Genomic DNA, 287,593 nt, shown 5'->3' with positions numbered 1-287,593 from the left:
CAGCTCTCTACCTGGAAGCAGAGCTCAAAGCGAATCCCCCTCTGGAAGGGCATCTGCATCTTCCTCTCCTCCGGCCCCCAGCTTCTGTTCTGCCTTGTGTTGCAAACCACATAGCCATTGTCCTCAAACTGAGGGCTGAAGTGGAAGGCAATGTTGTTGGTGTCACTGAAGCCCAATCTGAAAGTTCACTGCAAACCTAGGTCAAGGAAATTCAGACAGTATCCTGGCTTACTGCCAAGGGTGGGAACAGGAGGTGCTCACTCTGTGACTGACATCCGTATGGGAACCTGAATACAGCCTGAGTGGCTGGTCGGTACCCATCCCTAGTCTCTTCCCATCCCTTTGGTTCACCTCATTCACCTTAGTGTTTTTTTTTTTGCAGTTACCACATTTTGCCCTTACAGTGTGGTTTTCTAAAAATAAGGAGGAAACGGGTAAAGAAATTTGTGTCCAAGATGGAAGTGGAGAAACATGCCTAGAAGTGAGAGTCTTTGGGACCAAGTGGTGGCTCATTGGAGGTCAGCCCATGTCTACTCAGTTGGGAAAGAAGAGGACAAATGGAAAGAACAGGTGATACTGATGGGACACCTACAGAGATGGTGTCTAAAGGGGAGACAGAATAAGCACTAAGTCTCCAGGAGCGGGGACCTCACTGTGAGCCTCTGTCCCTCAGTGGAGGTTGGTGTGTATCTGTCTGTGGGGTCAGCAGGCCTGGATCCCAACCCCAGCTCTGAGGTTTTTGTCATTTGCAATGATCCAGGACTATGCTATCTTCAAGCTGCCCCACCCAGAAATAAGGTGACTGCCTTCCTAGGAAACCCCTAAGTAAGTAACTTTTTTGGAAGGACTATGAATGGATAGCTGGAATTAACTCTTTTAAAATTTTTTAAATTTATTGTTAATTGGAGGATAATTGTTTTACAATATTGTGTTGGTTTCTCCTGTGTATCAACATGAGTCAGCCATAGGTATACATATATCCCCTCCCTCTTGAACTTTCCTCCTGCCTCCTCACCCCACCCCAGCCCTCTAGGTGTTCCAGACACCAGACTTGAGTTCCCTGTGTCACACAGTAAATTTCTGCTAGCTATCTAATTTTGCATATGGTAATGTGTATGTTACCCACTCAATTTGTCCCACCCTTTTCTTCCCCACTGTTTCCACAAGTCTGTTCTCTATCTCTGCATCTCCATTACTACCCTGCAAAGCGTTTCATCAGAACCATCGTTCTAGATTCCATATATATATGCGTTAATATATTAAATTTGTTTTCCTCTCTGTGACTTCATTCATCTACCTCATTTAACTGACTCAAATGTGTTTCTTTTTTTTCTTTTTTGAATGTGTTCCTTTTTAAAGTGAGTAATATTCTGTTCTATGTATGTACCACAACTTCTTTATCCAATCATCTGCTGACATCTAGGTTGCTTCCATGTCCTAGCTATTGAAAATAGTGCTGTGATGAACACTGTGGTACATGTGTCTTTTTCAATTATGGTTCTTCAGGGTATATGCCCAGGAGCCCTCTTATTCCCAGAGTCCATTTGCTTTCTCGGTGAAGGAGGCGACTTTTGGATGCTGTCCTCAACACTAGGGTGCTCTGTGAGGTTTAATCCAGCAGGGCCATGAGGAAATGGTATGGCCCTGAACCCAGCCGTCCTCCACCCAAGGGAAAGGAAACTCCAAGTGACTGAAATGGCAACATCTAAGTCCCTAATTCCTAAAGTGGAGAAACGTGTTTCTGAAACATCTCTGGAAGTAGTTTTCCTTTGGGGGTCCTCCAGATTCATTGCTGTGTTCCTTTGAAAATCTGCCCCAGGGAAGGAGAGAACAGCAGCTCCCATGGAAGAGGGACCCTTGGAGGTAGAGACAGGTCTATTAGACAGAGTGGAGTAGAAAGCCCTGCTGTGCTGAGAGGGTCAGCAGAGGGAGAGGGAGAGAGAGGGATGGGAGTTCAGAGTCAAGGTGCTGGATTCCCCTGCTGGCTGGGTTTCTGGGGAACTGGGTACCCCACTTCCCTCCGAGTCCCCTGGGTGCACTCAGGGCTCTCAGAGTCCCATGGTCAGTGTGGCCGGGTCACCTGGCAGGGGAGGCAGTGGCAGAGGAAGTCATCCAGAATCCAGATTCAGAGGTAGGGCTATGGGGGAGGGGCCTGGAGGGATCCAGAATGTCTCGGACCCCATGCAAAGTGATGAGAGGACCAGCGAGGGCAGAAGCCAGCTGAGATTGGACAGAGAGGCTTCAGAGAGAGACCACGTGTCCTGAGGGGCCTCGGCGGACAGTGTGGACCTCAGGGTGCAGTCCACGGGGACCCTACCGTCACGGGCAGAGGTCCCAGGCCTCTGTACCACCTGGAGCTCCGGAGAGTTCCACCCAGGATTTGTGAACACCTGAGGACCCCTACTGCCTCTGAGAACACATGCAAGTTCTTCTCTGTTTCCCGATAGGCCCCCTTGAGAAGGAAGGGGATGGGAAACAGAACTGAGATACTTATATTTTGAACTGATTTGCATTTTCCAGAAAAGATCTTGAAACTGAAAGAGACCAAATTGCAACGTTAAAGGTGACTTTAAATATTTCCACATCCCCTCAAATGAGGGTTCTGAAGTAGATGGGGGTGGCTATTAGAAATGGAGAAGGTTGACGCATCTGCAGCTCTGGGTCATTGTGCACGAAGTTCAGTCCTAGAACTTCTTCATCTGGGCTGGGCTGCTTCCCTTCCTAGACTTTGAGCCTCCATTCCCCCCTGTCTCTGGGGAGTCTGGTCAATGGTGCCCTGTCTGCTATAGGTAGGTGGCAGGGGGGCTGTGCATTGTTGGTAGGGGCGTGGGGCCCTTCCCATCCCCTGAGCCGGGTGTGGGCTCTCAGAAGGTGCTCTGTGGACAATCCTGAGCTGACAGCACCGTGGTTTGCTCAGGGATGAGGCTGAGAGAGATGACCATTCCTAATACCTGTTCCCAACTAAGGAATGAACACTTCCCATGACGGTGATCTTGTGTCTGAATGGAGACCCCCTTCTATCCTCCTGGTGAAAGGGATGTGCTGCGGGAGGAAACAGTGGGTCACTGGGTCTGCCTCCTTCTCTCTGTCCTCTTCAGCACTGGGCAGGGGGCTGGCCTGGGTGTGGGGCAGCAGGCTAGGGGCCAAGTGCAGCCGTGAACAGGATAGAAGGAGGCTCAGCTCCACGGACCTTCCAGGCCTGGAGTGAGGAAGTTACACAGACAATCTGAGGCTGAGAGAAGGAGCCCCTCCCGCTCTGAGAGGATGTGATAGGGACAGATTGGCAGCCTGGCATCACCGTGTGTCACTGCATCCTGTCCCAGGGCCTGGCTCTGGTCTTGAGGAGGCAAGAGATGCCCCCAGAGCTCCGTTACTCAAAGACCCAGACACTCGTCTTAGACTCTCAGTTCTCTGCACCCTACACCATGGCATGTGTTCCAAATGTGTCAACCCCCTCACACTCTCAAAAACCAAAACCTGACAAATGTTGATGATGACATGGAGGAAGGAGGCCTTTTGCACCCTTGGTGGGAATGTTAAAAGGTGAGGCTGTGATGGGAAATGGAGTGAACATGTCTGATGCTAAGTACCTGGCATTAAGTTTCTGATCACTAAAGCATCCCTTTCAAACACCCATCTTGAATAAACACTTTGCCAGCTGTATGACAGCGTCTAGGTAAGCACCCAGGCCAGCCCCACCCCTGATGTTCTCCTTTCTAGAAAGCCTTGGGGAACCTAGATAAATGAGTGAGGGACCCCACATGTCTCTTCCTGCCCTCTGGTTCCTGCCTAACCACCCCAACTTGGACCTCAATAAATGTGGAACCCAGGTCTGCACTTTGAACCCCTCTTCCCAGCTGGATGATCTGGCTGTGTGGCATTCAGGACTTGAGAGGAATAATCCTTGTCTTTTCAAAGCTCTCTGATGGTCGTTGCTGAGCTGTGTCTTGAAGTCATAATAAGAACCACAAGGGCCGCACCAGCCACCTCATTGGTTCCAGCTGGGGAAATGTCTTTGGGGACTTCCACGAGTAACAAGGGCTCACGTGTGTCCCCAGGTGTTCCTAAACTGATAGCATCACCATACATAGGCTGAGAAGGACACCACAAAACAGTCTGGAGTTTCCTCTTCGAAGTAAATACAGAATTATCATATGATCCAGCAACTGCACTTCTCGGTATATACCCTAAAGAACTGAAAACAGGGTCTTTAGGAGCTATTTGTACTATGTATTCATGGTATTATTTATGATAGCCAAGAGATAGAAGCAACCCAAGTGTCCATCAGTGGATGACTAGATAAACAAGATGAGGTCTATACATACAAAGCAGTATCATTAGTCTTAAAAAGGATGGGAATTCTGACTCAGGCTACAACATGGATGAACTATGATGATGTTGACGAAGGAAGAAATTTTCCTACCCCTCTAGATTCTTCTGGCCAGTCCAATAATTAAATTGACAGGAGACAGTTTAACAGGAGAAAAACCTAACAAAATTTAATAGCATGTATACATGGGAGAGACACAGGAGAACTAACTCACCACAATGGTCAAAGCCCTCAGCTTAAATACCACCTTCAGCTAAGACAGAAGAGGATGTTGAGGGTAGCGGTTTGGGACTTCAGAGAGGAGGAAGGCGACTCACATGGGACCGAAAAGCAAACGTTTGGTAAATATGTGCTTGCTGAGTACAGAGTAAACTCTGATCTCTGGGCCCTGCTGGGTCTTCCCACCACACCTCGCCCAGATTCCTCTGTACATATCACTGGTCATGGTTCTATTCCTGGAACAGGCCCCTTATCTACAGTCTTTGTAGCAGCTGATGGGGAGGTAACAAGAAAAATTGAAGTCTTTTTTTTTTCTTGAAAAGAGTCAGCCTAGAGCTTCCCTGGTGGTCTGGGGCTTAAGAATCTGCCTTGCAGTGCAGAGGACTCAGGTTTGATTCCTGGTCTGGGAAGATCCCACATGCTGTGGAGCAACTAAGACAACGTGCCACAGCTACTGGACCCATGCTCTAGAGCCTGCAAGGTGCACCTACTGAAGCTCACGTTCCTAGGGCCCATGGTCTGCAACAAGAGAAGCCACCACAATGAGAAGCCCGAGTGCTGCAACTAGAGAGCTGCCCCGGCTCACTGCAACCAGAGAAAGTACGTGTGCAGTAACAAAGACCCACCACAGCCAAAACAAACAGATTTTAAAAAAAAAAATCAGTTTAAATAAATCCTCATGCCAGAGTGACACATTTTGGGGTGGCTAGTTTTGCTCCTCTGTATTCTCTAAGCCTCAGTCTTTCCTCATCTATGAGATGTATTAAATAGCTAATCATAGACCTTATTTTGCAAGTTTGTTGTGAGCACTGAATAAGCTAAGGCTTGTAAGACATTTAGTGGATGCCAGTCACGGAAAGACGTTTAGTGAATGCCAGGCACAGAGCGAGGACCCTGTAGATTCCATCTGTGTCCCTGTGTATCTGACCTGTGTATGCTGAGGCCCTGAGAGAGTTCAGAGAGGAGGTGCCTTGGGCTGCATCTTAAAGTGTCAGTGGTATCCCTTCCATGTATGGCAGGGGTAAGGATCAAGAAGTATTGGGTTGGCCAAAAGGTTCGTTCGGTTTTCTCTGTAAGATGGCTATAGCAGCGCTTTGTGGTCTTTAACTTTATTATAAGCAATTTTATTAGATTATATTGTGACAGCTAGCATATCAGCATGCATTAAAAAATACTTATCAAAATAGGTGAATTTTTCTGTAGCCATTTAATATTGAAGTAAAAAAAGCAACATTTTCAGCATATTATGCCTTATTATTAATATTTCAAGAACGGTAAAAACACAACTGGAATGCAAAAAAAGATTTGTGCAGTGTATGGAGAAGGTGCTGTGACTAATCAAGCATGTCAAGAGTGGTTTGCAAAGTTTTGTGCTGGGGATTTCTCTCTGGACAACGCTCCACTGTCAACTAGACCAGTTAAAGTTGATAGCAATCAAATCAGAACATTAATTGAGAAAAATCAACATTACACCACATGAGAGATAGCAGACATACTCAAAAAATCCATATCACTCATTGAAAATCATTAGCACCAGTTTGGTTATGTTAATTGCTTTGACGTTTGGGTTCCACATAAGTTCAGCAGGGAAAAAAAACCTTCTTGCCATATTTTCACATGTGACTCTCTACTTAAAAGTAATGAAAATATTCCACTTTTAAAACAAATTGTGACAGTGATGACAAGTGGATATTGTAAAATCATGTAGAATGGAAAGGATTGTGGTCCAAGTGAAATGAACCACCACCACACATACCAAACACTGGTCTTCATTCAAAGAAGGTGATGTTGTGTATATGGTGGGATTGGAAGGGAACCCTCTATTATGAGCACCTTCCTGAAAACCAAGTGATTAATTCCAACAAGTACTGCTTCCAATTATCCCAACTGAACGCAGTACTTGAGAAGAAGCATCCAGAGTTAGTCAACAGAAAACACACAATCTTCCATTAGGATGACACAAGATCACATGTTTCTTTGATGACCAGGTAAAAAGCTTTTACAGCTTGGCTGTGAAGTTCTGATTCATCTGCCATTTTCACTAGACACTGTAACTTCGGATTTCCATTCATTTCAGTCTTTACAAAATTATCTTAATGGAAAAAAATTTGATTCCCTGGAAGACTGTAAAAGGCATCTGTAACAGTTCTTTGCTCCAAAAGATAAAAACTTTGGGGAAGATGGAATTATGAAGTTGCCTGAAACATGGCGGAGGGTAGTGGAACAAAATGGTGACTATGTTGTTCAATAAAGTTCTTGGGGAAAACGAAAACTGTATCTCTCATTTTTACTTAAAAACTGAAGGATCTTTTGGGCAACCCAACACTTGTAGACACAGGATGCAGCACGCTCAGTCGCTGGTCACACTTCCTCGTTGGGGAAGCCACATGAGCAAACATTTAGTACTAGACATGCAAAGGATCAGTGTTGTATCAGCTGATAAATCAGACACACAGATGCTTCTGCCTTCAGTCTTTGTGTGACTTGCCTGGGACCAGCCTTACTTCCCAATTGTCTATAAACAAACTTATATGCATTTATTTAAAAAGTAAATGCTATGTCATGACCATAAATGAAAACCATTACCACATCCATATATAAAAACTGCTGATGGGGCTTCCCTAGGGATCCAGGGTTCAAGAATCCTCCTTGCAATGCAGGGGACACAGGTTCAATTCCTGGTCAGGAAACTAAGATTCCACATGCTGTGGAGCAAGTAAGCTCAAGGGCCACAACTACTGAGGCCTCATGCCACAGCTAGACTCCTATATGTGACAACAAAGATCTCATGTGACAGAACTAAGACCCCAGGCAGTCAAATAAATAATTAAATATTTTTTAAAATGAAGGACTTCCGTGGTAACTCAGCTTGTAAAGAATCCACTTGCAATGCAAGAGACCCCAATTTGATCCCTTGGAAAAGGGATAGGCTACCCACTCCAGTATTCTCAGGCTTCCCTGGTGGCTCAGCTGATAAAGAATCTGCCTACAATGAGGGAGACCTGGGTTCGATCTTTGGGTCAGGATCCCTGGTTCAATCCCCCTGGAGAAGGGAATGGCTACCTACTCCAGAATTCCATAGACTATATAATCCATGGGGTCACAAAGATTTGGACACAACTGAGTGACTTTCACTCAAGGGCCACAACTACTGAGCCCTCACGCCACAATTAGACTCCTATATGCCACAACAAACATCCCACGTGCCAGAACTAAGACCCCAGGCAGCCAAATAAACAATTTTTTTTTTAAACGGAAATGAAAAATCACTGGTGGCTAAAATGGGTGACAGTGGTCATGTAAATTTGTGGGGGGATATACCACACTTGAACCATAGCAGTTAACAAATATCCCAAACATCACAAAACTAAGGAAAATAATACTTTTCTGCATCAATATCCTAGAAATTTAATACTTTCCTGATTTTTGGCTGCTTGTTGGTCCTTTATTGGACCAGAAGCTGGTGGTCCAGAGTCGACGATGAGAAAGTGAAAGAAGGAAAGAGGCTAATACACAGCCAGCTTTCGTGCTCCAGGGAATCAGCCAGAAAGAGATAAAGAGGAAGAGAGGACGAGAAAGAAGGAAAGAAAGAAATGGGGACCCAAGCTCTGGTGGAGCAAAGGTGTTTTAATTAACATGGTGTGGGCATATATACTGTCTTACAAGGTAGTTATTCTCAGCAAAGATAAAGATTAAAATTCCAGACTTACAAAACATAAGGCGATCCATATTAAAGAGAGAGAGTTGTAAACAATCACTTTTTACCATATGGTTCATAAGAAGGAAGAGGGTACTTATCACCATTTTGAAAAATTAATGAGGACGTGCCTGGATTCCTCAGCCCTGGGAAAGGCGTGCCTCTCCTCTTAATTCCTGAATATTCAGGAATTAGTAAGGACCAGAGGATTCCTGACAGATCCAAAACAGCACACAGGAAGCCTCCTGTTAAATGCTTCCTGACAGCTGCTCTTTGATTCTTCATGCACTGAAGATTTGATATGTTCTCTACAGAGAAATTAGAAAGATCATCTGTCTTCTCTTCTGCACTGCTCACATACTTTGGGACCCAGGCATGGGACACATTCCTTCTTGACACACCTCATCAAGTTTCCAATCGATCCATAACTATCTAGATCAGATTTACCTCTACTCCTAAGACCTGGTTCACACTCAGTGAAGCCAATCTACTGACACCAGGTTGTGGTCAAGGAAAGTGCAGCATTTATTGTATGTACCAAGCAAGGAGTCCAGACAGTTAGTGCTTAAAGCACAGAAACTCCCAATGGCTTTCAGGGAAAGGTTTTTAAACACAGGGTGAGGGAGAGGGTTGCAGGGTATGTGATCAGCTCATGGATATCTTCTGATTTGTGGGTTGTGAGGAATCAGGAATCAATATCATCAAGCTTCCAGGTTCTATGTCCTTGTGGGTAGCACACAGTTAAGGCATTAGCATCACTTCTACCTGGTGGGGTTTTCTATTTCTGCAAAACAGCAGAAAGGATTTGGCTCAAAATATTTTCAATAGCTCTTGAGGAGGAAGTAAATGTCCTTGATTATGTTTAATGGTTATCGCTTTGTCTTGTTTGACTATTTTCCTTTGTTTCTGCATTTTCTCATTTCTCTAATTAATTTTTTTCCTTGGAATTTGGGGACGGCCTAGGAGGTTAAAGGTTTATTACAGACATGGAGGGTAGGGCTGTTCCAGGAAGCCCCCCATAGGGTCCTGCTTGGTTACAAAGGTCACAGGGATTAAGCCAAAAGTCATGACATCTGGATATCACATCAAGGGTCAACAAAGCTGTGGGTTCTATATTTTGGTAGCTGACAGTGATGCTAATGCCTTAAATTCTTATTGCATCTCTTGGTTAGGCTGAGAGTTTGCTCAAAAGTGGGGAATAGTTAAAGAGAAAACCACAGGCATCACTTTTGATGCCTCAAAATGGCATCACTTTTGCTGAAGCCCATGACACCAGACCTAGGTGTAACACCCAACCTAACTGTAGCTTCCACCTTCTCCAGGAAAGTAGTTTTAATTAGCCAGTTTAAAATTTTCTAGTCAGCACCTTGGAGGTAATGAATCTCCTGGGCCCTCTCCATCCCAGGAAGGAAGAAGCAATCTGCCTGACCTCTTTTCCTAAACAGTGGTGAAATATAGATCAGGTTAAATTGACCATATTAAGTATACATATAGTTCAGTGGTGTTAAGTTCACTCTCATAATTGTCCAACTGTCACCACCACCCAAGTCCAGAACTTTTTCACTTTCTAAAACTGCTCCTGACCTTTAAATGCTGTAGATTCAAGTGATTAGATCTGATAGACAAAGTGCTTGAAGAACTATGGATGGATGTTTGTGATATTGTACAGGAGGCAGGGACCAAGACCATTCCAAGAAAAAGAAATGCAAAAAGGCAAAATGGTTGTCTGAGGAGGCCTTACAAATAGCGGTGAAAAGAAGTGAAATGAAAGGCAAAGGAGAAAAGGAAAGGTATACCCATTTGAACTCAGTGATCAGTGCAAAGAAATAGAGGAAAACAATAGAATGGGAAAGACTAGAGATCTCTTCAAGAAAATTAGAGATACCAAGGGAACATTTCACGCAAAGACAGGCACAATAAAGGACAGAATGGTATGGACCTAACAGAAGCAGAAGATATTAAGAAGAGGTGGCACGAATACGTAGAAGAACTAAATGTTTGACTGAAACAGAGACCCAGGATCAGGTTTTGTAGAGAAGAGGGGTGGGGAGTAAACACAGCAACAATAGGCTTAGCTGAAGTCATGTGGGTTCGTGCCATGTGCTAGAGACAGGGAGCCGAAGAAAATAAAGTCAGGAGCCCAAGAAAATAAAGTCTGTCACTGTTTCCATAGTTTCCCCATCTATTTGCCATGACGTGATGGGACCAGATGCCATGATCTTTGTTTTTTTAATGTTGAGTTTTAAGCCAACTTTTTCACTCTCCTCTTTCACTCTCATCAAGAGGCTCTTTAGTTTCTCTTCACTTTCTGCCATTAGAGTGGTGTCAAGTTCTAAGGTTATTGATATTTTTCCCAGCAATCTTGATTTCATTTTGTGCTTCATCCAGCCCTGAATTTCTCACAATGTACTTTGCATAGAAATTAAACAAGCAGGGTGGCAATATACAGCCTTGTATTACTCCTTTCCCAATTTTAGTGCTTTTGAGCTGTGGTGTCGGAGAAGACTCTTGAGAGTCTTTTGGACAGCAAAGAGGTCAAACCAGTCAGTCCTAAAGGAAATCAATCCTGAATATTCATGGAAGGACTGATGCTGAAGCTGAAGCTCCAGTACTTTGGCCATCTGATGTGAAGAGCCGACTCATTAGAAAAGACCCTGATACTGGGAAAGATGGAAACCAGGAGGAGAAGCAGATGACAGAAGACAAGATTGTTGGATGGCATCACCAAACAATGGACATGAGTTTTGCCAGCTCCGAGAGATGGTGAAGGACAGGGAAGCCTGGTGTGCTGTAGTCCATGGGGTCGAAACGAGTTGGACGCGACTGAGTGACTGAATAACAGCAACAACAATGTACAGCCCTGTCTTATTCCTTCCCAATTTTAGCCAGTCAGCTGTTTCATGTCCAGTTCTAACTGCTGCTTCTTGACTCTCATACAGGTTTCTCAGGAGACCAGTAAAGTGGGCTGGTAATCCCATCTCTTTAAGAATTTTCCAGTTTGTAGTGATCCACATAGTTAAAGGCCATAGTGTTGTCAATGAAGCAGAAGATATTTTTCTGGAATTTCTTTGTCTATGATCAACAAATGTTGGAAATTTGATCTCTGGTTCCTCTGCCTTTTCTAAACCTGCTTGTACATCTGGAAGTTGTCAGTTCACACACTGGTGAGGCCTAGCTTGAAGGATTTTGCTCATAGCCTTGCTAGCATGTGAAATGAGCACAGTTGAGTCACAGTGAATCCAACCCAAAAAGTAGAACCCACGGCCCTCTGCTCCCACCCTGCAGGGAGGAGCAACAGCCAAATATGAAGGCAAATGCATTTTCAGATGAATGGAGATAGCAGGGAGTCATCTTCAAGACCCAGGGCCTGGTACAGTTGACCTCAGCAGCCTGGCATCTCCATGCCGTCACCATGACCGTTTCCCAGGCCCCGGCTCTGGTATTAAAGAGGTGAGAGGTGGCCCTCAGAGCTGTGCTATTCAAATTCCAGACATTCGTCTGAGGGTCTCTGTTCTCTGCCCCGAAGACCATAGCATCTGTTCTAAATGTGTCGGCCTCCTAACACTCTACAAAAAATGGCAAGTGTTGATGAGGACGTGGAGAAAAGAGGCCTTTTGCACTCTGGTGGGAATATTAAATGGTGAGGCATGATGGGAAATGCCTGCTCCTAAGGGCCTGGCATTAAGCTTCTGATTGCCAAAGTATCCATTTTAAACACCCGTCTTGCATAAATACATCGCCATCTGTATGACAGCTTCTAGGGAAGCTCTTAGACCAGCCCTCCCCTGTGCCCTCTGCTGTTGGTCCTTTATTGGACCAGAACCTGGTTGTCTGGAGTCGTCAATGAGAGAGTGAAAGAAGGAAAGAGGCTAATATTCCCTGGGTTATGCAGCTGGCTTTCGCGCTCCAGGGAATCAGCCAGAAATAGAGAGACAGAAAGAAAGAAAGAGAGACAGACAGAGAGACACGAGGACCCAAGCTCTGATGGAGCAAAGGTGTTTTAATCAACATGGTGTGGGCATATATACTGTCTTACAAGGTAGTTATTCTCAGCAAAGATAAAGATTAAAATTCCAGACTTACAAAACATAAGGCGATCCCTTTTAAAAAGAGAGTTGTGAACAATCACTTTTTCCCATATGGTTCATAAGAAGGAAGAGGGTACTTATCACCGTATTGAAAAACTAACAAAGGAAATGCCTGGATTCCTCAGCCCCGGGAAAGGCGTGCCTCTCCTCTTAATTCCTGAATATTCAGGAGTTAAATAAGGACAAGAGGATTCCTGACAGATCCAAAACAGCACACAGGAAGCCTTCTGTTAAATGCTTCCAGACAATTCCCCCTACTTTATTATATTTGTATAAAAGGTCCTGACCAAATGAGTTTGGTTAGTATTAACCAACCATATAGAAAGGTGATGATAAACAACAAATACAATTATCAAGACAATCACCAAAATTACAGGTTCAGACCCGATGCTGTGGGTAATACTTTGAAACCATCCTCGTGGGTCTAGCCCAGATAATTTGTTCAGCTAAAGTTTCCAAATTAGTGGAAGAGAGCAGATGTTTAGAAAGTTTCAAAGATTTCCCTTTGAAGTAATTGTACATTCAATGTAAGGTATAGTTCGGGCCGAGGCAGAAAAGGAAAGACGACCTCAGCAGAAGTAGGTTACCTTTCTTCAGGCAAGGAGGGGTGACAGTCAGCCTAATGACCAGGCTGAGCGCCGAGAGGGATCAGGGGGCTCCATATTTATAGGGAGGTTTGTGGAAGCGATAAGGGAAACGTTAATCAGGAGGGATGTTTTGGGTATTCTTTAGTTGAGATGGCATTTGTAGTTGGGCAGGGGGTGATGAGTCTTCTGGGCAGGGGTAGGGGGTGGACGGTTTCTGGACAGGGGGTGGTAAGTCCCAGATAGATGCAACCAGCCTGGAGCATCAGGGTGGAACTAAAGTTCTGTTTTGTTTTCTCCAAAGTTAGATGATTCAGCAAGGGCCTTTGAGACTGTTGCTTTCTTTTCGAGGCCCAAAAGACTCCTTCATTCAGAGAGGCATTATCATGTAAATGAAATTTGATTTGGTCCCAGTTGTACGTACTATGAGTGAATTGAACAAGAGTAACACAAAATTGGCAATTAATACAAGTTACAGGACGTAAAGTCTTAATAAATTGTAAATTTCCTATGGCCATAACAAAAGGAAGTGGGACACAGGCCTGTATAAAATATGACTGATTATAGCGAACGAAATAGTTACTATGACCACAACTGGTCCCTGTGAAATGTCTAGTCCAGGTTTCAAGTTCTTCAGTGCTGGCAGCAAGTTTCCCTATGTCCCATTCTTTAGGCCCACTCTGTTTATCGAGGACAATTCCTGGAGGAGGGGATGCCATTCCACCATCAACTCAGCCAAGAAGTCCTTTGTCATGGTAATGATTCAACATAGTGTTAGTAACCTTTAAAGCCACTTAAGCAGCATAATATATAAATTTTTTTGTCCTATCCCTAACTCTTTCCCTAAAGTTTCAGTAGTATAAACATGGTTCACAGACAGAGAAAGGGCAGCAATGTCCGAAAGTCTTCTTTTGGAGGCAGGACGAAAACCCAAGTTTGTCGGCCAATGTTTATGCATAATTTTCCTGGGCCCAGGCAATGGGAGGACCTCATAGCCTAAAGAAATGTTAATTCATTTTCCCTCTTCCCCAGGGTGTGAGGGTTCCAGGGAGGGGGCATATGGATGGAGTCATTGGTTGATACAGTCAGTCTTTTCTCCGTCCATTTTATGACCTGTAATAAAGGGGGGTTGGGTAAGTAAGCCCAGTTAAATCTGATTTGTTAATACAGCTCGAGTGGGGGTCCCGCAGGTCAGCACAGTGATAGGAAGGTTTTCAGGACTCTGAGGCATTTCCTGTTGAGAAACCAGATTTTTCAATCTTGATTAGTGAGGGTTTTTATTTGTCCCCAAGTGGGGAGATCATAGGGTTGGCGTTGCCAAGGGCAGTCCTTTCTGGAGATCTTTAGAGCTGCCATGGCCCGTATTGGAATTTCTTCCTCCTGGGGTTCTTGTTTCGTCTGCATTTTGAATACTGGAGGCCCCCTAGGGTTGAATTTTCCGAGGAAAAAGTTTGTTGGATCCATCTGAGGAATTAACAAGCATATCCCTTTCCCCACAAGAGTAAGCTCCCACATTTTTATTGTTTATTGCACTCGTCTTGGTACCAAATGGGCAGAGGAAGAGAAGTGTCCTTCAGTTCCTCAAAATGTCTTTCTGCTCTTGTCAAGACATCTCCTTGTGGCAAGTTTTAAAAATTTAAAACAAATAAAGCTGTATTAACAATAGTTATAGGTTTAGAAAATATCTTATGTTGGAATCTAGTAAAGTCTGCTTTAGATAAGGAAGACAGTAGTGTACCTGTGTATTCCCCCTTCTTTAATTGTTTTCTTTGTAACTTTAGTGTGTGATATATTTGTTTGACTATGTCATCTCCGTGGATGATAGGAAATACCTGTAATATGTTTAATAGAAAAAGATTATAAAAATTATTCAAAGTGTCTAGAAATATAGGCAGGGCCATTGTCTGTTTTAATAGAACTAGGAGTTTATGGTGGAGGTTTGTGTTATGCCCAATGTCCGAATCCCCGAGCGGGAAGAGAGAAGGCCTCCAAGACAATGCAACTCGCAAAAAGGGAAGTTTATTGCTGACTCGAGTCAGGGCTCCTGCCACATCCAGCGCAGTGGTGTGGGGTCAGAGAGCCCCGAGCCCGAGCTGTTACACAAATTTATAGGGTGGGCATAAGCAGTTGGTAGCTGGCTTAAGCGGATTGGTTACATGTTTGCAAAGCAACTTTATTGGTCCAAACTTTCACGGGCCTTTTCTCAAACTTGGCCGTTCGCGGGCTTTTCAGCTTTTCAGCTTTCCCCTGATAGATTCCCTTTTTCTTACTGGGCGCATGTTGATTGGCTGGCTCCAGGCAGCCTCACATTTGTATATTTTTTAATACAAAAACTGAATATATAGAATCAGAGACTGTATTAATGGGGTAAGGATGTAGGCAGATAACTTGAATAAGAGCATATAATTCATTTTGTTGAGCAGAATGGAATTTAGTGTAAAGGAGTTTATATTTTTTAAGAGACCAGAATGAAGCTTTGGCATTTTTAGTCCCATCTATATAAAAGAAATGTGAGAAATGATAAATTAAGTGTTTTTGAAGAAAATCACAGCTTACCAGAAAGATAATGAAATGAAATTTCTCCAAAATATTTTAGAAAAGCTAATTGGAAATCAGTAGAAGTTTGTAATGTGTTCTCAAATTGATATTTACTTGTAATAAAGTTTTATTAAAGTATAAAGGAGATAGAGAAAGCTTCTGACATAGGCATCAGAAGGGGGCAGAAAGAGTGGCCCCCGGCTAGTCTTTAGCCAGATGTCATATAACTACCAGCAGTCTGCTTAATTAGAGAAAGGAAATGTCTCAAAACTGAAGAGAATAGCACCAGGCCCCTCACCCACAACATGCATTTTGAGATAACCTTGGCACCAGGTGAGTTGTCCCGGGCCACAAAATGATTGACATGAATCTTGAGGAAAGGCAGGTTTCCAAGCAAATACAGTTCATTAACATAGTTTAAGAGAACATTTGCATGAGTAAAACATACCGGTTTGTCAAGTTGGTTCTGAACGAATCTAGGGTAAATACATAGTTCATTAACATAGCTTAAGACAAACATTTCCATAAGAAAAATACAATGGTTAACTCAGGGTTTGAGAATAGTTAACTTCAAGTGAAACCAGGTGTCATTATGGCAATACAGTATTTTAAGAGAAACCTCCTTTTAAATTTGTATAGAGAAGGAAAAAAAAAAAAGAAAGAAAGAAATATCGCTAGTTTCTTTCCTCCTCCCGCTTAAGAGAGATAAAAATGTCTGACACTTGCAGCTTATTTTCTCCATTTGGAGACCCCTGGCCTTCCTGCCTGTTAAGTCAAACTAGATTGGCCAAGTAAAAGACCAAAGGTTTGTGGGGGCAGGGGCCCAAAAATTCCAGTAGGTAACGTCATTTAGGGCTGGTATATCGACAGCAGCATTGCCGGATGTTGAGGGTTTGAGGGAAAAGGTGATATTTGCCCCTGGTTTTTGTTGAAGGGGACCTGGGGGTCTCCTGCTTGGAGTTTCCTGGAATAGGTTTCCCTTCAATATCAAATTTAGATTTACACTCTTTAGCCTAATGCATTTCTCTACGGCAGCGAGGGCAGATTTTGTTGTTGTTGTTGTTGGTTTGTTTGTTTTTTTAATTAGCTTTCTTAGGGCAGTCCCTTTTTAAATGGTACTAATCTCCACAGGTAAAACATCCTTTATTTTTCTTTTCTTAAGGCAGCAACCATTGTTTCAGCTAGCATTTGCATCTTTTGAGTTTCTGATCCTATAGTGCGACAAGCCTTCAAATAATCAAAAATAGTCCCTGTCTCACGATTTGGGGCTATAGCCCTTTGATATTCCTGAGTTGCATTATCATAAGCAAGTAATTTCTCTAGTTGCCTTTTAGCCTCTTTTCCAATTACTGTACAGGAAATAGCAGTTTCTAATCTAGCTAAGAAGTCAGCATACGTTTCATTCAGTTCAGTTCAGTTGCTCAGTCGTGTCCGACTCTTTGCGACCTCATGAATTGCAGCATGCCAGGCCTCCCTGTCCATCACCAACTCCCAGAGTTTACTCAAACTCATGTCCATCGAGTCAGGGATGCCATTCAGCCATCTCATCCTCTGTCGCCCCCTTCTCCTCCTGCCCCCAATCCCTCCGAGGCTCAGGGACATTTCCAATGAGTCAACTCTTCGCATCAGGTGGCCAAAGTATTGGAGTTTCAGCTTCAGCATCAGTCCTTCCCATGAACACCCAGGACTGACCTCCATTAGGATGGACTGGTTGGATCTTGCAGTCCAAGGGACTCTCAAGAGTCTTCTCCAACACCACAGTCCAAAAGCATCAATTCTTCTGCACTCAGCTTTCTTCACAGTCCAACTCTCACATCCATACATGACCACTGGAAAAACCATAGCCTTGACTAGACAGGCCTTTGTTGGCAAAGTAATGTCTCTGCTTTTTAATATGCTATCTAGGTTGGTCATAACTTTCCTTCCAAGGAGTAAGCGTCTTTTAATTTCATGGCTGCAATCACCATCTGCAGTGATTTTGGAGACCCCCAAAATAAAGTTTGACACTGTTTCCACTGTTTCCCCATCTATTTGCCATGAAGTGATGGGACCAGATGCCATTATCTTAGTTTTCTGAATGTTGACCTTTAAGCCAACTTTTTCACTCTCCTCTTTCACTTTCATCAAGAGGCATTTTAGTTCCTCTTCACTTTCTGCCATAAGGGTGGTGTCATCTGCATATCTGATGTTATTGATATTTCTCCTGGCAATCTTGATTTGAGCTTCTGCTTCTTCCAGCCCAGCATTTCTCTCTCTCTCTCTCTTTTTTTTTTTTTTTTGGTATATATTTTTTTAATTTTTTTAAATTTTCATTTATTTTTATTAGTTGGAGGCTAATTATTTTACAATATTGTAGTGGTTTTTGCCATACATTGACATGAATCAGCCATGGATTTACATGTGTTCCCCATCCTGAACCCCCCTCCCATCTGCCTCCCCATCCTATCCCTCTGGGTCATCCCAGTGCACCAGCCCCGAGCACTTGTCTCATGCATTGAACCTGTACTGGCGATCTGTTTCAAACTTAATAATATACATGTTTCGATGCTGTTCTCTCAGATCATCCCACCCTCACCTTCTCCCATAGAGTTCAAATGTCTGTTCTATACATCTGTGTCTCTTTTTCTGTCTTGTATATAGGGTTATCTTTACCATCTTTCTAAATTCCATATATATGCGTTAGTATACTGTATTGGTGTTTATCTTTCTGGCTAACTTCACTCTGTATGATGGGCTCCAGTTTCATCCATCTCATTAGAACTGATTCAAATGTATTCTTTTTAACGGCTGAGTAATAGTCCATTGTGTATATGTACCACAGCTTTCTTATCCATTCATCTGCTGATGGGCATCTAGGTTGCTTCCATGTCCTGGCGATTATAAACAGTGCTGCGATGAACATTGGGGTGCACGTGTCTCTTTCAGATCTAGTTTCCTCGGTGTGTATGCCCAGGAGTGGGATTGCTGGGTCATATGACAGTTCTATTTCCAGGTTTTTAAGGAATCTCCACACTGTTCTCCATAGTGACTGTACTAGTTTGCATTCCCACCAATAGTGTAAGAGGGCTCCCTTTTCTCCACACCCTCTCCAGCATTTATTGCTTGTAGACTTTTGGATAGCAGCCATCCTGACTGGCGTGTAATGGTACCTCATTGTGGTTTTGATTTGCATTTCTCTGATAATGAATGATGTTGAGCATCTTTTCATGTGTTTATTAGCCATCTGTATGTCTTCTTTGGAGAAATGTCTGTTTAGATCTTTGGCCCATTTTTTGATTGGGTCATTTACTTTTCTGGAATTGAGCTGCAGGAGTTGCTTGTATATTTTTGAGATTAATCCTTTGTTTCTTCATTTGCTATTATTTTCTCCCATTTTGAAGGCTCTCTTTTCACCTTGCCTATAGTTTGCTTTCTTGTGCAAAAGCTTGTAAGTTTCATTAGGTCCCATTTGTTTAGTTTTGCTTTTATTTCCAATATTCTGGGAGGTGGGTCATAGAGGATCTTGCTGTGATTTATGTCAGAGAGTGTTTTGCCTATGTTCTCCCCTAGGAGTTTTATAGTTTCTGATCTTACATTTAGATCTTTAATCCATTTTGAGTTCATTTTTCTGTATGGTGTTAGAAAGTGTTCTAGTTTCATTCTTTTACAAGTGGTTGACCAGTTTTCCCAGCACCACTTGTTAAAGAGGTTGACTTCTTTCCATTGTATATTCTTGCCTCCTTTGTTGAAGATAAGGTGTCCATTGGTATGTGGATTTATCTCAGCCCAACGTTTCTCATGATGTGCTCTGCATATAAGTTAAATAAGCAGGTGACAATATACAGCCTTGATGTACGTCTTTTCCTATTTGGAACCAGTCTCTTGGTCCATGTCCAGTTCTAACTGTTGCTTCCTGACCTGCATACAGGTTTCTCAAGAGGCCGGTCAGGTGGTCTGGGATTCCCATCTCTTTCAGAATTTTCCAGTTTATTGTGGTCAACACAGTCAAAGGCTTTGGCATAGTCAATAAAGCAGAAACAGATGTTTTTCTGGAACTCTCTTGCTTTTTCAATGATCCAGTGGATATTGGCAATTTGATCTCTGGTTCCTCTGTCTTTTCTAAAACCAGCTTGAACATCTGGAAGTTCACGGTTTAAGTATTGCTGAAGCCTGGCTTAGAGAATTTTGAGCATTAATTTACTAGCATGTGAGATGAGTGCAATTGTGCGGTAGTTCGAGCATTCTTTGCAATTGCCTTTCTTAGGGATTAGAATGAAAACCGCCCTTTTCCAGTCCTGTGGCCGCTGCTGAGTTTTCCAAATTTGCTGGCATATTGACTGGAGCACTTTCACAGCATCATCTTTCAGGATTTGAAATAGCTCAACTGGAATTCCATCACCTCCACTAGCTTTGTTTGTAGTGATGCTTTCTTTTTTTTTTTTTTTTTTCATAGTTTGCAGAAATTTATTTAATCCTCAATAGAGTTTAGTTATAGTGGCTGAAGTTTTCTCTTTTTATAATTGGAACAAGAGTCATAAAATCTATCTCAGAACCTGAGAAACATATCCTACCCTTCTTGCTAAAACCTTTTGAAAAATATTCTCTCTAATCTTTCCAGTGTTCTTCAACAATTTGTTTTTTCCCCTAGAGAGGGAGTTTCATCTCTCTTTTTCCTTTGTTGATTCAGGAGTAAAATAACTTCTTTCTTGCTGAAAGAAGATACTTGTTTCTGTATGATACAGTGATTAAGTTGGTTTATGTCATTTTAGCTCTTCTGATCCTTTTTTTTTTGTTGTTGTTGTTGAAGGCTAATTACTTTACAATATTGTAGTGGTTTTTGTCATACATTGATATGAATCAGTCATGGATTTACAAGTATTCCCCATCCCGATCCCCCCTCCCACCTCCCTCTCCACCCAATTCCTCTGGGTCTTCCCAGTGCACCAGGCCCGAGCACTTGTCTCATGCATCCAGCCTGGGCTGCTGATCTGTTTCAACCTAGATAATATACATGTAGTGTTGCTTTCTAAGGCCCACCTGACTTAATATCTTCTTAATATCTTCTGCTTCTGTTAGGTCCATACCATTTCTATCCTTTATCGAACCCATCTTTGCATGAGATGTTCCCTTGGTATCTCTAATTTACTTGAAGAGATCTCTAGTCTTTCCCATTCTGTTGTTTTCCTCCATTTCTTTGCATTGATTGCTGAGGAAGACTTTCTTATCTCTCCTTGCTATTCCTTGCAGCTCTGCATTCAAATGGTCATTAGGTCCCTGCAATATTTTAGTGTAGCTACCTGTAGGCTCCCCTTGAGGAGTAATTCGACCCCAAGCTTCAAGGGCCACTGTTTTTCATTGTTCATGCAACGAAGAGGGCACTGTATTTTAGCTTCTATAGCGTCAATTGTCCGGTGCCAGTTAGCATCTCAAAAGTAATTTGATTTCAGGGAGCGCCTGCTCAAGCATTTCTGTTAGCATGATCTCTAGCTATATCTTGAAACCACATTGTCCATTGAGGATACTCTCCTGGTTTAAGGAGGGCTTTTATTAAAATCCTCCAATCATAGGGCATAAAGGTTCCAATAGAAGACAGCATAGCATTTAGAATCTCTCTAGTAAAAGGCGAATGTGGGCCATACGTAGTTACAGCCTTTTTCATTTCTTGCATGTGAAAAAAGTTAGTACCTTCATATTGAGGTATTATCTGCTCTTGAGCGTCAGCATTTCTTAAAACTGGAAAGGTGGGAAAACCATCGGCTTTAGATACTTATGACTGCAAAGCCAGCAATTCGGAGAGCCTCTGTCGTGAAGAGGGTAGATTATTGTTATTCAGAAAGGTGTTGTCGCTTTTAATGTTAAAAGGTGTCTTAAGGGAGTCGTTGTCAGAATCATTAGGTTCTATCAAGGGAGAGACTTTGGGATATGTGTCCTCTGGCAGGGGAGGTGCGCTTGGAGCAACTGGGGCAGGGTTAGTAGGAAAATTCTGAAATATCTTATGTTGTTCTAATTGGCCTTTTGTAAGGCTTCATCGTCTAATTCATATTCATGTAATGAGTGTTCTGCCTGTTGCCGAATATCAGGAGGGCTAGAATTACCTTGTAATGGCAGAATCACAGCTTCAATGAGAGCTCATAGGGGCCAGAAATCTATCAGAATATTTTTTCCCTGCCTGACAGCTCGTTCAACATTCTCTTTGACCTGATGCCAAATTTCTAAATCAAAACTCCCTTCATCAGGGAACCAAGGGTTACATTCAACCTCTGTCTGAAGGCAAGCCTCTATTTGCTGGCGTGAAACCGAAAATCCCTGGACTTTAAATAAGTGATAAAGTAAAGTAGAAAAGTGATGGGGCTTTCCAGACATTTCACCCATGTCTTAATACTTACTGGCCTCAATAGGCCCTCTGGGGTCACTCCGTCTGAATCTTGCCACGTGTACCAGAGTCCCTGTTTCTGGGCACCACTTGTTGGTCCTTTATTGGACTGGAACCTGGTGGTCCGGAGTCGATGATGAGAGAGTGAAAGAAGGAAAGAGGCTAACATTCCCTGGGTTACGCAGCCGGCTTTTGTGCTCCAGGGAATCAGCCAGAAATTGAGAGAGAGAGAGAGAAACAAAGAAAGAGAGAAAGAAAGAAAGACACGGGGACCCAAGCTCTGATGGAGCAAAGGTGTTTTAATCAACATGGTGTGGACATATATACTGTCTTACAAGGTAGTTATTCTCAGCAAAGATAAAGATTAAGATTCCAGACTTACAAAACATAAGGCAACCCCTATTAAAGAGAGAGTTGTGAACAATCACTTTTTACCGGATGGTTCATAAGAAGGAAGAGGGTACTTATCACTGTATTGAAAAACTAACAAAGGAAATGCCTGGATTCCTCAGCCCTGGGAAAGGCATACCTCTCCTCTTAATTCTTGAATATTTAGGAATTAATAAGGACCAGAGGATTCCTGACAGATCCAAACCAGCACACAGGAAGCCTCCTGTTAAATGCTTCCTGACAGTGTGCCATGAAGTTCTCCTTTCTAGAAAGACTTAGGGAATCTAGATAACTACATTTCTCTTCCTGCCTCCTGATTCCTGCCTACCACAGCACCCTTGGACTCTAATAAAGGCAGAACTCCAGGTCTGTGCACCCTCTCTCTCCTCCCCACTGGCCATTGTCGTGTTAGGCCACAGGATGTGAGTAATAATCCTTATTGTTTCAAAGCTCCCAGATGGTTTCTGCTTAGGTGCATTCTATAACAGTAATAAGAACCACAAGGGCCCATCCAACATTTGCACCAGCTGAGGAAATATTGGCAGGAGGGGTTGGTGGGGTGAGGGTCTCCCACATGTAGTAATGTTTAAATTGTTATTACTTTGTCTTCCTTGAATGTTTTTCATTGTTTCTGCATTTTTTTTCACATCTCAGATTAAATTTATTCCTTGGAACTTTGGGAAGGCCTAGAAGGCTATGAGCTTCTTTGGTGGCTCAGATGGTAAAGAATTTGCCTACAGTGTAGGAGACTTGGGCTCAATCCTTGGGTCGGGAAGATCCCCTACAGAAGGAAATGGCAACACACTCCAGTATTCTTGCTTAGATAATCCATGGTCAGAGGAGCCTGGCAGACTACAGTCCATGAGGTCTCAAAGAGTCAAACATGACTGAGCAACTAACTCTTCACTTCGCTTAGGAGGTTCAAGTTTTACTACAGTCATGGAGATGGGGGTATGGATGTCCCAGGAAGCCCCTATACAGCCCTGCTTTCTTACAAATGTCACAGGGATTAAGCAAAAACACTATGATATTACCACGAGTCCATGCTCACTCTGCTCACCACATGACAGCCCAGTAAATCTGAGAGATGAGGTACTGAGGCAAGGAATATGACTATTCAGAAAGCCAGCCGACCAAGAAGATGGCAGACTAATGTCTCAAAATGACCATCTTGTTGGGTCTGGATGCCAGGTTCTTTTATAGAACCAAAGAGAGAAGCAAGGAGGAACCAAAGTCAAAAGGCAGAATAGAGAGAGAGAGGCAACGAGGAAGTAAAGTAAAAAAGGCCATAAGTCTTGCAAAATATCTCTGGGAAGGGCCAACCTTTGGAAGGAGTGTGTTAATCTCTTCTTTTCTTTGCAGACATTCACAGATGGGCAGGGACAGATTATCTCTCTATAAGCTGAACAAAGTCACTCTAGTTTAACAATTAGGCAGAGGGGCAGGGTCCTTTGAGGCAGGCCATTATGTATGATTATAATAACAACAGCGATGAAAAGCAGGTCAAAGAAACAGTTCCAACACAGTCAGAATTGGTTCTTCTCTGCAACAATTCCCCAATGTCAAAAAGTTCATTCCACAATCTTGCGGAAAAGGGGAGTAGTGAGCATTCTGTTTAATCAGATGGATCTTTCTGGGAGTGTCTGCCATTAGTGCCTCTGTTCCAAATGTTGATATTTATCTTCTTTTTGTTCCTCTTTGGAAAGTGCCTACTTGACACCTGTAGACTTAGAAATGCTGAACTTCAAACCCAGGAGGCAGCATTTCAAGTTAAGGAGTTTGGTGCTTTTCTATATGTGGGAAGATTTAAGAGTCAGGGCTCATTAAAATTTTGTCCTTGGTATGTGCCTCAGCTCTCTGTAATGCTATATTCTCAGAATGTCCTCAAGGTTCACCATAGGGAGTGGCTGCAGTCTGATGACTGCTAGATGGCAGGTATTCCCCTTCCTTGGGGCTCACTGTCTCACATTGAAGGGCTACACTCACTGATTCCATTTCTCAGGTCTTCTTCTCTTGGCCAGGAAGTTGACCAATATTTGGGACACATTTCATGATCACCTTTGTCCCATGGCAGTGGGAGGCTCATCCCAGATCTGGCAAAAATTCTTCATATTCACTCCAGATGCTAGATTTTTGAACAGGCCCCATCAATAGTTTCATTTTTCCTTGTTGCTTCTCCCCATATCTAGAGTCACACTATTGCAATTATTTTATGTTATAAATGAGATTTTCTCAAAATGTTTAGCCATAGAAGTTTAGTTGGAAGCCTGATTACACATTAGTTACTGTAATGTTATAAATTAGACAGGATATAAGCAATGCTGCTAGTAACATTGATAATGACATAGTGCAGCAGGGAGACAAAAAGCATGATTTGAAACTAAGAATAAATTTAAGCAATGGTTATTATAACTAACTATAACCCAGTTGCAATAATCAAGCAACCAAAGGAGCCATAACTGATTTTATGAGCTCTCTGTAGTTTCATTGTACCAGCCACTCACACTTTATGCACGGCTTAACCTTTGAAACAAGCATATATATTAGTGGCAGGATCAACCAGGTAGAATAAGACAAATTTATCCATAACTATCTATATTAGATTAGCCTCTACTTAATAATAGCTCATCCATGTGCAATAAAGCCAACCTAATACAGGAGTGGCAGTGAAGGAAAGTATGGGATTTATTGCAAGAGTCATACAGGATTTATTATGCCAAGCAAGGAGTCCAGGTAGCTAGTGCTTAAAAAACCCAAACTCCCTGATGGCTTTCAGGGAAAGGTTTTTAAAGACAGTGAAGGAGAGGGTTGCAGTGTGTGTGATCAGCTCATGGATGTCTTCTGATTGGTTGGTGGTGAGGTAATCAGGAGTCAACATCATCAAGCTTCCAGGTTCTATGTCCTTGTGGGGAGCATACAGTTAACTCCTTCTACCTGGAGGGGGCTTCTGTACCTGCAAACAGCACAAAGGATTTGGCTCAGAATATTTTCTATAGTCCTTGAGTATTGAATGGATAAGCTAGTATTATTTTCTCTTGCTTGACTGTTTTCCTTTGTTTCTGCATTTTCTCAATTTGCTGATTAAATTTTTTCCTTGGAACAGGGGAGAGCCTAGGAGGCTAAAGGTTTATTACAGACATGGGGTGTAAGGATGTCTTAGGAAGCCCCCAAGGGTCCTAATCAGTTACAAACATCACAGGGATTAAGGTAAAAAGTCATGACCTCTGGATACTACACATAGTGTCAACAAAGCTACAGTGACTATAGATTGGTAGCTGACAATGATGATAAGACCTCAGATTCTTGTTTTTTTAAATTAATTTAATTGGAGGCTAATTACTTTACAATATTGTAGTGGTTTTTGCCATACCTTGACACGAATCAGCCATGGGTGTCCATGTGTTCCCCATCCTGAACCCCCCTCCCACCCTCCTCCCCATTCCATCCCTCAGGGTCATCCCAGGCTACTGGCCCTGAGTGCCCTGTCTCATGCATTGAACCTGGACTGATCATCTATTTCACATATGGTAATATACATGTTTCAATGCTATTCTCTCAAATCATCCCACCCTTGCCTTCTCTCACAGAGTCCAAGAGTCTGTTCTTTACATCTGTGTCTCTTTTGCTGTCTTGCATATAGGGTCATCATTACCATCTTTCTGAATTCCATATTTATGTGTTAATATACTGTATTAGTGTTTTTCTTTCTGACTTACTTCACTCTGTATAACAGGCTTCAGTTTCATCCACCTCATTAGAACTGATTCAAACGCATTCTTTTTAATAGCTGCATAATATTCCATTGTGTATATGTACCACAGCTTTCTTATCCATTTGTCTGCCTATGGACATCTAGGTTGCTTCCATGTCCTAGCTATTGTCAACAGTGCTGTGATGAACATTGGGGTACACGTGTCTCTTTCAATTCTGAAGACCTCAAATTCTGATTGATCTCTTGGTTAGGCTGAGAGTTTTCTCAATAAATGGGGAATAGTTAAAGAGAAAACCACAGGCTCAGAATGGTATCGCTTTCGCTGAAGCTCATGATACCAAACCTAGGTTTAACATCTGACCTAGCTGGTAGCTTCCACCTTCCGCAGGAATGAAGACTTAGTCAGCCAGTCTGGAAATTTCTGGTGAGCACCCTGGAGGTAATCTGTCTCCTAGGTCCTTTCCATCCTTAGGAGGAAGAAGCAATCTGCCTGACCTCTTTTCCTAAACAGTGCTGAAATGCATATCACTGAAAATTGACCATGCTAAGAGTAAATACATTTCAACTGTGTTAAATTCACTCCCATCACCACTGTCCAGCTCCAGAAAATTTTCATCTTGCAAAATTACAAGTGACCTTTTAGATGTTGGTGAAACGTTCAAAAATTGTAAAACACAGAGATGATCAAATAGACCTGGAGTGTGCCCAGCCTACCACTTTGTGCTCTTCGACCTGGGTCACTTCACTGAACTCACACAACGAGCTGTGGGGCTGCAGACTGCTCATTCCACAGGTGAGAAAACCAAGGCTTCGAAAGGTGAAGTCACATGTCTAAGATCCCCCTGCCGATGAGAATGGCAGAGCTGGGATTTGAGCAGGATTCAGTTTGATTTCCAAGCCCGGGTTCTTTTAAGTACGCCACGGCCTCCTAAGCAGGGTGGGGACAGAGAGTGACAGAGACAAATGCCTACTAGTCCAGCAGACTGTGCAGATATCCCAAACAGAGACGGGACACAAGCAGGACAAGACAAGGGAGCCAGAGGTGTCCCCAGAGCCCCTGGATAGAAGACTGGCTGGCAACTTTGCGTCCACGCAGCAGGGTCCAGACACAGAGGACAGGGCCCCACACCCAGCCCCGGGTAGGGGACAGTCTGACTTGGAAGCTGATGGAGGACAGCTTCACAGACTCTGTGACTCAGATGGCATTGACTTCACCAAAGGGCACGTGGCGTTCATATTGCCTGAGGCTCTTCCCATTGACCATCACTTGCCAAGATGAGAGCACACGCCAGTACTGGTCCCTGGCCAGGTGGGAGCACACCCAAGCCTCTGGGACTCCTGCCTCTAGAAGTTTTGACCCGTGTCTATAGCTTTCACATCAATCCTCTGTAGGTCTGGGCATCAGTCTTCAGATCTGTATCAGTTACAAGAACATGCTTGGGACCTGAAACGCATCCAAACACAACCTCTACCTTTATGTCAGGTAGCAGGATGAGGGGGTGGGGACATCCACATTCACACAGAGAAGCACAGACATGGATGTACTCACTCCCCCTCCCATCTCCCCAAGCTCAGAGATACTGCTCTACTTCCAGAAGCAATGTGCAACGCCCTGCAAAGCAAAGCCATTAATAACATCTGGATAAAGGCAGCAACAAGTAACAGAAACGCAGATGTTCCCAGGGACCTAGAGTGGAAAAAGAGCCACAACAGAGGATTGGATTTAAAGACCCAGGAGGCCAAAAAAGCACCATGGTGACTTATCTAGTGCTTATTTCCAGAGTTAAAGAAGCAAGAGGTGCACCTGGAGTTGCAGGTGAAGGTGTGGAAAGAGACTGAAGCCTTAGCCTTACAAGGAAATGGTCGTCTTCTCTATACAAAGGTGTTGCTCACGTGACTGTTTAAAGACTGTCCACAGCAACCAATGGGGCTGGGGGACAGGCAGCTAAAGGGAAGGGAGGAGAGTTCCTGTTCACCTTGAACTCTGAGCTCTCTATCTGGAAGCAGAGCTCAAATTGACTCACCCTCTGGGAGGACATTTTCATCTTCCTCTCCTCTGGCTCCAGCTTCTTTTCTGCTTCCTGTCGCAGACCACATACCCACTGTTTTCAAACCAAGGGTTGAAGTGGAAGGCAATGTCATTGTCACTGCACCTGGTCTGAAAGTTCCCAGCAAACCTCTGTGGAGGGAAGTCAGACAGGGCTGGGTATGCTGGCTTACTGCCAAGGGTGGGACCAGGAGGTGCTCACACTTTGACTGACATCCATCCAGGAATCTGCATACAGCCTGTGTGACTGGCTGGTACCCGTCTCTAGTTTGTTGCCATCACTTTTGCTCACCTAATTTGCACTTAGTGTGTTTTTATGCAATTACCGCATTTTGCCCTTAGAGTATCATTTTCTAAAAATAAGGAGAAAATGGGTAAAGAAATTTGTGTCCAAAATGGAAGCAGAGAAATGTGCCTAGAAGTGAGAGACTTTGGGGTCAAGTAGTGTGGCTCATTAGAGGCCAGCTTGTGTCTGCTCAGTTGGGAAAGGGGACAAATGGAAAGGACGGGGACACTGATGGCGCATGCACAGATTTGGTATCCAAGAGGGAGACAGAGAATAAACAGTAGCTCTCCAAGGGTAGGGACGTCAGTGTGCGTGACTTTCCCTCAGTGGAGGCTGGTGTGTGTCTAGGAAGCCCTCTTCTTCCCCACCCCCAGGAGGCCCTCAGTCAGCCCACTTGCCCAGCCCCTTGGGACCCTGAGGCAGGGAGAGGCTCCTACTGCAGGGCCGGGCCCAGCACACGGTGAGCACAGAGGCCGCCTGACTGGGGCTGTGCCCTCTTTGCCTGTCTCCTCCCGCAAGGCTCTCTCTGTGGGCACCTCCTTTCTCCAGGTTCGGGGAATTAAGGCACCTCCCTCCTTGGCCACTTTCCATCTAGGAGCCTTCAACAAGTGGCCTCCACCTCTACGAGGCTCAATTTTACATGTATGACACGGGGTGATAAGGGTTTAAACCAGCTGGCCCCAACCTTTGTGGCAAAGGGACCGGTTTTGTGGAAGATTATTCTTCCAAGGACAAGGGGATACAAGTGATGGGGAGTGGCTGTAAACACAGATGAATCTTCACTAACTTGCCTGCCACTCACTGCCTGCCGTGTGGCCCAATTCCTAAGGAGCCCTGGACCAACACTAGTATATGACCTGGAGGTGGGGGACCCCTGGTTTAAACAAGACATCCTGTGATGGGGCCTCCACACAGGAAGTCAAAAGGCACAGAAGGGAGCCCTTTGCACCCCACATTGCAGGAGTACCCAGCTCCCCCTTAACTCCTGAGACGGTCCTTCTCACACACCCTCGACCTGCCCTGCCTTGCTCTCTTGCCCCTCAGAGAGCAGACACCTCCTCAGGAGGCCTTCCCTGCTGCTCCCAGTCTCCTAACAACTCTAAACACTTTCAGAGCTCCTGCAGTGGGCCAGACACCATTCAAACTCTCTCAATGTGCTACCTTACTTAATCTTTCCCCCAGATCTGGGCAGTGACTCCAGGATTAACCCCATTATATTGATGCAGAAACTGAGGCCCAGAGAGGTAAAGTAACTTGCTTGAGGTCATCCAGCTAGTAAAAGGTTCAACACAGAGAGGCCATCTTTAAAGTACGTCCCCTTTGCTGCTATGCTGGGTCGTTACCCCCCCCAGAAGCCCTGCTCCCTCCCTGCAAGACAACCATCATCTTTCCAGTTATTACTTAGAGCAGTAGAGGCACCCACAGTGAGCTCAGTAAACATTTGTCAGATGCAGGAATCCTGGGGATACTCTCCCGCTGCAGTCCTGAGCAGCACCCAAGAGATGGTCGTGGAGAAGTTGTGTCTGCCCTTCTGTGTTCTTTTTAGGTTGCTGCTCCCCTCCTGTCACCTGCAGGAGCTGTTTTCTTAGAACCCCAGAGCTGCTTCCTGTCTGCTGAGGCACAACCCACCCCCAGCCCTGGAATTCACTGGGTTTCTGTAAGGAGACTGGGTCTCCACAAGGCCACCTCTCCACCACCTCTGTGGCCTCTATTGCTTTACACACTGGCCAGGAAGACCACTGCACCCAGAGAACTTAAAAATATATAGAAACCAAAGGAACTGGACTGTTACTCAATGGCGAGGATCCAGGAGATGATGTAGGTTTAGGGAAAGGGAGAAAAGTAGGGAGGAGAGGAGAGGGTGGAAGTGGGTGCTCCTCACCCAGGTTCCTTTCCCCTCTGCTCACCTCCTGTGATCTGCACCGAGACCCAATAGTGCATAGTGGTTCATGTTGGCTCAGAGATCCTGACCACACTCATACTGCAGTGAGCTTCTAGACGTCACTGGTCCTGAGAATGTGGCTGTCTCCTGCGGGTCCAGACAAAAACAGAGCTGCTTGGTGGGGTCCGGGCAGCTGGGTGCTACTGGTGCACAGGGTGGAGGTTGTGCTGGGAAGGCCTGGTTATACCCATTTTCCAGATAGGGAAACTGAGGCTCATAGTGTTTAAAGGTCGTTCCTAAAGTCACACAGCTCATTAGTGATACCCTGAGCCATATGAGGCTTCTTTGGGCCTCAAAAAGGAATTTCTTCCCTCTAAAATTCTATTCCTCACATAAAAACCTAGTCATGGAGGGATTTCCCTGATAGTTTAGTGGTGAGGACTCTGTGCTTCCACTGCAGGGGGGATGGGTTCAATCTTTGGTCAGGGAACTAAGAACTTCACATATCATGGTGCAGTCAAAAAAAAAAAAAAGAGAAAGAGAAAGAAAAGAAAAAACAATACATTAGCAGATGGAAAGAAATGTTTTATAAATATTAATAGAAAACCTTATCATGAAGGTTATGTTATCTTTGTGTTTAATGATGCCCCAGGAGCTTTGATCCCTCCTCTCTAAGAATTTCTCTCTCTCTTCCTACCTCTTCTCTCCCTTTATTCTGGGCTGTAGACTGGGGAGCAGAGAAGATTCAGACATACTAAAACTTTCTGAATGACATGGAGGTGGGTCACTATGTTGAACAAATGTCTTTAATTGGCTCCAGCGCCTTGTTAAAGGAAATGACTGACTAAAACAGAGACTAGGATCAGCTGGGTAGCAAAGTGGGGAAGGGAGGAAATGCACAGCAACATAGACTTACCTGAAGTCAAGCGCGTCCCCGCCATGTGTTCGAGACAGGGTCCTGTGGTCCAGCCAGGACGAGCAGCTGAGGGTCCTACAGGCACCAGGTGGGGAGCAGGGGAGCGGGTGCCCAGGGCCACACACAGGTCTGCACCTCTCTCCCTTCTGGCACTTCCCTGGGTTCTCAGAATTTGCAAAGACTGACTTCTTTGAGACATTCTCATAGACGGAGCCCACTTGCCTCCTCCATCCACCCTCCGTCCCCACTAGATTCCCGAATCAACTAGAATATGACTGGATTTAAGGGGAAGATGACACACTTGGAACAGAAAGGAGGAAAAGAAGGAGAGATTCTTTGCAATCCTCTTCAACACCAGGAATACGGGAAATGTTTCCTCATTGACTGGAATAGGAAGCAACTGGAACTCTCATTCACCGCAGGTTGGAGTGTAAAATACAACAGCGTTGGAAACTTGTTGGTGGATTATAATAAAGTTAATCCTCTCCTATGTCCTGGCTCTTCTGCTCCTAGATATTCTCCAAAGAGGGATAAGAACAGATGTACAAGTACTTAACAGCTTCACTCATCACAGCCCCTCGCTGTAAACACAACTGTTCACCAGCAGGAGAAGGGGAACAGTGAATGCTCTTTGCAAACCCTTGGACTATAGCCCACCAGGCTCCTCTGTCTTTGGATTTAACCAGGCAAGAATATTGGTACAGGTTGCCATTCTCTCCTCCGGGAGATCTTCCCAACTCAGAGATCCAACCCATGTCTCCTGGGTCTCCTGCATTGGCAGGCACATGCTTTACTACTGAGCCACCTGGGAATTGCCTGCTATGGACTAGCCCTCAGCAAGAAAATGGGACTGAAGATTAAGGCAAGGTCTTCAGTGAACCTCACCGTTGAGCACATAGAGCCAGACACAAGCGAGCACACGCTGGGAGCATTCTGATAACATAATATCCAGTAACAAGTCAGAAAAGCAATGGCTTATGAGGGGCACCAAAAGGGAGGGACCCGAAGGAGTCATCTGGGTACTGGAAATGTCCTGGAGCTTGACCTGGATGGTGGTCATGCAGCTGTTTACAGCATAAAAACTCATCCAGCAGACTAGGGTCTGTGTATTTACATGGACCGTACCTCAATAAAGTCTGTTTAAAAAACACTGCAGGCCATGTACGGTGGCACAGTACATGAGAATCCACCTTGACATGCAGAAAACGTGGGTTTGATCCTCGGTCCTGGAAGACCCCACATGAGGTGGAGCAACGAAGTCCATGTGCCACAATTATTGAGCCCAGGTTCTAGAGGCCGCTTGCTGTAAATACTGAATCCCACACCCCTATGGCCTGTGCTCAGCAACAAGGAAAGGTCAGCAATGAGAAGCCCGTGCACGGCACTGAAGAAGCCTCCCATCTGCTGCAACTAGAGAAAGCCAGTGCAAAGCAACAAAGAACAAGCACAGCCAAAGGAAAAGAAAGTAAATAAGTGAATTTTTAAAAATTTAGAGACCACCCCCAAACTCACAGAGCCCAGGGAGAAACAGGGACAGCTAGAGATCAAGCGGACATGCACTTTGACATGGCCAGGTGATTTGGAAGTGAGTCACAGTGAGTCCAGCCCAAAAAGGAGAGCCCAGGTTCCTCTGCTCCAGCCCTGTAGGGAGGGCCTACTGCCACACCCGAAGGCCAATGGGTTTTTGGATGAATCAAGACCGTAAGGAGGCGTCTCCAAGACCTAGGGCCTGGCACAGCTGACCTCAGCAACCTGGCGTCACCGTGTGTGCAGTCACTGAGACCCTTTCCCAGGACCTGGCTTGAGGTGAGAGGCAGCCCTTGAGCTCCGCTATTTAAAGTCCAGACACTTGTCTGAGGTTCTCTGTTCTCTGCACTGTAGGCCATAGGATCTGTTCTAAATGTGTTGACCACTTCACCCTCTCAAAAAGCCAGAAACTGACAAGTGTTGATGAGGACATGGAGAAAGGCCTTTTGTGCTGTTGGTGGGAATGTTAAATGGTGAGGATGTGATGGGAAACACAGTGTACGTGCTTGACCCTAAGAGACTGGCCTTAAGCTTCTGATTGCTAAAGTGTCCATCTCGAAGAAACCCATCTTTCGTAAACATGGTGCTGGGTGTGTGACAGCTTCTAGGTAAGCCACCACGCTTGCCCCACCCATAAACTTCTCCTTTCTAGGAAACCTTGGGCAACCGAGATAACTGTTTGAGTGACCCCACGTGTCTCTTCCTGCCCCCTGGTTCCTGTGTACCCACCCTACCTTTGGACCCAAATAAAAGCAGAACCCCAATCTGTGCTCTCACCCCCTCCTTCCTACTGGCCATTGTCCTATGTGGCCCTCGGGACTTGAGAGTAATAATCCTCATTTTTTTCAAGGCTACCTGATGGGTGTTGCTGATCTGTGTCTTGAAGTCATGATAAGAACCACAGGGGCCCATCTGGCCACAGTACTGGCTCCAGCTGGGCTAATGAGGGGGGCTCCCATGAGTAGTAAAGACCCAGGCAAGTGCCCCCGGTGTTCCTGAACAGAGAGCATCACTATCAATAGTCTGAGACAGACCCTACAAAACAGTACGGATGTTCCCTTAACAATTAAACACAGAATTACTATATGATACAGCAACTTCACGTCTGGCTCAGATGGTAAAGAATCTGCCTGTAATGCAGGACACCTGGGTTTGATCCATGGGTCAGAAAGATCCCTTAGAGAAGATCATGGGAACCACTCCAGTACTCTTGCCAGGAGAATCCCATGGGCAGAAGAGCCTGGCAGGCTACAGGTCATAAGATCTCAAAAAGTCAGACACAGCTGAAACAATTTACCACTGCCAGCAATTCCATGTCTGGCTATATACCCTAAAGAACTGAAAGCAGAGACTTGAAGAGATATGTGTACACCCATGCTCCTGGTATTATTTACAACAGCCAAGAGATAGAAGCAACACAGGTGTCCATTAATGGATGACTAGATAAACAAAATGAGGTCTATATATACAATGCAATATCGTTCAGCCCTAAAAAGGAACTGAATTCTGCCATAAGTTACAACATGAATGTTGGGAAATGAAGAAATTTTCCTCTACCCTTCTAGGTTTTCTGGCCTGTCTAAGGTTAAATTGACATGAGACATATTAAAAGGAAAAAAAAATCTAACAAAGGTATAGCAACACTTGCATACATAGGAGAGACCAAGGAGAACTACCCACCAAAACAGTCAAAACCATCACTTTAAATACCACCTTCAGCTAAAATCACAGGAAGATGTTGAGGGCAATGGTTTGGGACTTCAAAGATGAGGAAGGCTATTCACAGAAAAGTCAATGTTTGGTATATAAGTGCTTGCTGGGTGCAGAGTGGACTCTGATCTCTAGGATGTGCAAGGTTTCCTCTACCACACCTCGCTTGTGTTTTTCTGTAAATATCACTGCTCAAGGCTCTATTTCTACAACAGGTCCTTTATCTGCACTCTTTGCTGCAGTTCTTCAGTTCAGCCGCTCAGTCATGTCCAACTCTTTGCAACCCCGTGTTGAGGAGGAGGTAAAAGAAAAACTTTGAGCCTTCAGTTTCTTAAGAAGAATCAGCCTAAATGAATACTCATGCCAAAGTGATACATTTAGGGGTGGCAAATTTTGCTCCCCTACACTCTCTAAGTTTCAGTCTTTCCTCATCTATGAGATGTAGCTAATCACAGGCCATGTTTGATATGATTGTCATAAGCACTGAATGAGCTGAGGCTTGGAGGGCACTTAGTCTGGCTACAACTCACCAAACTGAGTCCCAGTTGTCTTCTACCATCTGATTTGGAATCACTAAGAGCAAAGACTTCCCTTTAATCTCCTCAGAAGGGACTGTACCAGATCATCCCAACTACATGGATGGCAGTCAAGCTCTTGAATCTTGGATATACGTCTCAAGACTGAAGAAGACCCCACATGACACCTGGTCCTGTCCAGGTGATGGAGACTTCAGAATCAAAGTGTGGAGGAAGAGCAGTAGGTGACGTTCAGGTAGGCTGCTTTGGCCTGAGACAATGGATCAAGTCTTCACACTTTAACTAAACATGACACCCTTTCTCCTTCTTTTCCTTTCTTTTTCTCTGCCACTGACTAGGAAAGATAAAGCCCCAATCTGTAACCCCCAACACATTGCTAAAGAAAGTAATCTTTCAACTGAATTTACCATCAGAATTTCCAATCCATCCATCACTATCTAGATCAGATTTACCTCCACTCAGTACGATTCATCCACGCACAGTAAAACCAATCTACTGACACAGGGTTATGATGAAGGGAAGTGCAGCATTTATTGCAGGTACCAAGCAAGGGGTCCAGGCAAGCTTAAAAAACCCAAATTTCATGATGACTTTCAGGGAAGTGGTCTTAAACACAGGGTGACGGAGAGGGTGAGGGGTGTGTGATCAGCTCATAGATGTCTTCTGATTGGTTGGTGATGAGGTAATCAGGAGTCAGTATCATCAAGCTTCTGGGTTCTATGACCATGTGAGCACCATACAGTGAGCATCTTCCACATGGTAGGGATTTCTATATCTGTAAAGCAGCACAAAGAATTTGGTTCAGAATACTGTCTATAGCTCTTGAGGAGGAACTAAAGGTCCTTGATGGTGTTTAACGGCTAACCTATTATCACTTTGTTTTGCTTGACTGTTACCTTTGCTTCTGCATCTTCTCACTTAAATTTTATCCTTGGAACTTGGGGAAGGCCTAGGAGGCTAAAGGTTTATAACACTCGTGGGGCATAGGGCTGTCCCAGGATGCCCCCGATAGGGTCCTGCTGGGTTACAAATGACAGAGGGATGAAGCAAAACAATCATGGCCATGGATACCACACCAAGGGTGAACAAAGCTGTGGGGACTATATATCGGTAGCTGAGAGTGATGCTAATGCCTAATTCTGATTGTATCTTTTGGTTAGGCTGAGAGTTTGCTACAAAGTGGGGCATAGTTGAAGAGAAAACCACAGGTTCAAAATGGCCTACTTTTGCTGAAGCCCATGATACCAAACCTAGGTTTAATACCTAACCTAACTGTAGCTTTGACCTTCCCCAGGAATGTAGTCTTAATCAGCCAGTCTGGAATTTTTTAGTCAGCATCCTTGAGGTAATCAGTCTTCTGGGACCTCTCCATCTTCAGGAGGAAGAAGAAATCTACCTGACCTCTTTTCCTAAACAGTGGTGACATGCACATCACGTAAAATGGACCATCTTAAGTGTACTGGCTCAGACTGTAAAGAATCCACCTGCAATGCGGGAGACCTGGGTTTGATCCCTGGGTTGGGAAGATCCCCTGGAGGAGGGCCTGGCAACCCACTCCAGTATTTTTGCCTGGAGAAGTGCCATGGACAGAGGAGCCTGGTGGGCTCCAGTCCATGGGGTCTCAAAGAGTCGGACACGACTGAGCAACCAAGCATACACACAAGTGTACCTACAGTTCAGTAGTGTTAAGTCCACTCCTGTGGTTGTGCAAAAATCATCACCATCCAATTCCAGAACGTTTTCATCTTGCAAAATTGGTCGTGACCTTTTACATGTTGCTAACACATTCAAAAATTATAATACACAGAGAGGGTCAAATAAACCCGGGAATGGCCACAGAAAGGATATACTGTGCCCTTTGATGTGTATTGTCTCATTGAACTCACACGACGACCTGTGGGGAGGCCGATCATGCTCATTCCACAGGTGAGGAAACTAAGTCTGGGAGAGGTGAAGTCGCTCGTCTAAGATTCCCCAGCCGATGAAAATGGCAGAGCCGGGGATCTGAGCTGGATTCAGTTTGATTCCAGGTTCTTTCGAGAAGCACAGGGCCTCCTCACCAGGGGGATGGTAGAGAGTGACAGAGGCAAGAAACCTCCTAGTCCAGGAGCCTGAGCGGGTGTCCCAGACAGACACAGCGACACAAGAAGGACAGACTGGGGCAGCCAGAGTGTGTGCCCAGAACCACCTGGAGACGAGACTGGCCAGCACCTTTGGGCTCATGCAGCAGGACCCACACAGGGGACGGGGCCCCACACCCAGCCCCTGGGGACGAGTGCTGGGTGCACAGTCTGACCTGGATGCTGACGTAGGACAGATGCACGCCGCCCTTGACGGAGATGCTGTTGAATTGGTCGAAGGGCAGCCGGTGTGCATACTCCATGAAGATGTTCTTGTTCACCATCACCTGTTGAGATGGGTGCACATGGCAGGAGACAGTCCAGGACCAAGTGGGAGCACACCCATGCCTCTGGGACCCCTGCTTCTAGGCGTTTAGACCTGTATCTAGTTTTTACATCAATCCCCTGTAGGTCAGGGCAACAGCCTTCAGAGCTGTGCCAGTTATAGGAACATGCTTGGGACACTAAGTGCATCAAAAGGCAATCTCTACCTGACTCTAGTCCTTGGCTTCTTCATTCTTCTGGTGTTTGTTTATCGCAGTAGGTTTGTCTTTCTAGTCTTAGCTCTCCTGTGGTGTTATTGAAATATACATGCAAATGTCCGTGGGGGAGCATCAAGTTGTATGATGACACGGTGGGGACATTCATGTTCACACAGAGAAAAAAGACAACAGATGTTCTCAGCTCCCCTCCCATCTCCCCAAGGCCAGAGACACCGCTCTGCTTGCAAAACCAATGTGCAATGCCAGGCAGAACTAAGTCTTTAATAACACCTGGATAAATCCAACAACAAGGTAACAGAAAAACAAATGTTCCCAGGGACCTGGAGTGGAAGAAGGGCTACAACAGAGAAATGGAAATAACTTGGACTGAAAGACCCAGGAGGCCAAAAAGCATCATGGTGACTTCTCTAGTGCTTACTTCCAGAGTAAAAGAAGCAACAGGTGTACCTGTAGATGCAGGTGAAGGTGTGTAAGGAGACTGCAGCCTTACAAGGAAATAGTCCTCTTCTCTGTACAAAGTGTTGCTCACATGACTATTTAAAGGCTGCTCACAGCACCTCATGGGACTGGGGAACAGACAACTAAAGAGAGGAGAGTTCCCACTCACCTTGAATGTGGAGCTCTCTACCTCGAAGCAGATCTCAAATGGACTCCCCTTCTGGAAGGGCATCTGCAGCTTCCTCTCCTCTGGCCCCCAGTTTCCCAGCTGCTTCGTGTTGCAGACCACATACCCGCTTCCTTCAAACCGAGGGTTGAAGTGGAAGGCAATTTCATTGTCGTTGTAGCCCATCTGAAAGTTCACTTCAAACCTAGGTCAAGGAAAATCAGACAGTATCCTGGCTTACTGCCAAGGGTGGGAACAGCAGGTGCTCACTCGTGACTGACATCTGTCTGGGAACCTGCATACAGCCTGCGTGGCTGGTTGGTACCCACCTCCAGTCTTCCCATCCCTTTGGCTCACTTCATTCACCTCAGTGTGTTTTGGGCAGTTACCACATTTTGCCCTTACAGTGTGGTTTTCTAAAAATGAGGATATGGGTAAAGAAATTTGTGTCCAAGATGGAAATAGAGAAATGTGCCTAGAAGTGAGAGTCTTTGGGGCGAAGTGGTGGCTCCCTGGAGGTCAGCCTGTGTCTGCTCAGCTGGGAAACAGGACAAATGGAAAGAACAAGTGCATTGATGGGACATCTACAGAGATGGTGTCTAAAGGGGAGGCACAGAAAAAACCCTAGGTCTCTGGGCATGGGGACCTCAGAGTGTGCATCTGTCCCTCTTCAGAGGTTGTCGTGTGTCCACCTGCCCTGAGTGAGGTCATCAGGCCTGGACCCTGACCCCAGCTCTGCCCTGTTTGTCATTTGCAATGACTTGGGACCATGCTATCCTCCAGCTGCCCCACCCAGAAAAGAGGTGACTGCCTTCCTTCGGGGATGACGACTGAAATGGCCCGAGGGCACCCCTAAATAAGTATCTGTTGTTCCCATCTCACCTCGGAGGAAACCCCTCACCATCTCCACCTCTTCTGGATATAGCTGAAACTATAGGGTGAGGAGTGAAGACAAAAGGAGCTTCCAAGGGGCCTAGCTCACAAAAGGGGTGCAATAAATCCTTGTTGTGCTTTTTCCCAGATGGAGCTCATGCATGTCCCCTAACCAAGGTCCAGCCTGAATTACCCAATGAGGCATCTCTCTCCCAACACCTTTCCTGAACTCAGTGCCAATGTGGTTCCCAGTCTGCTTCCTGGGGTCACTCAGGCTCCCAACTAACACACAACAGTCATACAGCCTGTCTCAGTCCCATGGCGTCACCGCAGAACCGGCACTGCCCCACGCCCACGGGTGGCCCTCAGTGGACATTCTACCTGCAGAGTGCTCTGTTTTGCTTGTTTATCTGGGGTTTCTTTTGGCTTCACGCCTCGAGGATCTTAGTTCTCTGATCAGGGACCAAATCCATGACCTCTGCATTGGAAGATTGGAGTCCTGACCACTGGCCCACCAGGGAAACCCCCCAGAGCCAATTTGCTTTCTTGGTTAAGGGTGTGAGTTCTGAATGCCTTCCTAAATACCAGGATGCTCTGTGAGCCCTCAGCCATCAGGGCCCAAGAGGATCTGGTGTGTTACTGAACCCAGCAGCCCTCCCTCCCTCCAATGAAAACGAAGCTCCAAGTGACTCTGAAATAAGAAATTTTAAGTTCTCATTTCTCTTAAAGTGGAGAATAGTGTTTCTGACATGTCTCTGGGTGTCGTTTTTGCCTTTGCAGTCCCCCAGCTTCATTGCTGTGTTCCTTTGAAGATTCCGCCCGAGGGAAGGAGAGAATAGCAGCTCCCATCAGAAGGGGGACCCTCGGAGGTAGGGACAGGCTCTATTAGACAGAGTGGAGTAGAAAGCCCTCCTGTGCTGGGAGGAAGGGTTGGAACAGGGAGGGGAGAGAGAGGGGTGGGAGTTCAGAGTCAAGGTCTCGGATTCCCCTGCTGACCGGGTTTCAGAACTGGGTGCCTCACTTCCCTCAGAGGCCCCTGCAGGCACTCAGGGCTCTCAGAGTCCCTCAATCACTGTGGCCGGGTCACCTGGCAGGAGAGGCAGTGGCAGAGGAAGTCGTCTAGAAGCCAGATGTAGAAGTAGGGCTGCGAGGGGAGGGGCCTGGCGGGATCCAGAAGGTCCCCAGGCCCCAGGAAAAGTAATGAAAGGAACAGTGGGGGTAGAAGTCAGCTGGGATTGGACAGAGAGGCTTCTGAGAGAGGCCACGTGTCCAGAGGGGCCCCTGTGGGCACTGCAGACCTCAGGGTGCACAGGTCCCAGGCCTCCATGCCCCGGAGCTCAATAGAGTTCAGGGCTGTGTGAACTCCTGAGGACCTCCCACCTTTGGAATCTGTGCAAGCTCTTCTCTGTTCCCAGACAGTCCCCCTCGGGAGAAAGGGGATGGGAAACAGAGCTGAGTTGTCTATATTTTGAATTGACTTTAGTGGCAAAAACCTTGAGACTGAAAGAGACCAAATAGAACTTTGATGGAAAGTTTAAATATTTCCCAATCACCTCAAATGAAGTTTCCAAAGTAAATGAGACTGGCTAGAGGAAATGAAGGGCGTTGACGGATCTGCAGCTCTGGGTCACTGTATACGAAGTTCAGTCCCAGAACTCCGCCTCTGGGCTGGCCTGCTTCCCTCTCTAGACCGTGAGCCTCCATTCCCCCTGTCTCTGGGGAGTCTGCTTATGGTGCCCCGGATGCTACAGGTAGGGGGTAGGGGCCTGAGCATTGTTGGCAGGGCCGGGCTCTTCCCATCCCCTGAGCTGGCTGTGGGCAGCTTGGAGGATGCTAGGTGGACTATCCTGAGCTGACAGCACCCTGGTCCACTCAGGGGTGAGGCCGAGAGAGACAACAATTCCCGGTACCTATTTTCGCCTGTGGAAAGAACACTCCCCATGACGGTGATCTTGTGTCCTTCCTGGAGACCCCCTTTGATCAACCCGGTAAAGGGAACAGGCTGTGGAGAGGAGACAGTGGTCAGTTGGCCTGCCTCCTTCTCTCCGTCCTCTTCAGCCCTGGCCGGGGGCTGGCCTGGGTGTGGGGCAGCAGCCTAGGGGCCAAGGGCGGCCACGAACAGGACAGAAGGAGCCTCAGCTCCATGGACCTTCCAGCCCTGGAGTGAGGAAGTTACACAGATATTCTGAGGTTGCGAGAAGGAGCCCCTCAGGCTCTGAGAGGATGTGACAGGGTCAGATCGGCAGCTGCCAAAGAAAGAAGCAGCGAGTACACAGCCCTGAGACAGGAAGGAACCAGGGGAGAGAGGGCAGTGGCTGAATCCCAAGCCAAGCTGCTAGTAAAGACCTCAAGTCCTGGCTGGGGACTCAGGCTCCACCATGGACCAAAGAGACCCACTCCCTGTTCTCGAGGATAAACCTTCTGCTCACCTGAGCAGGCCAAGAAGTCATCTTCCCCCTCCTGCCCACCCCACCCAGAGAACAATGGTGACCTTGACATTTGTCCCCCCACAGCCTCAGAAAGTGCCTCTTCCCAGATGCTCTCTGCAGCCATGGGGCAGCCCCCCCTTCTACTTCCGTTCCTGGGCTCCCATCCTTCCTCCAGGCAGCCTCCAATGTCCTCATGTGGCATCTCCACCCCTTCTGGGCCCCATTTCTTTGTCTCTTTCCTGAGCCTCTTTAAAGGACCCAGGGTTATAGTGAAGATGCTCCATTTTAGAGTCAGGCATCCTTCAGGTTTGAATCCTAATTCTGCTACTCATTACCTGAGTGGCCTTGGGAAGCTTATTTAACTTGTCTTTGCCTCAGTTTCTTCATCCATGAAATGAGAACAAGTCCCAGCTTCTGGGTGACATTGATGATTCAGTAAGAAAATGTCTATGGGGAGAGACTGGTGCATCCTTCCAGAATGCTTTTTATCTAACATGGTTCTACAACTGCCTTCAACACAGCTCTGTCTCCAAGTCAGTTTTCACATTTTCACACTGTTGAAGTATTTTCTACCTTCTCCTCTAAGTAATATTTTACAAAGATTAAATTCTTACAGGAACCAGGCAGGTGATTTGCATAGTTGAACTGGCCAGGTAGGGGACAGTCGGGAGTGGTGGAGATTGAATCAAAGTAGGCATCATCTTCCTTATCTAAAGAGCAGTGTCCACTCAGCTGTAACCTGAGTACCTTTCAGGCCCAGTGTTGTCAGAGCTTCCATGTCTTTAGGAGAAGACAGAAATCTGAAATTTTTCTTCTACAAAACTTTTTAATTTGGGGGGGGCAAAATGCTTTGGAAAGGATTGTAGTAGGTTTCCTTAGCTATAAGAGACATATAATGAAATATTTGCATTGAATTGATATATCTAAATTTGCTTCAAAACAATCCAGGGGTGGAAAGGAAAGTAGAGCTGGGCAGAGATAAAGCAGATAGTTCATGAGTCGAAACTGAGTGACTGGTATGTGTTGTTTATGATACTAATATCTCTTTGGCAATGAGTTGAAAGAGTCTCTAGCCCAAACAAAAAAAAAAAATACCCACCAGCTCAATTCAGTCCTAGTCTATGTCCTTGAGCTGCGGGACCACTCAGAATCCAGGGAAGCCCCTCCAAGCCCGGTGTACACTGCTGGCCCTGGGAGAAAACCAGTGATTCCAGGATCCCCTCAGACAGACTGTGCTCTCCTTGGACCTTGGCAGAGGTGTCTTTTGTGGCCCCAGGTCAAGTCTGAACTCTGCCATTAAATACTTTGGTGACATTAAGCAAATCACAATGTCTCTGCATCTCTGAGTTCTTTCTGTCAAAATCCATGTCAGTGATTTTGGAGAAGTAGAATCAGCCTGACACAGGCTGACCAGCATGGTGCTCTTCCCTGAAAAAGAACCTCCTCATTTGTTGGAGTTTGAAATCCTCCTAAGAGCCTTTCTCATCATCAGGAGAGACAAGGCTTAAAATCTATCTGCCTGGCAGCATGAGCTCCTCCCATACGCATATTCACACTAAGGTATAGTGTGATGGGGGGTGGGGGGGTCCTCAGGGCACAGAAGGAAGGCAGGATGGAGGAAGCCCTGTGTGGATCATGGGGACAGGCAGTACAGGTTAATCTTAAGGAATGATTCACCCCAAAAAAACTTCATGAGATTTTAATGTCTTAAATGGTGCCCTCACATTCTGAAACACAAGATAATTTCAAATTGAGTATAATCCAAAGACAAGATTACTCATTACTGTGTTATAATAGCAAAGAATTGGAGATGAATCCAGAAGTTCACTAGGAAGGAAATGGTGAAATTAATTATAGTATTTCCATACAATAGATTCTAGGGAGACTTAACAAGAAAAGAGGAAGAAGGGACCACTTTGAGAACTGATAAGTAATATTGCCCTCTGTATTATTTTTTAAATGGGTAGGAGTGGCTATATACATATATTTACTTATTATAAATAAAACTTTTCTGGAAAGATTCAAAGAAACTGCTAATATTTATTGATTCCAAGAAGGTTATGGTAGACTGAGTAATTACACAGTCCCCCTTCTCCCTGTAAGGTACAGTTTGGGCCAAGGCAGAAAAGGAAAGATGACCTCAACAGAAGTAGGTTACCTTTATTCAGGCAAGGAGGGGTGACAGTCAGCCTAACGACCAGGCTGAGCGCCGAGAGGGATCAGGGAGGCTCCATATTTATAGGGAGGTTTGTGGAAGCAATAAGGGAAACGTTAATCAGGTGGGATGTTTAGGGTATTCTTTAGATGAGATGGCATTTGTAGTTGGGCAGGGGCTGATAAGTCTTCTGGGCAGGTGTAGGGGGTGGGTGGTTTCTAGACAGGGAGTGATAGATAGATGCAACTGGCCTGGAGCATCAGGGTGGAACTAGAGTTCTGTTTTGTTTTCTCCGAAGTTAGATGATTCAGCAAGGGCCTTTGAGAATGTTGTTTTCTTTTCTAGGCCCCAAAGACTCCTTCATTCCAGACCCTGAAATCATTTAAAAAAAAAAAAAAAAAAGATGGGAAAAAGGGTGCTGTATCTCTCTGGCTACTTCCTGCTGGATAGGGGCAACGGTTTTGGGTCTGGAATGGAGGATCATCCTAGGGCTCAGGGTCTCCTTTTTCTGAGCTTGGGGTGAGGCTCTCGAGAAGAGTGGTCTTGACCTGATCTTGAGAGATGGCCCAAATCTGTTCTTGGAGAAATCTTTGAAACAGATTGAAGAGACAGGGTCCAAATAAGAGGAATAGAATGATAAATACCAATGGCCCCAGGAAAGGGAGCAACCAAGGGAGGATCTGTTGGAACAGGTTTTCGGAAGGGTAAAGGTTTTGTAACTCTTTTCTGCAGCGTTCAATTCTGTCTCTAAGTTCTTTGACTCGGCCCTGGACTATGCCCGTTTCATTAACAAAATAGCAGCAGTCCTCTTCTAGGAAAAGGCAGGTCCCTCCCTTTTCTGCGGTGAGAAGGTCTAGGGCTCGCCTATTTTGTAGGGGCACAGAAGCTAATGAGTTAATTTGTCTTTGGATTGAAAAGAAGGACGCCACTACCTGCTCCATGTCCTCTTTAAGTTCTTGGGACAGCTTGTAGTAGAAATGGGCAGAGGTCGAGATGCCTCCAATCCTGGTGCCTAGGGCTGCTGCTATGCCAGTCCCATTCAGGAGGGGGGCTATGACAGCTCGTCTTTTCCTGTGGGAAAGTTCCCCTTGGGGGTAGGCTATTTGTCCTACCTCTTCTTCTTTGAGGAATGTTAGGCCTGGGGTCAGGAAGACCAAGATGCAGGGTCCAGGAGTGTCCAAGGGGAGACATGAATATGCACAGGCCCCGCAGAGAAAGAAGATTCCCGGATTGGTGCAGTTATTTGTGCTGTTCCAGAGAACCCAAGTGGAACAGAAGGAGGGAGCAGAGTTTGTAAGACCAGTGTAGCTGGGACTAGAGTAGTTAATACAGGTTAGGTTTGAAGAGGCTGAGAGTAGGACATTGTTAGAGACTGGCCCAATGAGTTGTGTAGTTTTTTGTTGGGAAGGGGAGGTATAGTTGCCCTGTGACAGCCAGGTTGAGGGTAAGGGAATTGCTATGTGCAGTGAGGGAGACAGTGACATGCATATCCAGCACTGGGATGTGTGTTGTGTGTACTGGAAGAATTGGAAGGAAGAGTTGAGAAGGCGGGTAAGGTGTTGGTTGCCAGAGGGAGGTTTTAGGAGAGGCTGTAATTGGAAAGGAGGTCTAGGCATTTATAAGGCTCAGGGGTCACCTGTAACTGGGAAATTATATTTTTTATGACTTGTTCTTGTTTCTTTTCCCGATTTTGATCTAGTACCCCGCCCCCGTCTGAGTACCCCCAGTGGGTAATGGGATAGAAACATATGTTTCTTCCATTTATCTTATGGCAGGTACTCACGAAACTCCCTCTCTTTTGTACTTTAACAGTGAGTAGGGATTTGGACTTCCCGACCCCGAGGTTCATGGTGCATGGTTTTGGAGCTGTATTATAACATGAGGAATGTACATAGGAATAAATGTCTGAGCAGGGGCAGGGAGTGGCCAGAAGGCTGGGGAGTGCAGCAAGGATGAGGAACAGAGGGGCCATGGGGCTGTTAGTTAGGCAGTGCAGAGGAAATAGCGCCCTAGGAGCAGAACACAGCCAGCAACATAGGCGATACCCACGGAAAGACGAAGGATAGGTGGCCAGTCTTGAGGGGAGACAGTTACTAGTCCTACAGCAAGGATTAAGATTCAGAGTGCAGTTATAGTTAGACAGGGAGAGGCCAGTCAGGGCGAGGGGCAGAAGGCCCCAAGTTGGTGGTTGTTTGAATCTGAGGAGGAACAGTGCTCATTAGGATGTAGAATGATGTAGAGAATGAGAGTAAAGAAATCAATTTCATCTGGAGTCAGGTTGTAGAAGGTTTCCTGGAGCCACAGTTGAGACACCAGCGTAGTAAGGTCTTTGAAAGAGGTTCCTGTCAGGGCACTGGTCCAGAGGTCTTGTAGTAGTTGGGTCAGGAACAGTTGTAGGTTGAAGAGAGTCCAGGTCATTCAGTGTCCTCTCGGATGGTTGACAGGGGTTGTTGCCGGGTGAATTTTAAGGAGGTGGGTCCTGTGAGGGAAACCTGATAGGTGTCATTTAAGGAGGGCAGTGCAGGATTGGAGGTGACCCACTTTAGGTGAGAGAGGTGTACCCAGGGGGTGACCTTCTCGAGTTTAGCTACAGTTGGGGTAAGGAGGATGATTTTGAATGGTCCCTGCCACTTTGGGGTTAGGTCACTCTGGGGACTATCAGGCAGATAGACCATTGTCTCCAATTTGTAAAGGGGGCAGGGAGGCTTGGGGGTCGAGGGCAGGCAAGTTGTGGTTGATGTATTTCCAGAGGGCATTGAGAAGTTCTGCCAGCAGAGGGGAGTGTAGGAAGCTTGGTATGGGAGGAGGTTCGGGGGGAGTCCAGGAGGGAGCATGGGCCTTTCATACATCACCTCAAAGGGGTTTAGCCCCAGGGGCTTTCTGGGCAAAGCCCATATTCTGAGGAGACCAATTGGCAAAAGTTTAGTCCAATCCAGATGTACCTTGAGGGTTAGTTTGGTAAGGGTTTCTTTGAATATTCTATTCATCCTTTCTACTTTTCCTGAAGACTGGGGATGGTATGGAATGTGAAATTTCCAGGGTATCTGTAAGAATCGGACAAGTTGTTGGGTGACCTTGGATGTAAATTTTGGGCCGTTATCAGACTGTAGGGATGAAGGCAGGCCAAACCTGGGGATAATTTCTGTGAGGAGTTGGGCCACAGTGTGGGCTCTTTTGTTTGTAGTGGGAAATGCTTCTAGCCATCCCAAAAAGGTGTCCACAAGGACCAGGAGGTATCTGACTCTCCTGACCAGGGGCATATCAGTAAAGTCTATCTGCCAATCCTGTGCTGGGAGGCTGCCTCGCATTTGATGGGTTGGAAAGGATGTCGGTTTAAGGTTGGAATTGGGGTTAGTATGTTGACATGTTTGATAGGAGTGGGTAAGGTTATCTAAATATTGTTGGTCAGTATTGGATATGGGGAACTGGTTACAAAGGAACTGTTCGAGTATCTTGGATGAAGGATGAAAATGTGAGTGTAGACAAGAGAGGATTTCTCTGGTGGTGGGAGGGTCGAGTGGAGTCAGAGCTAAGATGACGGGACTGGAGGGAAGGACGGGACAGAGCTGTCTCCTTTGCCTTCTGGTCTGCAGCATTGTTGTAGGCTGATATGAGACTTCCCTTTTGACGTCACCTACAGTGGAGAATGGTGGCTTTGTTTGGTAAGAGTGCTGCCTCTAGAAGTTTGTGGATCAGGTCTTAATTAATAATGGGGGATCCCTTTTGGGTTAGGAAACCTCTTTCTCTCCATATTAGGATGTTTGAGTGAAGAATGTTATAGGCATATTTGGAGTTGGTGTGGATGTTAACCCTTAGATTTTTAGTCAGAGTTAAAGCTCTGGTGGGAGCTATCAGTTCTGCCTGTTGGGAGGTGGTGTTAGGTGGCAGAGGTGAAGCTTCAATTGTCTGGGTTCCGTGATTGTGACGAAGACTCCCCTGGATGATGGCATATCCTGCTGCAAAGGGTGGGGATTTTTGAGAGCTGCCATCAATGAACCAGTGTGGGGTGTCTGGGTCTAGGATAGGTTGATTTGTTAAATGTTGGAAGGGGTTTTGGGTAAGATCTACTGTTAGGCTGCAGCTATGTAGGAGGGAGTCTGTTGTAGAGGACATGGGTAATAAACTGGCGGGGTTAAGGGGAGAGCAGGGGAGAATGAGAGCTGAGGGTCGAGGAGAAAGGCATGTAGGACCTGTACCCTACAGGAAGGGGGAAGGGAGAGGAAAGCCCGATGTGATAGTAAGTCTTGGAAGGTGTGTGGAGAACAGACTGTTAAAAGGACATGTCTAGAGAGTGTATTTGCTTCGGGTACGAGGGCTGCAATAGCAGCCATGGCCTGTATGCAAGGAGGCCACCCCTTGGTCACCATGTCCAGCTGTTTTGATAGATAGGCTATGGGAGCCCAGGTGTCTCTGGCTTGCTGACATAGAAGCCCCAGGGCCTGTCCTTGGTTGGAATGTGCAAAGAGAAAGAATGGTCTGGTGTGATCTGGCAGGTGGAGAGTTGGCACTCAGAGGAGGCTCTGGGTGAGCTGGCGAAGAGGATCAGCCAGCGAGGAGGGATTAAAGAGGGGCTCATCCAGACATCCTTTAGTTGCCTCATAGAGCGACTTTGCAATAAGGGAGAAATTGGGGATCCAGATATGGAAAAAATTTAGGAAGCTGAGATAGACAGGAGTTCCCTTTTCGTTTTTGGAAGTGGGCAGTTAATTAAGGCTTGGATTCTATCTGGGGGAATAGTTCCTTGTTGATGGGATATGAAGAACCCCAGGTAGGTGACGTTTGTCTGGGCTATTGGGGCCTTAGATTGGGATACCCAATAACCCCAGGATCCCAGGGCCCCAAGGAGTTTGGCAGTATGTTGGAGGCAGAGTTTTCGGGTTGGGCTACAAAGGAGGAGGTCATCTACGTATTGGAGGAGATGACTCGGGGCTAGGTCGAGTGTCTGTAGGTCCTTTTGTAAAGCCTGTCTAAAAAAGTGGGAACTGTCTCTGAACCCCTGGGGGAGAACTGTCCATGTTAGTTGTTGGGAAACGTGAGTCTTGAGGTCTTGCCAGGTGAAGACAAAAAGGAGTTGGGAGAGGGGGTGGAAGGGGATGGTGAAAAAAGCATCTTTGAGATCTAATACTGTGAAGTGGGCTGCAGTCGGGGGTATGGTAGACAGAAGGGGGTAAGTGTTAGGGACGACTGGGAATGTCGGTGTGATGGCCTCATTGACTTTTCGCAGATCCTGGACCAGTCTCCAAGAGTTTGGTCCCTTCCTTACTGCCAGAATAGGGGTGTTGTGTGGTGAATGGGTAGGAATTAGGATAGAGTATTGAAGAAGACGGTCTATGATATGCTTAAGTCCCTTGTGGGCCTCCAGGGTGAGGAAGTACTGTTGTTGGGTGATTATAGTCGAGGGGTCTTTTAGGGTAATGTGGACTGGGGGGATGATGTTTGGCTATGGATGGGTGATCAGTGTCCCAGACTTGGGGGTCTAAGGCAGGTAAACCCAAGGTAAGATCAGGGGTGAGGGATAGGGACTGTCCAGGTGCCATCTGCATGTAGAATATAAAGACTGTATTGAGGGGGGTTATGGTAATAAAGACCCCCAATCTGGATAACAAATCTCTCCATAGGAGTGCCGTTGGGCACTGAGGCATTATGAGGAATGAGTGTATAAGGGTCGATTTTCCAAATTGACAGAATAATGGAGGGCTGATTTTTGACCTTAGGGGAATTCCAGAGACCCCCTTAATTGTGAGTTCTGAGTCTTGAGTTGGGCCAGAGTAGGAAGTTAAGAGAGAGAAAATGGCTCCAGTGTCTACTATAAAAGAGGTATTTTTTCTGGCCGCTACCCCGTCTATCTACCCTAAGTTCCGAGCTCGTATTTGGGACACAGGCCGGGGGGCTGGAACCCAGGCCCTGTCATTGAAACTACTCTCGTAGGGTTGGGCTGGGGTTCTGGGGAGAAGTGGGGATTCCCCAGATGCACCAGGGTGTCCCTGTGGACATTCCACTCTCCAGGTCTGGGAGGTGGGGACCTCCCCAAGGGTGTCAGCGCATCCCTGGGAGACAGTCCATCTTCCAGTGTACCCATTGGCCACAGGTTGGGCATGCTTTTGTTGGGGGCCGCGGGTTTGGGCATGCCTTTGCCAAGTGTCCTGACTGGTTGCACTGGAAGCAGGGTCAGGGGGGTGGAGGGGGGCGTCTTAAGCCCCGTTCTGGGATGACTTGGGACAGGCTGATCTCTTCTCTTAATTGCTGCTGCCAAAAAGGCATATTTAGCTTTTCTCTCACATTCTTTTTCTCTCTTAGCCTCCTCCTATTATTGAACACCTTGAAGGCTACTTCTAGAAGGTCTCTTTGGGGGTCTCAGGGCCCTTTTCGAGTTGTCGAAGCTTGCGTCTGATGTCAGGGGTGGACTAGCTGATGAATTGAATGTGAAGGTAGAGTAACCCAGCAGGGGTAGTGATATCTAGGTTGGTATACTTCTGGACTGCCTCTGTGAGGCGTGCCAAGAATAAGGCTGGATTTTCCTCTGCCGCTTGGGTGATTTCTCTGACTTTATCATAATTGACATGGATATGAGTATTTTTCTGCATTGCTTCTAGAATGCCAGTAATCATATGATTGAGTCTCCTGATACCTGGGTCACCAGGCTGGTAAGTCCAGTGGGCATCTAACTGAGGCACCACCTCATCAGCAACTGGGCTATCCTGGTCTTGGTTATGTAAATGATCAGCATGGGCTTTTGCCACTTGCCAAAAATAGTCTTTTTCATCTGGGGTGAGAGTGGCATTTAGGATATAATATACATCACTCCATGTGGGGTTATAGGCCTAGGAGAGGCTCAGGAATTCTTTTCTGTATCTGGTAGGATTTTCAGAAAATGATCCTAACTTTTCTTCTATCTGGCTCATATCTGACAATGAAAATGGCACGTGGACTAGGGTGGGGCCCTCTGGTCCTGCCACCTCTCTCAGGGGAAACATGTGCTGGGTACGTGACCGTGTGGCAGGTCACACATGGTCCCCCCTTCCCCGGGGAAGGAAGGGGGGAGGGGGAGTCAGGGAGATGGGGCAGCAGGGCCAAGGGGGAGTCAGGAGAGGTTTCAGTGCCAGTAGGTGAGTTGGATGAAGGGGAAGGAGAGGGGTGGCGGGGTGGCGGGTAGGGAGGGGGCTCATCCACGGGGTCGAACTCCGGGGGTGTGGAAGGTTGTGGTCTGCAGTTAGTTGAGAAAGAAGAGCCCTTTTGCTTAGGAGGCAAGGTGCATAGAAGGACCTCGTGGGTGGAGCAGGCCTGGCATAGGGAGGGCCTGCTCCGAAGGGCCCAAAAGGCTTGGGCATATGGGCTCTCCGACCACTTGCCATTCTGTTTAAGGAAGTCGGTGAGATTTTGAAGAATGTTAAAGTCAAATGTGCTGACTTCATGCCAGCAGTCTTGATTGTCTAATTGGTATTGAGGCCAAATCTGTGTACAGAGTTGTTTTAAGCGGTTAGCTTTGAGTTCAGAGAGTGAAAGTGGTTTGAGATTTTTGAGAACACGGGCCAGAGGGGAATCTTTTGGGACAGATTGGCCAGACCCCATAATTGAAAGGCAAGCAGAGGCTCCTATTGGGAACTTGAGTCGTCACCCGTAGTCGCAATAGGAGTTATGAGAAGAGAGCTCTGTGTCGAGGTGGAGCGTCCCCCACCATCGCCTACAGAGTGGCCCTGGGCCGGGGGTCCCTGGGACCTGGAGAGGACTGAGCTCTAGGGTGCCTCTAGAACTCCGTCTGGATCGGATCTTACCCTAATCTAGGGGCTGGCTTAAGTGGAGTGTTGCATGTAGAGCGGTCGAATGGCAAGAGGTCTCTATTCTGGAGGTCATCAGAGAGAGAGAGAAAAGGGGGTAAAGCTGAGGCCTGGGGGTACGCAAATCATCAATAAAGCCTTAGCACAAGACTTGCACCGCTCACGAAGGCACTAGGCGTCCCCGAGGGGGACTAAAGACAGGAAGGCACTAGGCGTCCCCAAGGGGAACTTAAGAGCCCTGGCAGAAAAATGAGCTGGGCAGATGTTCCTGCTCCCAGACTCCTGGAAAAGGGAAAACAATGAGAGGGAAGGAGAGTGAGAGAGAGTGAGACTAGTGCCTCGCCCCCTCCCAGGTTTCGGCACCAAGAATGTAAGGTATAGTTCCGGCTGAGGCAGAAATGGAAAGACGACCTCAACAGAAGTAGGTTACCTTTACTCAGGCAAGGAGGGTGACAGTCGGCCTAACGACCAGGCTGAACGCCGAGAGGGATCAGGGAGGCTCCATATTTATAGGGAGGTTTGTGGAAGCAATTAGGCAGGATGTTTTAGGTATTCTTTACTTGAGATGGCATTTGTAGTTGGGCAGGGGGTGATTAGTCTTCTGGGCAGGTGTAGGGGGTGGAAGGTTTCCGGGCAGGGGTGATAAGTCTTCTGGGCAGGTGTAGGGGGTGGATGGTTTCTGGACAGGGGGTGATAAGTCCCAGATAGATGCAACCGGCCTGGAGCATCAGGGCGGAACTAAAGTTCTGTTTTGTTTTCTCCGAAGTGAGATGATTCAGCAAGGGCCTTTGAGAATGTTGTTTTCTTTTCTAGGCCCAAAAGACTCCTTCACTCCCCACCAAAAATGTCCACATTATAATCCCTAGAAGTTGTAAATATGTTACTTTACCCAGCAAAAGGAACTTTGCAGGTATGATTAAGAATCTTGAGATTGTGGGGGTAGGGGTTATCTGGAATATTTGGGTGGGCCCGATAGTCACAGGGTCTGCAAGGAGGGAGGCAGAAGAGGAGAGTCGGTTGTAGGAGATGTGACAACAGAAGCAAGAAGCTGCTGGCTTTAGAGAAGGAGAAAGTGAAGAATTCCCTGGTGGTCCAGCAGTGGTTAAGTATCTGCCTTCCAATGCAGCAATTGAGGGTTAGATCCCTGGTTGGGGAACAAAGATCCCACTTGGGCCATAGCTAGAGAGCCCACGGGCCACAGTGAAGATCCTTTGTGCCACAATTGAGACCTGACACAGTAAGAAAAAAAAAAAATCACAGGAGGAGGAAGGGGCCACAAGACAAGGCAAGTGGGCAGCCTCTGGAAGTTGGAAAAAACAAGGACACATTCTCCCCTGAAGGTTCCAGAAGGAAACGGCTTAGCTGACATTTGATTTTAGATTTCTAACCTCAGAACTGTAAGGAAATAAATTTGTATGGTTTAAGCCTGGCATTGCCGAAGACCCCTCTGTGCGTGTGTGTGTATGTGTGTGTGTATCTGATCTTAGCAGGAAAGAGCAGCACAGGCCTTTGCTTCCTCTGACCCAGGAGGATGGGTTTTTATGTTGGATTTATAGCCTCACAGATTAGGCTGGCCTCCCAGCTCCCTGTGCTGGCAGCTCTGATGTCACCAAGTCATGTGACCTGTCTACAGTTGGGCTTTTGAATCCAAGGATTAGAGAGTAAAAACATGTCATCAAAATAATAAAATGGCTGAACCCGGAAGCGGCTCCAGGTCCCCCATCTGATGGAGAACAAGACCCAGGTGACACATCCTGACTCAGGCCACTGTGGAGGCACCCACCAGGCAGCCCCGCTTCCTCCAGCCCCACCCGGGAGCCCTCACTAGGTGGGCTGAAGGGCATTGGCCATTGCATGGAGCACGCAGGCCACACCAGGGCCCCTGGGGAGGTGAGCCTGAGTGCGGATCAAGCAGCATCCCAGCACCTGATGCCCCATGCACCCCCTACCCATGAAGGGCTCCGTCAGCCCACCTGCCCAGCCTCTCAGGAAGCTGAGCCTGGGAGAAACTCCTACTGCAGGGCTGGGCCAGGATACAGTGAGCTCAGAAAGTTCCTGGGACCCAGGCTGCCGCCTGCCTGCCTCCTCCTCCCCAAGGGCGCTCTCTGTGGAAACCTCCTTCCTCCAGGATGAGGGAAATCAAGACACCTCCCTCCTCAGCCCTTACCACCTGGGAACCTTACAAGTGGCCTCCACCTTTGTGAGCCTCAGTAATACATATATGATGTGGAGATGATAAGGGTTTAGGCTGTCCCAGTCTTTCTGGCACCAGGGACTGGTTTCACTGGAGACAATTTTTCCAAGGATGGGAAGATGTGAGTGGTGGGGAGTGGCTATAAATACAGATGGAGCTTCATTAGCTCTGCAGCCGAGTTCCTCCTGGGCCATGCACAAACATCAGTCCATGCCTAGAGGTGGGGGACCGCTGGTTTAAACAAGGCCACCTATGACAAGACCTCCACACAGGAGGTAAAAATGCCCAGAAGAGAGCCCTTTGCACCCCACAGTGCAGGGGCAGCCCGCTCCACCCTCTTGGGACAATCTCTCTCAGACACCCTTGACCTGCCCTGCCTTGCTCTCTCAACCCTCAGATGCCAGACACCTGTTTGGGAGGACTTTCCTCCTGCCCCCAGACTCCTAACAATTCTAAACACTTTCAGAGCCCCGCACAGTGGGCCAGATACTTTTCAAACTCTCTCAACGTACTACCTTGCTTAATCCTTACCCGAGCTCTGGGTGGTGACTTGATTATTCCCATCATACCCAAGCAGAAACTGAGGCCCAGAGAGGTAAAGTAACTTGCTTGAGGTCATCCAGCTAGTAAATGGCTGAACCCAGGGAGGTCATCTTCCAAGTAAGTGCCCTTAAGTGCCATGCTCCATTGTTATCCTCCCCAGAAGGCGTTTACCTTCCTTTCATGTTAAAAAAAAAAAAAAAAGAAATTCACTTTTCTATTTATTACTTAGACTCTTCTACCCGCTCTGAGCACCTAGAACAGGAGAAAGACCAGGAGAGAGCACAGTAAACATTTGTCACATGCACAAATCCTGGTGACCCTCAGCCCTGAGCGGCACCAGGGAGACGGGCACAGGCAGAAGTTGTGGCAGGGCCACCCTGGTTGGTGTGTCTGCTCTTCATCTGTTCTCTTTGGAATGAGGCCTCCCCCGGCCTCCTGTCACCCCATCAGGAGCTGTTTCCTCAGAGCCCCAGAGCTGCGTCCCCCTGGACGAGGCCTCCCCCAGCCCTGGAACTTACTGGGTTTATGTAGGGAGGCTGGGTGTCCCTGAAGGCCAGCTCTTCATCGCCTACGTGAACACTGCTGCTTTGCATGCTCTCCAGGCAGACCTCTGCAACAGGAAGGATTTACCAAGATACAGAATTCAGTGCAGTTGTTATTCAATGGGGAGGAGCCAGGAGCAGGAGGAAGTCAGTTTAGAGGAAGGAAGGAAGGTAGGGAGGAAGATGGAGGACAGAAGTGGGTGCTCCTCTCCCAGGGCCTTCCCCCCTCTGCTCTCCTGCTACCCTCCACCCTAAGTCAGAATAGTTCACGTAGGCTCAGACATTCTCACCATATGCACAGCTTCTAGAAGATGCTGCCCCTGAGCATGTGGCTGTGTCACGTCCAGACAACAGTGAGGCTGCTCGGCAAGACCTGTGTGATGGTGTGCTGCCTAGGCATGGGGTGGCAGTGCTGCTGGAAGGCCTAGTTATACCCATTTTGCAGACAGGGAAACTAAGGCTCAGAGAATCTACGGGTCATATCCAAGGTCACACAGCTAGCTAGCGGCAGCTTGAGCCATATAAGGCTACTCCACTTCTTAAAAAGGTATTCCTCCTCTTTAAAATTCTACTCCTCACATAAAAGCATAATCATGTAAAGAGAAATGTTTTGAAAATAGAAAACCTGGTGATGGAGGTTCTCTTATCCTTGTGTATAATGATGCCCCGGGAGCTTCTGACCCCTCCTCTCTGTGAATTTCTCTCTCTCTTCTCTCTCTTGATTCTGGGCTTTAGAATAGGGAGCAGAGACATCTCAGACATAATAAAATATTCCAAATGACATTGATTTGGAGGCAATATGTTGAATAACTGTCTTTAATTGCTTCCAGTACCTTGTTAATGGAAATGTTTGACTGAAACAGACTCAGGATCAGCTTTGGTCAGAAAGGGGTTTGGGGAGGAAACACACAGCCACAACAGACTTACTGGAGATTAAGTAGGCCCCCACCATGAGCTAGAGACGGGACCCCATGTCCAACCAGGACAAGCAGCTGAGGGTCCTATAGGTACTGAGTGTGGAGCAGGTGCCCTGGGGCTGAGAACCTGTCTGCACCTCTCTCTATTCTTGGGCTTGCCTCAGTGCCCCAGAATTTGCAAAGATTGACTTATTTGAGATGTTCCCATAGATTGAGCACACATGCCTCCTCTGTCCACACTCCGTCCCCACTATATTTCTAGATCAACCACAAATTTGACTGGATTTAAGGGGCAGATGGCACAGCTGAAGCAGAAAGGAGGAAAAGAATGGAAAATGCTTTGCAATACTGTCTGACACCAGGAACACGGAGACCATTTCCTCATCTACTGGGATAAAGATCCCTGGAGCTCTCATTCACTGCAGGTTGGAGTGTAAAATACAAGAGTGTTGGAAACTTGTTGGTGGATCTTCTTCCTCTACTGTGCCCAGGCTCTCCTAGATGTTTACCCAAGAGAGATGAAAACATATGCATGTGTGGAAAACAGCTTCACTCACTGTAGCCCCACACTGGAATCACACTGTTCATGAGCAGGAGAAAGGAAAAATGAGTGATGATGTGACCACAATGGACTAGCCCTTGGCACAAAAAGGGACCAAAGATACAGGCAAGATCATCAGTGACACTCACAGTTGTGTATAGGAGCCAGGCATGAGTGAGCACAGGCTGGGAGTCTTTTATTAGACAAAATCCAACAATCGGTCAGAAAAGTGATGACCCCAGGTGGGCACCAACTGGGAGGAACCCGAAGTAATCATCTGGGTGCTGGAAAGCTCCATGTCCTGGAGTCTGACCTGGATGGTGGTCACACAGCTGTTTACAACATAAAGACTCATCCAGCAGGCTGGGGTCTATGTGTTTACCTGAACCGTATCTCAATAAAATACTGTTTAAAAAAGAAAAATTCTCAGAGCCCAGGGAGACACAGAGACAGCTAGAGTTACAGCAAACACACTTTGGCATCACCAGACAACTTGGAGGCTATTGTTCAGTCGTTAAGTCATGTCTGACTCTTTGCAGCCCCATGGACCGCAGTGTGCCAGGCTCCTCTGTCCTGCACTATCTCCTGGAGTTTGCTCAAATTCATGTCCATCGGCTCAGTGGTGCAATCTAACCTTCTCATCCTCTGTTGTCCCTTTCTCCTCCTGCCTCCAGTCTTTCCCAGCATCAGGGCCTTTTCCAATGAATGGGCTCTTCGCATCAGGTGGCCAAAGTACTGGAGCTTCAGCCTCAGCAAAAGTTCTTCCAATGAATATTCTGGGTCAATTTCCTCTAGGTTTGACTGGTTTGATCTCTCTGCTGTCCAAGGGACTTTCAAAGAGTCTGCTCCAGCACCACAATTCAAAAGCACCAATTCTCTGGCATCAACCTTCTTTATGGTCCAACATTCACAACTGTACCTAACTACTGGAAAGACCATAGTTTTGACTATGAATATTTGTTGGCAAAGTGATGTCTCTGCTTTTTAAAATGCTGTCTGGGTTTTTCATAGCTTTCCTTCTAGGGAGCAACCATCTTTTAACTTCATAGCTGCAGTTACTACCTGCAGTGATTTTGGAACCCAAGAAAATGAAATCTGTCACTGTTTCCACATTTTCACCTTCTATTTGCCATGGGACAAAGTGCCATGATCTTAAGTTTTTTTGATGCTGGATTTTAAGCCATCTTTTTCACCCTCTTCTTTCACCCTTATCAAGAGGCTCTTTGGTTCCTCTTCACTTTCTGCCATTAGAATGGTACCATCTGCCTATCTGAGGTTGTTGATATTTCTCCCAGCAATCTTGATTCCAGATTATGATTCATCCAGCCTGGCATTTCTCATAATATACTTTGCATAAAATTAAATAAGGAGGGTGACAACATACAGCCTTGTCATACTCCTTTCCCAATTTTGAGCAGGTCAGTATTTCCATGTCCAGTTCTAACTGTTGCATCTTGACCCTCACACAGGTTTTTCAGGAGACAGGTAAGGTGGTCTGGTGAGTAAGTAAATAAGTGAAAGTTGCTCAGTCGTGTCAGACTCTTTGCCACCCCATGGATTATACAGTCCATGGAATTCTCCAGGCCAGAATACTGGAGTGGGTAGCCTTTCCCTTCTCCAGGGGATCTTCCCAACCCAGGTCTCTTGCATTGCAGCTGGATTCTTTACCAGCTGAGCCACAAGGGAAGCCCGAGAATACTGGAGTGGGTAGCCTATTCCTTCTCCAGCAGATCTTCCCGACCTAGGAATAGATCCCAGGTCTCCTGCATTGCCAGCAGATTCTTTACCAACTGAGCTATCAGGGAAGCCCAGGGTGATCTGGTACTCTTTAAGAATTTTCCAGTTTGGTTTGATCCACACAGTCAAAGGCTTTAGTGTAGTCAATGAAGCAGAAGTAGGTGTTTTTTCTGGAATTTCCTTGCTTTCTCTAGGATTCAACAAATGTTGGCAATTTGATCTCTGGTTCCTCAGCCTTTTCTAAACCCAGCTTGTACATCTGGAAGTTCTCAGTTCATGTACTGTCAGGAAGCATTTAACAGGAGGCTTCCTGTGTGCTGTTTTGGATCTGTCAGGAATCCTCTGGTCCTTACTAATTCCTGAATATTCGGGAATTAAGAGGAGAGGCACGCCTTCCCCAGGGCTGAGGAATCCAGGCGTTTCCTTTGTTAGTTTCTCAAGACAGTGATAAGTACCCTCTTCCTTCTTGTGAATCATATGGGAAAAAGTGATTGTTTACAACTCTGTCTTTAATAGGGATTGCCTTATGTTTTGTAAGTTTGGAAATTTAATCTTTATCTTTGCTGAGAATAACTACCTTGTAAGACAGTATATATGCCCACACCATGTTGATTAAAACACCTCTGCTCCATCAGAGCTTGGATCCCCGTGTCTCTCTCTCTCTCTTTCTGGCTGATTCCCTGGAGCGCGAAAGCCGGCTGCGTAACCCAGGGAATATTAGCCTCTTTCCTTCTTTCACTCTCTCGTCATCGACTCCAGACCACCAGGTTCTGGTCCAATGAAGGACCAACAACGTACCACTAAAGCCTAGTTTGAAGGATTTTAAGCATACCCTTGCTAGCATGTGAAATGAGCACAACTGAGTCACAGTGAGTCCAACCCAAAAAGAAGAGTCCTCGGCCCTGCTCCCATTCCACAGAGAGGGGCAACAGCCAAATCTGAGAGCCAGTGCATTTTCAGATGAATGGAGACAGTAGGGAGGCATCTCCAAGACCCAGTGCCTGGCACAGTTGACCTCAGCAGCCTGGCATCACCGTGCAGTCACTGAGATCCTCTCCCGGGGCCTGGTTCTTGTCTTAAAGAGGTGAGAGGCAGCCCTCAGAGCTCTGTTACTCAAAGTCGCGGACACTTGTCTGAGGCTATCCGTTCTCCGCACTGTAGACCATAGGATCTGTTCTAAATGTGTTGGCCACCTCACACTCTCAAAAAACTGACAAGTATTAATGAGGTCTTGGAGAAAGGAGGCCTTTAGCACTGTTGGAAACATGGTGAACTTCCCTTTTCCTAAGGGACTGGCATTAAGCTTCTGATTGCTAAAGCATCTATTTTCAAACACCCATTTTACATGAACATATCATCAGCTGTATACCAGCTTCTAGGTAAGCCCCCATGCCTGCCTCACCCATCAAGTTCTCCTTTCTAGAAAACCTTGGGCAACCTAGATAACCATGAGAGTGACCCCGCGTCTCTTCCTGCCCCCTGGTTCTTGCTTAACCACCCCACCCTTGCACTCCAATAAAGGCAGAAGCCCAGTTCTGTGCTCCCTCCCCCTCTCCACACTGGCCATTGTCCTGTGTGGCCCTCAAGGTATGAGAGTAATAATCTTTGTTTTATCAAAGCTCCCTCTTGGTTGTTGCTGAGCAGTATCTTGCAATCATAGTAAGAACCACAAGATTTGCACCAGCTGAGGAAATGCCTGTGGGGACTCCTGCGAGTAGTAAAGGCCCACGTGAGGCCCCCAGGTATTCCTGAACTGACAGCATCTCCATGCACAGTCAGAGACAAACGCCACCAAACATCCAGTATGGAGGTTCCTCCAAAAACTAAACATAGAAATTACCATATGATCCATCAACTCCATTTCTGGGTATTTACCCTTAGCGAACTGAGAGCAGGGACTTGAAGAGATATTTATACACTTGTGTTCATGGTATTATTTACAAGAGCCAAGAAGGAGAAGCAACCCAAGTGTCCATCTATGGATTACTAAACAAAGAAAATGTGATCTATCCATGTGCATGCTTGCTAAGTCACTTCAGTCATATCCAGTTCTTTTCAACCCTATGAACTGTGTAGCCCGCCACGCTCCTCTGCTCTCCAGGCAAGAATACTGGAGTGGGTTGCCATGCCCTCCTCCAGGGGGTCTTCCAACCCAGGGACTGAACTCACCTCTTCTGTTTCTCTTGCTCTGCAGGTGGATTCTTCACTGCTGATCTACAGGGGAAGCTTGGTCTATACATACAATATGATTATTCGGCTTTAAAAAGGAGAGGAATTTCCTGGTGTTCCAGTGGCTAGGACTCTGTGTTCTTACTGCCAAAGGCCTGGGTTGGATCCTTGGTCAGGAAACTAAGATCCTGTGCTCCGCTTGGTGCTCCCAGAAAAAAAGAAGAAAAAAAAAAAAAAAAGGAAGGAAATTCAAATTCTGACACACATTACAACACAGATGTTGGGAAATGAAGAAACTGTCCTGTATCCTTCTATGTTCTTCTGGCTAGTTTAAGAACTAAATTGACATGAGACAGATTAACAGGAGATAAATCTAACAAGAGTTTATTAACACATATATATGGGAGACACCCAGGAGAATTAACCCACCAAAATGGTCAAAGCCCTCAGCTTAAAAACTACCTGCAACTAAAGACAGAAGAGAAGGTTGAGGGTAATGGTTTGGGACTTCATAGAGGAAGAAGATGATTCACAGAAAAGCAAATGTTTGGTGGATAAGCGCTTGCTGGGCTCAGAGTGGACTCTGATCTCTAGGTCCTGCCGGGTTTCCCCACCACACCTCTGTCAGGGTCTTTCGGAGATATCACTGGTCAAGGCTCTATTTCTGGAACAGACCGGTTTCTTAAAAAAGAATCAGTCTAGGAACTTCCCTGACAGTCCAGTGGTTAAGACTGCAGACTTCCATTAGAGGGAGTGTGGCTTTAATCCCTGGTAGGAGAACTAAGATCCCTCAAACTGTTAGGGGAAGCGTGCTGATTGAAACCGCCCACCCTGGCCAGGCACCATAGTAACCATTTGCAAGAGTTGTTTTATGACAGGAGGTCCTGATAAGAAATATGGAACTGCCAAAGCAGCCACCACCAACCGGAAGAGTTCGGAAAAGGTTGAAAGAAGACACTGCGTGTCCGTCCACTTCCCAGAACCCCTCTCGCTAGCATCCATCTTGGCTGAGCGATGCGTGCGCCACCAGGAAAGACTCTGAATTAGAATGATTGGTCAAAGACCACCCGGAAACTAATCCCATCACCATAAAACCCCAGACTGCGAGCCACGCGGCAGAGCAGTTCTCCTGGGTTCCCTTACCCTCCTGCTCTCCACCCAGGCACCCTTCCCAAAAAAATCTCTTGCTTTGTCAGCAAGTGTGTCTCCTCAGACAATTCATTTCCAAGTGTTAGACAAGAGCCCAGTTTCAGGCCCTGGAAGGGGTCCCCTTCCTGCAACAAAACCACATACCCCCTCCTCACCCCCAAAAAGGAATCAGCCTAAATGAATCCTCCTGGCAAAACTGTTAAGTCACATTAATGTGACTTCCTAGTCCCATTAGACTTGTGACCTTTCTCCAAAAGGCCGGAGTTTTCCTTCACAGGGGGAGCTCCCCAAACTGGAGCTGAAGCTTCTGACTGTCAAAGTTACCTGGGGCTTCTGTAGGGAAATTAGAATCAGACACCTCAAGCTCAAAGGAGACTCTGGGCCTCTTCATTTATTATCATTGTGTCCCTCTCCTTTGCAAAGCATCTCTAACTTCAAGATTGTATAAATGTGAGCCATTAAGGGGCCATTGCTCTCCTTATCTTAACATATCTAATATACACCTCAAAGAGCTTTCCTTCAGGACAGATGAAATACTTTCCATTTTTATAAGTTTGATAACACCAAAAGACAGGAAAATTCCAACAAAGATGGCATAAATTCCATCATTGGTGCACAGATCAGCCGTTTCCCAAACCAGGTAAATAAATTTACCCTACAAAACAAATTGTTGTAGCCACGCGTTCCAGGAAACAAACTTACTCAGAAGGACAATGCAGATAGTGGAGTGCAGTTTACTACACCGGCGGGCTCAAGGCAGAGTCTCTCCTCTTAGCCAAGGACCCTGACCAGTTTTTGTGAAAACCTTATATACCCTAAGTGTATAAGTTTCCCTAAAACTAATCTGAACAAAGGAAAAAGAAAGATACAATCAAAGTTAACCGTGATCATATACCTTAAGCCTAGGTAGTTAACAGTGGACAATTATCAATAGGCCTGTGGTCATACCCCAATAAGCATAATAGAATGTATGATTCTATTCGGTTACACAGATAATTAGGATATTAATTAGGGTGTTCTTTTAGGCAACGGAGAGCCCTGGGGCTCTTCCTTCCGGGCCTGGTTTTCCAGTTGATTTGTCGTTTCCATAGATACTGGGCATATAGCTCAAAGTCCACAATCCGGCCCAAGATGGAGTCCTGCTTTCAAGATAGAGCCTGTTCTGTTTCCTCCTTCAAAAGGAGCTAGTTCCTACTAGGCTGTTCCTACCCCCACAAGAACGAGTTCCCCCGTTAACTGGTTCCAACTCAGAAACAGTCCAACCACAATTCCCCTTCTTCAAGGTTACCCCAGTCAAATTGGCTTGTCTTATAAAGGAAAGGCCTAAATTGATGGGGGAATATGTTTCCAGGGTACACACTGAAGCGACTTACCCTACGAAATCTAGTCCTTCAATCAGTAAAACAAAACGACACAGCACAGATGAACCAGTTCCCAACTCGGGCAAATAAATTTACCCTACAAGCAAATGAACCAGTTTCAACAAGGGTAGGATTATCCCCACAAGAACTAGTTCCCCAATGAACTGGTTCCAACTCAAGTAGAGTCCAACAATTCCTCTCTCCACAAGTTGAGGGGGGAATACATTGACTCGCAACACAAAAGGACACACAGACTTACCAACAAAATTGAGTCCGTCGACTCTGTTTTTTGGTCCATTGCTTCAGCTGCCAAGTGTTGGGGCAGCTAGTACCACTTCAGGGAATCTTGAGTGAAAGATCTTCAGGAAAAATTGTCCCAGCAGCTGCTAAGAGCCTTGCTCCAATATTCCCTGACTGGGGCCAGCTAACCATGAGTAGCAAGACTCCTGGCTGGCTAAGCCAAATTTCTTACCAAGTCTAAGCTTGCTGTGCCTGCTGCACAACTGGCCAATGAATGTGAGAGACAAGGTGTTGAGGCAAGGAACACTGTTGCAGGGAAAAGTCAATTCTGACTCCATGTTGGAACTGTTTCTTTAATTTGTTTTACATAGCTTTTGTCACAATATTACAGCCTGCCTTGGAGAATCCTGCCCCTCTGCCTGACTGTTAAACTAAAGAGCCTTTGTTCAGAACCCTGTCTACCAGTAGAAGATGGCAGGAAGGAAGAAATTAACACATTCCCTGCCCGAGGCTTGCCATCCTAGGAGATAGTTGCAAGATTAATGGTCTTTTTACTTTGTTTCCTCACCTCCCCCCACCCCGATCGATAAAAGAACCTAGCATCCAGACCCCAGTAAGATGGTTATTTTGACACATTAATCTGCCATCTTCTTCAGTCAGCCAGCTCTCCAAAGTTGTATTCCTTGAGTCAATACCTCATCTCCAATTCATTGTTAAGTGCAAACAGAACAAACTTGGACTTGGTAACAAAAGGAAGGAAGCTAGCTGACTGGGAAGATGGTTGAATAATGTCTCAAAATGACCATCTTGTAGGGGTCTGGATGCCAGTTTCTTTTAAGAAAGCGGAGAGAAAAGTGGTGAGGATCTAAAGTCAAAAGGCAGAATAGAAAGGGAGAGGCACTGAGGAAGTAAATAAAAAGGGCCATTAGCCTTGCAAAATATCTCTGAGAAGGGCCAGCCTTTGGAAAAGGTATTTAAATCTCTTCTTTCCCTTGCAGCCATTCACAGGTGGGCAGGGTCAGATTATCTCTCTAAGAGTTGAACAAAGGCACTTAAGTTTAACAGTCAGGCAGAGGGGCAGGGTCCTTTGAGGAGGGCTATTCAGTTCAGTTCAGTTGCTCAGTCAGGTCAATTCTTTGCGACCCCATGGACTGCAGCACACCAGGCCTCCCTGTCCATCACCAACTCGCGGAGCTTGCTCAAACTCATGTCTAGAGAGTCGGTGATGCCATCCAACCATCTCATCCTCTGTCGTCCCCTTCTCCCCCTGCCCTCAATCTTTCCCATAATCAGGGTCTTATCAAAGGAGTCAGCTTATTGGAGTTTCAGTTTCAACATCAGTCCTTCCAATGAACACCCAGGACTGATCTCCTCTAGGATGGACTGGTTGGATCTCCTTGCAGTCCAAGGGACTCTCAAGAGTCTTCTACAACACCACAGTTCAAAAGCATCAATTCTTCGGTGCTCAGCTTTCTTTATAGTCCAACTCTCACATCCATACATGACCACTGGAAAAACCATAGCCCTGACTAGATGGACGTTTGTTGACAAAGTAATGTCTCTTCTTTTTAATATGCTGTCTAGGTTGGTCATAACTTTTCTTCCAAGGAGTAAGCGTCTTTTAATTTCATGGCTGCAATCACCATCCGCAGTGATTTTGGAGCCCAGAAAAATAAAATCAGCCACTGTTTCCACTGTTTCCCCATCTATTTGCCATGAAGTGATGGGACCAGATGCCATGATCTTAGTTTTCTGAATGTTGAGCTTTAAGCCAACTTTTTCACTCTCCCCTTTCACTTTCATCAAGAGGCTCTTTAGTTCTTCACTTTCTGCCGTAAGGGTGGTGTAATTTGCATATCTGAGGTTATTGATATTGAAGGGGGAAACAGAACAGGCTCGATCTTGAAAGCAGGACTCCATCTTGAGCTGGACTGTGGACTTTGAGCTATTTGCCCAGTATCTATGGAAACGACATACCAACTGGAAAACCAGGCCCCCGGAAGGAAGAGCCCCGGGGCTCTCCATCACCTAAAAGAATACCCTAATTATCTGTGTAACCGAATAGAATCATACATTCTATTATGCTTATTGGGGAATGACCACAAGCCTATTGATAATTGTCCACTGTTAACTACCTAGGTTTAAGGCATATGAATCACGGGTTCATATGAATCATAGTATCTTTCTTTTTCCTTTGTTCAGACTAGTTTCAGGGAATTTGGGGAGGTGGGTTTAGACACATATGCTTAGGGTATATAAGGTTTTCACAAAAACTGGTTGGGGTCCTTGGCTAAGAAGAGACTCTGCCTTGGGCCCACTGGTATAATAAACTGCACTCCACTATCTGGATTGTCCTTCTGAGTGAGTTTGTTTCCCAGAACATGTGGCTACAACAATATTTCTCCTGGCAATCCTGATTCCAGCTTATGCCTCATCCAGCTCAGCCTTTCTCATGATGTACTCTGCATATTATAAGTTAAATAATCAGGGTGACAATATACAGCCTTGACGTACTCCTTTTCCTATTTGGAACCAGTCTGTTGTTCCATGTCCAGTTCTAACTGTTGCTTCCTGACCTGCATACAGATTTCTCAAGAGGCAGGTCAGGTGGTCTGGTATGCCATCTCTTGAAGAATTTTCCAGTTTATTGTGATCCACACAGTCAAAGGTTTTGGCATAGTCAATAAAGCAGAAATAAATGTTTTTCTGGAACTCTCTTGCTTTTTTGATGATCCAGCAGATACTGGCACTTTGATCTCTGGTTCCTCTGCCTTTTCTAAAACCAGCTTGAACATCTGGAAGTTCACAGTTCACGTATTGCTGAAGCCTGGCTTGGAGAATTTGAGCATTACTTTGCTAGCGTGTGAGGTGAGAGCAATTATGTGGTAGTTTGAGCATTCTTTGGCATTGGGATTGGAATGAAAACTGCCCTTTTCCAGTCCTGTGGCTGCTGCTGAGTTTTCCAAATTTGCTGACATATTGAGTGGAGCACTTTCACAGCATCATCTTTTAGGATTTGAAATAGCTCAACTGGAATTCCATTACCTCCATTAGTTTTGTTCGTAGTGAGGCTTCTTAAGGCCCACTTGACTTCACATTCCAGGAAGTCTGGTTCTAGGTGAGTGATCACACCATTGTGATTATCTGGGTCATGAAGATCTTTTTTGTACAGTTTTTCTGTGTATTCTTGCCACCTCTTCTTAATATCTTCTGCTTCTGCCAGGTTCATACAATTTCTGTCCTTCATTGAGCCCATCTTTACATGAAATATTCCCTTGGTATCTCTAATTTTCTTGAAGAGATCTCTAGTCTTTCCCATTCTATTGTTTTCCTCTATTTCTTTGCATTGATCACTAAGGAAGGTTTTCTTATCTCTCCTTGCTATTCTTTGGAACTCTGCATTCAAATGGGTATATCTTTCCTTTTCTCCTTTTCTTTTCACTTCTCTTCTTGTCACAGCTATTTGTAAGGCCTCCTCAGACAGCCATTTTGCTTTTTTGCATTTCTTTTTCTTGGGGATGGTCTTGATTCCTGTCTCCTGTACAGTGTCATGAACCTCCATCCATAGTTCATCAGGCACTCTGTCTATCAGATCTAGTCCCTTAAATCTATTTCTCACTTCCACTGTATAATCATAAGGGATTTGATTTAGGTCATACCTGAATGGTCTAGTGGTTTTCCCCACTTTCTTCAATTTAAGTCTGAATTTGGCAATAAGGAGTTCATGATCTGAGCCACATTCAGCTCCCAGTCTTGTTTTTGCTGATTGTATAGAGCTTCTCCATATTTGGCCACGAAGAATATAATCAATCTGATTTTGGTGTTGGCCATCTGGTGATGTCCATGTGTAGAGTCTTCTCTTGTGCATGGGGGATCTTAATTCCAAAATCAAGGACTGAACCCATGCCCCTTGCAGTGGAAGCTGGGACCCCTGGACCACCAGGGAACTCCCCTTAGGAATGTAGTCTTAATCAGCCAGGCTGGAATTTTCTGGTCTGCACCCTGGTGGTAATCCGTCTCCTGGGACGTCTCCATCCTTGGGAGGAAGAAGCAATCTACAAGAGTGACACTTGCCCTGCTTCCAAAAGAAGGTGATTGGGTGTAAAACAGTCCTTTGTTAGCTTTTGTTAATAGCTCCTACTCCCCACCCTCCTTCTACCTCTAAAAACCTTTCTTTTTTCTTTTCTTTTCTTTTTTTTACAACCTTTCAGTTTCAATTTACAACATCAGATGCTGCCTGATTCATGAATCACTGAATAATAAAGCCAATTAGATCTTCAGATTTACTCAGTGGAATTTTGTTTTTATCAGCTGTCATCTTCATCTTGGCAGCTGGTGGTTCTATGTCTCCCTTCTTCTCCATGGACCAGCCAAAGCACCTGCCAGCACCACACCCACTCACCAATATACTCCAGGGAAGTCGTCTCTCCAGTGCCCAAATCTGGAACCATCTACTCCTGCAGAGGACATGCACTTGTGATGCCAAAAGCTCAGCTTCTCTGTACACTGGTGAAATCAAATCTCAGAGACAAGAGTTTTGAGTAAAGTAGAAAACAGTAGTTTTATTTCTGTGCCAGACAAAGGGGGCCACAGTGGGCTACACGCCCTCAAAACCATGTGTCCCAACTTGAGGAAAATAGTGAGGAATAAAAAACATCTTTTTTATTACTATAAAAAATGTTTTATAGTAATAGTTCAAAGAGGGTGTGTTCAGTCCATGGACATTCTTCTGATGGGTTGGTGGTGAGGTGAGTAGACTTCAGGTCCAACTGGTCTGGGGTCTACATGCTTGTGGTCAGCATACCATTATTAATTGTTAACCTCTCATACCTGGAAGGGGTTTCAGTATCTGCAAAACAACTCAAAGATATTGTGGTATGTATCCATTGATGGGGAAACAGGACTTTGTCCCAAATCTGCTCTTGACTGTTTCTCCTTGGTCTCCAATCCTCTCCCTTCCCTAATTAACAACTGCTAGAATCTGCCCCTTGTGTGGGAAATAAAGCCCACCAGTCCCAACCCAAGGAATAGACTTGGAGACACAAGTAAGGCTTTAATGACGGTCTTACAAGATCAGGTGTCTGGTGGGACGGCTGTAGACCCAAAGTCAATGGGGTTTTTATCCTCTCAGCACGCAAGTCCCTCCCCTGGTTCCTCATGGGCTAAGTACTACAGGGTTAACAATCTTCCCGAGAAAGCCACTTGGATTTACTACTCTCTCTTTGTCTGGATTTTCCTATTCAAGTATCCTAAGGGCTCTTACATCTGCAGGCTGTCACTCTAGGCTGGTTGTCCTTGAAAATGGGCTATTTTAAGTTTTTATTTCTTACATTTGGAACTCAGGGAAGGCCATGGAGGCCAAATGAAGCCTGTTTCCTATAATCAAAGAAATAGGAGACATAGGAAGGCCTTGTGCCTGGGAGCCCCATCATCAGGCCCTACACGTATCACCTGCTTGAATAGAAGAGCATTTAAAGATGGGTTTCAGGGCATAGAGGCAGCCAGGAGATTTTAGATGTAAAACAGTGAGCTGAAGACAGAGCCTTGTTTGCCAAAATCTCCTTCCCCCTACTGCTTTCGAGTCAGTCTGGAAGCTTCGATGAGCAGAAGGACAGAGGGACTCCCACTAGGACCTCAATTTGCCCTGGTTAATCGTCAACCTCCCCCACCTATACTCAGGCCCTGGGTAGAGATATCCATTGCCACTGATTAGCGCTTCCTCAAAAGATAAAAATAACCTATTGAGAAAGGAAAAAAGTCCAAAGGCCAGTCGGTTGGTTTAGTCACTAACTTATGTCTGACTCTTTGCAGCCCCATGGACTGTAGCCCTCCAGGCTCCTCTGCCCATGGAATTTTCCAGGCAAGAACACTCAGGTTGGGTGCCATTTCCTCCTCCAGGGGATCTTCTTGACCCAGGGATTGAACCTGCATCTCTTGTGTCTCCTGCAGGGGCAGGTGGATTCTTTACCACTAGCGCCAGTGGGGAAGCCCACCCTCCACTGCAGCTTAAGGGAAAACATATAAATCTTTGCAAACACCTCCTCTGTCCACAGTAACCCCTAAACATTTTAAGTCTCACAAAATGGTTAGATTCAGCAATACATTTTCTTCTTCTCTGAGAATCATTCAAATCACCCTTCATCCAAGTGGAGGAATGTGTCCTGTGAAAGCAGAATCGATGCTCGATGTGCATTTCCAGTGTTGATGACTCAATATCTTAGTTCCCACCCTTGCTCATTCATTTCTACAGCCAACACATCTTGAAGGTTTGCAGCCAGCCAGTGCTTACAAACTCATTAGCCTCTACCACGCAGATAATCCTGGCATGTGCACACAGAGCCCCACTTCACCCCCAACTTCACAGCTGAACAATCCAGCTCTGTTTGTGGGCAGGGACACACCCTCTCTTCCACGTGTTTGATCCTCATGGTCAGTTTCTTCTCCACCTGCTTGGGTGGTGACGGCTGCCTCCCCGGCCTGAGTTTCCCCTCCTACCTGGCAAGCGAGAAATGAGGCCGACACACCCACACAGATAAGCCTCCCGCCCCCTGTGAGATGCTCTAAATCTTATAGGGGGAAACCATGAGAAAATTCAAAAGATAAATTGATAACTGGAGTTTTTCATCTTTGTTACAGGTGAAAACTTTGGAAGCCTGCCTTCTCGCTTGACCTGGGGGCGCCTTCTCATGGCAGGTGTCACCTGAGCCTGCTGCATCTCTGCTGAAACCGAGCAAGACCCTGCGGGGCCCTCCCGGGCACAAAAGTCCCTCTGTGTCCCCCATTTCTTTTCTTTTTTTCCTAAACAACCACTTGATTTTATTTCCATCATAGAAGAATGATCACTTTGGGGGAAACTATGAATTAAGTTTTTGTTCGTTTTAATTTTCTTAACAACCACTTGATTTTATTTATATCATAAAAAGTGATCCCCCATTTCTTGTTTGTAAAAAAAGACTTTAGTCTCCCAGGACTCCCTTTAGTTCCAAAAGCAGAATCAAGCAGTTCCTAACTAGGGAAGTGAAAGAAACAAAGGAGAAGCAGTCAAGAAACAGTAGTTCAGGGACTTTCCTAGTGGTCCAGTGGTTAGGGACATATGTTTCCACTGCAGGAGGCCCAGGTTCAATCCATGGCTCCCCAGGGGTGTCATGTTAAAGCCTAAACTCCTAGCTTGGCACCTACAGAATCCTCTCCACGTTCCTTCTACTCCCCGGGTCCCATTTCACGATGAAAAGCTGAAAGACTTCTGATATCCCAAGCACACACTGTATTCCCAGACCTCTAAACCTTTGCTCAAAGTAAAATGGTCTCCTCTGATTTCCATGTTGTTGTTTAGTCGATAAGCTATGTCTGACTCTTCATGATCCCACAGACTGTAGCCCACCAGGCTCCTCGGTCCATGGAATTCTCCAGGCAAGAATACTGGAGTGGGTTGCCATCTCCTTCTCCAAGTTTGACCCAGGGATCAAATTCACATCTCCTGCACTGGCAGATGGATTCTTTACCACTGAACCACCTGGGAAGCCCTCTCACTTACATGCAACAGGCATTTTACTCACCCTTCAAGTCAGCTCCAAGGCCACCTCCTCCATGAAGCCTGCTAGACAGACTGAGGGACTCCTTCTTTGGGTCAGCCACCAGCTGAAACCAAGAGTTCTACCTCTTTCCTGTGTCCCAGCACTTTGCACCATCTTTTGAACACAGAGGTGCTCAATAAATGTCTGGCCAATAAATCCCCCAGTTTCTGATGACAGGGAGGTTCTGAAGTCAAGCTGTGGCCCAAGGCTTGGACTAGCCACTGACCAGTGGTGTTATCTTGGGTAGGTATTTTAACTTCTCTGTTCCTCAGCTGAAACATCGCAACAGTTCCTACCTGGGGGTGCTGCTGTGAGGACTAGATTAAGGTAAGATGATGCGCAGAAAGCACTTCCTTGGCTCAGGGATGTTTGTTCCCCTTGGCCCCCATCTGTTTTGCTTACCCCAACCTCCTGCTTACCTCTCTCTTTTTTCTCTAAAAAAATTTTTTTTTAATTTTTTTAAGACTTTTTTTTTTAATGTGGACCATTTTTAGTCTTTTTTAAAATTTATTTTTAATTGCAGGATAATTGCTTTACAATATTGTGTTGGTTTCTACCATACATCAACATGAATCAGCCATAGGTATATGTATGTCTGCCTGGAAAATCCCATGGACAGAGGAGCCTGGCAGGCTACAGTCCATAGAGTTTCAAAGAGTTGGACACAGCTGAGAACGCTCACATACATATGTTCCCTCCCTCCCACCTCCCCAGGTTGTCAAAGAGCACTGGGCTTGAACTCCCTGCATCATACGGCGAATTCCCACTGGCTGTCTGTTTTACATACGGTTAAGGTATATGTTTCCTTGCTACTCTCTCAATTCGTCCACCCTCTCCCTCCCTCACTGTGTCCACAAGTCCATTCTCTACATCTGCATTTCCATTGCTGCCCTGAAAGTAGGTTCATTGGTACCATCTTTCTAGATTTCATATATATGCGTTAGTATACAATAATTACTTTTCTCTTTCTGACTTACTTCACTCTGTATAATAGGCTCTAGGTTCATCCACCTCTTTAGAACTGACTCAAATGTGTTCCTTTTTATGGCTGAGTAATATCCCTTTGTATATATGATTCTATACATAGAAAACCCTGAAGATGCCACCAGAAAATTTATAGAACTACTCAATGAATATAGTAACGTCTTTACAATATTGTCTCTGCTTTAAGTCTTGTTTTTTGGCTGCGAGGCACATGGAATCTTAGCTCCCTGACCCACACCCCTTACATTGGAAGGTGTAGTCCTAACCACTGAACCACCAGGGAAGTCCCACATTTCTCTCTTTATAACTGGCAAGGAGAGGCTCCTAAAAATATTTAGATGAATCTTATTTAGACTCCCTCCCCTCAAGGCTTTCATAAGTCAAAGACCCCTCCAGCAGAGGAGACAGTGACGGGTCTGAGTATGTCACCAGGCTGTCCCTGCTGGGGGTAGGATGACCTTCTGTGCATCATGGGCTTTGATGCTCTTTTCTCCATTCCTTCATCTGTTTAGAAACATCTACCTCCAAGGTCCTGGCAAAATTTCTTTCCCTGGAGGGAGCTCCCAGATGGGGGCCAAACACCCTGCTCCCTCCCTTCCTGTTCTCCTACGCCACCCATCCGAGAGCCCCCCACCTCTGCCCCACTCATCTGGAATGGACCCAAGCAGACACAAGCCCCAGACAACTTGGTACAATTTTATTCACAGACTCTAGACACCCAGGCTGGGCCTGGCACAGTGTTCTTGCCAATGGCAAAAAAAAAAAAAAAAAAAAAAACCACAAAAACTGATAGCACACGTCCATTAATACTAACCATTTTAATTTAAATTAATAGCATTTCTGGAAGACAAATGCAGTTGATAGAAAATATAAAAACTTTTAATATACAAATTTTACATCACATTCAAAAAAGCAAGTGTGTGCCTCGTGGCCACAGATGTTGGGTTTGCACACACAGATGAAATCCTGGCTGACACTGCAGCATCGCACAAGCTCCCTAACCAGCTTCACATTTATGTCTCCACCCGGCCCCGAAAGCAACACAGACAACCCCCACCACCCCCACCAGGGGCTTACAGGGCACGCCACGCCCCTCAGTGATCACAGGAAGAAATTCCGTGAGAGGGCAGAGGGATTCCAGGCCCTGTACGCATCTTTGATTTGGTGGTTGGTATGGAGATGTCATCTTGGCTACATGCCACTCACAACTGGTGGGGAACTCAGGATTCAAGACCTCGGGTTGGATGGGGACCAAGGGTTGTGGCTCTGGTGTTTAAAGGTATCAGGAACAGATCCCAGGGGTTTGGAGGTGAGGCTGGGAAGTGGAGGGAGGTGGGGGGGGGGCGGGCTGAAGGTTGAAACTTGGGCTCCATTCTCAGACCCCAGGGGACCTCTGCAGCCCCCGAGATCTTGTCCAGGAGGCCTCCCAGCTTCTCCATCCCTTTCACAGTTGGCTGTGAGGGCTGAATTCACAGTATCTGCCGTCCTTCATGTGTTTCCAAGGCAGATGGGGGGAGCACACGGAAGGGCAGGCGTGTCTTCCTAACCTCAATTCACAGTCACTTCAATAGAGACAGGGTGATGGGGACCACCTGGGGAGCTCCTCAGCTGCTTCTCTTCAATGACAGGCAGGGCAGAGGCTCAGGCTGAGAGCAAGAAGGCATCCCAGGGCCCGGGAGAGGAAGGGGGATGGCCCCCAGGCCCACCCTCCTGGTTCCTGGCAGATCATGTTTCCTAAACGCGGGCACTGAGACTGCTCCCCTCCTGGGCCCCCGGAACTTGCACACAGTAGACACTCAAAGAAAGCTTCCTGAACTGACCCAAGAGTGTGACACCCTCCAAGGTAAAAAAAAAAACCCAGGCTGACTGTCTGTGGGCCGTGAGGTGAGTCCCATTTACTCAGCTGCCGTCCCACCTCTCAGGCCACCTGCTCGTCCAAGGGTTCAGAGGGGAAACATGAGAGGCATGAACTGTGACCTCTGGGAAGGAGCCGGTGTGGAGGAGCCTGATGACCAGAGGAGGTGGAGTCACCTACCACGTGGAGTCAGGAGATCAGGGGAGAGGCTGACCTGGAGGTCAAAGGGATGATGGGGAGAAGCCAAGTGTCCCACAGGGGAAAAAAGACCCCCAGAGCAGAGTCTAGCTGGTTTACAGCTTCTCCATCTTCCTCCCCACACCCCCAGCAGGTAGGGTTAAGGTGCTGTTGGCCCGGAGGCCCGGGTACCCAGCACAGCTGTTCGGCTGTGTCCTCCCAGCAGGGCCGCCAAGGGATGCTCAGCCCAGAGCCAGGAAGGTCACCCCGCAGTCTCCAGGCCAAGAAGCCCGTTTCACAGGACGATTTGGCCAGACTCCAGGTTCGGAGCCTGGTTAGACAGGTGTACATGAACCCGGTAGGAGGGCCACGTGCCTTCTCGTCTTGGCTCCAAATGTGGACATGGGTTGGGGGTCTGAAGACAATCTCCTCTCCACTTTCGTCACCCTGGGTTATTTCCAGCTTTGGAGCCAGATACACCCTAACCTTCACTGAAGGGCTTCTCTGCCATTTGGAACTTTCCTCTTTAGGAGTCAGCTTCTAATGAGGACAGGCAGGACCCTCTCATATTCTGGACTTTCCCAAACCTGGTTCAAACAGACACAAGTAGGAGGCCTGCCTTGGTGCTTGGGAAGACTCTGAAGGTGAGGGGCTTGTTAGCTGGGTCTAAATGAAAGGCAGGGCACACACCTGCCACCTTATCTAAGAGCTCCGAACATGGGCAGCAGAGGAGTCAGGAGCAGGCTAAGGGGTTTCAACAGGACTCAGGGGTGGGCAGTTACAGAACTGTGGCAAGATGGATGATGGGCCTCTAAAGGGCCAGGGCACCCTGTGACTGGGAGAGTGGGCTCAGAGACCCTGCCTGCCTCTTCCCCTGTCTTCTACCTTCCCCGTTCTCATGGATCAAGTTTTCACAGTGTACGAAACTGCTGGGCTGGGCCTGAGCACTGGGATCAAATGTTAGTTAAGGACTGGGATGTATCTAAACAGCTAAAGCCTTTCATCCCATCTCCCAGGTGCCCCTCTGGGGGATTCATGAAAGAAACACCTCCATAGGCAGTGGAGACCCTGGCTAGGAACCACTGGATCCATCCAGATGTTATCTGGATTCGATCTGTCTATACTTTTCCAGCAGATATGGACTGGATTACAGGAGTCAAAGATGAACCCAAGCTCTCTGCAAACCTCTGACCCTCTTAATCCAGCTCAGCTCCCAATCAGGGTCTCACCTGCAAGAGGAGGAAGAAACCACACCTCTTTGATAGGATGACGGGTGATGGGATTTAGGGCCAAAGTAGAAGCCTGGTCAAACCCTGTGGTTGCCACCCCCCCAACCCCCGCCTGTCCTGCCAGGAGACCAGCCACAATTACCATGCTTTTCTTCCTCTGGCCCAGTGTGGGCACCTCACTCCTACAGTCTCCTCCAGAAGGGAGGACCACTTCTGCCATCCCTGCCCACGGTGCCAGTAACCTCTGCACAGACCAGTTTTTTTATTATTACCTATTGTACAACCTCGAGTCCAACTCCGCAGGAACATACATGTAAACATTTGCCGCCTGTCAGGACAGGGCTGGTTGTTGGTGATGTCATTTTAAGAAACAGCAGGTGTGGCTCCATCTCCAGGACCCAAGTGTTTTTGCAGATGAACAGTCTAAACCAAGGCCTTGTGCTCTTGGCTTGCAGCACTTAGGAGGGTGGCTGGCATTTTGAAGAGCATTGTTTTTTTTTGTTTTTGTTTTTGTCGTGGTGGTGGTTTAGATGTTTTAGAGACACATTTAAGAAAGAAATACGTTGTCAGAAAAACTGCACGGCTGGCTACATCTTTGGATTACTGGACTCCAGGATGCCCAAGCCAAACCTTTCAAACCGGGGTACAACTTTGCTGCTGTTAATGCTGAAAAGAGGAACAAAAACAAGAGTTATAGCCCTGAAGGTTTTGATCAGAATTTGGGCAACATTAGCTAATGAGCGGGGCCAGTTCCAGAAGCTCAGTAGAGGACCTGGCCGCACCAAGAAGTGGGAGTGATGATAAGGCCACTGGCCTTGGCAGAGCTGCTCCCGGTCACACCTGGCCAGGGGTGGGGGTTGGGAGTAGAGGTGCTAAGCCTCAGCTCCCCTCCTGGAGGGCGGTGGCCTGTTTGTCTCCAAAGCCCCAGTGCCCCGCGTGCTCAGTAACTGCTGTGGGCTCGTTCTCACTGGCAGCTCATTCTCAAAGCTCTTGCTCTGAGTGGAACTGGGAGGGAAGAGAAACTCAGCCCCAGCCCTGAGAGTGATATTTGTATGCTCCTTCTAGAAATGGTCCTCAAACGTGGGGGTGCATCGAGGCCATCTGGGAAGCGGGTTGAAATACAGGTTCTCAGCTTCTGCCTCCAGACACCCAGATTCAGGTCTTGGTGGGTCAGGAACACGCGTTTGGTAAGCCATGGAGGACCTGTGTGTGACCTGTCAGCCACACTCTTGCCAAATGCTGGCTTGGGGTCTGGTACTTTCTGTTTGCAGAGGACAGGTGGAAGGGGAGTGATGCTGTGGGGGTGGGGGGGTGGACCGGAAGCTTTTTCACAGTTGTTTGGAGACAGGCCCCACCCCCTAGCTTTAGGAAGACTTTCCCAGGTGTCTGTGCGGCCGAGGACACAGCCGTTCCAGCTGGGGTCTTTCACGGCAATAGAACTTGTGATGTCACACCAGCAGCCCGCCAGAGGGGACCGCGGGCAGCTCTGAAATCATTCCACTCCTTGTTGGACAAGATCCTCGTGGGTTAAGAGCCAAGCAAACCCCGCCCCCTGTCCCAGGGACACACCCTGCGAAGGGCCGGTATGTTGTGGGGTGCAGGAGAGGGGGGATCTCTCTCATTGAGCTGTTAGTTGGGAGACGGACCGCCCCACAGAAGTGCTAGAGAGAAATGAAGTCGCGTCCAGGGAGGCGGTTCCGGGTAGCAGGGCTGCTGTTAGGGAGACCCTCCGTGGGAAGCTGTTACTCAGGCACACACGGGGCCGCAGGGCGGGGCGAGGGCCAGTTTTAACAAACAAAGCAGAAAAGTCTCAGCAGAGAGGCTGGGGCGGCAGGATCGCATCCCCTGGGTTAGTGCCTGCAGCGCTGTTTGAGCTGGCGGAGAAGTCGCAGTGCCGAGCGTGGATTAGGAGGAAGAAAGCCCCGAACATGCAAGGCAGCCAGGCCTACAACCTACAGGAGGAGAGACAAGAGGGGAGAGAGCAGAGTCAGAGCCCGAGACCTTGGGGAGAGGGCAGGGGGAGTGGCTGAGGCCTGGCCAGGGCACAGGGCAGGGGCCCCTCTTTCACTGTGGACAGAGGAAAGCACATCCCCACTCCAGTCCAGGCTTGGCAGCAGAGCAAGCTTGGAAGGGAGCCTGGCATAGAGAACCTCCCCCAAGCTCTCGCCTGGGACATGGCCACAGAATGCTGAACAGAGGTCGACCAGGAGGCCCATGGCTCCTCATCGAAACTGACATCTTGGAGTTTACTATGTCTGCTCCCTGCATTCTCTTCTTTAAGATCCAGTCAGAGGGGATCCTGGGGACCCAGGCCAGCAATCTGAGTTCTCACCCACCCTAGAACAAGCCATCATCTGCCATGGTGTGTGGACAGAGGCCCTGCCACACTGTGGGTCTGCTCTCAGCCCGGGGAGAGAAACAGCCCGCAAGGCCCTCGCCAGTGGCCATGTGAGCCGCCAGAGCATCACTGTTGTTTATGGGAATAACACACGCCAAGAAGGGGAAGCTGGATGCAGAGACAGTAGGAAGCAGGATGTGCAAAGTATTAAACGCAAACAGGCAGAGGGATCAGGGAAACGGCAGAAGACACACTATTCCTCCAGGACTGGACAGTTGTTCCTAAAGTCAGGGTGACCGGAACGTCCTTTCCCGTAGTAGCGGCTCCGCCAGCGCCTGGGAGCGCCCGCAACCATTTTGCCAGATGTGGGAGGAGCGCAGTCCAGCAGGTGATGGAGATGGACACCCAGCGTGGGTGGGTGGAGGGGGGCCCGCAGGAATCAGGATGGCAGGAAAGGGGGAAGATGACAGGACGGGCCAGCACATCCACCACCCCCCAAAAATAAAAATAAGCAACAAAATCGATGGAAAAGAAAAGAGAAAATGAGAATTAGAAGCTTGAGTGTGTGGAAGTAAAAATCATGAACAGAAAGCTTTGATACAGATTTGTTGAGGTATGCTGGCATCCTTTCCCTGCAGAGGCTAAAACTGATCACTTTGTGCAGGGAACATCCCCATTTGTGACTCTCTGTCCCACATGTGGAAAGAGAAGGCAGGGCTCCCTGGCCTTTTGGGAATCTGTAATCATCTCCTGAATGTCAGCACCTGCTCAGTGCAGCCTTCGCTTTTGTGGAGGAGAAAACCAGGGCCTGGTTTGCTAAACGAGTCGCCCGAGGTCTGACAAATCAGATCCTTGAACTTCTTGTGAGTCCAGGAGAGCCTCAGGCTCCCACCCAAACCCAGCTCCCATGATCCCTCTCTTCTGGAGGCCCTTCCTCAAGTTCCCTGGGGGCAGCGTGCCCACATTGGCTGGGTTTTTGCCTGGCACTCAGCATGTTGTCCTCATCCCCTCCTTCATCCCCCTCATCCACCAAATATTTACTGAGTGATTACTACACCCCCGGGACTGTGCTAGGAGCTGAGGATACAGAGGTGACAAGACAGCGTCCTGCTTGGAGGGCTTACAGCGCATGTCTGCTTGTCTTTATCCTAATTAGACCATCAGCTCTGTGCTGGTGGAGGCCTGGCCCTGGCATGTGACCTCAGGGGTGGTGCAGCCACCAGCAGTCGCTGGGAAAATCCCATGCCTCTGACAGCAACATCATGTCACCCGCTGTTTGTATTGGACTCTGATCCATCTTAAGTGCAAAATACTGAATCGAATCTTCATTATAAGGTACAGTATTCCCTCAACACATATCATCATTCCTCAGACTGTCCCTACGACAGGCTTCAGTTGCCACATTTCTTCAACAAGTTCTCCTCACAGCTACTGCTGGGCTGACCCAGCCTAGGCCCCTCCTCACCTGTAGCTCAAAGCTCGGTTTGGTTTATCTTCAAAACAACCTGGCAAACTAAGATCTGTCAAATCAGGCCACAAAAAGTGATCATTTTAGAGTCGTGAAAAAAAAAAAAAAAATGTGACAGAGACCATACCTGGTTCATTCTGGAAGAAGGAGGTACTGACACTACCAGACACGTGGGCAGGTATGAGAACTGGGTACAGCTTCTCCGGAGGCTATGCTCTTGCCCTCTCCCCCAACTCCCATCAAGAGAAGCACCACTTGGGACTTCCCTGGTGGTCCAGTGGCTAAGACACCCAGCTCCCAGTGAAGGGGGTCTGGGTTTGATCCCTGGTCAGGGAACTAGATCCCACATGGCACAGCTAAGACCCACTGTTGTTCAGCGGCATAGTTGTGTCCGACACTCTATGACACGCCAGGCTTCCCTGTCCTTCACCATCTCCCAGAGTTTGCTCAAACTCATGTCCATTGAGTCAGTGATGCTGGTGCAGCCAAATAAATAAATATTTTAAACAGAGAGAGAGAGAGAAGCCACTGTATCTATTCTGTCTCCATGTTCTGGGGCTGTGGGAGATTTCACTTCTAGAAAGCACCTTTCACCTTAAGTGAAAGTTCAAAGCCATGAATCGTGTCCAAGAGTCCAGCCATATGTGACCTGCCACTTGTTTCTGTACAATCCACAAATAAAGAATGTTTGTTTGTTTTTTTTTTTCCACCTTTCGAAATGGTTGGGGGGACAGAAATCAAAAGACTATTTCATGGCCTAAAATAATAGGAAATTCAAGTTTCCGCATTCATAAGTAATGTTTTACTAGAACCAGTCAGCCCGTGAGCTTGCAGGTCTGTGACTGCCCCCACACAAACAGCAGAGCTGAGCTGCTAGGACACAGATTGTATGCAGTTGTGTCACTGCTTTTCACACTGCTGGGGGCACCGCAAACCCCACTGGCAGGAGCCGTCACTCGAGTTTCCCTCTCGGCCTGCAAAGCTGAACTATTTCCCATGTTTAGGCCATGTCTGCCCACCCCTCCACTCTGTCCAGCTGTGGAGCTGAGGCCGAAACAAGGAAGGACTTCCCCAGATTCTCCCAGGGGCAGGGAAGACGTCTGTTTTTTGAGGAATCTGGCAGAGAGAGCCAGAGGGACAAAGAAAAAAGGGAAGGAGGCAGAACTCAGAAGAGAGGAGTGGAGACCACCCTGGCACTGAAGCTGCCGAGGACCATGATTACACAGAAGGAGGATGGGCCTCCAGTGTCTAAGTGGCACTTAAACCCTGGAGATGCAGCCCCAGTAACAGGGGGCTGAAAGCTCTGTTGGGAGACTGTCATTTTAAGCAACAGCCGCTCTGCTGGTTTTAGTGACACTCTGTTTGGCCCTTTCTCAGGCAGAAACTTCTTGTTGGGGCCTTAGCCTGGGCCCAGCTTTAGCACTGAGCTGGTAACAGTGATGTGGAGGTTTTCATAGAGGAGGACAGGAGACACTAGCCTGTGCAAGAGTCTCCAAAATAAATGTGGTGAACAGCAGACTTAGAGAACGAACTTATGGTTGCCTGGGGGAAGGATGATGGAGGGGGATTTAGGGAGTTTGGGAGGGACATGTATACACTGCTATATTTAAAATGGATAACTGATAAGGACCTATTGTATAGCACAGGGAATTCAGCTCAATGTTATGTGGCAGCCTGGATGGGAGGCGAGTCTGGGGGGAGAATGGATACATGTATATGCATGGCTGAGTCCCTCTGCTCTGCACCTGAAACTATCACAACATTGTTAACTGGCTGTACTCCAACATAAAAAGTTCTTAAAAATGTGGTGAACACAATCCCAGTACCCCTTGGGCGAGGGAATGAGTCCCCTCTGGCTAACCAACTCTAGGGGTTCCCTAGGTGGAAGTCTCAGGCAGACAGAGCAGATGGTTGCCCCCCTCCCCCAGACAGCTGGCTGCAGGTCTGGCTCTGAGGGGTACTTACTCAGCAGACTTCCAAAAGTGCCCAGGGTGCGAGAGCCGCCGGTTCAGTTTGGGCAGCTTCTCCAGCATGTCCATCAGCAGGGGGAAGCTGGGCCGCTCCTGCAGGTCGAAGGCCCAGCAGGCAGACAGGATCTCCTGCAAGGCGAGACACCACGGGAAGGCATGAGAGAGGCGCAGCTGAGGCCCTCTGCCCAGGGTCTCTTTGATGCTCCTGGGCACCAACCCCCCCCCAAGCTGGTGGTCCCCTGACCCTCCTGCCGACACTGAGGTGACCAGCCATGGCTGGACTATGAGAAATAACTGAATTTCAGGAGCACTCTCGCTTCCAGTTAAAATGACAAGCATGGGCCTGCCTCTCCTTCCTTCCTTCCTTGACCTCCCTGGAATAACAGTCACAAAGCCAAAAGACAGGTCAGAGGAAAGAGATCACAGACATTTAGAATGGAAAGTAGAAGGCAGCGTGTTGACAGGTGAGACACAAGATATTCAGAAGGCGGGGCTGCAACAGAGGCGGGAGCCTGGGCATTGCAGGAATGGAGGCTGGGAGTGACGAGACGGACTGGACATAGGGCAGCAGTGAGTCGGCAGAACAGCTGTCTTGACCATCCCAAGTGAAGGCAAAGCCCTTCTCCGGCCGCCTACTCTCCAGATCCACTCAGCCACACTGCACCCCCATTGGCCTTTCAATTCAGGAGAACTTCCTGTGAGAAGACAGGCCTGCACACACGACCAGGCAGAAGGTGCTCAGGTGACCGGGCAGGTGGGGACCCAGCAGGGACACTCCAACAGCCTAGGTAGCACTTCACCTGGACAAGTGCCAGGTGGTCCCCCCAGAGGCTTCCATTGCCGTGCTGCCCAGGAACCCCCTGGAGCTCCTTATCAACACCCCGCTGGCATCTGTCTGCTCCAGGCCCACCTGACTCACGAGCACATGGCTAACACTGAAAACACCACCCCTGGACTCCTTCACGTACCACAGTGCCAGGCGGGGTAAACTCACACACAGCGACACAGAGAAACCACTATTGGCATTCAGTCACGTGAGGGCAGCAAACCTATGATGATTTGGCCTCTTGAAAACAAATATGCTGTGGAAATCTTGACTAGTTCTTGAACAGTCGAGAAAGACATGAAGGAGAAAGATCTGATATTGCCAAAATCCCACTGTTTGTCCTTTAGGTAGTGAAATTTGTTATTATCTTCTTTCTAGTAAGTAACATACAGGCTTTATTATCTTTCTCATAATTCAAGAAAACCATGAGCTTTATTTCCTTTCTATTTTTTTTTAAAGACAATTGTTTTTTAAAAGTTAGCAGTGGGGTAGTGAAGGATATAGGCTTCGTGTGTGCATGTGTGTGTGTACTCAGTCACGTGTGATTCTTTGCAGCCCTGTGGACTGTAGCCCACCAGGCTCCTCTGTCCATGGGACAGAGGATACTTGTCCCAGGCAAGAATACTCCACTGGGTTGCCATTTCCTACTCCAGGGGATCTTCCCAACCTAGAGATTGTACCCATACCTCCTGCGTCTCATGCATTGGCAAGTGGATTCTTTACCACCGCGCCACCTGGGAAGCTCACAGGCCTCCTAGCCAGCAGCACGGAGGCCAGCCTGACATGCATCCGGCTCGCGTTTCTGCATCTCAGGTGGATGAAGGAAGGACAGCTGGGCACCAGCCCTCCAGCCCCACCGCCCTCTCCCAGCGCAGGGCGGCTACTCACGGTGACTTCCTTCCCCAGGCTGACAGAGGCCAGGACGCGCTTCATGCCCTCTCCGCTTCCAATCTGCCAGATCAGGGCCTCTGCAGCTTGGTTCTTCAAGGGCCAGTCTCTGGCTTGCAGCTCATACCAAACAGTCCTGTGGAGACCACCCCCCAACACGGCGTGAGCTCCTGGACAGCTCCACTCAGCTCACACTAGTGGGGCGTGGGGGTGGGGGCCGCCTGCTGCCATGATGCCCAGAGCCCAGCCTGAGGACCCGGGACTCTCGGCCCACCTTCTGCACCCACCAGGCTTCTGGGACCACCCTGAGTGCACCCGGGGCCCTGTGCTCCCAGTGTGGTGAGAAGTCTGAGACACCGCCGCTCTGGACAGAGATCCTGGTACAACCATTCAACCTCAGTGGGGTGGGCGCCCACGCCGAAGGTCCTCTGAGGAGTGACAGGAATGCCCAGCCCTGGGCCTGGCACACGCAGGTGCTCAGAAAATGACTGACAGGTCAGGGCAGGGAGAGACCACCCAGGAGGAAAGGACCCCCCAAGAGATTATGGCATGGGGCCCTCATTCTGACCCTCCAAGTCCCCTAGCCTTTCTTGACTTATCTGCACGGGACCATCTCCATTAGACCCGCCCTGACCAATGCGGGGGGTGGGGTGGGGGTGCGTGAGGATACTGAGTAACTCAAATGTGGGGAGGGGAACTGAGGTGTAAAACACACCAAATTTTTGAAAGTTCTGTGGCATAAAATATCTCCTGAATTTATTTTGATTACATGCTGAAATGATTATATTTTGGCCACACTGAATTAAACATGTATTGAAACTGATTTCACCAGTTCCTTCCTTAATGTGGCTAAGGGAAGGTTTTATGCATCTGGCTCATGTTTTATTTCTACATTTCTGTGTGTCTATCTGCCAGCTCTTCTTGGGGCACAGCTGGAAGCTGCCCCCTTCTCCCAGAGGGACAGCTCTTGGTTAGCTCTGGAAGCTGCCCCCTTCTCCCAGAAGGACAGCTCTTGGTTAGCTCTGGAGACTGTCCTTGGGGAGCAACAGGTGAGAAGGACACCCCGAGTTAAGCATTTTATGTGTGTGTGCTCAGTCGCTTCAGTTGTGTTTGACGCTTTGCAACCCCATGGACTGTAGCCCGACAGGCTCCTCTGTCCATAGGCATTCTCCAGGCAAGGATACTGGAGGGGGTTGCCATTTCCTCCTCCAGGGGATCTTCCTGACCCAGGGATCAAACTCGCATCTCATTAGGTTTCCTCCATTGGCAGACAGGTTCTTTTCCACTAGAACCACCTGGGAGGCCCCTTAAGTATTTTATACAATTACCTAATTCAGTCCTCATGAAACAGCTCTACCAGGGAGGAGCTCTATTCACCCCATTTTACAGGTGGGGAAAACGGAAGGTCAAGGACATGGTCACTGGCCCAAACAAGCAGCTGAACCAGCCTCAAATCACACCCCCCCGACCCCCAATAGCCAGCAGGACCCTCTGTTTCAGCCACAATTGGCCTCAGAGCCCCAGGAAGAGGGACGCCAGGCGCCTCCTCACCCGAATGCATAGACGTCAGCAGCTTTGGAGAAGGGCAGCTGGTCCTCATCCTTCCCGGGGGTCATCTCCCGCACGATCTCGGGGGCCAGGTAGCACAGCCAGTCATGTGACAGCTTCAGCTGGTTCTCACGCCTGGTGGCAAGAAGTCAGGGCAAGGAGACGGCCTTGAGTGGGCAGCAAAGAGGCCCGCAGGGCACGCATCTGCCCCAGGGCTGATCTATGTATGTGCTCAGTCATGTCTGACTCTTTGCAACCCCATGCATGGCCCAGAACAGCAGCACTTGCCAAGGTACCTGTGCTTTGGGGGAATGTTACAGAGGAGTGATAAGCAGGTTCTTCAAGAATAGCAGGCCAAGGACAGTATTGGCCGGGAGCTGCTCCTGAGGGTGCCGATTCTCTACCCTGGGAGAGCACAGGGCATCTCTGTGCAGGAGACGGGAACGGCCTGTGGGGCTCACAACCTGGCCTGGGGCTGGCTCTCCCTCCTGGGGTCCTGAAGCTGGGGGAGTGGCCTTTCTCCTTCAGGATTCGTGGAACTAGAACCTGATGCTCTTCCGCACCGTGGGGATGGGAACCATGGTCCCTTGCCCAAGGCAGTGAGCATACAGGGAAAATGGGGGTGAGGGGACCCAGCCTCCTCGGTGGTCAGCCTGAGAATTAAGTGCTATGAGGGACCTCAAGGTCACCCAAATCTGATTCTGAACCGGAACCACAAGGGCAGGAGCAGAGCAGACCTGGCCTTTCCTATAGGGTGGGCTGCCCCTCGGCCACCGTCGGCAAGTGTGCTCAGGCCTCAGGCCCACCAGCGCTGCCCCAGTCTCTCTGGACGCCCAAGGCCAACTCACCGTCCCTCTCGCACGACGCCCGAGATCCCGAACAGCCCGAAGTCTGTGATGACCACTTTGCCATTGTCGTAGAAGACGTTCTTGGATTTCAGATCTTTGTGCACGATGCCCTTGGCGTGGAGGTACCCCATGCCCTGGAAGACAGAGAGCCTCACGTCAGGGGCAGAGGGAAGACGGACGATGATGGCTTAGCTTTTACCCTGGGCCAGGCCCTGAGCCAGAGACCTTACCCCATGCTCCTCATTTAACCTTCGCAGCCCTATGCAGTGTGACTGTCTCCTTTTACAGAGGAGGAAACCCAGCCTCAGAGACAGGAAGTCCCTTGCCCCGGGTCACACAGCGGTTAGGCAGGACTGCTGAGATCTGGTCCCAGGCCAGTCAGAGCTGCTGCCGCGTCACCACACTGCCCAACATCCACCTTATACTCAGATGAAGTGTAGAAAGGGGGAATGGGGCCTCTGGGGGAGGGGTGGTCAGGAAGTATATAAAGGTTCACTGTGATGCTACCCTCCATTTTTGTTTTGTTTTCTTTCTTTTTTAAAGTTTTGGCCATGTTGTGAGGCACGTGGCATCTTAGTTCCCCAACGAGGGATCGAACCCGTGCCCTCTGCATTGGAAGCATGGAGTTTTAACCACTGGACCTCCAGGGAAGTCTCTACCCTCTGGGTTAAATCATAGAAGACCCAAGGATCTAAGGTCTCATCAGGCTTTGCACAGCTAGCCTCACCTCTCAGGCTGAGCAAAGGCTTGGGATGGGCGTGGGGAACAGAGCGGAATTCCCACAGAGGGAGTCCCCAAGCTCAGGTGGTCCTGCTGCCTGCGCTGCCTTAGAAGTCCTGGACTAAGACTGAAATCCAGCCCAGATGATTCTAATTCACTGTGTGGCCTTGGACTTGACTTCTGAGCCTCAGTTTCCTCATCTGCCAAGTGCCAGGTCAGGGCTGGGGGATTTCAAACCAATGCCCTATTTGCACCAAACGCTGACTGGCCAGGCACAGGGGACGTGGGTGACCTGATGCAGGCATGCTCTCATCCGAGGACAAACCGAGGACTTCCGGGTACCCTGATACACTTGGGAACAGCGAGAGGGGTACACGATGCCACAACTGAAGTGGGCATCCTTGCCAGGTCAGAAAGAGGCACATGCAAACCCACCTCCCTACCGCCCACATCAAGGGTGCCTCACACGAGAAAAATCTCCCTGCCTTCAAAGATATCTCGGGGTGAGGAGGGGGGAGGTCAACAATAAGCCCCATTGAGGAAGAGAAGGAACGGGCTGTGAGGCAGAAGCAGACAGAAGTCATCCGACCCCAGAGCTTGGACCAAGTGGGGCCAGAGCTCATCAGAGAAGAATGTACACAGGCAGATGCTCTTCTGTAAGAGACGGGAGGGCGTGGGGTTCACCGTGGCCACTTCCCTCAGGCCTACTGAGAGCTGTCATCCCACCATGGAAGCGGGGAGTTTTCAAAAAGGGTGACTTACTCTCTCCCAAAACTCCATCCTGAATGCAAGATGATCCCCCTTAAAATATCTGCCCACTTCCCAAACCAAACCAAGAGCCAAAGACCACACCTTGGGCTGAACAGGGACCAGCTGTGTGACCGGGGATAAGTGGCTGAACCTCTCTGAGCCTTGTTAATAAATCAGGTGCCACAGCCTCCAACAGCCAGAGACAAGATAGAAAGTGCCCAGGTCGGGAACACAAACTCTCCTCCCTTCCTATAATTTCACAACACTTCAGGGGTGGCCCCCTAAACCCTCTAACCAAAGGTCTGCTGCTGCTGCTAAGTCACTTCAGTCGTGTCCGACTCTGTGCGACCCCATAGACAGCAGCCCACCAGGCTCCCCTGTCCCTGGGATTCTCTAGGCAGGAACACTGGAGTGGGTTGCCATTTCCTTCTCCAGTGCATGAAAGTGAAAAGTGAAAGTGAAGTTGCTCAGTTGTGTCCGACTCTTCGCGACCCCATGGACTGCAGCCTACCAGGCTCCTCCGTCCATGGGATTTTCCAGGCAAGAGTACTGGAGTGGGTTGTTGCCAAGGCCTTCTCTGAACCAAAGGTCAAGACCCCATTATTATATTTTGAGCCTCAAAGTATCAGAGATGCATACAAAAGGAAGTGGCTTAGAAGTTCCCAGAAGAAGGGGGATGGGGGAAATAAATGAGCCAGCAGAGAGCTTGCTTCTGGCTCTGCAGCTCCAAAATCTTTGAGCAGCTTCTACCCTGGAATCTTCCAGATGACTCATTCAGCCGAATTCAGCCAAACTCAGCACCCAGACTCCCCCAGTGTCCCGACAATAAGGAGACACAACAGTTTGGGGGAGCAGGGCCCAGCAGGTTTGAGGATATCACAGAGTAGGTATAACACTGCAGCTCCCCTAAACTTCTCTGTGATGAGACAGACTAAAGATGAAGGCATACTTGTGATATTTTGGTTTGGGGGGGGCTGCAAAAGTTTAATGCATTCATCTGTGGTTGTGTAGTCACTAAGCTGTGTCTCTCTTTTTTTGTGTGACTCTTTATCTGATCCCATGGACTGTAGCCCACCAGGCTCCTCTGTCCATGGGATTTCCCAGGCAAGAATACTGGAGGGGGCTGCCACTTCCTTCTCCAGGGGATCTTCCCGATCCAGGGATTGAACCTGCGTTTCCTGCATTGGCAGGTGGATTCTTTACCACTGAACCATCAGGGTAAGCCCATGCGTTCGTTTTGCTATGTGGAGATGTCATGGAGAAATCTCGGTGTTCCTAAATGTCACTGAGATTTTTATCTTTTCCTTTCCAATGATGCACACACATGATGGATGGAAGGAGGGAGGGAGAAAAAAAGAAAAGAAGCAAAACTGCAGACAGGACAGGGACAAAAACTTGGTGGGAGCTGGGAAGAGAAAGCTTTTCTGCAAAAACAAGAACCAGGAAGAGGAAGCCCATCCAGCCCTGATGGAGTTTTTCTCAGACCCTGTCTGCTGCTAAATAAAGAAACAAATAAGCGTTTCTTTCACTTTTGTTTAACTACTTGGAAAAGATGGAAGCAAAAAAAGAAACAGGCTGCCTGAGTTGAGCCTGAGGGCTTGTCTGCATGAAACTTAGATTCAGAAACCTTAAGGCAGCAAGCCTCAATCAATTCTAACAGACTCTCACCAAGCGCTAGTGGCCCAGGGCTCAATGCTCTCTCCACGGATTATCCCAGTTTATCTTTGCACAAATCCAGTGAGGGAGGTGACACAGGCAACCCCATTTTACAGGGGAGGAGGCAAAGGCTCAGAGAGGCTAATCGACCTGCCCGAAGTCACACAGCTGTATCTGTATCACCAAGTCAAACTCAGGCCATCTGTCTTTAAAGCCCACTGCATTTCTCCAGTGTGTTCAGCTCCCAGCAGACAAGACAAAGAAAGAGGGAAGGAGATGGGGGTCCCACCCATGAGGCACCCCAGCCAAAGGGGGAGACAGAATAGCCACCACCGCCAGCCTGACACCAGCAGATGGATCGGGGGACAGCTAGGACCTCTGGAACCTTTACCTTAATGATCTCCTGGGCGATCTGCCTGGTCTTGTTGATGTCCAGAGATGTCTTGGGGTCCCTCACGAACGAGTGCAACGTCCGTCCCTTGCAGAAGCTGTGAAGAGTGGAGGGTCAGGCAGAGATCTGGGGCCCCGTGCAGCCTGACCTCAGCCCTTGTGGAACCGGGGAGAGCTGTGCCCACCAGCTCCATCCCTTGGACCCTGGGTGCCAGAATCCTTCTTGACCAGCCTGATGCCATTCCTTCTTTGTTTTATTTTGGTTGCACTTCATGGCACATGAGGACCAGGGATCGAACCCTGCCCTGTCATGGAAGCACTGTGTCTTAACCACTGGACCACCAGGGAAGTCCCCTTGATGCTCATTGCTACAGGGGCCCAGCCTGAATGGGCAAGAACACACATCCCCTGAGACCTCTGGCCCACCCACCATAGAACAGGAAATAGTTCACTAAGTTAAGTTTAAGGATTGCTCAGTCGTGTCCAACTCTTTAAGACATACAATCCATGGAATTCTCCAGGCCAGAATACTGGAGTGGGTAGCCTTTCCCTTCTCCAGAGGATCTTCCCAACCCAGGGATTGAACCCAGGTCTCCCATATTGTGGGCAGATTCTTTACCAGCTGAGCCAGACATTCAGAGCAGTCTACCTGTTCTCATGGTTCGAGGCAGGAACTCACCCACTCAAAGTCACCCAGGGAAGAACCTGGCCTTTTCAGGCTATGACCGGGCAGCATCAGGGCTCTGGGAGCTCCATAATAACTTTCATGATCATGCTGTTTTCTGATCACGGGGTTTTTTATGACAAGGCAGAATGTGCCCTGGAGCAGGGGCAGGGGCGGGGGTGGCTATCGGGGTGTCAGAGTGATTATATTAGATAAGGGGCTTGTATGTTGGAGTCCCTACCTGTACTGACTCCTAAAACCTGGGGTGAGGGACTTCAGTGGTTAAGAATCCGCCTTGCAATGCAGGGGACTCAAGTTCGATCCCTGATCAGGGAACAAATATCCCACAGGCCATGAAGCAACTAAGCCGGCACACCATAATGAAAGATCCCGTGAACTGCAACTAAGACCGGACACAGCCAAATAAATACATAAGTATTTAAAGCAAAACTTGGAGTGAGGAAGGACTTAGAGAGAATGGGTCGTTTCATTGCTGCTCCAGGGAGAAGTTGACTTAAGCCATCTGAGGAAGGGGCTAGTTTTTAGGAACCATCGCCAATGAGATAAGATTCCTTGACCTTCAGGGTCTGGAGTATCAGTTGATGGTTACTTTTCTATGTTCCAGCCATTTAACATGAAACACGTTAAATTTTTGTTAATGTTCTTTTATTCTTTTACTGTATGTGCTAAGTAGCTTCAGTCATGTCTGACTCTTTGTGACCCTACGGACTGTAGTCCACCAGGCTCCTCTGTCCATGGGATTCTCCGGGCAAGAACACTGGAGTGGGATGCCATTTCCTCCTCCAGGGGATCGTCCCGACCCAGGAACTGAACGCACATCTCATGTCTCCTGCACTGGCAGGCAGGATCTTCACCACTAGTGCCACATTCCCTTTAAGCAGACTCAGATCTCTCACGGGACTGGGTGGATGAGAGAGAGACGGAAGGCTGAATGATGGACAGCGCTGAGGCTGGGCTCTGAGAGATGCTGAGCGTCTCCTGCATTGGCGGGTGGGCTCTTTACAACCAGTGCCACCTGAGAAGCCCTTAAAAACATGAGTGTATACAAATTCCTTGATTCAAATGGAAGGCATGATAAGGAACTGTTTATAGTACCCACCTTTTTACAGAAGCACCCAGGTAGGGTGGGAGGAGACTGGTTTTCACTTTGTACTTTTCCGGACCATTTGAATTTTCTCTGTCTTTAGGTATCCTTTCGTTTATTTATTTATTTAATGTCAATGGGGTTATATGATGGGGAAGTTATACTCCATTTTTGGGGTTTCTTCTTTTTTTTAAGATTTTTTAAAAACGTGGACCATTTTTAAAGCCTTTATTGAATTTGTTACCATATTGCTTCAGTATTTGAAAATTTGTTTTTAACGGGAGGGTCACTGCTTTACAATGCTGTGTTGGTTTCTGCCATAAAGCACCGTGCATCGGCCATAAGCATACATATGCGCCCTCCTTCTTGAGCCTCTCTCCTACCCACACTCCGTCTCACCCCCTGGGTTGTCACAGAGCACCCGGCTGAGCTCCCGTATTGTGCAGCAACTTCCCATCAGCCATCTATTTCACACATGGTCGTGTACATATGTCAGTGCTGTCCTCTCAATTCGTCCCACCCGCTCCTTCCCCCGCTGCGCCCACAAGTCTGTGTTCTATGTGTCTCCATGCCTGCCCTGCAAAGGGGTTCATCAGGACCGTTTTTCTCCAGCCCATATACATGCATTAATAGGCAATATTTGGTTTTCTCTTTCTGACTGACTTCCCTCTGTGTAACAGGCTTTGTCTTTTTGGCCCTGAGGCATGTGGGATCTTAGCTGCCTGACCAGGTATTGAACTCACACCTGCTGCACTGGAAGGCGAAGTGCTAACCCCCAGACAGCCGGCGAAGTCCCAGTTTTTTCCTTTGGATCGCTCTACATGAAAACGCCCTCCAGCGGCATGCAAATAATCAGGCCCCCAGGGAAGGGGCGGGGGCGGGGCCGGGTTACCTGGTGATGATGGCCAGGTGGGGCGGGTTCATGCAGGCCCCCATGAAGAGCACCACGTTCTCGTGCCGCGTCTGCCGGTAGTTCATCACCTCCTTCTTGAACAGCTTCAGGTGGTCCTGGTTGTGGCCGTCCATCTCCAGCAGGCGGATGGCCACCTCCCCGTGCCAGCGGCCGCGGTGCACCCGGCCCCAGCGGCCCTGCCCGATGGGCTCGCCCAGCTCCACCTGCTCGAAGGGGATGTCCCACTCCTGCAGGTACACGCTGGTCTGGCTGGCCTTGCGCGAGATGGGGCCCCGCCATGGCCGGCGGGAGGTCGGCAGGTCGTCCACCTCGTCCTCGTCGTCTTCGGCCTCTGACTTGCCGGCTTCAGGCTCCTCGGCCTGGAAGGAGAGGAGGAGGGAATAGAAAGGGTGGAAGACCTGGGAGCAGGTGACTGCCCTCCCCCAGTACCCCAACCAGGTCGGGGAGCAGAGGGGTCTGGGGTCAGGAGGCCTGGGCTCTAGTCACAGCTCTGTGCAGATTTCATGTGCGAAGTGGATGGGTCACTCAGCACCACACGGTCTCAATGTCCTAATCCACAAACTACAGAGCGTGGCCCTTCTTCTCGCTAATGTTCCAAGACGCACCTAGGAGCAATTCCTAATCGCTGGGGAAGAACACTAACATTCACCCTTCTGGATATGCTTTTATTTTTTTTTTAATATTTACTCATTTTATTTACTCGCCTGCACCAGGTCTTAGTTGCAGCATGTGGGATCTTTTTTTCTGTTCTGTTTTTAGTTACAGCATGCAGGAGTTTTAGTTGTAGCATGCGAACTCTTAGTTGCAGCAAGTGGGATCTAGTCCCTTGACCAGAGATCAAACCTGGGTCCCCTGAATTGGGAGTGCAGAGTCTTAGCCACTGGAAAACCAGGGAAGTCCTATGCTTTTGTTTAAACAGAGTTTGAGACTCTCCTCTGTGTGCTGTGTTGTGCTAAGTCACTCAGTCTTGTCCGACTCTTTGGGACCCAGCCCGCTAGGCTCCTCTGTCCATGGAATTTTCTAGGCATTTCCTACTCCATAGGATCTTCCTGACCCAGGATCAAACCCATGTTTCTTGCATCTCCTGCTTTGGCAGGTGGAGTCTTTACCCCTAGCACCACCTGGGAAGCCCATGACTCCTCTGGGCAGGAATAAATCAGTCTGCTGAGGCTCCATAAGCTACCACACTTGCCAGGCGCAGGTGATCCTGGTTCAGGGGTCAAGGCAGCAGTCCTTTGCCCCAGCTACAATCAGAATCACTCATGAATCTTTGATAACATCCAACTGCCTGGCCCCACCCCTGACTGAGGGAAAGTCTTCTGGGCTCGGGCCCAGGCCTCTCGGTTGGAGGTGGAAACCACAGGAATGAAGCGCTTACTTCAGCCTCAAAACACAGAAAAGCAAAAGGAAGCTTGCTTCGCGGCACTCCTCACTGCCCTCACTGCCTTGCACACTGCCCGCGTCTGCTGCAGCAGGTGGGCACCGGGGACGGCACCCACCAGAGCCGGCAGCCCACACGCTCCCAGACGCCTCCACGTGCCGAGCCGGGGAGAGAGGAAAGAGATGCTCCGTCTACGGCTCGCGTGTCGCCATCACTTACCTCCACTTCGCGATCTTCCGATACATCTGCTTTTGGCTGGTCGTCAAACCTACGAGTAAAACAGGGTTTATCAAGGAGGCCTCGAGGCTGGGCCACTCGGCTCCCAGCTGGGCAGGGGATGCCCCACGTGAGGTCTGACAAAGGGGTGCCAGGCCTGGACCCTTCCTTTGACCCACCTGGCCACGGGGGAAGGTGATCTGGATGCTGTGGAAACAGACAGCAGGCCGAAGGCCAGACCCCACTTCCCTTCTCTGGCCTTGGCCTTCCCCAGGCTGAACTTGAGGGTGGTGCGGGCCGAGGGGTGGACAGTGACCATCAGGGGCCTTTCAAATCCAACAGCTAGTATGGGGTTCCGAACACGGGCACAAGATTTGGAATTCTACTTGGGGACTGCGTCCATTACTCGCTAAGCTGTGTGACTTAAGGCGATTTCTTAACCTCTCTGAGCTGATTCCCTCATCTGGATGTCAAGGATGACACCTACGTTACACCTGGCTGAGAACTCTACACAACAAGGTGAGTCAACTGCTCGGTGTGGCCTGACCAAGAAGGGCTCCTTGATGCCCAAGGAGCATCATGAACAGGAGCTGTATTATCAGGCTTCTCTAAGGCTGAGTGCCCTTCGCCCAGCCCTCCTGGGTCACTAGACAGCTCCTGTTGCACAGGCAGCCCACCCAATGCTGACTGCGCTGATAGGAGGCAAATAAAACCCTGTGGCTGAGTTAACTGGATCACAGGGTGAATTAGCCCAGGGAGTGCTCCATCTGGCTGCCCAGGTCCATGGTAATTAGAGGGTCAGAGATTGAAACGTGGAGGTGGAACACGGCCCTGCTGTAGAGCGCAGGGAGCCCTGCCCAGGGTTATGTGGCAGCCCGGACGGGAGGGGCGTTTGGGGCTGGGGGTTGGAGAATGGATACACAGAATATGTATGGCTGAGTCCCATTGCTGGCCACCTGAAACTATCACGACACTGTTCATCGCCCATACTCCAATATCAAATAAAATGTAAAAAAAAATTAATAAAGGTAGATGAAGGAGGTGGTCAGGGATGTGGGTCCAGCTTTAGCAAGTCCCCAAAGAGGAGAAAGTGCACGATGCCTACCGGGAACTGTCCGCTCCATCGGTGAATGGCGCTGCCTGTGGAAATGCCGAAATGTCTGGAGGAAACGGAAAAAAATACGAGGCATGAGACCCGTTCCCACTGCCCCCGGAGACACAGGGCAGGGGTGCTTCCCCAGCAGCCCCTCCCTGGGCCGCACGCGGGCTCTGGGGCCACTTGCACAAGCTTTTCCTTAAACAGAACGCAGACGAAGCCTCTGCGGCACTTGGTTTTTCCCACACGGCTCTGCCCTGGGCAGGGACTCCAGGCGGGGTGGAGGCTGAGACTTCTCAGTTGCTTGAGGCCCCTACAAGCAAGTGGTAAAAGCAACTGGGCTCCTACTGACTGGACATGTGGGCTGGACCCTCCTCCTCACCTCTGAGGCAGGGGCTGCTGGCTGCAACAACCCTTGAAGGCGGCAAGACCCTCGGGCCAGCAGAGGCCCAAGGCCAGACTCACAGGTGGCTCGTTAGCGACACCGGTGCCTGGCAGGCACTTTGGGTGGGAGCCAGAGGCCCCATCCCCTCAGCTTCCAGCTTTGGTGGCTGGTGGAGCAGCCCTCTGGGGAGACAGAAATGCACCGTCCACACATCAGGGACCCCGGGATGGGGCAGCTGGCACTGACCCCTGAGCCGGTGGCTTTCCCAGTTTCAGCACCAACCGCCCCCCATCCGGGGAATACTGGACAGATGGTCACCCCAGCGTGGGGCCAGTGTGGCAGAACTCTCCCGCCTCCCCATGGCTGCTCCTGCTGCCGGCTTCTTTCTGTTCTCTCTGGTCACTTCTCATCGCACTCGGAGAGGCTGGCAGCCTCAGGGCTGGGTGGGCCCTTCACCCCCTTTTGTAGCAAAAGAAGAGATTGGAGGTGGCAGTGGTTGGAGCTAATCAGGGCCTCTCCCTGTCTGCTACAACAAAGAGAATTCCCATCAGCCAGCAAACCTCCCTCACCTCCCTCTGGACTCTCCGCAAGGCTATCCCTGGAGCTTTCTTGACATCTCTGCCTGAGCGTTCAGTCGTGTCTGACCCTTTGAGACCTCATGGACTGCAGCCCACCAGCTCTTCTGTCCATGGGATTTCCCAGGCAAGAACAGTGAAGTGGATTGTTATTTCCTCCTCCAGAGGATCTTCTCGACGCAGGGATCAAACCAGCATCTCCTGCATTAGCAGGCAGATTCTTTACCGCTAGTACCGCGTGGGAAGCCCTCTCAATATTTCTGGGACCTCACAGACTTGGGAGAGTCTGATAGAGGCCATGGATCTTCTAATCAGAGAAATGCACACATACACCCAACATCCTGTATGTGCAATTTCTGGGGAATCCTAGACCCCAGAAGTCTCTGCCAAGGTTCCCCCAGAGACCACTACACCTTGTGTCTGCAGACTGTCAAAGGCAGCCTGATGTTTCTACCCACCCAACGCTGCTCAAATGTTTCCACAGAAGGAAAACACATGGACAGAGACAGGGTGACATGGGGTAGATGGGAGTCTGGGGAGAAACAGCACCCCAAGTTGGGGGAGGCAAAATGCCTCTGAAGCTTCACACTTTTCCTTAAACATTAAGAGTATAATTTGTATTCTGCTCCAAATGTGTCCATGTTTGTTTTAATAGAACTGTATTTCCTTTCTTCCCCCGCCCCCAACATCTTCAGAGCAAGATGGACCCTTCTAGAAGAAAAGCCACGTTCTCCCAAAGCTTTCAAGGGTACTCCCCTGTATGTCAGCCTAGAGCAGTAACCAGGCAGGCTCTTGGAGGAGAACCACGGGAAAAAATGGGTGTGAAACCACAGAGGCAGCTCAGGGAGCCTGGCCCTACCCCCAGCCAGCCTGCACAGCCTGAGAAACCACCTATAAGAGCTAACAAATGCTCTCAGTCACTCCCCTAATGGAGCTGGGACGGGGAATAGGAAGGCCTGGAATTACCAAAATACCATGAGTTCAAGACAGGCCCGTTTAATCCAGGGGAAAAAAACTAACTACAGTCTTCATCTAAAACACACAACCTTCATATGACTAACCTCAGAATTAAAGCCACAGATTACTTATACTATTGCTTGTCACCTCCAATTAGAGAAATAAGTATTAAGGAGTATAAACTCCTTAGGGGCAGGAATATGGTCAAATGCAAAGGCTGGCACATAGTAGGTGTGCAAAACAATTTCTGTGGAAGGAAATGAATGAGAACCTCTGACTAAAAGTTTTCTTTCAACTTTCTGCACGGCAGGCATTTCCAACAATGGCCAGCAGATGGCGCTGTGCAGCAAGGCTCTAGAAGGAAAGACCTGCCAAATAAATGAAGTCTGCAGACCTTCCCAAGCTGGCATCCCCTTCTTTAAGAAAAGGTAGTAGTTTCCTTGCCATCATGTAGAAGATGATATCTTGTCAGATGCTCATAAGGCATCAGCAAAAGGTCCTCTCCCCTTATTCTGCAAACTGGGTTTCCACCTCTTCCTGGCTGTGACCCTGGACAAGTTGCCTGCATGCAGCCTCTGCAAAGAGGCGGGGGAGGGTGGATGCCAAGGGTCCTCGTGGTAAGGCACTGCCCCTGTGAAGGGCTGGCTTCAAGGCTACTGACTCTGCCTCCTTGCCCACCCTCAACAGACAGCTCTCAAAGCAGATGGGTGTGAGACACAGGTCCTCAGGGAGAGGGCTGGACAGAGAGGGTCACAGCAAGGGACAGTTAGTGGAACCATGCGACGGACTCACCTGGGAAGATAAACTGCTGTCTATGATGAATGAAGTAGGCAGCTTTAAACAGAAGAGGAGGTGAGTCACACACAGGATAGCAAACGCAGCGCAGGGAGCGGGAACAGAGGCAGGGGCCCGGGGGAGAGGGGCTGGTTATAAGGCTGGGGCACCTCTGCCCCACCTGCTCTGTCCCAGGTGGGCCTGGCCAGGACGGGGCGCTCCATGCAGGAAGGAGGAAACGAGCTGGGAGAAAGTGGGTGCCGGCAGGAGCCCCCAGGAGTAAGGGGACTTGCACTGGAGGACTGGGGTTTGGAGACCCAGTCTCGGGGGCCACCCTGCTGCAGAGCCCTGGCCGATTCAGTTCACCTCCCTGGCCGCCTTCTCCTCTGTGAACTGCACATAAGCCCAGGAGGGCAAAATTGAATGGGGAGAAAAACCAAGATGCTGAAACACTGAACAGTGCTGTGTGCAGGAGAAGGGACAATCCACCAGCCCACGTTCACACCTGGAGGTACTGAGGCTTCCGCCACTCAATATCATCATCCAAAAAACAACCTTTCTCCAGGGTTAGCCTCAGACATACACGGATGTGCTCCCGCACAGTATGGAGCGGGTGGACTATAGGAGGAGGTCCCATCCCACGTTAACTGCCAGCCCAGCCCAGCCCAGCCCATGACCAGCAAGAGAGGGCTCTGTGCAGGGTACAACGCGGGCCCAGCCCGGGACATCAGGGAAGCTAAGAAGCTCTGGCTGATGTCACACAAAGGACTTTTTCAGTGACTCTTGTTTTTCCAACAGGCCCCTCCTTTCAGAAAAAGCCTTTTCTTTCCTTTCAGACTAGGAGGTTCAGCAAAAGGCCTGGTTTCAGAGCAACACAATGACAGAGCAGAACAGAGGAGTGTAATCACGTGGCCATCGCTGGGCCGCAGGAGGGAGGGGCGGGCTTGGGACGATGCATTAGTGTCGGGAGATAGCCAGCCACATGCATGTTAAGGCAAAAAAGAAGAAAGATTCCTAAAAAATCTCACCATCACCCCCAAAAGAAGTCCCTGGGACCCTGGGGAGATGAGGCTAGAGGGGTCCCCTGGCACAGGAAAAGCCAAGCCTCTGTCCTCCTCGGCCTGGAACCCTGGGGACCGGTGACAGGTGGGGCCAGGCCTGAAGTCCACAAGCTGAAGCTGGCAGCCAGCCTGGCTGGGCCCGGAGCAAACTGGGGCAGCCCAGCTGCCCTCCTTCCCTGAGCTTGAAGCATGCTGAGGGCCAAGACCGGTTTCAAGGGGCTGCCTGGGAGGCCAGGGCTGGGGCTCAGTCCTGAAGGGGGCCAGTGGGCTTTGTTCTACTCCCTGGGGAGGTGGGACATGCCAGGCCTGGACGAGTGGCGGGATCCCTGTCCCTATAGACCCAGGGCAGCCAGGACCGTGGTCAGAGGTCAGCTCAGCTCTGGCACACACCCGTGGGTGGACTCCACGGCCTCACCCACACAGTGGGGATAACCTAACTCCAGCCTCACACAGTCTCTTGTTTTATAGAAAAGGGAACAGAAGTGCCCCCTTAAGCAGCTCATCCAGACACAGAGCAGGTAAGCCACAGAGCCCCGGATTCCTTCGCCCTGGCCTTCTGGGCTCGCCCCAGGTCTCAGTGCTGCCTGCCCTGTTTCTCAGGAGCCCAGAAGCCCTGAGGAAGTGAACAATACCCCCGAGAAGCCACCCCACACACAGGAGGGCAGCCTGGGGACTAGGTCAAGAACCCAGGCTTTGCATCAGGCAGACTTGGCTTTGAACCCGGCTCTGCTGCTTACAGCTTGGGGCCAGCCACTTACTCCCTCTGAACCTCAGTGTCCCCATCTGTAAAATGGGTACAATCACAGCAGGTTTAAATATGGTGATACACTCAGTGATCAGCTACTGCTCTTAGCAGTGGAGATGGTTTGGCCTTGAGTCAGCCAGGATGGGCAGAGAAGGGACATGCAACCCCATCCCTCAGGCCCAAGAAAGCCCCAAGGTGTGGTACCTGGGAAGTTGAACCTGCCATCCCGCTGGCCAGGCGAGGGGTTGGGGGGCGTGGTGGCACTGGATGGGTTGGACGACGCTGGGAAGGGTGCAGGCGAGGAGGGCGTGGAGGACGTAGTGGAGGACGGGTTGCTGCTGGAGTCCAGGTGGTTCACGGCTGGAGGGTGCTCCTGCAGGACCAGAGAGACGGGGAGTGGCAGGGACCACCCAGCCCAGCCTGCCCGCCCACCCCTCCCCACCTAAAAAGGAGGAGGTCAGCCAGGGTGTCCTGGCACCTTATGGGTGTAACGTTAGAGGGAAGGAGGGCACGGGGAGACCTGCACCTCAACGCCTGACCCCTGCAGGGCTCCTCTCATCTTTCTCATTTCAGTACAAACATCCTTTCCTCCAAGAAGTCCTCCTCCCTGGTGGGAGCCAGGCTCCCCCCCACCCCCCTTTTATCCTCCCAGGGCCCTGGGCACTTTTCATCAGGGCACTTGAACTATGGTTTGCCAGCTGCAGGGGTCTCAGGTGGTTTTCTGAAGACTCTCTCCACCACACTGTGTGTGTCCCAGGAAAGCAAGAGCCACATCTTGTCACATACCCAGGGCCTAGCTCTGGGCTGACCATAGAGTAGGGTCCTTTAGTGAATTAAATTCAGCCTCTGACAAATATTTATTTAGTGGATGGTTCACAGTGGGTGGCGCTTCCAGATGACTCAGTGGTAAAAAAATCTGCCTGCCAATGTAGGAGATACAGTTTAATCCCTGGGTCAGGAAGATCCCCTGGAGTAGGAAATGGCAACCCACTCCAGTATTCTTGCTTGGAAAATCCCATGGACAGAGGAGCCCGGTGAGCTACAGTCCATGGGGTTTGCAAAGAGTCAGACATGACTGAGTGACTGGGTGCACACACACAGTGGGTGCCTAATAAGTGCTCCTGCCACTCAGCAGGTGGATCTGCCAGCCAGGCCATGCAGTGATGTGGACCCTAGCAAGGCCAGAGGATCCCCTGAGGGAGGGTCACGGGGGAACCGAGTCCATGTCTGGGGGACCATGGGCCTGAACAGTGTCTCCTAGACCAAACACCGTTTCCTCAGGGGGTAGGGCAGGCAGTCCTGTTCAAAAAAAGTTGGGGTTAACCTAGGTTAAAAGCTAAGCTCAGCCGGTTTCTCTCTGGCAGGCCCTCAAGGCCCTGGGATGCGGGGGGGATTCTGGAAACCATCAAAGCCATGCAGTGGGTTTCACTGTCCAGCGACGGCCAATACCGCCTGCTGCCAAGCAAAAGGGGGGTGCACTGTACCCCCTGAGCCCTCACTCTGCCCCCTCACACACCACGTCCCAGACCGCCCATCCCGATCAGGCCAGGCCAGCCAGGGAAGGGGGTTTGTTTGAGGCAGGTTGAACCCCAGCCCAGGGTCAGCAGCTGTGTGACCTTGGACGAATCGGCCCACGCTTCTCAGCCACACGGTGTATTGTCTGCATAAGCAGGGCATCAGCTGCGGCCTCACGGGCTTCCTCAGCGTTGAATAGAAACATTTCCTTGCTGCCAAGGCAGGCGTCAGGGGCCTGGCTGGAGCACAACCCCACAGCCCTGCCCTCCACAGCATCCACGCGCTCCAGGCCTGCCTCTCACCCACAGGGAACCTCGCGCGCAGTTTCTTCATCTCTAAAGTGGAAGTAATACAAAATCCCTGGTGGTCCAGTGGTTAGGACTCTGTGCTTTCATTGCCGAGGGCACAGGTTCGATCCCCGGTTGGGGAACAAAGATCCCACAAGTCACAGTGTAGCCAAAAGAAAAAAAAAAAAAAAACTATTGAAAAAAAAGGGCGGTGACATCAGCATGTGACTTTTAGAACCATTGTGGGGAGCAGATGAGTTATCAATGGAGAAAGTTCCGTTCCTGACGCTGAAGTACTCAGGAAACAGTGGCTCAAAATAGGGGAGGGTGCCACAACCACTGAAGCCCGCGAGTCCTAGAGCCCACGCTCTGAAACAAGAGAAGCCACCGCAAGGGGAAGCCGGAGCACACTCCACAACTAGAGTGGCCCTGGCTCGCCGCAACTTGAGCTAGTCTTTGCATAGCAACGAAGACCCGGTGCGGCCAAAAATCAATTAATTAAAAAATGGGGGGGGGGTGGCGGGGGGGATTGTCACATAACAATGATTTGCACACAAATGTGAAACCTACGCACTCGCTAAACATGAGATCCCCGCAGGCTACCCTCTGGCCATGCAACCCGGTTGCAGCATCACACTTCCCTACGGGACCGCCACCCTGGGCGTGTGTCACAGAACGGAGCCCTGGCGAGAGTTCTGATATGTCTCCCACCTTCTTTGTCAGTGCTTTGGGGAGGGTTCCAAAGTGGGGTTCAGCGGCTCTGTCCACCGGATTGTTGATGTCCGAGGGCACGGATTCTGTCCTCCGAAGCTTGGGTACTGTTTAAAAGGGGTGGGGGGGATTAAACCATCAGCAGGGAACAGGATCAAGAAAGATGCACCCCAAATCCCGAAGGTGAGGGGAGAAGGGCAGGACACTTACGTGGAAGGAAGGATATTCTACAGGCAGGGGCTTCTTTTGTACACTTGTTATGACACTTCAACCTGGTGGAGAAGGCAGGGTCAGCGCTCGGAGGCACCACGCAGGGCCCCAGGACACACACAGGGGTTCGGAGGCACTGCCTGGCAGTTCTGTACAACACTCAACCCTGACTGCCTCGATTCCCACAAATGTCTCAACAAACATTAGCTTTAGAGTGGAGAGCATCTTGTGTTAATAGTACTAGCAGCTAGTATCCATTAAGCTCTGCCATTTTCCTGCTGTCATCTGCCTCATCGTCACAGCAAAGCAGAGTTGTTGTTGTTTTTTTTAATTGGAGGATAATTACTTTACAATGCTGCGTTGGTTTCTGCCACACATGAACATGAATCAAGCATAGGTATACAGATGTTCCCCTCCCTCTTGAGTCTCCCTCCTACATCCCACCCCAAGCCACCCATCTAGGTGCAAACAAGTTTGATTTCACCCATTTTAACTTGCTGTAGGTCATACATCTATTTCTCTTTTCTAAACAAAAGGAGACCTTCTACCCACATTCGCAAAGCTTGAGACAAATCTGAACTTCAAAGAGATGAATTAGAAGGAAAATATTTCCATTATCCAAGGATCCCGGGGAGGCCCCTCCTGCCACCTTCCTGCATAGGCCACGTTGTCTGAGGATCAGAGCGAAGGGAATGGAAAGAGCTGGATTGGGATTCTTGGTTTGGTTCTGCCTGCTGAACCCTCACAGGGTTCTCACTGATCAAATGGGCTGGCAGTTGGGGTCCTCCAACCTCACACTGCAACTACAGGACAGCCTGGGGTTCAGAGGTTATCCTGAGCTCTCTGCATGAAAGGCATTACTTGAACAGGAGCTGGAGGCCCCTGATTTAAAGCCAGATGGCCGGGAGCCACCAAACACCTAGACTGGTGAGAAAGGTCTGACATCTCCTTTGCGTTTTCCTGTGGTTCTGTCCTAACAGCAATTTATCCAACAGACACACAGGAGACCTATCACCTACAGTCTGGCGGGAGCCCAGATGCTTTTACTACACACTCTAGCTCAGATTTTTTGAGTAATCCTGATTGCAGAGAGAGACCTGGAAGACAAAAATGAGGCCCAGAAAGGGCAAGCACCTTGCTTCGGGTCACATAGCAATGCAAGGGCAAAGTGGACTGGCAACAGGCTTCAGGTCCATCTTCTGTAAAGTGGGAGTAGCTTGATAGCAGGGAGCAGACTCTGCTCACCCTACTATTCACTATCCTTGCCCTTCTTTCCCACCAGAAACCTCAACAGTAGGAAAAGGACTGAATTTATATAGAATCTACATTCTTCCCTCATTCTCTTCTCTAAATACCACAAGCCACTTCCCTGTATTTACCACTCCCTGGCCCCATTTCCCGATTCCTTATGTGCTAACCTTAAACTTCAGAACTCCTTACAGTTTCCAGAAAAGTTCTGCCATTCCACTCTGCCTTTACACAAGCTGCTTTCTTGACCCGGAATTCTCTTTCCTCCTTAGTCCAGCTGGTAAACTTCTATTCATCCTTCAAAGCCCACCTCAAATAGTCCCTTCTTCTAACAATGCGTTGCCTGATGCTTCCTTATTCTTCCAAGAGAGGGCTGATCACTCCCTGATGTGCTGAGATTAGGAATAGGTTTTGGAACTCTCAAGTGAGTTCCTTTGAACTCTGATTTGACCTGAGGCCAAGAACCAAGTAGCAAGACTTACTGAACTGGAAGTATGGAGTTTGTGCCCCCTCTCCCACCTCTGCCGCCCTCCGCCCATCACCTGCAATGCTTGCACTTCACTCCAAACATCATGCTCTTCTGGCACACGTGGCAGACCTGCGACAGCCATGACTTGGTGGAGAACCTGCAGGGGGTGGACACATGCAAATGCTCAGAGAGGCCAGGATGCAGAAGGGTCCCCACAGGGGACCACAGGGAAACCAGGAGAATCGGTTCCACCCCAGACACCCGGGCGCCCTCTCAAGTGGAGGGCAGGGACACCCAGGGCCACTGCTTTCCCCAGGCATTCAGATTTCTCAGCCACAAAGTCTTCATTGCCAAAGCTGGTGTGGTCACCGATGCCAGCTCTCTGGCAGGCAAATTGGCAAAAGCAATCAAAATTACAAGTGCATCCATGGAGCAATTCCAGTCCCAGGAATTCATCCAACAGATACTCCCACGGGTGTCAAATGATGTACTGACAAGGTTACTCACTGCAGCATGTTTGTGGCAGAAGAGACTAGAAATGAGCTATGTTGTTTAGGTGTACAGGTGACTGACTGTATGATGTACTGTCCATGCGCACAACTGAGCACCAAACAGTCGGAAAATAAAGTAAGGAAGCTCTTTTTATGCAAATGGGGAATGATCACTAAATTACAATGTCAGTGAAAAAAGGAAGGTCCAATGCTACATGACTCCATTTATTTGAAGTTCAAGTACAGGAAAATCTAATCTATGATGACAGAAGGGAATAGCATCTCTGGACGGTAGCACTATGGACTAAGAAGAGCCAAAGAGAGCTTTCTGGGGTGGGGATATTCTGAATCTTCATATGGGTGGTATACGTGGGTGTATACATATGTTAAGGATTTGTGTACTTAGCTCCATATAAATTACGCCTCAATTTTAAAAAGAAAAAAGCAAAGTATAGAACAGTGTGTATAATATATGCAATATTTTTGTGAAAATAAAAAAGGCGGCGGAAGAATTTACATATGTATTTGATTGTACAAAAATATCTCCGGGGGGACACATAGAAGACTGCCAAGATCTGCCTATGGGGGCGGGGGGGGGGGGGTTGGGAGGCTGATGACAGCAGCGAGAGGGGACTTTTCTCATAAATATACATCCTCTGGAGGTTTGAATTATACATGCATTTCAATCCAAACTAAATTTTTTAACAATCCACAAAAGATACACTGAAAAGAAGAATGGGGATGGAGTGGGTGGTTGTCTCCCAGAAAAAAAAGTCCAAGGTCTGTTCACAGGATGGGGAGCCTAAGGGCAGAAAGAACTCACAGTTTTGGAGGACTAGATTTTTAAAAGCATAGGATATCATAGTAACGACAGAACAAATAGCAACAGGACTTGGGGAACAGTTTGTGATGCATCCATAAACATTAGCTCACTCCTGGGAGTGACCACCCCAGGGAGTTAGGCAGGTCAGGGATTCTGAGGACACAGGCAAGCAACCCAGCTCAGAGAGGTTAGGTGACCTTCCCAAGGTCACACAGGTGGGGTGCTGTGCAGCGGGGGCAGACCCCAGGTCTCTGAATTCAGAGCACGGCTCTGTAAGAGAGACCACCGGGACAGAAAAGGAGGGAAAGAGCCTGGGCTTTGCGGTCAGACCACACCGGGTTTGAATCCTGCCAACTGCTGGCTGTGGGATGGGTCCAAGTCTTTGCAAAAGAGGCCAACACTCTCCCCTCACAGGGCTTGAGGAGAATCACGTGTGCCGTGTAACGTGCAGAGCCTGGACTGTGGGTGTGAACATCACTGCTTCTCCTAGCCAAGATGGGAGCCTCCAGGCCTAGGAGAAAGGCACCCACCCCCTTGGAATGATGTTTTTGTTTAATATTTATTCATTTATTTATTTGGCTGTGTCGGGTCTTCGTTGCATCATTCGGATCTTTTGTTGCAGCACAGACTCTCTACAGTGGCTTTAGTAGTTTCAGGCCTAGTTGCCCCATGGAATGTGGGGTCTCAGTTCCCCAACCAGGGACCGAACCCAGGTCCGCTGCATTGCAAGGTAGATTCTTAGCCACTGGACCACGAGGGAAGTCCCTGGAATGCCTTTTAAGGAGCTCTGATCCAGCCTCTCTGGGATCCACACAGTCTCTCTGGCCTTTAATCTCCTGTTAACACGGGGTTTGGGGAGCAGCTCAGTGGTACTCGAGATGGCCTCCACTAGAAAATCCCGAAAACAGGTTGAAATGAGAGTTGGGGGCTCAGCCAGAGAAGGGGCAGGCTGAGACTTGGGGGTGTGGGGTAAGCATTATAAAATATTTTTTTTCCCCTATGATTAGACCAAAATGTTTCAGAACTTCTTGCAGAGAGAGGCTCGGATCATGAATTTAAAAATCCAAGAGAGTGTGACCATGATGTCCCATATCCAAGCCCAGAGCCTGGGGAAACAGGAAGACAGGATGGATGCTGCTGCGCGGGGTCCAGTTAGCCCGGCATCAAATCCTCTGTGAGACCAGGTGCGGCCAAGACAGAAATGAAACAGAGCAACCTGCTGATCCTGGTGTCCCTTACCTAAGTCAGCCTGTCTCGGGCCAGAGCCGGGGGTTAACCACCAAGTGCTTCCCAGCACTGGGTGCATGAGGCTCACAGGCACGTCACCCCCTTTTATCCTCCCGACAGGACTGGCAGCAAGTCCCAATCACAGAGAGGGAAACTGAGGCTGGGAGGGGATCCTGGCAGGGAAGATGGCACTGGGTGTGCTTGAGGGACCTTCACTCAGACGGCTTCTCCTGGTGCCAGGGACTCTCCTCCCGGGGCTCTTGGGGACGGGCATCCAGGCCCTGACAAGGCTTGGGACGGAAGTGCCTGGGCGCCAGCCAGCGGTTTCAAGAGTGTCTCAGTGGCCGTGAGACCTCAGACAAACTACTCAATCCCTCCGAGCCAAGCCTGTCTCACGGGGCGAGGATTCGGGGCTGGCCTTCCGCACAGGCCAGAGTGCAGCACAGACACTCCGGGGGAAACCAAAGGCCCTGGCAAGTTGCAAGGCTCTCGACGAGCGTGCCCGGCCATGTTCACGACTTGTTTAATGGGGCGGCCAGAGGACAGGGATCCCAAAGGATTGCCCTGCTGGCCATCGGTGGGGGGACAAGATGCTGCTGAGACCTGCTGTTGGCAGCACACGCCAGCCTCACGAGTGTTGAGGCTAAGGCCTCTGGGCGGTCCATGTCATGGGCCCTCACCAGCCACACCAGCTGCATAAGCACCAGTCCCCAGAAGTTGCGAGAATCCTGACTGGCAAGCCAAGAAGCTTATAGATGGAGCCTGGTGTTTCATCAAGCTCCACAGGGCTCTGATGTGTGGCCAGTTACGTCCATGGAGGTGACGTCATGCCGGACCCAGGGGGATGCTCTCAGATCCCTGTTTCTCCTGGGACCTGTGTTTTCCCTCAGCAGATGGAGGAGGAGACTCGAGGAGGGGCAGGGGAGGGCCAGCGAGTCCAAAAGCGCTGCTGGTGACAGGCAGGGGCCCCAGGCGGGTGCCACATCCACAGAGGAATGGACAGACAGACCCACAAAGAGCCCTGAGAGACAGGGTCAGGACAGAGCTCCAGTGGTGCAGAGTGACCCCCCAGCAGGGCTCAGCTTGTACAGGTCCCCGACCAGCTCTGTGCCCCCTCCCCACCCCAGCCCAGCCAGGCCTACCTGTGTGTCACGGAGAGCCCGATGTCCCTTCGTACCATCTGCGGGGATCCGTGAGGGAGATCTGTGGGGAAAGAGGCCAGGTTGGCAGGCTGAGGGGGCCCTTCCTACCTGGACAGTGTGTACCTGGGACCTGCCGTCTCAGAGATCACAGACTGGGGGGTGGGGGTGGGGGTGGAGACCAACCACATGGTTGGGGGGGGTGGGCGGGGCAAAACCAACCACGTGGCCGAGGGCTATTTTCCTGAACCTGCCTCTAATCAAGACAGGGATGGCCAGGCGAGACCAAAAAAGGGCCAGTGTGGTTACCCCCACCCCCCAACAGATGCTACCACCTAGCCTCTGCAGACAGTTCAGAAACAGCCCCTGGGAGATTTCTAGCTTTGGAGGAAGACAGGTTTGTGAGGCAGAAGGCAATGCCAAGGTGAGGACAGCAGTTCAACTCCCCCCATCTCCTGCACTTCCTCGTGGAGGCACCCACAAGGCACCAATTCAGGTAGAAGTTACCTGACCCTTGGCGGAGGGGGTGAGGCTGGCGGCCATGCAGCACACCCAGCTCTCCAGGCAGAAGCACCCTGGGCATTTTGCTCTGAGAGCCACCACTGCCGGATCCCAGCAGGTAGAGAAAAGACAAGGTGAAGCTTCACACGGTCCCGTGTGGTCCAGCCCCAGCCAAGTACTCAGTCTGAGCCTTGGGGGAAGTCTTAGGCCATGAGCTTTGCATGCTTTCCAAGAGGGCACCCTGGCCTCTCTCTCCAGCCCTGGCTTCCTTATTTGAATGGGCATCCCTGGGGTTGGTGGTATAGTAGGTTGGGCAGTAGAAGAGCAGCTGGAAGCAATCTGTCATCCACTGTCAGCTCATATGTCTAACTCCCTCTCCCCTCCTTCACCAGAGAGACCCCCACTCCTCCCCACCCCAGCTTCTGCCCATACTCAATACTGCCTATCTCCTCTTAGATCAGGGTTTCTCAAAGGAGCCCACGGATGTGCTGCAGGGGGTCTGGGACTCTTCTGGACTGGTAAGCAGATGATGTAGGGCAGGGGTCCCCAATCCCTGGGCTGTGGACTGGTACTGATCCATGACCTGTTAGGAACCAGGCCACACAGCAGAAGGTGAGTGACAGATGAGACAGAGAAGCTTCATCTGCTGCTCCCCATTGCTCACATTATCACCGCCTGAACCATTCCCTTGCCCACCCCCATGCCACCACCGTCCATGGTAAAATTGTCTTCCAGGAAACTGGAAGCTGTGCCAAAAAGGTTGGAGATGGTTGATGCAGAATTTTCCTTAGAAAGAAGGTCTAGATTTTTATCTAAGTATCAAAGAAATCTGTGACTCAGAAAGGTCGGGAACACAGTGCTCTAGGGATCTGTGACCACCTCACATCCTCTGAGTCAGCCCTCCACCCCATGCTGGCCTGGCACACAGCTGGTGCTCAGTAAGTGGTGGTTCACTTAAAACCATGTACCAGATACCCAACCACAGGAGAAGGGCATGATGGAGGTACTGACTTTCCTCCTACAACAAGGGGAGTTTGATGGGGACCTCTGCCACCTGCTGATGGTTGAACTCACAATCTCTCCAGCACATCTGCCATGGGGCTGACTCCTCCCAACTCCCTTGTGGGAGGAGGCACCCCACCCCAGTCAGTAGCCAAGTCCATGAAATCATATGGATCTAAAAGGGTTTAGGCTGCCAGACTAGGAGAAACAGACAGTGGGAAAATGAGATTTTAACCATCTGTCTCTGAAGATGATCTGTGATTGATTAGTAATGTCTGCCACAGGCCTGGGACAGGACAGAGATGAGATGAAGCTGTCTCTGATCATGAAGACAACCTACAATTGATTACTAATATCTGCCACAGGCCTGGGATAGGAAAGATATGAGATGATGCTGTCCCTGATGGAGGTGAAACACTGGTCCTAAAGGCCTCCTCTCACCTTCCAGGCAAACTGGGGAAGCAGCCTCACTGTTGTGGTCCCTGAGTCACTATAGCAACTGGGAAGATGGATATCCAGGGATGCAGATGCTGGATTCTCCTCCAAGGCTCTGTGAGGGGTCCTGGGAGTTTCTGCCTGTGCCCTGGGGACAGGGAAGGGCAGTCTCCCTCCTTCCTTGCCCTATACCTCCCTGGAGGTCCTGCAGTCAGATCCATTTTGGCAAAGTCACTGTCGGTTACCCCACTCCACATCTCTCAGACCCTGCTGACAGCCTCTTCACTCTATTTACCCAGTATAGAATAGTACAAAAACAAGCTGCTATTTTGCTCAGGCAAAATCAGATGTCTCTGCATCTCCACAGAGATAATTAAAAGCAGACCCCAGAGGCTGTTTCCCTCTGCTTTGACTCTGGAGAGAGATGCCCCGGAGCACAGCCACGTACAAGAATCAGCTCTCAACCCAGATGTGGAAAAGGGACTCAGAGCTTGCCTGGGCATCCTTACCACCCCCTCCAAGGGGACATCCACACCCTCTGATCTCTCAGGCCTCATTCAGAGATGATCACATTCCTGCCTCCAGGGATATCCCTCTCCTGAACAGGGTGGAGGGTCCCAAGAGGTCAGCTGGACTTTGCAGATGGCTACCGTCCATCTACACTGAACATAAGGAACCTCTCTCCCTGGAGCATGGCATCACCACGGCAGCCCAGCAGGTAAACAACTCCTGCCAGAGGTCACCTGTAAGGGTGGCAAGGTACAAGTGGGGCCCACAGACGGTGACATTCTCATGGTGCCTGCTTCTCAGGGCAGCTGCAGGCTGGGCTGAACCACCTCGTCATCTGAAGGTTCCCTGTCCTAAGAACTACTTCCTGAGGTGCAGCCCAGCATCTCTGCTTCTGGACCACAGAAAGGCCAGGGGATAAGAGAGGGTCGAAGAAATCCACCCCCGATGGGGACAGCAACAGAAACAGGACTCCTGGGTGGCAGAGGGGATGAAAATGAATCACTCTTACCAAACCTGGAGGAGACAAAAAAGAGAGAAAGCGGGATTATGTCACCGTGCTGGCCTGGTGTCCTCCCGCACATCAGTCCTTGGGCAGGAGCAGATACAGTGCTTGGATGAGGACTTTGAGCCCCTGTGTGGGGACGGGCTGGCTGAGTGACTGGGGACTTTCCTCAACGACAAGGGCTAGAGGTGGCCCCCTCCCAACTCCTCACTGGACAATGGAGTTATACACTGTACTTTAATACATGAGATTTCCTAGCCCTCACCAGTTACCTGCATGATAATTAGAGTTCATTCCTTTTCACAGCTGAGGAAACAGGCTCACAATCTCCCAAGATCACATGCCTGTACGTGAAGGAGCCCTGCCCAAATCCCTGCTTGCTCAGACCAAGCAGGAGGGCAGCTCAGGGAGCCGGAGAAGTGGCTGGGGCAGGAGGCGAGGAGGACCGTTGTAAGAGCAGAGAGGCGGCCCCCAAGTAGGGCCTGAGTGACATCTCCTGGGGGTGCCGCTGTCCCAGGGACGAAGACAGCTGGGAGCCCAGGGCACTCAGTCCAGCCTCAGGGCTCATCAAGGGCAGCAGGGTGGTCTGAGTACTCATGTCAGTGCCAGCTTTGGTCTTTGTGGAGACCTGACTCAGAATCCCAGGGTGCAAGGCCCAGCTCACCAGCAGTGGGACCCAAGGAAGTGGTGTCATCTGCCTTAGACTCTGTTCTTCACCCAGAGCCCCCCTAACACTCTTTTCAGGGGAAAAAAAAAAAAATGAGAAAGAGAGGCACTGGGTTTTGCCCACTGAGATGCCCTCTGAATGACCCACATCCATGTGTCCACATGGTTGTTATCACTGTGCTTCAGATAGAAGAAGATCCAGGGGCGGATGGAAGGCTCAGCCCCTTCTGGGGGTCGGGGAGGAGGAAGGCCCCAGGCCCCAGCAGGACAGTCTGATCGGGAGTGGCAGGTAGGTCACAGGTAGATTTCTCTCCTTGGGTGACACACACTCAGAACCATCAGAGTTGTCCAAGGTCCATCCCACAAGGGACCCAAGAGAGCCTGCCCTGGGATGGGGAACAAGCCCACCTGAAACCCAAAACAACCATGTCAGGAGCGAGGCCGCGTTCCCAACCCTCAGAAGCACAAGAAGGTAAGAGGCACCCAAGGAAAACTCCCCCTTCCCTTCCACAAGGGTATATAAACAAGGGCGATTTTTATAAAAGAGAAGGACAAAGACCTAAATATCCATCAAGAGGGGAGGAATTAAACTATACCCTGGCAAGAGGCTTTAAAAAGTTTAAAAGATGAGATAGCTTGAATAATTATAGATATATACAAAACTGATAACCTGGTTGGTTCCTGAAAGGAAAGGAGAAATGGTAGGGGACAACTTTAACCTCTACAAAGTTCTATGTGAGCAATACTGGACCATGTGACTGTCACTAACTATTTAAAATACATAGATCAAGGGACTTCCTTAGTGGCCCAGTGGTTAAGACACTGCACTTTCAATGCAAGAGGCCTGGGTCCGAACCCTGGGCAGGGAACTAAGATCATACATGCTGTGGCCATAAAATAAAATACATAGATAAATTTTTTTATAAATAAATAAGAGAGTAAGGTAGTTCAAGATGAACTGATATTTAGTTCTCAGAAATAAAAGTAAGTTGAAAACATAGGTTATAGCATAGAGTACATAGTATTTGATAATCATTAGCAGTCTCAGCAAGATATTCTAGTTCCCCCTTCTGGTCATATAGGAGGATGACATTTCTTGATTCTTTTATTTGGGTAGGGGCATAAATGGTGTGTAGAACTTATGGGAAAGAGCATTTAATTGCTCAGTTGTAACAAGTAAAGTATTTTTTTCCCTCTGCTACAGTGGGATGTTCTAGACAATGTTCTGGCCTTGAGTCTGGAATGAGGCTGACTGGTGATGGACAGATGGCATGAGCCAGAAATAACTCTCTGGTTATTTGAAGACCCAGAGACCTGGGGGTATTTGTTATTGCAGCATAACCCAGTCTATTCTGACTAATACATAGTATCACTTCGTGTCTGTGAGTGTGTGTGTACATAAAAAGATATCTAATAGAATTCAGCCCAAACTTTTAAGGTATTATTGCTCAGTTGTACCATCTAAAGTTTTGGTGTTTTTTTTTTTGTCTCTGCCACAGGGGGATGTTCTAGACAATGTTCTGGCCTAGAATCTGGCCAGGTCTGGAGGCTGACCTGTGATGGACAAGTAGCATGAGCAAGAAATAAATCTTTGGTTATTTGAGGATCCAGAGGTCTGGGGGTATTTGTTATTGCACCATAACCCAGTCTATTCTGACATGTCTGTGTGTGTGTACGCAAAAAGAAATCTAATAGAATTCAGCCCAAACAGTTCAGGTAGTCTGGGTAGCGGACTGAGAGATGGGGGCATCTTTCACTTTTTACGTTGTAGTTTCTATGTTGGCCAATTTTATCCTTTAAAAATTGAGCCTATATTACCTTCACAGCGAGAAAACTGTAGTCAGAACTTTCAGTAGGTGGCAAATTCGGCACCTGGCTGGTAAGGATACTTACCTCATCGGGGAGACCTCGTCAATGCGGTTCCCCAGCTGAGACTCGTGGGACTTGCTCCGGGTGAGCGTGGGGAAGCTGGGCAGCAGCTGGAAGACCTTGCGGCTGGGCGGGGGCGGCGTCCTGGGCGGCTTCAGCTTGGTGTGCCGTCGGAGCTGGGGCGTGGTTGGCGGGGTGATGAAGCTGGGCAGGGCGCGGGGGGTCAACCGGCCACTGGCGTGCAGGGAGATAAAGGGGTCCGACAGGCCCTCACCGGGGCCGGGGTTTGGGGAGTCCGAGGCAGGCAGAGCAGACACGGAGATGGAGCGTGGGCCCTGGGCACTGCTGCCCAGTCTGCCCAGCTGGGAGCTCCCTGGAGGCCAAGGCAGGCTGGCTGGCGAAAGGGTGTCTGCGGGAGGCCCGGAGCCACTTTCCCGCCGGGCATCAGACGAACTCCAGCCTGAGTCCTCTTTGTGCTCCCCGCCTGTGGGCCAAAGAGTCGAGTCACAGGTGGCTGCGGCCAGAGGGAGTCACAGGTGAGGTGGCCAGGGACCAGCCAAGAAGCACAGTCCCTCAACGGAGGCTCCAGCTGCCAGCCGTCACCTATTTTACAAAGGCCACTCGAGCACACACGCTATCCAGCTGACTGTCAGGACCCCAGTGCAGATACTACCATCCTCGACATACAGAAAAGAAAATGGGACCCGGAGAGGAATAGGGCAGGGCTCCCGCTGGCAGCTATGTGGAAACCCGCCCCCAAAGTGAGTGATCTCAGAGAGGGAAGTGGTGGGTGGTCTCTACGAGTTAGGCTACGAGTTAGGGACTTCCCTGGTGGTCCAGAAGTTAGGACTCCATGCTTCCATTGCAGGGGGTATGGCTTTGATCCCTGGTCGGGGAACTAAGATCCCATATGCCACTAGGGGTGGCCAAAAGTAAACAAATAAAAAATAAAGGTGCATATGTTTGTTTGTTTTTAAGAGTTAGGCTGTAAAGGGATAACTCTCCTCTGAGAAAATTCAATCAACAGGAAAAGGGGCTGCACGGACCTTCTGAAAGCAAACTGCCCTGGGAAGTTGCTAGAAGAAAGACCCAGCTAGAAAGAGATCAACAGCCACTTCCTTTTGAGAGAAGCCTATGAGTAACTTTGGCTGCTCCCGTGGCGACCCTCTGTCTGAGGCTCCCGAGGCCTTGGGGCTCTGAGGGCTCCAAATCAATGACATGTCTGTCCATTCATGCGAGCATTCACTGAATGCTGGATGTCAGGGCATAAAAAGGCACGTCTGAGATGCATGACGAGTCCAGTGAGAGTGATGGACACTCAGTTCGGTGTGCTGCATGCTGACACAGAGACACATGGAGACTGAGGGGGTACAGAGGAGGAGGACCCTAAAGAGCTTGAGGGTCAGGGGGCTTTCTAGAGGAGGTGGCACCTGGGCTGGGCCCGCTGAGGGAGAACTGAGGAAGGCATACCCAGCAGAGAGGACAGCACATGCGGGGAGCACAGGGCATCTTGCTGCAGCCACACAGAGTCCCACGTGCCTTGAGAAGTCAGGACAAGCCAGGGAGAGGTGAGAGATGAAGCTGGAGGGTCGGTCCACTGGGGACCAGCTCCAGAGGGGCCTTGGATGTCTTGCCAAGGGTTTGAGGCTTGACCTTACAGGAGACGGGGAGATACTGAAGGGGTGGAGGCACGGATAAAGGATGCCAGTCTACAGAGACCTTGTCATGGGAAGAGGACACCTCCCTCCTCATATTTATCAATGAATGGAAAGCACAGGAGGGGAGATTTTGACTCAAGACAAAATGAACTTCCACCCTGTAATTCTTCGACTTAGTGTGTTGAACCCTGTCTCCCTCAATCTGCCCAGCAAGGTGAGGTTGATGAGATTCAGACAGGCCATGTATACTGCTAAGTTCACATAGCAAAGTAAGCAGTGAGATGGGAACTGAGCCCTTGGTCTCAACCACAGCCCTGGACCTCCTCCCACAAAGCTACCAATTCTGAATAACCTGTAACGACACAGCCTTGGGAGTTAATGAGCTCTCTATCATCAGAGGTGATAAAGCCCAGCCCACAGAGCCATCTATTAGCGAGGGTGGAGTGATATTAACCTTCCCAATTCTTAGAGTTTGTCTATTCCATCCTCTCATCAAATGCCCTTCCTTCTACCTCACTACATGGTGACTTTCTATTCATGAATCAACTTGGATGAGTTAGTCTGTATATTCCTTATGCTTGCTCCTTTAGAACTGTGGCCAAGACCTATGCATGCATGCATGTTCAGTTGCACCCAACTCTTTGCAACCCTATGGACTAAAGCCTGACAGGCTCCTCTGTCTATGGGATTTCCCAGGCTAATGGAGTGGGTTGCCATTTCCTCCTCCAGGAAAACTTCCCGAGCCAGGGCTTGAACTCAGGTCTCCTGCATAGGCAGGCAGATTCTTTACCACTGAGCCACCTGGGAAGCCATGGCCAAGATCTACACTTGAACTTAAATACTGCTCTTGTTGAGGGAATCAAAGAATGAGTTCCATGGATCTATGCACAAGTCTGCCACCCAAGGAAACAAGCCCCCAATTCTTCAAATTGTCTATTTAGTCACCATTAGTTTAGCCAGCTCAGGGATGGCAAATGGTTCTGGCTTTGCATGCGGACACCAGTCAGTTGGCAGTGGCTGCTTGACAATGACTCTGGAGTCACTAAGTAGGAAGAGCTTGGGGATTGATTAGTGATGTCTGCTATGGAAGACGGATAGGAAGAATCAGCAAGCATGATCCTCCCCTGTTCACCAGCCACAGGCATAAAGAAATATCCTTCATCACCTTTCTTAAGACCAGAGATGTCAACATTTGCCATCACCCCACAGGCCTAATACTGAAAAATACATATTAATATGTGCCAGGCTCTAGACTAAGTAGATGAACTTAGTTAACTCATTTAATCTTCCAACAGTTCCATGAGAGGAAGTCTTGTTAGTATGCCCATTTTACACATAAGGAAACTCAGGCACACTGAGGTTACGTAACTAGCCTGCCAGGTACCATGAAGATTCTGACTGCAGGACCTGAGAGACAGGGCGATCACAGGTACCACCCAGTCCCCAGCAGGTACACTTGAAGTGCGGCCACTGCTGGGCAGGCCCATCCACCTGCCTGCACCCTGGACTTGGGTGTGGCAGGCCCCTCTTGGAGATGGAGGGCACCACAAGCTAAGATGGAATGAGAAAGAGCACCTGGAAAGGACCCTCTGCCCAGGGCCTGCGCTGGGGCACTATAGGAAAAGCATCTTCTAAGGAAGAAAACAGAGCAAAGTCCAGCTTGACTGAGTATCGGGTGTGGGATCTCACACAACTCATCCAGAGCCTCTGATGCTCCAGCTACAAAGGGAACATATAACAAGTGCTTCGTAAATTAGTGATCTTCCGACCCTGACATTCAGGATGGACAGACAGCAGCCTTAACACACAGAAGTCACCACCACCCAATGGCCAGAGCCTCCTCAACTCCTTACAATACAGGCATTAAGAGGAAGGAGCGACAAGGTCCCCCAGATTCCCAGCTTGGGAGGCAGGTACTTTTTTTTTGACGGTGTCTGAAGGAGACTGACAGCAATGACTAAATTAGTCATGCCGCTAATTTACCTCCAGGGGTTTATTTAGCACATCAGAAATATCTTTTCTCTTGATATAAAGAAAAAAGACAATGAAACGTGCTTGGGCAGCAAGGGCTGAGGCTCAAGTCACAGTTCTGCCACCCACTGCTGTGTGTCCTTGGGTAAGCCCCTTCCCTCTCTGGGCTCAGACTCCTTCTCTGTAAAATGCAGAGATAAGAATGCTAACTATGTCCCTGTGCTGTTTGCTTCCTGGCACTTGCCAGAGGCCTGATGTGTTGAGGTTTTCCAAATCAATTAAAACTCTGGACTCTGTGTTCAGAGGAAGACTTGATACAATGGGGCCAGGGAAGAAATTAAGCACCATCCTCTCTGGGGGGAAAAAAAAAATCAAGCTGAATATAAACCTCAGAGCCTTCCTTAAGCTTCAGGCAGCTGGAGATAAGACATGAGGCTCAGCTAATTAAAACATGGAGCTAATTCCATTCATTAGGTTCATTTTAAAGGCTTATCTGTGTGGTCATGGGAGCGGTAAGTCTGGGCATTTGAAGCTATTTCCAGGGTAAGATTGAGAAAGCCTGCAAATAAGTTCCTGAGGAACACTGTTCATCATGCCAGGATTACACACGTCGCCTGGGGCAGCCGTGTCCTTACTCACAGCTGAACTGTGTACAGTTTCTGTCCGCATGCTTGGCTCAGGCTGAGCCCACACCAGCGCGTGCCTTCTGAGCACACAGCCCAGATGGGGATGCAGAGGCAGCGGGCGGGTGGGGATCGGAGGCAGGGAGAGGGTGGGCAGGGAGGGGGCTGATGAGAAGGAAGCTAGGGAAGGGTCACAGAGCCCTACCTACCTCTGTAGGAACACCTCTGTGTTCCACAGAGGGAAGTCATGCAGCCCCGCTCAGCCTGGGGTTGGCAACAATGGCTAAAGCTTCACACTGGCCAGACCAGTGGGACCTGGGAGCCTTCTGTCTCAGGGGCCTCTGCCTCGAGTGGGGTCCATCACGCACTTTCTGAGCGTGGACTCCAGCCATTGCAAGCCGGCCCAGAGACCCTGGTCACACCGGCCCCACCCAGCTCCTCATCCATCCCAGCAAAAGCCCTGGTGCCCCAGGAACCAGGCCAGGCCTGGCAGAGAAATGCAGCGTCCGGGCCGAGGGGGAGGGCAAGGGGGCCGGCAGAACTGGCCCTACCTACCCAGGCCTGTCACCTTCCGCAGGCAGGTGAGGGCATACTGCAGGCGGCCACACTCCTCGGCGCTGGCCCCGCAGCGCCGGAGCGTCTCCTTCACCTTGGCCTCGTTCATGTCCAGCAGGGCATCTAGCGTGAGCTCGCGGAGGATCTCCTGGGGAGGCACAAGACAGGCAGAGAAGCGGGTGAGCAGTCATCCTCCTCGCGGCCAGGCCCAGCCTCCCGCTGAGTGGCAGGGGCCAGCTGCTGGGGCCGGCCTCCAACCCGCAGCACCACTTGTCTGAGGACGCCAGAAGCCAACGCCGGCCCCCACCCCCAGCATCCCAGAGACAGCAGCTGAAGCCGAGATGCCAGAACTTGGGGATGGGGGCTGGGGAGAAGAGAAGGAAAAAACCAGAAACGTTCTGATGAGGGCATGTTGCCCTGTAGTCTCTTTTTATTTATTCCTCTGGACGGGAAAATGATGAATCATGACAAATTTGGAGAATGACAAGTACTTCAGATAAAGACGGTTCTTTACAATTTTGCTATATATGAATCAGACCAGATAGGATTCAAATAAAATTAGCTTCCAAGAAAAGGATTACAAAGAATTAACCCTCACCAAGATCTGTGTTTGGAGAAGGAAATGGCAACCCACTCTGGTATTCTTGCCTGGGAAATTCCATGGACCAAGGAGCCTGGCAGGCTACAGTCCATAGGGTCGCAAAGAGTCAGGCAGAACTGAGCAACCAAACAACAACAGCAACAAAGATCTGTGCAGGTCTTTACTACCAGGCCTTATCTGATTCTCAGTTGGACTTTTCCAAGGTTTCAAGGTAGCGAAGAGAAGCGAGATGCTCGAAGCATATAAAGGACCCATTCAAACTCTGAGGGTGGAGGGGGCCACATAGAAAGAATAAGATGGCCTCGAGAGGACAGTGTGGCCCCCCACTGTCCAGCAAGAAGGGAACCTTAGATCTGAGGCTACAAGGAAGTAGATTCTGCCAACGAATGACCTGAAAACACTTGGAAGTGATTTCTTCCCAAAGCTTCCAGGTAAGAAGCCCGCCTGGCTGACACCTGACTTCAGCTGGGCAAGACGCTAAGCAGGTAAACTGGCTGAGTCCTCAGGGACTCTTCCATAAAGTCTTCCTTCTGCAGGACTGTGAGCTAACACATGCGGGATGGTGTAAGCAGCTAAGTTCGTGGTAATTTGTTAGACAACAAAGAAAACGAACACAGGGACTTCCCTGGTGGTCCTGTGGTTAAGAATCCTCCTCGCAATGCAGGGGTACGTGGGTTCGATCCCTGGTTGGGGAACTAAGATCCCACATGCCCCAACTAAGCCTGCATGCCGCAACGAGAGGGTCCATGCACCCCAAGGAAAGATCCTGGGTGCCAGACTGAGACGTGGCGCAGCCAAACAAATAAATAAAAAATAAAAATGATTAGAGATAGCAAATATTTGAATCAAGGCCTAACTGACTCCAAAATTTGTGCTCTTTCCTCTCATCAAGGAGAGGGGAAACTCCTCCAGCTCTGAGTACTCTGAGCCACATGTCATACAGAACCTGAAGCAGACACACAGAACAATGGGACATATCCCTGGCCTCAAGTGGCTTGTGGAGTGACTGACATGAAAATAAGTTATTACTGGGAATTCCCTGGAGGTCCAGTGGTTAGGACTCTGTGCTTTCATTGCTGAGCCCAGAGTTTAATCTGTGGTTGGAAAACTAAGATCCCACAAAGTGGCCAAAAAAAAAAAAAAAAAAGACAAAAAGAAGTTATTGCAATGCAATAAGATATGGACCAGCATAGAGAAAGCTCAAAGAGTTATGGGGCCAGTGGAGAAACGGGGTGGGGGAGTGGAGGGGGGAGAAGTTATCCCCTTTCTGTAGTCTCTGGATTTTCTGTAACAGGGAAAGCCAGACAACCCACATCAAATGATTCATATAAACTTGCAGTTCTTGAGAATCTAAGTTGATTTTCATTGATTTTTATTAGCAAATTGTGTCTAATTTAACACAAGCAATGTTGTGGTCATGGTGCTATAAATCTTAGACTCAAGTATCAAAACAAAACCTGATGAAGATACCGACTATGAGTCATTAGGGCAATGGTTTGGGGACTTTGTGATGTCTAGGGGCTGGGGCCACATCTGAAGCCTGGCATGTGGCCTCTGGTGTCTGGCCTTGTCTCCTCTCCCCATCTTTGGTCTTGTGTGAATATTCTTCCACCTCCAGGGTTGTGGAAAAGAAATCTCATGGCTCTTTAGAATGACTCTAAAAATTAGAAATAAACAGATACCCCCAGAGCACCAAGAAGCTCATCAGTGGTTTGGACAAACCCTTGGCGGTAAGAAATCCTTCCAGATGATAAAATGAGAACGTCACAGGAAACTCTTGATAAGAATAACACAGAGAGCAGGATACTTAGATAATAGTCCCAGGGCAGAAGCTTTAATTCAATCCATGTGTCTTCTTCTATTGCCTTCAACAATGCTCTTCATCAAAATGCAGTTTTGACATCTTTGCCCCTCATTTCACTGAGACAAGCCATTTGGCAATACCGACAGGGAAGACCAAATGGAAATGGATGCTGTCCTTCACAACACAGCCCTCCACCTCTCTCTGGGGTGGCCTCTGTTCTCAACCACACACGTGCATTTTCCCAAGGCTGTGATGACTCAGCAGTTCTCTCAAAAGTAGGGATTCCAGTATCTGCTTGATTTGGGGGTGGAGGTGGTATTGATGACGACAAAGACAAGCCTAGGAACCCAACCCCAATCTGACTACAATGCAAAGGTGGATTTTTTTTTCCCCTTTTATATACGTTTCCTCCCCACCCGCTTCAAGTTTCAGTTTCTCCGGCATAGTAACTACACTTATTATTACAAACTATTTGCTAACGCTTTACAAGATGTCCAGGGCTTTGTGTACTGACTCCACTCAAAACAATTCAGCAAGGAGATGCTGCTAAGCCTATTTTATTGAGGCTCAGCGACCTCACGCTATGCAGCTTAATAAATGGCGGCGCCACAACCCAAACCCAGGTGTGTTGAGTCCCAAAGCACCTTCAGTTACTCCCACTGTCACTCGTGAACTTGGGCAAAGCAGTTACCCAGGGCAAAATGATTTTTTTTTTCCAAAGTAAATTAAAGGAATTAATTTCTACCTGATTTCTGGAAAGAAAAAAAAAAAACTATATTGTAAAATGGAAGTCCTTTGTCATTAGCAAGTGAAGTAACCCCCTAAATAAGAGAAATAATAGGTTCAAATTCATGGTCTTAAAAAAAATGAAAAGAAAAGGCATTCTTTTATAGCTTTGAATGAGCTAGAAAGTTGGTCTCATTCTCCTGAAGCTGCAGGGTTCGGTTCATCCCGTGGGAATAAGGGAACAAGGTCTGCTTTCTCTTCCTTCCTGTGTGCTCTCTTCAAGCTCCAGTTCAAACCAGGGGTTGGCTAGACAAATTGAGGGGGGTAGGGTACGGAACCCTTTCCTGGGATAGAAGAGCCAACCCAGGATCCCGCTTATACAGGAGCTGCCCAGTATCCTCCAGGACAAGCATCACTTTCTGGAGCGTGAACTATGTATGTCTTCAGTGAAACAGGAGTGCTCAGCACACCAGCATCGCTAGGATTTCTGACTGTTTCTTCTGCTTTCTTATCCCTCCTCCCTGCAAAGGGAGGATCCTGCAAAGTTGGATCATTGAAGTGGGGAGAGGGAACCACCCTGTTCTGCCTAAAAGCTGCTGTCAGTGACACTACCCACCAGTTAGCAGGTTATCTGGTAGAGTCAGAGTCTCAAACACACAGCCTCAGGACCAGGTTTCAGAAAAAAAAATGAGGTATGTGGGCATGTTGCCCCTTGAGCTATCTTTCAATGGAGATAAAAGTACTAGAAGGGGCTTCCCAGGTGGTGCTAGGGGTAAAGAACCTGGCTGCCAATGCAGGAGACACAAGAGACATGGGTTGGACCCCTGGGTCAGGAAGATTCCCTGGAGGAGGGCATGGCAATACAGGCAATACATGGCAATACACTCCAGTATTCTTGCCTGGAGAACCCCAAGGACAGAGGAGCCTGGTGGGCTACATTCCCTGGGGTCACACAGAGTCAGACATGACTGAAGCAACTTAGCACGCACACACAAGTACTGGAAACACTTCTCTTGCCTCTTTACTAGACAACGAGAATCTCAAGGACAAGGCTTATCAGAAACCCACTCTCTGCTCTCTCTCAGGGTCGGGGGTGAGGAGAGGCTACGAGAGGGCTGCCATATCATCTTATAAAGAAATGAGAATTTTTATTTTAAAACAGCTGCTTTTTACGTGGTGGCAACTCATGCAAATCTGTGCAGACCAAACAATCACGTCAGAGCCCCCAGATCACAGCACACGGAGCCCAGCAGCAAGGGGCTTGAGCAACACATCACCGGGTGGCCAGTCCATCTCAGCCAGGTGCTGCCCTGGCTCTGGGACCCCAACATGAAAGCCAAGTGGGCCCTGGCCTTCCAACTCCTATGAGTGTATTCAGAAAGTAGTATTAGTCACTCAGTCGTGTTTCTGCGACCCCATAGACTGCAATCCACCAGGCTTTCCTGTCCGTGGGATTCTCCAGGCAAGGATACTGGAGTGGGCTGCCATCCCCTTCTCCAGGGGACCTTCCCGACCCAGGATCGCACCTCGGTCTCCTATGCTGCAGGCAAATTCTTTACTATCTGAGCCACCAGGGACCCAAAGTGAATCCAGTCGAGAAGCGATAGTGCATGAGGCAGGTGTGCTGGAACTAGGCAAGCCAGGATACAAAGACGACGCCTCCCCTGGCCTCTGCTGTGCCTCTGGCCAGGCAACAGTCAGGCTGGGCTAGTGGCTGTGCCGGCCCCGGGAAGGGCTCTGACTTCTCCTTCCATCAAGACTCAGGCAACGCCCCCACCAACAAGCCTCACATGTGGATGTGATCCTCCTGCTCAGACACAAACACAGCCAAGTCTGGGTTAGGAGGTTATTTCAGACCAGGGTAATTCATGTACAATTGTTCTGTGTAAGCTCTAAATCAAAAGCAAATTAGGGAATGAGTGTTACCACCTGCTGAAGGTGAACTCATGGGCTCACAAGACAACCCAGCAGGTGAAGCTGCCGGAAATGCTCTCAGGTCTGAGAGGCCCCGAGACTGTGGGAGGGTCTCTCACCTACCTGGAGGCATGTGAAGATGCCAAGTTGTCTCAAGCCAGGCATCCAGACCCTGGAGTTCTGGAGAAGGGTTGAAAGGCTGAGCATCACACTGCCTCAGGAATTACTGTCCATCCCACCCCAGGTTCTGTGTAAAGAAGAAAATATGGGACTTCCTGGTGGTCCAGTGGCTAAGACTCTGTGCTCCTAATGCAGAGGGCCCAGGTTCGATCCCTGGTCAGGGAACTAGATCCCATGTGCCACAACAAAGACCCGGAGCAGCCAAATAAATTAATTTTAAAAAAAAAAGAAGGAAAAAATATGAACTAGAAACCAGGAAGGGAAGACGTGTTGTCCGACCCATTGTTGGAGACGCCCTGGTTCCACCCAGCCCCGGGTCAGCACGTGAGCGTGGAGGCAGGCAGCGGGGCCGTGGGACAGGCACACTGGCTCCCTTGAGCCAGTCCCCTCGAGCTACAGCTTACTTCTCCCATAGGTGACATTAAGTTATGCTTTCTGATGATGATTAGAGGGCAGGGCCAGTGGAGCAGGGAGGTGACTCCCAGTCTGTGATGGTGAAACTGCTGGCTGTGTTCTCTGCGGCAGAAGGCGGGGTCGGGCTGGCCCAAGCACGCTGCCCCTCCCCTCAGCAGCTGGCAGCGACTGGTGTCACAGGCCCAGCTGGGTATCAGATGGTGTCCCAGCACTTACCAGCAGCCACGGGGCTGCCTGGGGTCTATACTTAGCAAACGGTGCAGGCTGACATGGAGAGCTGTTCCCCCGGCCGTGGCCAGTCAGGCGGGCTGTGCAAACGCCAGGGACTTCACAGCCTGCGTGTGGACCACGTGCCACAAGAATCCATGCAGCTCAGGACAGAACCGGGATGAAGACCTGGCCAGAGGGAAGGCCGAGAGGCAAGCCCACACTTGGGGTCTCCTTCTGGCATTGTGTCTAGTCCTGGAGCATAGCACGGACTGGCCACAGGGGTAACTGCCTCAACCAGTGCACCCAGCATGCATGGTCCATCGACCGAACCTGGATTTCTGGTGGGTGGGCAGAGGCGTCCCCAACTGGCCTGGCTGGGGCTTAATTCAAGAGCCGGAATCCTTCATCTCAGATGCTTTCCCAGGAGCTGGTCACAGCAGAGAGGCCAGAGGTGGACTCCCGGAGCCCTGTCCACCCCTCGGTGGCCGGGGCAGCAGAGACAGAGGAGCAGGGGGGTTCTCTGGCAGCCCAGGCCGGGAGCCCACATCTCTCCAGTTGGCGAGGGGGCACCTGACAGATGTTCCTTCCTGCCTTCTCACCACTGCTGGTGCCGAGGGAGAAGAAGGGGTGAGACTCGGATAATAATAGCTGGATATTCTGGGAACACAGGAGGGGCTGAGGCGGTGAGGGACCTGGGTCGGGCAGCCTCCTGGGGTTTCCATGGAGATCAGCAAATAGCTTTAGGGATACTGGCTTTGTCTCTGGACCAGGTCTGGACCTAGTCACTATCCTAGTTCTGGGAAATGAGAAAAAGCCCCTCCTGGGAGAAGTCACCCCTTCCTGGAGGGCTTCTCTCTATCACTTCCTGGTGAAAGAAGGGTCAGATTTGGTCAGAACTTTGCCAACCTTGGGCCAGTCCCTGCCCCTCTCTGGGCTTCTGTTTCATCGTTTATAAAATGAGTAGGTTTGGCTAGATCAGGTCAGTGTCTCTCGACCCTGGCAGCAAACTGGAATCACCTGGGAGGCTTTTAAAAATGATCCTGGGGGAAAAAAAATAAAATGATCCTGAGACTTCCCTGGCAGTGCAGTGGTTAAAACACTTCATTTCCACCATGGGGGAGTGGGAGTGGGGGTGGGGGGTGGGCATGAGTTCAATTCCTGGTTAGGGAACTAAGATGCCACATGCCAAGCAGCCAGGCCAAAAAAAAAAAAAAAAAAAAAGGATCCTGATAACCAGGCCCTACCTTACATCAATTGAATCGGAACTTCTGGTGGTGAGAACCATGAGGGCAGGCAAACTGTGGGGCCTTAAGTCTGGCCAAAGTAGTCCAGGGCAGAAAGGTCTAAGAAAGTGGGGCTGGCCAGGGCAGGGCAGCACCCTGGGGGCTGGACCTCCCACCTGTCCTCTCACGAGGCCCCTGATCCTTCAACTCAACCCCAGCCCAGCCAAAGCTCACAAACATCCCAGGAGATGCTCTCTCCTGTACCCTGGTGCCTCCCTCCTTCCCACAAGGCGGGGTGGAGGCTTGCAGAGCAGGAAGCCTGGGGGACTCTTCAGGGAGTGGCCATCTCTGGCCTACAGATCAGTACATCTGGGCCTGAAAGCCTCAGAGAGAGGGCGTAATGGTGTGATAGGGTGTGGAGGTACAGGGGTGCAGGTAAAAGGGGAGGAGGTGAGAAGGGGGTCAAAACAGGGTGAGCAACGAGCAGTTATTACTCAGCTCTTGGGTGCCAGGCATTCTGTGAGATCAACTACAGAGGTCAGCACCGGCAATCCTCAAAAAAGCCTGAGATGGGTGACAAGGCTCAGAGAGGCTAGGCAACTGGCTCAAGGTCACACAGCCTGTTTGGTGAGGCTGAGACATGGCCATCTCTACCTCTTCACAGTCAACTGGCTCTGCCTGCACCGGTGCCCCCTTCTTTGCTCTGTAATGTGGGATCCTTTTCCCAGGGTAGGGTCTTCTTGGCATCACAGGTCACATCTGGTTTCCAGGCTCCACGCTGTGCCCTCCTCCCATGCCAGCTGGGGTGCGCTCTGGCTGTGGGGTTAAAAGGCAGCTGCAGGAGGCCTCCTGGGGGGCGGTTCTTCTCTCTACATGACTTTCAAACCCCCTTAGCAGTCCTGCCAGGCCCCCTCAGTCCCCGTCCTGCCCTCTGGAGGAGGCAGGTGCTCTCTGAGTCTGCCTGAGACCAAATCTCTAGCTTCCGGCGACATCTGCTCTCACCACGGCCACCACCATCACCCCAGGGGGCTGGCCTCACCCTCCTGGAAGGCCTCACTTGGGGCTGCCTCCCAGGTCCCATCCTTCCTCCCATAAACCCTCGGCACCTAGTGCAGGAATTGGTACACTTTTTCTGAACAGGCCATAGAGTATCTTCATCTTTACAGGCCATATGACCTCTGTCACAACTAGTCAACCCTGCTGTCAGAGCTCCCAGGCAGCCACAGACAATATGCGAACACATGGGTGTGGCTGGTGCCAGTAAAACCTTAACTATGCACACGGAAACATGAATTTCATTTCATTTTCACACGTCACAAAAGAGTCTTGTTTTGCTTTTCCTACCAGTTAAAAATGTGAAAACCATTCAAAGCTCCAAAGGCTGTAGAGAAACCAGTAGCGGGCTGGGTTGGGTCCACAGGCTGAAGTGGGTCATTCAACCACTCAACAAACACACACCAGCTATGCTGGGCCCAGAGGAGAGATGAGGCAGGCCCACATTTTGTGACCTTTCTCTGTATCTTCAACACACATTTCCCAAACCAGTTCTCCGGGATGCTGTTTGAAAACGGCCGGATACTCCCAGCATTAGAGGAACACACACCAACCCCCCCCAAAAGGTTTGGGGCTGTGTGCTTTCCCCTATACATACTGCTCCCAAGATGGAGAGAGGAGATGGGTGGGCTTCTATTGCAGGGGGGGGTCTCTTCCCCCGGGATGCTCGCTGACTGTCAGAAAGAACACTATTGTCCACTAGACTCCATGGTAAAACTCAAGTCAAAAATGGAATACTCTAAAACAAACAAGAAAAAGAACATTCCAAAGGAAGACTGGGGTCAGGGTAGGCCAGGGGGAGGGTGTAATAGCAGTCAAAAGAATACACGAGCCCCCTTGGGTAGGGCTTCCCCGGTGGCTCCGTGGTAAAGAATCTGCCTGCAATGCTGGAGCTGCAGGGAGATGCGCGTTCGATCCCTGGGTCAGGAAGATCTCCTGGAGAAGGGCAAGGGCATGGCAACCCACTCCAGTATTCTTGCCTGGAAAATCCCACGGACAGAGGAGCCTGCAGGGCTACAGACCATGGAGTCGAAAAGAGTCAGACAACTGTGAGTGACTAACACCTCCCTAACCCTTGGGTGATGCTTAGGGAAGCAGCAGATGGGGGCGGGGGAAGGTCCCTCCTGGCACAAGCAGGGCAGTGTGGAGGAGCCGGAGCCGGGGCGGCTGGAGGTCAGGGGTCGTCGCCATGAGCCCCACTCCAGGGCAGCAGCTCCCCAAGCCTGTAGGCCCTCATGGCATCCCTTGTTGACACAGCAGGTGCATGAGCAGGGTGGCCGTGGCGACACAGGCCAAGCCAGCAGCTGGGTGAAGAAGAGGGCCTCCGGGGAGAGGGTGAGCCTGGGACGGACCATCTCAACAGGGACACTTCTGAGATGGGAAGGGGTAGATGTGAGAGACTGCCCAGGACGACAGCTCTGGCAAACTTGGGGTGCTCAGCGATCCTCAGCAGAGGGTGCAGGGAGCATGGTCTGGTTAGAAATGCACCTCCCCGTGGGGAGTCCCAGCTCTCCAGGGCGTAAAGGCACCAACAGAAATACAGAGGGGTCAGGCATGGCCGTTGTCTGTGGCCAGCTGATCCCCAACATCTCCCCTTCCAGTTCTCCCCTGTGCAAACATACCAGTCAAGAGTGGGTTCCCAGACAAGTGTACTCCGTCTCCTCCACACCTGCAGTGTGACAGCTCTGAGTGCAGCCAGTGAGCCCCTCACCCAGCCCCACGCCAGACTGGCCAGTGGGCAAACTCAGGGCCCAGTGATTTCGCTCAGGGCCCTGGCACATGCCCGGCCTCAGCTGTGGAGTCTGACCCTCCTATGAGGCCAGGAGACAAATCTCAGACCCCTCCCTCCACCAGAGGGGCACATCCCAGTGTTCAGCACGCTCTGTCCTTTGGGGCCATGCGTCAAGGGCTGGGGTGGGGTGGTGGGAGGGATCGGGATAAGCCGCACTGCAGGAAGTGAGCGCAGAGCTGGAGACCTGAGAGGCAGGCTGCTCCACTGACGACAGAGGCCCATTGTTTCCGAGCTGCCCCACGAGGTCCAAGCAGGAGACTGAGATCTCTTGGGAGACCCTGGAAGGAGGCAGCCCCCTCTCTGCAGTTTTCCAGAAACCCTATAAACAACTCCTGGCCCATGGCAGCCACAGAGGACTCAAGCCAAGGAGACCATCGTCAGGGCCATCAGGGGCTGAGGGCACGAAGGGGCCAATGCGTATTCATGAGGTTGGGAAGACAGGAGAGAAGGTCTTCCTCTGCCAAGATCTAAGGCAGAGTTCAAAGGACACTTGCAGGCGTACTAAGTCGCTTCAGTCTGACTGTTCAGTGTCTGACTCTTGGTGGCGCTACGGGCTGTATAGCCCGCGAGGCTGCTCTGTCCATGGGATTCTCCAGGCAAGAATACTGGAGTGAGTTGCCATTGCCCTCCTCCAGGGGATCTTCCGGACCCAGGGATCAAACCCGTGTCCCTTTTGTCTTCTGCATCGGCAGGTGGGTTCTTTACTGCTAGCGCCACGCAGGAACCCCTCAAAGGACCCTTAGAGACATTCTACTCCAATACTCATTCTACAGAGGAGGAAATCGAGGCCCAGAGAGGGAAGGGGACCTATCTGGGTCACCCAGAACAACAGGATCAAGGCGTTGCCAGTGACTAACACCAGGATGTACCAACCCCTGGTGGGCATTCCTTACCCAGATAGAAAGGTTTCATTCCTGCCAACTTTTCTGAGCTCCTCTAAGAAACTGAGCCAAGAGGAAGACTTCCCTGAGGTCTACCCTGAGAATCTTTTCCAAAGGTGCTGACCTAAGGGACACCATGCCATGTGCTCACCTCATGTGTCCAAAGCCCCATGGAATCGGAAGCAGAGGGGTTCTTGGCTCATGGCCTCACCCTGGCAAGTCCCTAAAGTCTTGGTGCCTCAGAAGATAGTGGGTGGGCAGCAGAGATCCTCAACTCCCTGCTCTTGCCCACCCCAACCCCTGCCTACTTTGGTGACACACATTTTTCTTCTTTTTGAAAAGAAGAAGCAAACCCCACATTACCAGCTACAGCCAAACACCCAGGTTCTGAGCTGAGCTCTAAGACCCACCCAGGGCTGTGGCACGTTGATTCTCACCCAGCTTCTTGACACATTGCCTCTTTTCACAACCAGTCCAATCATCAAATAACAACTCCTTGTACCACAGCCACTTGTGAAGTGGCCTGGGCACAATTGCTTCCTTGTGAAGGAAAGTGGAGTTCAGGAAGATTAGGTTACTCACCTAAGACACAGCAAGCAAGTAATGGAGCCTGGGTTGGACCCTGATCCGTGTACCTCCAAATCTAGCACACACAGTCTTTACACGGCTTGGCCTCCTCTTATCAGGTTGACCAGAAGCACTGAGGCAGGGCTGGGCCTGCCCATATAACTCTGGTTTCCTAAGCTCCCAGAGGAAGAAGCTGGCTCAAAACAAGTGTGTGCCCTGTTCAAACCAAAAGCACAATTGGGCCCCAAACCGTTCACCAGGAGAACGGGGAAAAATCTATTTCAGTAAGATCCCAATGGGTCCCCACCAGCCACTTCACTGTAAAAAAGAAAGCGAATGAAATGCTATGAAATGGAAGGCACATTCTACCCCAATATGCTCGTTTTTCCTGATGTGTTCTATAAGACGGCAAAGCGAGGACCTGGGGCCCAGCCAAACACACTCCCTTCCAGGCTCTCATGGAAAGGCCACTTGATCCCAGACCCCAGTGCCTACCTCGCCACCCTTCGGCCCGGGCTGGTCCAGGCTCCGGGCCTCGCGCAGCACCACGGGAGGCGGGGTCCCTGAGCCCCGCGTAGCCTTGGCCGGCACCCAGCTCCACAGGCAGTGCATGACGAGGGGCCCGAGCCCAGGGTCCCCGGCAGCCCCGGCCCCTGGTGTGCTGTCCCAGGGAAGGACAAGGTAGGGAGAAGAGTTTCTGTTTTCATGACTGTAGTGAACAGTCACTGCAGCCAAAAATAGTCTGTGCCCGGGCGCTGGGGAGTCAGCACATAGCTCCCGGAGCAGGTGCTGGGTGTAAGACACGCAGGTTCCAGCCAGCCTCGCTGCAGGGGGCCGGGTGTCGGGCAGGGGGCCAGGCACCTAGGGTACCTAGGATACCAGCCGCAGACAGAGAGGTGTTCCTGCCTCCCGGCCCTCCTCCAAAGATTCAGACTTGAGCCAACAAGGAGCATGATCATCCCCCCTCTTCCAGTGAATCATCTGGGGAACCCCCACCCCTGCATGAACTCCAACTGCTCCCACTGCCTCTGCGGTTCTCACAGATCTGGGGCTGGGTGGTTTAGACACCCGTGGGAAGAGCTACCAGCTATCAAAACTCAGAACTGTATGCCAAAAAGGATGCACTTGACTATGTGTAGATGGGGGAAAAAAGGTCTAAAGTTATATGGTTGGCAAACAGTGGCTGGTGGGGTTGTGGGGGGATTTTTTTTTTTTTCTTTTTTGGGCTTCTGTGTGTCTTCAAATTTTCTTATGATAAACATGTGTCATTAGATTTACAAAACGTTACTTTTAAAATGAAGTTTTTAAAAAGAAGAGATGTTCAGGACCACAGAGGAAATATACAACATGGGCCTATCCATGAGAATATAAAGTGTGTGTGTTGTGTGTCTGTGTGTGTGTTGTGACCTTGGCTTTTGAGCCAGACTTCCCGGAAATGAATCCTGGCTCCTCCACTTACCGTCTAAGTGACCTGGGATAAGTGACACTGTCAGTTTCTCTGTCTCTGTCGTATGGAAGTGTCAGTCACTCAGTTCTGTCCAACTCTTTGCGACCCAATGGACTGTATAGCCCACCAGGCTCCTCTGTCCATGGGATTTCCCAGCCACGAATACTGGAGTGGGTTGTCATTCCCTTCTCCAGAAGATCTCTCTGACCCAGGGATTGAACCCGGGTCTCCCGCACTGCAGGCAGATTCTTTACCATCTGAGCCACCAGGGAAGCCTCTCTCTATCCTACTTTGGGGATAAAAGCATTGCCTCTTGCTACAGACTAAACACATGTTCTCCCCAAAATTAATATGTGGAAACCTAATCCCAGTGTGACAGTATCAGCAGGGTCTTTGAGACGTCATGAGTGTGCAGCCCTCAGTTTGGGATTAGTGCCCTTATAAAAAACACCAGAGAGCTGCCTGGTTCCTCCCATCATGCGAAGACACAGCAGAAAATGGTCATCTATGAACCAGGAAGTGGATCCTCACCAGACACTGTATCTACTGGCACCTTGATCTTGGACTTCCTGGTCACCAGAATGGTGAGAAATAAATTTCTGTTGTTTATAAGCTGCCCAGCCCACTTTATGTTATTTTTGTTACAGCAGCCAGAATGGAATTAAAGACATCTCCCCAGAAGGTTACTGGGAGAACTGAAAGAGACTCTCCACATAAAGCTCACAGCTCAGTGCCAGGCACACTGGCAACACTTGCTAAACAATCATAGTATAAATTCACGAATAGATGACATTAAAAAAGAAAAGAAAGATCAACCAACAAAGAAGGCCAACTGGAAGGAAATGTATCAAAATGTTTCCAGCATTTCCTCTTGGTTGTAAGATTATGATGTAAACCGTCAATAAACAGTAGTATTGTTTTCTTTAATTTCTACACTTTTCATACTTTGAAAAGGAATATTTGTGTAAATTATTGGCTATTAAGAAAAAAACAAAAAACACCCTGAAAAGCCAAGAAGCAATCATTACCTCTGTGTAGGGTTACAGAGGACCCATTTTCTTTGCTTTTGTATACTTTCTAAAATAAATACTTTTTGTTTTCACAGTGAAGAAAATGAGGTGTTATTAAAAATAAAAACTGGGACTTCCCTGGTAACGGAGCAACTAAGCATGTGTGCCACAACTACTGAAGCCCACATGCTTGGAGCCTGGACTTCAAAACAAGAGAGGCCACTGCAATGAGAAGCTCTCACACCGGTGAGGTGTAGCCCCCACTCACTGCAACTAGAGGAAGCCCACACAAAGGGATGAAGGCCAGCACAGCCAAAAATAAATATTAATTTTTTAAAAACTGAGGAATAGGCTCACCTATTACATCCTAGATATAAGATCTCTGAGGACCCCCTGCCAGGGTCTAGGTCTTTGATGACCCATCTCTGAGCCTGAGGCACTTCATCTCCTATACCAACAAAGGAGTTCTGCTCACTGTTGGGAAAAGCTGGCACAATGACACCCCGAGACACCCCCAGGGGAAAGCCAGGTGACCCAGCTCCATGGAGAGCCCTGGTGAGGGTGAGGGCGGGGAGCTGCAGTAGCAACAGTTGGGAGTGAGTGCGTGCTTGTGCATGCTTCTTCTGTCAGCAGGGTAGTCTTTCCTCCAAGACACATTTTCCAAGTGCAGATGGCCTTGATCCTTCAGCTCACCATCTTTCGGCCAAAGGGCTGAACCTATGGCCTAATTTTGGCCAATGGGAGTTCTCTGTCTTACAAGCTCTGTGATTGGTTCTGATGTGAGCACATGACTAAAGCCAAGCCAATCAGAGCCTTCCCTGGGATTTTTCACCCACAGTTCTAGGGTAAGAAGCTCTTAATAGGCAATACTGCTAACTCTGCTGAAAAAAAGTGAGGCATAGGTCCTGGTGCCTTTCAAGCCTGCCACGTGGAGTGGGCCTGTCTGAGAAGTGTGCTCTAAAGGCATCATCTGGGCTTCTGCATCCAGACTTCCCTGGACTTTTATTACCTAAGCTGATAAAAGACTGTTTTCTTTAAGCCAACTTGTATTGGAACTTGGCTACAGAAAAGTTTTAACTAGTTGTAGGAGAACATAATAGCTTTTACTTAGTAAGGGTTTACTATGTGCCCTGGTACCATGTCATTCTCCACTTATTTATCCATCCATCCATCCACCCATAATCAACAGACAACTACTGTATAGCAAGGGTGGGCCAGGCACCTTACTCAGCACAGAGGATACAGCAGCGAACAAAATATATAGTCTCTTTCCTTAGGGAGCTTATATTCTATCAAGAAACAATAAAAAAAACAAATTCAAAAATAACTAAAATACGTAATCGAGATTGATGAATAAGTGCCAAAAGGAAATAGCATACTGAGACAGTGGTGGCTATGGGGGTGGGGGGCGTGTGCATCTAATTTTAGACGGGATAGCTTCTCTGAAGAGCTGACTTCTAAGCTCCCATCAGAGGACGAGAAGGTGCTAGCCATGACAGTGTAGAAACTTCCAGACAGAGGAAACAGAATACACAGAGGCCCCGGGCTACGACAGGAAACAACCTGACCTGTCCTAACATGAGGGGAAGGGTGAGAAGGGGCAGGAGGAGACACAGAAGGAGGCAGATGCCAATACTCCAGAGCCTTGAAGGTCATGGTGAGGGGTCTGGATTGTATGCTGAGTGCAACAAGACACCAGTGAAGCACCGTACTCCGAAAAGTGAGGGGGTCAGATTGAGGCTTTAAGAAGAATCACGTGGGAATTCCCTGATGGTCCAGTGGTTAAGACTCCGCCTTCCAATGCAAAGGACATAGGTTTGATCCCTGGTTGGGGAACTAAGATCTCAAATGCCAAAGATGCAACACAACTCAAGGTGGTGAGCCCGTGTACCCCAACTAGAGAGAAGCCTGAGCTCTGCAGTGAAGAGCATGCATGTTCCAGACCCAACACAGCCGAATAATAAATAAACAAATATTTTAAAAAGAAGACAAAGGTCCGTATAGTCAAAGCTATGGTTTTTCCAGTAGTCGTGTATGGATATGAGAGTTGGATCATAAAGAAGGCTGAGCCTCAAAGAAGTAACGCTTTCGAATTGTGGTGCTGGAGAAGACTCTTGAGAGTCCCTTGGACAGCAAAGCGATCAAACCAGTCAATCCTAAAGGAAATCAACCCTGACTATTTATGGGAAGGACTGATGCTAAAGCTGAAGCTCTAATACTTTGGCCAACTGATGCAAAGAGTCGACTCACTGGAAAAAGACCTCGATGCTGGGAAAGATTGAAGGCAAAAGTAGAAGTGGATGAGACAGATAAATAGCATCACCGACTCAATGGACATGAATTTGAGCAAACTCCGGGAGATAGTGAAGGACAGAGGAGCCTGGCGTGTTGCAGTCCATGGGGTCACAAAGAATCAGACATGACTTAGTGACTGAACAACAACAACAAAAAGATGACAAAGAAAAATCACTCTTGCCTCGCGAACAATGAAAGGGAGGGAAGGGCAAGACTGATACAAACAGCAATGCAGGTGTTAATGCACAAGTCCAGGAAGTAGCTAGGACTAGGGAGGTGGCCATGGTGAAAAAGAGACATAGATGGATTGGGGATATATATTTGGAAATAGAGCTAGTAGGATTTGCTAGTCAACTGAATGTCAAGGTGGAGGAAGCAGAAGGAATCAGAAATGACTCCTCAGTTTCTAGTTAGAGCAGCCGACAGACTAGTAACAGGCTCAGAAAGGTAAGATCCAAGATTACACCATTGGCAAGTGGCAAAGTGAAGCTTGTGTCTGCCTCCCAGCACCACGGCTAGGCTGTCTAATTCCAGGGGTCATGCCCTTAAGCAATCTTGCTTTCTAATCTTGCTGCCTGCTCAAAGGCACAGAGCTGGAAGCAGGAGCCACTGAAACTTACATGCTGATTTTTTTTTTTTTAAAGGAAGAGCAATGAGAGAAGAGACTTTTTCTTTAAGATAATTAGAACAGTGTGGTATTGACACCAGAATTTCCCATTATCTAGCTGGGCAGATCTGTTCCAGAGCAATCTTGCCTTGGAGGCAGTCCCCAGAGAAGGAAGGCCGACAGCTCAGGAGCCAGTGGCCCCAGAGGAAGCGACAGGCACACGGTCTTGCTCAAGTCTGCCTGTTGCCGATGGAAACCAAGAGCAGTTCAGGAACCCCAGGCCTCAGCAGCCCCCAAAGACCTCCCCCGAGACCCCTGCAACTCAACTTTCACTAGCTCAGATCAGAGAGTTCCTGAGACTGAAGAGACCAAAACTCTTGGATAATCTCATCTTCAGTCATTCATTGAGAACACTTCCTACATGCCAGGCACTGGAGACAGAGCAATGAACAAGAGACCAGGTCCCTACAAACATGGTACTGCCAGTCTCGTCGGGGTTTTTTTTTGTTTTTTGTTTTTTGTTTTGACTTGGCAGCCCAGAAATCTAAAAGATTGAGGAAATGGGCTCACTGTAAAAACTGCCCAACCAATATGGGCTGAGCAGAGCAGTCATCTCATGATTTTTCAGATATCCAGGAACCAGGAGTACCTCCTCACTCAAAGCTTAAAAGAGGGCACTTTGGCTCACGATCAGAGAAATAAATCACTTCATCCATGGGAGAGGGTGATGTCTGCAAGTCTTGTAAGGACAGGAACTCATGGGCAGTGCCTAGAACAGGACCTGACTCACAACAGGAGGTAAGTGTGTGTTCACTGGGTGAGCGCATGCGTGGACCAACAGGCGAAAACATGAGCAGGCATCCTCTGCCCTGCATCCTGCCATGTTTCATCCTTTCCTCCCTGGGGACCCATCACCGTGGTTATTTGGAAATGAGTACATCCCACCACCCTGTAAGCCCCTCAGGGCAGACTGCACTTTGTTCATCAAGGAATCCCCTGTAGTAATGAATCTGGGTACCTGCCACAAGGTAAGTGATCATCAGATGTCGAACAGGCAACTGGAAAGGAGAGAAAGAAGGAGATTGAGGAAAGGAAGAACCATAGAGGGATGAAAGAAGAGAAAGGAAGAGTGGGGAAGGGGAGAAAGGGAGGCTGGCAAAAAAGAGAAAAGAAAGAGACTGAGAGAGAGGAAGAGGGTAGGGGGGAGCAGGAAGGGGAGTGGAGACGGAGGAAGACTGGAAGAAATAAAGATCAATTCAACCACGCAACTACATACAGTAGTCCCCCCAGGCTGGGCTATTCTGGGTCAGACGTCAGAGGACAAAGATCTGTCAGGGGAAGGAAGCCAGGCTTTGGAGTCACAAGAATGTGAGTTTGAATCCTGACTCGGTTATCCGCCTGCTGTGTGACGCTAACATGTCACTCAACGTCTCTGAGCCTCAGTTTGCCCAGCTATAAAGTAGGGATCCTAGTGTTTCCCCCAACCCCCATCCCAGGGATTAAAGAGGCTGGTGTCTATAAAATGCTCCCTTACAGTTTGCCCTCTTCCTTCTAAATCTGGCTTCAGGTCTTCTCCTGACTGGCTGGGTGATGCCCACAGGCCAGTCCGCTGGCCAAGGCTCCACTTGCCAGCCATGCTGAGCTGGTACCGAGATCAGTGCTCTAGATCTCAACTCTCCTGTATGGAGGCAGCCCTGGGCCCGTAGGACCGACAGCCGGCCCAGATCCCTGCCGGCGGCCGGGTGAGGGTGTGGGCCACATTCCAAGGATGCTCCCAGATGCCAAGGCAGTCAGGATGGCGGGGACTCGGGCTTCCAGAGGGAGAGGGTAGGGACGGGAAGGGGGCGGGAGGAGAGGCTAGGAGCGAGTGTGGCAGGATTCACGTCTATTAAAGCTGAACCCAGGAGTCAAATACCCACTCACTCTTCTGGTCTAACCTTCCACAGCCTCCCGCTCCACACGGCCTACCTCCTGGGGCCCAGGGAGCTGCAGCCACTCCCAGCCAGTGGGAAGCCAAGATGGTAGCAGAAGTCAGGCAGCTTTCTTCTCCATCCCCAAGAGAAGACCTGACTTTACACACGGGGATACAAGGAAAGAGGGAAGAGAAACCTGCCCAGCGGGAGATACCACATAAACCCCTTACCGGACCCGCCTGCATCTTCAATTCTGAACACGCCACCAGCAAGAGCTTATTCAAGGAGCCTGTGGACCGTGGCTGCAGCCCTGGAATCCAGCCTCTGCATCCCCCACGCTCCCTGCTAGCACTGGTCCCAGCCAGCGCTTGCCACTTCCTTTAACAACTTCCAACAGGGAAATCGCCAAAGGGGGAAAAAAAAATGGCTCCATGCCAGCAGGCTGTGAAATCACTTCCCCAGCTGCAGCCAGAACATGAAGCTGTGATTTGTCGTTTTTAACCTGTAGATGAGGAAGAGGGTGGGAGGAGGGCGGAAATAATCACAGCGTGTGACTCTAGATGCCCAGAGAAGGGCCCCTGCCTCTACTCTCACTCGCCTGCCCACTCCCTCATCTTAACGACCCCCAACCATCCAGATCTGCTCAGGGCGGGCACTCCTACTCCTCACCAGTTAGGGGCACAATCTCACCTTCCACCCATCCCCCTGATGAACCCAGCCTTCTCACTAGGAGGAGTTCTGTGTGTGTGTATCAGTCGCTCAGTTGTGTCTGACTCTTTGCAACCCCATGGACTGCAGCCCACCAGGCTCCTCTGTCCATGGGATTCTCCCGGCAAGAATTCCAGAATGGGTGGCCATGCCCTCCTCCAGGGGATCTTCCCGACCCAGGGATCGAACCCACGTCTCCCTCATTGTGGGCAGATTTTTTACCATCTGAGCCACCAGGGAAACCCAACTACCAAGGAAGTCCAGGAGATCTACTTGTCTTCGAACAACCCTAAAGTTCTCTCTCTTCCTCTCTCACATATACACCCTTCCATGATCTCCAGGTAAAAACCCCAACCCTTACATTCCACTCATGGAGGTTCCCATGAACAAACCCTGTTTCCTCACTGATTCCTTCCAGATCTTTGCAAATTCTTCCTGGCAAGGACAGCACAGCTCTGTCAACCCCAAGATCTTTGCAGTTTCTGTTCCCTTCCTGACAGTCTAGCTGCCCGCTAGCACCCACGGTGAGTTTGCCCACCGGCTCCCATGGGCCCCAGGCTGGCTTCCATCCGAGCACTCAGTATTGGCTGTTGACCATGCCTCTCCCCAGCCTGGGAGCTCCTGGCCCTGGGGAGAGAGCGATCAGAGTCCCGGCTACCAGCACAGAACCCAGACCCGCACTGCCGCATCACAGCAACAGCCAAGTAGCTATTTACATGAAAATCTAACATGACGGGGCTTCCCTGGTGGCTCAGACAGTAAAGAATCTGCCTACAATGCGGGAGATTCAGGTTCGATCCCTGGGTCAGGAAGATTCCCCGGAGAAGGGAATGGCAACCCACTCCAGTATTCTTGCCCGGAGAATTCCATGGACAGAGGAGCTGGCGGGCTACAGTCCATGGGGTGGCAAAAAACAGACATGACTGAGCGACTTACATACATACCGACATGATAGAATAAAATTTAAATTACAGTTTCTCAATTGCACTATACATATTTCAAGTGCTCCCTGGCCACGTGTGGCTGGTGGTTACCACGGTACATAGGGCAGAATAGAATGCTTTTAGCATCCCAGAAAGTTCTGTTGGATGGCGTCACTCTGGACAAAGGTGTGATGGTTGGGTGAATAGATGACGGCCTCTCCAGAGCTGCCTGTCTTCAGCATCTGAGGAGAAGGGGTCAGGGTTCACACAGGTCAGAAGGGCCCGCAGCAGGCTCTGGAGCCGGAGAGGGCTGGGGTGTGTCCCTGGTGGGAAAAGAAGGGAGAGTGCAGAGTCCCTTCGTCCACACCAGGACCCCAGAGGAGCCACACTGCCCTGCGGCCACTTCCATGTCCAGACCCTCTCTTCATCCAGCAGAAAGGCGTTCTTTCCTGGAGACTGTATAACCACAAACTGGTGACCGCAATCTTAAAGACAAAGCTGAAATGATGTTCAGATAACTCTAGAAGGACAAACGGCTTCCCAGGTGGCAGTAATGGAAAAGAACCTGTCTGCCAATGCAGGAGACCTAAGAGATGTGGGTTCAGTCCCTGAATAAGGAAGAGTCCCCTGGAGGAGGGCAGGGCAACCCACTCCATAGTCTTGCCTGGAGAATCCCATGGACAGAGGAGCCTGGCGGGCTGTGGTCCATAGGCAAAGAGTTGGACACACTGAAGTGACTAAGCACACATCCATGGAGAGGAAGCCCGGGGGGGAGATTTTGAAAAGGAAGGAGGAGGTTATACATAGACACAGGGCTACACTCACATACAATGCAGGTATTTTTCTGAGAGAAAAATCAGAGGCCCCGTCACGAAGCCATGAAGGGTCAGGATCAGCAGAGAACCCCAAGAGACTGATGAGGCAAGTCCCATCACACAAAAACCATTCCCAGAGGCCTCACGGAGCAGTCCTGGCAAAATCGTCTTGAGGGTGTTGACTGCAGCAGTGCACCCCCATAGTTCAGCATAAGGAAATGCCAGACTTCCTGGATTTGGATCCTTTCTCCAAAACACTGAACAGAAAAAAGACAGAGACCCCGTTTTCAAGTCTGGCACCCCCAGCCTGCATCCCACTGTGACTTTTGCTCATTCCTCAGTCACTTTTCACCAGCAAATATCTGCCAGGGCTTCTTGCATGCCAGGCCCCACGCTGCCTGGCACACAGCTTCTACTGGGCACAAGCTGATACCTTCTGGAGGGCTCCAACATAGCCATTCCTGAGATATTGAGGAGAAACCCAACCTCTTCCTATTCCATTGCTAAAGAAGAATGAAGCGGGCTTCCCTGGCAGCTCAGTGGCAAAGAATCCGCCTGCAAATGCAGGAGACAGGGGTTTGATCCCTGGTCTGGGAAGATCCCACATGCGCTGGAGGAACTAGACCCATTCACCACAATTACTGAACCTGTGCTTGAGAGCCCAGGAGCCACAACTGCTGAGCCCACGTGCTGCAACTGCTGAAGCCCGTGCGCCCTCCAGCCCGTGTCCCACAAGTGAAGCCACCTCAGTGAGAAGCACTGAGAAAGTCTGCACCTAGAGAAAGCCTGCAAGACCCAGCACAGCCAAATAAGTAAATAAATAATTTTAAAAGAAAGAAGAATGAGGTGGGCTTGCCTGGACCAACACAGAGATGAAATTCAAACTAAAAACCTCAGGATGATACTATTCTATGATCCCATTTTAGCATCTTATGTATTTTTTTTTTAAAAAGAGGGAAACAAATTTGTATGTGAATAAAAACAATGTGGTGAGACTTCCCTGGTGGTCCAGTGGCTAAGACTCAGCACTTCTAAAGCAAGGGGTCCAAGTTCAATCTAGATCCCGCATGCCACAACTAAATGAATACATTTTTAAAGAAAACAACACGGTACCCTGGATTGGAACCTAGAACAGGAAGAGGACAGTAATGGAAAAACTGGTGAAATCCAAATAGAATCTGGAGTAATTAGTAGTGATAATCTGGAGTAATTAGTAGTCATAAACCAATGCCATGTTCTGAGTTTTCACAAATGTACCCTGGTAATATATGATGTTAATGACAGGGGATGATGGGTGAGGGGTGCAGATGGGAACTCTGCACTGACTCTGCAACTTTCCTGTAAATCTAAAACTATTCCAAAATAAAACATTTATTTAGGAAAATAAACAGTGGTTTCACTGACATTCAGAAGTCAAAGGATTCTGTCTCTGAGGTCAACTGTGGAAAGGGGCATGGCTTTCATGCCATTTGGAACTTTAGTTTCTGAAATGTGCACCTGCCTATCTAGGTGGTGCATCACTTTCTCAGCAAAGGTCCGAATAGTCAAAGCTATCGTTTCTCCAGTAGTCATGTATGGATGTGAGAGATGGACCATAAAGAAGGCTGAGTATCAAAGAACTGATGCTTTCAAACTATGGTGTTGGAGAAGACTCTTAAGTGGGACAGCAAGGAGATCAAACCAGTCCATCCCAAAGGAAATCAACCCTGAATATTCATTGGAAGGATTGATGCTGAAGCTGAAGCTACAATCCTTTGGCCATCTGATGCAAAGAACTGATTCCTTTGAAAAGACCCTGATGCTGGGAAAGATTGAAGGCAGGAGGAGAAGGGGGTGACAGAGGATGAGATGGTTGGATGGCAACATTGACTCAAAGGATACGAGTTTGAGCAAGCTCCGGGAGATGGCGAAGGGCAGGAAGGCCTGGCATGCTGTAGTCCATGGGGTTGCAAAGAGTCAGACAAGACTAAGCGACTGAACAACAACCTATTCTAGAACCAATTCTGGCTGAAAGCCCACAGGATACATCAGGGCCTAGCAGAGTGGAGTGGGAGCCAGTCAGAATCCATACAATTGGTGGAGTTAAGAAACATAGGAGTAACAGCCATTAAAAAGAATGAAATAATGCCATTTGCAGCAACATAGATGGACCTAGAGAGCATCATACTGGGTGAAGTAAGTCAGATGGACAAGGAGAAATATCAGAAATATTGTATGACATCCCTTGTATGTGAAATCTAAAATGAAATGACACAAATGAACTTACTTACAAAACAGAAAGAGACTTAAAGACTTAGAAAATGAACTTATAGTTGCTGGCTAGAAGGGATAGTTAGGGAGTTTGGGATGGCCATGTACACACTGCTATATTTAAAACGGATAACCAACAAGGACCTACTATATAGCCTGGATGGGAGGGCAGTTTGGAGGAAGAATGGATACATGTATATATATGGCTGAATCCCTTCACTTTTCACCTGAAACTATCACAACAATGACAGTTGGCTATACCCCAGTACAAAATAAAAAAATTCAAAAGAAAAAGAGAAAGAAATATAAGAATGATCTTTTGCTCATCAGGGAAGATTGCATGGAGGAGGTAACAATGGATCTGACACTAGAATGATGTCCATGGGATAAGCCTAGGAAAGAGCACTCCAGGGAGCAAGGGAATGGGTGCAAAAGTCAGACCAGAGGGAGTGAAGGGCAGGGTTAGTGAGATGAGGTCAGAGACAGGCAGAGGTCAAAGTGTGTGAGGCATCTGGTGTTTATTCGGAAAGAAATGGGAAGCCCTGGAAAATGACGTGGTCCAATTTACATGTCTTCATGCTGTGTGGAAAATGGAATGAAGCAGGTCAATGATAAAGTAGGGAGACAGGGAAACAGTTCTGGGGCTGCTGCAGGAGCTCGGGTGAGAGGATGGGCGCCTGGACCGTGATGCAGGCCAGGGAGGTGGAGGGGGTGAGGGGACACAGGAGGTGCACGCGTCTCCAGTATATCTAGAAGCAAAACACCGAGCAACCGGAGACACTCCTGCTGTCTCTCCCCAACCCCACCACCCGCACACAGCTCTCTGCTCAGACTCTGTCCCAGTGCCCTCCACCAGGGAGCATCCTGACTCCCAAACACACCTGGCTCTTGGGCTCTCCAGCCTGCCCAAACCTGCACACAAATGAGCTCTCCCCTCGTTTACACCCCGCTTTGACTATCACAGATGACTTTGTTTTTTGTTTGTTTTTAAAAAATATTTATTTGGCTGTACCAGGCCTTAGTTGCAGCATGTGGGGTCTTTTTTAGTTGCATCATGTGGGATCTAGTTCCCCAACCAGGGATCGAACCCTGGGTCCCCTGCATTGGGAGCACGGAGTCTTAGCCACTGGACCACCAGGCAAGTCCTCATGTGATTCAAATACCACTTAACTGAGGATCCACGACACCTCTGGGCCCGGCTGGGGGACCCCTGTCCCGGCTGCCACCAGAGGGCTCCCCAGAGGCCAAAAAGCTCCTGTAGCCAGCCTCCAGGGTCCTGGCTTCTGCCCTGGGCACAGCTGGCTCCTCTCTCGAAGACTGACGTGGGTGAGGCTGGGTCTCCAGCATATTTCACATCTCTGCAGATCTGAGGGAAATCCCTGGAGGAGCTAAGCCATCTGCCAAAGACATCTTAAGCCCAAGAAAGGAAGTTAGAAGGCACAGTTTGGAGTCCAGCAGCCCCGGGTCTGACCCTCAAGTCTGCCCCTGTTACCAGTTCAGGGACCCTCATAGACTAACTCGGCCACTCTGAACCTGGTGATCCTCATCATCAAGTAGGGATGATGCTGATGAGATCCTGGGCAAGTCACTGCTCATGTGTGGCCCCAGCATCTTCAAGGTAGGCTACAGACATGAGTCTGGTGGGCTACAGTCCATGGGGTCACAAAGAGTCAGACACAACTGAGCGACTAAGCTCCTGGTGGCTACCTTGGTGGCTCAGATGGTAAAGAATCTGCCTGCAATGCATGAGACCCAGGGTCAATAACTGGGTCGGGAAGAATGCAAGGAATGCAAGGATTCTTTAATATCTGCAAATCAATCAATGTAATACACCACATTAACAAATTGAAAGATAAAAACCATATGATTATCTCAATAGATGCAGGAAAAGCCTTTGACAAAATTCAACATCCATTTATGATTAAAACTCTCCAGAAAGCAGGAATAGAAGGAACATACCTCAACATAATAAAAGCTATATATGATAAACCCACAGCAAGCATCACCCTCAATGGTGAAAAATTGAAAGCATTTCCCCTAAAATCAGGAACAAGACAAGGGTGCCCACTCTCACCACTACTATTCAATGTAGTTTTGGACGTGTTGGCCACAGCAATCAGAGCAGAAAAAGAAGTAAAAGGAATCCAGATAGGAAAAGAAGAAGTGAAACTCTCGCTGTTTGCAGATGACATGATCCTCTACATAGAAAACCCTAAAGACTCTACCAGAAAATTACTAGAGCTAATCAACAAATATAGTAAAGTTGCAGGATATAAAATTAACACACAGAAATCCCTTGCATTCCTGTACACTAACAATGAGAAAACAGAAAGAGAAATTAAGGAAACAATACCATTCACCATTGCAACAAAAAGAATAAAATACTTAGGATGATATCTACCTAAAGAAACAAAAGACCTATACATAGAAAACTATAAAACACTGATGAAAGAAATCAAAGAGGACACAAACAGATGGAGAAATATACCATGTTCATGGATTGGAAGAATCAATATTGTCAAAATGGCTATACTACCCAAAGCAGTCTACAGATTCAACACAATCCCTATCAAGCTACCAACGGTATTTTTCACAGAACTAGAACAAATAATTTCACAATTTGTATGGAAATACAAAAAACCTTGAATAGCCAAAGCAATCTTGAGAAAGAAGAATGGAACTGGAGGAATCAATCTGCCTGACTTCAGACTATACTACAAAGCCACAGTCATCAAGACAGTATGGTACTGGCACAAAGACAGAAATATAGATCAATGGAACAGAATAAAAAGCCCAGAGATAAATCCACGAACCTATGGACACCTTATCTTCAACAAAGGAGGCAAGAATATACAATGGAAAAAAGAAAACCTCTTTAACAAGTGGTGCTGGGAAAACTGGTCAACCATTTGTAAAAGAATGAAACTAGAACACTTTCTAACACCATACACAAAAATAAACTCAAAATGGATTAAAGATCTGCCAGCTTCTTAAAAGTGGATGTATGTCACAACTATGAGGGCCGCTGGGGCCAGGGCCAGGGCTGGGAGCGTGTAAGGTGCTAGAAGTGCCCTTGTGGGTACCCCGCATTCACCCCCATCTTCTCCCACCCACAACAGGAACTTCTTAAGTTCAAGTCACTTCCTGTCCAAGGAATCTCTCTTAGTGAAAATTCTTAAATATACAAGCAGCTTCATAAATAATATTAACCACCATGTCTTAAACAATAGTCAACAACTGGAATTAACCTCTGCCTGGTAAACGATAGCACATATACTCAGACATTATGAAGCTCCTGAAAGGGGTGGGAGGCGGTTACCAAGTGTGAAAATACAAGGAAAACATGCTGGTTAGCATGTCCAATGATAAAAGTAAAATATAAAATTGTTTATTCAGGATGGCTTAAATCAGTGTTGCCCTAGAGAAGTATAATGCAAGCCACATACTTAAATTTTAACTTTTGAGTAGCCACATTTTAAAAAGTAAATATATATGAAATAAATTTTGCAAAAAAAATATATGAAATTATTTATTTTATTTAGCTTCATATAACCAAAATAGCATCTCAACAGATTAAATATTAAGTTATTAATATTTTATTTTTTCTGGATCACGTCTTCAGAATTCAGCACATCTTTGAATTTATGTCTTTGAAATCATAACACATCTCAGTGTGGACTTGCCACATTCCAAGAACATAATATTAGCTACCTTACTAGACAGCACAGGTCTAACCCATCTAGAGATTTTTTTTTTTTAAGACTTAAGTATTAGGGTAAAAAAAAAAAAGGCTGGAAGGAACTATCAAAATCTTAATGATCACAGATTTTTCTCTGAGTGGTGGTAATATGTATGTGATTTCCCCCCCTTCTTCTGTTTTCCAAAGTGTCTAAATAAAATGAATTCGTATTACTTTTGCAACAATAGCAAAGTGTGTCTTTAATTTTAGAAGAGAAATGAGGTATTTAAAAGACCTGCCTGGGTGAACCACACCTGTCAAGGCACTGATTTATTGATACCCCATGAGAGCTGCCCCTGACCTCTGACCTTCTCCTTGCATACTGGTTGATTACTTTAGTGGGTAGGTGGGTGCGTAGGTTGGATGGGTGGGAAAAGAGAACAAAGGAAGGAAAAGTATTATTACTGGAGTTACAGGAGAAAACTAAACTCAGATCCTTGCTTCTAAATTCCAAAACAATCATTTATCAGCTTTATGATTTTAAACGGGCTATTTGACCCATCCATGCTTCAATTTGTTCAAGTATAAAATGGTGTTTTAATTTTCTCAAGTATTAAACGGCAATCATGATAGTAACTCCTTCAGAGGGCTTTTTGGGAATGAAGTGAGATTATTTATACAGAGTATTCAACACAGTGCCTGTTGCGCAGCCAGTGTTTCCAGAAACGCTGACTGTTGTCCTCACGACGAGCCTGTGAGTGGTGGGGTCAGGCTGTCTGGCTCATGGAGTGATGACACCCAGGACGCAGGCCAGAGCCACGTGTGCCCTGGGTCCCTCCTGCTGCCGCCGTCCCCTCCACGTCCCACTCCTGCCCCACCAGTCGCAGCCGCTGTGGAGCCGGCGCTCAGGCTTGTGTGTGGTCCCTTCGCTCGACTCCCTGCCCACATCCCACCCGAAGACCCCGTCCCCACGGCATAGCCCCGTACCTGCACCACCTCCGGCCTCACGTTGAAGGTGTACAGCCAGTCGCTGAAGCGAGGGTAGCTGTCGAGCTCCGAGGTCCTCTCGCCCGGGGCCACGCTCAGCTTGCACTGACACTGCTTGCAGATGTACCGGAGCAGCTTCGCCTGCGGGGAGCCCAGGACAGAAAAGCAGGTTCACTCGGGGCAGGTGGACGTGATACTGGGAGCTCTGGCACACACGAGCCATGAGATGAGGACAGGGGCTTGCCAGGTGCCCCCTCTGCTACCATTCAAAGAGGGAGAAGCAGGAAACTGAGGAGGCAGGAGAGGAGGAGGGTCTGGGAGAGCCAGCAGGGAAACCTAGAGAACCACGCCCCACCCTCTGTCCCACCCAAGGCTGGCTACCACACCACCCTCCCCACCTCCCACCAAGGACCACGCTCTTCAGAACGTAGAACAGAGAACAGGGTCACACGGAGGAAGGGCTTCCTGCTTGGGGGAAGGGGAGGGGTAATGGGAGTCAGCGATGGATGATGTGAAAAACGCAGGGGCGTGGGGAAGATGAGTAACCTCCCACTTAGGAGGCTTCCAGCCAAGAATCAGATTACCCGGGCTAGGACCCGAGGGCTCAGACACACCCGAGCCCTGTGACCTGGGACACAACAGCCCGCCCCCAGGAAAGTCTCAGTTTCCTGCTCCAGAAAATGGGGGTAATAATAGAACCTCCCTCTCAGGGAGGCTGAGAAGAAATGAAGCCCTCAGTATGAGTGCCCAGCCCACAGCATACACAGCCTGAGGGCCGGCCAGGCCGGTGGGCTGTGGCTCCACTGGCCAAGGTCCCTGACTGGGACCAGAAGGCTTTCAAGACCCATTCCCTGAAATGCCTGCAAACGTCAGACACGTGAATCTATGCGTTTTCCTGGCAAAGCCTGTCCACGGGTTTCAAGAGTCTCAAAACGCTAAAGCTTCAAATAATATAAGAGTAAATACTGGTATTCTGCTTGACAAACGCTGGGCCGACCGCCCCACACTGGGCTGAGGAATGAGGAGCGGCAAGACCTTCAGGGCAGAGAGCAGCCGGGACTGAAGAGGGAGTGGACTCCAACAGAGCGAAATGAGCGATAACCCAAAGAGGGCAGGCTCCACTGAGTCTCAGCGACCCGGGGACCCCCGAGAGCTGCCGAGATGGTGGCTTGGGAGCTTCCCCTCAAGACAAGCACTATCTTCAAAGTCTTGCATGAAGGAACCCTGCCCTTGGGAGCCACTTCCCAGTACCTGCTGCCCCCTCGAGAGTTTTTGCTGTTGTTAATTCATTCCTTGTTTTTTCATCTGTAAATGTCTCAGGGTATCCAACTCTTTGAGACCCTATGGACCCTAGCCCACCAGGCTCCTCTGTCCAAGGGATTCTCCAGGCAAGAATACCAGAATGGAGGGCTGTGCCCTCCTCCAGGGGATCTTCCCAACCCAGGGATCAAATTCATGTTTCCTATGTCTCCTGCATTAGCAGGCGGGTTCTTTTCACTAGCGCCACCTGGGAAGTCCTTCTCCAAGTGTGACCAGAGGCCATTCCAAGTTCAGGACCTCAGCTTTCTTTTCCAGCCTCATCTCCATTCCACCCTACCCCTGACCCACCCAGTCCTCCAGGTCAGCACTCACCTAGGAGCTGTTTCTCAAATGTTAATACTTTCTGTATGTCTATACTCCTGGGCCTCTGCTCAAATGTCTGTAGTGACTGGAAGTCCTTCTCTCTTCTGGTCAAGACCCCCTGGGCTAATTAGAATCCTCCCCCTTCTCCCCTCCATAGTGCCCTGTCCACACTTCTCTGGAAGCCGCTATCACAGGCCTCATGTTCAAGCTTCTAACCAGGTCTCCCCCTACAGATGTGAGCTCCCAGGGCAGTGAACACAGCACAGATTTCAGAGTTGAACAGAATCTGGATTCAATACTGGAACTCCAACTGAAAATCTTAATTTATCCACTTAAAAAAAGAACTGTAATATATAGTAGAACTACATGTAACTTTGTTCTGTATTTTGCAATGTCTTATAACACAAATATGTTATCAGACTTTGATAATTTAATGTGTTATGTAAATGTGTTATCATACTTTCATAATTAAAAAAAAAAAAAAGAATCTGATTCAGATCTAATTTCTGTCATTTAACTGTGTGACCTTAGGGAAGCTCATTAATTTTCCTGAGTCTTGGTTCTCTCATCTGTACAACAGCAAGGATGATTCCAGCTCATAGTCGGCTGGGAGGATTGAACTATAGTATAGAAACTCCCCCCCAAAACTAGATTAGTCCCCCATTATTATACATCAGGGCAGGAACTATGCCCACCTCACTGGACTGTCCCCACAAGCCTACTACTGCACCTGGCACACAACATGTGCTCAAAGATGCCTGAGAAAGAAAGGAGAGAAGGAAATACAGGGGCCTCATCCCCACATTAAACGGTTTCTCACAGCCTGCCCTCCACTCCAAACTGCTCTCAAACCACAGTGTCAAATTGCTGACCAAAGACAGGGCAATAAATCAATTAACTGTGCAAAGTCAAAACCATTCTCTTCCGCCTGAAGCAACGAGGTCGGGCTGCTGACATTGACATCAGCAGCAAAGAGGTCTATCCGTCCCCAGCCTGAATGCTTCAAGGGCCACACCCCTCGGAGCTGATGAATAACCTGTTCATTGTGCTAAGACTTCAGCCAACACAGGGCAACATCAAGATCAGCCAACCTGGCCTTGGCAGTGAGCCAGGATCTGGGGGCTTCTCTCATTCAGCCCCATCACCAAGTCCAGCCCTTTTCAGCCTGCAGACCCTCAGCCCTTGTCCCTTTGCCAGGAAGGCTCTTCCCAGTGACCCCTCAGACTGCACAACTCAGCTTAGATATCCATCCCGCCAGAAAGACTCCCCCAAGCCCTTTAGCCCTCCTCCTCACAGCCCCAGCCCTTCTCCTACAACAGGTCACAGCCCCAGCCCTTGTCCTCTACCAGATCACACATTTAGTGTTTGGCCTGTCTGCTTCCTTCTTTAGATGGGAAAATCCCTGAGGCCAGGTGCCTGGTCTATGTTCTTGATCACCTGATTACCACTGTGTCCCCAGGAGCCAGCATAGCACCTGGCGCGGTCTGCTATGGTAAACCCTTGGTTGAATGAATGAACAACTGAATACACATTACATTCTGTAGCCCCAACAGGCACTCATATTTACTAAAATGAGAGTCGAAAACAAACGTCAGTTGGGCAAGCGATGGCTCAGGAGAGTCTCAAAAATCAGGAGTTCCCCTGAAGCGGAGTGAGCGGTTTCTTTTTTTAAAGGCTGCCAGAGATCCTCACTCAGAGAAGGCAATGGCACCCCACTCCAGTACTCTTGCCTGGAAAATTCCATGGACGGAGGAGCCTGGTAGGCTGCAGTCCATGAGGTTGCTAAGAGTCGGACACGACTGAGCAACTTCACTTTCACTTTTCACTTTCAGGCATTGGAGGAGGAAATGGCAACCCACTCCAGTATTCTTGCCTGGAGAATCCCAGGGACGGGGGAGCCTGGGGGGCTGCCATCTATGGGGTCGCACAGAGTTGGATACGACTGAAGTGACTTAGCAGCAGCAGCAGCAGCAGAGATCCTCACTAGTCTTCCCAGGTGGTTCAGACGGTAAAGAATCTGCCTGCGATGTGGGAGACACAGGTTTGATCCCTTGGTTGGGAAGATCCCCTGGAGAAGGGAATGGTAATCCACTCCAGTATTCTTGCCTGAAGAATCCCATGGACAGAGAAGCCTGGCGGGCTACAATCCATGGGGTTGCAAAGAGTCGGACACAACTGAGCAATTAACACTTTCATTATTTTTCAGAGTTCCTGTCAAAAGGCAGCCCAGAGTGACTAGTGGGTAGGACCCAGCAGAACTTAAAGAAATTCTTCACTGTACCCAGTTGACAATCCATAGCCCTGGCTGGCCGTGAAGACCAGGAAGGAAAATGAGTCATGGCCGGGGGGGGGCGGGGGGGGGGGCGGGCGGGGGGCGGGGGTGGCGGTTGGTGTCCTGAAGCTTATAAAGACGAAACAACACCTGCAGATTTGTGTTCTGCTGGAGGAGATGTCTGGCGTGCTGCGCGCAGTGCCTACCCAAGCAAAATAAGACTGCTCTCACTTTTTGGAAAGTTGGTCACAGTTGTAGAACCACCCAGGGGTTACTTTCCCAGACAAACCACAGCGGGCCAGCCAGCCTAGCCAGCCCAGCCCCACGGACCTCCACCAGGGCCTTTCATGGGTAGCATCATTTTCTCTTAACCACAAAACCGCAAGATAGAAATTCTCCAGGAGGGAAGAACACCTGGGGTTTCAGCAATGGGACCCAGCGGCGAGAGGGAGAGTCATCAGCACTCTGGCCACAGGGGAGGACCCGAGGCTGGAATGAAAGTCTTCGTCCACCTCTGAGACTCTTTCACTTCATGAGCGTTCATTCTGCCCCTGCTCTGAGGCTCAGTCAGACTTACAGAAGGAGCAGAAGAGCATCAGGTGGGCCCACAAACAGCCGCTGGGTATCAGCGAGACATGATGCATGGCAAGTGTTCACTAAGTGTCCAAGGCTCAAAGATCTTGGCTCTGGTTCCAGTTCTGACATGTAAGATCAAGGCTCTTGGGGAAATCTCCCTTAGCTCAGCTTCAATCTTACCATAAAATGGTATTGTTTTAGAGAAGCTGGAGTCAAAATAACTATATGTGAAAGTGCTTGGAACAACACCACCAACAAAAACACAAGCCCCAGAAGGTTTCCAGCAGTTACACCAACCACACCCAAGACGTAGTTTAGCTCCGAGGAAGAGCTCCAACTCTCGGGACACAGAGAACTGGCCTCCAAGCCCCTCACCATCACCCTCCCTCAGCAGTGAACACAGATGTAACCTGTCAGCCTCAGCTTCCCCACCTATAAAATGGGTTTGATTTCCCTCAAAGGGCTATTGTGAAGATTTACATGAGAAAATCCAGATGTAAAACGTTCGGCAAAGTGACAGGCCCTCTCAGAGTCCCAGGACGTGCCATCTCAAGCAGGGCAGGTGGGTCAGTCTATAAGGACAGAGGTGACAGATATAAGTGGGCAATGAACCCCAGCACAGGCAGAGAGACACATCAGACTCCCACGGACAACAGTGAGTTCTCTCAATTATGCAGATCACCTCAACACTCAACAGCAACGCCAGTAGTAATAATAATCGTATCTATCTATTTTTTCTCTGTGTGTGCAGCTTGTAAAAATCCCGGTTCCCTGACCAAGGATCAAAGCCGCACCCCCTGCATTGGCAGCTTTGAGTCTTAACCACTGGACTGCCAGGCAAGTCTCTCTCTCCTATTTACTTAGTACATTATCCTCTTCTCTCCCTGGGTTCTCAATGAAAATTGCAGGAGGTAAGCACAGTGTCCCAACCTTCACACAACCCCAAAGCCCCTAAACATAGCATTTTCCCACAGAATAGCTCTGTATAACCAAAAAGGTCACAATCCATTCAGACTCTTGATGGGAGACAAGAAGAGCGACGTCAAGATGTGGGTGCTGGGCAGCCTACCTGGCTCACTCAGATCCAGTCATGTCCACACCATCCCAGGCAGTGAGTCCTCTGAATAAAAGCCACAGACTGCCCTACACTCTCCACACTCTCCAGCCACGATGGGCCACTGCCTTGGGTCCTCTGTGCAAGAACCTACCCTCTGGGCTACACCTAATCCCTGCTCTGAAATCATTAAAACCAACTACCACCCTGCCTGATGCCAGGGGGCTTCCCCTTTCAAGGAGACCCCATTATGCTTTGCAGAGTGAAGCGAGGCCCCTGCAGGCCCCTGCCCACCTCCACCCCTTCCCCCAGCTCACCCAGCCCTCCAGTCAGCAGGCACAGTTCACGGACCAGCCTCCAGCTCACCCAAACCTACGGGACCCTGACTCCTTCCTCCAGGTGGGCTGCACGAAACATTCTTAAGAGGACGTCCATGGCAGTCTTTGCTAGTGCCATACGCCTGTGCTTTCATGCCTGCTAAGGCGCTTCAGTTATATCCGACTCTTTGTGACCCCCATGGATCTCAGCCCTCCAGATTCCTCTGTCCATGGGATTCTCCAGGCAAGAATACTGGAGTGGGTTGCCATGCCCTCCTCCAGAGGATCTTCCTGACCCAGGGATCGAACTCATGTCTCTTATGTCTCCTGCAACTGGCAGGCGGGTTCTTTACCAACTAGCTCCAGCTGGGAATCCCAGGTCCCTGTCTAGCCCATCCCAAACTTCAGGAAGTCGCCAAAGCTCTCAGGACTTATTCCATCCTTCCCCGGACGGTCCCTGAAGCTGTGGTTCCTTCCTGGGCACCAGCCAGGTCTGCCAGGGCCTCGGGCGGCTCCTCTTACTTCTCCCATCTCCTCCCCGAAACTGGAGTGCGCTTCTGGGGACCCCCGGCCAACCCCGCCAGCTAAGCAGTCTGGTCTGGCTGCCACGGCCAACATGTTGCGAAATGATTTCTGAGATAGTAAGGAAGGCTCTGGAGGTCACGACTAGGCTGACGGCTCCCCTGCGGGCATGACCAGGCGCTTGGCTCCAAGAGTGCCTCGGCCCTGGCACTGCCGAGTCCCACGGAGCTCTCGAGGGTACCCAGGGGGGCTGCCGTGAGCAGGCAAGGGGCAGAGCCAGCGTGCCAGGGAAAGTGGGGATGAGCAGAGGAGAAAGTGACCTCAATTCCCAAACTGGGCATTTCGCAACCAGCCATCCTTCACTCCCTCCACCCCACGCACCCGTGCTCTCCCTCCAGGAGAAGCTGCCAGACACGTGCATTTGTTACAGAGACAATCTCCCCGCCAAGCCTCCTGCCAGCAACCCTGCCCTGACGTCAAACTCGGAGTCGGGGAACTTCAAACACAAACAAACAAGTCTGCCCCAGACCACAAGTGGAGCCGTTCCCAAGGAGGCCGGGGGTGAGAAGGCCACAGCTGGAAACTCAGGGCCTCCCGCACCCTTCCTTGGCTCCACTGGGGCTGCGAACTCTGGGGCCTGACAACCAGCGGCAAATGGGAGTTTCAAACCCCGACCAAGACAAAATAGGATCAGTCTTTGGTTTTGCTGATGGCTGAGAGTACCAGGGGCCAGTACAGCAGAGGGTGCAGGGAGACCCTGCCCAGAGGCACTGATGACTTTGTTAATTTCCTCTGCGCAATTAGCATCCCCATTAGATAGCATCGCCGATTCTAATTGCTTTGGTGCTGGGTATTAAGTAGGCAGGAAAGGAGGGACTGATAAGGCTCAGAAGTACTCGAGAGGCTTCTGGGGAAAGAGGGAGCTTGAGCCAGGCTAGGGTGGACAGCCAAGGACCCTCGTTTCCTCGGCAACACCTGCCACTCCACTAAGGTCCTGAGACTCAGAAGGAAAGGTTTCCAAGAAGAAGGCATTCCCTTGACCTACATATCCTAAGACAGCTCCTACCTGAGAGGTCAAGGGTGGGCCAAGTGAAAGGGCTCTCTAGAAAGCAACGGTGGCCTTAAAAAGCCAGTGCATGAGCAGTCTCGGGGCTGCCATGACAGGTTTGCTTCCCACGTCAATTCAACACTACAAGCGCCCGATACCCCTATGGGTTTTTCAGAACCAGCAGTCCTCAGGGGCTGCGGGAACAAACTGGACTAAATCATGAGAAAGCCAAACACCTGCTTCAACCCCTAACTGCCCTGGGCCTGAAATGATGACATGAGGGAAGGAAGAAGAACCTCTATACATCACCCATTCATTCAACATATCATCGGGAGAGTTGGTCCAGGCTCCCAGCACGGAGAGGCACTGTGACATGGCCATAAGCAGCCTGGCGCATAAGCTTGAAGAACTGATGTGTGAGATGCGTCATCAACTAGTGACAGATGTGTCCACAGACAGACCTGACCGGATGGAGGGAGACAAAGAAAGGGGAGCATCCCTGATGGCCCCAACACTCAGCGCGTCTGCTGAGCAACCGTGGACAGCAGGTGTCAGGAGGCACAGGGGTTGAGGCACCCACAAACCAGACCCCTTAATCGACACAGCCTGTGTCTCAACTCAAACATGCTCCACACGCCTGTCTGAAGTTCACCAGCCCACAGTGCATGGCTTGGCTCTCAACCCCTGGATGACAAGAGGAAATCCCAGAGAGTTCCTAACACCGCACACCAGAAGGGACCTGGAGGTGAATTATCAAGCAGAGACATGGAAAAAAGGCAGAGGCTGCATCTGACGACAAAGGTGGGTTTTTGCCAGTGGGCCCACTTCAAACTCCGATCTGAAAGCACCTGCAATGTGTAACAGGTTGTGTCATATACTGGGGAGGCAGGTCTTTCTTTCCAGGAACACAACTGTTCGCCTATCAACTGAGACCATCACAGAAAAGGATAAAGAACCATGCAGCGAGTAAGAAGCCAGGGCAGGGGAGCTCCTCGAATACCGGGGCTGACAACTGTGATGGCCATCTCCCCTGGCATGATGGGTGCCATGTACGGTGCTGCTCACTACCCATCTGATAGCCATGCCTGACCTCTTCTGCACTCGCAGGCCAATTTTGTTTAGGGCAGCACCATGCCTGGTGATAAACTGATCCAAGTCAGCAGTCTCAACCCTGACTTTACATACACATAATTGACCTAGGATGGGATCCAGCATGGCTCTTGTGTGATCTGGGCCCCACTTGCAGCTTTCTTTGAAATCAACTATGTATGATAGGTCTGGTCAATGAGATATGAGGGCATATCCACTGGAAATGCCGGGAAAGTGTTTCCCTCACAAGTGGGGCAGTCTCTGGGACTTCCCACAGCCCTGCTTTCTGCTTTGAAGATTAGAAAAGCCAAGAGTTGTCCAGAGACACCTCTGTTCAGCTGCTAAACACATGAGCCACCTAACTCCAAACTTCTCATTGCAGGAGAAACATAAGGGTCTGTTTGTGGAACTCACATTTTCTGTTGCAAACAAAAGCAGTCTCTTCTGCTAACATTTTTTAAGCCTGAACTATCTCAAACCTCCTTCTAAAACCTTGTAAGTCTTCCTGTTTGCTTCTGGAAAACATATAGAAGGAAAAAGAAGGTATTTCTCAATTCTTCTTGGGGCCCCATGCTATCCACAAGCACTCCTCCAAACATCTTCACAAATTTCAAAGAGCAGCTACATTTTTATTAAGCCCAAGTTAGCCATTTGTTTTTCTTTTTTGGTTTGTACTTTTTACTTTCTTGCCATGACCACTCTGAGGGAGGGACCACGTGGAGAGACTCTGAGCCTGTACAGAGAGGGGGTGTGGGCCAGCTGAGTCCAGCTGCCCAGCCACCCTCACCAAGGTCCAGATGTGTGGGTGGGACTCTCCAGATGGGGACAGCTGATGCCACGTGGAGTATGCCACCTGGGTGCTGCCACAGAGGTCTGTGGGACCCCAAGGGGACTGGGTCTGTGGGGTGGAGGTGGGGACTGAAATCCTAGAAAGACATCAAAGAGGAGATAATCCCCGAAATGGGTTCAATAGGTTGGGGTGGGGTGTGGAGTGTGACACACGGGCAGAGGGTAAGGGGCAGGGACAACACCCACGTGGGGCAGAGTGGAGGAAAGGCCAGAGTCACAAGAAAACCTTTATGGGAAAAAAAGGGATATATTTACATGGCAAGTAGCTAGAGACTAGAGCGGATGGGGAAGAAGGGAGAGCAAAGTCAGCCAGGGGTCAGGGCCAGCTCATGCAGATCCCAGAAGGTTCTGGAAGGTCCAGGAAGGCCATACTAAGGCGTCTGCACTCAATCTTGCAGGCGTGGGGAGGAATACAAAGGAAGAAACGTGGTCCGATCTGCATTTTTGAATGATCATTCTGGAAACCATGTGGAGGACAGATTGAAGTGGGTGTGGAGAAACCAGAAACAGGGAAGCCAATTAAGGAGCCAAGGCAATTCAGCAAATGAGAACAAAAGGTAATTTAGTCAGTGGCTGTGTGGGTGGAAAGGAAGGAGCAGATTCTAGAGATGTTTTATTAGCATTTTTACTCTAAGACAAGACTTCCCTGCTTGCTCCTCCAGAGAATTTCTGGCATACCAGCACCCTGGAATGCAGGAAGCCCGGGAGCTGAATTTCTCCAACAAATGAGTCAACATGTGTTTGACTTCTTGGAGCTTGGTGTTTGGGGAGGGAGGGGGCCAGCTACCGGTCAGAAGCCTTCAGGCCCGAAGGTCTAACTGGGCCCAGGCACCTCAGCCCAGGTGGCTCCCCACTTGAGGTCTGCTTCCTTCTCCACCTCCCAGGCAGAGGGGTGCCCTGCACCCACCAAGAGTAAAAGTTATTCCCCAGAATCTCCATCTTCAGCTCCTCCTGAAACCCCTAGAGGAGATCAGACAGAAAGAAGTTGGAGAGACACAGAAGCTGCCAGAGCGGCCAGGTCCAGGAGGAGCATCGCCAGCCTGCCCCCTCCAGGCCACACGCAGAGCACTGCAACCCCTTCAGGGAGAGCAGCCCAGGTGTTCCGGCAAGAGAAAAGAGGGAGCTCTCCCCGTCTTCAATGGAAAGATCATGGGGATCAGAGCCAGAGAGAGACTCAAGTTCAAATCTCACCCCCACCTCCTACCAGCGAAAGGACTGCGGGCCATGGACCGTGTCCCTGAGCCATCATTTCCTCTGTTGTAAATGAGGGAAAAGATCAGCCTCCAAAGATCACCATGGAGACAAAACGATAAGATGAATCCAGCGGCTGGCATACCCATATGCAGCCGGTATGCCCGCAGGCACCTGCAAATATCTACTCCCAACTCCTGTCTCTGCGGCCTTAGACATGCATAAGGCCGTGACTTTGATGATTGGCAGGGAGTCCAGGACGGGGGTTGGAGGAGACCCCAAAAGGTGAGTGTCCAAATGGCCAGAGTGGATTACTGATCTGCCAAGATATCTGCAGGCTCCCATGGAACAAGGCAGAGATCTGATTGTAAAAGAGTGCTGAGCACAAGGTGGAGGGTGGGGTGGGGTCAGCATTACCCCCACTTTTACAGTCCATTCCGTACCACCAAGGTCTAAGCAACACCTCTGACACTGAACCAGCACCTTGAGTTCCAGGTGAGACCAGGATGCCCCACCAGTGATATGACTGTCCGTTCTAGCTTGACGCGCACCCATGAGATGACATCGGATCATGTGCAGATCAGGCATCTTGGGCAGATGCCTCACACACATCACAGTTTACAGCCCTCATCCTATCCTACCTTCCCCATGGACCCGCGAGGACCATCCTCATCTCCAAGGCTCAGAGGTTAAGTGACATCCCTCAGATCACACGGCCTTTACTGTATTGAGGCACCAACTCCACATCCATGCTTTTAGATATATATATATCTGTATTTTACATGTATATGTATTTATTTATGTATTTTGTTTATATATGTATATATGCACATATATATGTTTTTATTTATATATATATGTATTTTATATACATACATATATGTATTTGGAGAAGGGAATGGCAACCCACTCCAGTATTCCTGCCTGGAGAATCTCATGGACAGAGGAGCCTGGCAGGCTACATATAGTCCATGGGGTCACAAAGAGTCGGACATGACTGAGGGACTAACACTTATATATATATATTATTTCAGACATATTCCCAGAGAATGACCTATCGGTAGGAATCAGGTTTTCTCCTTTTTTCCTTGGCCACCCTGCGGCATGCAGGATCTTAATTCCCTAACCAAGAATCAAACCTATGCTCCCTGCAATGGAAGCTCGGAGTCTTAACCACTGAACCACCAGGAAAGTCCCCACAGCCACGATTTTCAGTCCAATTGTCAGTGCTTTCACCCCTCCCCCAAGCCCCCAGCGTAGACAAAACGGTTTTAAGTTAATAGACTGAAAACGAGCACTCAGCTGAAACAGCGGGACTCCCTGGGCCCACTCCTGGCTGGGACTCCTCAGACACCTCCCAGGGAAGGAAGGCCAGGGGTGCTTGGCAAGTGTATCCACACCTCTTTTCACCAGGGATCTGCCAAGGCCATTCGACTACCCACAGCCTTCTCTGTTATAAAATCTTCCCAGCTCTCTTCTTAAGAGACCATTTTATCTGGGCAGAGCAAGATAAGGACACATGGGGCTTAGGTAACACAAGAAAGAAATCGGACCTGGAACCCAGGAACGGAATTGCAGTGGGGTTGAGGTGACATCAGCTCTGGGACCACCCTCTCCAGCACACAAAGGCCCAAAGATACAGGGTCTCTGTCCCTAAGCCCTGTGCACGTCCCTCAGCTGTAACCGGGCTGACATCACCAACACTATCACTGGTGGAGAGTGAGAAAGGGCTCAGATAGCAGAATGTCACCACTGAGCCATCCCAGGAATGCCAGCCCAGCTCTCCCTAGAGGGAGGGTCAGACCTGGTTCCCATCCCAGCTCTACTGCTGGCCAGTTGCCTTGAGTCAAGTTATTCTATGCCTTAGTTTCCTTATCTGTAAAATGGAGGAATAACAGGACTACCTTCATGGGCAGGAGATGTACGATGCTCGGTACTAGGCTTCAGTATCAGTAGCGTGCGTGCTCAGTCATGTTTGACTCTTCGTGACTCCATGGACTGTAGCCAGGTTCCTCTGTCCATGGAATTTTCCAGGCAAGAATACTGGAATGGGTTGCCATTTCCTCCTCCAGGGGATCTTCCTGACCCAGGGATTGAACCCTCATCTCTTGCGTCTCCTGCACTGGCAGGCAGGTTCTTTACCACAAGCGCCACCTGGGAAGCCCAGCACTAGGCCTGGTAGATGGTTAATACTCATAGTCAGCCAACTTTATCAAGAAAATTCCAGATCTTGCTATCTTTGAAAATAGTTAAATTTAGTTTAAATTCTGACTTGTTCACTCCCTTAAGATTCTTGAGCATGTTCCTGAGTGAGTCCATACACATGGCAAATCACAAGCTACTCTCAGGTGTCCCCCAAAAGGGGCAAATGCAGACAAGGCCAGGAGAGGTTGGAACACACTCACCCCAGAGCCTTCCTGATCCTACTATTCCTGGCAGGTCAAGAGCAGGTAACACAAGCGGACCTGTTGTGACAGGTGCCCCAGTGAGCTGACCAGGCAGCAGAGTGAGGCAAACCAGGGCATCTATTAAGATGCAGGCAACCTGAGGAAGCAAAACCAGGAGGACCTGGGAGGGGTGGGCACAGTGGCCACCAGGCCTGGCACGCAGGCTGTCACAGGAGCTGTCCTCCAGGCCTGGGGCAGAGGTGACACAGCTCACACACACACACACACACACACACACACACACACACACACCTGCCATCCTGGACAAGCTATGGCTGAACAAAGAGGGACCCTATTTCAAAATAAACAGAGCAGGTGGGCTGCCAACTGCCCAAGAGATCAACTAACCACAACTTGTTGAAGAAATTAGGTAATAACAGCTAACACTGACAGGGGTCTATCATGTGCCAAGCATTGGTTTAATTGGTATACATGGGTTCCCTGGTGGCTCAGACGGTAAAGAATCTGCCTGCAATGCAAGAGACCCAGGTTCAGTCCCTGGGTCGGGAAGATCCCCTGGAGGAGGAAATGGCAGCCCACTCCAGTATTCTTGCCCAGGATATCCCATGGATAGAGGAGGCTGGCGGGCTACAGTCCGTGGGGTTGCAGAGTCGGACAGGATGGAGCACACACAAACGAAGCACAAGGCGCAGTCCCAAGTCACACAGGTAGGAAGTGGCAGAGCGGGGACTTGCACCCAGGTCCTTTAACTGCTGAGTCCAAGATCTGCCCCTGGCTCTGTTACCTCCAGGAGTGACTGGGCTGTTTGAGGCCCCTACCGGAGTCAGGCCAGTGCTGGCCACACTGGAAGGAGGATTCTCATTTATACAAGGACCCAGGGACTCAGGGAGCCAACCCAAAGTCGCCGAGCTGGTCATGCCAACAGCCGACTTAAACCTGGTGGGGGGGATGGAGCTGATGCCCCATGCCGGGTTTGACCTTATAGAACACCCCAACCCAAACCAACAGTTCAGACAAGGACCTTCCCACCGTGCGGACAGACACCTGCACACACACCCAGGTGAGGCTCTGCCACCTGGCCAGCAGGCCTGGGGAACCAGCGGAACCCGGGAGAGAACCCACCAGTCTCCACCCACTTCCTCGGCACGCAGTTCCCTCCCTCCCAGCTGTCTGCAGAAAGAACCAGACCAAGAGCCTACTGCCGGGTCCCCGATGGCAGGAGCTCTGCGTATCTGGCCTTCTGATGTAACTGCTCGAGGCAGAGAGATACACACAGGCTCTTGCATAAGGACCGATTTCATTCACACACAGAACTCGGGGCCAAGTGGTGAGCTCTGGGGGCCGGGGTGCACCGGAGCCTGACAGCGCAGAGGCACCGCGGCCCACACCGCCGGGCAGGACAGCACACGTCTCACCCTCCGAGGAGGCCAGTTCTCCCGTGGCCCGTTTCCAGGTGACCCAGATACTCTAATTCCCCATCCAGGTGGAGGAGGGCTCACCTGCACAAGAACAACCTGGAAAAATCCTAGAGGGCTCTGGACCTTCTGCCCACCAGTCTTTTCAGTGAGCCCCCGCTGAGAACCAAGGAGGGGGTCGGCAGGGGGCTCAGTTGGCAGAACCGGACCCTTCTTGGGATCTCTCACATCCTTTTAAGTTACAAAATCCAAGAATTTTCTACAATGAGAAGAACCTTCAAGATGGCCTCACTTGTGGGGACTTGCCTGGTGGTCCAGTGGTTAAGAATCCACCCTGCAATGCAAGGGACATGAGTTTGATCCCTGGTTAGGGAACTAAGATCCCACATGCCGTGGAGCCACTAAGCCTGTGTACCCCAAATAGATCATCTGCACAGCAAGGAAAGATTCCACACGATGCAACCAAGACCCGGGGCGGCCAAATTAATTAATATTTTACAAAGATGGATACCCAACAACAACGGCAAAAACAATGAGGTCCAGAGGAGGGCAGTGACTTGTCAAAGAAACATAGAAAGTTAGAAGGCAATGCCAGGACAGAACCCAGGCCCCCAGGCTCCTACCCAGGGCTCATCTCTCCTTACTGGACAATAGAAGGTCTGGGTTCAACCTGCTGTGTGAGAGAGATGCTTGGCTGGGCCTCCAGTCCTCTATTTTTTATTTAGCAAATTAGGGACTATTTAAAGAAGTTTATACACGCTAACTCATTTCTTCGGAGGAGCGAGATGTTATTACCATCCCCGCGCGGGGATGAAAGGAAGACACAGAGATAAAGTAACTGTCAGGGGCAGGATGTGAACTCAGACAGTGTTACTCCACCTCCTGGGCCTGGACTGTTGGCCCAGGCTGCCTTTGTGACTGCAGCCCCTCAGGTTACAGAGTTGGTTAGGACAGTTGTTCTTCAGAGAAGCAGGGCCCTGAAGGGGACTCCAGGACTGTGCCCATCTCAGCAGCCCCACTGGATTTGCCCAGGGAATGCAGGGAACAGATCTGCCACCCAGGATGCACGTCTGGGACCAGCCAAAGAAGGGATCCAGTGTTCACTGTAAACTCCTCTGTGTGTGTGTATGTCTGTTAGACGCTCAGTCGTGTCCACCTCTTTGCGACTCCCATGAACTGTAGCCCACCAGGCTCCCCATGGAATTCTCCAGGCCAGAATACTGGAGTGGGTAGCCATTCCCTTCTCCAGGGGATCTTCCCGACGCAGGGATCTCACCCCAGGACCTGCATAGCAGGGGGATGCTTTACCGACTGAGCCACTGGGAAAGTCCATAAACTCCTGGGGGGCCTGCAATGCGGGGACCAGAGTTTATAGCTGGGGAGAGTGGCTTGGCCAGGTCTGAGGCCAGTGGTCCCTCCCAAGGCTAGCCACCCACCCCCTGCACCCCGGGCCTAGGAGGAAAGGAGCAACGTCTGTGCAGCCCCCAGGCCCTGACCCCGGGGGCCATGATTCTGCACTCTTGTGCAGACTCCTTGAGGCTCAAGCATTTGAGCCTTCTTCCTGAAAAAGGAAGCCATTTCTCAACGAGGTTGCTACACGCGGATACTGAGAAACAGAAGCTGAGAGGCAAACGGGGCACCGGCCCGAAGGGAGGAGACCGAGGGGGAGGGGCTGGTGTGGGCTGGTGAGCCCAAAGGCGCCCTCGTGAAACACAGGAGACAATGTGCCTGATCTTGTCCACTCCTGTTCACTGACACGATGGGAACAACCCAAAGACCCAACCGCAGAAGCATGGCTGAGCAGGTTATGGTAAAACCACTTAAAGTATTACAAAACCATTGAACATGCTGACGAGAAACACGGGAAGTTTTTTGTATCATTCTACTGAGAAGGCGGGAAAAAAGAACTGCACTAGAGATGTAGGGGGGAAAAGCACAAAACATTTTTGCCTAGAAAATGCATCTATATGAAACATCTATCACCAAGTGAGTTGAGTATGGGGGGCGGGGAGGGAGGGCTGTAGGGAATCATTTTCTTCTACTTATGTTTTCCAGATGTTCTATAATTACCATATCCTGGTTTTATTAATATAAGGTGATTGACAATAATCATACATTTTGCTTCTTTAGTATTTATTTATTTGGCTGTACCGGGTCTTAGTTTCGGCATGCAGGGTCTCTAGTCGTGGCATGCAGGGCCTTGTTCTATAGTGGCTGCAAGTGAATCTTAGTTGCAGCATGGGGGATCTAGTTCCCTGACCAGGGATCAGACCCAGGCCCGCTGCATCAGGAGCTCAGAGTCTTAGCCCCTGGACCACCAGGCAAGTCCCATTAATAATATATTTTAAATAGTCAAAAGAGGGTGGTGGTGATTCTCTTCCAGCAAAAAGAGAAAACGTCTGGGTAGGCAGCCAACCTCAAGTCCTATCTGAAGCAGAGCCCTGCCCCGGGCACCACACCCAGCCTTCCCACAAAGGCTGCCACAGCTGGTTACTCCACCTGCCCGGCTGGGTCTCAGATGGAGCAAAAAATTCACTGATTCCAAAGGGAAAGAGGAGGAGGGAAGAAAACAATTTGGTGAGATGGCATTCATTTCACCAAAACTTTTAACTTAATTTTTAAGAACAGTGTGTGTCCAGCCATTCATTTAAGAATATGGAGTACCCGCTATGCCACGCCCTACAGGTGATACAGAAACGAGTAAGACCCATTTCCCACCTGAAAGACTAGATTCTAACAGGGGCCGTAGATACCAAGTGAAAACGCAGAGGGGTATTTGACAAGTTGTTCTACGATGGGAGCTGCAGTGAGAATTCAGAGATGAGAAAATAAAAAAATCATTTCCAGCTTCTGAGAAACGACAGGTGGCAGACAAGGGTTCGTGGCCAAGGTGGGCTTTGAATTTGGTCTTGGAGAATGAGCGGGTGTCCAGAAAAGGGTCAGGAAGATAAGCCAGGTAAATATACACGCTTACCTCAAAAGAAAGTTACAGATGGAAGCAATCGTAACAAACCTCTCCACCTTAATAATAAGCAAGGAAGTGCAAAATGAAAACAAATGGCAGGGTGACTCCGAAAAGTCCCTGGCTGGGCTGTGGTGGGAGCGCTGAGCTGAGCAGCCTTGCTGGAGGGCAGCCAAGCAATACGACACCGCAGCAGCAGCTTGCAAATCGGCACGCACGCTTTGAGCCAGCAAGTCCATTTCTAGGAATTTATCCTAAAGAAACAATTAAGCATGAGCCGAAGGCTACTCACGGAAGTGGAACTTAAAATAGCCAACCACAGGGAAGTGGGTAACTAAATTCTGATATGTTCATATAGCAAAAAACTATACAGCAACTAAAAAAAAAAAATCCCATTTTCAAAGAACATTTAATGACATGGACAATGTCCATGGTACAGCAACTTAACAACTCGAGAAAATCTATCTTCAGCTTAAATCCCTCCCCAAGTTAACCTTTTAAAATTTTAAAACGTTATTTTTCTTTTTTCACCTTTATAGAAGTCAGTTTATATCTTGCAGCAAAATAAATATATCAACACTTTGACACTGGAAATATAGTCTCTTATGTTGATGTTTTTACTTTTTGGTATTTTTCTTATAATGACACTTGTATAATGTTATTCCAAATGAAAGTATAAGATATGTTAGATGGGTTTTCAGTGGGATGAGAAGGGGGCATTACAGACTTAGGAAATAGCAGAAAGCAGAAGTTAAGAAATACGGGAATTCCTGTGGAGGAAAAATGGCTGAACTTTAGAGATAGAGCTCAGTTTAAGTGCTGGATCCGTTATTTTCTAGTTGTGTGACCTTCAACGAAGCACTGAACTGAACCCCTCTTGAGCTTTGGTCTCCTTCAAAGACATCATCTTAAACAAGGGAAGTTAACTTAAACCAGGGAAGCCCCAACTTAAAGAAAGCACCTACTTAATACTGGCCAGGGGCCCCCACCAACTCTCTCTCAGAAGTTTATAAATTTAGAGCCCTTTCTACCAACCATGAAACAAAATCCATTTTGGTTCTGTTTTGTTGTTGTTGTTGTTGTGTGTGTCTTATATTTATCTATTTATTTGTTTGTGCCAGGTCTTAGCTGTAGCATCCGGGATCTTCACTCTTCATCGCGGCACATGGGATCTGGTTCCCTGACCAGAGATTGAACTCGGGCCCTCTGCATTGGGTGTGCAGAGTCTTAGCCACTGGACTACCAGGACAGTCTCCAAAATTCATTTTGGATGCACACAGGTAAGGTAGGAATACTCATTTATAAGACATACCATCTATGTAATAAGAGCATTTGGGGAATACAAAGAAGTGTTATATTAGAAGCCAGTATGTAACGCATCTCAATTTCAGAGATAGTAAACTCTGACAAGATATTTGTCCTAAAATCAAGAAAATATGAAAATCTCTCTCTTCTAAAGAAGGTGATGACCAGGTGAAGCCTTTGGTCACAACTTAAGCATTAATGTCATCCGCATACTGCTTAATGGGTCTGAATTGTGTCCAAAACGAGAAAACAGACAAGAAAGTCAGATTCCAGTTCCTAAGCAGACTGCAGGGGTAAGACCCCACCTTCCACAGACACAGTCTGGATTAGAGAGCACCACTCTCATTCTCTCCGGAATCTGCCTGTATTTCCCCAATTCAACACTAAAACAGAACTGAGGCAAAATTCTCTTGCCAGCGTACCTGGGGTACCCTGGTCCAGACCACCCCATCTTCTTTCAGATGAAAAAGACACCAAAAATGCCAAGGTCAGCTGCCTTAGGGGTAAGAAGCCACACCCTGGAAAAGCTTAAGATTTGGAAAGAATCTTTTGGAAAGAAATGCAAGCTCAGGGAACAAATTATAAATAATCCAGAGCTGCAACCCCTCCCAATGCCAGGCTTTGGCAAATCCAACAAGATAAGCCTTCGGAGGAAGAGACCCAGGAGGCTCAGCTCATTCCCAATTATGTACGATCATAGCAGCTAACCCTTAAACAGTGGTTACTACATGCCAGGAGCCATTCTGAGCACTTTACATGCAGTAACTCACTGATCCTCACAACGGAAGAAGAGACATGCATACAGAGGATAAGCAACTTGCCCATGGTCAGGGCCAGAACCGGCCCATACAGGGCCTTTGTGCAAGCTGGAAGAGAGTGCCCCTACCTCTAGAGAGACACAGCACACATGCCTGGCGATTGGAGACAGTCTGGATTTCAGCATCCTCTCACCTCCTTGTGCAGCGCACAACCTGCCTGACTGTATCAGAAGTCAGGCAGTACTTCCCTAATGGCACAGTAGATAAGAATCTGCCAGCCAATGCAGGGGACACAGGTTCCATCCCTGGTCCGGAAAGATTCCACATGCCCCACAACTACTGAGCCAGAGTGCTGCAGCTACTGAAGCTGCAAGACAAGATACACAGAAGCAGTGATTTTGGTGATGAAGTAACAGTTATTTTACTTTGCTGACGTCATTGTGAACGAAGCTTAACTTAATTTTAACTAATACTCCATCCAAAGCAGTCTCGGTCAATAATATCAACATTCATATCCGAGGGCCCCTGGCTGCTTATTTGTCAATTTCCCCCATGAGATTATTAGAGACTAAATGATAGGAACATGTCTCTCACTTTTTACATAAAATATTTCAAACATCCCCCCAAAAAGTGCAACATAACGTACATTCACCACCAGATTTAACAAATGTTAACATTTTATCACCTTTGTTTCAGGCATTTTTAGTAAGAAATGAAATATTATAATTGAGGTTAAAATTCCCTTATATTCCTTCCTAGAGCCTGTTTTTTGTTTTTTTTTTTTTTTTGGTTGTGCTACTTAGTGCCTTTTTTGTTTTTTGGCTGTACTGGGTCTTAGTTGCTGCATGTGGAATCTACTTCCCTGACCAGGGATTGAACCCAGGCCCCCTGCATTGGGAGCTCGAAGTCTTAACCACTGGACCACCAGGGAAATCCTCCTAGAGCATTTTAACTTTCTCTAGTGCCCCTATAGGCAACCACTAGGGTGAAGCTAATGGGTATTCTTCCCATTAAGGATTTTATAGTTTTGCTCCATCATTTTGATTGTTTTAACTTACAAATGGTTATGATGCCTACACATATACTATAACTTGACTTTCTACCCATCTTTCTCTTAAAGTAGTCAGGCTGATTCATGTTAGGTTTAACCTCTGAATAGTTCCACCATTTATTGATATGTTTCCCTCCTGATAGGCATTTAGGTCGCTCCCAGCTTTTCAGGATAAAAGATGCTACAATGTGCATCGCTATCTATTTCTCCTTGAGCACCTGCATGGTAGATTTCCTAATACAGATACTAGAAGTTTCCGGCTGTAGGACATGGGCATCCTTAACTTTACCATCTAGTCAACTTCCTTTTGAGAGTGGCTGTACCAATTCATGGTCCCCCTTGTGTGAGAGAGGGGCCTTTCCTCCCAGCCATGCCATATTTATTCCTGAACCACTAGCTCCTGCCTAACTCTATGGTGGCAGAAAACGCTCTCATTCCCATTCCCATTCATGTCATCCCCTTCTCTTGCTTGCGTCCTAATACTTTGAATGAGCTACAGCAGAAACACAGGAAGACCCTCAGCCTGAGTTCCTCTTCCCAAAAGGCTGCCTGACTTCTATGTCAAAAGCCGTCTAGCTGGGCAGCCAACATTCCAAGTGAGGACACACGGAGTGAGGACACATTATTCTCCTTGTATCTCCCAGTAAGATGGCATCAGATTCTTTTCCCTCCGACAGCATTTGGAGTCCTCCACAAACTCCCCCACCCTGTGCAAAGCTACTGCACACAAGCCCACTTGTTCAAGCAGGTGAAAAGTGTTAGTCACTCAGTCATGTCCGACTCTTTGTGACCCCATGGACTGTAGCCCTCCAGGCTCCTCTGGCCATGGAATTCTCCAGGCAATACTGGAGTGGGTTGCCATTCCCACTTGCTCAAGGCCTCCCCAATTACCAACGTGAAGACAGAAGAGGACAATTTAGAGGTGTCTGGCCCACCCCAAGTTGTCCCTTTAAAAAAAAAAAAAAGTATTTATATTTGACTGCATTGGGTCTTAATTGCATCCTGCGTGATCTTCGTTGCAGCAGGCAGGATCTTTAGTTGTGGCATCCAAACTCTTATGAGATCTAGTTCCCAGACCAGGCATCGAGCCCATGCTGTATGCGCTGAGAGTGCAGAGTCTTAGCCACAGGACCACCAGGGAAGTCCCCTGGGCCCTCCTTCTCTTCCCCAGAGTTCTCCAGCTGCTCGAAGGAAACCTTTCATCTCTCGGTGCTGGCTTGTGTTTCCCGATAAAGGAAAGTTCCAGGCAGAGAGAGAAGCCAACTTGTTTATTTCCAAACACAAGCCAGATCCCAGCCTGACATGTGCCCTGGACCTGCCCACCGCGAGAGGGGGCTGGGCGGGGGGCTGGGGGAGGGGCGACTCAGGCTGCACAGGATGAGAAAGCGCTGTTTATTTTCAGGTAAGCTGGTCTTCCCTGGATCACGCACACAGCTCCCTCCTAGTCCTGTTTTTCCTGACTCTGCCTGGTGGTGCATTTTTCATCTGGACTTGCCTCAAACACAGAAAGCAGTTGCCTCGACCCACTTAACCTAGAGGCTCACGAAGAGCGACAGAAGGCTCCTGGGTGGATATCCACTCTCTCGCTCCATGAACACCTACTGAGTGCCTCTTCCATCCAGGCACTGGTTTAGAACGATGGCTATCACTCAGAACCTGCCCCAGGAAGCTCAGGGCCTAGTAAATAAACACTTGTGATGCTAAGTGAAAAGATGCAATGGTAAATACAGTCATCCCTTGGTACCTGTGGGGGATTGTTTGCAGGACACTCCCCACCCCCAGATACCAAAATCAGAGGATATTCAAGTAGTCCCTTATATAAAATGATGCGGTTCAGTCGGATGCTGAACCCACAGACACGGAGGGCTGACTACTGGGTGTGAGATAAAGGAAGCTTGGGGAGGGACTTCCCTGGTAGTCCAGTAGTTAAGATTCTACGATCCCAATACAGGGGGCCTAGGTTCAATCCTTGGTCAGGGAACTAGATCCTGCATGCCACAACTAAGACCTAGTGCAGTCAAATAAGCAAATAAAATTTTAAAAGGTATATATTTTTTTAAATATGTGATTAACATTTTAAAAGAAAAAGGAAGCACAGAGAAGGGAAAGATTAAATTCGAGTTGGAAAATTCTGGCAAGACTTTCTGGATGCAGTGATGCTAAGCTTGGTCTCCCTACCAGTTTGGGTGATGAGCGTATATTTTATTAACATCATAATCCCAACCACTGCCGTCTTTTCGCATAACCATGAATGTGAGGAGTAACCACACAGAAATCAGTGTTGGAGGAAAGCCCCAGGTCCCACGATGGAAGACCTTGTTCTAACCCAATCAGCCTCCACCAGCATCGACTCTGCCAAGTCATCATCCTTCTGGTGGTTAAACTGAAGGGTCTTAGAACAAGTGTCTCAGAACAGTCCACTCAGCTCCAACCCCCTCTGTGTGTCACCCACAGGAAGAAAGTTTAGGAACAGACACCCGCCCAGACACCCCAAAGATATTGGTCTGGAGCTGTGCCCCCAAAGACTTTAAAAAAGCATCCTAGGTGATTCAAATGTGCAGACAGGGTTAAGAACCATGAGGCCAATGATGTTCTGGTGGTGATGCTTGAGGACTGGGTATCCCGTTTCATAGAACAACCCAGAACTTGCCCAAGTCAGGGAGCAGACAGAGGCCTAAAGTGCCTGTTCTCTTCTCACAAGAATGTAATGATTTAAGGCAGAATTCTCTAAGATCCAGTCAGGAAGACAAGGAAATAAGGCACATACCACCTCCAAAGCTCTCTCTCTCTCTCTCTACCTGCTCTCAGCAGGCTGAAGATGCTCAGTCCCAGGAGTGGGTTAGGAAAAAAAGGTCACCCTCACAGGACACAGCAGCATCCCCTCCATCCACTGAACAGGGGGTCACCTCCCCCTCAGGGGGCTCCTGGTGTAAAAGAGCAGGAGTTAGAGGCAGCCTGGGGCCTGGGAATCGCTGACGGGCATAGCCCAGCCTCCTGCCTGTGAGTCAGCCTCACAGAGGCTGCTTTCAGACAAAGGGGCAGAAGAACAAAGCTCCACTGTGCACGTTTGGAAAAGCCAGCCGAGACAGGGAGACTTTGGGGCCAATGGGGGTGGCATTAGCATTTTACTTATTTATTTATTTACCTTCACTGCATCTAATGGACACTTAGAATGTGCCAGGCATAGCCCAAAGCCCTTCCAAACATTACCTGTTTAGTTTCTGATCACACTGTTGGCCACAAATTTAGCAGGTCAAGCTTTCCAAAGGCAATATCCAGGGAGGGGGAAGATCTAATTTTCCCTCCTCCACAGGTACACGAACCATCCAAGGATGATATTTACGCCGTGTATTCTGCACTGCCTGGCCTGAGATGAGATACACATACCACTTGGATCTGGGACTGCATCCCAGGCTGTGACCTAAATTCCTCTGCTGCTATAATGCAGGGCCACCCTCCGTAGGAAGAGAAATTGTGTCGTGGCAAGGTGGAAAGGACTGGGGAGTCAAACTCCACTTGATATGTGAACTCGCACAACAATCATAACTTCTCCGAACTTCGCCTTTATGTCTGTACAATAAGAACAGTGTCACCGCTGACCTCAGAGGAGGTGTGGGGGTGAAATGGATTCCAGGAAGTCCCTACATATGAACCTCCAAGCTCCGAACTTTCAAAGATGCAAATGTGCGTTCCATCAAAGTCAGGCATGAGTGAAATTGCAGCTTGCCCTCCATCTCCTATTCCTGACGATCCTTCAGCTCTTCCATCTCCCACCTCCTCTCCCTCCTCGAGTCAGGAACTCTTCCTTCCTGTTCACTCGATGCCAGCCCCTGTATGGAGGCTATTATACTGTACTACTGTACTTTTCAAGATACTGTACCGTACGATTAAAAATGTTTGCTTTATTTTTTGTTGTTTATTGTTTTTTACATATTATTTGTACAGAAACTTCTATTACTCACTCACTCAGTTGGGTCCAACTCTTTATGACCCCATAGACTTTAACCTGCCAGGCTCCTCTGTCCATGGAATTTTCCAAGCAAAAATATTGGAGTGGGTTGCCATTTCTTCCTCCAGGGGATCGTCCCTACCCAGGGATCAAACCTGCATCTCTTTTATCTCCTGCGTTGGCAGGTGGATTCTTTACCACTAGCGCCGCCTGGAAAGCCCCATTACAATACAGTACTATCTTACTGTATTACAGTACAGTATTAAATAGCTGAATATGTTCGTTGGGTCCTAGGCTAAGTTTGTTGGGTTTACAAACAAACTGGACTTACAAACACACTCTCGAAATGGAACTGGTTTATACATAGGGGGATTACTGTAATTAGATGTGACAATCTCGGCAAAGGGCCTGACATCAACTGAGGGCTCCTCCCTTCTCCCACCTGCAAAGCGCCATCCCATCATCACTGGACCTCACTCCCTCAATCTCACAGCAGCCCAGTGAAGCTGAGTTACAATCCCCATTTCCAGATGGGGAAACTGCGGCAACCCTGGAGAAAGAACTTCTGTAGAGACCAGATTCAAAGGCTGTACCACGGAGTTTCCTATGGCCCTTGCTGAGTCCCTTTCCTCTGTCCTTGTACCCCACCCAGGTCTAGGGTTTAAACAATCCTAAAGCTCCTTATTGCCAGATTCAGACTTCAATTGAAGAAAGTAGGGAAAACCACTAGACCATTCAGGTATGACCTAAATCAAATCCCTTATGACTATACAGTGGAAGTCAGAAATAGATTTAAGGGACACGATCTGATAGACAGAGAGCCTGATGAACTATGGACGGAGGTTCGTGACATTGTACAGGAGACGGGGATCAAGACCATCCCCATGGAAAAGAAATGCAAAAAGGCAAAATGGTTGTCTGAGGAGGCCTTACAAATAGCTGTGAAAAGAAGAGAAGCGAAAAGCAAAGGCGAAGAGGAAAGATATTCCCATTTGAATGTGGAGTTCCAAAGAATAGCCAGGAGAGATAAGAAAGCCTTCCTCAGCGATCAATGCAAAGAAATAGAGGAAAACAACAGAATGGGAAAGACTAGAGATCTCTTCAAGAAAATTACAGATACCAAGGGAACATTTCATGCAAAGATGGATTTGATAAAGGACAGAAATGGTATGGACCTAACAGAAGCAGAAGATATTAAGAAGAGGTGGCAAGAATACACAGAAGAACTGTACAAAAAAGATCTTCACGACCCAGATAATTACGATGGTGTCTCACCTAGAGCCAGACATCCTGGAATATGAAGTCAAGTGGGCCTTAGAAAGCATCACTACAAACAAAGCCAGTGGATGTGATGGAATTCCAGTTGAGCTATTTCAAATCCTGAAAGATGATGCTGTGAAAGTGCTGCACTCAATATGCCAGCAAATTTGGAAAACTCAGCAGTGGCCACAGGACTGGAAAAGGGCAGTTTTCATTCCAATCCCTAAGAAAGGCAATCCCAAAGAATGCTCAAACTACTGCACAATTGCACTCATCTCACATGCTAGTAAAGTAATGCTCAAAATTCTCTAAGACAGGCTTCAGCAATACGTGAACCGAGAACTTCCAGATGTTCAAGCTGGTTTTAGAAAAGGCAGAGGAACCAGAGATCAAATTGCCAATATCTGCTGGATCATCGAAAAAGCAAGAGAGTTCCAGAAAAACATCTATTTCTGCTTTATTGACTACGCCAAAGCCTTTGACTGTGTGGATCACAATAAACTGTGGAAAATTCTGAAAGAGATGGGAATCCCAGACCACCTGACCTGCCTCTTGAGAAACCTGTATGCAGGTCAGGAAGCAACAGTTAGAACTGGACATGGAACAACAGACTGGTTCCAAATAGGAAAAGGAGTTCATCAAGGCTGTATATTGTCACCCTGCTTATTTAACTTATATGCAGAGTACATCATGAGAAATGCTGGGCTGGAAGAAGCACAAGCTGGAATCAAGATTGCCGGGAGAAATATAAATAACCTCAGATATGCAGATGACACCACCTTTGTGGCAGAAAGTGAAGAGGAACTAAAAAGCCTCTTGATGAAAGTGAAAGAGGAGAGTAAAAAAGTTGGCTTAAAGCTTAACATTCAGAAAACTAAGATCATGGCATCTGGTCCCATCACCTCATGGGAAATAGATGGGGAGACAGTGGAAACAGTCTTTTTGGGGGGCTCCAAAATCACTGCAGATGGTGATTGCAGCCATGAAATTAAAAGACACTTACTCCTTGGAAGGAAAGTTATGACCAACCTAGATAGCATATTAAAAAGCAGAGACATTACTTTGCCAACAAAGGTCCGTCTGGTCAAGGCTATGGTTTTTCCAGTGGTCATGTATGGATGCGAGAGTTGGACTGTGAAGAAAGCTGAGTGCTGAAAAATTGATGCTTTTGAATTGTGGTGTTGGAGAAGACTCTTGAGAGTCCCTTGGGCTGCAAGGAGATCCAACCAGTCCATCCTAAAGGAGATCAGTCCTGGGTGTTCATTGGAAGGACTGATGCTGAAGCTGAAACTCCAGTACTTTGGCCACCTCATGCAAAGAGTTGACTCATTGGAAAAGACCCTGATGCTGGGAGGGATTGGGGGCAGGAGGAGAAGGGGACGACAGAGGATGAGATGGCTGGATGGCATCACCGACTCGATGGGCATGGGTTTGGGTAAACTCCGGGAGTTGGTGATGGACAGGGAGGCCTGGTGTGCTGCGATTCATGGGGTCGCAAAGAGTCAGACACGACTGAGTGACTGAACTGAAGTGAAAGCTCAGTAGCACTCCTGCTTTTTTGTTCGGTTCGGTTTGGTTTGAACCATGTCAAACCCACCCCCACACACACACAACCTGGCCGCTCTCACTGCAGTCCCCTCAGGGCAGGAGCCTCGGTCCCCACCTGGGTCCGGTGTCCAAGGCAGGGCTGGGCAGAGAAGGAGGGGTCTCACTCTGGGGACAATTAGAGTCTTGTGACTTTGCGTGTGCCATAGACGGTCATCATCCCACTTACTCGTTCTTGATATCAAAGCTGCCTAGTACAGGAGGTGAGGAAATCGTGCCAACACCACAGAAGTACCAAATGCTTGGGGTTAAAAGAGCCTCAGTTTCCTCGGCTGCAACATGCAGGTGTGGAGAGCACGGGGCTGAATGAAACATCCTTGAAGGGATTTCCTGTCTTCCTGCTTCTGGGAGCCCTAGGAGAGCGGTTGATTCAACGCCAATGTTGCCCCACACTTGAGCCACAGGGCAGGCCTGGACCCGCATTTGGAGAGTGGGAACCAGGGCGCAGAGGAGGGCAGCGGCTCCCAGACTCCCACGTCAGAAGGGTGGGGAGCTACTGGGGATTGTTAAGTGATCAGGGCCATCCAGGTAAGTTACGATTTTTTTTTTTAACACTTTATTATAGGGACTTCCCTGATGGTCCAGCGGTTAAGGCTTTGCCTTCCAATGCAGGGGTTGCTGGTTTGATCCCTGGTTGGGGAGCTAAGATCTCACATGTCTAGCAGTCAAACAACCCAAAACATAAAACAGAAGTGATACTGTAACAAATTCAACAGTGTTTAAAAATGGTCCACAACAAAAAAATCCTTTAAAAAAAAAAGCAAATTAAAAAAAAAAAAAAAAGACTTGCCCTTCCCTAGTGGTGGGCCTTCCTTGTGGCTCAGCTGGTAAAGAATCCGCCTGCAGTGCGGGAGACCTGGGTTCTCTCTCTGGGTTGGGAAGATTCCCCCAGAGAAGGGAAAGGCTACCCACTCCAGTATTCTGGCCTGGAGAATTCCATGGATTGTATAGCCCATGGGGTCACAAAGAGTCAGACACAACTGAGCGACTTTCACTTTTCACTTTCCCTGGTGGTACAATGGATAAGAATCTGCCTGCCAATGTAAGGGACACAGGTTTGATCCCTGGTCCAGAAAGATTCCACGTGCCACGGAGCAACTAAACTACTGAAGCCCAAGAGCCTAGAGCCTGTGCTCTGAAACAAGAGAAGCCACCATGATGGGGAGCCCACATACTGCAACGAGAGAGAAGCCCTGACTCGCCACAACTAGAGAAAGCTCACACATGGCCAAATAAATAATAAAAAATAAAAATATTTTTAAAGGACTTTATTATATTTTCTGCATCTAAGTAATTCAATTATTTGCTGTCTCCTGAGGCCACATTTTTGTTGTTGCTGTTACACTGGGCGGCATGTGGGATCTTAGCTCCCCAACCAGGGATTGAACTGGTGCCTCCTACAGTGGAAGCATGGAGTCTTAACCACTGAACCACCATGCAAATTCCCCGGTAAGTTACCACCTTGATTAAACAAAAACCTCATGTCCGAGTCATCAGGACTGCCCTCTGCAGTAGAAGCCCAGCCGATTTCCACTTGCTGACTACCACAAGTCATTATCTGGAGGAGGCCTCCTCTACTCCCCAATCCCACCCCCAGCAGCAGCTTGCAAGGCCCAGAATCGAGATCTGCAACTCAAGGCTTCAGGGTCAAGTAAGCCCAGGAGAAATGCTAGTCTCCCCACTTCTAGGCCATGTGACCCTGGACAAACCACCCAACACCTGAGCCACAGTGTCCTGGCTCTAAAACACCACTGGGGGGAATGATACATGTGTCCCACCACAGTCCCCACTCAGCGCCAGCTCCAGTGAATGGCAGCTCCCTCGAATGGCCGCACAGCTAAGGGATATGGAAACTCCCCAGCACTTCGGGGGACTATGCCTTTTGGGGAGATGGAAGGGGGTCTCGATAACACTTTTCCTCCCCTTTGAACATCACAACCTTAAGGCTGCCCCACACTCCTGAAGACAGAATTCTTGGCTGACCTCCTCTCTCCCATAGGAACTAGCCCAGAAGGTCAGTTGTTCACCCAGGATGCCCACCTCCCTCCGCACCCTGTGGGGGCCCAGCAAGGGCAGGCTCTGGTCACCCAGCACAAGGCCTGGTAGAGAGTAAGCATTCGGGTGATGGATGGATGGGCAGGTGGACTGCAAACACCAGAATTACTAGACACAGCTTCTCTGATTTTCTGGGGGAACATCTGCAATTCTTAGAGAAAGTACGGCAGGAAAACCTTCAGGTTTACAAACCTTTGGGCATACTTGCAAAACAAGTATCTTCGGTCTTTTCTTTTTCCTTTAAGAATATTAAAGTTCACGCTGAATTTCACAAGTGGAACTTCCCCCGCCCAGCATTAAGTGGCTTGAGAAATGAAAAGGTGTAGCTATTGCTTCATCTTGTTGCTAACTTGATCCAGTCAAGCTGTTTCACACCTCCAGGGCCTTGCTCCTAAGGTTCCCTCACCTGGAATGACTCCCTACCTAGACTCTAAGGTTCCAAATCCCATCACCACCACCCTACCCCGACCCCACCCCCTTAGCAAAACTAACCTCCCCATCCGTGGGGCTCCCTCTGGGGAGAGCATCCCTAACAACTGCTTTTCTGAGTCATCCCCCAGAGACTAGTCTGACTCTAAGACTAGAAGCTCCATGAGGGCTCCTGGCCTCCTCCCCCCACCTTTTTTTTTTAATACTTATTTTTATTTATTTGTCTGTACCAGGTCTTAGTTATGGCATGCAGGATCTTTAGTTTGAGCATGTGGGATCTAGTTCCCCAACCAGAATCAAACCCAGGCCCCTTGCACCGGGAGTGCAGAGTCTTAGCCACTGGACCTCCAGGGAAGATCCAGGTGGGCCCTGTCTTGTCTGTTTCTGCATCAAGAACACCTAGTCTGATGTGGCAGCACACAGCAAGTCCTCAATAATGACTAAATGAATAAACAGCTTGAATTGTTGGACCGCTTTAGCTTCCTTAAGTACGTTCCTGCCTATATCTGAAAGCACTGCAGGCCCCCACATCTACTTACCATCCTAGCTTATAACACCCACAATAGCAGAATACAGGGTGGTGGTGGTGTAGTCGCTAAGTCGTGTCCAACTATTGGGATCCCATGGTCTGTAACCTGCCAGGCTCCTCCACCCATGGGATTCTCCAGGCGAGAATACTGGAGTGGGTTACCATTCCCTTCTCCAGGGGATCTTCCCAACCCAGGAATCGGACCCAGGTCTCCTGCATTGCAGACAGATTCTTTACTGACTGAGCTATGAGGGAAGCCCCAAACTTGGGGACCCAACCATAGGGTCGGCCCCTTAGTAGGGCTTTCCAGTATGGAAGTGAGCCAAGGGGATTTTCCCTAAGAATGCCCAGGAGAGTCTTCAAATCTCAGGGATGTCATCCAACTCCAGGTAAAAATCTAGCCAATGGAAGCTACGCGGCCGGACTTAACAGGTGAGCGTTCACCTTGATTTACTGCACTAGAGAAATGGAAGCATGTTACAGAACAGAGCATGAGGTGGTCCCACCTTTTTATTTTGTATTTTCTTTAATATTTACTTTTATTTATCTAGTTGGCTATACTGGGTCCTGCGATGCAGTATGAGGGATCTTTAGTTGCAGCATTCGAACTCTTAATTGCAGCATGTGAGATCTAGTTCCCTGATGTGGGGTCTGGTTCCCTGACCAGGGATCAAACCAGGGTCCCCTGCCCTGGGAGTGCAGAGTCTTAGCCACGGGACCACCAGGGAAGTCCCTTTCTTGAACCATTTAAAGTGATGAAAATACATTTTGGTGCTCACAAGACTAAGTTTCTTACCAAGAGAAATTTTACTCTATTTGAAACTTGTTCCCTACAGTATCTATGAAATTGTGGCATCTGCTGTTAGCTGGCTTCCTGTGTCCATTTTCCCCTTTTCCCTGAACTGTGGGGATCCCCGATTTTGTTCAGAGTAACAATGTGCTCAGCTCCCAGACACCCCTGAAATCAGCAGTTGCCACATGTCCCAGTTCTAACCAATGAAATGTAAGGGGAAGCCTATTGCTTGGTACTTCCATGAAGTTAGTGTCCCTCATTAAAATGGGTAAGTCAGTTGGCAAACGTCAGCTTCCCTCTCCCTTTCTTCTTGCCTGGAATGCAGATGTGAAGCCTAGAGATACAGCAGCCAATTTGGGGAGCATGAGGAAAAAAGGCCATGTGCTGGGGATGATAGAGCAAAAAGACATAAGGAATCAACGTGGAGCCCTAGGACTGCCTGCCTGCCTCTAGACCTCTTGTGTCATGAGAAAAACACTGCATATTCTGTTACCATCGTATGGTGGTAATGGGATTTGTTTTCCCATTTTCCCATACCATCTGTTTTCCATCGTATGGAAAAACCCAAATGAATTTTTTGGCCAACCCAATAATTCCCTTCCTTGTTCATTCAACCCAGTGTTATTTGTATTTTCTAAACATGGAGCCAAGTGAACCCTAAGTGACACATTAATATCAGATTATAATTCCGGGTTAAAAAAGATGACTCCTAATACCTTACTGTGTTCTTCCAAGAAGCTACAAAAGTGTTTTTGTGTCCTTGGGGTACCCCAATAAAACACAAGCTGGCGGACCATTACTCACTAGGAACTTGCCTAGCTGCTGCAAGTGGCAAATGGCCATTAATTGGTATTGTGTCTTTGCTAAGCTGACTTGCTCTTGCAACTTGGAATTTTGTTAGGAAACAAAAAGTGCTTTATGGCAAAGGCGTTAGTGCCACAATGGGACCTTTCTGCTTTGATTATGAAAACACATTAAGAGCTCAGCTGCCCTGCAAGCTGTGGCCAGGAGACTCGGCTGAGGCCTCAGTCTCCCTGACTGTTCTCTACTCAGTATGCTGGAAGGAGGCCCAAGCCACTCAGGAGGAAACGAGGCAGGCAGACACTCAAGCTTACGGGACCAGGCATTCAGGTCCACCTGGGGGACTGTGATGGACAGGCTGTGCCCACAACACTGCCTGCACGCCCCCAACCAGGCTGCTACATGCCGCTCACACCTCACACCTGCAGAGGTACCCACATGCAGCACAGACGAGCTTTAGTGCCCTGATCTCTCATCGCCTGCAAAGGCGATATGGCCCCAGTGGGGGCTCAGAGACAAGTCAAGGCGTACAGAAGCAGGACAGTGAGGAAAGCTGCCCATGCTGCTGAGCTCAGCCAACCCCCCCACACACTGACAAGGCCACTGTGAGGACAGACTGACATGTTGTGATTCCACTGCCAAGTATACCCAAGGGAAAACATGTGGACACACACAGCCTTATCAAGAGACATGTCCAATGATGATCACAGCAGCATTTTTGGGTGACATTTCCAAACGTAAACAAACCAAATGTGTATCAGCAAAACAGAGACAAAAATTTTGCAAATCATTCAGTGGAGTGATACACAACCATGGACATGAATAAATGATACCTACATGCAAAACTGCAGGGCTTCCCAGGTGGTGCTGGTGGTAAAGAGCCCACCTGCCAATGGAGGAGACTCAGGAGACATGGGTTTGACCCCTGGGTAAGGAAGATCCCCTAAAGGAGGGCACGGCAGTCTATTCCAGTATTCTTGCCTGGAGGATCCCATGGACAGAGGAGCCTGGTGGGCTACAGCTCAGGGGGGTTGCAAAGAGTCGGACACAACTGGAGCAACTTAGCATGAGCACACATGTAAAACTGCATGAATTTCACAAATAGCGTTGTGTGTGCAAAAGAAGCCAAATACCAAAGAATACGTAACGATTCTCCTTCTAGAAAGCTCAAAAAAAACCAGGCAAAACTGAATCACAGGGCTTAGGGGCACTTCTGAGTGCTGAGATCACTGTGTTGAGAAGTAACAGGCACATGAAAAGATGCTCCACATTGCTAATCAACAGAGAAATGCAAATCAAAACTATTAATACAATGACCCCTCACCCTAGTCAGAATGGCCATCAACAGAAAGTCTACAAATAAATGCTAGACAGAGTGTGGAGTAAAGGGAACCCTCCCACACTGTTGGTGAGACTGTAAGCTGGTGCAACCACTATGAATAACAGCATGGTAGTTCCTTAAAAAACTAAAAATAAAGCTACCATATGATCCTGCAATCCCTTCCTGGGCATATATCCAGAAAAGACAAAAACTCTAGTTCAAAAATATACATGCAGTCTCACGTTCATAGCAGCACTATTTTTAATAGCCAAGACATGGAAACAACGTAAATGTCCACAGACAAATGAATGGATAAAGAAGATGTGGCGCACACACACACACACACACACACACACACAGACATATTACTCAGCCATAAAAAGTAATTTTAAAGTGCTATTTGCAGCACCATGGATGAACCTAGAGATTGTCATACAAAGTGGAGTAAGTCAGAAAAAGACCTTTATGATAGCACTTATATGTGGAATCTAAAAAAGGATACAAACGAACTTATCTACAAAACAAAAACAGTTTCACAAAGACAGAAAACAAATTTAGGTTATCAAGGGGAAGGGAGTAGGGAGGGATAACTAGGAGTATGCGATTAATAGATACTATGTATGAACTAAGTAAATAACAAGGACCTATTATATAGCACAATATCATGTAATAACCTATAATGGAAAAGAAACTGAAAAAGAACATATATATGTATAATTGAATCACTTTTATATGTGTATAATTGAATATGTATGTATAATTGAATCACCTTGCAGCAGAAATTATAACAGGAGGAGGAGATGGACATTTTGCTGGGTCGTCAGAGCAAAGGTTAGAGCCCAGTTCATGGTCAGGACCTCGACAAGGAGACAGAGGTCCAGGGTCTGGCCCAGTCCCAGCCCTGAGAGGGGGCCCAACCTAACTGAACACACACAAGATTATTACACACTAGCATAAAACCACTTTACTGTGTTATGGTGAGAAATTGCACCTTGGGTTCTGCTATCCTAGAAAGTCTGCATAAATCTGTGTATTCTCCTCCTGGTGCACAGGTTTATCACACTTAAGCAGATGTCTGCTAGGTGAGCTTGTCCTTACCTAGCACCTAGTTTGAGAACTGTCATATTTAGCGGCATAGAAGGGAAAGGGCAAGGGGCGGGGGGCAGGGGTTGGTACGTGGAATGCCTGCAGCTACGCATAGTGATGAAACGCACAGAAGTCTGATGGCTGGGTGCCCGCTCCCCTGAGTTACCTTGCTGGGCACTGCCAAGGCTGACTCAGGACCCCTCCCCTTTTCTAAGCTTCCATGGATGACCAAGCCATCTTTATTTTTTTCTTCTAGTTGTTTTATTTTTTAACTTTTTATTTTATATTGGAGTGCAGCCAATTAACAATGCTGTAATAGTTTCAGGTACACAGCAAAGGGACTCAGCCATACACATACATGTATCCATTCTCCCCCAACCAAGCAACCTTTAAATCGTACAGTCCCTGGCAGGCCAGTGGGATAGACTCAGAGCTATCCGTGAGGGCCTGGGTTCAGTGCCTAGTCAGGGGAACTAGGATCCCACAAGCCTCGAGATGCAGCCAAAAAAAAAAAAAAATCATACATTCTCTCTACTAAGGTATCTAAACTGAGCCACAGCCAAACCCTGCTGGCCCAGAGACCACTCCCCACCCACCACGGGATCCTGCTGGGAACTTTGCCCAGCCGTCCACAGGTTCCTCAGGAGTGGACTCTGAGAGGTCCAGGGGGCAGGCTATTGAATTCCTTCCTGAGTTCTAGTCCCGGAGTAGACTAGTCCCTAGTAGACTAGTCGACTACTAGTCCCTAGTAGACTAGTCCCTAGTCCCGGAGTAGTTCTAGTCCCTGACCCTCCTACCCATTAATGGGCGTTAAGCTTCTTCCCAGCAGACTACAGCAGCCTACAGTCCCTGGCACATTCTCGACTACCCTCCACTCCACCCTCCGCCATAGCAAAGCTACTTCGAGGTGCTTACCTACCACCACCCCAGAACCCTCAAAGCACTCAGACCAGGAGGGATATAAAAGCAGAGACCCTTCCTGGCTGAGTTGTCATGAAGGCATTGACCCTCAACTGTCAGCTCCCTAAAGGTGCTCTATCGATGACAGCTTTCCAGCCCCTGGACTTCCCTCGTGGCCCAAGGGGTACAAATCTGCCTGTTCATGCAGGGGACACAGGTTCAATCCCTGGTCAGGGAAGATCCCACATGCCATGGGGCTACTAAGCCCATGTGCCACAACGACTAAGCCTGAGCTCTAGAGCCTCTGAGCTGAATCTACCAAAGCCTGCACACAGCAACGAAGACCAAGTGTAGCCAATATATACACAAAATTTCCAGCCCCAGCCCACTGTCCCCATACCATGCTCCCTGTCTATCTCTTCACAGCCAACCTTTCTGCATAAGCAAGATGTATTAACACTAAAATCTCTATCCCGTCTTTCTCATTCTTTTGCTAAGAAAGAAACCAACAGCAAAGAAGCTGATGGCAAGGGTTTTTTATTTAGAGAATGTCTAGATTATTCTTCCCAGGGCTCTGTGTGCACAGGTAGGATCACTGCCACCTTCTGAGACCCTGTCTTCTAAGATGGAACAGTGGCAGTCCTGCCCATGGTCGGGACAGCTGTGAGCATCGAGGATGTGAAGGCGCTCTGTCATTTAAGACGCTGCGCAGTTACTGGGGCAGAACAGCTGTCAATATGGAGATCACACTGGCCCAGGAGTGCACCCAGGAGGCACTGCGGGATGCTCAAAGGATTAAAACTCATCTGCAGCTCAGAAATGAATCAGGAAATGGTATTCGCCCACCTTAAAAAGAAGCTAAGCAAGCATTCTCTTGATGGCCTTCAGCTAAGCAGATCCCATCACGCCCAAGCATTCAGGAAAACAGAGACTCTACAGAGCATCCACCATGCACATGCCAGGCACACAGAGTCACGTTCAAGGCCTCTTCAACCAGCCCATTTTACAGACCAGGACACTGAGGCCTGGAAGGTTACCTTAAGCTAAGACCATTCAGCTATTCAGCGTCAGGACTCAGATACACTCTAGCTCCCATTTTCTTTCCAATTCCATTTTGTCTGGGAGATGTCCACGACACTATAGAAAACGACCTTCACATGGCTCTTATATGCTTCACCAAGCCCTAGTACACGTTCTCCCAGTCCCTTACAACGTTCTAGGGTGTGCTGCAGCACCATCTACATTCCCGTTTTAGGAAATGAGGAAACTGAGGAAACTGAGGCTCAGGGAGGTGAAGTGACTTGCACAAGGTCACTGATATCAAGGAGGGCAGCCCCTGTCACCCTCACAGGCTAATCAGGGGTGGTCTTCCCCCAACTGTGGGTTCTGCCATGACTCACTGCCCGCAGAAGGGAGGCGGGCAAGTCCACAGAAGAAGGGAAACCACAGCGGTTATCTCTGATCAGGGCGGAATGGGCAGTGAAGAAGTGGGCCCAGGTGGATTTTTGTGGAGACAGATAGCCCAGTTCCCTGGATGCCAGGAGGAAGATGTTGAGGGGTGCTGGCCCCTGTGTTTAGATTACATGACCACCCCTACTCCTAGCCCCTGGACCAGGGGCTAGAGGCCAAAGCTCGATTTTGCCTCTTTTCCCCAGCACACACCTAATAGAGGTCTCTGACCTCTTAGACCAATATTTATTCAGTGTTTAAAAGGCGCTTGACTATGAAGCAGAGCTGTACCCAAGTGCCTGGAACACAGAAACCTGGGCCGTCCCCCCTCACTCTGCAGAAGATGTGTTGGGGCCTCAGATCTGGCTGTCCAGCCTCTGAGCACCTGGGTTCTCTCAGGGTCTGTTCAAAATTCAGACCCAAACTCAAACTCAGTTAACACAGGAAAGAAGGTTGGGTCAACATGAGCACACATGTCCTCTCTCCCTCCAGGATGGGCACCCTGAATTGCAAGCCTACGTTCTACCCCTACCCTTCCTTCGCTTCCTGTGAGCAAGCATCTGCCGCTTTGTCTTCGTCATGAAACTGAGGGGCAGAGGAATCAGATAGACTGAGTCCAGAGAGGAGTGGTGTGTGGCAAAGAGCAGGACACTAAGTTAGAACAGGGGGTTCGCTATCAGTTCTGACACTCAGACAGCAGGACTCCGGGCCAATATGTTACTACTCGGGCCTTCAGTGATCCTCATCTGCAAAATGGGCACCATGGCACCTCCCAGCCCAGTGGGAGGATTCAGTGGGATGATAAAGTGCCCAGCACAGGGAGCATGCATGTCATAAGCAACCAGTCAATGGTAGTCAATATTCTAAGTGCCCAGAATCAGGATTCCAGCCAGGGCTCAAGATATCAACGTCTACCATGACACCCTGGAGCCCATGCCCATGCCTTCCAAGGTTCACCCTAAGCCATTCAGCCCCGCTGAGAAGTTCCCTCAGTGAACTGACTTCTCGGCCTAACACCCAGAGGTATTACCAGGGTGGCTGCCACAATGAACTCTCCGCCCCAGGGCACTTGCTCCTTCTCATCCAAGTAGGCAGGTCTGGCAGAAAGAGGCCCAGGGACTAGGTGGGTGCCCAGGTGGGTTTCACTTCTGCCCGCTCTAAGCCCTTCAGGGGGCAGGACAGCAGCTTCCACTCTACATTTAAAACAGTACTGTCCACCAAAGTTTCATACTAATCCCTAGGGAACTTTATACTTTTTCGTATAAAAATAAGTATAATTTTATAGTATAAATATAAATTTTATACTTTCTAGTCACATGAATGGGCTTCCCTGGTAGCTCAGCTTGTAAAGAATCTGCCTGCAATGCAGGAGACCCCTGTTCAGTCCTTGGGTTGGGAAGATCCCTTGGAGGAGGAAATGGCAACCCACTCCAGTATTCTTGCCTGGAGAATCCCATGGACAGAGGAGTCTGGCGGGCTACATTCCACGGGGTCACAAAGTGTCAGACATGACTAAGCGACTAAGCACAGCCACATGAATAAAAAGATGGTATCAATTGTAATGACATACTAGTAGTATTTTATTTAGTCAAACATACTCAACACATCACTTTAAGAAAATAATTTTATAAAACATATAAAATATTAAAAATTGATGAGGGACTTCCCTGGTGGCTCAGATGGTAAAGAATCCGCCTGCCAGGAGACATTGGTTCAATCCCTGGGTTGGGAAGATCTCCTGGAGAAGGGAATGGCAACCCACTCCAGTATTCTTGCCTGGGAAATTCCAAGGACAGAGAAGCCTGGCAGGCTACAGTCCATCGGTCACAAAGAGGCGGATACAACTGAGCGACTAACACTTTCCCTGGTGGTCCAGCGGTTAAGAATCCGCCCTGCAGTGCAGGGGACCTGGGTTTGCTCCCTGGTCAGGGAACCCCACATGCCTGTCCGCCACAACTGCAGAAGCCTGAGCGCTACAACCAGAGAGTCCATGCATGGAACCAAGAGATCCTACACGCTGCAACAAAGACCTGACTCAGCCAAATAAATAATTTTTTTTTCAATGAGCTGCAGTCGATTCTTTTGTTTGTGCTAAATCTACCATGTGTCAGAACACATCCCAGTTTAGACTAAGCCCCATTTTAGGGCTTAATAGTCCTGTGTGGCCAACAGCTACCATATTGGAAAGAGCAGAAGGAACATTTCCATTATCGGAGAAAGTTCTACTGGACAGGGCAGCTGTCCTCCTTCACTCAGTCCTGGGGGTTGCAGGCCCTTGGGTCTGGGGAGTGGCCTGGGCCGGGCCCATTTTTCTGAATTTCACAGGGGGCTGATTTCTCAGACAGCTGGGGGCTGACAGGAAATACCTGTTTGTCTGCCTAAGAAAAAGTTTTCCCCTCCTTCTTCCCCGGGCTTGGGCAGGGCTGGGGGGTTTCCAGGGCACCTGCAAAACCCAAAGCCGTGTCCCCCCAGGGAGCTGAACCCACACCCAGACCCACAGAAGAGAAAAATCCAGCCTAGGGCCTGGGGGCGGGGGAAGCAGGGAAACAGAAGATAAAGGCTGACTCTCAGCAGGGCTCTGGGCTGCATCTTAGCTGGACAAACACCAAGTTTTTTACTGACTATAAAGGGAGAGGTCTGACTCCAGAGGCTCCCAGCTGCCAACCCCTAGGACTGCTCCCTCCAGAAGGGACAAATCCACCTCTGTCTAGATGACCACTTGTCAGGCAACCATGAAAACTCTAAAAAGTATGCCTTTACCAAGCTATATCCTTTAGCTAGACCATTTCTTCCATGATAGCAGCAATGTCACTCCCCTGCTACCCGAGGGAGTGTGCAAAGTCAGATTAACTTGTCCATGACGGTATTGGAGAAGACTCTTGAGATTCCCTTGGACAGCAAGGAAATCAAACCAGTCAATCCTAAAGGAAGTCAACCCTGAAGATTCATTGGAAGAACTGAAGCTGAAGCTCCAACACTTTGGCCCCTTGACTCGAAGAGCCGATTCCTTGAAAAAGACCCTGATGCCGGGAAAGACTGAGGGCAGGAGGGGAAGGCGGGGACAGAGGATGAGATGGTTGGATGGCATCAATGGACAATTTGAGTAAACTCCAGGAGATGGTGAAGGACAGGGAGGTCTGGGTGCTGCAGTCAATGGCGTCACAAAGAGTCGGACGTGACTTAGTGAATGAACAACAACAAGATAGCCCGGCCAGCAAGGGCCAAGGTCACATTGAGCCAAAGCCCACCAGACCCCAGGCCACAAATGTATTATGAGTCTACTGCTCCTGGTGTAAATTAATAGAACAGGTATTTACTGGGGGGAGGGGCAGGGTGTAACATCATTAAAAAGAGTCTTTGCTCTTTAATTAACCATCACTAGATGCATAACTGCTCCAGACTAGGATAGGGAGAAAACACAGAGATGAAAAACAGTGTAATTTAGGTCAGGGGCAACAAGGCAATTGTTTCCTTTTTAATACTGTTACTTTGTTTATGTAATGCATCTTTTTTTTTTAAGGCAGCTATTTTCTGGGGAGTGGGAAAAAATGATAGAAATACCAAGAAAACCATGCAGGTAGCTGTCCTGGTCACCCCCAAGGTCTGGAGTCCCACATTCCCCACAGCAGGCAGGACTGAGGCTTGAACTATGTTTGCAATGATGCTTCCAGTAAGACTGAAAACACAATTGTTTACATCAAAGAACTGGGCAGAGGCATGGTTGATGGCAACTTCTTAGTGACACCAATAGTAAAAGTGAAAATGAAAGTCACTCAGTCGTGTCCGACTCTTTGCAACCCCATGGACTATAAAGTCCATGGAATTCTCTAGGCCAGAATACTGGAGTGGGCAGCCTTTCCCTTCTGCAGGGGATCTTCGCAACCCAGGGATCGAACCCAGGTCTCCCACATTGCAGGTGGATTCTTTCCCAGCTGAGCCACGAGGGAAGCCCAGTGACACCAATACCTGGCATAAAAACATGAACAGCTAGTACATTTATGGTGTCCTGGGCTTCTCCAGCGGCTCAGCAGTAAAGAATCCACCTGCAATGCAGGAGACCCCCTGGAGAAGGGATAGGCTACCCACTCCAGTGTTCTTTGGCTTCCCTTGTGGTTCAGCTGGTAAAGAATCCACCTGCAATGCAGGAGACCTGGGTTCAATCCCTGGGTTGGGAAGATCCTCTGGAGAAGGGAAAGGCTACCCACTCCAGTATTCTTGTCTGGAGAATTCCATGGACAGAGGAGCCTGGCGGGTAACAGTCCACGGGGTTGCAAAGAATCAGACAAGACTGAAGCAACTAAGCAGGCAGGCAGGCCCTGTTGGAAGCATTTTGCAGGTATTAAATATACTCATTCATCTGAAACTCACAACAACCCAGTTGAGCTACGTACTATGATCACCCAGTTTTATTGATAAGGCAACTGAGTTTCGGAGAGATGAATAACCTGCTCAAGACCACACAGCTAGGGAGTGGCCAGGCTGGGCTTCAAGCTCCAACAGTCTGGCTCCAAACAGGACCTCTCAGCCTCTATGTTGTGTATTCAGTCTCTTTTAACAATAATAATAACCTCCTGGCTCCGTGAATCTGCATGAATCACCCAGCTGAGGTGGAAACTGGTGGTACCTCCGTAGATTTAAGATCCAGTCCCTGCTGGGTTAATGCGGGCAGTGGAGGTGGGAGGGGACTGACTTACAGGAAACACGCCCATGCACCTGCAGGCACAGTGGGAAAGGCAGTCTGGCTGGGCAAGTGGGCTGCGCTGCGGAAGCCACACGGGTTAGGATCAACCTGTGAGGCTCGAAGCACCCAGAGGGAGAGGCTGGGCCTGCAGGAGGCAGAAAGACAAACCCCTCTGGCCCGCACCTGGGGCAACCAAATGGACAATCCCACTCACAAGGGTCAGCAGAGCCGCTGGTAGTGTCAGAGCTGTCCCCAGGCTCCCGTCCCATCTCCCTCCAGGCCTGAGTTCCTTGGAGAGCTGAATTGTGTGGCGAGAGACTGATCTGTGAATCCTCCCTTTTCTCCCTTTCTAAAGCCAGGGAAATGCTTTACAAGGCAGAACCCTCCAGCGCGACAACCGTCGCCAAAGGCAGATCTGGTGAGCTCTCCTGATGATGCCCCTTTCGTGGAGAGGAACACTGAAGTGCCTGGGAGTGTGAGTCAAGCTGACTTTGTTCTGCGCTGCTGGGAAGGGCTCTGGCTCTGTGCCAGGATAAGCCAGCTCCTGGCACCAAATGATCATCCCCCAAGCCTCCGACGAGGGAGACGAGCACGACTCATGAGGCTTCAGAGCAATTCCAGGAGGTAACATCCCCTTCCCAGGGTACACGCTGCCCAGTAAGGTAGTGGCTGCCCAGGCAAAGCCGGGGACACCACAGGCCCTCTCCTTGGATGCGTGCATGCTCAGTGGTTTCCTCATGTCTGACTCTTGGTAGCCCGCCAGGCTCCTCTGTCCATGGGATACTCTAGGCAAGAATACTGGAGTGGGTTCCCATGCTTTCCTCCAGGGCATCTTCCTGACCCAGGGGCCAAACCCGTGTCTCCTAGGTCTCCTTCATTGCAGGTGGGCTCTTTACCCACTGAGACATCTGGGAAGCCAGGAGACCCTCTCCAAGACCTGCTGAAGGAGGACAACCCAACCTAAAGTCCTCCTTCTTCATGGAGACCCCAGGATTGAGGTGCTTCCTGCACATGTGAAACCCGCAGAAAAGTGAGAAATGCCCGGTTCCTCCCTCCTCTCCACTCAGGTCTCATCCTTCGTGGTACCCGCGTCAGAAAGCAGGCTCTGTGTCCCCACTAGCCACTTCCAGTCATTTCTTCCCCCAGAACCCTCAGAGCCCTCAAAAGCTGTGCCCACACCATGGCATTGCACACTCCCTATCCCATCCCCCAACCCCAACTCAAGTCACTCAACAAACACCACTGTGCCAGATGCTACACAAAGCCCTAGGCAGGTAAAGACGGACTTTGTCCTCCAGGTATTCAGAGACCAGTTAACTGATTAAAAGTTGCTCACCGAGTTTGAGTTCGGTAAGCGCAGCTTCACAGAGCCACAGTCTGGGTAGGGTTTCTTGATCCCAGTAGGAGACTCAGATAATTGGGTAAGTCACTTAACCTCTTTAGACATCAAAGAGGTCTAGATGGGCCCTGACAGGTCTTCTTAACTCCCTTCCAGTCCTTCTATGAAGCCATCAATCTGCCAGCATCACTAAACCTCCCTCAGAGCTGAACACAGTATCTTCCCAAGAGTAAGCAATCCATAAACACCTGACGCTTGAGAAGCCCGCATCAGTATCCAGATAGAAATAAAATCACACACCACCCGCTGATTCAAATCCTAAACCTCTTGTGTGTGAGTGCTAAGTCACTTGAGCCATGTCCGACTCTTTGTGACCCCATGGACTGTAGTCCACCAGGCTCCTCTGTCCACGGGATTCTCCAAGCAAAAATACTGGAGTGGGTTGTCATGCCCTCTTCTAGGGGATCTTTCCAACCCAGGGATTGAACCCTCATCTCATGTATCCTGCATTTAAAGGTGGGTTCTTTACCATTAGCACCACCTGGGAAGCCCCCTAAACTTCTTAGTTTTGTTCTCTTTAGAATACATCAGTCAGGATCTGGTAGATTATACCATGGTAATAAAACAACTCCCAAATCTCAGTGTTTAAATAACAAAATATTTTTCATTCAGTACTTCCCAGCTGGCAGTAGTAGTAAAGAACCTGCCTGCCAATGCAGGAGACATAGAGATGTGGGTTTGATACCTGAGTTGCGGAGATCCCTTGGAGGAGGGCATGGCAACCCACTCTGGTATTCTTGCCAGGAGAATCCCATGGAGAAAGGAGCCTGCCGGGCTACAGTCCATAGGGTCACAAAGAGTCAGACACGACTGAGCGACTTAGCACACACACACACATTTCTCATTCATCCTGCACATCCATGTGAGTTAATCAGGAGCTCTCCCCCTGGCCTCCTGACTCCAAGACACAGGCTGATGGAGCTTCTACCAGCTGGAAACATTGTTGGTTGCCATTGTAAGTGGGAAGGAATGTGGCAAATTACACCTGAGTTCTTGAAGCTTTCAAAATTAAAGTGCCATGGTACTTCCTGCTCACAGTTCCTTGGCCAACATAAGCCAATCTCCACGTAAAAGAAGGTAGGGAAGTGCAATCCTCCCACCGGTTTCATGGGGAAACCAGAAAGAGGTGATGAATAGCACCAATGACCACAAGCAGGGTTTGAGCAGGAGTTAGTGGGTGACAGGATAAACACTGTATTTTTCTTCCCTTTAGATCTGAGTTTCTGAACCTGCCACTATTGACACTGGAGATGGACAATTCTTGGTCATGGGGGTGCTGACCTGTGAGTGACAGGATATGTAGCAGCATCCCTGGCCTCTACCCATGAGAAGCCAGTACCAAATCCTTTCCAAAACTGTGACAACCGAACACGTCTCCAAGAGAACCTCCCCAATGGCCCAATGGCTCCCGACACAGGGGGCCCATGTTCGATCCCTGGTCAGGGAACTAGATCCCGCAAGCTGCAACTAAGACCCAGTGTAGCCGAATAAACAAATATATTTTTAAATGTCTCTGGACATTGCTAAATGTCCCCTAGAAGCCAAGTGGCTCCCAGTTAAAAAACTCTGCTTTAGACTTACAAGAAGCATACTATCTCTTTAAGCAGAAAATAACATCGTCTTCCGGTAAGATATCCCACTCAGAATTAGCTTAAAAGACAGGTTTCTCATTTGCTAGGGATAATCAGCGAACCCATTTTACAGGGTCATTGTGAGAATTAAATCAGCAAGTGCTGGTAAAGCCCCCAGCACAGGGCCTGGCACACGGGAAAGGTGAGCCGGCGGCGATGCGGTGTGACTATCGCCACCAGCTCCTGCTGGCACTGCCGCCCATGAGAAGATACGGGAATGGCCAGGCACAGACTTCCTCCCAAGAAAACGGCAGACCACTCACTCACTCAGCCCAAGGTCATTCCTACCTCCTGGCAGGAGTCCGAATCTAGGCTGGGAGGCTGCTGCAGAATTCCTGCCATTTGCGATCCGGCCCCCAACGCTCCAAGTCAAACAACATCTGTGTCGTGATGATGCCAGACAGAGGAGGCAGAATGCGCGGACACACAAGTGTGGACGATCACAGAGAGACGATAAACGAGGGTCTGCAGCCAGTGACGCGGTCATCCGCCGGCTACAATGACCATCTGTGAGGCTTGCACACAGCTCCAGGCCGGCCCCACCCCTCCCAGCATCTGCAACCCAGCCCCCACCAGAGTCAAGTAGTCTTTTCACCCAGGGCTGAAGGGTGGGGGTGGGGAGGGGGATGGGAGGAGAGGTCGGAGTTGATTTTAAGCCAAAGGAAACAAAAGGCACGTGGAGGAGAGATGGCAGATTTGAAGATGTTCAGCGTACACGAATGCCTCATTTGGATCACAAGCTCTCTGAATGGGCAGAAGGGCCCTTCGTAGTCACTGAGGCCAACGTCCTCCACCCTGACACCTGTTTCTCAGGAACACTTCCAAGGATGAGCCCAAGGATGGTCCCATCCAGCTGGAAGGTTCTGATGGGCATAAGGTTCTCTCCCGGGCATTGGTCAGGAGCACGAGTGCCCGAATCACAGACGTGGCTTGGGATTCCAGCTCTGGCATCTCCTGTGTGGCTTTCACCAGCTCCTCAGCCTTGCTCATCCTCAGGGTCCTCACCTACAGCTAGGCAGTCTGAGCCCTGCACTAAGGGCGCCAGACCAGGGGGCAGGCTGGTGGGAGGACACCAGCCCCCACGACCTCACCAACCCAAGCACCCTGACCTGGTTCACCTGAGGGACACCCTTTAGTAATCTGCATGAAGCTGGTGGCTCAGTGGTAAAAGGATCTGCCTGCCAATGCAGGAGATGCGGGTTCAATCCCTGAGTTGGGAAGATCCCCTGGAAAAGGAAATGGCAACCCACTCCAGTATTCTTTACTGTGAAGTCCCATGGACAGAGAGACCTGGCAGACTAGACTCCATGGGGTCACAAAAGAGCTGGACTTAGCAACTAAACAACAATGAGCATGGATTTGCCATAGGGGCCAAATTGATACTCAGTTCCTCCACTTCAAAATGGGAATAAAAATCCCTAAACCTCCACTGAGGTGTGATGAAGATTAATGACGCAAACTGTTCTGCAGTGCCTGGCATATAGAAAGTGCTCAGTGATCACTGCATGAAAATTAATGTAACTCTCAATGATGACAATGATGTACTTTATAACCTTGGTCAATGCCTTACCTCCAAAGCAACCAGAACAAACCTAAATGCTGCCGTGTGGGGCAGCAATGAGAATTAAATGAAATAATAGCATAATAGGAATGGCTCCACAAACATCAGCAATGATTATTAGAGACGTGCACAACCTTGGGTCTGAATTCTGCATCCTGGAGCTCACACAACTGTAATCTTAGCAAAATGCCTGGCACAGAGGAAGGGGTCAGAAAAACGTCAGCCACTGTTATTACATAACTTGCATACCCTTTGATTTGAATTCATAATCCTGGAGGTTCACGTAACTGTGATCTCTTGGAAAGACTGTGCCAAGGATTCAGAGTGAAGGCATGTGACCTGGGCTGGACCTGGCAGGGTCAGAACCATGACCAGTGAGCCCCCTCTCCCCTCCTCCTTGCAGAAGGACAATCCAGGCCTTGTCTTCCCATTTCTCCTATCTCCATAACCTTAATTACCCTGTCTGTCAACATCCTTCCAAAATGTAGCCTCAATTTTTCCAAACTCTTCTGTTGTTACAATGTTATTTGTTGCTATTCAGTCGCTAAGCTGTGTCCGATTCTTCGTGACCTCATGGTCTGCAGCACGGCAGGCTCCTCTGTCTTCCACTATCTCCCAGTTTGCTCAAATTCATGTCCATTAAGTCAGTGATGTTATTTAACCATATAATCATCTGCCAGCCCCTTCTTCTTTGCCTTCAATCCTTCCCAGCATCAGGGTCTTTTCCATACAATGTTACTATTAGAACTTTAAAATATTCTTTTAAAAATGATTTCTAACTTAATCGAATATTAAAGTGGAGTACCCAAAATAGAACCTGAATGTCAGATTAGGCCTGGCTGGTCCATCTGAGCCTGGATGATGAGCCGGGATGATGTCTGAACGCCAAACTTTGATTGTCATGGCCCAAGCCCCACCTTCACTTTGCTGGCAGGTAGGCAGTCTTGCCTCTGGAACACAGTGGCAACTGAAATCCGTCTTGTTCACACCGTCAAACCTAGACTATTCCATATGCACTTGCGCACCTGTCCCTTACTGGCTGGGTGGCTTTGGGAATGTCACTTCACCTCTCCAGCCTCAACTTTCATCATCTCCAGGGCCACTTCAAGGATGCTCATGTCCCAGCATCAGGCCCTCCAAATCTGCAGGTTCCACATTCACAGATTCAACCAACCAGGGACAGAAAACACCATACCTGATCCATGGTTGGCTGAATCCATGGACTGGAACCCACAGATATGAAGGGCCCACTGTACTCTTTATAAGCTGGATGGTCACCCACCCTGGCTCAGGACTACCCGTTAGGAAACATGCCTTTATCCAAGTGCTGCAAAGATTCTCCAGACTGACTCAGATCCACCAGCAAGAAGAGGGAGAGGGCAGAGGGCAGTACAGACATGACAGATGACTTCAGCCTCTCCCATCGTCACCAGTCCTCCCAGACTACCCTCAAATAATAGGCAACTTAAATGAACTTGGATGCTTGCCACATTCTCAAATCCCTTTTGCCCTCCTTCCAGGGAGAAAGCCTGGCCAGACCTCTTCTACATACAATTTCTGCAATTTTTTGAGGGGTGGCTGATGAATTGATTCTGAAGCCATACACACAGCTGTATCCCCTCCAGTTCCTATTTCCACATCTCTCCATGAGGATTTTCACTGACCCATTAGACTCGGGCAGCCCATGAAGAAACAGCACAGATGCTTGGCCAAATGCTTAGTCGCGAGGCCTCAGGCGCTCCCAACCTGGCAGCCAGCTACCTACCAGAACAGGAAAGGCCAGCCTCGCATGCCTCATTCTGAAAAAAAAAAAAGAAAGCCATCACCTTGACCCAGACTGGGCTTCATACCTGCTCACAAAACAGCTGCTTAGTCACATTTTGGGGAAGTTTCTTGGTGAGCCCAAGATCACCGGACTAGGGTTTCTAGAATTCACTATTTCCTAACTTCTTAAAAGCCAGGACAACTTTTGCCTCCCCTCCCTGCAGTCTTCGGGAGCCTCGGTCTCCCTTGAAAGCTCCTTAAATTGACAAAAAATGATGGATGACCAGGTTTCCAAGTGCTCAGGATGACCCAGGGGTGGCTTCATTGAAAGCAGCTAGAACAAAAGGTGAGGGGAGACAGAATTTGCTGGTAGCCCAGTGGTAAGGACTCTTCTTTTATTGCAGGGTCACAGGCTCCATCCCTGGTCTGGGAACTAAGATCTTGCATGCTGCAAGACGCAGCCAAAACACAGCAATGGAGACACAGACATAGAGAACAGACTTACAGACACGGGGTGGGGGGCAGGGAGGAAGGAGAGGGTGGGATGTGTGGAGACAGTAACATGGAAACTTACACCACCCTATGTAAAATAGATAGCCAGTGAGAATTTGCTATATGACTCAGGGAACTCAAACTGGGGCTCTGTAACAACCTAGAGGGGTGGGATGGGGAGGGAGGTGGGAGGGAGGTTCAGAGCAAGGGGACATGTGTATACCCATGGCTGATTCATGTTGATGTTTGGCAGAAACCAACACCATTCTGTAAAGCAATTATCCTTCTTTAAAAATAAAAAATTTTTCTTTAAAAAGATGCAGCTTAAACAGAAAGAAAGGAAGGAAGAAAAGGAAAGCCAAGAAAGCAGCTGGTGTTCTCTGGCTGTCTCCACCTCAGTTCACTTGCTTCTGGGTGGGTCACCCATGCTGCCCAGGGACCTAACAGAACAGAGAGGCCACATGAGCCATCACCCTGTTCCCCTCCACTCTCCATCGCCCAAAGCTCTCCACCACATGGCCTGGACCAAGCTGCAGTTTACTGTGCCCTTGCTCTTCTTACTCTGAACAAACCCTAAACTCGGACCTGTGAGCTTTCTCTGCAGACACACTAATTTCTGTAAAGGCCTGACGCATCCCTTAACCTCTTCATTGTGAACATCCCCAGGTGTGATTAAAGTCAACCCCAAAATCTCTACCGAGCCAGTGCATCCCCACCACACAGCAGAAGCACCTGGGGAGCATTTGAAAATTCTAAAAGACAGGCCCCAGCCCCACAGATTGGGGGTGGGCTTCTCTGAGGTGGGATCCAGGCCTCAAATCTTCAACAGCTCTGCAGGTGACTCCCATGGGTAGCCAGAGCTGGGACCCACAGCCTATGATGGGACCATGAGCTGAGACACTAGTGTATATTGGGATCATCTGGGGCACACAGAGGCCCTGCTAGATGGGATAGGTCCAGAGTTTTTGTCCCCCATCAAGGTCCCCAAGATTTCTTGGGCTCCAAAATCACTGCAGATGGTGACTGCAGCCATGAAATTAAAAGACGCTTGCTCCTTGGAAGAAAAGCTATGACAAACCTAGACAGTGTATTAAAAAGCAGAGACATTACTTTGCTGACAAATGTCTGCCTAGTCAAAGCTATGGTTTTTCCAGTACTCATGTGTGGATGTGAGAATTGGACCATAAAGAAAGCTGAGCGCTGAAGAATTGATGCTTTTGAACTGTGGTGTTGGAGAAGACTCTTGAGAGTCCCTTGGACTGCAAGGAGATCCAATCAGTCCATCCTAAAGAAGATCAGTCCTGGGTGTTCATTGGAAGGAATGATGCTAAAGCTCCAATACTTTGGCCACCTGATGCAAAGAACCAACTTATTAGAAAAGACCCTGATGCTGGGAAAGATCAAAAGCAGGAAGAGAAAGGGACGACAGAGGATGAGAGGGTTGGATGGCATCACCGACTCAATGGACATGAGTTCGAGCAAGCCCCAGGAGTTGGTGATGGACAGGGAAGCCTGGCATGCTGTAGTCCACGGGGTCGCAGAGTTGGACATGATTGAGCGACTCAACAACAACAAGGTCCCCAGGTGACACTGGTAATGACTAAAATTTGAGAACCACCAGACTGTCTGGAAAACAGGACATTAGACACTGTTTTAAAATGGGGTTTGGGACTTCCCTGGTGGCCCAGTGGTTAAGAATCCGCCTGCCAGTGCAGGGGACGAAGGTTCCATCCCTGGTCGAGGAAGATCCCACATGCTGCAGGGCAACTAAGCCTGTTCACTACAGCAACTGAACCAGTGCTCTAGAGCCTGTGCTCTGCAACAAGAGAAGCCACTGCAAGGAGAAGCTCACACACCGCAACTAGACAGCAGCCCCCACTCAGCAACAAATACACAGCACAGCCAAAAACAAATAAATTAATTAATTAAACGTGGGGGGGGGGGGGGGGCGGGGGTGGACAACTGGGCTTCTTCCTTGGAAACTCCTGGGCTGCTTTCTTGTGGCTAAAAATCACTCAAACAGAAATGGTCACACCAAGCTGAGTGTAAGTAGGGCCAGCCAGTCGGGAGGCATCTATGAGAGCAAAGTAATACTTCTGCTGAAGGCAAAAACAGCACACACTCCCCTTTTTTTTGCAGCAAAACCTGTACAAACCTGTCTGCCCATTCCGGAAAGAAAGTGCCACCCTGACAGTAGTGTGTGTGCGCGTGTACGTGCACGCGTGTACGGGTACATCAACTCTGCCTGACTTTCCAAAAAGATACATTCCCTTCTTGGTCAGTTCCTGAGTTTTCTCCTGGCATACCTGCTGTTATAGCCAAGCAAGGTTTCTCAAATATTGTTCACTTCTGATGTGTACCACCAGTGCTATTGTTTATTTAATATTTTTTATTAAATCTATTCACTTTTCAAAAGATTAATATCACGGCCTTCAAGAGACACCATTATCCATGCCAGACTGAGAGGATTTCCACACAAAACAAGTCTTATTGGGACTTCCCTGGCAGTCCAACAGTTAAAACTCTGCACTTCTAACGCAAGGGGGTGAGAGTTCGATCCCTGGTTGGGGAACTAAGATCCCACAAGCCAAAAAAAAGAAGAAAAAAAAAGTCTAACTGAAATAAGACAATGTTATTAAATCTAGCAGACCTTGTTGCCTATGAAAGCCTGGGATTCAAAGGCCCACTGAAGTCTGGGAGAGGGGCTCTACGGAGCCAAGTGCTTTGTTATGGGATTTAATGTAGCTAATGCCACATCTGAGCATCCCCTAAAATCACCGGGGGCGCCCACCCTGCCCTTTGTCCTCAGCCAGGTTTTCTAGGAAGGACAGCCATACTGGGATGTGAGACACTGGGATTGCCGGCCCTGTAATGACAAAGAGACGGATCGCATCCACTGGCCGGAACTCCCTTCCGCCCAGCCTGACCCTGGCTACTCAGCCTTGCCCTGCTTCGGTGTTTTGCAGGGGCTGCTGCTCCTTCAGGGCTTCCCCGGTGGCTCAGCAGTGAAGAAGCAGTGCGGGAGACGTGGATTCGATGCCTGGGTCGGGAAGACTCCCTGGAGGAGGCATGGCAACCCACTCCAGCATGCTTGCCTGGGAAATCCCATGGACAGAGGAGCCTGGTGGGCTACAGTCTATGGGGTCACAGAAGAGCCAGACGCGACTGCACGACTAAACACCAACAAGCTGCTTCTTCATCTCTATAAATACTATGGGATGGAACGGAACTATCAGCAATGCACGCAGCAAGCCCCAGGCAGATGTCTGCTGTCCTCATACAAAACAAAGATGGGACTAGAAGAGCTGAAGACCAAATACCTTCTCAGCTCCTTCTCCCAACGGGAGGGAAGAAAGGACCACTTACTGCTGCACCACTCCCCACCACCCCCCACAGAAAACTCCGGATCAGCCAGCGTCTAATGCTTCCTGTTTACAGAAAAATGAAGAAACTGGGCTTTTAAAACTTTCTGAACAGAAGCTGAACTTCAGGGCAGGCCTGGGTGGCCACGTCCTGCACTCTCGCCTTTCGAAGACGTCCTGGCATGGCTGTGGCTACCAGGACACTCACCGGCCCCCACTGACGGCCACGCTCCCAACCCCCACCCTGCAAGCCCCTCAGCACCCCTCCAAGACACTCATCATCTTCATTCAGCAGGAAGGACTATCCGAAGTCAAAAGCACTCAAGTTTGACTGGGGGTTGGGAATGCTGAGGGCCACTGACTCATCTGAAATGGCATGATGGGCTTAATCATTAATCTCAGGTCCCCCAGGCCTTGCTTGCTGGTTACCATGACACCCATGAAGTCCCAACCCAAATTCTTGCTCCAGGGCCCTCTCAGCCAGAGGCCCAGCTGGGCAGCACCCATGTCACGCCAGGACCCTCCCCTCTGCCCAGGGGAACAAGGAAGGAGAGCCAGGAAACCAGGCTGTGACAGATTTACAAGACTTAAATCCAACAGGATCAGTCACAGGGTTTGACAAGACAGAGACAGAAGGTAGCAAATGATCTGGGTTTTTCTAGTCAACTCGTGGATTTCAAGGTTTCTAATTTTAGGAGAAGTTGGAGTTTCATTAACTGGAAGTATCTCTTATGTGTATCCCCCACCCCCACATCTTATTAAACAGAATGAGAGACAAAAGCATCGTAACTGTCTCTTTCCAGGCATATCTGGGTGGTTATAGAAGATGAGGCATCCCCTTGGGCAAACATCAAACACCGCCCTTGGGCCTCAGTCTCTTGCTCAGAGTAACACTTGCTCAAGATGCATTTCCTGAAGAAGAGACAGGCCCATTCTGGGAGCAAAATGCCAAGTCAGACCACTGGCCTCTGAGATTCCACCCAACAAGCCAGAGTCTGGGGCTCCTCTCGGGGCAGTGGGCAGAGTCCAGAAGGTTCCAGAAGCCCACATAAGACCCAGCCATAAATCAGGCTTACAGGCAATGGAATCCCATCCCCAAAAAGGACCCATTCTCCAAACTCTTCCCTCTGAGGTACCAGGGGCAACACAGAGAAACAAAATTTTACCAATCATAACAGGCAAACATGAGTCCACCTTAAAAAAAAAAAGGCGATCATAGGCTTTGAAGAGAGTATCTGGGCCCGATCAGTGTCAGACTGCTCCAAGAAAACCAAACCGACTGTAGCCTCGCCGTCAACTCAGGTTCCACCAGGATCGCATGAGCGGCGAAGCAGTGAGCCCTCATGAAAACTGGCCCTGTTATTCTGAAGTCAGAGCGATTAAAATACCCACTCGGCAGTCATGTGTTACCTGGAGGAGGCAGTCTTTCTGGACAACATCATACTTAGGATTTCAGAGCTGGCGGGGCATTGGAAAGCATCGCCCAGCCTCCCTCTCCTTCACTGCCCATCTCCACCCTTGAGGGCAGAGAAGGGGGCTCTGTGTGCAGGGAGAACAAGGAGCCAGGCCTACATCAGCATCGGGAGAGACATGGGGCCCCAAGTCCTCGAACTCCTGTCCAGGCTGACCACTGCACCTCACCCACTCTGTGTGAGAGGGGCCCTGGACTACCGAGTTAGACACACACAGACTTGCTTTTCTGCCAAGTGGATGTGGCCAGGGAAGTGAGAGACCCGGGCGGGGCTGGGGCTGGGAGGGGGCGTAAAAGAGGAGCGGCTCCTGATGACACCCCGTCCCCTCCACCTCCAAGCTGCACATTCTTTTCAAAAGCCCAGAAGTTTCCGCCCTCCTGAGACCAAGTTCCCAGCAGACGCCTTCTCCAAAACCTGCTCAGCTTTTCCAACTTCTTTCCCTCCCCGCTCCGCCACCCCGACAGATAAAGGAAACAGCCAACAATCCCAGGCCTCCCCCACTTGGAGGCAACTCACACCTGCCCCGCACACTCCCGGCCAGCAGCCGGCTAACCCACGGCACCCACCTCGGTCCGCTCTGCCCTCGGCTCCTTCCCTCAGTCCCTCCTGCCGCCGCCGCGTCTGGGCAGGATCACCTGGGGCACCTGCTCATGGGCTGGGCCCAGGGACACTGCCAGGGCCGCCTCCCGGGAGCAGGGAGCCACCCAGCAGGCCACTCTGAGTCAGCGGCCAGGGTCCACTGTCAGCTTCCTGGATGACCTGGAAGGGACGCCTCCCGCTGGTGCTCCCAGGGGAGCCTCCACGACGGGGCCATGGACTCGGAAACAGCACCATGGGGATCTGACATCCAGTTGGCTTTCACACAAGCGCGAGCGCCAGAAACCTCCTTCCCACTCTTGATGGCTTTTGAATATAAATTCAAAGGCCTGTTCGTTCACGTCTCCAGAGGATTCCAACCTACATACAGGTCCCTGAACAGGTCTCTGAGAAAATATTAACCCTATAGAGTAGAGACAAGCTGGATGCACGGCGAGTCAGAAGCCCCACATCCCAGATCTGGTTAAGGCTGCTGACCAGGCATGTGACCCCAGGCTGGTGAAATCTAATCCCTTTCACTTGACTTTTGTTATTGTTATTATTACTATTTCTTTTTGCAGTGCCGCACTCCAGGGCGCGATCTCAGGAGCTGTGGCACTCGGGCTTAGTTGCGACATGTGGGATCTTCATTCCCCGACCAGGGATCAAACCAGGGATGGAAGCAAGCCGCCTGCCCTAGGAGCAGCATGGAGTCTTAGCCCCTGGACCACCAGGAAAGTCCCTTCACTCGCTTTTTTAATACCTGAGATAGAGGCATTCTCTTAACCTCACTCAGAGGCGGTCCAAATTACTGCCACCTGCTGTGGCCTTCCCTTCCTCCCTTCCCACAGGCCCACGACGTCACCTGCTTGGATGTCCAGGCCGATGCACTTCCTTCATTCCTCATCCTCACAAGCCTGCCTCCCCAGGAATGATCCTCTATGTGTGTGTGTGCGTGTTAGTCACTCAGTTGTGTCCAACTCTTTGCAACCCCATGGACTACAGCCCACCAGGCTCCCCTGCACATGGAATTTTCCAGGCAAGAATACTGGAGTGCCATTTCCTACTCCAGGGGATCTTCCTGACCTAGGGATCAAAACCGGGTCTCCTGTATTGCAGGCAGATTCTTTACCATCTCAGCCACCAGGGATGCCCATGATCCTCTACACTTCCCACTGTATCACTCTCAATGTTCCCATCTTTGTTTGAGGGCCTTAAAAATAAAACCCTTGCTTGTTCCCGGTAGCTCTTTGTGCTCCCATCCCCTCTCGCCCCGTGGTCAGACAGAGGAGGGGGAGAAGGAGCGTGGTTTCTAGTCCGCAGAGACCCGAGAGCACTTCCGGACCTCTGCTCCAGACCCTGGCAGACATCAAAGGCCCACAGGGATGGCAGCCACCTCAAATGGTGGGGACAAAGCCAAACCTCCCCAAGAGCCGCAGGTTTCCCTCCAGCCAGGAAGAAGCGGGCTCAGCCATGTCCATGGTCCCCAGTATGGGACCCTTGTGTGTCCCAAATTAAAGGGTGTAAACCCAACAGTCAACCATCTTGGTTGAAGCAGGGGCTGCTTTGCGTTTTAACTGTCCCAGCAGCAGACACAGCCTTCAACCCTGCTACCGAATGTCACCCTACAACTCAGAATGCTCTGATGATCCCATTATTTCCTATTCTGTGCCCCTCCCTCTCCACTGTACCCCATAATTAGAGAGTTGAGGGCTGGGGTTTTTCATGATGCTGCTTTTTAAGTGCGTGACAACACAGAAGGAAGGGTTATTTAAATCTGAGTTACAGGGGGAAAAAATATCAGCATCGTGAACAGGGCAAATTAAGAACACATTTCTCTGGGGTTTAGGTAATTCAATGTCACCAGCAAATAAACAAGACAAAACTGAATCATTGAGTCTACATGGGCCATGGGCTCCACCATCCCAGGGTCTGACAAGCCAGAAGCACTGTATGGGGCTGATCCCTAAGGTCTGTGACTTAGAAAAATCTACCACCTTAAGGAATTTGAGGACGTGACTTCCCATCTGACTGTCCAAGAGCTTTTTCTTGATCCCCAAATGCAGCCTCTTTTCTGAAAAGCACACACAATGGTTAAGGACAAGGACTCCAAGATTTGAAAGATACGACTCCAGCCCCAGCTTCACCACTGAACTGACTGTGTGACCCTGGGCACGTCACTTAACCTCCCAGGGTGTCAATCTGTTTACTTATAAAATGGGATAATAGTCCCTATTACTTCATAGGGTTTCACGAGGATTAAAGGCGATCAAAGTCGTCACGAGCATCACACACAATAGATGCTCAACGTGACCCATAATCAGAGTAATGGAGGAACACACGTTGCTTTGGGGAAGGTTAACGAGGCCAACGCTTTCTATGAAGTGGCATCTATAAAGCAAGACGATGCCATCCCCAACCCCCAACATGAAATATATTTTCCAGCTAAGAGAAGAAGCAGGGTTGGGAATGCCAAGTACTAAGTGTATAATACCATTTAATAAGTATATAAGTGTATAATGCCATTTAAACACCCACCACGTGCCAGGAATTTAACCATATTTCCACAGATCCTCATCAACCTGCAAGGCAAGGACTGTCAGTTCTGTTTTTCAGGCGGGGTACTCAGGCTCAAAATGTGTCCCTCCTCCTCTCGATTCCAGGCCAGCCTCGTTGCCCTTGTGACCGCTCAGGATCTGCCTGGCTCCAAGCGCCCTCAACTTCCAGGGCATTTTATCCAGTTCATGTGACTCCCTGAAAATGGAATGTAGGGCATATCACTCACAGAATGTTCTAGAGCTATGAGAGATGAGAGGAGTGTTAGAAATTCAGTCCAAGGGAGGGGAAGGGGCCTGTCCGAGGTCACATGACAGGTGAGAGGCAGAGCCAGTATTCGGCTTCAGGTCCAGTGACTCTGGAGAAGGATCTGACCACTGGATGCCAGATGGTTGCCGGGGGACTGAGCCGGCACCAGGAACAAGCAGGCAGAGCTCCAAACAGATCTCCGAGTGATGCGAAGGTGAGCTAAGCTGGCCCCTCCCTCCCCAGGCTCACAGGAAAGCAGAGCTTGCCCGCCGTGTGTCTGGCCGGCTCTCTTCAGCTTGGCTCACCTCTGAACCACAGTCTCGAGACTATTGGTGTTTATAATTACCTTCCTAGACGCTTCATGAATTTCTATTCTGAGGCCACCCACTCCTGGCTATCGCACACCAGGAGTCTCTCCTCGCCTCCCCAAAGCCACGCATCTGCTCGTCTGCACCATCTGTCTCTGGCAAAGGAGATTCATCAGGTGGCTGACCCCTGTGAATAATTAAAGGGCGATTCCCTAGCCTAGGTGAGGCCCATTGAGAGAAGGGTGGCTTATTAAATTAGGCATGGCAGGGAGGAGCCGCCAACAGCCTCACAACTGCTTCCTCAACAGATGGCGGGCAGACTGTATCAGGAACGCAGCCCACGGAGCCAGCCTGCCAAGGGGAAAAACAAGGCAGGAGCCAGGCCCCCCCTCCCCCCCGCCGCGTTCAGCAGGCCAGCTTTCATAACATCAGAGCCCACACCTGCAGCCAGGCTCCCCGCACAAAGACAGATGTGATGCTGGGCAAACCCCCCACCCAGCATGGAGCTGTTTTCTTACCTCCAAGTTGACCTCTGTCTTTCTAATTTGGAGGAAAACACCAACTAGAAAACAAACTTACCCAAAGCCCTAGCCTTTGGGGGGGGACCAGGAAGAACATCATAAAATAAGAAACACCAGCCTCCCCTTCATCGCCTAAACATCAAGTTCACCATTTGGTGGGTACCCTTCCTAGGTGGTTCTTGTACCAGGGGATGATGGGGTCCTCATGCATCTGTGTATATCTACAGCTAAAGGTATAAATACATATGCACATGCTTCCAAAAAATAGGAACACACCAGATACATCATTCTGCATCTGATTTTTTTTAACAATATATCATGAAACTCCAAGACAGTCCACTTTATAGTATATAGGATTTCATAACTGACTCACTCTTCCCCTCACTACTAGACTTGGGCGTCTCTCAACTTTGACTTGTAGTCACAATGCTACACTGCGCAGCCTGTGCCTATACGTGCACCTGTCAGATTCCCAGGACTTGGAATATTGGATCTAAGGAATTTTCAGTTTTAATAAGTACTGGCAAAGTACCATCCAAAATGGTAGTATCAATCTGCACAACTCGATTATGTCCAAGAATTGCAAGCTGCTCCCTGGATCACAGGAAAAAAGCCCAGGGACCCAGAAGAAAGACCCCTGAGCCACCTTCCACCGTCTCATCCCATCCTTTCAACCAGTGCCACTCCATTTCATCATCTTAATATATTGGCTTTCCATGGAAAATTTTACCAGGGAAAGAAAGGAGGACTGCTCTGCCTAAAATGTTTGAAAACCACCTAACAGATATTCATAACTGCTAACACTGACGCAGTATTTACTGTGTGCAGAATGCTTTACAAGGAAAGTCTCCTTTCAGGCTTCAACAGCCCCATTTTACAGATGTGGAAACTGAGGCATAGAAAAGTGACTTTTACAAGTATGCTGACAAGAAAGGGAGCCTAGATAGACTTCGGCAACCGCACTTTTATTACCCTCCAGAGAGAGGACAGAACACACAGACCCACAAATACAAATGTGCTTCCAGAGCTAGGCCTATTGGCTTCTTTGAACCAACTTTATTTGAGAAGCTTCTAGGTCATCAGCTTTCTGCCCAGACTGGTGAACCCAGGGAACACTGTCACTTTGAGAAGATGCCTGCCCCTCCTCTTCTCCCTGAGGGCACTGCCACCTCCCATTCCCTTGCCCCTCAAACCCAAAGGCCATCATCATCCGTGTTACTGACTCTTCAGGGCCTCCTCCTGTTTCAGGGCTGCCTTTCCCATTTCACGGCTGCACACCCTGAAGGAAGAAGTAAGGAGACCAGGGGCAGAATATCACTCACCAAGAAGCAGAAGGAAGGAGCCAAGGCCCCGCTACCTCCAATTCAGTGTCCGTGGGATTCTTCAGGCAAGAATACTAGAGTGGGTTGTCAATTCCTTCCCCAGGGGGTCTTCCTGACCCAGGAATTGAACCCGTATCTCTCACCTCTCCTGCAGTAGCAGGCAGATTCTTTACCACTGGTGCCACCTTGGAAGCCCCTGACCTTAGCATCTACCACCCCTTAATTTTTCTCATGGAGCCCATCCACCTTCAGAAGGCAAGGAGCCAGAACGTTTGCATGTGTGGATGGCAGCACAAGCCTGCATTCCAGGAATTTCAGTCCAAAGGGGTAGGTTTGGGGATGCAAAAAGGAAAAGAGCAAAATGGGGAGAGAGAAAAGAAAAAGAAGAAATGAGGAAGGGGCAGATGGAGCAGGAAAGGGAATGTGAAAAGGATTGTCTCAAAAGCACCAGTGGCCTAGTCTTGAACCCCCAAACCAGTTCCCTGCTTCATTCCATCTGCAGGAAGATGCAGAAAAGCAGAAGTGCAGAAACTGGTCCCTCACAGGGACATTGCATAATCAAAAGAAAAGGAACTTTTCTGCTTGGAGAGAAGCTTGCAGCTTAGTTCCCATCACCGGGGTATCCCGTACTTTCCCAGAGGCCCCAGCCCTGAGGGCTTCAAGGAAAGCATGACATCAGACAGGCATCACTGGCTCCTGGAAGGTGCAAGGAGAGAAGCACAGGACATCAGGTGTGAGGAGGTCAGCGCCATCCATGCAGGGCTTCCCTGGTCTGCCTCCATGCTGTTCTGGTGCAAGTGAAGCAGCTGAAGCAACTGAACCTCTTACAGTGTATTTTGATTACTGTCAGTTCCTGGAAGCCGGAAGAATTATTGCAGCATTGTTGGTAATGGCAAAAGATTGGAAACACCCTGAATATCCATCAAAAGGAATCATTAAACAAATAAAATAATGGCACATCCACATATAGGGGATGTCATGAAGCTATTAAAAAGAACAAGGTAGCTTGATATGCCCTGATATAAGCCAATCCCCCAGATAAAATGAGTAAAAAAAGAAAGGGACTTCCCTGGCAGTCCAGTGGCTAAGATGCCTGGTGGGGGAACTAAGACCCCATGTGCCACGTAGCACAGCCAAAAGATTTTAAACAAAAAGAAAAAGAAAGTACAGAAGAACATAAAGAGCATGTTCATTTGAGTAAATGGCACGAGGAACACAGTAAATGGAATGTGCGAGCTCAGTCGCTTTAGTGGTGTCTGATTCTTTGCAACCCTATGACTGTAGCCTGCCAGACTCCTCTGTCCATGGCATTTCCCAGGCAAGAATACTGGAGACTCCCATCTAAGGCACTGGGAATTCTGCTTCTCAGCCTGAGTGATGGGTACACAGGTATTCATTCTTTAGACTGTACATACATTGCATACATGCTTTTGGATGTATGCTATTTCACAACTGGGCTTCCCTAGTAGCTCAGTTGGTAAAGCATCCGCCTGCAACGCAATGTATAGTCCATGGGGTCGCAAGGAGTTGGACACGACTGAGCGACTTGCACTTTCACTTATTTCACAGCTAAAAATTTTAATGGTGGGAACATGTGTATACATTTATGGGTGCATATGCATAGAAAATCTCTAAAAACTTCCAAGAGTGAATGCCTCTGAGAAGGGAAAATGGGGGTGGGGGAGCCAGTGGGGTAACAGGAGGGAGAGCTAGTTTGATTCTATATCCTTTTATAACTTTTCAATATCTTTTACCATAGGCAGGAATTGCTTATCTTTTAAAAAAAAAAAAAAAACACACCAGTCACTGGCAATTCTCCAGGATGTTTCAGCATCACAAATCGGGAAAGTACCCACAGGGCCAGTTTCCCCATTTTACAGCTGAAGAAGCCGCAGCTCAGAAGCTCCGAGCTCCGATCCACGGCCACACAGCGTGTAAGCGACAGACTCAGGAAGCCAGGCCACGACTCCAGGTGCAGGCAGTGTCCTCCGCCCTCACTCTCTCACCCAGGGGCTCCCGGGCAGCTCCTACCCAAGGATCACCCGCCTGGCCTGGCCACAGCCTCCAGCACCCCCTTCCCCCAACCTCAGTCACAGATGGGGCAAGGAGAATCAGGGGAGGGGCCCGGGATGGGAGTGAGGGGCAGAGTCAAGGCTGGAGCCACCAGCTCTGGAGCCCTCCCGGCCCCTTGTCCCCTGGGCCGCTGCCTCCGGCCTGTGGGCACACAGACGGGCAGGCTTCAGGGTTCCCATCTCCCATCCTGACATGCCTGGCACTGTAATTGCATGGCCTCTCCCATGTCCTCAGCAGGCATCCTCCTGGAAAACTGACCCTACCTCCCTACCCCAGCAAACCCGCTGGAGGAGTTCCACATTCTGGCCACTTTGCAGTCATAACCACAGCTGGAGAGGAGGGGAGGCACTTACCCTGAGGTCTTCCTGCCAGTAACCAGGCACCAGACCAACCAGCTCAACAGCCTTAGATCCAGACCCAAGCCAGCGGTGGACACCGGAGCCAAACCAGATGCTGGTTGTAAAATACCACCCTTGTCGGTGTGTTTACATGGAAGGACATCTTAAGGGCAGCACAGAAGAATCGTAAAACCTCAGAGCTGGGAGTCGGGGAAGGGGGTTAGGAAAACTGGATCCTAAAATCCACCATGCCCGCTTCATTCATGGAAGGCCAGAAGCAACTCCAACCAAATTTTAATATTTCCTTATTTAACAAATGCTAACAAACCTGAGCTCACATAGTCTGTTCAGCAAACAGTACCTCACCACGAGCCAGGCACTGGGAGCATGGATGGCAATTAGAACAGCTAACATCTGGAAAACGTTTACTCTATAACTTAACTCAGCGGTTCCCAATCTTTTTGGCACCAGGGGCTGGTTTCGCAGAAGATAATTTTTCCACCGACTCGGATGGGGTAGTGGGGGCGAGGGGGGGAGGTTTCAGGATGATTCAAGCACATTACATTTATGGTGCACTTTATTTCTATTATTACATCTCCTCCATCTCAGATCATCAGGCATTAGATCCCAGAGACTGGGGACCCCTGGCTTAATACATACTTGGCCTCCTAAGCTCTTTGCATACAGGACCTCATCTAGTTCTCAGAGCAGTTCTGTGGGATAATCTGTTGTTATCCCATTTCACGGAGGAGGAAGTCAAGGCTTTGGCAGGGGAAGTCATTTGTCCAAGGTCACAGAGCCAGCGAATGGCAAACTGAGGCCTGCCAGGCTCCAAAGCCCATTCCCCACTCATTGAGTGAGACACGGCCCAGTGCACAAGGGGTCCAGAGCAGAGGCGGGTGGAGATGGGGCTGGGGGGCAGGGAGTGAATCTGGGCTTCCTCTAAATCTGCTCTGCCCATAAAGGGCCAATCAGGCCTGTTACTTCCCATTCCCTCCTCAACTCTGGGGTTGGGGAGATTCTCCCCAGGAGTTCCAAACAAATCAGGAGCCCAGAATCCATCCATGAACCTTGTCTCTCTGCTTCAGCTTCAGTCCAAGGGCCCTGATGACCTACATACTGACGCCAAGCCAGGGTGACAGCCTGAACCAGGAGGATTCATGTGAGAAGAGGCTCCACACCCTCACCCCCATTGATGGAGACCCAACTCCTCAGGGGCCCGCCGAAGCGGGACTCTCTCTGCACTTCCCTTGCTCTGAAGGCCAGGACAGTCCTTCCAGCAGGCAGGGGGTGGTGCTGCAGGGCTAGGGAACTGGGCTGGCCAAGGAAAGCGGGTTCTAATCTAGGCTCTGCCACTAGCTCTCTTTGGGAAATTTCCCTAATCTCTCTCTGGATGTCTCCACACCTGTAAAAATGGGGTAAACCCCTAAATCCCATGGGGAAGGGAGTGTTGGGTTTTTTTTTAATATTTATTTATTTAGCTGCTCTGGGTCTTAGTTGCAGCATACAAACTCTAAATTGTGGCATGTGGGATCTAGCTCCCCGATCACGGTTCTAATCCAGGCCCCGTGTACTGGGAGCCTGGAGTCTTAGCCACTGGACCAGCAGGGAAGTCCCAGGGAAGGGAGTATTGTTAAAGAGACTCAGTCATGTAAACTTCTTAAAAGATCTTAAAAACACAAGACATAGTTTACACATGTGAGGTATCACTCCCAGTGCGTGCATGCGTGCGTGCTCAGTTGCTCAGGTATGTCCGACTCCTTGCAACCTGATGGACTGTAGCCCACCAGGCTCCTCTGTCCATGGGACTTCCCAGGCAAAAATACTGGAGTGAGTTGCCATTTCCTACTCCAAAGGACCTTCCCGACCAAGGGATCGAACACACGTCCCTTCTGTTCCCTGCATTAGCAAGAAGGTTCTTTACCACTGCACCACCTGGAAAAGCCCCACCACTCCCAGTATAGCAGGAGAAACAGCTATGGTGTCTGGCATGTATTAGGTGCTCAGTAAATGTTTACTAAATAAATGAGAATTATCAGTATTGTCATTATCACTCCCCGGAATCTGTGAACAGGATAGAACCCTCAGGGGAGGGAGGCAGGGAGGCTCCCCACAAAGGCCTCCAACACTGGGACTGACCAGGACCATCAGAACAGAACACCCAAATCTCCCGGCATTGTCTGCTTTCCAGCAAGTTCTCATACCCACAAACTTCCCTCCGTGAAGCAAAGTCCGCCTCGTCGGTATCTGGCACTGAGGATGCAGGCAAGACCCAATCTCTGACCTGCCCCCTCCCCCAGCCCAGGAGCTCCCAATCTAGGAATTTCATCCTTTCGAGCGTCTATTTTTGTAGATGTATTACTGCCATAGACATTCTATAAGAGCGCAGAGTACAGGCATATAAGTATTTACTTATTTATTTATTTAGGGCTCGCAGGCTTTCTCTAGTTGCAGGAGGTGGGCTTTGTGTGATGTGTAGGCTTCTCCTTGCAATGGCTTCTCTTGACACAGCACGGCTCTAGAGCCTGCAGACTTCGGGAGTTGCAGCTCATGGGCTCTAGAGCGCGCAGGCTCAGCAGTTGTGGCTCACAGGCTTAGCTGCCTTGCGGCAAGTGAAATCTTCCCGGCCCAGGGATCAAACCCGTGTCCCCTGCAGTGCATGGAGGATTCTTAACCACTGGACCACCAGGGAAGCCTGATATAATTTGTACCTGAAAATGCCTATGTTGGGAACCCATGATCAATATTTCTTTCCTGGTAGGCATGCCAGAGCAAGCCTAGGGACCAGAGGTCCAGCCAGGAAATGGGCCACACCACACAGCAAGGTAAGAACAGGAGAGAATTCTCCGGAGTTTCTAAGGCAGGGAGGCCACGAAGGAACAAAGACAGGGGAAGTCTCGAAAATGAGCTGCTCAGGGCCCAGCACATTCCCTGCTGGGGAAAGATAGGGCGGGAAAGAGGAAACAGATGAGAGGGGCCATCAGTGAGACAAGGGGGATTCCAGACATTCCACAGAGAAGACGCTAGAAGGTCTGAAACAGCAAGGCACTCAGGGAGATCCCAGTGCACTCCGAGATTCCGGGGGTGGGGACAGGGAGCAGACAGGAGGCTCGGAGAGGCGGGCAGTGTCATGCTGAGGAGGTGGAACTTGGTCCTGCAGGCATGAAGAGTGGCCCCCAACCCAACACGGAGGAAGCAACCGTCCTCCATTTGTCCATCTGCTTATCAACAGGCGGCCACTGGATTGGGTAATGATCTGAGATCTTTGTAGCAGTAAAACTGAATGCTTGGACGCCCCAGGCAAAGGGTTGCCACAGATGCTGGCCTCAGCAGAAGCACAGATCCATCCCAGGCACAGGTGGACGCCCTGCAGGTCCAAATTCTTGGAGGTGGGGATTGTGCTGGGCAGCCTGTCCCCAGCAGGCAGCTTGGTCCAGCCTCTGGGAGCAGCCACTGTCAACAGGCCCAGAAGGTGGAGGTGGGGGGAGGCACACGGGGAGAGGTAAGAAGATTCACTGGCCCCCACCCAGGGCTGCAGCCTTCAGTTTTCATTAGGGACCTCAAGAATCTAAGCCACTTGCTCTGAACGTGGTTAAAGGGCAACGAAACGCCAGACGACAATCCTGACGGTAATGCCAACCAGGAGTGCCAGAGCTTGAGAAAGGAGAGTCCCACTTCCCTCTCCACCACCTACTCACTGTAAAATCGGGGCTCTGAGGTAGGGTTTCAGACAAGCAGACTGGAATGGATGTCTGCGTGCGGTGAAGCAGGCCTGGGCAGTTGGGCTCTGTATGACTCAGATGCAAAAAAGAGGCTGCAATCAGGCCCATGCGAAACTCTCGAACTCTGGAGCTGAACCATCGGAGCTGTCCCAAATGGGGGCAAGGGGTCAGCCCTCTGTAACCCATCATGGATGGGGGGTTACTTCGAGAGAGGAAGGTCCCTGGGCCTGAAGGCAATTCCTGCAGTGGGACTGGACTCTAAGCAGCCATCACCCATGGCCGCTGGGACGTGGGAGTGAGCGCTGCCATAAGTCTGGGCAACACAATCTTTTTGATGCATCTCAACCTTTGCAAATAGTTCCCTCAAGAATTTCGCTTAAACCAGATCATCCCAATGATCTCAGAATGAGATGACACGTAAGCTCACAGGGGAAAAGCACTTGTCTGTTATTTTTATGTCACTCATAACTGAGCTGATAGAATCTAATGCTCTCTTTCCTGGTTTTAGATTCCTTTTAAGAACACATCATTTCACTTCAAAGAATCCATCAATGAGCTGCTCTGTGAATTTTTCCATTTATCCTTCATCATTCTCGAGTTCCTAGTTCACACGTTTGAAAAAAAAAAAGTCTATTTTTTGATCTGTAGACTCAAGACACCTCATCTGAGCAGATATTTGCATTACGTTGGGGTGAGGTCTGGGTAATCGAGTGGCTAAAATTTATAGCGGGGGTAAAAATAACACATGAAAAATGCTTGTCATATTTTAAAGAACATAAAAATCCATCCAAAATATTTTTGTATTTATAACATGATTTCCCTTCCCCTATACATGAGAAATGCATGTTTACTGGAAAGAAAAAAAAAAAACTAGGAAGAAAAGCATCCAGAAAAAATTAGACTAGTTATTATCCCATTATTCAAGGGGAAGAGATCCACCATCAATGAGCATATGCATAGCCTTTTCTTTCCTCCACGTATTTCATTCCTAATAATTAAGTGGAGTCATATTGTTAAAATTCCATTGACAGAGAAGCCTGGTGGGCTACAGTACGCAGGGTCGCACAGAATCAGACACAACTGAGTACAACAACAACAAATATTGCTTACTAACCTGTGTTGTGTTTTTTTCCCCCATCGCAAATGTTCTTTCAATCAGTAATTCCTCACAACAAGTGCTTGCTGTTTTTAAAGGCCAAACGAGCTAAATGAACTCCACTTACACAGTATCCCAAGGTTGCATGTTTAGGACGATGGATATTTAAATTATTTGCAATTCTTCATCAGTATAAGTGAGTGTTAGTTGCTCAGTCATGTCTGACTCTTTGGGATCCAGTGACTGTAGCCCGCCAAGGTCTTCTGTCCATGGGATTCTCCAGGCAAGAATACTGGCATCAGTATAAACAATGTTGCAATTAACATAATTGGGGCCAAATACTAATTGGTCCTTAACCCCAAATCCCAGTGCCTACATTCACGTACCATTTTTTTGGCTGCACTAGGTCTTCATTGCTGCTTGCTCTAGTTGCAGCGAGCGGGGGCTATTCTTAGTTGTGGTGCTCGGGCTTCTCATTGCCGTGGCTTCTCTGGTTACGGAGCACAGACTCTAGGCACGTGGGCTCAGTAGTTGTCATGCATGGGCTTAGCTGTCCTGCAGCATGTGGGATCTCAGTTCCCTGACCAGGGATTAAACCTGTGTCCTCTGCATTGGCAGGTGGATTCTTAACCACTGGACCATCAAGGAGGTCCTACAATCATATAACTTTATTGAACTTACATCTGAGGAATCTAAATAATGGGTTCCTGGTACCTGCAGCCTAGTGCCCCGCTCCAAATCAGCCTCAGCAACCCAGAGAGACAGACCAGCCTTCTCTTTGCTGGTGTTTGAGGGCAAGATCTGCTTCTGCAAATTCAGGAAGAGCTGAGGAGCCAAACCACCCCAGGCCAGAGTCTCCCCACATGCTATCCGCCTGTACCCTGAGGCACCTGCATACACAAATGAACCCCAGCTTTCCCCAGGCATCCCACCTGACTTTTGACCTACTTTAAATGAAGCAGCACTAACGTAGTTCCGATTCAAAAAATTAGTGTTGTAGATTACAGATCTCCTAAGCTTGCATTATCTATTTTCAGCTTTTGGAGATAGTCTTCACCCTCACGTCAGAGCAGTACTCCTTTATCATCAGCACCATCAGTAGTACGTACACTTTTTTCCTAAGCAGTGGGAAAGTATTGTCACATTGAACCCGCCTAACTATTCTGAGAGAAATTACTTACTGCCCCAGGACATAAGTCAGGAAGATCCCCTGGAGAAGAGAGTGACTGCCCACTCCAGTATTCTTGCCTGGAGAATCCCATGGGTAGAGGAGCTTAGCATCTTACAGTTCATGAGGTCACAAAGAGTTGGACACAAGTGACTAACACTTTCAAGACGTAAGTATTGCATTAGCCAAAAAGTTTGTTCAGGTTTTGACCAATCCAATGGTATCATACATACCAAGTGCAGCATAGTTTCATTGGCTACAGTGAGGTACCTATGTGCTATGAACTTACATTATGATTTCTATTAGTTTCGTCCATGAGAGAGAGAATTAGAGGTGAAAGTGATCTCAGAGAAAATCAGTCAGTGCAAATCAAGGATTCAGTCCAATATCTCTGGTATATTTGACCAGAATAAAACAAAACAAAAAAGCCAAAGGATATAACGTCCACAGCACTAACTAAAGGAGTGATGAAAACTGGTTCAGTCAAAGCTTGTCTCATTTTGTAAATTGACATCAGAGGATTATTACAACTGGAATCACAGAAGCCTGTGTGGATCACAACAAACTGTGGAAAATTTTTCAAGAGATGGGAATACCAGAGCACCTTACCTGTCTCCTGAGAAATCTGTACGCAGGACAAAAAGCAACAGTTAGAATTGGACATAGAACAACAGACTGGTTCAAAATTGGGAAAGCAGTACATTGTATATTGTCTGTATGTTGTCACCCTGCTTCTTTAACTTATATGCAGAATACTGTATATTGTCACCCTGCTTACTTAACTTACATGCAGTATACATCGTGCAAAATGCCATTATGACTCAAACTGGAATCAATATTGCTGGGAGAAATATCAACAACCTCAGATATGCAGATAATACCACTCTAATGGCAGAAAGGGAAGAGGAACTAAAGAGCCTCTTGATGAAGGTAAAAGAGGAGAGTGAAAAAGCTGACTTAAAACTCAACATTCAGAAAACTGAGATCACGGCATCCAGTCCCACCACTTCAAGGCAAAATAAAAAGTGGAAACAGTAGCAGATTTTATTTTACTGGCTCCAAAACCACTGCAATAGTGACTCCAGCCCTGAAATTAAAAGACATTTACTCCTTGGGGAAAAAAGCTATGACAAAACTAGACAGAGTATTAAAAAGTAAAGACATTACTTTGCCAGCAAAGATCTGTATAGTCAAAGCTATGGTTTTTCCAGGAGTTATGTACGAATATGAGAGTTGGACCATAAAAAAGGCTCAGCACCAAAGAATTGATGCTTTCAAATTGTGGTGCCAGAGAAGACTCTTGAGAGTCCCTTAACTGTTAGATCAAACCAGTCAATCCTAAAGGAAATCAACCCTGAATATTCACTGGAAGGACTGATGCTGAAGCTGAAGCTCCAATACTATGTCCACCTGATGCGAAGAGCCAACTCACTGGAAAAGTCCCTGATGCTGGGAAAGATTGAAGGCAGGAGGAGAAAGGGTGACAGAGGATGAGACGGTTGAATGGCATCACTGACTCAATGGACATGAATTTCAGCAAATTCTGGGAGATAGTGAAGGACAGGGAAGCCTAGCGTGCTGCAGTTCATGGGGTCACAAAGAGTTGGACATGACTTAGCAACTGAACAATAACAACAGTTACAGAAGCCTGGGCCACACCCAGCATTATCCTGGTAGACACAAAAGAACACACACACACACGCGCGCGCGCACACACACATACACACACACACACAAAGAGATGGTGCTCGCCCTTGACAGGTGGTGTTACAATCACTCCAATTTTCCCAAACTGGAAAATTACTCAAAGGATCCTACTGTGCTCTGACAGCCAAGAGGCACGAGGCTTTAGCAGTTTCCTTTATAACTTACTTTGTTCATTGTTTCATTCATTTGAATACTATGATTCCGGTCTACTCTATTTAGGTATTGAGGATATATCAGTGCACAAAAGCAGATAAAAATCCCTACCCTTCTGGAAATTTCATGCTCGAGAGGGGAGATGGCAATCAAGAGGTAAAACCATACAGTGTTGTGAAAGGGGAAAATGAAGTGGACAGGGGACAGACAGATGGGAGTGTGGTCAGAGACCTCCCTCGCTGGGGGGTGGGGGCGGGGTGGGGTTGGGTCCTGTGGGCATCAGGGGAAGGGCATTCCAAGACAGACAAAGGCTGCAGGGTGATGCTGGGGGTGCCTGGCGTGTCCAATAACAGGAAGGAGGCCAGAAGGGTTGGGGCAGAGGTAGCCATGGGGGAGAAGGAAAGAAACCAGGACCCTGACTTTGGCTTTTACACCAAGTGGAATCAGAGCGTCACTGAGGGTTCTCAGCAGACAGCTGACAAGAGCTGACTAATGTCTTTTAAGAGAATCTTGTATCATTTAATCTTTCCCTGAACCTCTTATCAAGATCTTATTTCGGTTGAGATCTAACCCCACACAGGTGCACGCATGCGCGCGCGCGCACGCGCGCCAAAAAAAGAAGGCCCCACACACCGGTGCGCGCATGCGCACACGCATCAAGAAAAGGAAAAGAAGCGTCCATACTCTGGCTCCTCTCCAGGACACCCCCCGCCCGCTGCCTGCATGGCCAGCGGCCGGTAGAGAATGTCGCCTGGCCGTGATGCCCCCAGCCGCACAGCTCACCCCGAACGGCCGCATTCGGGCCGCAGCACCGCAAATGCCTCCACGCATCAGGCTGCCGACTGTGCTGTACGGCCGCCCCTCCATCAGCCAGTGACCGGGACACTCCGATGGCGTGGGGGTCTCACCACACCCGTGTTTGCACAGGCTCGGGGAGCAGGGTCGCCTTTCTCTCCTGCGCTCGCAGTTCACGCCCCACAGAAGCCCTTCCTCTTTTCAAGCAGAACCCACCCACTGGGAACCCGGGAGAAGCCCCCAGCAGAGCCCTGGGGTGACCGCCTTTGCAGGGAAGCCTGAAAGGCGATCATCTTGAGGGGAAGGAGGGGGCTGAGAAGAAAAAGCCAGGGGAGAGCCAGCACACGGTGGTCACAACGGTCACCTGCACTCAGAGAGCCCCTCCAACCTTGCCACCCCTGCCTCAGGACAAGCAGAAGGCAGAACGCACAGAGGTGGGGGAGCGGGGGTTGACTCAGCCCCTGGTGCTGCAGGTGGAAGGAAACCAGCCATCCACTCCTCCTGCCCCTGCTTATCCAGGCTCCAGGGACCTCAGGCCAGTGTGAAAGGGGTCCTTACCCTCTGGGTTGGGGCAGGGCACCTGTTGAGTGCTGCCCCGAGTCTTAGGGTATTCATCTCGGTCCAGTCATCCCAGGAATGACCCCACATCATTCTCACCACCCAGGTTAGGAAATGTCTCCCTGAAGGCGAGGGAACCTGTCCAGGGAAACAGTGACAACACAGTCGGGACTGGGATCTGGCTCTCCCAAGACTCCCCAGTTGTACCATATAGAAGGCTGAATGCCAAAGAATTGATGCTTTCAAATTATGGTGATAGAGAAGACTCTTGAGAGTCCCTTGGACAGCAAGGAGATTAAACCAGTCAATCCTATGGGAAATCAACCCTGAATACTCATGGGAAGGACCGATGCTGAAGCTGAAGCTCCAATACTTTGGCTACCTAATGCAAAGAGGTAGCCAACTCTAATGCAAACTCATTGGAAAAGACCCTGATGCTAGGAAAGTTTGAAGGCAAAAGGAGAAGAGGGTGGCAGAGGATGAGATGGTTGGATGGTGTCACTGATTCAATGGACATGAACTTAGGCGAACTCCGGGAGGTGGTGAGGGACAGGGAGACCTGGCTTGCTGCAGTCCATGGGGTCACAAAGAGTCGGACACGGCTTAGCAACTGAACAAAATGCTCCCGCCCCTACCTACACCTAACCTTCCTGGTTACCGCTCATACTACTAACAGTCACGCTACAAACAGAGCCCCATGACTGGGCAAAGGAAGGGCACGGAGGTTGGTGGCCTTCAGTTTGGACCTTAAAGCCACAGACAGAGTAAGAACCCAAACTCCCAGCTGGGGGCGGGGGGGAGTGGCGATTCACCCTAGAAGTCCAGCTCTACTTTTCTACATGACAGTAACCCAAGAACAAAAAACGACAACTTGTATTATCAGGTGCTTACTGTTCCATGCAAAGCAAAGCTTGTTCCATGCACTTTATGCACTTACTCATTTAATCCTCACAGCAGCCCCTACAAGGTCTTCTGATTGTCCCCATTATACAGATGGGAAAACTGACACCCAGAAAAGTAAACTTACCCAAGGTTAGAAACAGTCCATGTCACAGCTATAAACGATTCAAACCCAGGCTGTCTGACTCCGGAGGCCACATTTCATCCCCTGCGCTGGATGGTCCTTCCCACTGATTCACATTATTTCTCTAGAAATGTCAGGAGGTGCATTTAGTGCCGATCACAATATACCGATCTCAATATACCCTCATGGATTCCTCAGTACTTAGTACGTGCCAAGCACTGTACTAGGCCCTGAAGCTGCTGGATAAAGGGGTCAAACACAGTCTTTGTCCTGAAAGAAACAGGAAATCCTTCCTTTAAAGCAAAAGTGCATCAGTCATCCTTCTTGGAGGACCGGAGGCTGTCCCAGAGCATTCGGTGTGGCAAGCAGAGGGGCTGCCAAGCAGAGAGGCTAGGGCACTCCACTCTGGGAGGGAAGAGCAGGGAGGGGGAGGGGAAGGTAGAGGGGTGTCCTGGTTGCAGTTTTCAACATGTAGCCTGATTCAGCACCTCTCCTCCAGTGAATGCGTGATGCCACAGAAAACACCAAAGTGTAAAAAAAAAAAAGAAAGAAAGAAAACACCAAAGTGTGGGCGCTATAATCAGCCAGTCTCCGATTTGAATCTCACCTCTGTCCCCATGAGGCTTCCCTGGTGGTTCAGATGGTAAAGAATCTCCCTGCAATGCGGGAAGACCCAGGTTCGATCCCTGGTCAGGAAGATCCTCTGGAGAAGGGAATGGCAATGTGCTCCAGTATTCTTGCCTGGAGAATTCCATGGACAGAAAAGCCTGGCGGGCTACAGCCCATGGGGTCTCAAAGAGTCAGACACAATTGAGCGACTAACACTTCTGTCCCCATGGGTGTGACCTCAGGAGGCTAAACCACCTCCACCCAACTCTCTGGGCCTCAGCTCCCCGCTATGCAATGCAGGCGAGACCTACACCCACCCCTGGGGTGCTAGAAGGACTGGCGGTTACAGCATTCTCTGTGCCAAAAGCCTAGAACAGCGAGCACCCAGTAAACGTTTGCTCTGGTCACAAATGTCCTCCTCACCGCCACATCACCGTCCAGACAGCCAGAGAACTTTGCACAGAATGTGGCCAGCGAGGCTGTAAGCGGTTGTCAATATCTGCGCTCAGGTGTCCCTGAGCCCACCGCCGACTTCCTGGGCAGCATCACCGGCAGTATTTGCTCAGTGAGTGTAAACACCCACAGCAGTGGTTCTCCTTTCTGGAAGGGCCCCTCACCCAGCGGGCCTCGCAGCCAGGACTGGGTGCTCCCTCGAAGACTGGATCTCAACTCGGGGCCATCAGGTCGGGCGGCCAAGACGTGGGGAGCCCTCTGGGTGCCAGGCAGGCTGCGCCCACAGGGACTACTTGCTAGAAACAGCACTTCCCTCAGGAGGGGTGGCGGCTCTGGAAACTTCTCTGCTTCTCAGCAGACTCCACGAAGGCCCTGAGGGAAAAGCTGTGGGACCCAGAATCTGATGTTTATTCCAGAAGGTGTGAGTTTTGCATCACCGCCCGTGTGGCAAGCCTTTGATCCGGGAGCACTGAGAAGGGGGGTGCTGGGCGCTCTGAGTGAGGCTGGGGCTGGGGGAGTGGGCTGGGGTTGCAGGGTTCTCCGGTCAGGGCCACCACTATCTGTGCCCTGGTGTGGCAGGCACTCGAATATTCGTTACTCTAATAAACAAATGAATGAAAATAATCATGATACAATCGAATTTTTCCAAAAACAGTTCCCCCCACACACACACAACTCATTTCTCTTCTAGTTTTTTCCATCTGCAGAGTTTTACAATTTACATAACTACAAAGCTGCATAGATGCAGTTCTGCACTCTTTATGTTTTCCTTTAACGTGACATAAATACGGTTATGTTTCTACCCAGGCTTCATAATTAACATTTGTGTGTGTTAACAACCCATGATGTGCTGTGGACCACGACCTCCTCGCCACTGGACAGCTACCTTGTTTGTCCGTTTGTTTGTTTTCTGTATTACGGATAATGCAAATACCCTCATAAATGTTGCTTTTCTCTTCTGCTGAATGACTGCCTTAGGAAAGCTCCCTTGGAAGGATGGACCGACTTCAAGAGGAGCTGCTGGCCTGGGGTTACAGATGAGCAGAGTCATACCGGGAGGTGCAGGCATGATCTACCCCCAGGGATCCAGCGAATGCTGTGGAAAGAATGAAAGCAGCTCGCCGGAGTGACGCGTCCTTAGTGGGCGGCAGGGCCACAGGGGGCCCCAGCCAGGACCCCACCGCCCACCTACACGGTCAGAAAGTCAACGGCAAGACTTTTTATAGGAGGTGAGGACCAACCCCCAAACTCCACTTTTCAATAAGAGAACAAGGACCTACTGTGCAGCACAGGGAACACTGCTCAGGGTTATGTGCAGCCTGGATGGGAGGGAAGTCTAGGGGAGAATGGATACGTGGATATACACGGCTGGGTCCCTTCATTGTTCACCTGAAACTCTCATAGTGTTGCTAATCGGCTATACTCCAAAACAAAATAAAAAATTTTTTTAAAAAGAAAGGAGGGTTGAGTTTCAAAATTCCCTTGATTCTACTGGACAGAGGGTGGGCCTGCTGAGAAGCTCACATGCCCCCTGGGTACTCTTCACAAATATCTGTTCTCATCCCCTTTTTCCCCTTGCTCCAAGATGCCCAGGCTCAAGGTCACCTGAGGGCAGGTGGCACCTGCGGGCCGCACCACTGAGGCATTTCTCAGGGCACCTCGAAGCCTCACCCAGCCCCAGCACGCCGGGCCCACTCCCAACACCTCTGCACTTGTTAGACTCAGCTTCCGAAGCTCCTCCCCAAACATACGTCCCCAAAGAGGCCCTCTCACCCTGCTGAGATCTTAAATACTACCTTTTCTGCAAAGCCATCCTGACCCTTCATTGAAGGGTCCACTCCTCGCCTTGGCCGTCTTCCTGTTTTCATTTTTTTCCATAGCACATCCATCATTTAACAAACAATATATTTCCCTTATTCACTTATTGTGAATGTCTCCTTCTAATAGCCAAAACCCGAGTTCCACAGAGCTGACAATTTTGTCCATTTTGTTCACTTACTTCCCCACTTAGAAGAATGACCAACCTAGAGTGGGTGTCCAACTCAGAGTGGGTGCTAATTAAACACCTGTTGGAAAAACCAAGAATAATAAAATATATAGAATCTTTCTCTGTGTCAGGCATTGTGCTTTATATGACTCATCTCACTTACTATGAACAATTCTATTATAATCTCCATTTTACAGATGAGGAAACTATTGCTCAGACAGGTTAAGTAATCTGCCCAAAGACACACAGCTTACCCAGGAAGGGAGAAGAGTGTAAATCCATGCCAAACAACAGAACCTACTTCAGGGTGCTGCTCACTCACTCGGCCTTTCCTCCAAATGCAGAGGCAGCCCATGAACCAGCAGATCTTTCTAGAATAAGAACAAGCACCATCCTGTGATCGAAATGGGGAAGAGAAGGCAGGAGCCCAGACAGAGGACCACAGGAGGCCACTCACTTGGGCTCCACTTCCCCAGGGGAACAGCATGTCTGAGTTTTGGAAGACAGGCACTGTCTGGCAGCTACAGGGTGGCCAGGGGGCCAGTTTGCTGTGACAAGTGGAACTGGGGCTTTGACAAGACGGATGCTAAGAAAACAAATCCTGCCAGACCAGGAAACTGCTTAAACCAAACAGGGCTAGAGAGGAAGTTTAGTTTAAGCTGTTAGATGCCTGAGACAAGGTCTGGTCATTTGAGGCCACCTAAGTCTTTTTCTGAGAATAGTCAGAACCCTGCTCTGGCTTAGGGACCACAAAGGGTGGGGGAGGGTGCAGACGAAGTGGGGCCAAGGAGCCAGTTTCCATCAGTCACATGGCAGCTCACAGCCCGGCTGCTGCACACAGGTATGGCAAGTAACGACCTCTTTGGCTTTTGGTTTCTTTTCATTTTCCTTTTTTTTTCTTTTTAGAACTACTTCCTAAAACTCTCAAAATTGTCAAAGATGCAGCTGTTAAGACTGGCCCAGCGCTTTGTCTCAAATGCTCACCTCTCCTCCTAAACCACCAGGCCAACCACAACAGAGAAGGTTTCCTGTCCCATAAAAAGACAAGTTTCCATTCACTGATGGATTCTTCCTTGCTCTGCTCAGTCCCCTCGGCCACAATGAGTCAGGGCCACCAGGGGGAAATCTCCCCAGGGACTTGTCACCTTCTTTCTCCTAAGATTCGCCAACATTTAAAATATAACCCTGCCTGCATGTCATCCTCACCAGGCACCAGTGTTGCCCAGTGCTAACAACTAATGTTATCCTTTCTAACCAGGGCACTTCAAAACAGAGGGCAAAGGACACCCCTGGTGATCCAGTGGTTAAGACTCCGAACCGGTGCTCGCTTCAGCAGCACATATACTTAAAAAAGACTCCGAACTGACTGCCAATGCAGGGGGGCACGAGTTCAATCCCAGGTCAGGGAACTAAGATCCCACATGCCATGTAGTGTGGCCAAAAGATTTTTTAAAAAAGACAGAAAAGCCAAGTTCATCTGAAATGGAATCGGGGAAGAGCCTTCACTCTGAACATGCCTCCCCCTCCCCCAGGATGCTTTTTTCTCCATCTTTGTTCTCAACAAGGAGCACCCACCTCTGCAAAGCTGCTAATCTGGACCCTGATGCTGTGGTCATCTCATCCTGCTTACAGCTTTGAGGTAGTCCCATCCAAATGGCATGGAAAAGGAGATTTTCAGACCCTTTTCCACATAGCATTATTGCTTTCAAAATTCTGAGCATTACCGGAGCTGACCTCTCTCTGTTCCAGACAAGGTCCAGGGTCAAGCGGGTTTCTGAGGGGTGCAATGAAATGCACACAGGTGTGAAATCAGACAAGTCCAGATCTGAACCCCAGCTCCACTGACTACTGTGACCTTGAGCCTTACTTCCCCAGCCACAAAGTTGGCTCATGAGTTGCCTCCAAACAAAATGGCAGCTAACATCTTCCACCAGGTCCATTTCCTGGAACTGCCACAGTCACAGCTCACTAGGTGTATACAGTGTATGCTGCCCCAAAGTTTGGGATCCCCTTCTCTTTGCCCTGCCCTAAGAGAAGAAAGGGCTTCCCTGGCGGCTCAGCTGGTAAAGAATCCGCCTGCAGTGCAGAAGACCCCGATTCAATTCCCAGGTCAGGAAGATCCCCTGGAGAAGGGATAGGCTACCCACTCCAGTATTCTTGCCTGAAGAATCTCCACGGACAGAGGAGCCTGGTGAACTACAGTCCATGGGGTCGCAAAGAGCCAGACACGACTGAGCGAATAAGCACAGCACACAGTATAAGAGAAGAAAACAACGACAAGCACAGAGCCCGCAAGCCTTCATTTCCAATGCGAGTCACAAATCAGGGAAGACTGGGGCAGGGCAAAGCAGCATGGTAAACAGGGGCTTTCCCACGACTATTTCTCAGGCTTGTTTCCCATAAGTGCTGCCTAGCTACTCATACCTGATACGGGCAGCCCCACTTCTGAGCTGGCAGCCTCAGTCCTCGGGGCCCCTTCCCTGGCAGGCTGAGACTGCCAGGCCTGACAGCAGACAATTGAGTTTCAGTTGCCACGGTGAAGGCTTGCAGCCCAGGGCCTGACTTGGTTCAAATCAAGAAACATTTCCCGAGTCCCCGCACATCTCAGGATGCAGAGATGAGTCAGCCGGGCAGCACAATGGGCCTCCATTCACACCTCACTGGCACCTTCTATTGGTTACTCATCTACAAGCTCTCCTGCCAAGCTGACTCTCTCATCCACTCTTACATCCTACAACAATGCCTAGCACATAATTGGAGCAGGCACAACTACTGGATGAACTAGTGCCTTAATTCTTGACCACGGTCCAACTTGAGGACAAGGCCCAAGAGACCTCCCTGAGGTCATGGCAGACCACAGCCCTCATGGACCACCACTTCCCACTGTGTCCAGGCAGGCTGGCCTCCTTTCTGGTCCTTGAACACAACAAGTTCACTTCTGCCTCAGGGCTCTTGCACATGCTAGTCCCTCTGCCTGGAACACTCTTCACCCAAGTTTTCACAAGCCCACTGCCCTCTCATCTTTTAACACTCAGCTCAAACCTTCTCTGGGAAGGAAGCTTTCCTGATGACCCCATCCAAAGCAGCAGCCTTTTAGGAACTTCCCTGGCGGTCCAGTGGTTAAGACTCTGCACTTCCAATGCAGGGGGGCTGGGTCCAATTCCTGGTTGGGGAAATAAGATCCCACAAGCTTCAAGGTGCCACCAAAAGATAAAAAATAAACTAATAATAATAAAGCAGCCGTCTCCCCATCCCATCACTCTCACCCATTTGCAGTGTTCTTTTCCTCAGTCCACCTGTCTCTCTATATTGACTTTTTATTTTTCTCTTTCCATTAAAGGAACCACTCTATCTTCTTCACTGCTCTTTTCCCAGTACCTAAAACCAAACAGAGTACACGCTCAATAAACAGTCAGTGAATGAATGGGCAGAAGACAGTAGATAGAAATAAATAGCAAATTCAAGACAGGGAATGACTGGCACACTTTAAATGTCTTACAATTTTATTTGGCAATTACAACTCAATAAGGATGCTTTTTAAAAGAGGAAAATGGGAAATGATTTAACAAGACCCCCCAAAAAGGTCAGGTAGGTAGGAGAAGAAAGGCATAGAGATTAAAGAGGATTGCAAAGGAAAAAAATGAGCTTTTCAACTAAGAATACAAATTTTAAGACAGCTATCATAAAAAAAGCAGAAATTGGAGGACAGTTTTGCAACTCCCATTACAAAAAATATCCATGCTCTTTGACCCAATAATTCCATTCCTGGGAATTATCCCAAGGAAATGAATTCCGAATAGGAACAAAAATAAAGAGGTCCTTGTACAAAGATGATTCCAGCCACGGTGTTTATAAGAGCAGGAATCTGGAAACAACCGAAATGTCCCATAACAGGGGAAATGTTTTGGTAAATTACAGCATACCCACTGGGTGAAATAGCATGCACTGATTAAAATGACGGAAAGGAAGATAACAGAGACATGTGGACAAGTGTTTTAGAATAATGCTAAGTGAGAGGAGGTGAAATAAAAATACTGAATCCCTTCTAAGTATCGTCTAGCACACCTTCTGTATCTCAAAGACTTCTCTCGAGAGTCTAAAATAAAGCTATTCTTATCTCCTTTTAATTTTTTATTTATGTTTAAAATATTTGTATTTATTTATTTGGCTGCACTGGGTCTTAGTTGCCACACATAACATCTACAATCTTAGCTGCAGCTTGCAGGATCTTTTCATTGCGGCATGCAAATTCTTAATTGTGGTGTGTGGGATCTAGTTCCCTGACCAGGGATAGACCCTGGGCCCCCTGTATTGAAAGTGTGAAGTCTTAGCCACTGGAACACCAGGGAACTGGCCGCGCAGGTCACAGAGCTAGCAAGGAATTACCAGTCAGGAGGCTACTGGGGCCTTCTCCCCCAGAGCGCAGGCATACCCTGAAGTCCTGAGGCAGCCATCAATGTCCTACTGTGTGCCCAAGACCATCCCTTCCCACCATAACATCATGACTGCCTTTGGGAGGCCAAACTCAGAGATCTGAAGCAGCTGGCCAAAAGCGACAGGCTGAGAAACACTTGTGAAAATACAGCCCAAACAAAACAAAATGAAACAAACAGAAAGCAACAGAGAAAACCACCTCTTCTGGGGGCAAGAGACCGCAGGGAACAGAAATTTAAGAGTGGCCGGCAAGACCAGGCTTCAGGAGGACCGTGCAGAACCACAGGAAGAAACACAAAGGTTAAGGAAGCCCCTCAGTGGGTCCTGGATCTCATTTTTAGGCCAGAACCGTAGAGATGAGGATTTGCCAGGATCTCCTTGGAGACGCGGGCTGTGTGTGCTCGCTGACACTCCTCCCAGGGTGCACACAGTGGCGCTCAGTACATGTTGGCTGAAATACACTCATCTCATGATGCGCGGATAAAGCAATGAGGAAAAGTGGAAGAGGAGATACTAGGATACAGAGAAGAGTGGCTGGAAGTTGGGACTGTCGCAGTGTGACTCTGCAGGGTCAGTCTTGGGTGGGGCTGTGGAAGTATTCCCACAAGGCCATGGCCATTCCCTGACTCTGCCATGTAAGAATAGCTTTCAGTGCATTGGGAGCTTCAGTTTACAGAACGAGATGACCTGCCTGTCATGTGAGGGCCGCCAGGAGCCACACTAAGCTTCAGGGGAAATTTTTAAATGGTTATTTTCTCGGGAAAGGTACAGAGATTCCGCCCAGCCTGCTGGGGTCCACATAGCACTGCCTGGAGGCAGAAGGCTAGACCAGAAGACCTCTGCTTCCTTGACACTAACTGGCCGGTCACCACCATTTTCAACAGGCTTATTCGAGTGTAAACACCATAGACGATCCAAGACTGGATGAAGCCAGTTATTGCTGTAGTGGGGGGATTCCTGCACGGGGGTTCATTGTACTCTTCTCCAGACTTTCGTACATGTGTGAACATTCCCATAATCAAACTTAAAATATATGTATGTATAAACATGGAACTTCCCTGACAGTCCAGCAGATAAGACTCTGCTTCTACTGCAGAAGGCACCGGTTCCATCCACCTTTGGGGAGCTAAGATCCTATGTGCCACATGGCCAAAAAGGTAAAAAATTATATATATATATAATTTTATATCTATCAAATGCAGGCATTTCACCTAAAGAATCACCAAGGGCCTGACCCAGGTTTGGGGGCAGCCCTCTGGAGCCAAACAAAAGACACAGGTCTTTAAAAAAATGATTCTCTGTTAACAGATATTCTAGGTGGATGTGGAGTTTGCAAATACAAGTCAGGTAACACCAGCAGGTAATTAAGATGATCCAGGTTCAAGTCACAGCTTAGTCTCTCCTTGGATCTATGACTCCGGGCAAGTCACTTAACCACTCCGTACCTCAGTTTCTTCATCTGTAAAATGGGAATGGTAGTAGACTCTTCCTCACAAGGTCACTGGGAGGAGTACAGGCCACGTGAAACTCCTAAGACGGGGGCCAGGCCTGGAGTAAGCGCTCAGTAAATGTCAGCTATTGCGACACATCCCTTTTGTAACACGTATAGATATTCATTTTGAAAACCACATATCCATTTGATCAGTTACCTGGAGAAAATGAAAAGGGGCGGACCCAGCCCTCTGGGCCCTCGAGCCGCAGTATGGGAGCCGTGTGTCTGTCTCTAGCACCCAGAGTGGCCCCAGCCGGCCCAGGGCCTCTGCTGGCCAAGGGGTTAGAGAGCTCCTCCTTTCACAGAGCCAGCACCAGAAACAGGAAGCTGCTTCCTTTCCTTTCCATTCTGAGCTAGCATTTCCTTTTTTGTTTTAAAAAGCATTCCTCAGTCTGCAGCCCAGCCCTTCCCTTACCCTCTGCAGCCCCAGGCTCAAACACACTCACAGACAACTGCATTTCTCCTGGACTGTTTTCTGCCCACCATGGGGGGGGGTCAGGAGGTTCCTGGCAGACCCCAAATGAGCGTGTCCTGGGCACCAGGCTAACTGGCCAGGGGGGCCAGGAGGAGGCAAGACTCGACGACTCCAGACCTACAGACCTCTCTAGGTACAGCTTCCTCATCTTGTTGGGAGGATTAAGTGAAATCTGTCTCTATGCAGTGGTGTGGTGTGCCGAGAATACAACCTGTCTCCCTTCAGAAAGTACCTTCCCACGACAAAAGGCAACTTTGCACAGGTAGGTAAGTGGACGGGGTCACCAGCCTCTCCTCAACCCCCCCATTTTAGCTGGAACCTCAAATGGGAGCCCAGTGTCACAAAACCAATGGTAGGTGAAGCTACACCTACCATTTCTTGTCTCCTTCCCCGCTCCCACTTCCCCATCTACGTTAAGGAGGTGGCTGATGGGGTCCATTCTCAGCTACTTGAAGCTTGCTTTCACAAGAGCATCACACAGAATACAGTATAGGAAAGGCTTCATGAAGCCCTTTCAGGGGTCCCAAACTGGGAGGAGGGGATAGTGCCCCATATGCGCCCCATGCGTGAGAACACACAAGTCACTTTTTATACGTTTTGGTTTGCTTTTTTATTTATTTATTTTTTTTTGCAGTGCTACGGGCTTGTAGGATCTTAGTTCCTGGGTCCACAGTAGTGAAAGCTCTGAGTCCTAATCACTGGACTGCCAGGGAACTCTTGGGTCACTTATTTCTGACCAGCAAAACTCTCTGTGCTCCATGAGTGAAGCTGCTTCCACTAATCCATATCCAAACCCAATCCAAATGAACGGCCTAAACTGGGACTCAATACCTCCAGGTGCCTTGTCAAAGAAAAGCCCCACCACTCTATAAGCAGCTTATCTCATCAGCTTTGCAGAAAGCAAAACCCTCACGATCAATATATTACAGGTTGAAGTCTGCAGTTTATGCTATACGAAAAGTTCTTTTTCCTAACCATGGCTGGTCTCTCCTACATAATGCATTATGCTTTCTCCCCTGGCTGTGATTTAAATTTTAAACACAATTCTTAATTCATTCTTGCAATTATTCTGAAGGTGGAAAAATGAAAGAGGGGAGAAAAATGGCAAGCAAACAGGATGACTTCAGCTCCATTATTGTCAAAGGCAATCCTCCCTGTTAAAACACACTATCGCCCGCCAAGGCTAGAGCGACAGAGAAATACAGATGTATATAAATAGGCAGGTTTTGCATGTGGCGGCAATTTGAATCAAGACTTTTTCAGTGCAGGTGGGAAACAATTGTGCCTGGGAATGAATGACAAAGCATTTTTGATCCCAACATCCATCCCCAAGGTATGCTTCTGGAACAGGGCAGAAAGTCAAACAGACACAAAGACACTGGATTCAAAGGCTGTATCTTCTAGAAGCGAAACAGTAAACCCTGTACAATGTATCATGGTACAGAATGCAAAATCATCACAAATTTAGGACATAAACACAACCCTTAGAGGAGAAAAGGTTCACCCACCCAAGTCCTAGAGGATCTTTCAGTTGAAGGATGAGAAGCCCTTGAAAGTACAGTCAGGTTAGGTTCAAAGACTCAAGACAGGCCATCGGGGCTGAGTCAGCCGATCGGGCAAGCTGGCTTTCAGAAAAGGTCCCACCTACTGGACACCCCAGACAGGCCCCCAAGAACCTCTCCAGTCCCCACGGTGCGTAAGATACTGAGATGGGGCTTGGAAAGCAAACCCGTTGGCTTCCTCTCGCAGGAAACTCCTTGAGGTTGAGGATCCCTTCCCATCCCCCCACCCCCAACATAGGAGGGTGGGCTAGCAGACGGCTCTTTGCGGTCAGTCAAGGTGGCAGAACATCTCACTTCAGGGCATAAGCTCTCAGGTCTGACTCCCCACTCAGTGCTCCTACATAACCACCCATCTCTCCTCTCTGTGTTCAGGTTAATAACCTAATATGTGTTCCTAGCAAGTCACTTTCCCTTTGGGCATTCAGTTTCCTCACCTGCAGATGAGAGGGCTGGACCAGATGGGAATTTCAAGGTCCTTAGGAGTCCACAACTCTATTAAATCAACCCCACAACCAAGGCACCCAAATAGCACTGATCAATATTTGTGGCTGGTGATGAAACCGAGCTTACAGTTCCGTAAGGTGCCTTTCATGAGCCTCAAATGATGAAAACCTCTCCATGGGGCCCCAACATCCAGCTCCTGCTCAGCTGCCTGGAAGCAACGAAAGATCCCTTTTCTAAATGGTCAGCCCAGGGCAGCCCTTGCTACGGGAAACCACAAAATGAGAACCCACAATCCTTGACCCAGCACCCAGAACCTCAGCCATAGGGGCCATGTCCGGTCTCCAGTTCACACTCCTTGCCCTCAGGGTGGATACAAATCCATTGGCAAAGAAGTAAATGCATGAAGGCTGCCATTTTGTAAATCTTAGCACTCCTGCTGGGGAGCAGGGTAGGAGAAACACATCAGGCCCTAAAGATTTCAAAGAACGAGGCTGCTGTTAAATGTGTTCATATACTTTGACCCAGCAAATTCTACTTCTAGGAATGCACTCATGCACTCACTGCAGCAAGGTTTATAACAGCAAGACATGGAAACAGCTCGAATGGCGACAAGTGGGGACGGGTTCAGTGAACTGATATGATCACAGGAGACAGTCACGATTAATGATGGTGCATATCTGTGTGGACTGGAACAGGCAGAAGACATTTACAAGACAATGAGCATGGTGAGCTCCATGAATACATCTCTGTATATCTGTATACAGATCCAGAGGATTAAAACACTGGAAGAATAAACTGCCAAATGTTAATAAGAATTAACTCTGGGGGACTTCTCTGGTGGTCTAGTGGTTAAGAATCTGCCTACCAATGCAGAGGACATAGGTGTGATCCCTGCTCAGGGACCACGGGGTAACTAAGCCCGTGTACCACATCTCCTGAAGCCCATATGCTCCAGAGCTCGGGCTCCACAACAGGAGACACCCCAGCAATGAGAAGCCCGCTCGCCGCAACTAGAGCCCGGGTACAGCAACGAGGATGCAGAGCAGCCAAAAACAGATGAATAAATTAAAAAGGAATTAACTCTGAGAGGTGGTATTATGGGTGGTTTTTATTCTTTTTTTTTCATCTGTATTTTCTTTTCAATAGTGAGCATATATCACTAGGTGTGTTTTAAAATACTTGAATACAACTGGAAAGTTAAAGAATGCCGCACTTACCAGAGGAATTATGCGGTGAGGATAAAGCAGGTATCCATTAAAACAATGACCAGTAAGATGATCTCGAGGCAGCTTCTCATTTCTCAGAATGAGACCAGCACAGAGCGATTGCATCACAGCGCGGTGGGGACCTGTCTTTGAGGATGTGCCGGGCCGCGCTTTAGGGAAGCTCAAGCTCAGAGGGTGCACAGCCTGGCGCAGCCACCAGAAGGCCCGGTCATCTGGAACTGGGCTGCCAAGTGCCCCTGGGCCGGACCTTTACATTACCGGCCACTTCCTCGGGCTCGGCAGTCACAACTCTCACCAGAAACCCCGCCCCCCCCACTATGGTTTCTAGAAACAGTTGCAAAGTTCAGACCACGAGTGCTGAAGACTAGTCAGGCCAAGTTCCACCGCCTACTAACTCCGTCTCTCAGTCCCTCTGAGCCGCAATGTCCTTATCTGCAGAATGGACAGAAAACCTTGCAGGCTCCCCGTGAGCCTTAAATGGGGAACACATGCCGAGAGCCCAGCACAGGGCTGGTGACCGAGAGGGTGTCTCGCTCCACTGCGAGGAAACCCTGCCCCTCACTAGGCTCTAGGGCCCTTCCCATGACCCAGAAGGCACCTGAGCGCAGCTTTCCCTTTGAACTGAGTGTAGAAGTTTCCCGCCAGCCTATTCTGAAAGCAAGTCCTTTTTCAAACACACAGCTGGGAAAGACATGGCCACAGGCACTGGCCATGCTACTTCCCACCACCGCAGATGCGGCCACCAAGCACCACAGCCGGTGCAGTCCCTCTCGAGACCACAGTGGCCCAGCAGGCCCAGAACAGTGGTGGGGGATGCAGCGTTCCCAGATTTTGAGCTAACCTGGTGGGGAGGGAGGCACTCCCATCACTGTACCCAGGCAGCAAACCAGAGGCCTCCTGCCACCCCGGGCTAACCTGGGCTGCAGATCTGATAGGGCCTCCCTCCTGCACCCCGCAGGCCTCCCCAGTCGTGGAAACCGCAGGTCCTTCTCCAGACCACCTCGGAGGATCGCTGGTGGCAAGTTTCACCAGGAAAACAAATTGCCAAGGTGAAAGCAAAGCGTGCCCCAGTTCTGGCTCCCTCCAGGGACGGCTGGAGTTAGAGCCTCCAGCCAGTTAACACTACCAGGTAGGGGCTTCCCAGTTGGCTTAGTGGTAAAGAATCCGTCTGCCAATGCAGAAGACATGGGTTCGATCCCTGGGTCGGGAAGATCCCCTGGAAGAGGAAATGGCAACTCACTCCAGTACTCTTGCCTGGGAAATCCCATGGCTAGAGGAGCCTAGCGGGCCACAATCGGTGGGGTCGGTGGGGTCGCAGAGTCGGCATGGCTGAGCACACAACACAACAAGGGCACAAGCAGAGAATGCCACCCCCCGAGGCAGGGGCTGGGCAGGGAGACGCAAGCTGCGCCAGGGATGCGCGACGTGGACAAGTCACCACCAAAACTCTAGGAATGTTTCCCAGAAAAGCAGGCGTTGGACTGGCCAACCGTCCGATCATATTCCCAATTCCGAAGCGATTCCAGCAGGCTGCAGTAATGGAGTCAGTCCTGCTCACCTGCCTGGCTTCCGCATTAGTCTGAGAGTGTCCCCAAAACCAGGAACACAGCCTACCTACTTTAGAATCCTTGCCAGGATGGCGGCAGTGAGCAGCTCAGCAGGCAAACCAGTAATTACCACAGGTTTGTTGAGCGAATGCACATCCATACACACCCCAAGGACCAGGTCTGTGAGGACCCACGGCACCTTCTCCTTTCCTGGCAGCTCCACCATCCAGATGCCCCAGGGGGCTGGGGAGGGGGGCCACAGGGGAGAGCTCAGGCCCTCCACACAGGGTTTTGACCTCTGACCTTTGCCACGGCAGAGCTGAGTGAAGGTCAAGGCCCAGCGGGGACCCCTTTCTCCAGGTCAGCTTGCTTATGAGGGACTTTTCTCCATTAGACCACCAGCTGGGACTTGTCTAGTGGTCCTGTGGTTAAGAATCCACTTGCCAGGACAGGGGACATAAGTTCCTTCCCTGGTCTGGAAAGATCCCACATGCGGGAGCAACTAACCCCGGGCAGCACAGCTACCGAGCCCGCACGCCCTGGAGCCCAGAGCCACCGCAGCAAGAAGCCCACGCACCACAACCAGGAGTAGCCTCTGCTCATCGCAACTAAGAAAGCCCGCGTGCAGCAACGAGGACCCACCGCCACCAAAACTAAAATAATTTTTTTTTTTTTTTTAAAGAGCAGCAGATGGGAAGACTCCTCGGTGTGGTAAGGCCTGCCTCTGAAAAGAACCAGGAGGCTGGCAGGAAAAGGCAAAGTTACAAAGTCCATAAAACAAGAATCTTCACGAGACACCCAGCTCTCCCCATGGCCCGGCCCAGACCTGGCCCAGAGAAGATGCACAAACGAGGGAATGAACTGGCGTGGGCTGCGAGGCCAGTCAGGTGTCCCTTTGCGAGCACGTCTGGGGAACGAGAACGTTCTATCTCTCTCAGTTCTCAGCCCCTGAGGAGGGCCTGGTGGAGACAGGGAGCCATGTTCTGCTGGGATCTTCAAAGTCACCTCCCTACTTTACTGTTTACCAATTCAGACTCTAGGTTCAGATTTTATCTCCGTCCTCATTTCATGTCGAGAGAAAAAAGACAAAAAAATACGTGAGTGATGACGTCTGATGGATTTCCAGGAAATCTTCGGAAATTGAGAAGGGTCCAGCACACTGACTGACAAGTAGGAAGCAGACATTAAACCTTGGCTCCTTCCACTCGTTTGGGTCCAAAGTGGACCACTGCATGGAGGAAGGAAAGGCAGCCAGGCAGGCTGAAACTTACATGTCATCCGACCTACAATAAGGCACCAGCAGTTGGGCGCCGGGTCAGGACTTGCCGGGGCTTCTCACTGAGTGCTTATTTAATAAGGGCCAGGGTGGGCTGGGGTTCCTTGGATTCTGGGAGAAGTCTGGCATGCTTACGTAAGCCAAGCCCTCTTTTTCAAAAGCCAGGAATCCAATGTTGCAAGTCCAGTCTCTGGGGGCCCTGGCCTGGTATGTGAGAGGAGCCTGCAGAACAGGAAAGAAAGCCAGAATGGACATCACCACTGCCCCGCATGACCTCACCACGGGCTTCAAAGCTGTCTCTTGGCCTGTGTCACCCACCTCTAGGGAACAAGAGCCAGCTGTCCAAGGGCCTTCCTCCCAAGTGTGGCCCATGGCATGAATGCACTGGATCCTCACTAGGAAAATTCATGGGCAGAATCTCTTGGTAGAAAGCATAAGGACTTACAGACACATGTGAGGTTGCAGGTTTAAGCAGTCTTGGCCCATTTTACAGATGGGGAAGCCTGAGATTCAGAAGTCATGGGACTTACTACCCAAGGTCAGATAGACAGAACCTGGACCTGATTTCCAAGCCCCAGGCTTTCCACCTACCACACTGCCCTCAAAGGTCAGGATTCTTTGAGTAACAAACTTTCCCCCTATTTTATCAGTTTGGTAAATCTCGATTTCAGAACCATTCTTCCTCAGGGGTAGTCTTACACAGGGGTATATATAACAAATGTTTGATTCCACCCAACTGAGGCCCCTTCATAGACCACAGCATTGAGAACTGCAAGAGCCCACAGAAACCTCTCCGCTCCCCTGTTCAGGTAAGGAGGCAAGGCCTAGGGAGCTAGATCCTGGGGTCGAAAGTCCCACCCCCCAAAGAGCCCAGGTTTCGCCTTTTCAGGGAGGAGCTGGACCCGAATCCACAGCACAGCAGAGAAGACGGGGAGCTGGGTATTTGTTCTAATTCCCGCTACCAATCCCCTTTGGGCGTTGGGATAGGTTTTTGGCTGCCAGAGCTGATCATCCAATAAACGCTCAGGAGGCAGGTCGCCGAATAAACCAGTGCAGAGACCTAAATATAGGATGTTCTAGGGTGTCCTGATGCCATTCCTTGGTCAAAATGAGCAACTTTGGGAGGCAGGGTACCATGGAGCAAGGTGCCATTTCCAGAGAAATCACCTATCATTCTCCTGGGTCCCCTCTTCGAACTAACAGCATTTCAGAGCAACCGGGGCGGGGGGGGGGGGGAGGGGGGCGGGGTGCGGGGGTAAGGGGGGACAATCCAAGAGAAGCCAACAGAAGACAACCTCTTATCCCAACAACACAGCAGTCCAACCAGACACATGCTGCTGGACAAGGACCCCTCCTCCCAGAACAGAGCCACACAGGCCCCCTATTGTGTCGGTTTAAAAACTGAACTTTGCTGGGCAAACACACCCGGCTGTGTTCAAGAAACCAGTTTCTCTTCGCCACTTGGAAAACAGCAGCATGCATGCAGGAGGGACAGTTGGGGGGGGGGGGGGGCGGGGGTTTTGGTCGGTTTGTTTTTTAAGCCAAGCCCTGGTCAGCACTGCTATAGTAACTGAAACAAAAATAATAATAGCCAGCACTGATTAGATCCTTCCAATGTCCCTGGTTTTGTCGCTTTTAAGAAAATAAAACTGAAGGAAAGAAGTCTACCCCGAGCATTTTAGATCAAATAGGGCTTCAGGCTTCTGGTGCACACAGAGGATGGGGTCTGGTTATCACCACCACAAATCACCCACTGGCCCTAAGGTGGCTGGCAGCAGCAATCAGCAATAAGAGGGTGTGGAGGGTCTGGGATGAAGAGTTAAGGTTCTAATAAAACAAAACATCTCCAGATCTGCAGAAGGCCAGATGTGATCAAACAAGGTGGAAAGAGGCCCATTCTTCCAAACAGGGTAGCTATTAATACCAAGTGGTGCCTGGAATTTCACAGCTTTCCCAGCCTCTGGACAAAAGCAAGTTGGAAACGTACTAGTTTCCCTCTATTGTGTGTGACAGGAGAGGGAGAGACCGCCCCCGACCCCCTTCTAAGAACGCAATAACCCTTTTAATATTGGACTTCCCAGCTATCAGTTGAGAGAGTAGGGACCGCATGTCTTTTTTCTTCTTTACACTGGAGGCTGTCTTCACTAGAACCCCTTAAATAGTGTCATCTTCCCATTGAAGGCTTTGGTCCTCACCATAATCATTCCTAAACCAAAGTTCAATAGGGGGAAGGGCAGGGGTGCGGTGCCGGTAGGTTATTACATTTTGAGCAGTGAAACGCGGTGGCAGTGCGCAAGAGACGCACTCAAGACAAAAATGCAGTTTCAGCAAACACTTTGATAAGCGGCAGACAAGAACCTGGAGGAGAGGAAAGGAAGAGACAAGACAGCGTCTGGGGCTTGCGGGGAAGGCAGACAACGAAGGGCCTGCGCTCACACTTCACGGGGATCTCCTCTCGCCCCGTCACCCCAGCCCACAGCGGCTGGGCTCCGTCACCCAGAGAAAAGTCCACCATGTGACTCAGTGGGAGAATGAGTCCCGCGGCCCGGCGAGCTGGAAACGCGGTGGGGGCGGGGGGCGGAGGGCGGCGGAGGGGATGTCCGCGCGCAGCCCACCCCGCCCGCGGGCTCCTCCGCCCTCCCTCGCAGGTCGCACCACGCCCCTCCCCCCAAATCCCGCCCAAGGTGAGGGTCCTCGGGCCGCCGCGCCAGCGAGTGGAAGAGGGAGAGGAAGCCGCAAGAGATGACCGGGCTCAAGGATGCAACTGGGGAAGGAGTGAACTGGAGCCGCGAAGGAGGTGTTGGGGCGCTTCCCAAGGCGCAGACCCCTGCCTCCTCAAACCCGGCGCGGGCCCCCCGATTCTCCGGCGTCGTGGCCCCTTACCTCCAGGGTCCGGATCTCCTGCTGGGTGAGGTCGTTGGACACGGCGCACTTGGTGCGCAGCCCGCGCAGGCTGCCGATGGAGATGTCGATGAGCTTCTGGAGCTGCCCGCACTGCTGCAGCGCTCGGCTGGCCGCGGCCCCGGCGCCCCCATCCGCGCCCGCCGCGTCCCCCCCGCCGCCGCCGCCCTCCTTCTTCTCCCCCATCGCCGCCACGCGCAGCGCCGCTCTATCCATGCCTCGGCATCGGGGCCGCCGGGTGGCCGAGGCGGCGGAGCCCGGGGGCGCGGGCGCCTCGAAAGGGAATCCTCGAGCCGCGAGGGCTGGACGAAGAGCGCCCCTCGGCGCTGCGGGAGCTGGGACGCGAGGACCGCCCGGCCGCCGAGTCCGCCCGCCCAGCCGCGGCGGCAAAGCGAAAGCCGCGGCGACCCGACGGCTGAGGCTCCCGGAGCCTTTAAGCGGCAGCGGGGGCCGGGTCAGAGCAGCTGGGCATGCTGGGACTTGTAGTCCCCGCCGTGCACCTGCCGCCGCCCGCGCCCTCGGGGTCCCCGCGGGCGCCGGCGCCCGGCGGTCCCGGCCTTCCCTTCCGCCGTGGGCACAGGCCGCGCGGGAGCGCCCCGCCTCGGCGCCCCCGGAGGGTCTGCTGCGCGCCGGCTCCTCCCTTGGCGCCGGGATCCCGGGGAGCCTCGTCTCCCCGCCCACCCCCGGCTGCTCCCCATCCCTCCTCCTCGCTAGGGACTTCCCACGACCCCCCGGATGAGGCGAGGTGGAGCCGATGGCCCTTGGACGGGAGGAGGGCTCGCATCCTGCAATTCCTCGGCTTCAGCCGAACCCTGGAAGACAGGGACAGTGGAAGTTTCAGAATTTCTGTGTGGGTTTAGGGGCCGCCATCTAGTGGGAAGGGGCCTAAAGTACTGGTCCTGGCGGAGATCCGCAGAGCCTAGGACTCCCGATTGTCCAGCCAGAGGAAGGGCTCAGGCTTGGAAAGACGCAGGACATTCTAGATGCTATTTACCCACCAACATAAAGGTCCCATCCCTCCACCACCTCAACCCAGCAGGCCAGTCCAGACACTGGGGGTGACAGTTGATTTGTCGTGCCTTTGGAAGTGCTGGAGAGCCCTGAGCCAGTCTGAGTTCAAGTAGGGTCTACCCCTGCCTAGCCACTGGCTTGGTTGGCTCAGTGGACCTGAGTCTGGGCAAATTTCTGGAGGCAGTGAAGGAGAGGGAAGCCTGGCGTGCTGCAGTCCATGGGATCCGGAAGAGTCGAAAGCAGCTGAGCCACTGAACAACAAGCAACAACTGCCAAACTGTGACTTTAGGCAATTAGCTCACCTTTGAGTGTCTGAGTTTCCCCATCAGTTAAAATGCGGCGATAATAGAGCCTATTTGATAAGGTTCCTGGGACTTCTCAGATGGCTCAGTGGCAAAGAATTCACCTGCCAGTACCAGAAATACCTGTTTAATCCCTGGGTTGGGAAGATCCCCTGAAAGAGGGAATGGCAATCCACTTCAGTATTCTTGCCTGGAAAATCCCATGGACAGGGAGTCTGGCAGGCTACAGTCTAGGGGGTCACAGAGAGTCAGACACGACTGAGCACACATGCACAGTATGGTTCAGATGGTGGTGTTCAGTCCCTCCGTCATGTCTGGCTCTTTGCGACCCTGTGGACTGAAGTACGCCAGGATTCCCTGTCCCTCACCATCTCCCAGAGCCTGCTCAAACTCATGCCCATCAAGTCGGTGATGCCATCCCATCATCTTGTCCTCTGTCATCTCCTTCTCCTCCTCATATGAAGAATGAGTTAATGTGTACACAGAACCTGAATTGGTAATTGCCATGTGTGGGCACTAGATAAATGTTATCAATGGTTACTCTTCAACTTCAGGTCTTCTAACCATGGCCCCACACCTGAGCAGTGGGCACGGGCAAAATACTGCTCCTGGACTGGTCGTTGCCTGTTTATGCCTTTCTGTGCCTTCTAACTCAGTATTCAACACCCCCACCGTATTCCCCCACCCTCCCCTCCCACCTCCTATAAGTTCCTGTGGGCTCTATTATCTGCCTAAACTGAATAGACAAGACTCAGATCAAAGGTCCCACACATCCATACTTTCAACATCTGCCAACCAGAAGAAATCTCTCTCCTAAGCTCCTTGGCTGCAGAAGCTGCTGGTTAAATATCTTGGTATCCTCTTCACAGAACCAAATCCAGAGCATGGCACACAGCAGGGGATCCATAAAGCTGTGCAATCCACTTCAAGAGTTTTTCACACAGGTCCTAGCCCTTGAAAGAGACACTGTGTTTGTGTCTGTGTTTGTGTCTCAAAGAGTTTGTGTTCTCAAACTTGAGAATGGATCAGAATCTCCTAGAGGGCTTGTTAATCCACAGAATGATGAAACCCACTCACTGAGATTCTCATTCAGTAGATCGAGGATGAAGTGGAGGATTTGCATTCTAACTTGTTCTTGTGTGATGCTGATGCCGCTGGTCTAGGAGCTGAACTTTGAGCATCTTTTTCACAGAGGAAGGTCATGGACCAGGAGAACTATCTCCAGGGAGGATCCATACCCAGGCAACAGTGGTTGATTCAGAACCTCTGTTTGTTCAGCAGCCAGAGCTGCCAGGGTTGAGTGACTGGCTCTCTCTAATTCAATTCACAAAAGATTTCCTGATAAATGCCTACTATGCAATTACATCAAGCTTGTAATTGGGCCTGGGTCAACACATTTTTCCACAGGGCCACTTTATGTGGAAGCCATGTCCTGTGAAGGGCCATTGCCAGCCTGTGGCGTCCACGCCTATGAGGGCAATGGTGGTAGGGCTGGAGACCGGACAAGCCCCAGATCCCTGGTTACTCTCCCGCCAGGCCATGCAGCGGTCCCTCTTCTGTGGACACAGTCTTCCTTCTGGTTTGTAGAGAACACTCAGTAAGCCATCTGTTCCTTCCCAGTTCATCTCAGGCACACTCCAGCCTTCTCAACTGGGTTTACAGATCTGCCTCTTAGTGATACAGAAAGTAAAGATTTAAAAATAATCCCTTCATTCATCCTTTTAACATTCCATAAGTATTCAGTAAACGAGTCAATCCTAAAGGAAATCAACCCTGAATATTCACTGGAAGGACTGATGCTGAAGCTGAAGCTCCAATACTTTGGCCACCTGATGCAAAGAGCCAACTCATTGAAAAAGACTCTGATGCTAGGAAAGGTTGAAGGCAAAAGAAGGATGCAGCAGAGGATGAGATGGTTAGATAGCATCATTGATACAACAGACATGAATCTGAGTAAACTGTGGGAGATAGTGAAAGACAGGTGAATCTAGCATGCTGAAGTCCATGGGGTTGCAAAGAGTCGGATATGACTTAATGGCTAAACAGCAAGTGTCTACTTATGTGGCAGGCCCTGTTTTGGACTCTGGGAAACAGTAGGGAACAAAGCAAAGATCTTTACCCTCTGGGAATTTATATTAAGGTGAGAGAAGACAGAAAATAAATAAGGAGAATGCACAGTGTGTTAGGTGGTAACAGGTGCCTTGCACAGCATAAAGCCTGGAAGGGGACAAGGAGTGTCTTGTTTCAGAGCTGTTTTAGGAATTGGAGCTCTCAGTGTGGTCTCTGAATCGCTGCATGACCTTAGGCAAGTCTCTTAACTTAGAGCCCTGCTCCTGACTTGCAAGTTGGAGATTCTGTGTTGTGAGGATGAACTGGGATCATTATGTAAATTATGGTCACAAAGGAAGGGTTCCACGTATTTATGTTTATCCAATAAGTAAATTCACAATAAATTCCTTCTTCACTTTCCAGAGTGTGTCTCCTCTGGTGAGATGAATTCATCTGTCAGATGTTTGTTTTAATCTTTTAACATTTTTTTCAAATTTTTATTTATTTATTTGGCCTCATGGGGTCTTAGTTGCAGCTGCAGGATCTTCAGTGGGGCATTCGAACTCTTAATCATGGCATGTGGGATTTAGTTCCCTGACCTGGGATCAAACCCAGGACTCCTGCACTGGGAGCATAGAGTCGTAGCCACTGGACCACAAGGGAAGACCCCATCTATCAGGTGTTGATTCTTAGGTTTGGCTTCGGCTCTTGAAACTTTTTTTTTTTTTTTTCCTGGGGCTCCGCAGGCCACCCGGCTGCCCGCAGCCTCTCCACCGGCCCGCGCGCCCACTCTTGAAACTTTTTATGTGACTCCCTCAATATAAAAACTTCGCCTCATCTCTCCTCCTACCCCTCTGCCACAGGACACTCTGTTGGCAGCACTCAAGTTTCCCCAGCTTGGACTCCCCTATCTGCATCTCAACACCCCAGCAGCCATGCAAGCACGTTCATGAATAGACCAACAAACAAGAAAAACCAAGTCTTTATTCAAGTGGAACAAATGTGAGAATGAAGACCGGTAATTAACAAGTCAACAAGTATATTGCCAAAATAAATTCGCAGAATGATAAGTGCTATGAAGGGGGGAGAAAGCAAACAGTGATAGCAAGTTCCCAGGGGATGAAGTGCTTCATTAGATGAAGTGGTCAAAGTAGTACTATCTGAAGGATCATTGAACTGAGATCTAAATAAAGAAAAGGAACCAGCCAGCTGGAGCTCTGGGAAAGGGGCATTCTAGGCAATGGGAACACCACGTGCAAAGGCCCTGAGGCAGGAACACGCTGGCACAGTCCAGGAACAGATGAAGGCCAGTGTGGCTACAGCGTGGTGTGGGAGCAAAACGGGTTAGAGATGACGTGGGAATGCTGGAGAGAGGTCAGATAAAGTAGGACATGGGCAGGAAGTTTGGATTTTTCTCTAAGTCTTTGTTAGTCCTAGCGTGGTCCAAGAGTACTGCATCACCTGGGAGCTTGTTAGCAATGCAGTCTCCCCACCCCAGATCAACTGAATTACAACCTGGATTTTAGCAAGAGCCCCACATGACTTGAGTGGATTTTAAAGTTCTGGAAGAATAGCTCTCTAAGTACATGGAAGGAAAACCACATTCCTTGAGAGGTGTTTTAAGAGCTTCCTCTGGGGGTGGAACTTCCCTGGTGGTCCAGTAGCTAAGACTCCGTACTCCCAGTTCAGAGGGTCTGGGTTCGATCCTTGGTCAGGGAACTGCAGCAACTAAAGATCCCACACACCAAAACTAAGACCCGGTGCAGCCTAATAAATATTTTTCTAAAGAAGACTCCTCTGGGGAGTTCCCTGGTGGCCTAGTGGTTAGGATTCTGGGCTTTCACTGCTGTGGCCTGCATCCAATCCTTGGTCCGGGAACTGAGATCCCAGAAGCCTAAGGCAGGGCCAAATAAAATTAAAATTTCTGTGGCCACCACACGGAGAGTGGATGGTCAAGAGGCAGGCACAGAAGCAGAGATGCTGAGTTTGAGACTGCTGCAACAGTCCAGATGAGGTGTGGGAGCAGGAGTAGGGAGGGAGAGGAGAAGATAGAACACATAGAGGGGATGGAGGACACATTTTGGGGACAGAGTCAACAGGACAAGCTGATGAGTTCAGTGTTGAAGGAGGAAAGAAATGATTCCTTCCATCTTTGCTCCTCCAAAGACACTTGGGGCAACATGGGAGGAGCCGTAGAGCCCTACCCTGGAGTCAGGTGTGGCCTTACCCTCATTTCCACGCCCACCAGCCTCCGATTCCCACCTCCACCCCCAACTCAGGACTCCGTAGTATTGTCTTAGAACCTAGGACAGTGCAGGGAGAACTTTGGCTTCCTGGATTTCACCTGCAGTTACGTTGTCCAGGAAATTCATGGAGTTGCCCTGGAGAGGTGAACTCTGTAATTACACATTCTCATGCTCGTTCAACCATGTATTCATTCATTCATTCAGCAAATGTTTACTGAGCCCCCAGTATGTGTTCATTGCTCTGCCAGACTCTGGGAATAGAGCAATAAACAGTATATCCCTTTATCACTTATAAAAGGACTTTGATTTGAGCTCAAAGTCACCTGTGTTGCCTTCCTGAGGCCCATCCCTTGGGCCTCTGATGACCTCAGAGGGAAGTATGAATTCCTGAAAGAAGGCCTATGTGGTCCCTTCATTTCCAGGCCCAATATCTCTCTTCAAGCCCATCTACTACCCGAGACTTTTTTTGAGTCAGTGTCTCAATATAAGGATATAATGAAAGTAAAATTATCTTTCCAGAAAAGAGTCACACACGTCTACTCACAAGAAGCCCCATCCCAATATGTATTGTGATACAACTTCAGGAGGTTTGTAGGTTCCTTAAGCATATCCCTGAACCCTGGGACTGTACGCAGGGCCAGGAACCCGGCCTAACTGCTGCTCCTCACTGCCTTTACGCAAGTCTCGGGCCATATAGTGTCTGGTCACCACGCCTTTGCTCAAGCTGGCATTTCTGCCCACAGCCCTTTCTCTCCAACACCCCACATGCATTTCTTTTTTTCACTGTATTCATGTAGGATCCTCCCTTGTGGCATGCAGGCTTAGTTGCTCTATGGCATGTAGAATGTTAGTTCCCCAATGAGGGATTGAACCTGTGTGCCCTGCATTGCTAGGTGGATTTGTAACCATTGGACCACCAGAGAAGCCCCATCCCAAAATGCATGTCTATTCATCCTGTAGCTCTAGTTCACATGCCCCTCCACCCCCTTTCCCGCAATAGAAGCAATCACTAACTTCCATATTCCATAGAACTTTGCATAGATCACATATCTTTGGTTCCCTCCCTGCCTGTTTCCTTGACTAGATAATGAGTCTTCTTGGATTCAAATAGACTCTGTATGACCTTGGGCAAGTTTTCCACCTCTCTGAGCTTTTATTTCCTCCTCTGCAAAAATGAGGATAAATAGTCTCTCCCTCCAGGATAGCTGAGAGCGGTAGAGGAAATAAAGCTGATGGACCTGGCACACAGCGGTGCTTAATGTGTGTTTGAACGAACAAAGGATGGATTGCATTTTACAGGTGAAGAAACCAGGGCCTCTGTTCACAGACACTGAGCCCTGTGGCCTTGAGTGTTCATTCTCGGAGACGTCACCACCACCACCGCCATATGGTCAGAACCAGCTCTGGGTCAGGTCACAAGAAAGAGTCACGTTGACAAGTGGCCTTCTCAGCCTGAAACAGAAGACACACAAGTTGTCACAGGCTTTTCAGGCCAAATGGCAGGAGAGGACTATTCTGGGAGATGCAAGGAGAAACTAGTCCAAGGAAGGCCAGGAGGTGATGAGGGTACCCTCCTTGCTCCCAGTGACCTTGTCCAAACCATTTATCCTCTTCTGCTTCCAAGTCCTTGCTTGTCTTTCTGAAGCCATTGGAACCCATGTGCTCCCAACTTTGTGGCTTCTTGTACCAAAATCTCCCCATCACGTCAAGTCTTCTGTTGTGACTTTCCTCTCCATTTCTGTTGTTGTTTAGTCACGAAGTAGTATCTGACTCTCTGCGACTTCATGGACTATATAGCCCGCCAGATTCCTCTGTCCGTGGGATTTCCCAGGCAACTATATTGGAATAGATTGTCATTCCCTTCTTCAGGGGATCTTTCTGACCCAGAGATTGAACCCATGTCTCCTGCCTTGGCTGGTGGATTCTTTTCTACTTAGCCACTTAGGGAGCCCTCTCCACCTCTGTGCTACATCAAAACCCCATCCATTTCCACTAACACCCGCTCATGGCCTTCCTTCCCTTCTTACCCCATGCAGATTCCATGCCCCATCATGACTATCACTCCCCAGTGAATCCCTTCCATAAACCACCCTTCTCTCCCCACCATCTGCACCTAGCCGGGCCCCAGCCCTTGTGGAACCCCACCCTCCACCTTCTCCAGGCCTGTGCCCAAGCAGCTGGGTGCTGGGGAAAAGCATGCAGCCTTACTGATGGCTGCTCTTTAAATTCATGACCACAAACCTCAAATTGGCACTCTTCGTGCCTGGCAAGCCTACTAACCTTTCCTAGAAAGTTCATTTTCCTGTTCTCAGAGATGGCTGTTCCATACTTTTCTCTGTCTCCCCAAACTCCCCTGCATCCCTCAGCAGATGTCCTTGGTGCATCCTTCCTTGAGAAACTAAAAGTTATCAGACCAAATCTACCAGTCCTCCCGCTCTGTGCCTCTGCTCCCTGCCTCTCCCCCTGCAACCAGCCCAAGGCACCACCTACTGTTTGGACTCTGGATCCATCCCTTCCAGCAGGTCTGGGGCCTCCACTCCAGGAAGTATCCTACTTCTCTCAGCATCAGCACCTTCTCCCTTTCTGCCTTATCATTCTCTTTTGCACACACACACATGTTCTAATAACTTCCTGCAGGAAAGAGAGAGAGGGAAGGAAGGAGGGAGGAAAGGAAGAGAGGGAGGGAGGAAGGAAGAAAAAGAGGAAGGAAGGAGGGAGGGAGGGAAAGCACACCACTGCATCAGTTAAGGTTCTAGCAGGGAAATAGAATTCGCGCAGAGGATTCAACTGACATCAAAGAAAGGGCTACTTACAAAGTTAAAGGAAGAAACAAGGATATCGGGTGCCCAGAGACAAGCCAAGCTCAGTGGGGATGATATCTCCTAGCTCAGAAAGAGCCAGGAGAAGAAATAGTGTTCTGAGAGTCAAGGAGAAGGGGCAGCCCAGAAGGACCTGCAGGCCTAGAGGACACAGCTCCTGTCCCAAGACCTGATGCAGAAGCAGCAAGAGAGGAGAGTGGGGCAGAACACGGACCTCCCTTATCTCCAGCCTTCATTCGACCCTCCTGCCTTTGCCTTCCGTGGGCTGAAGCTGTCTGGTGCAAACTAACAGAAGAGTTCAGGTGATACAGTGCAGAAGGGTCACCCTCCCAGCCCCCAGAGCGGAACATGAGCAGAAAAGGGGTCTTGGAAGGGAGACTGGCCAGCACACCCTCCCTTGACCCCACACTCCCTTTCTGCTTCTGCCCTGTTTCTCTGACAACACTCACAGCAAAACTTCTTGGAGGAGTTATCTTCACCTCTCATGCTTTCTCCAAACCACTAGTCCAGCTCTTGTCTGCACTGTACAACCTGACAACCTTTCAACGGGAATTCCTCTTCTCAAGGTCCCCAGTGGCCTCCGCTTTCCCAAGCCTGAGACACAGCCTCTCAAGCACACTTTCCACACACTCCTTTGTTGAAACAATTCTCTTGGCTTCCTGCCCTTGGGCTACTCTTTCTTGGTCTTGCTTGGAGGCCACCCTTACCTTCTGCATTAGCTCCACCCAGAGCCCAGTCCCAGGGACCATCACCTTTGTGTCTGCTCTGTGGTTGACCAGATGCATGGGGCCTTCTTTGTCCTTCAGTTCTCAGTTCAGGTGCTGCCTCCCCAGAGAGGCTGTCTCTGACCAAACTCAGCAAAGCTACCACTCCCTGCCCCGTCACTGTGTCATGCTGCCCTATTTGCTTCTTTCATCAACTTTATCACTGTTTGTCCACCTGGTTGGTTTAGGGATTTGTTTCCTTGTTTATACAGGCGCTAGTTATCCAGAAGCCTTGCCCGTTGCTATATCCCTAGGACTTCATGCATGGTTGACAGTAGTGAAATAGGAAGGAAGGAGGCAGACCACAACCTTTAAAAGAATGACATAGGACATGACAAACATTGCTTAGAACTTAAGAAATCAACCCTGAATATTCATTGGAAGGACTGATGCTAAAACTCCAGTACTTTGGCCACCTGATGTGAAGAGCCAACTCATTAGAAAAGATCGTGATGCTGGGGAAGATTGAGGGAAGGAGGAGAAGGGGGTGACAGAGAATGAAGTGTTTGGACAGCATCATCCACTCAATGGGTCTGAGTTTGAACAAACTCAGCACAAGATGGAGAAGGACAGGGAAACCTGACCAGATGTAGTCCATGGGATTGCAAAGAGTCAGATACAACTGAGCAATCGAACAACAACAAATCCAAGATGGTGGATGATTGGACCTTGAGCCTCATTATACGCTCATGGTAATATATTAGCATCTAAATGCCATACCCACCAGTGCCATGACAGTTTTGAGGCCAACCATAAAAGGCCAAAAAGTGGCCCAATTCCTGGAAATTTCTGCCACTTCTCAGAAATAGTTGGAATAGTCCTCCCGCTCATTAGCCTGTGAAAGTCCCAACCCATAAAAACTAACCACCTTGTATTTTGGGGCCACCTGAGATGGCCCACACTCTGTGGAGTGTGTTTCTCTCTAAATAAATCCACTTCTCACCTATCACTTTGTCTCCCACTGTATTCTTTCTGCGATGAGACATCAATAACCTGAGTTTCATTAAATGCCAAAACCAGATGTGTGATCTCAGTTAAAAGACTGTGGGGTTCGAGTTTCAATCTGAGTTGCATGGTTTCCACAGGCACTAAATGAATAGATGTTGAATGAATGGGCAGGAACCTGTTTTGCTATTATAAAATTAAATTTCTTGATAGGGACTTAAATATTCTCCTGGGTCTTTTATTAAATTTTTTTTTTCTCCTGGGTCTTTTAAAAGAAACGTCCTTTCCTCTTAACTTTATACTCACATGCATTCCCAAGTGGCACTAGTCATAAAGAACCCACCTGCCAATGCAGTATACACAAGAGACTCGGGTTCAATTCCTGGGTCAGGAAGATCCCCTGGAGAAGGGAATGGCTGCCCACTCCAGTATTCTTCCCTGGGGAATCCCATGGACAGAGGAGCCTGGCGGACTACAGTCCCCAGGGTCACAAAGAGTGGGACACGACTGAAGTGACTTAGCATGCACGCAAGCATGCCTCTCTACCTCCTCTAACATCACGTCTCCATGTGAAAGTAACCTGAGCAGAGAATCTGGCCATATGGATTTGTAAGTAAATGAGGTCCCGTGTTAATATCAGATAATCCTGTAAAGTGAAGACTCAGGATGAGATCATCTCTCTGCCCTCTTTGGTTCCAGCCTAGGAGGCAGCACAGGGAGTAGTCAAGGGCCATTGCTGTGGAATAAGGCAGATCGTGTTTAAATTCCATTTCTAATCCTCATTCCCAATGTGACCTCGACCAAGCCACTTTATCTCTCTGAGTCTCAATGTTCTCCTGCATAAATTGCCCGGATAAGGCTGTCAAGAGGGATTAAGGGGACAAGACACAGAAAGCCCTCAACCTGTGAGCCTGGCATAGGACACTAATTAGCATCAATCATTTCCAGAATTATGATGGGATTCTTTTAATTCCAGAAGCTTCTCCATGATCACGGTTGCAAAAGGGAGTGATGAACACAGTTAGGGAGTTGAGTTAAAGTTGAGCTGTTTCTGGACGGTTGTTTGGAAGGGAGTGGGAAATGACTAGAAATGTAAATTACTGCACTATCCTGTCCAGGGTCAAAGCACTGAAAAGATGGCAGTGCCCATTCCCACAACCATGAGTCAAAATCAAAACAAAAATCAAGAACGTACCTGGTGGTCCAATGCTTAAGAATCCACTTGCCAATGCAGGGAACACTGGTTCGATCCCTGGTCCGGGAGGATTCCCCTTGCCAAGGAGCAACTAACCTGTGTGCCACAACCACTGAAACCCATGCACTCTAGAGCCTGTGAGCTGCAGCTCCTGACGTCTGAAGCCTAGAGACCTTGTGCCACAAAGAGAGAAGCCAGAGCAGTGAGAAGCCTGCACGTGGCGACAAAGAGGAGCCCCTTGCTCACCACCGCTAGAGAAAGCCCATGCACAGCGGCTAAGACCCAGCGCAGCCAAAAATAAAATTAATAATTAAATTTTAAAAATTAAAAATATAGAAACCATAAATCACTAAATCTGAATGTATGCTAAGATGAAAACAGCTTCTTTTGAGATTCTCTGATTGCATAATTCTAGATACTTTCACTGAAGAGAAGCTTTTTATTTATCTAGTGCCCCTCTGTGTTCTATACCTCCAGGTCGCCCAGAACCCATTGCATGCCGGGTTCAAAAATTCCTCGGATCTGAGTGCCAAGAGATATTTTCCCCACCTGTAATATAATTAATGATAATACATTGCATTTCTATTGTCCCATCATTCTGAACTCTTCAGAATTCTTTGATGTATACTAATTTGCTTAAACTCCACATCTCCGGAATGTGGTTAGTAGCTCCATGGGTTTAAATCCAGAGACATTATGTGGTTGTCAAAGGTCACCCCTTCATTCCCAGAATAATCAAAAAGTAGCTTCAGTCTCTGAACCTATCAAATCACAAGCTAAATGACCTTCAAATTACCCTTTGCCCAGAAACCAACCACTCACCTTTAGTCATGCCATCCAACTTACCACTCTGGGCTCAGGTGCTGCCTCCTCCTGGAAGCCCTCCCTCTCCTCCTGACTGGTCCAGTTCACTTCTTCCAAGCTCTTAAAATCCTGAAATCCTCATAACTTGCGCCCAGCATCATAAGACATCCCTGAAACACTTCATTTCTTCATCTCCCTCCTCCACTGGACTAGGTACCTTCTTTACTCACAGCCCAGTGCTCCCAAAGGTGTGGGGGTCATTTTTAATTAAATGAGCCTATTTAATTAATAAATGGATCTTTCTCAAGATGGATTTAATATCCTGGGAGGACTTTACAGGAAATAGAGGCAACTCTGACCTAGTCCCAGGCAGATGGCAAAGACTTTAAAATGTTCTCTTGTGCCACCTCCACCCCATAAACACAACCCTCACCCTGATAACTGTGGGCCTCCGAATGCCACCATTTGAGAAGAATTTATTGTCTATTTTTTTAACTGATCTTATTCCCCTGTTAAGTCACTCAGTCGTGTCTGACTCTTTGCAACCCCATGGACTGTACACCACCAGGCTCCTCTATCCATGGAATTCTCTAAGCAAGAATACTGGAGTGAGTTGCCATTTCCTTCTCCAGGGGAACCTCCCAATCCAAGGATTGAACCCAGGTCTTCTTCATTACAGGTGAATTCTTTACCATCTGAGCCACCAGGGAAGGCCCTAGTTGGGACTAAAGTGAGGCCCATGCATGGTTAAGTGCCTAAGAGGGGAAGGGCTACTGAAAGATACTAGTTCCTACACTTATGACAGACCTACAACTAGTAAGCATTTTATGAAGGCTGAAATACAGCAAACTGGCCTCTCTATCCTTTGTCCCCAGGCCTCTGAGAGGGCTTCAGGGCTCAGAAGCATAAAATGAGGTCACATTTCTCTTGAATAGCACAATTACAAGGATTTGAGATACTCACCCTCCTTAATCACAGGCTTCAGCGAGGCCCTGTCCCTGAGGGTGGCCAGGCCTCTCTGGGGGCCAAGCCTGTTGCACAAGCCTGCGAGCGCAGGGATGGGCCTCAGCCAGTCTCCAGTGCTGGGTGCCTGGCCGAGGAGGCCTCCAACCATCCCCAGGATGCTCTCATTACACAGCTAAGACCAGAAGGCAGGTTTAGCCTTTCTTTAGATGGGCCAGAGAAAACCTGCTTATCTTTAGCTAACATGTCCTTACATTGTCTTGAGCACTTTCACTGCATCCCCCGGGAGCCTCACCCACACTGGGAGGGAAGGGCAATTAACCACTAATGCCTAGTTACACAAGGAAACCAAAACTGAGGACAGTGACTACAACTCCCTGGCTGCTCCTTCTGGGTCTCTTTACTGGGCTTCCCTCAGGGTCCAGTCACCATCTGCAGAGGCCTGGGCCAGGCCTTGGTCCTCTGTTCCTCTCTGGGATCACCTAGCCGTCTCACCCAGGAGCTGACCTTGCCCCAACCTCCAGGTTCCTCTCTGAGTATCCCTGTGGATTCTTTTTTTTCCTTTCTTCCTCTCTTCCTTTCTTCCTTTTCTGCCACACTGCTGCAGTATTTGGGCTTTTAGTTCCCCGACCAATGATCGAACCAGCAGCCCCAGCAATTGGAAGCAGAGTCCTAACTATGGGCCACCAAGGAAGTCCCTCCCTGTGATTTCTAACAAATTCAAACTCACTGTGTATAAAAAGATCTCCCCATCTCCCGACCTTCAGCTTGCTGTTCCCACAGTCTTCCCCATCTCAGACGATGGCAACATCATTCTGCTACTTGCTGGGCCAAAAACGTTGGAATCGTTCTTTTTTTTTTTTTGCTCTCTTCACTTCACAACATATGGTATCTTAGTTCCCCAACCAGGGATTGAACCTGGGCCCCCACAGTGAAAGTGCTGAGTCCTAACCACTGGACTTTAGGGATGCCCCCAAAACATTGAAATAATTGATTCTTCTGTTTCTTCCCCCCAGATCCAATGCAATCCTGCCAACTACACTTAAAAGACATGGGTATATATGTGTGTGTGTGTGTGTGTGTGTGTGTGTGTGTATCCCCTGCTAGATGGTCAGTTCTGTGAAGTTGAGTCTGTGATCATTTTGTTCACCACCAGACCCCCAGCATGTAACCCACAGCCTGGCACGGGACACATACTAATGGAATACTAGTTGAAAGAGAAAGAAAGGAAGGAAGGAAGGAGGGAGGAAGGAAGAGAAAGTTCCAACCCTGAGCATTCTTAGTAATAGGGAGATGATTGAACATGTACCTTAACTAATTGAATCAGGCACATAAATAGAGGCCCATATGCCAAGATTCTGTTTGTTCTGTGGCAGCGTAAAACCAGCACATTTTTCAAGGTGGAAGCACAAACACAAAACCACAGAGTCCTAACCATGGCAAGACCTTCTGCTCCATAATCAGAGTGAGACCCTCTGTGAATTCGATCCAGGCGGGAGGAGCGGGCGGGCCCCCAAGTACAAATGGACCTGGTCTGAGTTCAGGAGTTGGGATCCAGCGGTCAAGCTGGAGGTCAGGAACCAACAGCAGGGAGATTAAAGGTAGATTGATCACCTCGGCTACAAGTTAGTAGTTAACTTGTTTAAACTCCACAGTAAGTCTGTGAAGGGAGGAAATGTTATCCCCATTTTAGAGATGAGAAAATTGAGGAATTTGCTTAGTGTCACACAGGTTCAAACCCACAGTTCTGGGTATGGTTTTTTTTTTGTTTGTTTGTTTGTCTTTGTTTCCTTTTATTTTGGCTGATGCTACACAGCTACAGGATCTCAGTTCTCTGACCAGAGATTGAACCCAGGCCCTGACAGTGAAAGCGTTGAGTTCTAACCACTGAAACACCAGAGAATTCTCACAACTACAGTTTGTACCCAGATCCACCTGACCCCAACAACCTCACTCCTGTAGCTTCTCTGAACAAGAGGCGTAGGCACCACCTGCAGCTGGGGGAACAGACCTGAGGCTTTGGAAGTCAGAGCATCCTTGGGCATCATCTGCCAAGTTTGTCTGTCCAAAAGCCTTCCTCTGGCAACACCACTCTTTCCTCTTTCCAGGGGGAAATTCATTCTGGGAGGTTCTGGGAAGCTGACCCTGCCCCTCTCTCACCCCAATTCCCAAAGGAAGACGCTTACTCCGTTAGAATACCCATCCCCACCTGCATAACTAATGCTGTCAAATCCGGCCTGTGATCTGGCAGGACCAATCAGAGGCCTTCCCTGGAGTTTTGTGCTGAATCTGCTGGGGAAGGTGGTCTTCCCCACAGAGGTTCTAAGTGTATAGGAAACAGAGGTGAGGCTGCCACGGGGCATCTTTCTTGCTATGTGAACTGGGGACTCAAAGGGAGCAGCAGATAAGACAGTGGGTGCCCTAAAGCCTTGTTTGAGCCTCACCTGCCCTGCCCTTGGGCTACCCAGATACACAAATTAATCAATTCTCCTTTTGACTTAAGCAGGAGAAAAGTAGGCACACGGGAAGAGAGAAGATGAGAGTGTAGACCAGGAACTCAGCAAAGCCTGGACCGATACAAGCAGGATGGAAGGGGGTGGGGGGCGGAGGAAGGGAGGGGAAACAGAGTCTCAACTCGATTTGCTGCCATCCCGACACCCACCCAGCAGCCTGCCGTGTGACTTTGTACCCGGGGTGTGCTTCTCTGATCTCAGGCCTGCCATCTGTGGAGGGATGTACTCATTTGCTAAACCACAGCAGAGACTGCCTGTTCCTGGGAAACTGCAGAGAAATGGGACATTTTCCAGTGAAATAAATAAAAAGAGATTGTTCCCGGTCTGGAGAGGGAGGAGGGACCACACATTTTCCGAGTCCCTCGTGAGCTCAGATACAGCCACTAGGTGCCTTATCTGCTTAACAGTAAGCTACCAAACCGAAGGTGGGGATATCGTGCCTGATACTCAGCGGGTATCACTCGCTCCAAAGGGAAATATTTTTGGAATGAATGTAACACTTATCCCAGTTGATCCTCATAAGAGTCCAAGGAGAAGAGCATTAGGGACAAAGAAACTGGGAAATTCTCTGGTGGTTAGGACTCTGGGCTTCCGCTTTAGGGGCCTGGTTTCAATCTCTGGTTGGGGAACTAAGGCAGAGGAAACCTACCTTCCATCAGGGTCGAAAACTCCCTCAAAGTCACAGAGTGGCTGTGACCAAAGCAGAATTCAGTGCTTACTTTTCAGGCCTGAGAACTTGCCTTCTTGCCATTACCCTAGACCAAGAGAAAATATCACCTCTATAGAACATACCATGTGGGGCCTCCAGGAACTAGAACAGAGCAGTTGGAAAGAGCAGTTGAATTATATGACTTCCATAAATTGGATTGAAAGCATTAGATGATGAAGGCTGTGTAGCTGGTGAAATGGAGGAGAAAGCCACACGGGGTGGGGGGTGGGGGCACAGTGGCACCCAATCAGGGCCAAGGAGAACTCTGGGAGGAGGTGGAGAGGAGCCAGTGTTGAAACACAAAGTGATAACCGAAAGAAGCTTGGAATGAAGGCTTTATCTGAAACTACTGGCCTTGAGGATGGGATTCTTCTTGCTTGGGAAAGGAGAGAAAAGCCAAAAGATGGCTATGGTCAGGAGTGCCCGAGACTGCCAGAGTAGGGCCTCTGCCTGGGGGATGGGAAACAAAGCAAGAGGGACTCAGGGTAGGCTAGAGGGAGCCTCCTGCAGGACAAGAGGGAGGGAGCCCTGGGCTGGGTGGATGAGAAAGCTTAGAGATGGGAGGGGCTCCTGGTTCAATGTAAGAGCTGGGGTCAGCCAACCTGGGTTGGAATCACAGCTCAGCCTGTCACTAACTGTGTGACCCCGTGTTACATCCTTCTGAGCCTCCATTGGCATCTAAGAATCAGTTGTTGTGGTTGTTTAGTTGCAAAGTCGTGTCTGACTCTTTGTGACCCCATGGACTGCAGCCCGCCAAGCTCCTCTGTCCTTCATTGTCTGCTGGAGTTTGCTCAGATTCATGGCCTTTGATGCTGTCTAACCATCTCATCACCTATCACCCTTTTTTCCTTTTGCCTTCAGTATCTTTCCCAGCATCAGGGTCTTTTCCACTGAGTCGGCTCTTCACATTGGGTGGCCAAAGTACTGGAGCTTCAGCTTCAGCAACAGTCCTTCCAATGAATATTCAGGATTGATTTCCTTTAAGATTGACTGATTTGATCACCTTGCAATCAAGGGACTCATGAGCCTTCTCCAACACCACAATTCAAAAGCATTAATTCTTCAGCGCTCAGCTTTCTTTATGGTCCAACTCTCATATCCGTACATGACTACCAGAAAAACCATAGCTTTGATTATACAGACCTTTGTCAGCAAAGTGATGTATCTGTTTTTTTAACACACTGTCTAAACTTGTCATAGCTTTCTTTCCAAGGAGCAAGCATCTTTTAATTTCATGACTACAGTCACCATCCGCAGTGATTTTGGAGCCCAAGAAAACAAAATCTGTCACTGCTTCCACTTTTCCCCCTTCTATTTGCCATGAATCAGTACAATCTTTTATTTTTTAAAAGAATTCTTTTGATGTGGACCATTTTATTAATTTGTTACAATATTACTTCTATTTTATGTTTTTGCTTTTTGGTGAGTGACTTGTGGGATCTTAGTTTCCTGACCAGGGATAGAACCCACACCCCCCTGCAATGAAAAGTGAAGTCTTGTCCACTGGATCACCAGAGAAGTCCCTCAGTACAACCCTTTACCAAGCCTTGCACAGAACTAGGTGTATCAGGAAAACAACAAATAAATCTTACACCTTGGAGTTTGGGGTTGGGGTGGAGGGAGGGGCGGTCTTGCCTACTCCTCTGCCTTTCCCCCCAAGGGGGCTGGGCTCAAGGATGACTTTCCAAGAGCAAAGGTCCCTAGAGGGAAAAGGAGGGGAGGGAGGCCCAAAGTCCAGTGCCTTACCCTTGAGCCTTGTCTAAAACCCTTATCTGAGACTTCTGAAACTTTTTCTTGGGAGAAAGAAATATAAACTTCAGAACTTCCTTATTTTCTGTGCTGGGGGAAACAAATGTCTTAAATTAACCTTTGGGGCTCAAGCCCTTCTTTGGAAAGAAACACTTCCATGGACCTCGGCTGACCAGGGGTTAGATCACATGTTGTTCTGGAGTGAGTGTGCACAGATGAGGACTTCCCTAAATGTTTGTTGTTTCGGCTGCCCAACCCATGGTCTTTTTGTTAGAGCAACCCAAATGGGCTAAGACATGGCATTGTGGGAAGAACTTGTTGACTCTTCAGTATCATCTCAAGAGGGTTGGTTGAGTCAGTGAAAACCAAAGGAACGTCCAAAAAATTTTTTAATGTTTTATTTATGTATGTATCTGCTGCCTCGGGTCTTCGTTGCAGCACACACGCAGAATCTTCATTGCTACAGGCAGGATCTTTGTTGTGGCCTGTGGGATCTTTAGTTGAGGTATGCAGGATCTAGTTCCCTGATGGGGGATCAAATCCAGACCACCTGCTTTGGGAGTGCAGAGTCTTAGCTACTGGACCACCAGGAAAGTCCTCAAAATGGCTTTATATTATATTTTAATCGGTACAAACAAATCCTTACCTTGGACTTGAAAGTCTCTTTGTGCCATTAGAAACTGGGGTTATTTGGGAGGAAATGTCAATGGGGAATACCCCATATGCATTTTTTTTTCTTTTTTCTTTTTTTTTTTTTTTTGCTTGCTTACAAGTTCCTCAGGAGGGAAGACTGTAGTTATGCAGTGGTCTGATTTCTCACGCAGCAGATGGTTGGGAAGGGCTGGAGCACAGTGGGGATGAGCTGCAGTGGAAGGGACAGTGGAAAAAGAGAATATTTACTCCCTCATTTATGAGCTGAGAAATCTTGAGAAGCTTACTTCACCTCGGGCTTCCCTGGTGTCTCAGACAGCGAAGAATCTGCCTACAACACAGGAGACCAGGGTTTAATCCCTGGGTCAGGAAGGCCCCCTAGAGAAGGGAATGGCAACCCCCTCCAATATTCTTGCTTGGAGAATCCCAGGCCCTGGAGGGCCATAGTCCAAGAGGTCGCAAAGAGTCGGAGACAACTGAGTGGACTAAGCCCAAACACACATACTTAACCTCTTGGATCATCAACTTCCTCATCTGTGAGGAATAAGTATCTTTCTCCTAAGGTGGTAGGGCAAACAGGATGAATGAATGAATGAGATACCATACACAAGCCCCTAGGATGGAGATAACTGTTGCACAGTCAATGCTCAACTAGCGTTGGTTCCTCTCACCCACCTTGCCTCTAGATCCCAGGTTGCAATGCTGCAGAGGAGAGTCCAGGCTTGTAGGGGGAGGGGTTGGCCCACGAACCCACTCACCTGCATTGCACCTCTGAGGTTTCATATTCTCAGGCTCCACAAATCACAGGAGAGAGACAGAGACAGGCTGGGCAGTCCACATCCCTGCCCAGGGCCCCAAAGAACCAGCCATCTTCCAGCCCAGCCTGGCTCAGCACTGGGGTACTTTCCCAGCCTCTGCTCCTGTGTTTCCTCTCATCCTGCTCCCAGCTTGGCTTCCCCTTCACCTCTGTCCTCTTTGGCTCAGGCCATGGGAAGGCAAACACAGCTTGGACAATGAGGGAGGCTAAAGGCTGGACAAAATTACAGATGGGCAGTTGGAATTTTTTCTGATGTTTCTGTTCTCTGTCTAGGGATTTGTCTCTTTTATCATCATCATTTTATCTTCTAAGCAGGGCTTTACAGGAAGCTGGATAATCAACTCTGGGAGACAGGGTATATGACAAGCACAACTTACCCAGGACAATTAATGTCTGAGATTCCAACAAATAGAGTCTCATGTTCCACAAATTAATTAATATCCATAGGGGAAAAAACTTTCCCCCTACCTCATATCACATACAAAAATTAATTCAAGATAGATCACAGGTGTACATGTAAAAGATAAAACTATAATGCTTCTAGAAGAAAACATAGGAGAATATCTTCTTGACCTTGGGATAGGCAAAGATTTTTTTAGACAGGACACTAAAGCATTAACTGTTTTCAAAAATTGATCAGTTTGTCATGATCAAAATTTAAAGTACCCAAAGACACACTTGGGGAAGTAAAAAGGTACACCACAGATAGGGAGAAAACATTCACAAGAGATAAAAGGCTGACAAAGGGCTCATATTTAGAACATATAAAGAACTCTTACTAAATCAACTTTAAAAAAAAAATAAACACAAGGGTTAAACAGATATTTCTCAAAAGAAAGCATATGAATGTCCAGTAAGCAAATGAAGTGAGCTGCCATTTTTTATTACCAGGTAAATGCAAGCTAAAACCACAATGAGGACTTCCCTGGTGGTCCAATGGTTAAGATTCCACACTTTCAATGCAGTGGGGCACAAGTTCAATCCCTAGTCGGGGAACTAAGACCCCACAGCCTCATGGCATGGCCAAGGGGAAAAAAACCACAATGAGTTACCACTTCATATTCTTGACTCAAAGTAAAAAGTCTAACAATTCCAGGTATCAGGAAATGGACTACTACTCAGCCATACAAAGGAATGATGTACAGATACATGTGGCAACATGGATGAATCTCCCAAACGTTTTATACTGAGTCAAAAAGCCTCATGCAAGAGAACAAGGGCTTTCCAGGTGACTCAGTGGTAAAGAACCTACCTGCCAATGCAGGAGATGCAGGTTAGATCCCTAGATCGGGAAGATCCCTGTAGGACGAAATGGGAACCCTCTTCAGTATTCTTGCCTGGGAAATCCCATGGACAGGAGAGCCTGGCAGGCTACAGTCCATGGGGTCTCAAAGAGTTGGACACAATTTCGGACTGAAGACATACACACGCAAGAGTATACTTTGTATGAATCCACTCCATTTACAAGAAGTTCAAGAACAGGAAAAATTAATCTCTTAGTGATAGAAATCAGAACAGTGTTTGCCTCTGGGGAGCTGAGTACTGACTGCAAAAGGACACCAGGCAACTTTCTGGGGTGCTGGAAATGCTCTTACTTTTTTTTTTTTTTAATGTTCTTACTTTGATTTGCATGATGGTTGCATTGGATGGTACTTTAAAAATCTGCTGTTTTTTCACCATATGAAAAACATACCTCTATAAAAATATACAGAAGTTTAAAAAGTTGTAAAGCCTCCCTACACAGATAAATGGACAAATACATTTGTTATGCACAGTGTTTACTTATTTGCAGTACAGGTGACCCTTGAACAATGCGGGTTCGAACTGTGTAGGTCCATTTGTGTACAGATTTTTTTCTCAACAAACAGAGTACTCATATTTTCATTTTGGGCTTTCCCAGTGACTCAGTCATAAAGAATCTGCCTGCAATGCAGGAGACATGGGTTCAATCCCTGGGTCCATGGGTTCAATCCCTGGAGGAAGGCATGGCAACCCACTCCAGTATTCTTGCCTGGAGAATCCCATGGACAGAGGAGCCTGGCAGGTTACATTCCATGGGGCTGCAAAGAGTCAGACATGACTAAAGCAACTTAGCATGCACCCATTTTCATTTTACAGGTCTTTAAGTTAACTAAGTATAGGGAAAAAATTGCATTTGATTAGAGATCACAATATGTGGAATCAAAAGAACTAGGGTTTGAGACCTGAAAATATTCAAACTGTTTCAGTTCCTTGCCTTTGGGTGAGTCATTTATCAAGTCCTCCCCACTCCACCATTTTTTGAGGCAAAGATAGCAGAACATGGATTTTCAAGTGCATGGGGCAGGGGGAGGGGGTGTTGACACCCCCTCACTCCCAAGTGGCTCAAGGGTCAACTGTACATTTTCATATGCATGGTCCTAGTATTCAAAGTCCTGACTGGGGTCTCTATTTTCTCCCCAGTTTTCCCCTCTATCATCCTCCCCCAGATCCCTCTGCTCCAGCTCCACCAACACTAGTTCCTTAAAGAAGCCAGACATGTCCCCACCCCAGGCCTTTTGCACTTGCTGTTCTCTGGAATCCTCTCCTCCCAGAGTCGGCCTTGCTCCTTCACTTCCTCAGTTCTCTAATCAGATATCCCCCATCAGTGAACAACACACACATCCTCCCTTCTCTCTTTCCCCTTTGCTTCATTTTTCTTCACTACTCCTACCACTCCCCGACATTTTGCACATTTATTTGCTTATTGTCTATCTCCTTTGCTAGAATGTCAGCTCCAAGAGGCAGAGGCTTTGTTCTGCTCACTGCTGTATCCCCAGGACTTGGAATAAAGTGCTCACTACACATCTGTTAGGTATTTGGTCTCAGCGGGTACTTCCAGCCATCCTGAGAGATTTCTTTAAAGATTGTAACATTTAAAAAGGATAATAATTGTAAGCAGAAGGCCTGACACACAGTATAGTCAATACATGTGAGTTCTTTCAGCTCCCAAATTCTTCTCTAGGGTGTATAGGCAAGGTTTCGTCATCTTCCCCCTTTTTTAAGTTAGGAAAATAAAGTTCTGAATGGTGTAGTGACTTCCCAAGGTCACCCTACATATGGCAGTTCTCAATTTGGAGTCTAGCTCTTATAATGCAGACAGCAACCATCAGTTAAATGGCCAGACTACACAATGGAAGGCAGAGATGTTAGCACAGGAACTCATTTGCTGATTGCTCATGGGTACTAGGGGCCTTCCCCGGTGGCTCAGTGGTAAAGAATCTGCCTGCTAATGCAGGAGATGTGGGAGACGTAGGTTCAATCCCTGAATCAGGAAGATCCCCTGGAGGAGGAAAGAGCAACCCACCCCAGTATTCTTGCCTGGAAAATCCCATGGACAGAGGAACCTGACAGGCTATAGTACAGAGGGTTGTAAAGAGTTGGAAACAGCTGAGCACACACACATAAGGGATACTAGCCAAATAACTCCTCTCCTCCAGGCTCACGCCCTGGAGACATTGGCAGGATACACAGAACTCTCTATTAACTTCGTGGGGAAGAAGGGAGGCAGGGTGGTGCTGTCGATAACCAAACGTTCACCAGCATTTGACACCTGAACATATCGCTTAATCACTTGCATTCTTTTGACAGCAGACTTACCTTCCCAGTTACGAAGGATCTCGGTTATGTTCACATGAATTACCATGTCAACGCCATGTGCTTCATGTTTGCAGAACATATGAGTTTAGGGCAGTGAGATTAGGGGGCAGGAAGGAGCTCAGGTGACCTAAGGCAGCCACCAAGAGAATAAGCATGTGCCGTCAAACCTAAACTATGAGCTCTCCAGGATGGAAAACAGCAAATCGCTCTGAGTAGGATAAATGAAAGTTAACAGACCAACATTCCTTGGCCCTTTAAGTGCTCATGTTGGACCCATCTCAGTGTCTGATTTAGCTGGTAGCACAACCCAGCTGGCCTCTCACATCCTTTTATTACCCTTTTAATTTGGAATCACCAGCCCTGGCCCGTCTGACCTATTCTTCAAATTCTGCTGGTGACTTCATTGCCCTCCAGATCGAATGCTCCAGGCCTCTCTCCTCCCATCAGTGCAGTTTCAGCAAACCCAGCCTGATCCAGCTTCTGGGGATTTCACTCCCAGTGCCAATCCCAAGGGGGCATCTAATATCTAATAATGGAAACCCCAAAGCTGGGGAGGACTCTGCACACAAAAACAGGGCGGTCATCTTTTCCTAAATCTGAGATTTGTCATTTTTAGCAGGAGTCACAGAGCCCTTTGGGGACTGGATAAAACCTGTGGACCATTTTCCCAGGGAAAAGCACATTCATCCAAGTTTTAGGGGGTCCTGTGGCCCATGAGGGCTTCCCAGGTAGCCCAAGTGGTGAAGAATCTGCCTGCAATGCAGGAGACCTGGGTTCCATCCTGGGTGGGGAAGAATGCCCTGGAGGAGGAAATGGCAACCCACTCCAGTGTTCTTGCCTGGAGAATCTCATGGACAGAGAAGCCTGGTGGGCTACAGCCCATGGGGTCACAAAGAGTTGGACACAACTGAAGCAACTTAGCAGACGCACACATAGCCCATGAAGCCATTCCACAGGAACTGGATTAAGTACCTCTGCTTGAAGTGTAACAGCATCCTAGTTTTCAGAGCCTGTGTTTTATTCCTTGAAACAGTCCAACGATCTGATGTTTTTCAACGTTAGGATGACTGGGGGGGAGGTGTTCCCTCCCCCACTTAATTACAGAGGAGTTTGTGTTGGGAGAAGGCAGATCAAGTGGTAAATGAAGCTTGGGACTCATCTGGGAGAATGAAGATGAAAAGAATAGCTCAAGTCTCGTGTTTTGCCAGAAGGAGAAGGAACACAGCGTCCTCATGCTCAAGGCTTGTTCTAAACTTAGCCAGCTCCCATGGTTCCAAAGTTGGCAAAATGAGCTCCCGCCGTCCTAATAAACACGCCATGGTGTAGTGACTCACGAGAAGCAGTCAGGTGTGGGATGTGGCTGCTTCTAGTCAACCAGACAAGAGACACAGTAGCTGAGACACGCCCCCCCAACACAGCAGGGATTTCCAGTGTAAGGGGGAAGGACGGCCTGGGCACTGGGCTGCCCTGAAGAGCTGAAGAGGCTTGCCGGTGGCAGAACCCAACCTATCAATGCACAGAGAAGGAAATGAAGGCCTGGGGGGTCTAGGGAGTGAAGGACCAGGCAAGGTCAGACAGCAAGGGAGGGAGCCATCTTAGGGATGTCATCCAACAAGACTTCACACCCATCAGGGCGTAGAACCAGGGAGACAATGGTGCCACGTGGATACATTTAAGGAAGATGGCATTCCTAGGGACCAAGGGTATTCCCCTCCCTGTGATCTTACATATCTAGGCATTCATAGAAGGTGGGGGACCTCCCTGGTGGTCCACTGGTTAAGAATCCATCTGCCAAGGCAGGACACATGGGTTCAGTCCCTGGTTGGGGAAGAACCCACATGCCACAGAGCAGCTAAGCCTCTGTGCCACAACTGCTGAGCCGGAAAGCTGCAACTGCTGAAGCCCATGCACCTAGAACCCATGCTCTGCACAAGAGAACCCACCATATTGAGAAGCCCGGCCACCACAACTTGAGCAGTGCTCCCCTTCCTTGCTTCCAACTAGAGAAAGCCTTCACACAGTGATGAAGATCTAGTGCAGCCAAAAATAAATAAATAAATATAAAAGAAATAGAAGGTGGGTTCTAGCAGGTGGACAGGTAGTGGTACTCCTGGAGAGGGTGGGCAGTTTGGAGGGGCTGGGTGGGCTTGGGGTTTGCCACTGGATGGGAACACAGACACAAACTGGCATGGTCACTATAAAGAGTCCATGGGCTGCCCAGTGGGAGGTCAGACCCCTCTGCAGAGGCTGGGACACCCCCCAGGAACGCCAGCCACAGGCTCAGTGGAATGGGGAGGGGGCCCCCCTGGGGCCAAGTGGGTGCTGAGGGTTCCTTGCTGAAGTTGGGAAGAGTGTTCACCTGAGCAGCATGTAGAAGTCACAGCTGGGAAGGGGCATCATACAGCATCACCAGAGAGGTGATGGGAGGCTGGGACAGGTTGGGGGGCTGGAATGGCGCAGGACACTGGCCCTGAATGGGCAGGAATGGGTAGAGCTTGCCTTGAAAGGGGAGTGGGCTCCAGACACCAAGGAAGGTCAGAGGACCAATTACTGAGCAATGAAATTGGAGGCAGTGAGATCTCCAGCACTGGAAGGCTTCAAGCGGGTCCACTTTGTGGGGAAAATAGAGAGCAGATTCAAGCATCAAATTTCCTTCCAACCTTAACAGTTTTCGGCTTGGATTCCCCCAGAACATTTGTTGAGGGAAAAGAGAAGAAATTCACTTCTTTTCCAAAGAAGGAAAGTTCAGACCCAAACTGAGCTCTGCACCCAAGGTCACACAGAGAGGCAGGAGAACTGGGAACAAAAGCCACATCTGCTCCTTCCCAAGCCCCAGACTTTTCCATCTGGTTTCCCAACTGGTGTCCCAGCCTGCGCTATTTTGGGCTGGCTTCCCCACCGGGACAGAGGGCGAATTCCGACCAACTCAGCCCTGCCTGCCGGTTCCCAGGTGAGCCTGGTAAACTCACTGGACTGGAGGGCCAGTCCTATCTACAGGTCCCAGAGAGGGACGCCCGGCCTGGCTCTGTCCCCGCGCCCCCAGGAGGGAAGCTAAGGATGCAGATCACTTCCTCTCATTCTGGCTCTCTTCGAAAAGAAAACCATGTTGATTTCTGATGGGGAAGTTCAAGACTCGCAGGTGAAACTTGTCCTCCAAGCCACCAGGGGGACCCAGATGGCCTGACTTAGGTCTTTCTCTTCCAAGTTCCTTAAAACATCAGTCCTTCAAAAACTCCTTGAGGAAAGGTTTTCTTGTTCTTCATGTTGTGTAACAGCTTTACTGGGGGGCTCACCAGGTGGCTAGTGGTATAGAATCCGCCTGCCAAGCAGGAGGCATGGGTTCAATCCCTGGAAGATCCCATGGAGAAGGAATGGAGACCAACTCCAGTATTCTTGCCTGGAGGATCCCACAGACAGAGGAGCCTGGTGGGCTACAGTCCATGAGGTTGCAAAGAGTTGGACACGACTTAGCAACTAAACACCACCAACAACCACAGCAGCTTTATTAAGGAATAATGCATATACCATACAATTCACACATTTAAAGCATATAATTCAATGGTTTTTGTGCAACCATCACACACAATCAATTTTAGAACATTTCATCATGCCTAAAATAAACTCTGCCCTTCAGCTACCCTTCAGCTGCCCTTAGAGGGAATCTAAGGATGCAGAACACTTACTCTTATTCTGGCTGTCTTCACAAAGAAAACCATGTTGATTTCCCATGTTGAATGCTGAATCCCATTAGATTTCCCTCTAATCCCCCACCTTCCCAAGTCCCAGATAATCACTCTTCTACTTTCTGTCCTCATAGGTTTCCCTATTCTGGGCATTTTATCTAAATGGAATTATGTAACATATGGTATTTTTTGTCTGGCTTCTTTCAGGTGGAGCTTCCCTGATAGCCCAGCTGGTAAAGAATCCACCTGCAATGCAGGAGACCTGGGCTTGATCCCTTGGTTGGGAAGATCCCCTGGAGAATGAAAAGGCTATCCACTCCAGTATTCTGGCCTGGAGAATTCCATGGACTGTATAGACCCCGGGGTCGCAAAGAGTCGGACGCGACTGAGCAACTTTGACTTTCACTTAATAATGTTTGCAAAGCTCAACCATGTTGCAGCATGTGTCAGTACTTCTTTCCTTTTTACATCTGAATAATATTCTACTGTATGGGTATCTTACATTTGATTATGTATCCATCCATTGAAGGACATTTGAGTTATTGCCACTTGTTGGCTATTGTGATTGATGAAAATTCTGATGTTCACATAAGTTTAAAGAGTGATGTCAACAGCTCTATGTCTCTAGATTCACAACGTCCCTTAGCATGTTAAAGGCTCTGAGAAGTCCTGCAGTAAAGACCACTATTCATCTTTACTTGACCTGGTGCAACCAGACTTCCTTCATAGTCCTTCACACAGAGAAGTCCCAAGGATTGGTGTGTCAAGATGTATACTTGGGAAGACAGAGACCTGACTATCAACCTGGAGTCTCAGCTGAAAGGAAGTGGGCGATAGGAGGTGGGCTCCTCCTGCTGCTGCCATGGGAGGGACTGTTCTCTGAGCCGAAATGCTATGAATCCTGAGAAATCCAGCAAACTGGAAGACCTTGCCAGGCCACTCATTTGCTCTTTTGATCATTAAACATACACAGTTTGAACACCTACGGGGCTAGAGCAGAGGCTTTCAAGCATTTCTGACTGCGGGAGAGGGGCTGAGCAGCCATGAGGGGGCACAGCAGGACCTAGAGCACCTCATGGTTCTTCCTTAGCAGCCGGGTGGGTGACGAGCCCTCAGAAAGCAATTGGGATTGGGGAGGAAGAAGATGGGTTCAGGCTGTGACATCTTGAACCTGAGAAGCTGTGAGCCATCCTTCAGAAAAAGTGGGGAGATGAGAGTTTTCCTGGGTCCAGAGTTCAGAAGAGCAACATGGGCTGAAGGCAAAATCGTGGGGGTCATGTTAAGTCTTGGGCGTGAGTGAGAGATGTGAGGGGTGGGAAGTCAGGTGAGAACACAGACTCGGAGAAGACTGGTACTTAAGAGTGAATACTTGGAGGGAACTCCCTGGTGGTCTAATGGTTGGAACTTGGTGTTTTCACTGCTGTGGCAGTGAAGGGACAGGCACTCTATCGCACGAGGTGAAAGGGCAACAATGAGGACGTGAAGGCAGAGTGTGCAGACACCTTGGGAAAAGCAGGACTGACATGGCAGCTGGGGGGAGAGGAGTTTAGGGGGGACTGGACATACGGACAGACGTGGCTGGGTCGCTTTGCTGTCCCCTGAAACTATCACAACACTGTCAGTTGGCCATACTCCAATATAAGACAAAACAATTTAAATTTTAAAAATTCATTAAAAATAAAAAAAAAATTTTTTTTTAAAGTGTGACTGAGCAAGGGGAGAAGGAGGGGTCTGCTCTTTGAGGAAACAGGAGCAGGACAGGAACCCAGCATCAGGGAAGTGCGGCAGCCTGGCTCTGGTCTCTCGGCACAGGCTTCCCCCACAAACCTTCCTGCTACTTGGAGCAGAAACAGCCTCTTTTTGGAAACCGTTTTGCCCTTACTCATGCTTGGATTAACAGAAAAATTCTAATTTCCTGGCCGACTCATTTCCCACCCTTCAGGGAGCCTGGCAGGAGGCCCCGACTCCTTCCCTGCCCCCCCATCCCGACTTCCAAGCAAGAGTGAGGCTGGGAGCTGCAGGCACTCCATCGTGGCAAAGCCCAGGAAACACAGTGAGACCGGCAAGGCCAGCTGGCCCAATCCCTGCATCTGGGGGGAATGAGTCAAAACTGAGGCCCCCAGCAGAGTCTCCTGTTTACCTAAAGCCACCAAGCAGTCCCCACACCACTGCACAGACCCTCCGTGGCAGAAGTCACAGAGGACTTGGGTGGGAGAAGGGACACAGCCAGGCTCGAGGCCCCAAGGGGACCCCTCTCCACTCAACAGGAACACTGATCCCTCCAGCTGGAAGCTCCTTGAGAGAAGGAAGAGATAATAAAATGGCTCTCCCATAACTGGCCGGCCAGTGGCCCTGGATTGCTTGTGTGGGGAGGGGCGGCCCGGGCCTGGGCCACCTGCCAGGCTCCTTGAAGGATGGGAATGGAGTCTAGAAATCAGAACCCAACTTTATCCTAGGCATGAGCAAGGACACAAAGGTTGCCAAAAAGAAGCTTCTTTTGCTTGGAGTACCAAGAAGGTTTGTTTGTAAAAGAGACTTCTCTGGTGGTCCAGTGGTTAAGACTCTGGGCTTCTACTGCAAGGGGCACAGGTTCAATCTCTAGTTGGGGAACTAAGATCTTCCATCCTGAATGTCTCGTGTCCCATGGGCTGGCCAAAAAAAAAAAAAGAGGTTTGTGAAGGAAACCGACCAAAAAGACCAGAGCCAGGCCCCCTTACCCACTCCGCTGCTGTCTGGCTCTGTGACCATGAATCTGTTTAACCTCTCAGGGCTTAAAAATTCCACCCATTGCCTCTGGTAGACACATGTTCCATTGCTCATTCATTCATTCATTCACCCAAAAAGCACTGCTCAGCATCTGTTCCCTTGGAGAGGGATGTGTCATGGGGAGAAGGTTTTGGAGTTAAGCAAAGGTTTTGGAGTCAGAGATCCAAATTCAAATCTCCACCTGCCACTTACTAGTCATGTGACTTTGGGCAAGTCATTTAATCTCTGTGTGCCTCAATTTCCTCACCTGCAAAATGGGGGTAAGAATACCTACCTCGTAAGGTAGATGTAAGAATTAAGTTAAACTAGACAGACAAGAGTCTTTAATAAATGCTGAACACAGCAGCTGTAAGTAGAGAACAGTGGTAGCCTGGTGATGGTGATGATGATGGTGGATGATGGTGGTGGTGGTGATAATGATCTGTAAAACCCAAACTAGAGCCTGAAGCATAAAAGGTGTTCAGGAAATTGTAGGTTCTGTTGATTGTGTTACAATCATAATACAACAATATCATTGTGCATACAGGGCTTAACATGCTTCCTGATTTGGCAGCTATGCCAGAAGTGGTTGTTATTAATGCATTCGCTTCAGCAGTGGCATCATGATATGCCCAGGGCCCAATACCCAGCAGGTACTCAATGCATGTGAGTTTCCTCCTCATCAGCAGAGACCTCAGCGCATCCTCATCCTGGTGAAGGGTCCATGCTTGTCTAGGATGGAGTTAGGCACCTTTGGGTACCCAGAGCAGGGTGCGTGTGAATCCCAGGGTGCTGTGGAGGCCTCCACCCTAGGGCCACTAGGGACCCAGCTCTCTCCTACAGCTGCTGCTAGAGGTGACAGATCCTTCTAGCAAACCTCAAGTCTGGATCCAGATCAGCCACTAACCCCTACCCCGACTCTATGTTTCTCAGCTCAGGAGCAAGCTGGACACTTCTCTCCCTGCCCACCATTTCTATTCCCAGCTATCTATAACCCAAGCTTAGAGCAGCCGTGGCTGGGGCTGTGAATCTGGTCTCCCATCACGTGGGCAGCCCCAGAGGCCCCTGGCCCCCATCACAGCATTTCGTTTTCCAAACCATCCCTTTCGCTTTTTTTCTCCTCCCTTGGCTTTGGTCCAGCATCTCTGTAGCTTGGGTGATTTGGTTCAAAAAGAGGTCATTTCAGCTCTCCCTACAGCTCTCTTTTGGAGTCACCTGTGCCATGGGATCCTGGCCTGTCTGTGGCCTGAAGGGGCCATGCTTCTCTTTCAAAGCCTCCCCAGCACTACAGAGAAAGGCAACCCTGATTGCCTGCTGGGCAGTGGGGGGAAAGATGAGAAGCAATGTCTAATAGCTTGGGGGACTGGGAGGGGAGGAGGACACAGTGCCGTCTGCATGGCCAGGGAGTGGGCTAGGGGGACCAGAAGCCACTGACATGTGGGGAAGGGGCAGGAACACAGGCGCTGGAATCTCAGGTTTGCTCCTTCCTAGCTGTGTGTCCTTAGACAAGTTAATCAACCACTCTGAGTCTCCATTTCTTACCTTGTAAAAATACAAAGTTGGTCCTGCCACAGTCACTATCAGGACTGAGAATGTTCAAAGAGTTCCCACAGCACAGCATGAAACTGGCATGAAACTGGCGTCTGTCTCCCTTTGACCTCCGCAGATGCCTGGACCTGAAGGCCAGAAGAGCTGCAGCCATCGCCCCTCATGGCTTCTAAGGTTTGCCGCTGAAAGGGCATCAGCTTGAGGAAGACAGCCTGGGTTCAGGTTCAGCTGACTGGGGAGTCCTCGCCCGAACTGCCTGATTTGGAGCTGGCCTGTCGATGAGGGGGCAGCAGTCTCTTCAACACCAGCCTGAGCGACCGCCGCCATGCGTGCCTGGGAGGAGGAGGGCTGGACGGGGGAGAAGTTGTCTGCGTGAGGAATTCTGGAAGCTCACGGGGGAAAACGCGACCTCCGCTGATGGCTGGGGCCCAGGCTTGATCCAAGAGCTGCCTCGGTTGGCTTTGTGACAACATCAAGATCTGGCATCATGAAAGTGGATAGGTCTTCCCCATGGGGCTGGAGCAGGAGGGGAGAGAAATGGGGGCCCGAGAGGCCAGCAGGTGGGGAGAAAGCCCAGAAACCCCTGCCGGGCAGGATGCACAGAGCTTGAGGGACTGACATCCCCGGGTGGGAGCGGGGTGGGGGGCGCGGCTCCAGCCCAGGAATCCTGCTCACCGCCCTTACAGCGCCTCCTGGTGGCTGGGGAGAGAAGCAAGACCCAGGCTGAGGGCTAAAGTTAAGTTAGTATCTAATGACCCTCAAAGGATAGATGGACTGTGTGTGTGTGTGCGTGTGTGCGTGCGTGCGTGCGGGTATAAGTTCCTAAAATTGATGCTTTCGAACTGCGATATTGGAGAAGACTCTTGAGAGTCCCTTGGACTGCAAGGAGATCCAACCAGTCCATCCTAAAGGAAATCAGTCCCGAATATTCATTGGATGGACTGATGCTGAAGCTGAAACTCCAATACTTTGGCCACTTGATGCGAAGAACTGACTCATTTGAAAAGACCCTGATGCTGGGAAAGATTGAAGGCGGGAGGAGAAGGGGACGACAGAGGATGAGATGGTTGGATGGCATCACCAACTCAATGGACATGAGTTTGAGTAAACTCTGGGAGTTGGTGATGGACAGGGAAGCCTGGTGTGCTGCAGTCCATGGGGTCGCAAAGAGTCATACATGACTGAGTGACTGAACTGAACTGAACTGGGGAGGCTGGGTTTAAAGTTTACTCCGGGGACTCCCCAGTCAGTCTAATGGTTAAGGCTCCACGCTTCCACTGCAGGGGACACAGGCTCGATCCCTGGTTGGAGAACTAAGATCCCACATGTCACACAGCATGGCCAAAAAACAATTTCCTTTTAATAAAAAATATGTATACTTATGGCTGATACATGTTGATGTATGGCAGAAACCAACACAATATTCAATTAAAAATAAATAAAATTAAAAAATAAAATATACTGCAGATCACTCTGAATTTCCTGTGGGATCCCACAAGCCTGTGAGCTCTGATCAGAAGGGCCACCTCCAGCTTGCTCCCCAGGGTCTAGAACTCAGGAGTGATGAATGGATGAGCAAATGATGTGAGAGGGTGATTTTCGGGGAAAGCCTACCAGGTGTGAGCAGAGGAACAAGACCAGGAAAGCCTCGCTCTGGGGTCCCTCTTCACCCCCAGCCAAACCACAGCTCGGGATGGTAGAGGCGGCTGGTGGAGGCCAAGGAGCATCTCGGCTCTATACCGACACGCCGGGTAACTTCAGGCTCCCCCATTTAACCTCTCTGAGTCTCATGATCCCCATCTATTTAATACAAGAAAGAGACCCCAAGTAGCTGTCTGGGTAGGGTTTGGGGGGACACGAAATAATTTGATGGATAAGATGGCATTAACGTGGTCAGCGCTCAGTACGCGGGCCTTACACTGGCAAGGCAGACATGGCGAGCGGAGCCCCACCCCCCCGGGTGCCCTGCCCTGCCCTCTCTTCCTGTTGCGATGCAGTGCCAGTGCCCCAGGAGGGGCTGGCAGCCGCTGCACTGGCTGCTGCTGGCTGGCCCACGTCCAGGCCCCAACCAGCCCTGGATATAGCCGCTCCCTTTCTTCCTGCCCCGCTCCCTGCCCACTCACCAGCCCCCAACGCCTCCGTCCACGCCTCCCCTTCTTCCTTCAGAGGCTTCCCTGCGTCTCCCCGCGTCCCTCTAGACACTGGTCCAGAGCCTCCTCTACTCCCGTCCCCCGCCAACCCCCACCACCACCGCTGGAGAAGAATAAAGCAGAAACCTCCTCCTCAGACTCTCGCAGCCCCTTCCTCTTGGGCGCCCGGACCCCGAGCCCTCCCACCCCCGGGCTCACCCCTTGCTCCCGAGGCTCAGCCTGGGAGGCGAGGGGCCTCTCACTAGAATGGGCACATCACTGATGCAGGGAGCGGACCTCAGGGGCTTGCCTCACCTCCCAGCTCTGCCAGGGACCTCAGGCGGCGGTGAAATCTCCCCAGGTTGAGGTAACTTTTCCCACAAACAAAGCCCGGATCATCCCCCTCCAGGCTCCTGTGCCGCTCAGGCTGAGGTGACGGAAGCCCTGCCCCATCTGGGGCGTCAGCAGTGTCCTGTCAGGGGCCCAGGCTCCCGCTGCACCCTCCCTCAGTGAAACACCTCACGTGGCGTCCCACTGTGACCACTACTACCTCAGGGAGGAAGGAGACCCTAGTAGGTGCTCATTCTCTCTCAGACACTGTTGTTCTGTCGCTCAGCCGTGTCCAACTCTTTGCGATCCCATGGACGGCAGCACGCCAGGCTTCCCTGGCCCTCACCATCTCCCAGAGTTTGCTCAAACTCATGTCCATTGTGTCAGTGATGCCATCCAACCATCTCATCCTCTACCACTCTTTTCTCCTTTTTCCCTCAACCTCTCTCAGCATCAGGGTCTTTTCCAGTGAGTCAGCTCTTAGCATCAGGTAATACTTTGGCCATAGTGCTTCATCTGCAACAGGTACTGAGCTTTGAACTTTTGCGAACTAGCTCATTTAACCTTCACCACAATATTTTAAATTTCCTCCAGTTTGATACTGAGGAAACTGATGTGATTGCCCAAGGTCACATGCAAGTCAGGAGCAGGACTAGAAAACGACTTTCTCTTCAAAGTTGACTCACTTTGATGACAAATTCTTTCTCTGGTGATCATGTACAGGCCAAAAACAACAACAACCAAAAAACCCAAAATACAAATGAAAAACCCCAAATGCACATGAATAAAATCCCCTTCTTAACTGGAATGGATTTTACACAAAAGAAAAGACAGAGACTCTGGAAAGCCCCACCATTGTCACCTGAACATTAAGAAGTTCTAGGAGGGGGGAGAAAAGAAATTAAGTCCTGGGCCTTGGTTGGCAAATAAGGGGTGGAAAACAGATCTGTATAATAAGAGGTGCACACAGGAACTGGAGTGGACTAGCTCAGGGTTGAATGCTGATTCTTCAACTTGCTGGCTTGGTGGCCCTGAGCTGGGGATCATACCTCTCTATGACTTGGTTTTGGTGTTTTCTAGTGTAACCATGTGTGATCTTACTGAACTGACCCTCCCACAGATAACGACTGTTGACAAAACACACACACACATACACACACACACAGACATACACATCCTTAAGGCACCAGAGAGTGAAAATAAAAGCAAATAGACTCTAGAAAAAGGGAACAGCAAGGGGGAAGTTAGCCATTTTTTATGGCTTTGAACCTGAGAGCAGACATAACCAGCACAGCACAGATAGACAATCTGCAGTCTTTCTGGCTTGAGGAACCAAAGGACAAATTTCAGATCAACCACAGGCACCGTAAAGTGAGGAAGGCAACCTCGGCCCAAGAGGGAGAGCCTCAGGTCCTGCGTATAAACTTGGTTCAAATCTCTGGTTGATCCTTGAACTACAAATGCATGGAAATGACTTCAGCTGGGAGTGGAGGGTAGGAGTGGCGGGAATGAACTGAGATCTGGGCTGCCATCCAAAGAGCAGAGTTTGAAGTCAATTGCCTAATAAAATATCAACACATTTTGAGACCATAACAGTATCCAGAGCCCCTACAATGAAACATGCACAATGTCTAAGATGTACTGTTGTCCCTGTATAGTTATGTTCTCAGACCACAGTGGAATTAAACTAGAAATCAATAACAAGAAGATAGTTGGAAAATCCCAAAGTATTTGAAGGTTAAACAAGTAACACATAGGTCAAAAGAGAAAGCTTTAGGAGAAATTTTTAAATATTTAAACTATATGAAAATGAAAACACAAAATAGCAAAGTTTATTGGATGCAGTAAAAGCAGTGCTTTGAGGGAAATTTATGGCATTGAATGCACATATTACACGGGGGGAAAAAGAAAACTAAAATCAATAATCAGGTTTCTGCCTTAAGAAACCCTCCCATTACCTGAAGAAACTAGAAAATGCTAAAATTTTCTAGTTAAAAGAGTTTCTAGTTGCTAAAGAGTTTAAAGCAAGAAAACAATTCCATTTAAAATTGCGTCAAAAAGAATAAAATATTTCGGGATAAAGTTAACCAAGAGGGTGAGACCTATACTTGAAAACTATAAACGTTAATGAAGGAAATTGAAGATGATCCAAAGAAACAGAAAGATATCCTGTGTTCTTAAATTGGAAGAATTAATATTGTTAAAATGTCCACACCACTCAAAGCCATCTACAGATTGAATGCAGTCCCTATCAAATTATGGTTAGACAGCATCACTGACTCAGTGGACCTGAATTTGAGCAAACACTGGGAGACAGTGAACAACAGGGAAGCCTGGCACATTGCCGTTCATGGGGTCGCAAAGAGTCAGACACACCTGAGTGACTGAACAACAAAAATCAAGTTATATGTATATATAATGGAATATTACTCAGCCATAAAAAAAGAATGAAATTCTGCCATTTACAACAATGTGGATGGCTCTAGAGATATAATGCTTAGTGAAATATCAGACAAAGGCAAATACTCCATGTTATCACTTAAATAAGGAGTCTAAAACACAAAACGAACAAGTGACTATAACAAAACAGAAACAGACTCACAGATAGAGAGAACAAACTAGAGGTTACCGGTAGGGAGAGATGGGGAAGCGTCAAGAGCAAAAAGGGGATTAAGAGATAGAAACTGCTCTGTGTAAAATGAATAAGCAACAAGGATGTATTGTACAACACAGGGAAATATAACCATTATTTTGTAATACCTTTAAAGGGAGTGTAATCTACAAAAATACTGAATCATTATGTTGTATACCTGAAACTAATTTAATACTACAAATCAACTATGCTTCAATAAAAATAAAATAAAGTCCCCTGTAAAGTTAAAAAAAAAAAAAAAACATGAAGAGTTTTACAAGAAAAAGAAAACTTCAGAGCTTAGAAAGGGCCTCAAACACTGACTTTTCACGATGTCTTCATTTGTGAAGTCATCTCCAACTCTTTTCAACCCCATGGACTGTAGCCCACCAGGTTCCTCTGTCCATGGCATTTTCCAGGCAAGACCACTGAAGTGGATTGCCATTTCCTTCTCCAGGGGATCTTCCTGACTGAGGGATCCAACCCTTCTCTCTTGCATCTCATGCATTGGCGGCGGGTTCTTTACCAGCTGAGCCACCAAGGAAGCCTCTTTAATAGGTAAGAAAGCTGAGGTTAATAGTTAAGAAAATGGGCTTTGAAATTAGGTTGCTCAGGGTTACATCCTAGCTGTGTCATAGCAGAGGGTCACTCGGGGTGGTAGGAGGAGTTCTCACTGATGGTCATTCCTTTGGCCTCTTTGTCACCTCCTCTTTAGTCACGGGGAGCTCATTACCTCTCCCAGCAGCCCCTGCCACAACTGGGCTGGTCTCCTCGAGAGACAGTTCCTCCCTGACTCAGTCCTGCCCTTGCTTGGTTTCACTTCTCCCTTGAGGCTCCTGTCACACAGAACAGACCGGGTGTCTTGTCCTCATGACAGCCTTCCTCCGTTTAAAGGCTGCATCCAGCCTCCCCTCCCCACCTTGTCTTTTCTTCTCCCAGCCAAGAGCTCTAGCAGGTCCTAAACTTTATTAACCGTCACTATGTAGAAGTCTGGGCTCAGAGAGGTAAAGCAACCTGCCCGAGTTCACACAGCTAAGACATGAACACCCGTGTCTCTGATCTCTGAGTGTCTAGGCCTCAGATTGTCTCATCTATGGTTCCAGACTACCAGTACCTCTTTGTTAACCCTCTCTCTACCTCTCTATTCATTTCTTGTGGCTGCCATAACAAATTACCACAAACTGAATGGCTCAAAAACCACAGAAATTTACTCTCTCATAACTCCAGTTGCTAGACTTCCAAAGTCAAAGGGTCGACAGGGCCCTGCTCCTGCTGAAGTCCCTGGGAGAGGGCCTGCCAGCCTCTTCCTAGCTTCTGGTGGTGACCAGCAACTCTGATGCAGCCAAATAAATAAATATCCTAAAAGAAGATCCAATCTAGCCCAGCATGACCTCAACTTCATTTGATTATATCAGCAAAGATTCTGTGCGTGCGAGCCAAGTCGCTTCAACCTCATTGCAACCCTTCAGACTCTTTGCGACCCTACGGACGGCAAAGATGCTACTTCCAAATAAAGTCACAGTAACAGATACCACAGGTTAGTACTTGGACGTGTCTTTAGGGAGGACACAATTCAATCCCTCTTGCCAAATGTGGTAGAAATTCACAATTCAGCAGAGGAAGCAGAGCAGAAATTGCCGTGCCTGAGCCGTCCCTGCTCAGGGGGGTGATGGAGGTCTAGACAGGGCCCCGTGGAGAAGGCCCGGCTGCCCCCAGCTCGGAGACAGAGCCCCAGACGGGAGCCTGGTTTGTGCTCGGTCACCAGACTGTCTTGTGCTTTTCCTGGCTGCTCCGTCTGTCTGTCCTCCAGCTGGCAGGAGGGATGGCTGGGCAGGCAGAGGAGGAAGCCCAGGAGGGGAGGCCAGCAGCTCCCAGGCCTGGCCTGATCATTTGCAATGAACCCTGGGCGGGTCACCTCGTGGCTCTGCAAGGCGCTCTGGGTCACAGCTGCCGCTGAACTGACCTCATCAGTAAAGCAGCAGCTCAGTCTAGAACCAAAGGATCCTTGGCAAGGGGTAGGAGGACTGGGAGGGAGAGGAATTCTTCTTTTTCTTTTTCTTTTTGGTATCAGATTTTAAAAATTTCATTATTTTAGATTCTGGTATAGTTGATTTACAATGTTGTTAGTTTCAGGTGTACAACAAAGTGGCTCAGTTGTATTAATACGGATGCATATGTCCATTCTTTTTCAGATTCTCCTCCCATATATGTTATTACAGGATATTGAGCAGCATTTTCCATGCTATACAGTAGATCCTCATTGATTATCTATTTTATACATAGCACTGGGTGTATGTTAACCCCAAATTCCTAGCTTATCTCTCCTGAGGAATTTTTCTTAAAAGAGACAGAGGAAGACTCCCAGGGCAAAGAGTGCAGTGCTTCCCTTTTACAGAGTCACCGACCAAATCCCAGTTTATAAGAAGAACAGACCAACACGTTGGGATTTAAAAGAAGGGCCTCTGCGTAGAGTCTGCATGGTCCTTCCTGAGTATAAGTCTGTCCCTGGGGCAGTGTGGCTTTGTGCAAAGAACCACTTGAAGCCAGGCAGACTAGGATTCAAGTCTTAACTCTGCCAGGAACCAGCAGCGTGACCTGGGGTGTCACTTACCTCTCTCTATACCTATGTCCCTACTTACGAAGCCTTTCTGGCTTCCACATGCCCATCTTACAGCAACAGCCCTTGATTTTCACTTAAAAGTTCCACCTCTCCCTTGCTTTCATCCATGGGGTTGGGACGGTTCCCACACCTCACTTAGGTGGTGCCTTTGGATGGGCCTGGAGGTTTTGGTAGAGTTGAAACCTTTGGGACATAACCTTCCTCTGATTAGAGTGATGGGCCCAGGGGCATACCAGTGACCTGAGCTGGTTGTCAGGGTGGGTGGCTGGGCTTCTGCAAGTTGTCCCAAAAAGATGTTTCTGCTCTCCCAGTGGCCTTAGAGCACTAGGGATCTGAACCTGCAGCCAGACAGTGACTGTGAGAGGACCCGGGGGGGGGGGGGTGCTGGGGCGACAACATGGTACCCCAGGTGAGAAGAACCAAGAATCAGGCAACACAGCCAGCTCTGTAACAACCTAGAGAAGTGGGATGGGATGGGAGATGGGAGCGGGGTTTAGGAGGGAGGGGCATCTGTATACCTGTGGCTACTTCATGTGGAGGTATGGCAAAAACCAACACAATATTGACAAGTAATTATCCTCCAATTAAAAGGAAAAAAAGAGTCAGGCTTTTATGGTCCAGGAGGCATTGTTGAATCTAGATCCAGCCACGCCTGAAGCCAAGTCCGCCCCCTTGACCTTCCAGTCGCATTCAGGACGTTCCCTTTTTTGCCCAAGCCTCTATCGTCACCTGCGACAAAATTGTCCTAACCAACTTTAATAATACTCATTTCAGCAGGTAGCTGTAGGATTCAACAGAATTAGATCCTTAGATTATTAACTTTTTCAGGACAAGAATTGTCATATCCATATGTGTGTTCTTAGTAGCTGATCCATAGCAGATGTTCAGATTTGTGTGGGATGAATAAATGTGCTTAAAGGTCCCTAAAACTTACAATATTCTTAATAAATGTTAGTTAATATTATTATCCCAGCAAAGTTAGCCTAATCATCTTTTCTTGTTCCTTATTGCCCTTCTTCTATGGCAGTATGAGGAATGGCCATATTCTCCCCTAAGAATTAATTGACTCCTCCAAATAGTTAAATAATTAAGCTAATATCTGTTGACACCTACTGTATAGCACATGAAACTCTACTCAATGCTGGGTGGCAGCCTGGATGGGAAGGGAGTTTGGGGGAGCGTGGATACATGTGTAAATATGGCTGAGTCCTTTGGCTGTTCACCTGAAACTATCACAACATAGTTAATAGGCCATACCCTAATACAAAATAAAAAGTTTAAAATAAAAAAGATAAATAAATAAATAAAAGCTTTTTCTCAATTACAGACAAAAAAAAAGGTATCTGTTGATGGCCTAGTACATTCCAGGGTTGGCCAGTAGAAGTCCAGTGATGAACAAAAATAGCATATAGAAACTGATCTTGTAAAGTCCCAGTAATTATAAACTGTGTATGACAAGGTTGCCATAGAGATGAATGTAAATGTCCCAGGGACACAGAGCTGGGGCAGCTAACCCTGTCTTAGAGGACTGGATAAGCCTTTTCCGAGGAAGTGTTGCTGTGGGCTGAAGGCTGGGGATGAGTTACTATGGTAACTGGGGTGGGGTAGGAGAGTGCTCAGAGAAGAGGACTCAGCTAGCACCGAAGCCAGGAGGTGTTAGGGGAGCTCAGATCAGCCTGATTTAAGAAGGGTGAGCCTGGGCTGTCTGGCATTGAAGAAGGAGCCCCCCCCCACCATTTGCCACACTGAAGACTTTGGCTATAGGCTTAGAGCAGAGGGAAGGCCCTGAAGGGCACAGAACGTTCAGACTTGCCGTGGTGGAACACTCTGGCTGAAGTGTGAAGGGGTGGTGTTAAAGACCAAATGTTGGGAATTCCCTGTTGGTCAAGTGGTTAGGATACCGTACTTCCGCTGCAGAGGGTGTGGGTTCCACCCCTGGTAGGGGAACTGAGATCCTGCTTGCCATTTGGTGTGGTCAAAAAAAAAAGAACAAATGTTTGTGTCCCCTCTCTCCAGTTCATATATTGAAATCCTAACCTCCAATTTGCCAACAAAGGCCAGTCTAGTCAGAGCTATGGTTTTTCCAGTAGTCATGTATGGATGTGAGAGTTGGACTATAAAGAAATTGATATAAAGAAGAATTGATGCTTTTGAACTGTGGTGTTGGAGAAGACTCTTGAGAGTCCCTTGGCCTGCAAGGAGATCCGACCAGTCCATCCTAAAGGAGATCGGTCCTGAATATTCACTGGAGCAACTAATGCTGAAGTGAAGCTCCAATAATTTGGCCACCTGATGCAAAGAACAGACTCATTGGAAAATACTCTGATGCTTGGAAAGATTGAAGGCAGGAGGAGAAGGGGAGGACAGAGGATGAGACAGTTGGATGGCATCACCAACTCGATGCACTTGAGTTTTAGCAGGCTCCAGGAGTTGGTGATGGACAGGGAAGCCTGGCGTGCTGCCATCCATGGGATCTCAGAGCCAGACATGACTGAGCGACTGAACTGAGCCGAACTTCCAGTGCAATGGTATCAGGAGGTGGGGTTTTTTCCAAGTGATTAGTTCATGAGGGCAGAGCCCTCATTAATGGGACTTGCTGTTGTTTAGTTGCTCAGTCGCATCCAACTCTTTGGTGACCCCATGGACTGTAGCCCACCAGGCTCCTCTGTCCATGGGACTTCCCAGGCAAGAATACTGGAGCAGGTTGCCATCTCCTTCTCCAGGGGGTCTTCCCCACTCAGGGATCAAACTCGTGTCTCCTGCTTTGGCAGGCGGATTCTTAACCTCTGAGCCACAAGGAAGCCCCATCGATGGGATTGATGCCCTTATAAAAGAGACCCCAGAGAGCTCCCTCATCCCTTCTGTTAATACCATTCGAGGACACAGAATATGGTCTTCCATGAGCCAGGAAGCAGACCCTCATCAGGCACTGAATCTGCCAACTCCTTGATTTTGGACTTCCCAACCTCCCAAGCTGTGAGAAGTGAATTTCTGTTGTTTACAAAGCACTCAGCCTCAGGCATTTGTGGCAGCAGCCAGAACGGACTGACACAGATGGGCTGAGGGGGCAGTACACCCAGGGTGAGGCAATGGTCCAGGGGAGATGCTAGTGGCCTGAACCTGGGGAAAAGCAAAGCAGTGGAGAGGAGTGGGCTGATTCCACGGGTGTTTGGAGAGCAAAATAGTGACGGAGAGGATGTTGGGAAAGAGGAGAGGGAAGAGTCAAAAGACAGCTGGGAGAACCATGTGGCTGTTCCCTGAGAAAAATCTGCACAGGGGAGCAAGGATGGGCGTTCACAATTATCAGCTCCTTCCGCTGCCAAGGAGAGTTGACTCAGCCCATATCCCTCCTGGGCTTCAGGGGTAAGCAGGGGAACTGCTCGGTCCCCAGCTGGGATTCCATGGAAAGCGCTGAGGTTGGGAGGGAGCGAGGAGGGAGACTGGCAGCCCACAGCTACACACGCAAGAACAGAAAGAGAGAGATGCGGAGAGACGTGCACAGAAGGAGAGAAGGAGAGAGAAACCTGAGGAAAACAAGCTTTTAAAAGTTCTGCTGCTGTCAGACAGAGAAAGGGAAATATCATATGACATCTCTTATGAGCAGAACCTAAAAAGCAATGATGCAAATGAACTGCTTTACAAGGCAGAAACAAGGACTCACAGACTTAGAGAAAAAACTCATGGTTACCAGAGGGGAAGGGATAGTCAGGAAGCTTGGGATGGGCATGTACACACTGCTATATTTAACACAGATAACCAACAGGGACCTACTGTATAGCATAAGGAACTCTGCTCGATGTTATGCGGCAGCCAGGATAGGAGCAGAGTTTGGGGGAGAATGGACACATGTGTGTGTCTGGCCGAATCACTCTGCTGTGCTCCTGAAACTCTCACAACATTATTAATTGACTATACGCTGATGTAAAATTAAAAGTTTAAATTTAAAAAAAAATCCCCACTGCATTATCACAATAATTCCCCAGATTAGTTTCCCCAGGGGTACTATCGCAAATTGCCACAAGCTTGATGGCTCAAAACAACAGAAATCTATTCTTTTATAGAGTTAGAGACCAGAAGATTGAAATCAAGGTGTGGGTGGGGCTACTCACCTTCTACAGGCTCCAGGGGTGAATCCTGCCCCACCTCTTCCAGCTTCTGGTGGCTCGAGATGTCCTTTGGCTGGCGGCTGCATCGCCCTAATCTCTGCTTCCATCTTCACAGCCTTCTTGTCTCCCTCCCTGTCTCTCCTAAGGATACTTGTCTTGGATTTAGGTCCCGCCCGGATAATTAAGGATGTCTCAGATTTAGATGCTTCATTACATCTGCAAAGGCCCTTTTTCCAAATCAGATCACATTCAGAGATGCCAGGGGTTAGGAAGTGGACCTATCTTACGAGAAGGCCGCCGTTTAACCCACCACTTTCCCTGTTAGTCTTATCTCAAGGGACAACAGTAAAGGTTTCAAATCACTTTTTAGTTATTTTTTGTATCAGATTTATTAAAATATGTTTCACATAATTCCATGGGGTCGCAAAGAGTTGAACACGAAGTGACAGAACTGAATTCCCATAATATACAATACAACACATCCAAAATGTACAATTCAAAGGTTTTTAGTATATTCACTGAGTTGTTCAACAGTCACCATAATTTAAGAGGGCTTATGTCATCCCCCAAATGTGGGGTTTTTTAAAAAAATATTTATTTATTTATTTGGCTGCACCAGGTCTTAGTTGCAGTATGTGGGATCAAACCCAGTCCCCCTGCCTTAGGAGTGTGGAGTCTTAGCCACTGGACCACCAGGGAAGTCCCCCTTCAGATGTTTTAATACCCTTTAGTACCTCCTCAGTTCCCCCCATCTCCCACAGCCCTAGACAACCACTGTTCTAATTCCTGTGTCTTAAGATTTGCCTCTTCTGGACATTTTGTATGAATGGAATGATAGGTGTTCTTTTGTGACCAGTTTCTTTCACTTAAAGCATACTGTTTGCCAGATTCATCCATGCTGTGGCATATTTCAGTATTTCATATAGACAGAAGGTTTTCCATTGTGTAGATAGACCACATTTTGCTTATCCATTCACTATGGACATCCATACAATGACAGACATTGCTCATCCATTCAGTGATAGACATTTGAGTTGTTTCAACCTCTTGGCTATTATGAATAATGTTCATGTACAAGTGTCTGTATGTACATATGTTTACACTTCTCTTGGGCATATACTTAGGAGTGAAATTGCTGAATTAAATGGGAACTTTGTGTTCAACTTTTTGACGGACTACCACTTTGATTCCCAAAACGGCTGCATCATTTTACATTCCCACTAGAAGTATATTAGGGTTCTGATTTCTCCATTTCCCACCGCTGCTGCTGCTGCTAAGTCGCTTCAGTCATGTCCGACTCTGTGCGGCCCCATAGACAGCAGCCCACGAGGCTCCCCCATCCCTGGGATTCTCCAGGCAAGAACACTGGAGTGGGTTGCCATTTCCTTCTCCAATGCATGAAAGTGAAAAGTGAAAGTGAAGTTGTTCAGTCGTGTCTGACTCTTTGAGACCCCATGGGCTACAGCCTACCAGGCTCCTCCGCTCATGGGATTTTCCAGGCAAGAGTACTGGAGGGGGTTGCCATTGCCTTCTCTGCCATTTCTCACTAACATTTGTTATTATTTGTCTTTTCCATTATAGCTGTCCCAGTGGGTGTGGAATGGTATCTCATTATGGTTTTGATTTGCATTTCCCTGATAATTAATGAAGTTGAGCATCTTTTTACATGCTTCTTGGCTGTCTGTATAGTTTCCTTGGAGAAATGTTTCTTTAGATCTGTTTCCCATTTTTTAATTGGATTACTTATCTTTTTATTATTGAGTTCTAAATGTTGTTTATATATTCTAGATGTAAGCCCCTTATCAGGTAAATGATTTGCAAAGATTTTTTCCCATTCTATGGGCTGTCTTTCACTCTCTTATAAGTATCCATTGAAGCACAAAAATTTTAACCTTAATGAAGTCCAGTGTATCGTTTTTTTCCTTTGGTTATTTGTGCTTTGGGTGTCATATCTAACCATTGCCAAATCCAAGGTCATGATTTACCCCATGTTTTCTTCTAAGAGTGTTATAGTTTTCTCTTACATTTAATTATTTTGATGCCTACTCAATGTTTTGAGTATGATAATACCTGAGAAGGATTCATAGGTGACCACAAAGTAAGCTGTGGCCGTGGGAAAGACCCATGCAGGATCTGAAGAAAAGGTTCCATATGTCTTTCTTTTTTTTCTCTTCTTTTTTTGGCTGCACTGGGTCTTCACTGCAGCACAAGCTTTCTATAGTTGCAGCACACGGTCTTATTTGCCCTGCAGCATCTAGGATCTTAGCTTCCTGTCCAGGGATCAAACCCAGATCCCCCGCATTGGAAGGAGGATTCTCAACCTCTAGACCACCAGGGGAGACCCCATGTGCCTTTCTTCCCCTTTCCCATCCTTATCCCTGGCGCTCACACTCTATGGGGTGCTGCCATCCCAGAGCTCTCGAGAAAGCATTCCTGGAACACAGCTGAGAGCCCTGAAATAGACCTTCAGGGGTGGACAGGAATTATAGGTCACAAGTGCAGGATGAGAGTGGATGACTGGAGAAGCTGGCTCTCCAGAATCCATCCCAAACTAAGAAAGCTGAAGCAGATGACCAATGACACGGAGCCTGTGGTCCAAAGGAAATAATCCACGCATGAAAGGCAGGTAACGCCAAGCATCAGTGATAATGTGGAGCAACTGGGACTCTCAGACCTTGCTGGTGGCTGTGAAAATTGTCACCACCCCTTTGGAAAGCAGCAAGTCTCTACTAGCACAGAACACACACCTTCCCTACTACCCAGCTACTCCACACCCAGGTAGATTCCCAACATGAAGGTCCACACATGCTCCCCAAGACATCCAAGAATGTTCATAAGGGAATTCCCTGGTAGTCCAGGGTTAGGGGTGGGTGCAGACAGCAGCAGGACCCCACTAAGCAAATATGTGGAAGGCAAAGGGCAAATTAACTAACAGGTCTCTTCCTTTTTTCCTTCTTTCCCTCCTTCCTTCCTTCATTTATTAATTCACTCTTTTATTTCAATATCAGGACCTGCTTATTTAATAATTACATCAGCTTCACCCTTAGTACATGAAGCTAAGTCATTTATAGCCCTGGTCATCAAGAAACTCACAGTCCGGGACTTCCCTGGTGGTCCAGTGGTTTAAAAAATCCACCTTGCAATGCAGAGGACATGGTTGGGATCCCTGGTTGGGAAACTAAGATCCCACATGCTGCAGAGTAACTAAGCCTGCGTACTGCAACTACTGAGCTTGCGCCGCACCTAGAGAGTCTGTGCCCCACAGTGAAACATCCCACATGCTGCAATGAAGATCCCACTTGCTGCCACTAAGACCCAAGGCAGCCAAATAAATAAATAAGCTCACGGTCCAATGAAGGAAACTGATCCATATAGAAATCAGTACAATGTGGAGGGAAAGGGGCCTTACCAGGCATCTGTCTGGGCAACAACATGGCCAGATCAGGCGACCAGGGAAGGGCAGGGGGACAGTTAGGGAAGGCTTCTCAAAAGGAGGTGATAAGGCGACAGCGGGAGGATGAGAACTGAGGATGCTCCTGGCAGAGGAAGCAGCCAGCTGGGCTCCCCTCTTGTTACACCAAAGTGGACAGGAAATGAGTGTGAAAAATTGAGGGTCAGGTCAAGAACCCCAGAGAAGGAGCCTGGGGATGACTCCATGGCTTTAGACGACACAAGCTACTGTGATCTTAGTGGGCTTCCCAGTGGTGCTGGTGGTAAAGAACACAGCTGCCAATGCAGGAGATGTAAGAGACTTGGGTTTGATCCCTGGGTCAGGAAGATTCCCTGGAGAGGGGAATGGCAACCCACTCCAGTACTCTTGCCTAGAGAATCCCATAGACAGAGGAGCCTGGCAAACTATCGTCCATGGGGTCGCAAAGAGTTGGACAAGACTGAGCGACTCACACACACACAAACACACACACTGTGATCTTAACTGCTGGCTGGATAGGAATCCAAAATGATTGTGGCAGCAAGAGGCTGAGAGGATTTCCCAAGAAGTCATCTTCCTGCATTCACACCTGTGAAGCACACAGATGGCCAGCTCCGGGTTTCAGGACAACAAAGCGAAGACGTGCAGCTGGCTGGGTGTGAGGCTGTGAGCAGTGGTGGGGTCTGTGGACCCTGACTGTCCCGAGCTGTCCAGGCATTCCGATTCTGTTGTTTTCAAGATGAGGTACAGGGCAAATGAACAATCAGGTCCCTGAATCCTATCCAAAGCATGGCTGCCTGTTTGCAGCCTCTGGACAAACATCTCCAAGATGTCTCTAGATATAAAGAGTGATTTCAGTAATGTAGTGTGTGGGTGATGCGGTCACATGAGGTGAAGCATCGTCTGGGGTCCTTCGTCTGATGACAGCATCTCTCGGTGGACACGGCCACCCCAGGAGCCCGTGTGCCAATTTCCCTGACTCTCAGGGGCAGAACTCGGAGAGACTGGCTTTTCACTGTGGAAAAACACTGACCATAACAACAGATCGTGATTCAGGTTCTGGAAAATCCCAGAGGCCCAGAGCCTTGGATGCACAGTTGTCTCAAGGCCAGGGCAGGAAGCCTTTTGGAATTTGTGGGATGGGGCACCGTCCTCTCTGGAAAGACCTACTATGTGCCGGATATTGGGCTGGTCCCTAAGCCTGTGTCATCTTTTTTTATTATTTATATATGTTGCTGCACTGAGTCTTAGTTGTGACACTCGTGATCTTTAGTTGCAACATGCAAAACTCTTCGTTGAGGCATGAGGGATCTAGTTTCCTGACCAGGGATGGAACCTGAGCCCTCTGCATTGGAAGCTCAGAGTCTTAGCCACTGGACCACCAGGGAAGTCCCCCATGTCATCTTTATAACAATGGCTTAGACTGTTTGTTAGGATTATCCTTATTTAACAGAGAGGCAGAGAGGTTCAGCTTCTGCCCAAGGTCTCACCACAGCAAGAGGCAGAACCATTGCAGCTAGAACGCCAAACAACCCCAAGCCCACTTGAAGACAGCCACATCCTTGGGAATGAGCCAGGGTCTGGTCTGAGGCTCAGAGAGGGGAGGTGACTCATTTAATGTCACACAGCTGGCGAGTAAGTACATTATTCATTATCATGCTCTCTGTATCCTTTCAAAAATTATTCTTGAGGATCTGCTTTATATTCAACAAGTATTTTCCAAGAGCCTGCCAGCCACTGCTCTTGGTCTGAAGATGCAACAGTGAACACAACAGACAATAATCCCTGGTTGTGCTTACATTCTGGGAGGGAAAGAGTGAACAAACGCAAGAAGTAAGTTAGGTAGGAGATGGGGAATACAGCGGGAGGAAGTTAATCAGGGAAGCAGGGAGGGTGTGTAGGAGGTGTGAAGGATGCTGGGTTTAACAGGGCGAGGGGGTGAAGGTCCCAGCTGCGAAGGCGACCTTTGAGATAAAACCGAGGAAGTGAGGACATGAGCCGTGGCCGTTCCTGAGGGAAGCATTCCAGACAGAAAGAGCAGCAGAGGCACTAAGGTGGAGAGGGCCTTGCATGTGGAGGTGGCCAGCGCGGCTGGAGCAGGGGGGTGAGGGGCAGAGGGGAAGATGAGGCGGGCGAGTGCATGGAGGTGGGGGCCCTGGGGGCCACAGGGCGCAGGGCCTTGCAGGCACCATGGAGACCGGCTTTTGGTCTGAGTCAGTGGGAGTCGTTGCAGGGGTCTGTGCAGAGGAGTGATGCGATCTCACTTGCTTTTCGTCTCACCTGCTGCTGCGTGGAAACAGGCTCGATGGGCAGGAGCAGGGGTGGGAGGGACCAGTCAGGAGGCCACTGCAGTGACCTAGACAATAGGAGAGAGGGCTCCATCAGGGCTCCCCCAGCTGAGGTGCTGAGAGGTAGTAGGATCCCATATATATACATATATATATATATTTTTTTTTTTAATATTTAGTTAGATATTTGGCTATGCCAGGTCTCAGTTGTAACACTCAGGATCTTCGATCTTTGTTGCAACATGCCAGATCTTTAGCTGCGGCATGCGAACTCTTAGTTTTGGCATGTGGGAGCTAGTTCCCTGACCAGGGATTGGACTTGAGCCCCCTGTATTGGGAACTCCAAACTTAGTCACTGGACCATCAGAGAAGTCCCTCAAGACCTATTCTGAAAGTAGAGCTAAAAGGATTTGCTGATGGATTGGACATGGCGAATGCAACAGAGAGCAATGATGACACCAAATTTTGGGCTGAGAAACTGAAAGGATGGCATTGCCATTTCTGAGACAGATAAAACTATGAGAAAAGATGGTTTGGGGGAAGGTCAGAAATTTGGTGTTGGGCATGTTAGTCTGAGACACCTCTTGGATTTCTGAATGCAGATGCTGAGGTAGCATGGTGCTGGGGACTAGGGGAGGAAGTCAAGCCTGGGAGGCTGTCTATGAATTAAAAGTGCTCTCCGGACAGTTGAGAAGGCAGGGCACCCTGGTGGACCTCCCTGGGGCCTCTTGATTCCAGCAACATCCTGATGTCCCTCACGGCAGGCAGCCTGCAAGATGGCCCTTGTGGTCCTCACTTCCTGGGATTCGCGCTTTTACACAGTCCCCTCCCAAACAGAATGGAGCTGAACTGTAATAAATAAGAGAGGGCAGAAATGATGGCTTGTGATGATCAAGACTAGGTCATAAAAGAAATCATGGCTTCTGCTTTGCTTTCTCTTGGGTTACTTGCTCTGGGGAAATAAGCTGACTTGTAGGATGACATTCAAGTATCCCTACAGAGAGGTCCTCCCACCAACAGCCATGAGAAGGACCCATCTCAGAAGTGGGTGCTCCATCTCCAGTCAAGCCTTCAGTTGACTGCAGGCTTGGGCTGACAGCTTGACTATAACCTCATGAGAGATCCTGAAGCAGAACCACCCAGATAAGGTGCTGCCAGATTCCTGTGTGAGATAATGAACTTAGATTGTTTTAATGTGCTCAGTTTGGGGGTCATTTGCTACATCCCAGGTGGTGCTAGTGGTAACGAATTCACTTGCCAATGCAGGAGATGTGAGAGATCTGGGATGTGAGATCTCCCTGGGTCAGGAAGGTTCCCTGGGAGGAGAAGATGGCAACCCGCTCCAGTATTCTTGCCTGAAAAATTCCATGGACAGAGGACCCTGGTGGGCTGTCCATGGGCCCGCAAAGAGTCAGATACAACTGAGAAAACACACACACAACCACAACAGATAACTAATACAAAAAAAACTTTTTTTAATGCCCAGAAGGGTAAGGCAGGCACTTTTGTAACTTACACAAGTTATCCCTTATTTGTTGGCTGACTCTGATGAGCGAGACAGCGGCCCAGCCTGCCACTGTCCAGCCATCCCAGGATCCTCCCGCAGCTTCTGGGACTCGTGGGCCAGACGTGTGCCTATGTGTTCAGTCGCTAAGTCATCACCAACTCGATGGTGTCTGCTTAGCACTTCCATAAAAAGTGTCAGCTTCTCCTGCAGGAAACCTCCACCACCAAGATCAGAGGCAAGAAGAACTAACATGGGTCTCAGTCCATCCTCTAGCGTTCCAGCTTCTCCTCACCCTCCCTCATTTTACATCCATCTTTCCTTCCCAAAACGACTACCCTGCAGACTTAACCTCCAGCAAGGGACAAGAGTTGGCAGCTTCACAGAGACTCTTTATGCAATTAGTTATGTAATATCAAAGGCTGTAACTAATCGCTTTACAGAGCTGAAAGTGGTTCTGCTGCTCTGACATGGCCCATCAAGCCTCCCAGGGCTCAGAGGCAGAGTACAGGCAGAATTCAGATTTGGGGAAGGTGAGCACAAAGGCCCAAGTGGGCCTTGTTCATATTCTTAATCTGGTATCTGATTTGAGCTCCACCCAGAAGCAGCTCCAGGCCTTGCTCCTCCATCCCCCAGCAGAGCGTCAGGATGCTGAGTCCAGCAGCAATGGCGTTGGAGTCCTCAGACCTACGTGTGGAATCCCCTCTTGGCAGTGACTGGCTACATAACCTTGAGTCACTTTACCCATCTGACCTCAGTTTCCTCAGCTATAAAATGGGGATTTAATGTTCTGTGTGTGTGTGTGTGTGTTCAATCACTAAGTCATGTCCGGCTCCTTGCGACCCCGTGGACTGAAGCACACGAGTTTCCCTGTCCTCTATCTCCCGGAGTCTGGTCAAATATATCTCCATTGAGTGGTGATGCTATCTAACTATTTCACCCTCTGCCATTCCTTCTCTTCCTGCCCTCAATCTTTCCCAGCATCAGGGTCTTTTCCAATGAGTCAGTTCTTCGCATCATGTGGCCAAAGTATTGGAGCTTCAGCTTCACCATCAGTCCTTCCAATGAACATTCAGGGTTGATTTCCTTTAGGATGGACTGATTTGATCTCCTTGCTGTCCAAGCAATTCTCAAGAGCCTTCTCTATCACCACAGTTTGAAAGCATCAATTCTTCAGTGCTCTTCTTTACAGTCCAACTCTCATATCCATACATGACCACTGGAAAAACCATAGCTGTGATTAAATGGACCTTTGTCAGCAAAGTGATGTCTTTGCTTCTTAATATGCTGTCCAGGTTTGTCATAGCTTTCTTTCCAAGGAGCAAGCATCTTTTAATTTGATGCCTTAATGGGATTATTGACACTAGATAACTTGTGTGGGCCACCCATTAAATAGTGTGACTATTATGATATTGACCTCATGGCTCAAGGCCGACAGGTTGGGGCCTGGACAGGGAAGCCGCATTACTTTTCATGTCCCTCTAGTTCCCTTTGGGAATATCCAGTGACTAATCTTTATTCATACCACCCCTACTGGGGCTGTTGGGAGAACATAAGTAAGAGTTTATGCGATCAGTGTCTTAAAAGATGTTGTCATAGGAGTCCGTGCTCCTACCCTGCGCGAGTCCACAAGCCGCTTTCTCTGCTGTCTGACCCGCTCGGCTCCACGATGCCGGTGGACCTCGGCAAGTGGTCCAGGCCTTTGAGCCTGCAGGAAGTGGATGAGCGGCCGCAGCACCCGCTGCAGGTCAAATACGGCGGGGCGGAGGTCGACGAACTGGGGAAAGTGCTGACACCCACTCAGGTTAAGAACCGGCCCACCAGCATTACATGGGATGGCCTTGATCCAGGTAAATTGTACACCTTGGTCTTGACAGATCCGGATGCTCCCAGCAGGAAGGACCCCAAATACAGGGAATGGCACCATTTCCTGGTGGTCAACATGAAGGGCAACAACATCGGCAGTGGCACGGTTCTCTCTGATTATGTGGGCTCTGGGCCTCCCAAGGGCACAGGCCTGCACCGCTACGTCTGGCTGGTTTACAAGCAGAAAGGACCACTGAAGTGTGACGAGCCCATTCTCAGCAACCGATCTGGAGACCACCGTGGCAAATTCAAGGTGGCCTCTTTCCGCAAAAAGTATGAGCTTGGGACACCAGTGGCCGGCACATGTTACCAGGCTGAATGGGATGATTATGTGCCCAAGCTCTATGAGCAGCTGTCTGGGAAGTAGAGGAGATGGACACTGTCCCAGAGTTCCCAAACAGTGTTTCAGTTTAGTGATGCATGTAGATTTCCCCCCATCTCTCTGCCCAAGCCCTGAGTGGTCAGATTTACATTTAGGGTGACTTTTCTTTCCTTCTGCCTGTATTGTATAATTTTAGGGGGTTTATGTTTTGATCAAATTTGAACTCCGTTTTGGTGGGGGATTCTTTAAGAAGAAAACAAATTCTGGTAAAAAGACCAGGTCTGCAGTATTAGAACAGAGCTTCAAAGAATCTTTAAGGGAGGTTGAAAACAAAAAAGAGATTGATTGCCTCCGCCTTTGTGAACCTGAGCACAGAACTGTGTGTGAAGGCACCTACTGGCATGCGTTTTCACGGCTCTGTCTCACCAAAACAACCAGGGGCCGGCATGTCCACTAACCCCCAGCGTCTCAGACTGGTTACTGCTTGTCTGTCCCGCTGTGGCTCCTTTAAAGAGCAGTACTGAAAAAAACTCCACAGAAGAAGTTGCTTTTCTGTTAAAGCCTGGCCATCTAGATGAGCAGCAGGGCTGGGTAAGAGGTTATCAGAAATCCTAAAGTCTGTGCTTATTAAATTGATCACTCTTTGGTTTAAAAAAGAATGCCAGTCTGGAGTTGAATGTTGTGTTAATTTTGCTGTTTGCTTATATTTGAATAAAAATAAAAACACTGTGTAATTGAAAAAAAAAAAAAAAAGATGTTGTCATAAAAGAGGGGTCTCCAGTGATGACAAGTGGATGAGTGGTTTGAGCCAGAAGGACCTCTCTTTCAGTATCTTCAACTTCTTTGTGAATAAGAACTGTCCTTTATAGTATCCAAACCTTGAATTTCACTGGAGTAGCCAGAGGAAGTTGGGGTCAGAACTGGGAGGGGAGGAGGTTGGCAGACAAGTTTTCAGAAGAAGACTGGGAGGTGTAGAAGGGAAAAGTTTGATCTAACTGCTATTTCTTTTTTTTAATTGGAGAATAATTGCTTTACAATATTGTGTCAGTTTCTGCTGTCTGCTATTTCTGTATCTATTTATGTACCTATCTCTTTACATATGTCTGTTTTAATCTATCTACATTTCTAACTATTTAGTAAATATTTATACGGCACTTAACTGTGTGCCAGGCAGCACTCCAAGCACTTTATGTAAATATTACTTACCATTTATTAAGTACGTACTATAAGTGTGAGCTCCTGGCATAGGCATTCCCATTTAGCTCCCCAGCAACCCAACAAAGGAGCCGTTATTGTCTTCATTCTGAGCTTCGCAAACTGTGACTCAGAGACTTGCCCAATGTCACAAAGCAAGAAAATAGGGAAGCTAGGATTCTTGAGTTTTGTGAGATGCCAAAACCCACATCCTCCTACCACTCCTGGCATGTTAGAAATCCAGGTGGGGTGGAGGCTGCCTGGGTGGAAAGACTCAGCTAGTTTGGAGAACTGAAGAGGAGGTGATTTACAAAATTCTT

At 49.0% G+C, this 287,593-nt stretch overlaps 3 protein-coding genes, 1 long non-coding RNA gene, 2 other non-coding genes and 1 pseudogene across 13 annotated transcripts; 2 read left to right on the top strand and 5 right to left on the bottom strand.

Annotated features, from left to right (window-relative positions):
- Nucleotides 1-5,065, bottom strand: part of LOC122693204 — a 6,283-nt pseudogene extending 1,218 nt beyond the window's left edge.
- Nucleotides 5,066-35,320: 30,255 nt separating this feature from the next.
- On the bottom strand, nucleotides 35,321-54,913 carry LOC122694423 (galectin-9-like). The gene is made up of 6 exons (XM_043903140.1): nucleotides 54,843-54,913; nucleotides 54,529-54,620; nucleotides 40,825-40,916; nucleotides 38,045-38,246; nucleotides 37,111-37,221; nucleotides 35,321-35,589 (listed from the first exon to the last, which is right to left on the bottom strand). The coding sequence occupies exons 2-6, from the start codon at nucleotides 54,601-54,603 to the stop codon at nucleotides 35,584-35,586; spliced, it is 486 nt and encodes a 161-aa protein (XP_043759075.1). The 5' UTR covers nucleotides 54,604-54,620; nucleotides 54,843-54,913; the 3' UTR covers nucleotides 35,321-35,583.
- Nucleotides 54,914-71,899: 16,986 nt separating this feature from the next.
- Nucleotides 71,900-234,100, bottom strand: KSR1 (kinase suppressor of ras 1). Of its 8 annotated transcripts, none has more exons than XM_043903131.1 (21): nucleotides 233,704-234,100; nucleotides 144,171-144,311; nucleotides 116,172-116,319; nucleotides 111,389-111,848; nucleotides 108,836-108,840; nucleotides 105,883-105,943; nucleotides 102,273-102,356; nucleotides 100,483-100,544; nucleotides 100,273-100,379; nucleotides 97,964-98,132; nucleotides 95,972-96,013; nucleotides 93,272-93,326; nucleotides 92,170-92,218; nucleotides 90,549-90,928; nucleotides 87,889-87,985; nucleotides 84,372-84,505; nucleotides 83,527-83,658; nucleotides 81,976-82,111; nucleotides 80,257-80,390; nucleotides 77,078-77,158; nucleotides 71,900-75,151 (listed from the first exon to the last, which is right to left on the bottom strand). In XM_043903131.1, the coding sequence occupies exons 1-21, from the start codon at nucleotides 233,935-233,937 to the stop codon at nucleotides 75,073-75,075; spliced, it is 2,790 nt and encodes a 929-aa protein (XP_043759066.1). In that variant the 5' UTR covers nucleotides 233,938-234,100; the 3' UTR covers nucleotides 71,900-75,072. The 8 variants fall into 8 exon arrangements, with proteins under 8 accessions (XP_043759066.1, XP_043759074.1, XP_043759068.1 ...); XM_043903139.1 differs by lacking the exon at nucleotides 233,704-234,100 and adding an exon at nucleotides 197,716-197,823; XM_043903133.1 differs by lacking the exon at nucleotides 77,078-77,158.
- LOC122695898 lies at nucleotides 114,951-115,079 on the bottom strand. The gene has a single exon (XR_006341634.1). It is a non-coding gene; the product is annotated as a small nucleolar RNA SNORA19 (small nucleolar RNA).
- Nucleotides 121,489-121,561, top strand: TRNAR-CCU. The gene has a single exon. It is a non-coding gene; the product is annotated as a tRNA-Arg (tRNA).
- An 18,101-nt stretch (nucleotides 234,101-252,201) lies between the features above and the next one.
- Nucleotides 252,202-253,353, bottom strand: LOC122693508. The gene is made up of 3 exons (XR_006340927.1): nucleotides 253,200-253,353; nucleotides 252,437-252,652; nucleotides 252,202-252,340 (listed from the first exon to the last, which is right to left on the bottom strand). It is a non-coding gene; the product is annotated as an uncharacterized LOC122693508 (long non-coding RNA).
- A 32,163-nt stretch (nucleotides 253,354-285,516) lies between these two features.
- On the top strand, nucleotides 285,517-286,738 carry LOC122694421 (phosphatidylethanolamine-binding protein 1-like). Its single transcript, XM_043903130.1, has one exon. It carries the CDS (start codon nucleotides 285,561-285,563, stop codon nucleotides 286,122-286,124), a length of 564 nt encoding a protein of 187 aa, XP_043759065.1. The 5' UTR covers nucleotides 285,517-285,560; the 3' UTR covers nucleotides 286,125-286,738.
- Nucleotides 286,739-287,593: the final 855 nt, after the last annotated feature.

This window comes from Cervus elaphus, chromosome 5, assembly GCF_910594005.1.
Source record: "Cervus elaphus chromosome 5, mCerEla1.1, whole genome shotgun sequence".
NCBI classification, from domain to species: domain Eukaryota; kingdom Metazoa; phylum Chordata; class Mammalia; order Artiodactyla; family Cervidae; genus Cervus; species Cervus elaphus.
The sequence above is the reverse complement of the archived record's forward strand: the minus strand, read 5'-3'. Positions and strand labels throughout refer to the sequence as shown.

Excerpts from the sequence above, each read along its gene's own strand:
- LOC122694421 (XM_043903130.1), top strand. The coding sequence starts at position 285,561 with ATGCCGGTGGACCTCGGCAAGTGGTCCAGGCCTTTGAGCCTGCAGGAA.
- KSR1 (XM_043903131.1), bottom strand. The coding sequence starts at position 233,937 with ATGGATAGAGCGGCGCTGCGCGTGGCGGCGATGGGGGAGAAGAAGGAG. Across the intron at positions 83,659-84,371 it reads GGCGTCGTGCGAGAGGGACG|GCGTGAGAACCAGCTGAAGC; the intron begins GTGAGTTGGCCT and ends TCTTGCCACCAG. Across the intron at positions 77,159-80,256 it reads CACTTTTGGAAGTCTGCTGA|GCGCTGGCGGAGCCGCTACT; the intron begins GTAAGTACCCCT and ends GGGCGCTCCCAG.
- LOC122694423 (XM_043903140.1), bottom strand. The coding sequence starts at position 54,603 with ATGCAAAGCAGCAGTGTTCACGTAGGCGATGAAGAGCTGGCCTTCAGG. Across the intron at positions 40,917-54,528 it reads AGCCTCCCTACATAAACCCA|CCTGTTCCCTTTACCGGGTT; the intron begins GTAAGTTCCAGG and ends TCCTCTCCACAG. Across the intron at positions 37,222-38,044 it reads TAGAGAGCTCCACATTCAAG|GTGATGGTGAACAAGAACAT; the intron begins GTGAGTGGGAAC and ends CCATCTCAACAG.